Here is a 251,276-nt window from a genome sequence, read left to right on the forward strand (position 1 = left end):
CCTTTAGCTTAATTAAAGTACTAAATAGGTATAAAATAATAAAAAAGTTAATAATAATATTTTATATAAATTATTACTATTAAACTTTATAAGAATAAATTAATATTTTAATATTATATTTATAATAGAAAAAGTTATAATATATATAAATATAATAAAGTTAAGAAACTAAAATAATATAAACTTTATTACCTTAAATATAAAATTTCTTATAATTATTAAATATAAAGGATAATTAAAGAAATAGTTTTAAATATATATTAAATTTAAAGTAAGTTTAAAAGTATTATAATTAAAATAATATTAAAGTTATCTATTATATACTTAGAGTTTTAGAATTTTATTATTAAAAGGAAGAATAGATTTTCTATATATAATAAAGTATTAAATAATTATTATTATTAAGTTATATTTCTAAAGGAACTTTTAATTAGAACTTTAAAGTAGTTTTATTAAAAATAATATTATTATATATTTAGTTTTAATTAAGGTAATATTTTTAAAAAAGGTTTAATTAAAAACTAATTATATATATACTTAATAATTTATACTTCTTTTAAACCTTAATATTATTAAGTAAAAATATTATATAAAAATATAAATTAAAATAAGATAATATATAACTTAATTCTTATTAAAGTATAGAGAGATATTATAGTTTAAGAATCTATTATAGTTATTTTTAATTAGAGTTTAAAAGATTATAGAAAATTAATTTAACTTTAAATTAAAGAAATTATTAAAAAGGAAAAAGAAAGTTTAAGTAAACTTTAAGATAATAATATTTAAAGAAGTAGCTATATAAGTTATATTAAATTTAAAAATTAAAATAATAATTAAAAATTTATTAAATTTTAATAAAATAAATATAATACTAATTAAAAGCTTTAAATACTTTTAATAAAATATAGATTTTAAATAACTTACTATTTAAACTTATATATAATTTAAATAATAAAAACTTTATCCTTTAAATTTAATATTATAAGTATATTAAATCTTAAAATAAACTAAATTTTTAATAAAATATTATCCTTAAATTATTTATTATAAAATTAATTCTATAAAAATTAAAAGATAATATTATTAACTAAAATCTTTATAGTTTAGTTTATCTTATTATAAGAGTTAAGGCTTATAAAAATATACCCTTACCTACTCTATTAAATATAAAGGTTAAAATAAATCTCCTACTCCTTTCCTATTATAGGAAAATAAACTAATATTTAATATATTAAATAATATAAACTTAATTATCTATAATAATACCACTATACTTTTAATAGATATAACTAAGGATTAAATATTTATTAAAGTAAATTAAATATAAATATTCTTTTATTATTAATAATTAAATTAAAAGGATAATATATTATATTCTCCTTAAAATACTATTCTTTTAAAAATAAATTTAATATTTAAGTAATTTAATAAATATTTTTATATAAATATTATACTTATAGAAATTAAAATAAAATATAGCTTAAAAGAAAAATTAATAACCCTTCTAAATAACTACTACTAAAAGTTTATCTATAAATAAAAGTATCTCCTAAATATTAAAATAGTTAAAGCTAATTATACTATATTTAATTAAAAGTTAATTAAAGTTAAAAGAATCCTACTTTTAAAATTAAAAAAGTAAAGAAAAAGATAAAGTTATTAGGCTACTTAGTATATATAAGTTAAATAGAATATATATAACCTATATAAAGAATCTATATAATAATCTTAAATAGACCTATAAGTAAAAAAGGTTAATTAAATTAAACCTTTAATATATTTATAATACCTATTTATAAAAATAAAATAATATATTTAAAAATAAATTAATAAAAGCTTTTAATTCTATCTATTATAAAAATAATTAAGTAATTTCTAAGTCTAAGGATTTTACTTTATATAAATAAATAATAAATAAAGTTCACCTATAGATAATTACCTATTAAATAGAATAGTTCTTAAAAACAATATTAATTAAAACCTATATATAAAATAAAATAAAGAAAGTAATAAAATAAAATAAAGAAAGTAAATATAACCCTTAAATTTAATTTAAATTCTTAATAGTTAAAAAAGGGAGTTACCTAACCTTTAATTAGCTTAAAGAAATATTAATAAATAACTATAAAGGCTTCTTATTTAAAAAAAAGGAGATATTTAAATATATACTTCTTAATAAAAAGGAGGCCTTAATATAGAATTAGTCTTATATTAACTAACTTAATAAAGATATTATACTTTTTTAATTTATTAAAATAGTTCTCTATAAAGCCTATTAAATAAGTTCTAATTAAATTTTTAAAGTCTTAAAGAGTATTATTATTTAAATATTTAAAATAGAAAAATAAAAGGGATTATTAAAGAATCTTATATATTTTATTAAAATCCTTAATTTCTAATAATAAAGAAAGATAAAAATATTATTTAATTAATAATATTTAGTATATTAATATAATTATAATTAGAAATACTTTTATACTTTTATAATAGATAAGTTTATAAAAGAATTTATAATATATAAAATCCTTTTCTTATTTAACTTTTTTAACTATAATTAAATTAAACTTAATAAAAGAATTAAGATATTATAATATTTTCTACCTTTATTAAATTATTTTATTATTATAGTTTATTATAAAGAGTAATAAATTTAATAGTATAATTTATAAGGTATATAGTTTAATTATTTTATAATTTAATTCTTTTATATATTATCTTTATTTTAATAATATAGTTATAAAGAGATTAAATATAAATTATAATAATATTAAAGTATTAAAGTTATTAAGAGTAAGAAAGTATATTATAGAATATATTAAGAATTTTAATAATATTTTATATAATATAAAGCTTATTAAAGGTATAATTAATATAATTAAGTTATAATAATACTAAAACAAATTAATTTAATAAAATATTACTATAAAACTCTTAACTATACCTTTATAAATAAAAATTATTAAAATTAAAGAATAAGTACCTTATATAATTATAATAAAGGTAAAAGGTTTATTAATCTTCTTAACTTCTATTATATATAAATACCTTTTATAATATTATTACTAAATTACTTTTTAACCTTTTAAAAAGGGGTTAAGTCTATTTAAATTAGTAATTATTAAAAATTATAAATATTTTAAAAGATACTTTAAATAAACTTTATTTAATTAATATTAACTATAAAGGAGGAAAGAGATTATCTTAATAGTTAATACTAGCCTATTAAAATAGAATACTTACTTAATATAAGTATAAAATAGAGTTTAATATATAGTATATTATAAAAGTAGAACTTAAATAACTATTAAGTAATTCTATAATATAATAAAGTAAAAGTATTAAGTTATATTATATATAATTAAATAGTTATAATTTTATATATATAGTATATATTTTATTTTTAAGATAAACTTTAATATCCTTATTTAATAATTAAAAGACTTAATTTTAAATATTTTAAAGGTATATATTATTTATTAATTTATTATAATTAAAATATATAACTTTATTATTTACTATATAAAGGGTTTAAGAATATAATTATTAATACTTATTATATAAACCTTTAAAGCCTTTTAATAAGGTTAATTAATAAATTAAAGGTAATATTAAAGATTAATATAAAACTACTTTAAATTAAGTATTAGATTTTAATATATCTAATTAAATATCTCTATTTATAACTAAATATATATAGTTTAAAGAATCTAAAGATATTACTTAATATTTAATATATAGACTTTTTAGATAGCCTCTCCTCTTAAAAATAAAAGTTATTTAAAAAAAGTTATAAAGTACACTTTTATAATTAGATCCTTAGAGATAATTAAATAAAAATATAATACTTAATATATTATAGATAATTTTAAGTTAAGAATAAAGATTATTTATAAAATATATATTCTTTTAAAGTATAAAGGGTAAGATATTATATATTCCTATATTAAAATAATATACTATTAAAAAGAGATATATATAAATATTAAAACTATATTATTTAATTATTTTTAATATAATAAATAGAATATAAAAGTATATAATAATAGTATTATTTTAATTATTCCTAACTAATTATTTTATAAAATCTATATAAATATTTAATACCTCCCTTTTAATTATAATTATAATAAGCTTTTAAAAGTATACTATAACCTAATAAACTAAATTAAAGTAAAGCTATTAAAAATTAATAATATAAAAGAGTAAAATAGTTCTTTATTAATAAAATACTTCTTTACTAAAAACTACCTATAAAAGTAATAATTAATAATAAAAGAAAAATATAGGTAAATTTATATAATATTTATACCTAATTAAAGTCTATTAAATCTTATTATTTATATATAATCTATAAATAAATAACATTATAAAAGGGGATATTTCTTAATTATTACAGCTTTTATAAAAATAATAAATAGTTCCTTACTTTATTAAAAGAGATTCTACTATATATACTCTTTATTAATTAAATTAATATTTAAAGGTCTTATAATAAAAGTCCTTTTACCTTCTATATAAGTTTAATTTAATTATTCTTATTAAAATTAAGATTTCTATATAAAGTATAAATATAGGTTTTAAATATAATATTATAGAAAGTATTTAATATAAGGTTATAATCTTTAATTAATCTTTTTTATAATATTAATAAAATAATTAAATTAATAATAAAGCTTAAAATAAAGGTTATATTAAGGAATATATATAAGGGTTTTAATAATTAAAGCTTTTAATAATAAATAATCTAATTTTAATTATTAATTAATAAAGAAAAATTAATTACTTATTATTTTAAAACTTATATATTAATAATTTAGTTTATACTTTATAATAGAAATCTTTTATATAATATTTTTAAATTTAAAATATTTAATAAAGTAATAGTTTAAGGAATATACTTATTATAAAGGTTAAAAATTTATTAATAACTTTAAAATATAAAATTAAAAGTACCTTTATTTTAATAGGGTATAAAGTTAATAAAAAGGATAGGTTCTTTATATTTATTTTAATATCTTTATTATTAAATAAATTTAATTAAAATAAAGAAACTTTTAAAATTAGTTATTAATAATAATTTAAAAACTTATAAGAACTTTACTATTAATATAAATAATATAATCTTTAACTTTAAATTTAACTTAAATAATATATTAACTTATATTTATATTAAAGCTTAAATTAGGGAAGTAAATCTATAATAATAAATATATTAAAATAATTAATATATTAATATTTTAGTTTTATAATTAAATAACCTATACTATTAAATTCTAATTAATTCCTTAATATAATAAAACTATATAATATTTCTTATTGCTAGTATTGTTTACTTAAAGGAGGGAATAGTATTTCTTATTAATTTATTATTATTAAATTAATTTTATAATAATTACTTATTTTATTTTATTTTAATTAAAATTTTATTTTAAAATAATATATTTTATTTTATTATTAAAAGAAGTTAAGTATAATACTTATTATATTATTTATAAACTTTTTTATTCTTTAAAACTTTTATTCTTTACTTAAAATTTAAAATTTTAATATTTATTTAATTATTTTCTAACTATTATTACTCTTATAGTTACCTTATTTCTAACTTTAAGTAATATATAACTAACTTACTTTTAACTATATTATTAATAATATTATTTTTAATTTTATTATAGTTAAACTTTTCTTTAATTTAAATATACTATTTAAATTATATATTTAATATAGGTATTCTATTAAATTTATATTAAAAATTAAAGGTTATCTTTATAATGTTAGTAAATATAAAGTATTTATTAAAGAAATATTTATATCTTTTAATTTAAAAATATAATTAATATAAATATTTTATTTAAAGTTTTTAATAAATTAATAATTAAAAAAGGAGTATAATAAGAATACTATTAGTTATATAATAACTTATTTATATAAAATAGTAGTTATATAGGTTTAGATTTTAATAATTAAAAGTTATAATTAGAAGGAATATACTTTTATAGATTTTTATTATTATAAATTAAAAATATATATTTATTATATAATAATTTATTAGTTTTTAATAAATATTTTATTAATTAAAATAGCTATAAAACTTTAATATTATAATATAAAAGATTAAGATTTTTATTTAATAAGAATAATTAGAATAACTTTTTAAAACTATTAAATTTAACTAATTATAAAGTAGTTAAATATAATATTAGTTATTATTATAACCCTTTAAGTTATAAATTCTAATACTTTTAATAAAAATAGTAATAAATATTTTTAAAAATAAAATTAATAGAAAGAATATTTTAAGTTATAAAAGATATATAATAATTTTAATTAAAAGGTATATAATATACTTTATAGAGAATATTAGGCTATTATATATAAGTGTATTTTAAGTTTTATTTAAATTCTTTATTATTAAACTTTTAATAATAAGGAATTTAGTAAATAAAAGGTTTATTTTATATAAATTTATTTAATATAAAAGCTATTTTTATTAAATATAATAAATAAAATAATTAATAAAGTTTTATTTATATAGAGAATAAAAGAAATTATATAAAAAGGAAAGTATAATAAAGGTTATAGATAAAGAGAAAAAAAGTAATAAAAATTAAAATAATAAAAGGAGTATTAAATATATTAAAAGTATAAGTAATAATAAAAGGGTAAATAACTTAACTTTAATTAAGTTAAAAGATCTATTTAGTAAAAGGAAGGAAGGAAGAAAAGAGAAAGTATTTATAACTTAAGGAAGTAATTTATTTATATTAAAGCTAACTTTATTAATAATCTATAAAAGCTATCCTTCCTCCTCTTTATAAAATTATATAAACTCTTCTTTAAATAATAATATTAATTTAATAAATTTATTTATCTTTTAATTAAACTCTTTTAATTAAATTTAAATATTAATTTAATAAAGTTAAGTAAATTATAAAGGTTTTTAATATTTTAATTATAATTTATTTATTACTTTTAATTATCTATATAGTATCTTTTAGAGATATAAAAATCCTTACTTTATAAGAACCTTTATATTATCTATATTTCTTTATATATAATCTATTAATATTTTATTATTATAAATAAATTAAAGAATAATAGGTTTAAAAGAGAGAGTTAAAAGAAAGCTTTTATATTTTTAATATATTAATAAAGAGTAATAGCTTAAAGTTTATATTATATATTAATTCTAATATCTCTTTATTTTTATTAAAGATAAAAATAACTTTAATTAATAAATACTTATTATATATCTATTATAACTTTTTTATAATAATTTTATTAATAATTATTATAGAGTGTAATATTTAAACTTAATAAATATTAAAATTAAATTATATTTAAATAAGGTAAGAGTATTAACTTATTAAGAAACTTATTTAAAATTTAAATTCTTATAAATAGGCTTTAAATCTTAAAAGTATAAAATATAGAAGAAAGGAAGCAACCTTTTATTATAATATTAATAGTATAAGATTTAATTTAATAGAAATAATTATTAAACAAGACTTTTTAGGGATTAATTTATACTTTAAATTTAAAAGTTTATAGGATTTAATAATCTTTATAAGTATTATTAAGGTTATTTTCTTTTATTTTATAATTATAAAGGTTTCTAATTATAAATAAAAGTTAAAAATAATTATATTATTATATTTTTTAATAATAATTTATTAATTTTAAAATATTATTTATTTAATTAATTAGTTTTATAAATATAATATAAAGCCTTTAAATACTTTTAATAAATTAAATTTATAAAAGTATATTAATTTATTATAATTTTTTATTATTTTAATTATTAAATACTTATTATTTATAATTAAGATTACTATATATTAAGTATTATAAATATTTACTTTAATTTAAAGGTATAAAAGAAACTTTATTAAAGTAAAGATATAAATATTAAAGTACTTAAAGTTAGGCTTTATTAAGGAAAAGTTAATTTAAAAGAGTTTTAAATTATATAAATAAAAGTTACCCTTTAGTTCTTAAATATAAATTATAAATAGTATATTATAAGTTATATTACTTTCTTTTAAAAATTAAAAATAAAATTAAATATATAAAGATTAGATTAAATCTAATTTTATTTAAGGATAGCCTTTAAGAATAATAAAGGAAACTATTATAATTTTTATATAAATATTTATAATTTAATTAAAGATAAATAAAATTAAAAGTAAGTTTACTTTTTAAGAAATTATTTAACTATTACTTTTAATAAAATAAAGGAAATTATAAAGGATTAGAGTTTCCTTTTATAATAATATATTATTAAACTTAGAATTAGTAATATAAAGAAGATTAAGGAGAAAGAGATAACTTTTAAATAAGATAATTATAAAAGCTTAAAGGAATAATTCTTCTAAATTAACTTATAATAACTAATTAACTATAAAATATTATAAACTTAAAGTATAATAATATAACTATAATATATAGTATCCTAATATCCTTATATATAATATAGCTAGTTAATATATTATAATTAGGTTAGGGTCTTTATTTATTCTAATTACTTAATTTAGGCTTTATTATATTATATAGTATTTACTTTTAATTAGCTATTATTTATTATTAGCTTCTATCCTATATATATAATCTATAATATAATCCACTATATACCTATTCCTATCTTAATACTAATATCCTATACTAATTATTATATTACTATTATTTACTTAACTATATTTATAAGTAATATATCTCTATATTTATATTAGTCTTTATACTTTCCTTTTTTATATAAAGCTAGTAATTTAAAGGTTTCTTATATTTTATTTTAATTCTATTATATACTTTAAATATCACTTTTTAGCTATTACTTTATATTCTATATTATTATTCTTACTATTATCGTTTTTATACTTAATTAATATTTAGGTATAATTAAATAAGCTATAATTTAATTTATTTTATTAGTTCTTTTATTATTAATTTTATTAATATTTTTAAATTATAGTATTTAGATATTATAGTAGTTATTATTATTATTTTTATAATAGTTAGTTATATTATTAGTTTATATTAGTAGTTATTTAAATTAGTTAAAAAAGAATAAAAGTGTTAAGTTAGTTAGTTTTTAAGTAGTCTTTATATATTATAAGATATATACTAATAATTTAGATTTTAGTTTTATACTTTTAGTTATAAAATATATCGTTCTAATAATTAGTTAAATAGATAGGAAGTATATCTTTAGGGTATAAAGTTATTTTTAAGATTTATATATTTTAATTATATAATATATAGGTCTTAGCTATATTTATTAATATAAATTAGAATTAGTTTAATATTATTAGTAATATAATTAATATATAATATATAGAAAATAATAGGTTTAATCCTTTAATTAATATTAAATTTAATATTAATAATTTTTAAATTTATTAAATAATATTTTTTAAAAGGATTTTTAGTTTTTCTTTTTTAGTTAGTTTTAAGGTATATAAAGGAGTATATATTATTAGATTAGGTTTAATATTTTACTATAAGGGATTATTTTTAATTTTAGTTTATCTCTATATAATTAAACTTATATAGTAAGATGTTATATTATATAGATAAGAGTAGTATATATTAGGATAGTTTTACTATATATAATATTAATAAAAGTTATATAATATATATTTTATTATTTTAGTTTATATTCCTTTATTTTTATAAAATAGATTATATAATAAAGTATAAAGCTACTAGATATATCCTAAATAAATATAAATAAATTCTAAATCTTAAAGTAAAAGTAAGGGATCCTTACTTATAAATCTTAACTTTTAACTATTAAATTTAAAACCTCTATTATTATTTTAAATTAGAAAAATATTACTATTTCTATAATAAAAATAAGGAATATTAGTTTAATATTATATTAATAAGAATAAAATTTCTATTTTAAAAACTATTATTCTACTCTACTTTTATAGAAATTAAGATAGATATTTCTATTTAAAATTTAAGGTATCTAAATTAGATAAAACTATAAATAAAGGTTTTTCTACTTTTATAAAAATATAATTTCTATTTAATTACTAATAGTATACTATATTTATAGTACTATAATTCTTAAAGTCTTAGTTTATTAAATAAATATAAAATAGACTCTACTTTATAAAGTATAGCTTTTTATATATTTATTAGTTATTAAAATTATTTTAATACCCTAATATTTACTTAAAATATTTAAATATATTTTTATTATTTAAGGGTATATTATTAATTATAATATATTATTTATTATTATTAAAAGCTTTATATTTTAGTAACTATTTATATAAAAGTAGGTACTTAAACTTTTAGCTTAAATTATTTTATATAGCCTTATTTTATTATATAAATAAAGTAATTTTAGTTAAGCTATAAAAGAATTAATATATATAAAAATAGTAGTTATTAAAGTAGAGTAACTATAAAGGCTTACCCTCTATATAGCTTTGTTTTTTATAACCTATTAAGACTATATCCCTATACCTTTAAGCTTATAGTTTAAATATAAAGTTATTAATAATCTTAAAGGAATATAAGCTATATAAAGTACTAATATACTTAACTTAAATAATAGGTAAAATAATTTTAAAAATATATTAACCTAATTTATATATAAAGTTTTCCTTAACCTAATCTTTTAGTTCCTTTAATAAGTCCTAATATTCTAATATTTCTAAAGTATAGTATTTAAATACCTTTATTTTAAACTTATTATTTATATATACTTTAATATTTAAGTAATATATAATAAGGTCCCTTAGAGTTTTTTAGTAAAACTATAAAATGAATATATTATAGTCCTTAATAATAACTACCTCCTTTTAAAAGTTATTTTTAACCTCCCTTTAAATACTAATAGGTTTAGATATATTACTATTAATATATATTAAATACCCTTTTATCTTATAAATATATTTTTAAATAGTTAATCTATTTTAAATCCTTTTAATATTTAAGTAGAACTTTTAAATATTAAAGTAATAAAGGTTTTAATATTTTTTTAACTAACTACTCTTTAATTATATAATAATATAGAGTACTATCTTTATAGTCCTTATATATAATATAATATTAATTAAATTTAAATTTTTAATCACTTTAATAAACACTTTTTTATTAAGGGTATACTTAAAGTAGGTTAAAAGATTAATTTAATAGTTAGTTGGAATTTATTTATTATTTTATTAAATAGGTTAATAAAACTAAGTTTATTATTAGAATTAATAGTATTTTATTAATCCTCTAGTTAATTATTTTTATCTAATTAAAAGATAAAGAGTAACTTTATATATAGTAATAGAGTTATAAATTATAGAGATAATAGTAATAAAGCCTTTAATTTAGAAAATTAAAAGTTTAGGATAATAAAGCTAAATAAGTTATTTTATAAAAAGTCGTTTTATAAGAAGTTATTTTATAATAAGTTTTAAATGTTAATTATTAGTAGGTTTAATTAATAAGAAGGAGGAGGAGAAGAGGTTAGGAATAGCTAAGTAAGATTTATAGTGGGTAATAGCTTTTACTATAATTTAGAATAGTGTATAGGATACTATAGTTAGATTTTAGTAGGTATCCTAGTGTCCCTTATATAGACGAATAGTCTTATATGCAGCGGGTAGGACACCACGGCGAAACTTTTAATGTTACCTTAGTTATCTAAAATATAGAACTAGTAATAGGACTTTTAATTCATAGTATGTCTAGCTAAATATGCACCTTGGCCTACCTAGTCATTATAACACTGTGTACGCCGACTGCCATGATCGTAAAACTCTCGCCACCACCTACGGGGTCTTGTGCTAATGGATTCAGTTGGTATGCCGTCTAATGTGTTAACAAGTGAGTTAACGTGGAATAAGGCTTCACGAGAAGGAGGCTTTGAAGCCCATTTCCATGAAGACTCCTGCTCGGTCTTTTCTCGCTCGCAATATTGGATGGCTAACCGGGGAGCCGGGTCGCTGTGCTCGTACAAGCCGGAATCCCCCAGCATCCGATTAGCATGGATTGTGCCGGGCTTCGCGAGATGAGCTCTAAAACGGAATACCTTCTGACTGACATTTGTAGCATCGAGTAGATCGGGCTTAATTGGGAGTTGAATAAAGTGACCAAGCCAGAACCAGGCGACATGTTGGTCTTTGGCCACCGTTGTCGGCTTGGCCTCGTATGTGCCATCCAACAACATGGTCCGAAGTCTTTGCTTTGGTTGAACTACTGCCTTAGGCGATGTCTTGCTTGTCTTGTGGTTTGAGGCCGAGAGGGTTGAAGTTTCGTTCTCGTCTTTCCTTAGTATCTCAGCTAACAGGTCTATGACCGGCTCCTCCAATATATCATTCTGCGCTGTAACGGTTGGGTCCTGGCCAGACTTAATTGCAAGGTCTTTGGCATTGGACCACATCTGCTGGACAGGAGCCGGGAGGGGAGTGTACCTAGGTATTGGTGCTCGGCCTGAGTCTCCCGCGGCGCGGCAATGCACTTCCTTTGTGTGATCGGTGCATAGGCTTCTTGCGCAGCCAGCTGTGAAGAGCGGCTTGGAATAGTATGTCTAGTTGTGAGGTGATCAAGTGGTTCATCAGGAGTTGATGTGTTGCCGCAGGAGGTATCCTCGCCTATGCGCGCCTTCTTGGGACTGGCACTTGGCAGTGCCGAATCTTGTCCTCGGTCGGGAGTTGGTGATCGCTTTCTCTTGTCTACAGGTAACGAGTGTTCTGAGGATATAGTAGTCTTCTTCTCAAAACTATGCACAGACGGTAGAGAAACGTCGAAAAAGCTTTCCATCTCGTTCGTCACCGGACGGTGGTCCCCCTGTGCTCGTCGAAGCTCGCCAATACGCTCGAGGTGCTCATTATGGACTTTTCCCCACAAGCTTTTGATTTTTTGGAAAATCTCGGGATCCTTCGCACGGGGTGGTCCGTTGGCACGGGGTGGTCCGTTGGCACGGGGTGGTCCGTGTAGCGATCGAGAAGTTGAGTCACTTGGCTGTGCAGTCCTGGTCTCGGTCTCCGCAGTTCCTCTGTCATGGCTGAGGACGACAACTAGGTAAATCAGGCCGCGGGTTATAGATGCAGCAATCTTTTGAAGCTCCAGAATATCTGCATCCGTCGCAAAACCACGACGCCAAAGCCATTGTCGAGATTCTGAGTCCAGGTCGTCCAATTTCATAGGCTCTATCCCCCCGATTTGCTCGTGCTTGTATCGTGATCTCAGGGCTGCATAGAATCTGAAGTTCTCAAAGAAAGCGATGTTCAATCGTTGGACACTAGTGACGGCACTGACGAATCCAAAAACATCTGTGATGGCCCTCACGCAATTCACGTCAGGCACAAGGGCAGAAACATCGGGTTCCGGGCAGCCAATAAATATCCTTGATATCTTCCGGGTGTCTTGTGGCTCCGGCATGAGCCACACATGGTGACTGATTTCCCTCAGAGTCATCGTAATGGGGCCAACAAGTTCAGATCTCATGGCTGCTATCACATCGACTTGCGCTCTTAAGCCACACATGATGATGACTCTCGCAGAGCTTCCTAGAATAGCCAGGCGATTAAACTCCAAGACACGATTTGCGGCAGAAGAAAACGCCTGGAATCTTGATGGTCCTGAGCCGTAAGCTTCGAAGGAACTGGTCCAAACACGTGCATTTTGGCGACTGAATTTCACTCCTCGTAGGGCCCAAAGCTGATTTGGGTCATCTGAAAGGTCTGTTCTTTCAAGGCGTATATAGTTTGAATCGATAACAATGTTGATGAGTGCCTGAGAACTCCCCATTGGCGCTAAGAAGTGCTTTTTATGCTCCGTATCTTGCATTTGAAGGAGAAACTCGAATTCAGAGTGGAAATCGGCAGCTGTATCGATTGTTGCTGGATGGCTCAAAGAATCGATAGACTCCGAAGAGAGCCCATTCTCTTCAGCAAGTTCGCTAAGGGCGGCGCGATAATTCCCGGCAGTCAGAACCCTGGCCTGCCCCTGCTCGGCTGGCTGCCGTGACAGTCGTGACAACCGCTCAGCCCGGACATTGACCCATTCAACATTCTCGGGGTCAGATGACTCCCTTTGCAATTTTGCAAACCGAGCTCTCTGGTCTGGTGGTACCCATTGTCCCTGAAGAAGTGGGATGAGGACATTAAGGCCGACGTTGGCATACCTCTCACCCTCAATAGGCATCCCAAAGAACTCCTTTAAGAGCACATCAGGAAGCGATTCAAAAACGCGGCAGAACGTCATTTCAAGAATGTTGTTCACGAGTTCTGCCAGTTTTTCGAGTGGAATGTTTCCGTCAGGTAAGACAAGAGAAACGTCGTCAACATGCCATAGTCTCAAAAAGTTGGCAGAGCGGTGTCCTTGCCCACAGGCTGATGTCATGCAATGGGCCATCACCCGCTGCACTCTTAAAAAAAAACAGAGGTAGAGAGAGGGATGCTTGCAAAAAGTGTGTTGCAATTTGAGCAGACAAGAGTCTTGTCTATACTGGGCTCACATGTTGGCGGACTGTGAATAACAAAGGGCAGGCAGGGCATGTTTGAGAGTAGAGACTACACATAGTGCTGCAATGATCGGAGTTGCTTGCTTGGTTCAGAAGCGCCACCCACCAAACGCATGTGCCAGGAACAGCAAAATATCGTCACCCACTGACAGAGCTACTACATAAATTGGCGGTGCTCACAGGGGCTTATTATCAAATCGGAGATATGTAGATCTAACGGGATCCTAATAAGTTTCCTTCCCCCGAGGCTATGACCGTACAGGTAGGTAGGTAGGTAGGTAGGTAGGTACTCTTGTGTCTGAAGGGGGATTGGACCAAGCCCACGGATGGGATTAATACATAGAGCTCGGAGCCAGCCGAATTCCAGGGTCCGTCCCAGTGTGTGCCCCCCACCCTGCCCTGCTGCCCTAGTGCAGATCGCAGGGACTGAGTGGCTGCAGTATTTACATAGATGTACCACTGCAAAACCATAAGACCACAATGCCTGCATGCCATGAACGACAGGGGCAAATATTCCGGAACTCACAACTGAGAACTCATATCTCAAGTTGCGCAGGGTGGTCGAGCATTCCCGTGGTAAGACCGCTGTCTAATACAAGGCCCGTCTCAACCCCCCTACACGTTTATAGCTCAACCGTGCAAGAATAAGTTTCCAATGTCAGAGTACGTCCATCGGGAACAACGCGGCCGAAAGCCACGAATGTTTTATCTCCCTGCAGGGACTGGACGGGGAGAAGGTGGAAAAGAGAAGCGAGCTTGGTACCTCTTGGCCACGAGGCCGCTCGAGAGAACAGGTGTTGTGAGTATCAGGCACAGTCTGCGCGAGCGAGAGAGCCATCGACTGACATTTGAACAGTGTGGAGTTCGTGATCGACTACCGAACATATCAGCATTTGACCAAGGCCAGCAAAGACCCTGTTCTCACTGAAAAGCTAGCTTATTGCCCTTTGGCGGTAAATTATCGTTCTCAGACCCGTCATATAGATACAGAGGTATTCAGGTCTCCGCGTAAAGGCAAGCCATTCAAGGTCACTCAGGACGCCTTCCATGACGGTCTGAAAGCGTGGGAAGACAGCGAGGAGTATGAGAAGCTCAGAAACTCCCTGATGACCAGCATAGTCCTCGAAAAGACCACCAAGATTGTTGCATTTGCCTGCTGCACCATGTCACTACACCTTTCATGGGGCCACAATAGTATAACACAGCACGCCTTGATATTGACAGTCAAGGATATCCTGCAGAAGAAGAACGTCAATTTGGATCAAGAGATCAAACTCTACGCTCAGGATCCGGTGTATACAGACGTGGATAAAGCTGTGCTGGAGGCGGACGGGATCCACATGCTCGATGACCCATATGGGTTCTTGGAGGTGGACGACTCAAGCATTGTCATATCATTCTCTCCCAAACGTTCCAGTCAGGCAGATTGTAGCAGACATTGCACACCCCGCTATCATAATATTGGATAAGGTGAGATCCGAGGAGGGGAGGATTCAGTCTTGGCCAAAAACTTGGAAGAAAGGGACTTTTGAGAATCTTGAGGAGCTCGAGGGTGGTTTGTAAGTGTAGTCCCCTTTTATCACCCCTCTGATGGTCGGGTACTAATTATTTAAGTTCTGGTAGATGTGACCCAGAGTCGTCTCGCTTGCGTGAGATGGTTGAGAACCAGTAAATTGAGATTCACAAGCTCTCTGGGCAAAGCTTTAGTGATTCATGAATCTACGTCAGACGATGCTGAGGTTCTTGGCCACTAAAAACTCTGCCCTTGAATTCTGAGATTCAGGACGCACTTTCGCCGGTACATGTTGTCCAACCTTCTCACAGAGGCGTAATGAGCTCTGAGATTTGTGTTGTATCAAAGTAATGATGCACAAGTAATTGGAATTTTTGGACTTTGCCTTGCCGTGAAGACGTTGTGTAGTCTAGACCATATGAGAAAACTCATTCGAGCCACCAACTACTAATACTACATTCATGACGGCTCTGTAGTGACAAGCTTAGGGTTAAAGAGAAGTATTGACCTTTGAGGATGGCCTACACGGGTGAGTGATCGGTTGTGGAGATACTAAATAGACGGTGAGTCCGACCTTGGCCGTAATACCAGTAGGCTACCGTCAAAGTGAATAAGGTCAACTGGTACTAACGACGAATTCATATATTCTTCAGCTAAAACTACTGAAGGAAAGGCACCGGCTGCTCTCGCTGCACTGCCAGCCACTTCGCTCATCGGTGACAATGGCTTGCAATCAAAAAGACCTTCTATATCAGAATTTCAAAAGAGCCGTCGGACTGTCTGCAGCTAGCAACGTCATATCTCCGGCTCTTAGCACACCATGTGAAACATCCAGTCTGGAAGTTCTGGAATACCTGGATGAGACGCTGGACCTGCTCCTGCATCACCAAGCCGTCGTTGTTGACCTTGAGCTTCAGCCTGCAAGCGGATTCATTGAAACGCACATGCGACTCCAAAATCTCACTCCGGATATTTTCTGTAACTTTGTCCAAATCCGGGCCTATCTTGTGAGCTATGATGATGCAGGCATTAGAGGTTGATCCGGACACCTTACACAGATCTCGTCAGTATAGTGAACAATGTGGAACCTTTTTTTATATACCCTTACCAATTCCTTCCTCAAGGAGAGGAGGTCATTCGACCTGTGATTGTGTTAGTTGCAGTCATCGAGGTGTCACCGCATGCGAGAATAAGGTATGTGCCGACTGACAGACAAACATCTTGGCTCGCCTCGCGTCCCATTGCCATAATTTCCTCCGAAGCTGCAAGATGAGGGGGAAGATGAGTGTCTGCCATGTACCTTCAGGCCATTATCAGTCATGAACACGTCTCGACTAATACATTAACACCCAGCACGTGGAATAGCTTACTGGTGCAAAGCGCAGAACACATCTCCAGCCCCGGTGTCGTGGCGAAAACTCCAGTACTCCTCGATGCTAGGCAGCCTTCCCGATGCTCGTTGTTTCTGTTGGTGGTTTGAGCTGGACAGGCACTTGCGCATCGCTTCCACGAAAACCCCTCTCTGGAATTGGGTCTCTCCTGCTTCCAATAGCGCCGGTACGGCCTCCCGAAAAGCGGCACAGCCATCGTTAGGGGGTGGCCTCAGCACCTGTGACGATCGCGGAGCGAATAATTCTGTAATGTAGGAAACAGAAACTCGGCGAAACTCGTCAACTTCCGCTAGCTTCTCTTCCAGGTTGGGGTGTTCTGGAGGGAATTCCTGATCCAGGGCATCATCCCATAACATCAAGGCAGCCGTTACAAATGCCATGGTCTTCAATTTATTGAAACCCGATTCGATATAGGACCTGGTTTCATTTGACAGGTCAGATCAGCTTAGGTGTACCCAACTCCAGTTTCCGCCAATTGCCTGCCCAGGTGAATAGATACACTCACATCGAAGTGAAGAGAGCAGGATCCTCAGCCACAACCTTTCGATAGAGATTTTTGTCCCTAACGACGGCGCTCAAGGTTTGGTTGACTTCCACGGCAATCTTCTCGTACAAAGGGTTGATTCCCCGGGACCACTGTCCGTACAAGTCATCCTCACTCGGCACTCGGAGGACTTGCCCCCGAAGCCTCTCCAACAAGGCAGCGGCTTCATCGACAACCGCCATGGTGACAGTGAAAGTGCAAAGCAAGACTGAATGTGCTGAGAAACGGAAGGGAATATGAACAGAATGTTGGGACACTGCTTCTGCTGACAGGCTTGATTTCCGGGCAGGATCGCGTCTTTTATAGCTTGCCAAACTGTATGAAGGCGCCACATGCGTTATACATATATATAGGGATTAGAAATGAAACTACCTGATAGCTTGCCGAGATGTGACGTATGATATATCCACAATTTATTCTAGCGGTGTCAGAGTCTTGAACAAAATAGGAAAACGCAAAACAAGCCTGATCGTTTATGCAGTCATTCTCACTCGTTTAGTTTCATCTGTAATCATAAACTCCAGCCCTTGAGAACAACCGTTTACGGAAAGGAGAGTTTATTTTGAGTCACATACAATCATGTTTCTGTACAGCCGCCCAAGGAAGTGATAGGAATTCTCGAGCGCCACTCCGCGGCTCAGAAATTAGCTTGAAGCATCAGCTACGCAGGATCCTAGAAGTAAGGTCAGAGACAGTTCTCCTTCACTCTCTCGCTCCACTCGGTCACTCCGGCTGTCCGGGAAACTCCCTCCATACTAGGGGTTCGCTTCGCTCCATTGGTATACTGGTTTCCTAGAAAGCTTTGCCTGGGCTGTACTAGTAGCACAAGCGCCAAGACCGTGGCATATCTGCCAAGAGATGTCTTTTGCAAAATTGGGAAGCAAGGTCTTTTACCTACCTACCTACCCTAGGTAGGGTAGGTGTTTAGGAAGCGAGGGTTGTCAGAACTGGGCCCGTATTGAGGGCTTGAATTCTTCAAGCCAAAGGCGATCATGCAGCTCCGTGGCCAGCAAACACTCTACATTACAGTTGAGAAAGGGTGAGGATAAGACTGTTTTGATCAACGAGTAAGGTTCACTGCATATCTGTCTCTGCATAGAGCAAAATTGGCTCATGTTTCAGTGCATACATATTTGTAAAACCGTGTAAGTGACCCATAGCACCCCCTTTTGCTTGGCAGCCATTTTATCCGCATACTCATTTGACCTCCAGGGCTTCCACAAGGACTGATTGCGAGCACATTCGCCCAGACAAGAAAGTAGAAGCTATGAAACAGTGATGCGTCTCTCGCCGTTGTTTACACTATGTTAACCTACCAGCAGACAGAAGACTAACAGTGAGCAAGACTCTCGCCCACGCCTAACACGTTGGCGGAATCCGTCTCTATGTGGTAGAACACTCAACGCATCTATTCCACATCATGGGCTAGGATCAATTGCACAAGAGTAAACCCCGGGCAAGACAGCAACAGTGGCAACAACAAACGCGGTTCTGACCAGATGTCCACAAAGTGGCCCGCACCTGGGGCAAAGACCTGAATATTCCTGAGCAATGGGGTTTCTTCCACAACCAAGTCTCGTCTTTCTACATCAAGACATCAGATAGTCAGAACCTTCACGCCTAGGACATCCTCCCTCCAGCCCTGTACCGGAAACATGAGCAGGACTTGATTTCCGAGCGATCTGGGCTTGTGCGGGATGTCACGGCAACGCAAGGCTTCAGACCCCTTCGTGACGATCCAGAGTGTCTCCTCGTTTTGTGCCTGAACAGTGCTGCAGGGACACTGGCGTCTGGTTATACACCATCGAGTTATAGAGCGATATCCGCCGCTTCTCCGAAACGCATCCACATCGTGGCCATTTATTATCGCGGATTCGGCACCAGCACAGGTACTCCCTCTAAGCAAGGTTTTCTTCTCGACGCTGTGGCCTTGGCTGACTGGGCCGTCAAGCAAGCCGGAATACCTCACAGCCGGATTGTGATATGATCGCAATCCATCGGGACCGCCGTGACGACGAAGCTGGTCGACCACATTGCCTCGTTGCCGAAGCCCATCTTCTTCTCCGGCCTTGTCCTGGTTGCGCCTTCTAACGACGTCAAGGCGCTGACCTCCACATATCGTGTGGCCAGCAGGATCCCGTTGCTGGAGCCTGTGGCGCGATTCCCGCCGCTTTTGGACTTCCTCCATAGATAAATCCGTGACAGGTGGCCCAGTGTGGTGAGGCTGGCATCGTTTGTGCGCACCTGCGAGAGGATGCATCCGCTGTCTGCCGATGAGGGTGTGGAGGAACCCCTTCATTATTACAGGGTCAACATCATCCACGAGGATTACTTTGTCATCCCGTGGTCACATGGCAATCAGACCTTCTGGAGTGCCGTGCCAGAAGGGACCACCTTCCAGGATCTGGAGGCAGAGAAGGGGACAGCCAAAATAGCCCTGGCCGCGGGAGGCTGGACATTCTCCAGGGAGACAAGAAACGGCATCATAAGAGTGGATATTGTCAAGTACGAAGTCCACGAAAAGATCATGAGACACCCTATCGTTAGCTTGGCTGTCGTGAGGGCCTTCGAATTGGACCCTGAGTCCAGATGTCAGTTTCTTGAAGTGGAGGACGCCCGAGTACTTGACCGAATAAGACAACCACACCAAAAGAATTCGGAAATATCATTTTGAAGCCTCTTCAGCTTCCAAGGTTGCAAAGCCGGCCCCTCATCCTGTTCCAATGTATTCCGTAGAGGACCCTCTGACTGACGCCCTTCATGAAGAGAATACTCTGTGGGGGTTATTCCCGGGGCGATCGTACATTAGAAGGCTGTTTTCTAGGAGGTTGTATTCAGCAAGCTGTTTCATGGGAGGTCGAACCATAGGAGGTCGCACCGTACCTAGGTAAGAGGTTGTACCATAGGAGGTGACTTTTTAAGACAGTAAGAGATCGTGCTATAGAAAGTGATTCCCCAAGACAGTAGAAGTTTGTCCTTTAGAAATCTTAGCCGTTGTCCTCGCGGATTCCGTTCGACCATTAGAGGGTGATTTACCCTGGGAAATTTTCTTGTAGGAGATCGGTAACTAGAAGACCGTCACTTGGGAGGATGGTCTAAGGGAATTAAGCCCACGGAGATGTCTCATAGTGGGAGATTATCCCACGAAATGTGTTGCAATAAGAGGAGTTTGCCTAGCTCTCGATTCTCTTAGGAAGGCAAGAATAGGGATAGAGTAACATGGGGCTCAGTGGGCAGATGTTGCCATTGTTTGAGGCCACACAGGGGGGGGGCGTTTGGATTGCCAGGATAATACCTAGGTACTAATTTGGTCTAATCCAAACTCAGTGCCACAAATCAACCCAGCCTTGTCAAAGAGAGTACTGCCTCCGGTTGCCCAGAAAGTGTATCATAATATTTTGCGGCTTGGAGGCCCAAGAACGCTGGCTTTCAGATGGAACTCTTCTAACACAGTAGATACTAGACTGAAGCGCTATGTGTGATCTACCGAGCTCCTTTCTACAACAACGACCTTAGATTCTGGCTCCATGTCAGTCCACCAGTCCAAGAAACAACTTTATCATTCTCTACTCACATGTAGTCCTCCCAGATTTTCGTCTGCCTCTCCACCGTCATGCGGAGCAAGCAGCAGACCTGCAAGCTGTTTCTTCTTGGTTTGAAGTTTCATGACTTGCTGTAGACGACATTAGATATTACACTCTCGATATTTGGAAGAAACCTTGTTCCTAAATACCTCTTCAAATGAGTCTCTGATATACAATCGAACTGTGGTGACTTCCTGCTTCTGACCTATGCGATGAACTCTGGCCAGTGCCTGCTCCTCGAGAGTGGGATTCCTGACGCAATTTAGTGGGCTGTAAATTCAATATAGTGTAACGAGTCTTACCAATGGGGCTCTATCAGGTATGCGCGTGATGCCACTGTCAGGGTGAGTCTGTCCCAGGCGGTCAGCCATGCATCAGAAATCACGTCAAGATGCCGAGTGTAATCCATGTCTCACCCTACTGCACCACAAGCTAGGGTCAGGAGCATGACCCGAGTATTCGGATCGTTCTTGAACCGGTCGACCACACCCTGGCGCTCTTTTTGAGGAACCTTCCCGTCGAAGCGCACATTGGCTATGGATTCCTGGTTAAGCCCAGCTTCCACAAGGTCAAGGGTCAACCTCCAGGTCGAAAACACAATGCTAAAACCGGTCAGTTTTGTCTCATGTTGGCTGTTCCACTGGGGCTAGCAGGTCGTACCATTTGGTTGTTGCAGGAAGAGATTTGATATCCGTCACCAGAGCCTGGAGCTTTGAAGGAAGTTCAACGCCGGGCCGTAGTCTTGCAGACTCCAGGGAGCCGGCCTCTTCGATGTCCTTGCCGACCAGAGACACAGTAGCTCCGGGACAAGGAGGTCTGTGGCCACATCCGACTTCTTGCTTCGACCGAGGTAATTTCTCGAGACACTCTTCGCAGCAAAATTTGAGACATCGGAAGAAGCGTCCTTCGCATTTGTGGTCGGAAAGATCGAGCGTAGACTCTGCCAGTCCAATGTCCGATAAGCAATGTAGACAGCTTATTGGGCTAAGCTCTCGCCGAGTATTGAAACTCCGTTGCGCCATAGATATCCAATCTTCGTGGGGTTTCGCACTAGTGTCGTCGTGTCTTGCGCGATAGTTGAGTCCGAGGTTACAGATCAGCCTCAACGACTCAATTTGTTGCAGTACATTCACGTATGAAGTACCCGCCGATGTATGCGGACGGGGCTGGAGAGCCTCTTCGATCTGCATGACTGCTTGATCTCGCACATCTTCGTAGGCCTTTCTCTCCTCGGGGCTGAAGTCGACGGGCCATTGCAAATCTCGTCTTGGTGGCAATGATAGTGTAGTCTTTGGACGCCGGAGAATAAGAGATGACGAGAGGTACTTGAGACGACTTATCGCCTTCTCTTCCTCGCCAAGTTTCCACGGTGAAGAAATGTCAGCCTTGAATTGCTTTGGTTGGTCGTAGGGGTAAGCCCGGATGAACTTCAAAAGAGTCGACAGATCGTTCAGATGATTCTTGAGGATTCGGACATTTTAATCAGTATCAGATTGGAACTGGAGACCCGCAGCTCCGCCATGATGGTCGGACTCACTTGAATGGGAGTGCCCGTAACTGCCCAGCGAATGTGTGCTTGAAGGTCGCAAATTGCCCGAGTCATTTGTCTGTTTTCATTGCGGATGAAGTGCGCTGGATGAATCCAGTGTTAGTCAGGCGATCCGTACAAAATCTTGAAATATCAGAGATGTTCACCCTCGTCTAGAACAACCCTTCTCCACTGAGTCGAGAATAATATTGATGATTGCTTATTTCTTCTGGCGTTCTTATATTCAGCCGACACCGTATGATACGTTGTTAGCACAATGGCAACTCCCTCCAAGTCTTTCATGTTGATCAATTTTGCCTTTCCATAATGTAAGGACAATCTCATTTCTCCCTCGAATAGGTGCCTGAGAAATATGAGCGGATCTCCAGTGGTAGGTGTCTTTCTTGGACATGTGGTCAGCCAGGACATCACTTACTCGCACAGTTGCTCTTGCCAGGTACCAAGGACTGTTGAACAGTAAGCTTATGTTCTCCCAAAGCGCCAGAGGACACTAGTATACTGTAACAAATGCAGCATCAAGATGGACGGTTCTGGGCTCACTCACGCGGCGGAGGAACGACGATCAACGTAGCACCATTGTGATACTTCTCCGTTGAGTCATCGTTTTTATCATGGGTCCCGTATTTTGTCGGTTCTAGGTCAGTAGCGGCTAGGGCAATCATCGCTAATGTTTTCCCCATTCCCATTGGATCCGCAACGATTCCGCCCCGGAAGGCCGCTGGCTCCTCGAAGTAGACAGCACCGGAGACCTTGTTCACAAACCTGCAAGTCGGAGTGTCAGGCACTGTCAGCTGTTTTAATATGCCCGGAGCTGGGACGTACTGAAGTCCTGCGTGGGTGTCCCGAGCCTCCCAGATGTCCCCATCCTTAAAAAACGCCCAGTTTTTTTCCCGGCTAAGCAAAAAGGTAAGTGCTTGCTTTTGGTGCCTAGGGAGATCATATCAGCATTGAAATATAAGCTTCCGCCAAAATTTCACCTTTCCTCACTGGCCTCTGCAAACCCGTCCGAACGGCCCTCGGCTGCGGCGCTTCGTCCAGATCCGAATGGCTGCTCAAGATATCCAAAAAGTCCGGGCGATCCTCTATCTCCTGGATGCCACTGATTTTTGAATTCTGTAAGACGCATGTAGAGACCAAGGTACAGGAATGAAAGCTTTCGAATGAGAGGCGGTGTGGATTGCAGTACTTGACATCTCGCTCGCCCACTTTGATTGGATCTTGAAGGTGAACATTGTAGTCCTGCAGCCAATCCCCGATAATCTTGAAGAGCTCAAAAGGGCCGTACACGGCAATGTTCAAATAGCAAGGGGCCTGCGTAATCGACCTGTCCGACCTGGCTGAACTATTTGATGCGTCGATGCTGCAAGCAACTTCAAGGTCCAATGATGGTCCTTCCAAGAGACCTTGAATCATCTGGCCATGCTCTGGTGGGATTGTTCCACGGACGCCAAGATCCTTTTCGGCTGAGGTGAATCGATCTCCGGAATCGAGTGTCACGTTGAAATTCTGCGGAAAATCTGAACGGCCTGAACGGTGGCATTTCGCACTTATGCGAGGGATCTGTCATTCATTATTCAGAAGACATCTTATTATTTCAAGAGGCTATTTAGTATCATACGATGCCGAAACAAACAATTTCCTTCATCGTTCTCGTGTCTGTGGTGTCAGGATCTAGCTCGGCTTCGTCGTTCGACAGAACATTATCGGATACATGTTCGGGCGACGGCGCGTCGTGAGTAATCACAGGAGCAGTAGGATATGTCATCCTTGCCATTCCGGATGACGTGGGCGGATAGTCCTGGTTTGGCATGGGGTTAAAGCCTTGAGAGTGATAATAGCGAGGCATAGGGAGTATTGCCGCCGGGTGATGCCAGATACGAGCGTGATACGGGAAGTGCGTTGGAGGGAAATACGGCATCCGACCCCAGCTTGATTGAGCCTGCATGTTTTGTTCAACGCCCCATGTCTGTGCGATATGTAGCGATCCATGCGATGCGGAATCTGTCTCAACTGGGAGCGTCCAAGAAGCTGCTTGAGTGGTCTGCTGAAATGGAAGCCCGGTCATCTGCGTTAAAGGTGGAGGATGGAGTGGAAAGGATGGCTGGCTGGGAGTATACCATGATGCGAAGCCATTGATGCCTGAGCAAGAACCATCTTGCTGCTGATCAGTATCTGGTGGTCCATTTGCTAAGCGCCTCCTTTTGGCCTCTGGCTCGTCATGTGCCGAATTCATGCTTTGGGGTGTTGCTGTCCGCGATGGGAATACTAGTAGAATGAGTTATATTCTCGATCCGCATACATGTGAAGGCGTGTGCGGTCCCTTCATACAGCGGCAAACGCTCAAAGACTCAGGATGAGAGAATTCAGAATACAAGGGACCGACAGCATTGAGTTATGGAGGAGAGAGCTGCCACTGGGAACTGCCACTGGGGTAACTGTGGCTTGCCTAGAGTCACTAGTTACTGCAGCCTAATGGGGGCTGAGCTGACAAGCATATACCTACCCCCTGCCCATGCAGTGACACTGACAAATCAGACACAGGCGTGGTCCGGCATTTTGGGGGCAGTGCATTGTCCTACCTCACCTTACCTGCCAACCTGCCTTAGCGGTTGGTGAAGGATGGCAGCCAGCTCACCTGGGCATGCTGGAAGCCGAGTTCCTGCAGCTACCTAAGTAGGTACATTTTACACATCAATCCAGGCTTACAGGCTGAGCTGACGCGCATATACTACCCCCTACCCATAGAGTGACACTGAAATCTCCGGTCTGAAATGACACAGGCATGGTCCAGCTGTTGGGGCGGTGCGCTGTCCTACCTTGGCGGTTAGCCTAGCATCAAGGCCAGCGCACACTGGAGGCTGAGTCCTCATTGCCACATTTTGCGTAACTTTTCAAGCTTCAAGATCACAGCCATGTTGATCATCAATGAAGCGGACTCTATCATTCCTAATATTTTTCCAAACTATCTCGTCTTTTTGATCTTTCGTTAATACCCACCGAGTCGTTTCAACAGAAGTACAAACCTCTTTGTCTAGAGACACGAGGACCCGTCAAGGTGTCATTCGTTGACGATGTCTTCCCTCGGCCTACGCCCGGCTGTGCCTGTTGCTGCACGGCAAACAATGCAGTGCGCTTTTTCGGACCTTGAGAAGATTCTTACACCCGAGGACTCCGAAAAGTATCGAGATTTCTCTCTAGAGCGTGTTCGACAAGAGGCAATTAACATCGAAAATCAACTCGGGTCTCGAGGATGGCTCCGCAATATGCGACGATTGGAACCTCTCTTTACTGGGCTTGAGCATTATTCTAAGGTCGTGGACATCATTTGCAATGGAACCCCATACTTACCATGGGTTTGGGCTCCCATCACTCTGGTCTTGCGAATCGCGTCTGAACACATTGAATCGTTCGACTCCATCATCGGAGCATACAGCCGTATTGGGAGCTCTTTACAACGATTTGAGGTTATTCAAAAGTCGTTTATGGGCGACCCCAAGTTCCATGAAACAACGGCCGCCGTCTATGCGGATATCCTTGAATTTCACAAGTACGCTTATAAATTCGTACGACGAAGCGGTCAGTAATTTTTGCACGGCAGCCTGAATCCATGCCTCTCGTACGTCTATATAAAACTAGGAACTGGTCACTGATATGAACCTGTCAGGTTGGAAACTACTTTTTTCCACCTCGTGGGGAAGATTCCAAAGACGGTTCGATCATCTGTTGAAAGACATGAAAGAGCACATCGACCTAGTTGACCGCCTAGCAAATGCTATTGACATTGCGGAAGCACACCAGATGCGTCAAGACGTCTATTCATGGAGAGAAGAAAGTCTGCAGAGGATCATCCTTGAGGAAAGGGAACAGTCGGCCAAGCAATTCAGTGCAATCCAGTCGTGGCTCCGGATGAACGAATGTGATCAACTAGCTATCTTTGAGTCCGTCGCAGGGCAAGGTTCCAAGTATCCAGGAACCTGTGGGTGGATCCTCAACCATGCCAAGATCAAGTCCTGGGTACAACGATCATCACAGACTCCGATCCTTTGGCTATCAGGCACCGCAGGTTCCGGAAAGAGCGTGTTGTCATCTCAACTGATCAAATTCATCAAATCGCGAAATGATGTTGTACTCCACCATTTCTGTACGAACACGTCTGTCGCATCATCCGAGTACGATCAAGTTTTGAAGTCTATGCTCGAGCAGTTACTACGCCAAGATGGAGACTTCACAGCCAACGTGTACAATGAGTACGTGCTCAAGAAGCAGGTGGCATCGATTCCAGCTCTTGAACAGTTGCTACAGACCCTTCTGGCCAACTCGGCCGGGCAACCGAGTCAATGCAGCTACGTGTGGATTGTTCTGGACGGCGTGGACGAGCTTCGTGATCATTCTCCGAACTCACAGGCTCGTCTGCTGAACTTCATAAAGCAGATTGTGTCAAAGACTTCTGCATCGGAAAACGTCATCTGCAAAGTATTTATTTCCAGCCGACCAACTACAACTGTATCCCATGTCCTTCGACACAAACCGTCAGTCTCGCTCACGAAAGAGAAGGAACACTTGGGTTCAGCAATTCGGGAATACGCATTGCAGAGACTGAGAGCACTGGACACTCGATTTCAACAACTGGGGTTGAGTGGTGTTGAGATCGATAGTATGGGCGAACAGATATCACAGAAATCAGACGGTGAGTATAAACTCCTTCCGGAAATGCAAGTGATTATTTGGTCCTGCAGCTCTCCCGTGCGGCCTCATTGAACGTCTAGACTGCCCCCGGTGAAAGTTACAGGCTGTCGCTCACAGCTTCCGATCAGGCTAACACGGTTTTCAGGCATGTTCCTCTACGCCCGGCTGGTTCTGGACTTCGTCAGTAGCAATATCTTTGTCCGCGGGGACGAATTGAGGAAATCGATCAACGAGCTACCAAGGGAGCTTTCTTCATTGTGCGTGCATTTATCCCACGGACCAGGCTTTTGGTATTTGCTAACTACATATGTATCTAGTTATTCCAAACTCTTATCCCAGATTCTGGCGCCCCTTGACCAAAACTCGACGCGTCACATCAAGTGCATATTCGGGTGGGTAGCATACGCAAGGCGGCCATTGCGCAGGTCTGAATTATTGTCGGCCGTCTGTTTTTCATCTGGAGATCCCGAAGTGGAGTATCCCGCGCCCCAGTACATTCTGGACGTCTGCCGCTCTCTAATCGATGAACGAAGCGACACAACGCTGACGTTCATCCACGTCTCAGTGAAAGAGTAAGTTTAGGTTCAATTGTCGAAAAGGGACCCCGGCTCGGTCTGCTTGGCTAATACTTCATCAATATTTAGATTTCTGCAGAGCTCATCGTCGAATTTGGAGATTTCTGAAGAGACCGCAGTCAAGCAACATTGCACGGCCTCTGTTGCTTGTCTGTTGTCCAGTATTAAGCTTCTCGCCCCGGACCGCCAAGAAATATTACGGGTGCTGGTCAGGGGCGTGTACGGGTTCCAACTTTATGCAGCTGAATACTGGACGGAAGATCTTTTGGCCATCGTTGACTGGAGTGGCGGTCTTGACAGGAGTTCAGCACTTTACAATCTCCTCTGTAAATTCTCGGCCGACATGGATGCTACTTTCGAGAACGACGGACATGGAATCATCCCCGGCGAGCCAGCTCAGGACGAGAGATTGAATCACCTGAAAGACCATCAACTCATATACAGACACGTCCGGGAGGCTCGATGGGCCAGATCTCTGAAGCAACTTGAGAAACGTCTCAAGTTCGAAAGCCGTGAGTTCAGTCTGAAATTTGCAGTCCTAATCAGACTTTTCTGACCTTGAGAAGCATTACCGGACGCTACCCAGGAAGGTCCTGCCCCAGTCATCGAGGGCGTATCGGCCCTGCTCTCACAATATCAGAGGTTACTTCTCCATGTAATCAACGAGCCGGATATCCCAGGAGTATCACCGCGAGATGTCGAAACCTTCCGCAATGAATTCTGCACGTCTGCTCATAGTTGCAGACTTGGCTCATGCCCTCGTGCTACTGTGGGATTTGAGACAGAGAGGCTTCGGATCGAACACGAAAAGAGCCATGTCCGCAGATACCCATGTACTCACCTAGGTTGCCAATACCCGCCTTTCTTGACCCCAGGATCCCTAAAGAAGCACATTCGAAAAGAACATGAGACAGTCAAACCACCTAAGTCGATTCCTCGAGTAAAGGCGGCCGTCAACAATCCTATAATGAAGACAAATCACCTCACTAGAGATGCCTTCGACGATTCCCTCACCGATTTCGATTTCGATTCGTTCTTGCATGCCGAGGATGAAATTTTCGATTTCGGGTCGTTTATGCGCGGCACCGAGGACACCGGATATGAGAACAGCGGCCGTCCTTCCCGCAGCCACAGCCCATCCTCGGTTAATTTGCGTCACCAGTCCCGTCTGACACCACAGGATTATGTACATCCATATCCGGAGCCTTCAGCTTCTACGCCTGATGTGACGCCAGCTCGGCGATCTGGTCAAGCCGTCCAGGACTATCAACTGCAGTTGATGATGCAGGAGCAAATGAAAAAGAAGCGACTAATGATGGAAAGGCAACAGCGGGATGACATATCAATCGGAGCGAATGAAAACAAGGTCGAAGAATTGCCAGTTCCTGACAATATGAACGTCTTGCACAATGGGCAGCCTGTGTCCGATGCGACGCCATCTGAGAGGCCATACAAGCCTCTTATAGACAGGGAGACGATGACAATACTTATGCAAAAGCAAAACGAAGGGCTTGCCCGTCAATTTTCAAGTAAGAGCAGAACCGGAGAATTGTCTGGCAGCACCAATCCAGGTTCGCACTCCCCGTCTTTCGTGACCGGTCCCTTGGAAATGCATAGACTTAACCTGGAGAAATGCAGACAGATCACCGTTCAAAAAAGGAAGCCCCCTCGATCCTAGTTTCCAGACCACATCCGCCTCGAATCCCTTTTCGAATCCCTTTCTCTCGAACAACCGTGAGTTGCCTTGTGTGCAAGAAGCTCTATATCTTCCCAAGCCACCACTTTCATTTTCTTCGAGTCATTTTATTATATCTGAGCTAATGTCTGGTCCATGACATGCAGCCGCCCAACAACAAGAGTGGCAACGACAACGCCTCGAGGCATTACAACATGAACAGAGACAGATGATGGCGAGACAGATGCAGGGGGGTATCCTACGAGAGCAGGGTCCAATGCATCTAAACAACATCACCCAGACCACTGGACCCGCGTATAATCACGACAATGACCCGGCTAACGGCCAGTTCATGCTTGCACAACCCGACGCTGACCACTGGGCCCCATGGCCCTTGCCGCCCCATGCCGCCCCAACGCACCCCGGGCTCCCCGCCTCCCGCAGTCGACGATAGTGGGCGAAATTGGAACGTACCCCCAAATATAAATATTGCTCATCTGATGGCGATGCAGCGTGACTTTGAAGAAGAAGCGGAGTCAGCAAGCTGAGCAGGTGAGATTCGCCTCGATGCTAGGCACTGCATTGGACTAGCAGGAACCCCAGGAAGAATAAAATGACATTGCGAGATGGGTGATTTCTAAAGAACGTCTTGAGGGCTGTTTGTAGGCCCTAGGACGCACCTGCGGGATCACTTCCGTTCTCTGGCCTCCCAGCAGTCACAACCGACTGTAGATCTAGAGCGTTCATGAGCATCACGTCGACAAGTAATCTTTGACCGTTCTGTCATTAGCACCGTTAACTGGAATGTCGCCCTCTATTTTTAAAGGTGTAGTCTGTGTAGTTCAAACCTCGTTCATATAATAATCGTGACTTTTATAAATAGAAAAAAGCTAAAAAGCCTCACCTATTAGTATAAAAACCCCTCTTCACACACTTAAAAAAATTAAAATATTATATTTAATTTAAGATATTTATCTTAATTAAATATTATATATAATAATATAAACTCTCTTTAATATAAAGTTAAAAAACTTATAATTAAATTTTTTAATTAATTTTTATTTAATTATTTTATAATAATATAACTTAATTTAATTTTTAATATAATTTAAACTTTTTTTTTAATTTATTTAAATTACTTTTAAAAATATATTATATTTTTTTAATTCTTTATTTTTATTTTAATAATAAAATTAAAAATATAAATAATTTATATAAATTATATATTTAATAAATCTTTAAATATTATTATTTTATATATTATTAAGTTAAAAAGAGGTTTAGGGGTTATAAGGAGGTGTTATAGACTACTTTGTTGTCTACTGTATATAGGATAGAGTTACGCCGGCCGGACATTAAAGATTGAGGCACTTTGGCGGAGTGGTCAACGCGACAGCCGTGAGTCTGACAAAAATTTGAAGCCGCATACCTCAGCTAACAATAATCACAGTGCTAAGCTGTTTCCTTCGGGAGCGTGTGTTCGAATCACACAGGTGTCGGAGAATTCTTTTTTTACTTTTAAAGGTCTATTTAACTTTTTAATATATTTATTTAATATAATAATTTTAAATTTATTTAAAATTATTTTTAAATAATAATAATAATAATAAAATAATTATAATTTTTTATTAATAATTATAAAAATAATTAAAATATTAAAATATTAATTTAAAATTAATAAAATAATTAATAAAATAATTTTTAAAAAATATATTTTATTTAATTTTAATAAATTATTTATAAATATTAAAATTATTTAATAAATAAAAATTAAATTAAAATAAATATTAAAAAAATAATTAATTAAAAGTTTTAATTATTAAAAAAATTAAATTATAATAATAATAGAAATATACTTAAAATAAAAGAGTAGTTAAAAGAGAAAGTAGTTAAAATTAAGGGACTATTAGAATGTAAGCTAGGTATATTAAGTAGGCTTTTATAATACTTTTCTATCCTTTAAGATATGAGAACGGAAATTTGTGCACCTAGAATTGGAAGGTGTGTACCCTCCCTACTATTCAGCTAATTAGAGTATAGAACCTTAAAGTCCTTATAACTTCAATAAATAAGTGTTTTTCGTGATTTTAGAGGCTATAAATAGGGCGGGTTGGTCCTCTGGGAACTTGGGTTGTGCCTACCGGCCCTACTTACGACCCTCTGCTATGCTTTGCGCTTTGGGGCTCGCCCCCTTCGCCCCAGCCGGCCCTTTTGTGGAAGAAGAAGTTTGTATAGAGTACTTCTTAGTTAGCAGATGGGTGCGTGCCTTCCGATTGAGGGTGCGCGAATTTCCGTTCTCTAAGATATAAGGTGGGTAACAAGCTTATACAAATTGGATTGAGCTAAGGCCAGGACAAGGACAGGCAAGATTGGCTATAGATCTTATCGAGATGCGCGTAACTTCAGACAGGCGGTCGCTTTCCGTGCCCAGCCGTTCTAACACGCCACCCTGGCTACATAATGTAACGCAAGGGGCCCCTAGATTTTCACGGACAACCCTTGGGTCGGCCCGACGAAATGGTAGATACCTACGGGTACCTCTATCACGCCCTATGCCCCTAGTTTGCGAGGCGGTGGAGGAGAGTATGTCATGTACTAAGGGGTATAGCCCACCCTCCGCCTACGGCGGCGACTATTACAATACAGCCCTTGTGACGTTTCTAGGCGCATCGTCATAAACAATCAGTCTCAATGTAATTTAAAGAGTAAGTAAATAAGTTTCAGATATCTCGATACTCGGTTGTTCACTAGAGTGATGTCGCGTAATGCTGTCTGATCTCGCTGCTTAAAGCCTCGGTTGATGCCAAATCTTTTTCGAGATGCGAGGCCCAGAGTAAAACTGGAACCGAAACCTACCTAGCGATATATATGTTGAGGTAGCACACCCACATTACTTCATCTTAGGGTCGGTGAGGAGTTTTTGTGAATATCGACATTATTATGGCCCCCGCTGCCATACCCAACCCGGACTCAGTTCCACCGCTTTCTGGGAAATCAAAATCGCTCCCGGAACCCTTGAAATCCTCAGGAACGCTTGCTCACTTTGCCTGGGAGGATGTGACTCCTGTCACGGGCAGAGAGTTTCCCACCATCAATCTTGTAGATGACATTCTGCATGCTCCCAATGCGGACGATCTGCTGCGTGATCTTGCCATAGAAAGTCCGTTCACTCTAACATTCCTCGCAGGAGTACAGCCTGACTAACCATTGTCACAGTTTCACAGCGCGGCGTCGCGTTCTTCCGCGCACAGGGTAATCTTACCGACAACCTTCAGAAAGAGCTTGTTCATCGCTTCAAGGTTGGGGCAGATGAGCGGGAGCCCCGCAGATTCCACTCTTCATGTTTATCCTGTGCTCAATAACACCACTGAGTTCGGCGTTGTCGACGCTGAGATAAGTCCTATGAGCTTGATCCAGCGCAAGGCACTCAACCACCTCGCCCCGCCACCCACTAAGCGCCGCTATAACTACTTCTCTCAGTGGCACTCAGACATCTTCCCCGCGGACTATACGAGCCTGAGACTAACCCAGCTACCCACAACAGGTAATGATACGCTCTGGGTGTCTGGGTATGAGCTCCACGATAGGTTTTCTAAACCCTACTAGAAGTTCTTTAAGGGCCTTACTGTAACGTGTGTCGCAGATGGGTTTCTCAAATATGCGTCTTCCTATCCTGATCTTGTAAAGATTTATAAAGAGCCCAGGGGAAGCCTCGCGAATATAGGGACCAGCCTATCTGCGGTACAACCTGTCGTGCGAACCAACCCTGTGACGGGCTGGAAGAGCATTTTCGTATTTGGCCCATTTAGTAAGCGGATCAACGAGCTGGAGCTGCAGGAGTCCGATGAGCGGTTGCGGAAGTTTGGGCAGATGATTATCGAGAATCATGACCTGCAAGTGAGGTTCAAAGGGAGGAATAGAAATGATATAGGTGAGTATTCTGAAAATCCGCGTTGCTACTAGTGCAAGTACTGACCCGTTGCAGCAATCTGGTGAGTATCGAGATCCCGCCCACCATCACACCTGTCTCTAGAATGTCTCATCTACAGTCCGGGCAAATTTCGCCCATACTCCTTTTCACGGCCGAGAAGATGCCGATGATCAGTACTAACAGAGATTGCAGGGACAACCGCTCTGCATATCACTGTGCAACCTATGACTACGACTAGGGATATGGAGAACGCGTCGGAACTGGAGCAGTGGGTATCGGAGAGAAGCTATATTTCCACCTGAACAGTACATCTAGGTCTAAGGAGTTGTTCGGTACTTTAGGTTAAATGTATATAAAGTTTAATGATAATTCCCTTCTTTATTTTAATAGTCTCTATATTATTAATAACTTTTATTTGAAATATATTAAATTTAATTTTATAATTATATCTTTATAAAATAAGTAGTATTATATAATATTATATTAAGAAAATAAATTATTTTTAAAAATTAAATATTTATATTTATAAAAATAAAAGTTTATTTATAAATTATTTATATTTTTAATTTTACTATTAAATTAAAAGTAAATAATTAGAGTTTTAAAGGAATAAAATATAATATATTTTTAAAATTAATTTAATTAAATTTATTATATATAACTTTTATAATAACGTTATAATTATTTATAATATTATTTATTATTAAAAATACCTTTTATAATAATATATTAAATTATATTTAATTTATTTAAGTTAATATTATTAATTTATTAAAAGTTAAAGTTATTATAAACTATAATTTATTTAATTTTAATGTTATTAAATATTATATATTAAAATTATTATATAATTTAAGAAAGTTAATTAAAATAAATAAAAATTAAATTATTATTCCTTTAATTAAAATTTTAACTTTATTTAAGTAAATATTTATTTATTAATTCTATAAATAAAACTATTTAAAAGTAATTATTTAATTAAATTAAAAATAGTTAAATAAAGTAACTACTTTATTATTTAAATTTATAATTTTAATAACTTTATTATAAATAAAAGAAATAACTATTAATAATTAAATTTATAATTATATAAAAGTAAATCTTTACTTTAAAAGAAATTATTAATATTTAAAGTAATTATTATATTTTTAAAAGTTAAAAGATTATAAGTTTAATTTAAAAGAAATTAAAATTTATAAAAATCTTAAATTTAAACTTAAAAGCTTTTTAAATTAAACTTTTAAAAAAATATTAAAAGATTTTAAGATTTTTAAATAAAATAAAATTAAATTATAATATAATAAAATAATTAAATAAAAGTTAATTAGAAAATTATAATTATAAATTTTTAACTTTATATTTAAAAGAATAAATAACCTTTTATAAATAACTTTTTATAAATAATCTTTTATAAATAACTTTTTATAAATTATTTTTTATAAAATAACTTTTTACTTTCTTATAAAATACTCTCCTTAACTTTTTATAAAATACTCTCCTACCTTTCTATAAAATAACCTCTTATAAGATACTATCCTATATAATAAATCTTAAAGATTATTACCCGTGGTTTAATGCTAAACTAAGCACTTTAATCCCGAATTCCCTAGTGTGATTATACCCTCCGCTATTACGGGTGCCAACATATGATTGCAACTTCTCTTACCTCGTTGCGCGTGGTTTATTAACCAAGGTCGTCATGGCCGCTTGTGTGTATTGAGATTAATCCATACTTCTTGGACATTGAAGATGCCGACCGTCTGTAAGATCTAAAGACTCTCCTGAGACTCGCCTGCGCCCTTCGTGCCTCGAGGAGTGAGACCTATTAGGTTGTGAGTGGCCGTCCTCCACCACAGAACTTGATGGGCGCGGGGGCTCTTGCAGAAGTCCAAGGGGAGCCTGCGAAGATTGAGGAGGTGCATCCGTCGTCTATTAGATTTGTTTCTCTTGCTCCGGCAATGCCTCGCCCGGCTTCCCTGCATGTACTGCCCCGATTCCTAATAATCCTAACCTAGGTAGGCAGCTCGCCAACACGTTAGTAGGATTTCATGCCTAATATAATTAAAGTACAATATATATTATATACCTTAAATAATATACTCCTAGGTAATAGCTATTACCCTACTGAGAGCTTTTACTACCTGTGAACATAAGTTAATAATAGACTTAGCTACGTTCTTTGGTGTGATAGAAGCCGTATTGAACTCAGGTGTAAGGGTTAGTATACCTTTCAGCACGGTAACCCGGGCACTTTGGCGGAGTGGTCAACGCGATGGCCGTAAGTTATACCTAAATACCACTTCACCTGGTCGGTTTCTAACAATCAAAATACAGTGCTAAGCCATTTCCTTCGGGAGCCAGGGTTCGAATCCCTGAGGTGTCGGATATCTTTTTTTCACTTTTAATTGTCTATTCAACTTTTTAATTTATCTGCCGCACTATCAAAGGCTATCTATCATAACACTTGCAAAAAATATAGTTGCAAGCAAGTTATAACTCTTTTTTCCCTTTTCTCCTTCTTTTCCTCCTTTGCGTGAGGTGCAGGCCAAGCATGGTGTGTCTGGAGGGGTTATGTATGCTGTCTTGCTTCCCATGTGTGTGGGGGTTTTCCGAGCAAGGACCTGTTGCAGAAAAAGGCGGGGCCCTGGATCGCAACACGTTGGCCCAACCCCGGTCAGTGTGGTAGAATTGCACGATTCAACGTGCGGGCGAGCGGAGCAAATTGTGGTTGGATTGGGCGTTGTCTTCCCCTATCTCCGGAGTCTGCGGGACTCCCTATCTGGGACTACAGTACTGTGCAAACTTCCCCAACCACACCAGCCATGGTTGGTGCCTGGCGACGACTTAGGTAAGCAAGCGCTAGTTGCCAACCTCATGTCAACAACCCTCGAGCAAATTGATCGGTGTGTTTGCCGATGTCGCCACCGTGTTCCAAGATGTTTTCGAGATGAAGATACGCCGGGCATGGTTGAGCCAGGAAGCGACTGTTCCGACGAGCTGTTAGTAAAGCTCGGACTGTTCAGTGGGGAGGAGGACCTCAGACATACTGAATGAGCCATCAAGCGATGCTCAACCGAGGTGGGCGCAGCACAGCATGCTTTAGCCAGCAAGCGACGTTCGACTGTGGCGAGTCCGAGGGGCATGCTGGAGCCAGCAAGCGACTGTTAAGCTGTCAGCGTGGCTCGAACAGTGTGCTGGTACGTGGAGCGACAGGAAGGTCAGACATACTGATTAACCCAGGAACCCACGCTCGACCGAGGCGAGTTTCGAGATAGAATGCTTAAGCTGGCATGCGACTGCTTGGGCTGTCAGCGTGGTTCGAATACCTGCTAGTATGATCGGCGGGAGGCTGTTTGGACGTACTGATTGATCCAGCAAGTGATGCCAGGCCGCTAGTTTCAATTCCTGGACCACAGGCAGCCAGATTGAACAGCCAAGCAAGTGCTGGACTGCTCGTGGAGAGCCTCGTCGTCGTGGCACAGCTAGCGTGATGGAACGAAGACAGGGTGAGGCCGGATTGAACAGCCAAGCAAGTGCTGGTGCTCGTAGCTGGTGATTCAAACGCTCGGCTTGGCTGTCAAATCCAACTGAACAGCCAAGCAAGTGCGCTGAGGCCGGGCAAGTCTGTTTTTTTTTTTTTTTTTTTTTGTAATCTCCACAAAACAACAATTACTTCTTGACAAAGAAGCTTTCCAGCTTCTTCTGCCGGGGGTCAGACCCGGCATCAGAAGCCGGGCGCTTCTTGCCCTTGCCCTGGGTGGGCTTCAGGGCCCTGGCGGGGGGCGGGCCAGGCAGGCGCGGGTGCGGGTGCGGGTGCTGGTGCTGGTGCTGGTGCGGGCGCGGGCACGGGCGCGGGCTTGGGCTTCTCCTTCTTCTTCTCCTGCTTCTTCTTCTCCTCCTCCTCGTCGTCCTCGGCGGCGGCGGCGGGGCCTGCGGCCAACGCAGCGGCGACGGCAGGAGGCAGGATCGACTCGGCCGGGGCAGGGGCGACCGGCGGCGCAGGCAGGGGCTCGGCCGGGGGAGGCTCGACCGGCTCGAAGGCCTCGCCCTCGATGGCGTCGACGTTGCTTCATTGCATGGTTAGTACAGTTCATGGCGGCCATAAACTGAAACAGTAAGAAGGCTTCAAACAACGACAAGCATATGCAAACACCAGGGACGTGGAAACTGATTGCGAAGGGGGGCACAAGAACACCTCCAAATATTGAAGTCCCAGAGGCTGTCAGCGCGCCGATGGCACGTGGGATCAGCGGCAGGGGCACTTCCAAACTGCTCACAAGGAACTCGATGGTGCTTGCAAGGGACAAAAGAAGCTCGACGAGATAGGCCGAGGAGCAGGAGTGCTTGAGGGAAAGGACAAATCAAGTGAACCAGGGGGTGGGGAGCTGAAAACGCTGGGGTCAAGCAGTGCAAGATCGTGACTGTGTTGGGCGAAAAGGCAGATGAGGGCATCTCACAGGGTGCCACCGGGGACACCGGGGCGGGAAGGCTCGAACTCGGCCTTGTACTTGGCCAAAAGGCCGGCGAGGTCCTCGGGTTGGTCGACCATGACGTAAATTAATGATGAGGAAAAGAAAATTGTGATGGTGTGGTAAATTTGATTTTGGGAATGTATGTCTCATCAGCTCGACCTTATCAGTGTGAATTCTAGTGGGGTGTGGTGGTGTGTATTCTGTAGGTTGGACTGTCTAACTACGTCTGCAGAGAGAGGTCTGAAGTAGTGCCCAAAATGGGTGCCTACCGGGATCCACATCAGCAAGGCAGCGAGCGTCCTTCCTTCCTTCTGGTGCTGCGCGGTACGTACCTTGCAGACCCTTGCGGTACGTTGAACCCCCCCCCCCCCCGCTTGCTGAATGGGGAGGGTTGTGAGGTGCTAACATCTCCGAGAACGAGGTTATATGACCTGCTTGGCTGAGCAATAACTCATTCTTTTAGTAGTCGGTCCATCGTTTCCGAGAAGGATGGACAGGATGCTGAATTAGTCTTCTCTAGAAGATTGAATGCTTAGAGTAGGAGACTTACCTAGGGGCTTTATGTTATAAGTCTAGTTTAATGTAGGTATAAGTTAAAGGACACTAAATATTAGAACTTACTATCTTTAAGAGATTTTATTAAATAAAACACTTAAATAGAGTTTATATTAAACTTTAATTATCTATAAAGATTTTTTAATATATATAAATATATATATTTATATTAAAAATAAATAATAGTTTTTATTATTTTATTATTAATATAAAAATTATAAAAAATTATAAAAAATTATAAAGAAAATTATAAAGAAAATTATAAAAAGATTATAAAAAGAATTATAAAGATAATAAATATTAATTATTTAATTTATATATATTATATTTAATATTATATTTATTAATTTAATATAAAATAAATATTATTTTTAATAATATAAAATATATATTTATTTTTAAAATTAAAATAATTATTATAATTATTATTTAAATTAAATTATTTTATTTATAAAGTTTATTTTAAATATATTAAAAATAAATAATAAAAATATAAAAGAAAATAATAAAAATAATTAATAAAAGATTTAAATAATATAATTTTTATTAAAAGTATAATAATTTAAAATAAGTTATTATCTACTTATTTAATAATTATATCTACTTATTTAGTTTTATTAATTATTTACTTAATATTAATTTTTCTAAATAACTTCTTTATATTTATAAATACTTTTTAAGTTAATATTAAGAGACTTTATAGTATAATTTCCTTTTTTAATTTTTAATACTTTTAGTATAAGCTCCTTCTAGTATACCTTTTAGTATACCTTTTAGTATACCTTTTAGGTTATATATATTTAGGTATTAACTAAGTATTTAAATACTAACTAAATATTAAAAGGTTAGAAGTTTAGAGTGTTAAAGGGTTAGAAGGGATATTAGAAGGTTAAAAAGAGTATAATCTTTATTTTTACCTTCTTAACTTCTAACCTTTTAACATTTAGTTAATATCTAAATATTTAGTTAATACTTGAATGTGTGTAGACTAAATGGTGAAGGTGAAGGTGAAGGTGAAGGTGAAGGTGAAGGGGCGTTAGAAGGGGTGCTAGAAGGGGCGCCAGAAGGGGTGTCAAAAGGGGTGCCAGAAGGGGTGCCAGAAGGGGTGCCAGAAGGGGTGCCAGAAGGGGTGCTAAAAGGGGTGCTAAAAGGGGCTTATATTAAAAGTATTAAAAATTTAAAGAATTTTAGTTAAGTATATAGTTTTATATAGGCCCTATATATAAATTCTTATATTAAGTAAGTAGTTAAAAAAATTAAGTAAGTAAATATAATTATTAAGTAAATAAATATTAACTCTTATAAAATTATAAATAATAATTTATAATTATAATTATTTAATTAAAATATTTATAATATATTATTTTATAAATTTATTTTAATTTTATATAAATTAAAATTATAAATTTAAATTTTATAATTTAAAATATATTAAAAATATAATTTTATTTTAAAATATAATATTATAAAATATTATTTATAAAATAATTTAATTAAAAAATAAAGATTTTTATTTAAAAATTTTAAATATTTTATTTATTAATATATTAATATAATAATAAATATTTTAATTAATTATAAATTAAAATATTATTAATTTAAAATTATTATTTTATTTAAATTAATTTTAATTAACTTTAATAAGTTTTAATAAAGTTTAATAAACCTTAATAAGTTTTAATAAATTTTAATAAATTATTATTAATTATATAATTAAATTTTATTTAATTAAAATATTTTAAAAGAATTTTAAATTAATATTTTATAAATTATTAACTTATTTAAATTTAAATTAATTTAATAAATAAAATTAAATTTAAATTAATTAATTATTTAATTATTTAATTATTTAATTATTTAATTATTTAATTATTTAATTATTTAATTATTTAATTATTTAATTATTTAATTATTTAATTATTTAATTATTTAATTATTTAATTATTTAATTATTTAATTATTTAATTATTTAATTATTTAATTATTTAATTATTTAATTATTTAATTATTTAAGTATTTAATTATTTAATTATTTAATTATTTAATTATTTAATTATTTAATTATTTAATTATTTAATTATTTAATTATTTAATTATTTAATTATTTAATTATTTAATTATTTAATTATTTAATTATTTAATTATTTAATTATTTAATTATTTAATTATTTAATTATTTAATTATTTAATTATTTAATTATTTAATTATTTAATTATTTAATTATTTAATTATTTAATTATTTAATTATTTAATTATTTATAATTATTTTTATTTAATTTTATTTATTAATTATTTTAATTAATTTATTAAAATATTTTAATATATAAATTATTTATATTTTCTTAATTTTACTATTAAGTTAAAATAAATAATTAAGATTTTAAAAGAATAAAATATAATATATTTTAAAATTTATTTTAATTAAATTTATTATATAAAACTTTTATAATAACTTTATAATTATTTATAATACTATTTATTATTAAAAATACTTTTATATTAATATATTAAATTATATTTTATTAATTTAAAATAATATTATTAACTTTAATATAAATTAATTTATTAAATATTAAAATTATTATAAATTATAAATTAATTTTAATATTATTAAATATTATATATAAAGTTATTATATAATTTAAGTAAATATAAATAAATTAAAATAAATAAAAATAAAATTATTATTTTTTAAAAGTTTTAACTTTATTTAAATAAATATTTATTTATTAACTTTATTATATTATAAATAAAACTATTTAAAAATAATTATAATAGATTATAATATTAAATATAATAATATAAATAAAAGGAGATTTAAAGATTTATTAAGTTTAAATCTAATATAAAATTAATTCTTATTTTTTAAAAGAAATAAATAAATATTATTTATTTTTAATAAACTTAAGAAGAAATATAACTAAATATTAAAATACCTTTAAAGTATTTTTATAACTTTTATCTAATTATTATAATTATACCTCTCTTTAAAAACTATTCTTAACTATTATTATTAATTAATATTAATTATCTTTATTTATATTTTTAAAGACCTTTTTTATTTATTATTATTAATTAATTTTAATAACTTATTAAATCTTTTAATAATTTTTATTATATTTTATAAAGGTATAAACTAATTAACTTTCCTTTTAAATAACTACCTTTCTCTTTTATTTTTATTTTTTATTTAATAATTAACTTTATTAAATCCTTAATTAACTTCCTTTCTTTAATTATTTAATATCCTTTATTATTATTTTATAATTATTATAAATATTATTAATATATTTAAATAATTAAAATTAAATAATTCTTTTAAAAACTTTTTTAATAATCTTTTATTAATTAAAAATCCTTATTTAATAATCTTACTTCTAATTAATAAATTTTATTACTATATAACTCTTTCCTTTTTTAATAATAATTATAATATTTATAAATAATCCTTCTTTTTAATAATTTTATATACTATTTTATTAATCTTTATTTAATAATAAAATAAATCCTTTTTATAAATATTTTATTAAATTAAATTTAACTCTTGAAAACTCTAATAATAATTATATTAACCTTATTACTTTTAATATTAATAACTTTTTCTCTTTAAACTATTATAATAAAAATATTAATAATAATAAAATCTTTAAAAACTTTTATTAAAATAATAAATAAAAACCTATAATTATTTTATATAACCCTAAACTTATTAAAAATAACTATAAAATTACTATTTTATTAAAAATTTAAATAGAAAAATCTATTAAAAGTTTCTTAAACTTTTAAAAATTCCTTATCCTTTATAAAGTTTATCTAATTTTTAACTATCCTTTTAAAGTTAAAAGATATATTATACTTTTTTATAAAAATATAAAGAAGACTTTTATAAATATTAATTTATTTAATTACTTTTATTTAAATTATAAAAAAATATAAAAATATAAAATTAAATAATTAAATTTTAAATACTTTATAATATATATATATATATACCTTTTAAAATAAATTAAAATATTTAACTATTTTTATAAAAAAATATTTTATATTATTATTAATTTAAAAGTTTTATTATAATTAATATATTATAAAATATTATTTACTTTATATTATAATAAATTTACTGTAAATTTCTTATTAAATTATAAAATAATTAATTTTTTAAAGATTTTTAATTATTAATTTAATTTTTAATATTTATTTTATAAAACCCTTTTAAAAAAATTATAAATAATATAAAACCTTTACTTTTATTAATTTAAATAAATAAATTTATAATTTTATAACTTTAATTAATTAATACTTTAATAAATATATTTATTAATAACTTTAATAATAATTTAATATTTTAAAAAAATTAAAAATTTTAAATTTAAAAATAATTTAAAAAAATAAAAAAATAATAAATTTTAATATTAAATATAAACTATCTAATATTTACTTAAAAAAATAATACTAACTACTTTAAAATAAAGAAATTATAAAAACTAATATTTTTAAATATAAATTATAATTACTTTATATTTCTTTAATTAATAAAGTTTAATTTAAAAATAATTTAAATAATATTTATAAAAAACTTTTAAAAATTTTATAAATAGTTATTATAATATAATATATTTAATTTTATAAATAATAAATTTTTAATCTAATATATTTTAATTTAAAAACTCTTTTAAAATTATAAATATAATAAATAAAACCTTTAAATTATAATTTTAAATATATCTCTTATTACTTTAAAAATAATTTATAAAATAAAAATAATCTTTTTAAAAAGTTAATTAAATATATTATAAATTAATAAATAAAATTATAAAAATAAAATTTTAAAGTTTTAAAGTAAAATAATAATACCCTTTTATATTACTTTAAAAATAAAATTTTAATTTACTATAAGTTTAAATAGTTTAAAATAGTTTATCCTTAATATATTTTATACTACTTTTTTATAATAACTTTTTAATTTTAATATTATAATTAATTAACTCTTTTTAATTATTAATTAATAATATTTATTTCTTAATATTTATTCTTAAATACTTTATTAAATATTTATAGTTTATTTATTCTATCTTTATTTATTTTATTAACTTTTTATTAAACTTTTATTAAATTTATATTTTAACTATATTTTATTTTTATTAATCTATTATAAAATCTTTATAAATTATTTATTATTTATTTACTTTATTATTATCTACCTTATTAATTACTCTTTAATATTTATTTCTTATTATTTAATTATTATTTATTTATTTTCTATTTATTATAACTTTAATCTTTTTTATTTATTTATTTTAAATTCTCTTTTAAAAATATTAAAATTCTTTCTTTTTAATATTTTTAAATAGTTTTATCTATAAATACTTTTTAATATTTAAAAGTTATACTTATTTAACTATTTTTTATTTTATTAAATAATAAAAATACTTTTAATTTCTTAATAATTTTAAATCTTCTTTAATTTCTATTTAACTTATTTATTTTTAAATTTAATAAATTTATAATATTCTTTTATAAACTCTCTATTATTTTAACTATTTATAATTCTAACTAACTTATATAAAAATATTATATATTTAAAAGTATTTCTTAAAAAAATTAAATTATAAACCTACTTATTAATTTAAATTAAAATTTTAAATAAATTAACTCTTTATAAATTAATTTTTATTCTTTAAATAAAATATTTAATTATTAAAAATACTTATTTATTAATTTTAAATTACTTAAATTAATAATATATATTATAATTTTAAATTTAAACTTTAATAATTTTTTAATTCTTTTAATATTTTAAATAAATTTATTAAAACTTTTAATTACTCCTTTATTATTAATACTTTTTTATATATATTATCTTTAATAAATTATTAATTATATAAAATAATAAAGAGTTTATATTTTAATAATACTTTAAATAAACTTATTTTAATTATTATATTTTATATTAAATTATATATAAAAATATAATATATAATAGTTTTAATTAATTTTAAATATTTTTAATTATAAATAACTTTAAGTATTACTTTAAAATTTAATTTATTTTTTTATTTATTTATTATCTTATAAATAGTAAATAATAATATAATAATTTTTAATATTATTAAATCTATATAATGTTTTTAGAAATTATTTATAAAAATTATATTTTAATTAATAATAATTTTTATAAAATCTTTTATTTATATTTAATCTTTTATAAAGATTTTATTAAACTTTATAATATTTATTATAATATAAATTAAAAAAACTTATTTTAATAAAATAATTTATAATTATTAAAATTAAATTTATTTTTTATTATTTATAATAATAATTAAAAGTTTAATTATAAAGTTTATATTAAATTTTATATAAACTTTAATAAAATTAATAATAAAATAAGCTTTTATATAAATAATAATATAATATATATATATATAATATATTATATAAGTATATATATTTTATTATAAAGACTTTTAATTTAAGTTATTAAAAGTATTTTTAAAAAAGTTTATATTTTAATTTATCCTTAATATTTATTTAATAAATTATTATAATAAATTTATAAAATCTTTTATTTTAAAACTTTTATTTTAATATATATATATATTTCTTTTAATAAAAGTTTATTTTAAATTTTATAATTAAAATTATTTAAAAATATTATTTAAAATTATATTTTTAATTATAATTTAAATTATAAAGTTTTTTTTTAAGTTTTATAAATTAAATTTATAAATAAAGTAAAACTTTAAATATATTATATTAATATTAAATATATATACTTAAATTTAAACTTTTATTATAAATTATTTTATAAAGGAGTTATAAACTTAAATATACTTTATTAAAAAGAGTTATTTTTAAAACTTTATATATTATAATATTTTTAATTATAATTTAAATTTTAATTTATTATTAATTTTTAAGTAAAATTATAAATCCTTTTAATAATTATAATTATCTTTAATTTTAAAATTAAAATTTAACTTATATTTAAAGGTTTTCCTTTAATATATAATTAAATTTCTTTAAAACTTATTAATTAAATTAATTTTATTAAAATAATATTTAATAATAAAATTAAATTTAATTAAATATATTAATTATTAAACTTATTTTTAAATTAATTCTTTTATTTTATAAAACTATAAAAATTATTATAATTTAAAATAATAATAATAAATTTTAAACTTTCTTAAAGTATTATTATTAATATTTAAAATTATTAATAATAATACTTAATTTTATTATAGTTATTTAATTAAATTTTATATTAATAAACTTTTTAATTAAAAATAATAAAGTATTATTAAGATATATTTTTAATAATATATTTTAAAAATTATTAAAATAATTACTTTATTAAAATATTATATTTAATTTAAATATAAAATATTAAATTATAATATTAAAATAAAAATATTTATTAAAATTTAATTTTAAGTTTTTAAAAGCTTTTAAGTTTTAAGTTTTAAATATAAATAGATTAACTTCATTAAACTTTTAATTTTATTTTATATTAAATAATTATTTATTAAAAATTAAATAATTTTAAAATACTTTTAATAAACCTTTAATAAAATTATAAAACTTAAAAAACTTAAATATTATAATAAATAATAAAATAGATTATTTTAAATAGTTTTAATTTAATTAAATTTATTTAAATTCTTTTTTTAATTAAAATTTTAAGAATTTAATCTTTTAAAAAAATAATACTTTTAAAATTCCTATAAAGTTTAATTAATAATAATTAATTTATAATTATTTAAATATATTTCTTATATTCTTTTTATTCTAAAAAAATTAAAATATTATTTAAATAGATAATTATATAATATTAATATAATTATTTAAAACCTATAATAAATAATTAGAATATAATAGAAATATTAATTTTAAATAATATTATTTTAAATTTATAATAATTATAATATATATAAATACTATTTTTATTTATTTTTTTAATATAAATTTAATAATAAATATTTATTAAATTAATTTTTAAAATATATTTTATTTTAATAATTAATTTAAAATTTAAAAATAAATAATAAAAAATAATAATTTTAATTATTATTTTATTAAATTAAATAATTAATATAAAATTAAAAGTATTATTTTTTAAAAATAAATAAAATTAACTTTTATTAAATTTTAATAAAATAATTTATTTAATTTTAAATTTTTTAATTACTTTTAAAGATTTTTAACTCTTTTAATAATAATAAATAAAATAAAAAAATAATAATATTTCTTTTTAATTTTAATTATATAATTTATCTTTCTTTAAAAATTCTTTTTATTTTAACCTTTATAAAAACTTTTTAAGCCTTTTAATTATAAATATAATTAAAAAAATAAAAAAATATTTTTTATTTATTTCTCTTAACTTTTATTATTTTTATTATTTAAATTAAAATTATTAATTAAAAAATAATATAATAATAAATATTTTATTTTAATTTTTATAAAGAATTTTATAATTTATTAAATAATATATAGATTATTTTATTAAAATTATTAATTTTTAAAATCTTTTAACTTTATTAAAAATATTATAAATTTAAAATTTTAATAATAAAATAAACTTAAAATATACTTTAAATAATAAAAATATTTTAAATTTCCTTTTAATTTTTAAAATAATTTTTAATTAAAAAAAAACTTAAAAACTTTATAAATAAATATTAAATATTTAATCTTTTTAATAAATATTAAAAATTTCTTTAATTTTTAAATTAAATTTTTATAAAAACAATATTAATTAAATTTATTTAAATTTAAATATTAAAATTAATTTTATTATACTTTTAACTTTATATTATAATTACTTTTTAAAATTATAAAAATATTATAAATCTTTATTATTTTCTTTTTTAATTTTAATTATTAATTTAACTTTTATTTTAAATATTATTTTAATAAATAGTTAAGATAATTTTCTTTCTTTATTTTAATTCTATTTTAATAACCTTTTAATTAATAATTATTATAACTTTAAACTTAATTTATAAATATTATAATTTCTATTAATATTAAATAGTTTAAAATATAATAATAAATATTATTATAATAATAATAAATAGTTAACTTTTATTCTTATTAAAAAATTAAATTTTAAAATAAGTTTAAAGTTACTTTTTTAAATATTTTAATTAAATTAAATATATAAACTTTTATTTTAAAATTTTTAATTCTAATTTTTATATATAATAAACTTTAAATTCTTTAAAAGTTATAATATTACTTTAAAAAGCTCCTTTTATCCTTTTTATTAAAGTTTTATTATTTTCTTTATATTTTATTTTAATTTTTTATACTTTTTTAATTTATTTAAATATATTAATTTAAATTATTTAAATAACTTTAATTATTTTATTTTTAATATTTAATAAATTTAAAGTATATTTAATTAAATTTTAAAAGATTTAACTTTATAATTTAAAAAAAAACTTAATTTTAAAGTATTTTTTTAATTTTATTTTAACTTTAAGGTTTTAAAATATTAATAAAAAATTAAAAATTTTAATATTTTTATTAATAAATAAAATTAATTAAATTCTAAATAATTTTAAAAATATTTTAGAAATCTTTTAAAGTTATTATTAAAAGTTTTAAATTTATTTTATTATAATAATTAAATATAAATTTATTTTCTTCTACTTTTAAATTTTATATAAATATTTTAATAATTTTAATACTTTTATTAATATAATTAAGTATATAAATTACTTCTATTTTATTATTATAAAAGATTATAATTAAAAATATAAACTTTTAAAATTTATTATTTAACTATTATATTATTATAAATTATAAGTTATAAATAATAAAATAATATTAATTAATTTTAAATTTTCTTTAATTTTTAAAATAATTTTAACTATTTTAAGAATATTTATTTTCTATTAAAGGATTTAATTTTATTTTATTTTTAAATAAAAGTATTATTTATTAAAAGGGTATTTAAATTTCTTATTATTATTTAAATTTATTTAAAATCTCCTTTTATTACCTATTTTTAATAATATTATAAATAATATAAAAAGAAAATTAAAATTATAATAAATTATAATATTAAATATAATAATATAAATAAAAAAAGATTTAAAGGTTTATTAAGTTTAAATTTAATATAAAATTAATTTTACCTTTTAAAAAAGATAAATAAATATTATTTATTTTTAATAAGCTTAAAAAAAGGGTATAACTAAATATTAAAGTACCTTTAAAATACTTTTTTATAACTTCCACCTAATTATTATAATAATTACTTAACTTATTATAAACTATTTATATTTTTTAGTTCTACTATTAAGCTAGAAGTAAATAGTTAGGGTTTTAAAGGGATAAAATATAATATATCTTTTAAAGATTAGCTTAGTTAAGTTTATTATATAGAATTTTTTATAATAACTTTATAATTTATTATATTTATAATACTATCTATTATTAGAAGATACCTTTTTATACTAGTATATTAGGCTATGTTTAGTCTATTTAGGTTAATACCGTTAGCCCGTTAAAGGTTAAAGCTATTATAAACTATAAACTACTTAATCTTAACACTATTAAGTACTATATATAATATTATTATATAACTTAGGTAAGTTAGTTGAAATAAGTGAAAATAAAGTTATTATTCCTTTAAGGGTTCTAACTCTACTTAAGTAAATATTTATCCATTAGCTCTATAAGTAAAACCACTTAAAAGCAGTCGCTTAGCTAACCTACTAAACTAAGAAATAACCTTTAAATAAGGTAACTATACTCTATTATTTAGATTTATAGTTCTAATAGTTTTATAAAAAAAAATAGCTATTAATAATTAAATTTATAACTATATAAAAATAAATCTTTACTTTAAAAAGAAATTATTATTATTTAAAATAATTAATATATTTTTAAAAATTAAAAATTATAAATTTAATTTAAAGTATATTAAAATTTATAAAAATCTTAAACTTAAACTTAAAAATTCTAAACTAAAGTTTATACTTATAAAAGTAAAACTTTTATAAAGTTTAAAAGGTTTAAATAAAGTTAAATAAATTATAATATAATAAAATAATTAAATAAAAACTTAATTAGAAAATTATAATTATAAATCTTAACTTTATATTTAAAAGGACTTAATTTATTATATTATTAAATTAAAGATATTTAAATAAAATAACTATATTTTATTATTTAAGTTTATAATTCTAATAGTTTTACTTAATATAAATAAAAAAATAATTATTAATAATTAAATTTATAATTATATAAAAAAAAACTTTTATTTTAAAAAAGTTATTAATATTTAAAATAATTAATATATTTTTAAAAAGTTAAAAAATTATAAAGTTTAATTTAAAGGAAATTAAGATTTATAAAAATTTTAAACTTAAACTTAAAGACTCCTTTTAAATTTAACTTCTTTAAAAAAATATTAAAAAGTTTAAGAAGTTTAAATAAAGTTAAAATTAAATAAAGTTATAATAATATAATATAGTTAAATAAAAACTAATTATAAAATTATAATTATAAGTTTTTAACTATATTTAAAAGGAATATTTTAATATATATTAAATTAATTTATTTTTAAATATAAAATTAAAAAACTTATAATTATAAAACTTTAATAATTATTATTTAATTATTTTATTATATTATAATTTAATTTTAATTTTAATTTAATTTAAACTTTTTTAGTTTTTAACCTTCTTATTTTAAAAAAGAATTAAAGTTTTATATTTATTAAATTTAAATTTAAAATTCTTTTAAATTATAATATATTTTAAATTAAACTTATAATTTTAATTTTTAAAAATATATTAATTATTTTAAATATTAATAATTCTTTATTTAAAATAAATATTTACTTTTATATAATTATAAATTTAATTATTAATAATTATTTTATTTTTATAAAATTATTAAATTATAAACTTAAATAATATATATATAATAAAATATAGTTATTTTATTTAATTATATTTTAATTTAATAAGTTAAAGTATAAAGTAAATTAAATGACTACTTTTAAGTAGTAGAAGTAAATTAAAACTTTAGTTAGAGAAATAGTAGCTTTATTTTTACTTATTTTTACTAATTTTATTAGATTTAATACTATATTATAAATAATTTTATAATAAAATTATAGTTTTTAATAATCTTATATTATTTATTTTATCTTATAAATTCCTATATTATAAAGGTTAGTTTTATTATATTAAAGAGTAAATATTTTAAATATTTATTATAATAATTTATCAATTTATTATAAATTTATAATAAACTATTATTTAATAATAAATTTATTATAAATTAACTATTTATTATACTTTTATAATAAACTTAATCTTTATATTTAATATACCTTTTAAATTAATATATTATAATAAATTAAACTTTAATCTTTTTCTATTTTATTTATACCTATAAATCTTTTAATAGGTTTTAATTTTTATTAATAATTAATATTTTTAAACCTAATTATTAGAAAAATCTATTTTATTTTCTAATTAATAATATTAATTAATCTATTTATTATTATTTAAATTAATAAAATATATTCTACTAATAGTACTTTTTAAATTTTTATTATAACTAATAATTATAAATATCTATATATTATAATTTTATTTTAAATTAAATAATTTTAAAATTTATTAAGTTTATAATTTATATATTATTATATTTAATTTTAATTTTCTTTTTATTTAAGTTTATTAATAATTCTATAAAATCTACTTATAAAAATAATATTTTACTATTTATATTAAAATAAAAAATTCTTTAAATTATTAATATTATAATTATATTTTATTTATTAACTCTCTATTTAATTATCCCTTTAAATAACTTTATTATAAATATTTAAAAACTTTTAATTAATAATATTATTAATAAAAAAATTACTTATAACTATAAATTTATTTATATTTATAAAATAAAAAGTAAAATATTTAATATCTTAAATAAGTAATATTTAATTTATTATATTATAATATTTCTAACTTAAATTTATAAAAATTATATAAACTTTAATATAATAAATATAATATTTAATCTAATAAATATTATAATAAATAATATAGATTTAATTTTTATTAATATAAATTAACTTTAATAAATTTTATAATATTAATTTATAGTTTTAATTTTTAATTATTATAAAACCTTATATAAAAGATTTCTTATTAACTATCTTAATAATTTTTCTATATATATAGTTTAAATTAATTAAATCTATTAATTTAAACAATCTTTATAAATCTTTATACTTAAAAACTACTAAATTAAATCTTTTTATTAATTTTATACTTCTTTTAAAGTTATTAAATAAGTTTATTAATTTATTCTTATTAATTCTTTTAATATATTATAATAATATTATTAATATAAAAAATTAAAATATTATTTTTATAATAATAAAGTTTATATAATATTATTAATATTTAAATTTAATAAATATTCTTATAAATTCCTTTTATTATAATAATAGTAAGATTTAATTTATATAATATTTTATTAAATATTAAAATAATACCCTTCTTTTATAATTATAAAATATTTTTATAAAATATTTTAATTAATTAAAATATAAATAAATATATTTATTATATTATATTAAATTAATTTAAAATTAAATTTAATAATAATAATAATTAATATATAAAATAATTATTTTATTAAAGTTATAATATAGATTTTTATATTTATTTTATATTATTAATCCTTTTAATAATAATTATACTTTATACTTTTAAAAATATTATATATTAAATTTATAAATATATATTTATATATAATTTAAAATTTACTTTCTATTATATAAAATCTTTTTTTAATTTAATTTAGAATTTTATTTTAATATAACTTTATAAAATTAAGTTTAATTTATTTAAATAGACTATTAAATAAATAATTTATTAAATTTTATATTATTTTAATAATTTTAAGTTATTTTCTTAATATCTTTACTTTTAATATAAATATCTTTTAATTTAAATTTTATTAAAATATTACTATTTAACTTTATTATAAATATTATTTTTATTTTAATTATAAATATAGTTTATTATAATAAATTTATTAAATTTAATAATTAATAAATTTTTTATTTAATTATATTTATATAATATATATTAAAAGTATTAATAATAATAATTAAATAATATAAAGAGTAATATAAATTTAGTATTTATATAAGATTATTTTATTAATTTATTTTAAATTATTTATTTTTATTTTTATATTTTTAAAATTCTTTTTATTAAGCCCTTCTAGACTTTTAGTTTTAAGAAGATTTTCTTTTTAATTTTATATTTTATTATTATTTAAAAGTATATTTTTATTTACTCTACTAATTATTTAATATCTATAATAAAATCTTATTAATAAAATCTTTTAATTATTATTAAATATTTAATATTTATTAAAGATTATATTTTATATATTAACTATTTTTTAATAAAAAATTTATATTTAATAAATATTTAATAATTAATACTTTATAAAATAATTAATTTAAATTTATAATTTTAAATATTAATATTTCTTTTTTAAATTAAATATTTATAATTATTATATAAGTTTTATAATTAAATATTTTAAAGTAAGTTTAATTAAATTTTAAATTTAATTTTAAAATTCTTATTTTTAATAATAATAGAAAAAAATTAATAATATAATATTTATTAGTTTAAATTATAAAATAATATTTAATTATTAAGATAAATAGTTATTTATTTAATTTTTAATTAAAGGAAAGTTAAAAACTTTAACATTTTATAAAACTTATATCTTTTATTTAATTATACCTTTAAGTATTCTACTTTATTATTTTATATTTATATATTAAATAAAAAGTTTAATTTTATATTTTAATTTAAAATAGTTTTTAATATTTTAGTTTTAATTAAATATTTTATTATTATATTTAATAATTTTACTTTTATATTATATTAAAGTTTTATTATTTTAAAAAAAAGTTTAAATATTTTAAATATTATATTATTATTTTAATTTATTATATAATAATTTTATATATATTTAAATACTTTATATATAAATAAAATTATAAATTATAATTATAAATTTTAATTTATAATTATAAAAGTTTAATATTATTTTTATTTTTTATTTAAGATTTCTTTATAAATAATAAATTTATTTTATAATTTTAATTAAAATATATATTTTATATTAAATTATTATTAATTTATAAATTTATATTTTTAAAAGTATTTATTAAATATTCTAATATTTTAAGTTTAAAGTATTTAAGTTATTTATATTATAAAAGTTTTATTTATTTATAGTTTTTAATATTATATATTTCTTTTTTAAATATTAAATATAGTCTTTAATTTATAAATTAAATATTTAATAATATATTATTTATAAATATTTATAAATTTATAAAGAATTATTTTATTTTATTTTTAATATAATTAAATCTACTTTATTATTTTAAAAGATACTTTCTTTAAAGTTATTTTAAAAATATTAATATAATTAAAATCTTTAAATATAAAGTAATATTTTTATTTATAAAATAAATCCTTTAATATAAATTAATATTATATTATATATTATAATAAAAATTATTATTATTATTATAAATAATTATTATATATAATTATTTTAAATTAAATAACTTTTTTATAATTATTTATAATTAATATTATATTTATTAAATTTAATATAATTAAATATTTTAAAAGTATTTTTCTATATTTATAATAAAAGCTTTTTATTTTTATATTAATTATATAATACTTTAAGAATTATTTTAATTTCTTTAATTAATTCCTCTTTAAAAAGTTATAATATTTTTAATTTAAATTTTAATTTTAAACCTTTATAGTTTAAATTTTTATTTATAAGTTTATATTCTTTTAAAAGCTTTATATACTTTTTTAATAGTTTTATTTCTTTTAAGCTTTTAAAAACTTTTTAAAAATATAATAATAATTTATAAAATATAATTCTAATATATACCTATATAAATTAATAGATTTTTATTTTAAATTAATTATATTTTTAACTTATATAGAATTTATATAATTTATTTATACTTTATTAATTAAATTTCTTTTCTTAATAATATAAATATTTCTTTTATTATTAATTTTTAAGCTATTATAAATAGTTATTTATATTTTTATAAGTTTTATAAGTTTATTTTATATATTTAAAGTTTATAACTTTTTAAAGAAGGTTTTTAATATTATAATATATAAAGTTTTATTTATAATTTTCTATTTTATATTTATTTAAATATAGTTATTTATATTAATAATATCCTTATAGAGTTTATAATAAATTATAAATTTAAATAATAGATTATTTTACTTTTATAATTTTTATTAAATAGTTTTATTATAATAGTTTTTATTAATTTATTTAAAATATAATATTCTTTAAACTTTATAATAATTTAAAAGTATTTTTATATATATATTTTATTTTTAATATATTATTTAATTATAATTATTTATATTTTACTATAAATTTTTATATTATTTTAAAAAGTTCTTTTAAAATATAATATATTAACTTATATATTAAATTAATAATTTATATTACTTATTTTTAAATTTTAAACTATAATTTATTTTTTATATTTTAATTTAAGTTATTTATACCTTTATAAATTTAAATTATAGAGTTTAAAGTTAATATTAATAAAGTTAAATATTTATTATTAATTTTATTTTTTTAAATAATTTTAATCTCTTTAATATTATTATTAAGTTTATTAATAATTTAAAAATAATACCTTTTATAACTATAATAATCTTTATATATTTTTATAATTAAGGTTAGGTTTTATAGTTTTAAATAAAGATCTATTTAATAGTTAATATAGTTTTAAATTTATAAATTTTAACTTAAAGAAGGAACTTATAATTTTAATTATTTTATTCTTTATCTTTATAAGTATTATACTTTAAGTTTTTATTAAATTTATTAACTATATTAATTAATTTAAAGTAATAAAACTTTTAATTATTAAATTTAATATTATATTATAAATAATTTTATAATAAAATTATAATTCTTAATAATTTTATATTATTTATTTTATTCTATAAATTCCCTATATTATAAGGGTTAGTTTTATTATATTAAAGTAAATACCTTAAATATTTACTAAAATAGTTTATAAATCTACTATAAATTTATAGTAAATTATTATTTAATAGTAAATTTATTATAAATTAACTATTTATTATACTTTTATAGTAAACCTTAATTTTATATTTAATAAACTTATATTTAAAAGCTTAAATTATATAATAAATTTTAATATTTATATATAATACTTATTAATATTAAATTAAGAAGTTTATAGTTTATAATAGTTTTAATTTTAATAAATTAATTTATATTAAAACTAAAAATATTAATTTAAATTAATTAAATATAATTAAATATAATAATATAAAAATATTTTTAATAATAAATAATATTATAAATAATTATAAATTAATTAAATATTATTAAATATTATATATAAAAATATTATATTTTAAATTTTTAAATTAATTAAAATAAATAAAAAAATTATTATTATTTTAAAAGTTTTAATTTTATTTTATAAATAAATATTATTTGATTAATTAAAATTTTATTTAAGCTTTATAATATAAAAGTTTAAAGTTTATATTAAATAAAATAGATTTAAAAAATAAGGTTACTTAAGAAGAAAGAAAGAAAGAAAGGCTACCTTTTAAGCTTTAAAGTAAGAAATAATAATATAAGAACTTTATTAATAAAAGGACTTATAAAGACCATATAAATCTTATTTACTATTTTTAATATTTAATTTTAATTTTAACTTTATTATATTATAAATTAAAGTATTTAAAAATAATTATTTAATTTATTATATTTTAAATTAAAATAAAATCTTTAAATAAAATAATTATATTTTATTATTTATATTTATAAATTTAATAACTTTATTATAAATAAATAAAAATAATTATTAATAATAGAATTTATAATTATATAAAAATAAATCTTTATTTAAAAAAGTTATTAATATTTAAAATAATTAAAGATTATAATTCTAATTTAAAATATATTAAAGTTTATAAACATTTTAAATTTAAATTTATAAATTCTTTTAAATTTAACTTTTATAATAAAATTATATAAAAATTATAATTATAAAACTTTTAATTTTAAATTTTAAATAAAATTATTAAAGTTATATTTATTATTATATTAAAATTATTATTTAAAATAAAATTTTAATTTAAAATAAAATTTAATTTATTTATATTTAAATAATAATTTCTTTTCCTTTATAATTTTTATTTTATTAATAATATAATTATTTAAAACTTTAATTAAATAAATTAAAATAAAATTATTAAAATTATTATTATTATTATTATTATTAAAATTTATAAAGTTATTATTTATAATAAATTTAAATTAAAATTTAAATAATTTTAAAATTATTACTTCTAACTTTAATTTAAAAAATAATTATTTTTATTATTTTATTATTTTTATTCTTTATAAATTATTAATTTAATATAAAAGTTTATATTTTAAATTAACTTTAAATTAATTTTAATATTTTATATAAAGTTTCTTTTATTTAAATAACTTTATTAAAATTAAAAATATTTTAAATAAATTATTTTATTAATATAAATATTATAATAATAAAAATATTTTTACATCTTTTAAAATATTTTATATTTAATTTTATAAAGTTTTATCTTTAAAGTATTTTTAAAAGTTATAATTAAACTTTTATTATATTTAATAAATTAAATATAATTTATTAAAATATTAAAATATTAAAAACTTATAAAGATTTATAAAATATAAATTCTTTTTTAAATAATATATTAAATAAATTTTAAAATAAATACTTAAATATTAAAAGAATTAATATTCTTTTAAAATAATAATAATATTTATATTAATTAATTTAAAAATTAAAATATTTAAATATTTAAATTAATATTAAAATAATTATTTTATAAGTTTATTTTATAAAATATTATTTTAAAGAAAGTTATATTAAAGGATATTATTCTATAGAAGGTTATTCTAAAAGCTTATTCTAGAAGGTTATCCTAGGAGGTTATTCTAGGAGGTTATCCTATAGGAGGTTGACCTATAGGAGTTTATCCCTTAGGGCTTAGGTGTACCCTCCATTTTTGCGGGTGCGAATATCCGATCTCTTTACTCAATTTGCCCCCCTCCCCCCGGTAGGGTCTGTCTAAACCTAGGACTTGAGATCAATGGTACCTGAAACCCCAATCATGAGACCACTACCTAGGTATTAGTAGGGGACTACCACATACATACTCGTTGTGAATTACCCCAGATGGGGTTCAGAGTCAGACTGTGAGGCGGTGGCATATAATCCCTAAGTTGTTTCCACAGAGGCCACGCGCAAGACGTCTGCCGGTGTACAACAACTCGTCACAAGAGAATTTAGGAGCCCGAGTTTGGGCGCAATTATAGATTGCAATAGGCATCCACTCGAGCATATTCTACGCCTCAAAAATTAACTGTGTGGACCCCTGGATAGAAGAAACGAGAGGTGAGTGATATGGCTACGAGAGAGCTATTCGAAAACTTTCGGGAAATCCCCCGGGGCCCATTTCGTCCTCTTGTCAGGCAAGCTGTGTAGGGCACATAGCCTCAAGTGCTGTTTTCAAGCATTGATATAGATTGTCAGCGGCGACGATAATTTGTCGTACGATTGAAGGAGAAACGGATATTATGTAGCCCATCCACTGAGACACGGAAGACTATAATAATTTTGCCATCACTGCTGTCTGCCCCACGTGCCAACTGAGCCGAAATTGGAGCACTGAGCATATGCCGCATCGAGGATGAAGGCTCAGGTGACACCGGTGGGTCCTGTGCTGGGAACGAAGAAACAAACAGAATTTTTGCGACAGACACGACCGCCGGCAAAGTCCAAGAGATAGCTTCAAGAAACATATAGAGAACCCTGGCAACCGATTAATGAAAGGAGTGGACAGAAAACCCAAATCCAGAAATGAGTCTGGCAGAGAAAGAGTCGTCGGGACCAGCGTGCCCGCAATTATGGGAAAGGAGGGAGAGAGTTCGGGTAATTCTAGGAGTGTCAAGTTAGCTACCAACTGATCCCCGCGATCCCTCTCCCGGATCTTTGATTTCACAGAGATGTCTTACCATGAAATGTGTAGGATCGACACCATTGGGTGGTGTCATGTTCATTGTATGGCGCCCAGCCATCCCATTGACCTGGCCTGAAGGGGCCCACGCAGAATCGAAGCCTCCAACGTAGGTCACCTGTGGAGTGACAACCGGCGATGAGGCCGGCTTGATTGGCCGCGCCTTCATCTTGGTGCGGCCTAACGCCTTATTTCTGTGGTGATCTAGGACCTTCTGGCTGACCTTGTGGCCGTCTCGCAGGTGGTCATACAACTTGTCAACACGGGGCAAGGTCCGGTCCTCGCACAGCCCGCAGTGGAACCCGGTTCCAGTATTTGAGTTGATGTGCCTTGCTAGGGAGGAGTAACGACCAAATGAAGTGTCGCATGAGCACGTAAAGGCTGAGTGTCGAGTGGCCTTTGCGTGGCTCTCAAGTTCGGAGTTGCTCTGGAAGGAGATGTTGCAGACCATGCAGCAGTGCGCCGCGGGAGCTTCCCGTCTGGTGTGCTCCGTGAAGCTGGACGACAGAGACTCCGTGATCCAGTGGGTTTCTTTCCGTGATTTCCTTGGAAGATTCGTGGTTAGTCAATTCCATTGGGCCCGGGAAAACAACCAATCCAGATACATTGAGGAGCATCTCAAAAAGGCATTGTCAAAAAGCAAGTTGGTGAAGGTGTCCTGGAGTCAAACGCCACAGCCATTCTTCATGGTCTCGAGTCCCCATGATGAATAAATTTGATCGGTCCCCCGTAACATTTTCGAATCATGCTCCTGGAACGAGAAAAAGAAAACCTGGTACCCTTTGACGGTGCGACGAGGTCTGATCAGAGAAGCACTGGCTCTTGGTTGGTGTCCGGATTCAGCACTAGCTGGCTCATCCCCATGGCAGTGACTCGATCAGAATCAGACGATCTGAGACATACAAAAGGCCTTCTCGCCACGAAACAGGTCAGGGCAGCTGGGATATGCGCTGCCGTGACGGTAGGAAAGTGATTTGACTTCGGGCACCGGCATGCCAAAGCCACGCACAGTCTGGTTGGTCCTGTAGATCTCCATTGTGGAATGCCATGCTGATTTGCAATGGACTTCAGAGATCAAGGGGGTCAAATAGGATGGACATCCTATCATGAGCCTTGTGAAGTATGTCCATGGTTCGATTCAAAGTATGAAACGGTACACGCCAAGGTATGGCAGAGGTCATATCAATAGGAGGTGGTCTGGCTCCACGCTAAATCAAGAAGTCCTTGGCGGGTGCCAATATGAATGAAATGCTGTCAAGCAAATGGTTCCAAGTGGGATGAGGTCCATACCCTCGGCTTCGTGGATGAAGCAGAAAAAGGCCATGTCTGGCTGAGTCTTTCACGGCCAATCCTGGATAATCCATGGAGTCCAAGCCGGGTGGCAGGTTCAACGGGCCATGAGAGATTGATCCGTAGGCAAGGTAATGCCCTTGCGACAAGAAGGCAATTCAGAGAACTCTGTGTCCATCTAAGCCACAGAAAGCTGGATATGGCCAACGATGAGGTCGATCTGATCCATGGCGGGACCATAAGCCCCGGGATTTCAGTCCGTCCTGGGAAATGACCATCCGGGCGGTCCCTGTGTCAAACGCAGCCAGTTGGCAACTCAATTCACTCACAGAAGCATACGAAACGTCCGAGGACAATCGAATGACTGCGAAGAGTCACATTGGTTGTAACTTCTGTTGCTATCGCTCCCCAAGGGCCTGACAAGCCCGGAGTGACAGTGATTGCACGGGGGAGAAAAGCAGATTCAAAATAGGCAAGGTGGACAAAACAACAAATGTGCGTCTGGGCAAAGGATGGGTTGGCCATAGAGAACTCTTAACTTACGACGCGTGTGATGTGGCCGGGGTCCTTGGGTTCTGTTGAGGGCGGTCGAAGCTGGTACTCGTGCCAACCGGCCAGGAATAACTTGGCGTTGACACAAGGTTGTTGGTGGTGTACCCCTGATTATAAGGATCGGTGCGTTGGGCTGTAGGAGAAACCGCGTTGGCGTTGGTAGCATAGCTTGAGAGGGCGTCATCCACGAAGCTATGATCGTGACGGCCACGCGGAGATCTGGGGAGGTAGGCCTGGTTGTGTGAATTCATCTTCGTTGCGTATCTGTGGCTTTGTGGACAAGGTCATTCTCGAATGGAAGAGTTCTGTGGGGACGGTCCACGGCGTCACTCTCCCCACGGGCGTCAGGCCACTTCAAATATCAGAGCTTACAAGCGTGGATGCCCAACCAAGCCGCACCCAGGATGGGGACAAGCGTCATTTGGGGGCCGTAGGGTGCAACAGGACATCAGACGCCGGGGTGCTCGGGGTGCTCCAGACACATGTAGTTGAATGAGACTCGGCATGTTGTCGTTCTTCAATTTAGTAGAAAAAGTCCAGGGCCAGTCGCGTTGGATCCTGAGAACCACTCCGCCGTGTTGCCACGGGCCCAGGTGAGCAATTAGACCACGTATTCCCTCGGACAACGTCATCGCCGGGTGCGCAACACGGCGGGCTGTGGTAACAATAGCGGTTCGCGCACCAGATCTTACTGATAGAGGAAAGAGGCAACCTAAGAGGCAACCTCGAGCGAAGGGTGCTTTGCGCGAGCAGATCGTCTCGACGTGGTCATGCAGTATCTAGTTAGATGAGGCCGTTGCCCTGAGGCACTCATCGCCTGCGCGACTGATAGGGTGCACATCGTTTCGGGTCTGCCTGACCGTGTGGTGAGCCAGCCCAGAGCAGACAAGCGCTGACATGTGGTCCAGTCACCGCCACTTGGCAGCGCCTCGCGGGCCAGGGTGCGATGCAGGGTGAAAGGGTGATGCCATGGCCGGCAGGGGAAGGTAAGGCAGAGACGATTAGGCGTAATCGACAACCATTTTGATGTCGTCTGTGTCGTTGGTGCTTCTCAAGTCAACCTATCCCGAGGGGAGTACAGCGCATGATATGAGAAGTACCTTCAAATTTTCCTTGCTGCCCTTAGTCAGAAGAGATTTGAGAAAAGCTCGGAACTTGCATCCACTGTATTGGTTCAACAGCCGGTTAAATCCCGTTGCTGTGATTCGAGCACGTTTATCATATTGTCAGATGCCTTCAAATGTTCACAGTCCACCAACCACTTATAACCAAACGGACCATTTCCCAGGCAACATCTCTTTGATCGCTAAAATTGCTACTACAAGCTACCAGGTTCCTCAACAAGAACCAGGGGGGATTTTGGGCTCCGGTATCCTGGCCACGCGGGTGTGAAATCCTGTCTCTAATGAAATGGCAACATTACAGTGTCGGTTCTTGGCTGCTATCGTGCTGCCGTCGGAATGGGCTACAGATGCAAAAACATCGGAGAACTGTCGATCTAGATAGCCCCAGAAAGATTGGATGGAACACTGGGAAAGGGAAAGACTTACAATATCCACGCCGTCAACTCCGTTCCGCTGAGCCACGGGCATGAACCGGGGAATTTGATCCTCGTTGTACCATGTCAGCCAGGTCTCCTGGTCGCGTGACTGGTCCAGATAGTGAAGTACGGTGACCTTGAGCATGGGGATTTGAGGTGCAGCCATTTGGAACTAGGTTTTTGGTATGAAGCAGAGCCGGGAAGGTTGAGAAGATGAGCAGACACTTCACTCGGCCACCAGATCAGTCCAGAACACGGCTCCTTTTACCATCTTCTCGGGCTGCTGGTTGTTCTGGGACCGAGTATCCCGGACCTCGGGACAGGCTCAAGTCTGCCTATTCCCACATTTGCAGGTAGAGAAATTTGAACGTGCCCGATATAATCTAGATCGGCTAGGGCGGCACAGTTGATGGTTGGGTGTACCACAGAAGCAAAAGCTTGAGACTGGGCCGATGCATGTGTTGGTGGATGATGCGTTGCGGGCTGATCCTTCTGGGCGAGCAGTAAGGGCATCGGATGGGATCTTACGGGATAGACACTGCGGCGCAGCGCTTGTTTTCCGCCTCCAAGGCCAAAGGATCCCTCCCACTTTCTTTGGACTTCAAGCGGAGCTCATCACCAAAAAGTACGACGTCACGACAACAACTCACAGACCATTCCGAAGGTCCTATCTATCAAAAATGGCCGGTCTCGCCCTCTTGAGCGTCGCCCCACTGCTATCAGCAACGGGATCGATCATGTTCACAATCTCCGAGGACACCTTCATCCGGCCGCTCATGCGCACCGCCCCGACCCCAGCCGAGAGGGAGGCCCGCCGACACGCCAATCGCATCCTTCCAAAACTCATGGGCTTCACCCGCAACGGTCTCGCCATCATCTTCACTACCTACCCTATCAGCGTGAGTAGTCTATCAGCCTTATCTTTATACCACCATCTATCTGCCTTCATTGGGTAGAAAAAGAGAGAAGCAAAGTGCATAGTTGAATGATGAGAAGGAAACGGCGCTGATCAATCTCTGCATCATTGTGGATTGCTACAGCCGCCGCGAACCTGGCCCGGCATGATGGCGCTGTGCAGCTGTCTGCTGACGCCGCCAGGAACCCGCGTATCGCGGCGGGCTTCTACCTGGCGGGCCTGATTTTCAGCGTGCTGCACATGCCCTTTGGGCCGAGTGCGATGCGGCTGCTCGAGTCGGTCCGTGAAGACAAGGGCGCTGCTGACGATGTTACCCGTGATAATACGGCTAGCATGCTGTCGTGGCTGCGTATCAACACGATCAGGGCATGTGTAGCCGATTTTCCGTCCTGGGCGTGCTACTTTATGGCTTTTATATTCGCTAGTTTTTAGATTACTTTCCCTTTTTATGAAGACCTAGATATGCATTGTATGTACCTATTAATGTTATAATCTATTAAAATACTCTATTTATTAATGGCTTTATATCTATTTATAATTTAATATAATTATTATTTTAATCTTTTAAATATAAGGTATTAATTTATATAACGAATACTTATTTTTTTTAATTTTTATAATATTTTAATAAGTGTTTAAAGGATTTATTTTTATTTATAAAAGGGATTATTCTTTTTTTTTAAATAAATTTATAGTTAAAAGAAATTTATTTCTTTATTTTTATAGGTTATATTTTTAATATTTAATTAATTAAATTATAATAAATTTAATTTATTTATTTTAAAATTAATTTATTATATTAAGTTTATTAAGTTTATATTTAATTAAATTAGGTTTTTAATTATCTTTTAATTAAATTAATTAAATTTTATTTTTTAAATTAAAATTAATAAATACTTTAAGTTATTTATATTTACTTTTAATATTATTAATTTTAAATACTTTTAATTATTTTATTATTATAAAATCTACTTTATTATAAAGTATATTATTTAATTTATTTTAATAAATAAATTTTAATTATATTATTTTAAATTATTTAAATTTTTAATTTTAATAAGTTATTATATAACTTTTAATTTTCTTAAAAATTTATAAATTAATTTCTTTATTAAAATTTTTTAAAATTTATTAAAATTTTTAATCTTACTTTTTAAAATTTTATTTTATAAATTTTTAATTAAATTTTTATAAAGAATATTACTTAAAACTTTAAATTTTTAATTTTTAATAATATTTATATTATTATTTTAATTAATTAATAAAATTTTAAATCTTTTAAAGTATTTATTAATAATATTTTAATATTTAGATTTTATAATTTATTTAAAATTAATATATATTATATTTAATATTTTAATTTATAAAAATATTTAAAAATATTTTTAATATTATTATAAAAATTATTATTATTATAATTTATAAAATATTTTTAAAATTTATAATTTTATTATTAAATATAATTTTAATTTATTATATTATATTTAATATAATTAAAAATTATAAAAATATTTTTAATTTTAAAATAAATAAAACTTTTAAAGGAAAATTATAAAAAAGTTAAAAATATATTAAATATAATAAAAAGTATATTTAAAAGTATTATTATATAAGGTTTTTAATTTATTTTTATAATATAAGATTTTTCTTTTAATAAAAAAGTTTTTAATTTAAATAATCTTTTATAAAGTTTTATAATTTTATATAATAAATATAATATTTTTAATTATTTAATATAAAAATTATTTATATTAAAATATAAAAGTTATAACTTTTTTATAAAAAAGGTTTAATTAAAAATAATTATAATTTATAAAATCTTTTAATTAATAAAATTATAAAATTAATATTTTAATTTATTTAATATATAAAAGAAATTCTTTATATATATAAAATATAAAAATATTATTATAAAGTTTTAAGATATTTTTAAAAAATTTATAAACTTAATAAATTTATTATAAAATATTTAATTCTAAAAGAATTTTAAAATATTTTTTAAAAGAATTTAATATTATAAAAGAATATTTAAATAAAGTTAAATAATTAATTAAAATTTAAAAATAAATAATATTAACTTTTAAATAAATAATTATTATTTAAATATTAAATTTATTTAATAATAATTATAAAAGTTTATATAAAATATTATATAAAGTTTAAAAATTTTTAAAAGTTATATATTTAATATTCTATTTATTAATTTAATAAATAAATTAAAAGAAAAAAACTTTTTTATAAAAATATTATTTATAAAAATAATAATAAAAAAAATAATAAAATATTTTTATTATAATTTAAAAGGGTATATTAAAGAAAATTATTATTTTTTAATTTTAATAAGATATTAAAAGTTTAGAAAATAAAAAATATTTATATATATAAATTAAATTTTAATAAATTAAAATAAAATAAAATAATTAATAAATTACTCTTTATAATTATTAAATTAAAAGGTAAGATATTAGTTTTTAATAAATTAAAGAATAAAAAAATTTATTAAAAGAAAATTTTAAAAATTATTATTATTTATATATTTTATAAATTAGTTATAAATAAAATAAATATAAATAAAATATTTAATAATTTTAGAAATATTAATCTATTAAGTTTTAAATAAAAGGTAAATATTATTTATACTTTTATATATTTATAATAAATGTAATAATTAATATAAAATATAAAGATTATATAGGAATTATATTTATAGAATTTATATTTAATAATAAAGTAAATATAATTAGTTTATATAATAAAAACTATTTAAAATATTAAAATTTATAAATAAAAGTTAAATAAAGTAAAATAAGTATAATAAATATTAAATATATTAAAAATAATATATTATTTTTAAATAATAATTATAAACTTAAAATATTAAATATATATTATATACTTTTATTAAATTTAAATATATTTAATTATAATATTATAAGTTATATTATATAAATTATATTAAAAATATAGTTAAACTTTATTCTATTAAGTTTAATAAATTTATAAATAAAGAATATAAGAAAATAATTTATATTATATTAAGATTAAAATATTTAATAATAATTATAATAATATATAAATAAATACTTTTATTATATAAAAAATAGTTTTAAATAATATATATTATTAATACTATTATTTAAATTATATAAATCTTATTTTATTAATATAAATATTTAAAAATAATAAAATAAATATTAAAATTTTTATTAAAATTTTATAAATTTTAAATATAATATTTATTTATAAATTAAATATATAATTAAATATATTAAAAAGTTTAAATAATAAAAATATAATATTTTTAAAAATATATAATAATATAAATAAATTATTTATATTTATATATAATAAATATAAATATTATATTTTATTTTTAATAAAAGATTAAATATTTATATAAATATTTATTAAAAGGAAAAATAAGGTTTTAAAATCTTTAAAGATTTAAAAATAAAAAAGAAAATAATAATAATAAATTTATTAAAAAGATTTTAATAATAAAATTAAATTTATTAATAAAAATTTAAATTTATATTTAATAAAAATAATATATATTATTTTACTATTTTATATATATAAAAGAATCTAATAAAATTATAAAAAATTAAATTTTATTATAATAAATAAAGTTTAAAGTTTAATAATAACTTTTAATTTATTATATATATTATAAAAATATTTTTAAAACTATTATATATTTATATAATATAATTCTATATATTCTTTTAAATTTTAAAAATTTTTATAAAATAAAAATAATAAAATATTTAATATTAATAATATAAAATTTAAAGTTTTATAATTTATTATAATAATAATAAATATAAAATTAAGTTAAAAGTTAAAAATAAAAAAGTCTTTTAATAAATTATATTTTTAAAATATATATATATAAAGTTTGAAATATAAAATTAATAAATTTATATTAATATAAAATCCTTTTTAGTATAAGGTTAAAAGACTTATAATTATAATTTTTTAATTAATTTTTATTTAATTATATTATATTATTGTAACCTTATTTAATCTCTAACCTTATTTAAGTCTCTTTTTAAGCCTTTTTAATATTTTTCTTTTTAAGGGAGTTAAATCTAAAAAGGAGCCTTTAAGTTTAAGTTTAAAATTCTTATAGATTTTAATTTTCTTTAAATTAGGCTTATAATTTCTTAGTTTTTTTAGAAATATATTAATTATTTTAGATATTAATAACTTCTTTTTAAAGTAGAGGTTTATTTTTATATAATTATAGATTTAATTATTAATAGTTATTTTTTTTCTATAAAGCTATTAGAATTATAAACTTAGATAATAGAGTATAGTTACCTTATTTAAAGGTTATCTCTTAGTTTAGTAGGTTGGTTAAGTAACTGTTTTTAAGTGGTTTTACTTATAATATAGTGGAGTTAATAGATAGGTATTTACTTAAGTAGAGCTAGAACCCTTAGGGGAATAACAGCTTTTATCTTTACCTATTTTAGCTAACTTAAAAGGCCTAAGTTATATAATAATATTATATATAGTGCTTAATAATATTAAGACTAACTTATAGTTTATAATAACTTCAACCTTTAATAAGCTAATAATACTAATTTAAACTAACTAGATATAGCCTAATATACTAATATAAAAAGATATCTTCTAATAATAAATAGTATTATAGATAATTATAAAATTATTATAAAAAGTCTTATATAGTAAACTTAATTAAGTTAATCTTTAAAAGATATATTATATCTTATTCCTTTAAAATCTTAACTATTTATTTTAATTTAATAATAAAACTAAAAATATAAATAATCTATAGTTTATATTAATATAAAATATATAAATTTTAAAAACTTTTAATAAATTTAATAAATTTAAAAATAAAAATAATATTAAAAATTTTATAGAGAAAGAAATATTTATAAAAATAAAATTTAAGAAAAAGTTTTATAAGGAAGAGATATTTATAAAAATAAAAATAATAGTAAGAAGGTATAAAGAATTATATTTTATTAAAAATATTTATATAAATATTATTATAAATAATTTTAATAGTTTTTATTATTATAATAATTAATATTATAATTAAACTTTTAATATAAAAGAATATTAAATTTATTTTAAAAAATTATAATTTAAATTTATAATAAATAAAAGAATAATTTAAAAGAATAAAATTCTTATAAAATAATTATATTATTTAAAAATAAAAATAATATTATTTAGTAAATAAATATTAAAAAGAAATATATAAATAATTTTAATATAATAAAATTTAATTAAATAATTAATAAAAAATTATTAAATATAAAGTTAAATAAATTATTTATAATTATAAATAATAATTTAAAATAAATTTTAAAAACTTTTAATTATTTATAAATAAAGAATTTATAATATATTATTAATTATAATAATTAAGAAAGATTAATATATATATATATTAAATTATAATATAAAAATATTTTTTATATTTTAATATAAATTATAAAATATATATTAAATTTTTAACTTTATATATAATAAAGAAAATATAAAAATAAAGTTATTTTATTATTAAAAGTTATATATACTTTAAATAAATACTTTTATTATAATATAAATATTTAATTAATATTTTAATAAAAGGTAAATTTAAAATATATTTTATAATAAAAATATATTTATAAATATAAATTTATAAATAATATTTATATATTATATAAATAACATAATAATTTTAAATATTAATTTAAATATTATAAATAATTTAATTTTTAATATTTAAAGATATAAATTTAGATTTTTAAAAGAATTAAATAGTTTTTAAAAATAATATTAAAATTAATAAAAATAATAAAATTATTATTATAAATTAAAATTAATATATTTTTAAAAGTTTTATAAAATTTAATATTTTTAAAAATAATTATATTAATAATATTAAAATAAAACTAAAATTAATACTTTATATTTTTAAAAGAATTTTAAAGAAAAATATAAATTAAGTTTTTAAAAATAAAAGCTTTTAATAATAAATAGATTTTTTTATATATTAATTTAAAATTAAATTAAATATATATTTTTAATATTTAAATTAATTAAATATATATTTAACTCTAATAGAGAATATTTTAAAGAATTAAATAAATTATAGAGATATTTATTAAAAATTTTTAATATATATATAAAATTTTAATATTTAAGAAAATATTTTATATTTAATAAATTATTATAACTTAAATTAAGGTAATAATATAAATAATAGAAAATTTACCTTAAATTATATTTTTTTATTTATTAAAAATGAAGAAATATTTAACTTTATTAATTAGTTTTTAATAATAAAAATATTTATATTAAATATTTATAAAGTAGAATATATAGTTTTAAAAGAAACTATTAAAGAAGGAATTTATTTATATAAATTATTAAATTATTTTAATAATTTTTAAAATTAAAGTATAATATTTTTAAAATAAAATATATAAAATAATAATATTATTTTAAAATTAATTAAAAATTAAGTATTTTATAAATAAATTAGATATATAAATATTATATATTATTTTAATAAATATATAATTAAAGAAAGTTTAGTTAAAATTATTAAAATAAATATAAAAATAACCTTATAAACTAATTAATAAAATTTATAATTAAATAAAATTTTAAGTAAGTTAAAAGGTATAATTTATATAAAAATAAATATAAAAATATTTTATATATATATAAAAGAGTTTTAAAATAAAAATATTTTAAAATTATAAATAAATTATAATATTTATTATAATATACTTAATAAAAGAAATATTTTTCTAAAAATAATAAATTTTTAATAAAAATACTTAATTTTACTCTTTATAAATAAATTATTTTCTCCTTTAAAAACTATAATTAACTCTAATTAATCTTATATATTAAAAGTTTTAATTATTAAAAACTTTTATTAAAAAGTAAATATTTTTTATATTTTATAAATTATTAATAAATATATTAAAAATATATTAAATAAACTTTAAAAATATTATTAAATAAAAGTTTAAAATAATTTAAAATAAAAGTTTAAAGTAATTTTTTAATTTATAATATATAATATATTATATACTATTATAATTATTATATTTAACCTATACTTATAAGTTTATAAATTTATATATATTTTATAAATTTATAATATATATAGTATAATAGTTTAGATATAGTAATTAAATTATATAAAAATATATTTATATATAAATAAATATAATAATATATAAATATAATTATAAAATTTTTTAATAAAATAATTATAATTATATATTAAAGGTTTTAAGTTTAATTATTAATATAATTAAACTTTTAAACTTTTAATTTTTATTTTATTTAATCAATTAAATTAAAAATTATTAATGTATATATAGTTTATATTTTATATTTATAAATGAAACTTTTTTATAAAAGTTCTATTTAATTAAAATATTTATAATTATAATTATTTATTAAGTTTTATTCTTTTATAAAAGTTTTTTTAATAATAAATTTTAAAATTAAATTAAATAATATTTATATTTTATAAAAAGTTATTTAAATAATTATATATATTTAGTTTTTAAGGGATTATTAAAATACTTTATTTATTAATAGCTTTATATTTATTTATAGTTTAATATAACTATTATTTTAATTTTTTAAATATAAAGTATTAATTTATATAAGGAATACTTATTTTTTTTAATTTCTATAATATTCTAATAGGTGTTTAAAGGATTTACTTTTATTTATAAAAGGGACTATCCTTTCCCTCCTAGATAGGTCTATAGTTGAGAGAAATCTATCCCTTTATTCTTATACAATCACACTAGCAACGATGGTCCGGCAAGACGGGACTGCGAGAGGTACTTGTTTTCCTTGATGAGCATCAAGATTCTCGAAATACCTAGGTATCTAGCTGATGAAACGAGTCAGCAATACTAGTAGTGTAGCCCGTCTCTTGTACAGAAGATCTAGCAAGAAAACAGAAGCCAGCCCCTCAAGCCTACCCCAGGGACGAAGCAGTGGCTATGAGCAGTCACACAATGTCGGCCGCCGGCACAATCTCAGTCTTCTGTAACCTCGTCTCCTCTTCCTTTACTTGTGCCTCCTCAGAGCTCGGCGTTGAAGATTCGCTGCCGTAACTCAGCTCTGTCGGAGCCAGGATGATCCAGCCCAAATTCGGGTTCCAATTGCTCCCTCAGCGTAATGTCCTTGATGATCTCACACCAAGCGATGACATTTTCCGTCATCGCTGACAAAGTACGCCCCTTCCGGTAGTTCCCAAGGTTGGGGACTTTGAAGAAACTTCCTCCTGACATCCTCGATAGTACGCGGGCCATCTTCGGTCGATACTGGCCTTAATTCCATGTCGAATCGGGTGCCAGGGGCCTGTGCCCGGGCCATGCGATTGATCAGAGCCTCGACCTCATGAGTCTCGAGATTCATGCCCACAGCCTCATCTGAACCGAAATACGCCACCTCAGAGCGAGGCATGTCCGAGTGCATGGGCTGATCTCGCCGACACTGGTCGACACCGGGTATTCCATCCTCGACGCGCGAGTCCTGTTCCACACCGGGATCGTTGACTGGGGCGCCATTATTACCAACCTCGCGCTGTTCTTGGTCCATGCTTCCTTGAGCTCCTCCTCTGCCCCTGTTCTCTTGACCGTGGGCGCGCATGGGACCAGTGCCATGACTAAGTTCGTCTCCTTGCGTGTTATCGTCGAGATGCATCGGCCGTCGTCCTCTACCACCACCCCTCACAATTCCCCGTTGGCCCCGTCCTCGAGCGGCACCAGACCTCGCCACCCGATAGTTGCCAGACAAACCCATACCAGCGGGGTTGAGCTGCGCGCTGCGAGCGCCACGCAGCGATCCACGACCGGCCTGCTCTTGCCTCTGCCCCGCTGCAGTCGAATCAGCGACACTAGCAAGATAGTCCAGAATCTCACCACCCTGAGCATGTGTGGTTACAAGGATAGAGGGGTTTTCCTCCCCTGTCCTCCTGGTGAAGTCCTCAAGCAGTCGAGAAATGTTGGTAGGAGTGGGGTTAGGTGTCACGGCCATCCCGAGAAATTCACACTCGCCAGCAGTTGCCCTAGGGACTCTGTCCGAGCTCTGATTCATCGCTTGCTCCAGTGGCTGCGTCTGTGGCTGGGCCGGGTATGCCTGCTGGAGCTGCTGCTGATTGTTGATAAAAGTCCCCAGCCACCCTTACCGTCATTATCATCGCCTAATACCACAGATGTCCGGGCCGAGAGCCCGGTCGCTCGACGTGGCCGGCAGCGTAAAGGCCACTCGGGCCGTTCCATGGTCTGCCAAGAATAATGACGGGCCTCGGGGGGGTTTGGCCTGGGCACCCATAAAGCCAGTCGTCAGGATGCTGGTAGAAGCGGCACTCGCCTACTAAGATCCCCGACGCGTCTTTGTCTTTTGGAGACGGACGAAGTCCCTGCTCTCAACCTTTGACTTCTTGTCAAGAAGACGGAGGTGTTGTTTGACATGGCCACATGTGCAAGCCTCCCGAGGTCTTGCACTTCCAAGTTGTGGTCGCACAAAGGGCATTGATGGTGACGAGTCGGCTTGGAATCTTCTATGGGCCGATCCAGGGCACGAAGCGTTTGGTGAAACCCTCCTGGCAACCGTAAGTGCAGATCTAGGCCTTGTGCTTTTTCTTGGAGGCATGTTGTTGCAGCACCTGGTTGGTTGTGAATGAGGCGGAGCAGGTCGCACATACGTGCGCGTGATGCGTGTGGCAGCGGCCAAGAGCATGTGTTAAAAAGAAAAGAGGGGTTGACCTGCCCAGTAAGTCCAGCCCTGCCATTCCCTGCCATTCAAGAAGACAAATTCATTGGGGACATTGGGTGGCAAAGCTGCCGTCTTCCAACAGATAGCCCTGCTCCAGCGGGAGCAAATGGGCTCCAGTCTCCTGGCTGGCTCATCGTGACGAGAAAAGGTGCTAGTTCGCCTAGATCAGAACATTCAAGTCTGCTCCTCGGGGATGTTACAGTTGGGCTAGGCGGTACTTACCCCATCGTGACACCAAAGCAGTGGAACCGGAGTTGTCAACGCCTCTATACCTGACCATGCGCATAGCGGTGGGGTGATCCGTGACGACTCGATGGCGTGGTTGCCTTGGCCGGCGCCAAGAGCGCGAGAATCAGTATAGGTATTACCTATGTCTTGCTGTGACCAAAGGCATGAGTGGAACACATAGTTGCCGTCGGGTCTGCGGGTGCTTTAAGGGCGAAATGTGAGTATTATCTGGTAGGCTACGGACTGACTCTTCGTGCCACGTGAAGACGCGAGACCCCAGGACGGAGTGCCGAAGAGCCGACGCGATGATACCGTTACCAAAAAACCCAGTATTTAAACGGCAATCGACAAGTTAGAGTTCTTCCTGCTGGTGAGAGAAATGAACAACAAAACATAACTGATATGGACGCCTTTCGCCCGCCGCAGACCATGCCATCACCAACAGTCTTAATCGTCGGGGCAGGCCCCGTGGGCCTCACAACTGCTCTTTGCCTCCAGCAAGGCGGCGTTCCCGCCCGAGACATTCTTATTGTCGATCAGAGGCCCGCTCGCGAAGCATCAAACAGGTGGTCCAAGGCGCTCAGTATGAGTGCCAGCAGCCTGGAAGTTTTCCGGATCTTAGGTATCGCCGACCGCTTCATTCAAGTCGGCACGCCGCTATATAAGGCTCACTTTGGTGGCGGACGTCAGCATCTCACCTTGGACTACGACGTTCTGGGGACGAAATACTCATTTAATTTGAATCTTCCGCAGATCCTAACCGAGGATATACTGTTGACGAGATGCGAGGAGGTCGGCATACAGTTCGCCTGGGGTCTACGTCTCTCTACCTGCAGCCAGACTGGGACAGACGTCTTGGCTTCCTTCCAAGCCATGAGAGCTGATGGTTCCTCCCACGTTTCGGTGGAAGAGATGAAGACTGTTTGCACTACATGGCTGGTAGGGTGCGACGGGACCCAGAGTGCTGTCCGCACAGCAGCTGGCATTGAGTTTGTCGGCACCAGAGGATCACGTTACAGTTGGCTAGCCGATGGTCATTGCAGCCTAGATGCACCTACCATGCAGACAGCCCAGGAAAGCAATGGCAGATCCATAGTCTGCGTGCTTGGGGGCGCCCCGACCGCCCGTCGGTTCATCGCGATGGCGCCGCGGCTCCCAGGAGACGAGAAACCTAACGCCCTGGATGAAAGTCAAGTCCGCCAGAAGATGGAAGAGATATTTGGTAGCCATTACAACTTCCACAACCTAACGTGGTCCTCAGTTGTTGGAAGCGGCATGAGACTTGCCGGAACCTTCCGGTCTGGGCGCATCTTCATCGCCGGTGATGCTGCTCACCAGGTCTTTCCAGCTGGCGGCCAGGGGATGAACACGGGCATCTTGGACGCGACAAACCTTGGCTGGAAACTCGCTGCGGTCATCACCGGTAGGACCAGAACCGATGCTGTCGAGAGAGTCCTCGACACCTATTCAACGGAACGCCGTACCTCGGCCCAGGCTGTGATCTGTAACATCCGGGTACAGCTGCAGGTTTTCTACGAGCAAAGTGAGGATGAAAAGGCGGTCTCACAGTTTGTTGTGGAGGCGCTAGGTCAACCGAGTCTAAACAAAGCATGGGCGAGGCGAGTTACGGGGTTTGGGGACCCAGTTGAGCCGTACCAACTTGCGCTCACAGACAAGGCTGTAGGTGAGAGCTCCCAGTCAGTTGTAGGGACTCGGATTACACATATTGCAGAAGACAACGAGACACCCCTCCTGAAGTCAATTGACCAGGGCGTTTTTATTTTTGCTACTATGAGCGGCTCGGAAGATACAGACTTGGGACACTTCAAGACAATAGTCAAGGCAAGTGGGCATGAAGGTCAAGTTCACGTGCTAGAGACGCCACTTGTGGCCTCGGGAGAGAAATGGAACTCGGTGGTCGCCCTGCTAATCCGACCAGACTTTCGAGTAGCTTGGGCTGCGAGCAGCGACACGGATATAGAGGTTAACGAGACGAGCCTAACCAGAGTCCTACATTGGTGGCTTGGATGAACAGCTTATTCTCCTATTGTTTCAGTGGTAATGCTTGTTCTGGCAGGCGTTTCTCATAAAACAATTTGAATACAGAGGGGTTTACAAGTGGTTGGCTGTGGATCGCCGTGAAACTTCCAACATGAATGGGACTGTCGCAATTGTGACCCCAGTGACAATGAAACCACTGGCCATTAACTCGAACTATATCAATTCTTTTGACATTGGGAAGACTACCTTTGTGGCTTGCCTTTTGAGGATTACTTATTTGACTGCAAGTGGAGAGATGTTGGTTCTTAAACTTTACTAGAGAATGTCTTACAATTCTGATTGTGAAGTGGTCTCTTCGATCACTGGAGAGGTTTTCATTTCACCGTTTCCATCTTTTTCACATTTTGGGAGGTGGTGAGCGTGGATGTGAATGAGGGCCTTTTCAATTGAACCGTCAGCTGTCATCATCGCCTGAATTTGTCCTCATGCTGCAGGTGCCGCTGCTCAACCACATGTTCAGTCATGCACAACAGCTTTGCATCATGAGGCCACTTGTTGTCCGAGGCGCTCGAGATACCAATCTCAGTCTGCATGTCGTATCGCAGAAAGTCCAGGCTGACATGTCTTGGAACCTGTTCAAACATGCCGTGACGCAAGGCAGACTTGCACATGTGTAACCCCAACATGTCCGACTGGCTCGGATCGCACGCTGGTACGCAGCGTGGCTGCATATAGATAATGGCGCAGCAAGTAGGGACTGCAGCTACCCTAAGTTTTTGGCAACATGAACCCGTAATTGCCAAAGCGATCTTTTCGGGCAATGGAACTTCCAATACTGGATTGTTCTCTAATAGGAAATGAGTTAAAGTAATACTTCTCACAATCATTGAAAACTGAGGCATTAGCAACCGCTTTAAATGAGGCATGTTTGCTTGGTACTCTCTTAATGCCACTTCTGTTGGTTCACCGTCCTGCTTATTAGCACGACTGGCAAGCTGAATTAACCCTCATTTGAAAGGGGGGGGGCGGTTGTCAATGATTGGTAGATGAGAGTCGAGTGGGATGCTTGCCACGTCTAATGACATTACTGGTTTCGCTTCTTTTCCGCATACGTCCGAGGACATGCAAGGCGCCTTCATACGGTGGAGAGCCGTAAGGGGCGCGGGGGCTGTTGAACACACGTCGGCTGTTGTGCCACCGCATTTCAGTCGGAACCACTGAGGCTGTGTACATTAGCATGGGAGACCTCAGAAGGATACGGTGCAAGTTCGGTCATCAGCCACCTCCTTATTCACATGCAGTAAGCTGCGTCCAATTGCCTAATGTCTAATGCCTATCCATTTAAGAAGCTGCCTCGCTCCTCTACATGTCCATGCGCCTGGCTCTCCCATCCCACATGTGCAGTACTGGTTGCCTGATCTCTATCTGTCAAATTAACACGCCTTTTCGAGGACGTGCAATCAACAAGGGTAACCATGGACCCTTTGACCGCGTTGGGCCTGGCTTCCAATGTCTTCTCGTTCGTCTCATTCGCAGCCGGTCTCATCAAAGGCACCGTTGAAATCAGCGCATCGGCTACTGGATGCAGCATTGATGTTACTAGACTCGACGTAGTTTGTGAGAAACTGCAAGACTTGTGCGATGGCCTCGAGTCTTGCACCGAGTATAAAATCCCGGGGACGGATGCTGAGGAGCAGGTCAGCAAGGTATTCGTTGCAGTCAAGAGCCTTTGCGCGACCTGCAGAACCGACGGACATGAGCTTCTTCGAATCACAAGAACACTCAGGACGAAGAACGGCTCCAGAGGAAAGTGGGATAGCTTCAAAGTCGCTCTGAAGAAAGCCTGGGAAAAATCTAGCATCGATGAGCTTGAAGAACGACTCTCCCGAACGCAAGTCACCATGACACTCCATATATGCACCCTGGCACAGTAAGCACCTCCAATACCATCCAACGCATGACGACACCCTCCGTTTCACTGACATATTGTATAGCCATTGCAGCCGCGCTCAGTCGGAGCGGGTAGAATATTTACAACAGCAGAGTCTCTTGTTGCAGGCAGATCAAGGAAGATCCCTCGAGCGGATCAGTCAAGGACTCAAAGACCTAGAGCATAGGGTGCGTCTAGGGCTACAAGCAGGGTACTCGCAACATCCACAAGACGGTTTCACATTGAGTGATGTCAACTGCTTGCAGGAGAAATTGCAGTCGTTGTCTATTTCAGAACAGAACGTGCAAAGACAACAAGCCATCCTAGAGAGCCTCACCTTCGAAAGCCGTCCCGTTAGACATTCGCAAATCGCCCCTGCCCACAAGAAGACGTTCAAATGGGCACTCACGACAAATCAGGATCCAACTCTTGGTCACAGCATTGGTTCTTGGCTCAAACAAGGAGATGGCATATTTTGGGTGTCCGGAAAACCTGGATCAGGAAAGTCGACCCTCATGAAATATATCGCCGATTCCAGCGTCACTTCCCAATTCATTGCCGAGTGGGCTCGACCTTGCAGAGCAGCAGTTGCCAGTCACTACTTCTGGATTACAGGGACACCCATGCAAAAGTCCCAACAGGGTCTTCTCCAGACTTTGCTATTCGACATATTCCGCCAACGCCCAGATCTGATCGAGCAAACATGCTGGGACAGGTGGAATGGCCCAGCAACTGTGGCCCCTTGGTCGCTGGCGGAGCTCCATGGAGCTTTGCAGACATTTGTGACAATGGACCATGCTAATCTCAAATTGTGCTTCTTCATCGATGGCTTGGATGAATACAGCGGTGACCACGAAGACCGAACTCAACTTTGTCGAACCCTGAAAGGTCTCACAACGTCAGGCAATATAAAGCTCTGCTTATCCAGCCGTCCCTGGAATATTTTTGAGGAGGAATTCGGGCTTGAATGTCCCAAAATTTACATGCAGGACTTGACACGAGATGATATTGAGAACTACACCTCCAGTCGACTCGAAGAGCATACGAGGTGGGCTGCAGTCTCCGCTAACCATTCTCAAGGGCAGTGGCTAGTCTCAGAAATTGCGGCGAAATCTAACGGGGTCTTTCTTTGGGTGTTCCTCGTCACGAAGCTCTTGAGAGAAGGGATGACCAACCGAGACACATTTGCGGACCTCCGTCGGCGTCTGGAAAGCTTTCCGTCAGAGCTCGAACCTTTCTTCAAGGCCATGCTTGAAGCCGTTGAGCCTTTCTATCACAGCCACATGTCAACAGCACTGCAAATTGCCAACGCTTCGACCGAAAGTCAGTTCAGCTTCCTGGTTTACAACTTCCACTTCCAGGAATATGAAGACAGCGACTACGCTATAAATCATCCTATTCGACTCATGAATGCGGATGAGATCGAGGAGATACGGAGCAACACATCCTGGCAACTCGACAGCAGAACCCGCGGGCTTCTCGAGGTCAATTCTCAAGATGGAACTGTAGCCTTCCTTCACCGGACTGCTAGGGACTTCTTGAATACTCAGGAGATGTATGACTTTCTCATCACCAAAGCTGACCCTCGTCTGAACTTCCGTCCAATCCTCAGCATCCTCAAAGCCCTCATTGCTACGATTAAAACTTCCGAGGTCCCACATACTATCAAGCGAAAGCGTTTTGCGAATTTCGAGCCGGTAAAAACCGACAACATAGCCTTTCACAGCGTGCTGAAGCTAATGGGGTCAGCCATGAGATATGCCAGTGAGATTGAATCTCATATGGCCGGCGATATTCGCCACCACGCTCTGATGGATGAACTCGACCGCAGTCTTCTTTGCATGTTCTCCATGAAAGATACCAAGTTTGTTCCCGGCTATTGGTCAAAAATGAAGCAGGCATTCCTGCGAGAGCAACTCGTACAACAGGGGCACTTCGATTACCTTCGAAGCAAGCTGGATTCTGATCCAACCTTTTTGAAAAACATCGGGACGCTTCCAGTACTGCGATTCTTTTCACCGGATCCGACCAAGAATATCCAACTGGAACGAGGACGAGGAACCGACGTCTTGGCCTGTCTACTGGACAATCATGGCATGGATCCGAACAAGGAGGATGACTGCCAAGGAATCAGTCCCTGGAACGAACTCCTGGCCCATATGTGCCACTGGTGGCTGAAAGAGAAGAAATATGCAATGCGGATCCTCTCCTTCCTACTCGAAGTAGAAATCCTCAAGCTTTTCCTGAAAGCTGGAGCTGACCCTGGCGCCTTAATCGTGGGGCCCAGTCCTGCGTCTGGCACCTACAAGAGCAGGGCTGCTGCAGTGGTCTACCTCGAATTTTGTTTCGACATGCTGGACCAGTCTCCACCGACACAAACACTGTACCTCGATGTGCTCTCGGAATTCCTGCGGCTTAGTAGCGACGTGGTCTTGGGAAATGTCACTGACGAGTTCTGCGCGGTCTTGATTAACAAGGAGAAGGAGGAGCTGCACTGGAAGTTGCCTTTCTTCGCCAAGGTCAACGACTTGTTACGGCTTAGCTTAGCTTCTCGAGGATCGGGGACTGCAGAGAATCTTCTGTCCCTGGATCGAATGAGTAGACAGATCTTCCCGTTGGATTTGTACACGCCAATGAGTGTTGCAACAAAGCCCAGAAAGAGGAAGAGGAAACATAATGAGAGCAGCTCGGGGCGGCACCAGAAACATAAAAGAGAGGCATGAATGGAATCATACTGTGAGTAGTCACCGCCATATAAGAAATATCAGCCACCTGGGAAGCCAACCAACGCAACCGCGACTTCATCACACGGATGATAGTAGCACAATAATAGCCCCAGTTGAATTGAGACAGTTAATAGAGTACAAATATGGGCCTTTGGCGATCCTCATATTTTATCATTGTGTCATTATAACCGTGCTATTTTTTTCGATGACCATTGTGCTATCATATGTGCGAAGAAGTCACCTTTACTTGTGCAGAGTCAGGTCTGTAGTCTGAAAGACGGCAGCGTCGTAGTTGCCGTGATGGCATTCGGCCCACCTAGTCACACCCCAGCACTCCACAATGTGATTCATCTCCACTGATATAGATCTAATTAATAGAAATTTGCTTTTCAGAGAAGCCCTACTGGCTGTGGCCCATCAAATGGGTTGCGAGGTGTGTGGATAAGATCCGAGCTCGTCAAGGCTTTTTAGTCGCGCCCGGGAGAGTTTGCGCGGCACACGTCTGTGCTACTGTGTGTAAATCGGGGCATCCGTCGTTGACGTATGCCACCTATTTGAATTACTCCTAACGAAGTCCCATCGTGGACCCCTTCCAGCGCAGTGGTCGCGACTGGATGTACCAGGTTTCCTACATCCGTTTATGCCCGTTTGGAAGTAGCTCATTCATTGTGCGTGACTCCCCAGGCCAGACGAGCGAGGCAAGAGTACGTACTTCACGTCGAAGGACATTCATGGGCGGGTGGTGGCAGTTGAACAGCCATAATCAAAATTGCAAAGTAACTAACATACAGAAAATCCCTTGTTGCCTTGTGTTGATTTATCCACATTTCTGCTGCCAATAGTAGTAGTGAAGTCCACAGTCTATCCTGCCGACGTTCTTGCATTGAATGGAATGACGGCCAAAAGTGACCGGAGGAGGGAAAACAGGGTTGTAAAGGAAAAAGGGTGAGGGGATTGGTTGTGTGTGCCCCCGGAGAAAAGCCCAAAGCTCGCAAGGTGAAAGGACCAGGCGGACATGAAGCTCCTCAGGAAGTGGACCCCTCAGACGTCGAAAGCGTCGAAGCCCTCGGCCCAGCTGTAGTCCCCGAGGATGTCGTCAAGCATGCCCGAGAACTCACCGTCGAGGGCAGGATCAACAGCAAAGGCGTCCGCGCTTGAGGCGAATTGACCAGTTGAGATGGAAATACTGTCCGGGACTTGGAGTGCATTGATCGTGGCGAGTGGGCCAGTAGGGATGGACAGGCCGGCCGGAGCATTGGTGTATTGCTGGTCAGTAGACGCCGCGCGGGGCCAGACAGGAGCGTGGGCGGGAGACGCCGCCGGAGATCCAGATGATGCCGCGGCAACCCTGGGCAGAGCAGGAGCCCGCCGGCGGCGAGTAGCAGCGCCCGGCGCCCGGGGCTGGTTCACCTCCAGAGAGCTAAACAACACCCGCAGTCCGTGGTCCGTCACCTTGTGATAATGGCGACAGTGGTCCTTGAGCTTGTCCTTGCGGGCGAACCTGTCAGGACAGAGGGCGCAGGCAAAGGTCTTGACCGCGTCCTTGGTCTCGACGTGCCGCCTAAGGGCCGAGGCCTTGCTGAAGCCCGTGCCGCACTTGCACCTGTACGCCTGGTGTTGGGCCTCGATGGCGTGTCGGTGGAGGGCCGAATCTGTCTGGTAGGGTTCGAGGCAGACGGCACATGCATGCCAAGGTACTCTAAATCTTTTATTAGAAAAAAAAAAAAACCTACCGGTGAGATCCCGCGCCTTCAGGCGCGGGACCCACGCCCTGCTGCAGCTGTGCTGCTGCCGTGTCACCCTCCATCGCCCCGAAGGCGGGGTGAAGAGGCATGGTCCAGGCCGCTGAGTGGGCCAAGTTGGCTGGTGGGGGTGGGTACTCGGGGCCGACTACGTCGAACCCGGGCTGCGTGGCGCTGAAGTCGAAGAGGTCGTTGTACTCTGACATGGTGGGGGTACTTCGAAGGACGAGAAGCAGGCTGTGACGAGGTCAGAAAGATGAGGTGGAATGGTGACATTTGGGCGTGACTGCAGAGCTGGGACTTGCCTGGCTCATATTTTCGCACAGCGAGCAGCCAGAGCCTCGCTGGGAGGGCATGTACCTCAAGACGCTGGAGGTACCGCCAAGCGTAGGGTTCAAAACCTGCATGCTGACAGACGACGTGGCATCCTCGAGCACGCAGCAGTCTAGGTATCCACACGCCTGAACCCCCCGGACGAATAAGTGGTCGGTCGTTCGTCTTGAGTTGCTCCAACGACCTAGGAGGGGACTTGGGGCTGGCCAAAAGTCAACACAATAACAGTCACAAGCAATCAAGGCAGGAAACATTAATGAGAGATGGAACATTGTTGTATTTCAAGACCGGCAGCAGGAGACGACAGGCAACCTATTGCCGTCCGCCCCCCTTGCCTCCGAGAAGTTCGACGACAGAATCTGCAAACTGCCAGAACCAGTCGAGAGCCTGACATCGAAGATGGCGGTGGTGCCGTGGTGGACAAGAGACATCCCACCTCCCACGGAAACTCGAAGAGGCAACCACGCTTATTCATCCATCAACCCCGTTCCATCCTCCCCGCACAGCGCGTGCGCTGTCAACTTTTTTTTCTTCTTTCAATTTTCAGATATGTGTCGCCCCATCGTGCTGTGTTCCGGACAGTTAAACACAGCAGCAGTGTCAGCCGCCAGAGTCGCCAGAGGTAGGTGCGTCCAGCTCGTCTACTGAACCCTGCCAGGAATCCAAGAGACGGCTCAAGACCAAACAACCCACCACGACGTCCAGTGCCAAGTGCCGAGATGGGGAACCAAATGAGCGTCTCTGCTCGTCATCAAATGTGGACGGGAGGCCTTTTCATCCATGCCTCCCAGTGCCTTCCTGTCCTAATCCGTACGCCTTGCCATATGCATCATCAAGTCCAGGGGTGCTCGTGTCAAAAAGGGTTTGACGACGAAGCCAAAAGTCGGATGGGTATCGCTATGCACCATGAGATGAGGTTGGAAACGAAGAAGTCGCGACCGTGTCCGTCCGCCCTTTCCAAGTCAACCAATCAATCAATCCTGTCGATCCAACCGTGTTCTTATTGAAGGCGAAAGAGGAAAAAGACCAATGCCGAAGAAAAATCCGATAAAAAAGAGCTCGTGGCTGGTGAAAGCCGAGCCAGTCCTGCTGAGATTCCCTGTTTCCTCTGATGCACGCCGTCGTTCCGTTCCGTTACGCCGTAATACCGAAAAGTCAAAGTGGTTGTTTGATGGTACACCCTTCGACGCCATGGCTGAATGCGCTGATGAAATGCGAAAAATGCCATCATTGATGCTTGGGGTGTGTGTGTGTGTGTTGTTCATATCTGATGTTTTTGGCAAAGAGGTCTCTTTCGAAACGTTGCCGCCGACGCCGATGCTGTAAAATGAATGTTGTTTCCGTCTCCGTAGTTGAAATGTCGTAATGAGTGAATGCGGTGAGTCGATTAGAGTAGTAGAATAGTAAAAGAGAGAAAGTCGAAAAAAAGGAAAGGAAAAGGAAAAGGGAGATAAACTTGGAAAAAGAGATTACAGAAATTCCGAGCAACAGGGAGCCAAATCGTAAAAGAGGCGGCGCGCTGAGCGCAGTAGATGTGCGATCGATCGTGCCTCTCAAGACAGCTTCGATATGTGATGGGCTGTCAGGAAAACGACAGGGCAAGGTGAACATGCCTGCGTTGGCCACGTCGACTCGTGAAAAATGATGGATGTAATCGATACAGAGTTGACATGCAGGTCAAAGGGTGTAATTCGTCCTGACAGAAGCGACCGAAGGGTTGCGAAACGTGCCAAAACGGACCGAGCGGTTCATGGCTCAGTCGGCGACAAGCTGCTGCAAAATGAGGCGGGTAGACGCCAGTTGGCAGGCAGCATTGTACAGCGGTTGTTGTGTTGTGCCGAGTGGGTGGGTTTATAGAGACCCCCTCTGGCCAGGGCGCAGCCAGAACCCAAGCAGCTCCTCCGCAAAGTCATCCAGCTCGATGAGGCGGAACTGGCCGACGGCCCACCTGGCAAGGAACGCCTGGTTGCGCCACGCGCCGGAGATGTTGCGCCTCCAGCCGACGAGCTCGACGTTCCAGCCGCGCTCGAGGGCCCGCTCGACGTTGCTGAGGAACCCGTCCGAAAATTCGGCCTCGGCGGCGTCGCCCGTGGCGAGGACCATGGTGCCGGGCCTGGGCGCGTCGAGGATGCTCTGGACCATTTTCAGGTGCAGGATCTCGTCGACGCCCTGCTCGCGGTGCTTCATCGCGACCTGGATGGGCGGGCACCAGGGGCCGTAGTCGTCGGACTCCTCGTCGAGGGCGCCCGACGCAAACATGGGCATCTTGGGGGTGACGTTGGGGTTCTGGTTGGGGCTGGACTTGGGCTGCTTGGGCCCCGTGACGCGCTGCAGGATGTTCATGTCGTAGCCGCACACCTCGGCCTCCACCATGTAGTCCGGGTGCTGGCTGGCCGGCTTGAGCGAGCCGACGACGGCGCGCTTGGCGCAGGGGCGGTAGCGCTCCAGGATGAGGGCGAAGGCCTCGAAGAAGAAGGGGGGCGCCTGGACTCGGTAGTTGTTCGAGACGCCGCGCTTGGCCTTCATGCAGTCGTAGTAGCCGATGACAATGTTGGACAGGTCGACAAAGACGTGGATGGGCTCCTGGGACTGGGCCGTCTGGGGATGCGACCGCATCAGGCTGTCCTCGACGAAGCGCTGATCGAGCTTGGCCTTGAGGATGTTGAGCTGTGTCTCCTTGTCGACGCGGTAGAGGGGGTCGATTGAGTTCTTGGAGACGGTCTTGACATAGTGGTAACCAGGCTTGCGAGGGACCCAGGGGCTGGTGACGGTATGCTGGTAGTGGCCAGGCAGGAAGTCGCCGTTGATGTCCCAGGGAAGGACGAGCGGCTCAGCAACGGGGGAGAAGAGCTGCTTGGCGGCAAGCTGGGCAAGGGCGATGCGCTCATTGTGCTGAAGCTTGCCGAGATGGTTGTCGTTGGGGTTGAGGATCTTCAGCGGGGCGGCAGCTGGGAAGACCAAGTGGTGGAACTCAGCATGCTTCTCCTGGGGGTTGACCGTGTGGATCTGGTCGCAGAAGGGGTCCGCACAGTCGTCCGAGGAGTAGATCTCGGGGGTGGATCCGATCAAGAGGGATCTGATGTTGAGCTTGGGGCTCAAGTCGGCCTCAGCCGGGGTGGCTGGGCTCGCAGAAGTCGGGGTGGTGTCGCGGCTGAAACTGGCGATGTCAGCAGACATGGGGGTGTCTCTGGCAGGGCTGTCGTCGTCGGTAGTCGAGCCGTCAAGTGCTGGGATTGCGAGCCTGGGCTGCCTGGAGCCCTGCTGAGCGGGACCCTTATTACTGTTGGGGCTAGCCAGGCTGTCGGTAATGCTGATGAGGCCTGTACCCAGAAGGGGGGTGGTGGATGTGGTGGATGTGGGGCCGACCAAGGTGGCATGGCTGCTGGCAGGGGACTGGTGGAGCGACAGGCGGAGGGGCGAGTCGGCCTTGTCGCTGTCGGAGTCGTCGGCCCTGATGTCGCCGACGGTCTTGAAGAGGCGTGCAAAGTTGCCCAGCTTGGGAGACCTGGGGCGAGGGCCGACTCGGCGAGCTCGACGGTCAACGCCTGAGGCCGTTTTGGCAGTTGCCAGAACAGAGATAGCCATGGCCAAGTCGGTGTTTCAGTGATATTAGACAAGGTGGTGGCTAAAGGGAAGAGAAGATGAAAGACAAGGGGTTTCGAAAGCCGTGGAACAGGCGCTGGGCCATTCAAGACTGCTCGAAGGGGGATGAGTGCTGGGGTGAGGTGAAGAGAAGGGGAAAGGCGACGTTGGCGAGTGCTAGTTATCGCAAGGTCGTCAGTCGGTGGTGGGTTGGTGAGGTGAGTGAGGTTGGGTGGCAATTCAGTAACGAAAGGCGACTGAGAGAATCAAGGCCGTCAAAAGCGCACACTGTCTGCTCGAAGAAGATGGTTGCTGTGAGGATTGTCCAAGATGTACAATTTGGGGGGTGTTGAAGAAAAGGACGGTGGTGGTAGCGTGCTGGGGGAGAGTCGAGAGTGAAGAGAGGTAGGTCAGAAGGCGATGGTGGTGGTGGTGGTGACTCGAGAGGCCGGCAACGAGGTCAATGATCCAATCGACTTGGGCCTGCGACAGACCGAGTGGCGGTTTTCGGCTGCTGGTGAGGGAGGGTGGGGCAGATTGGCAGCATGGGAGGATTTAATTGGCTGGCTAATAATGCTCACTGCCTCTACAGTGTACCGTTCGCTTTAGCTGCTGCACTCGACAATTGGAAACATCTAATATGGCATTCGCACCAAAACGCCTTTTCAGATGTAGACAGAACTGGAAGCCAGTTTGATATTTCAGGCAGTCTTTTCCCAGCCACCTGATTTCAAAACTCTGTGCCTGCCTATTTTCAAAGGGTTGGACAAAGGGACGAGGGGTACCTGCAGCTCCAGCCAGCTTGGCCTGCTGCCCTGAAGCTTAGGCTGCAAGTGGAGGGAGCAACCTGAGGCTCAAGCTGCCATGCGACCGGTCTCGAAATTTGGCTGTAAACGACGAGGGCAGGCGCTCAAATGTATTGAACCTCCTTAGAAACGGTGGCTCCAGAAAGAAAGGGACTTCATCTAGAGACAGCTTGTCTATGCACATGTGACATGTTCGTCAGCGGTACCGGTATCTATCAGGGCAGTGTCTGTAGCAGCCAAGCACCAAGGCCCTTTGAGCCCTGCGCCTGTCCATCGGCTCGAACAAATGAGGAGCTCTAGGACGGTAGTCACAGAGCAAGGCATACATACAATCACATTCCAGGGCAGCAAAATTACAGTAATACAACAGATTTTTGAGTATCTGCAGAGCTATCTACCCCCAGCCATTCAGCTGCATCCTCATCGCCAACTCGTCAGCCATCATGGCATGCGTCATCAGCAAGAGATCAATCCCCTCATAAAGTAAGAAGCCGAGTAAGGACTTCCGTCAGATAGCTCTCGCATCACCCGCTTCTGTCCCCAAGGAGTCTCTCTTCTTTTTTTGATTATCCCCGAAACTCCTTACAGTGATCCGCCCATAGGGCACAAGTCAAATAAACCCCCAAGCCCGTCATTGTCACGGGAGACGAGGGGTTCGAATAATGATGAAAACTTGGAAACCTCAGACCGTCGTGTGCTGCAACGCCTGGGTATAATCTGTGCCGTTCGTGGGAAAAGTCAAGTCGTAAGCAGGGACTGTGCTGCGTTGTTCAGCCCCGGCTCTGTTCCTTCTCCCCGGTCGAAAGGCAGGATGGGTGAAAGGTGTCAGGGTGATTGATGAGGAGCGAGTCTTCGATTAAATTGGGGAGTGTGAGACGACAATTCCTTGTCGTGGGCGGGCAGGATCGCCAGGCAGACTCGCCCAGTCTCAGTGCTGCTGCTTCAGCGCATCCCTCTCAGCGATCCAGGCAGCCTTCTGCTGGCGCACGGGCGCGAGCTCCCTCTCCATCTCCTCGTTCTCGCGCTGCATGCCCAGGATCCAATCACCGATATGGCGCCCTGCAGCAGCGCTCATCTGGCGGCTCGTCTCCTCCCGGAGCTCCCTGTCACGCGCCGCCCGGTCGGCCTCCTGCTGCCGCAGTGCGTCGTCGCGCTCTTTGCGCTTGCGCTCCCGCTCCGCTCGGTGCTGTGCGATGTCGCTCAGGTACCGCACGCTGTGGCCCAGCGTCGCGTTCTCCTCTGCGACGCCGTGGTTGGGCCTGTTCTGGGGGGGCGCGGTGAAGAACAGCACGTGGCCCTTGTCGTCCGTCTGGTACTGGTCGCGCACCTCCTGCGGGATGGCGGCGTCGACGTCGTCGTACAGGACCCACGAGTCGTACCGCGGCGCTGCGTGCATGGTCGCGTTGGCATTAGCATGCGGGATTGCCGTGTTGCTCGCGGTGGGCGCCATTGGCATGCGCGGGTTGTGGTGCTGGGGCTGGCCGGCGTAAGGGGTTTGCGGCTGGCCTGGGAAGCTGCCTGGGGTTGGGATGTGGTGGTGATGACCCACCGGCGTGGCGCTGGGCACGAAATGGGGCTGTGAGTGCTGGTGCGGCGGCGGTGGCGCGTGGTGCTGGTGCTGCTGAGGATGGTGGCCGTAGCTGGGGTGCGGTGGAGCAAAATGGGGGGCGGCAGCGTGGTGGTGCACGGGCGAAGGGGCGGCGTGGTGCTGCTGCTGGTGCGGGTGCTGCTGCTGATGGTGCTGCTGGTGCGCGTACTGGTGATGAGCAGACCCGACGGGGATGGCGCTAGGCGTGGTCGGGATCGGGCGCTGGATGAAGTGCGGCGGCTGGTAGTGGTTTGCATGCGCATGTGCATGTGCAGAAGAAGGGGAAGGGATCGGGCCCGGCACGCCGGGGTGGAAGGCGGTCGACCCAGGGCCCATCGGGACAGATTGTCGACGAATCGGGTCAGCAGCTGCCATCGAGGGCGGTGGGACCGCTGCCGGCTCTGGGGTCGGCTCTGGCGAAGGGGAGTCCTGTTTGTGCAGGGATCCTGCCGTTAGCTCTCGCTTGCCCAAGCTTGTCCAAACACGCCTGCTGGCTCTTGTGCTCTTAATGTGCTCGGCAGCCTCTGCTCTGCTTGCGGAACGTGCCTCCCGCAGAGGCGTTTACTCCAAGCCGCGTTGACTTGTCCCAGGGCAGGGGCAGGGATGACTCAGGAAAAGTTTGTTGTGCAAGGGAGGTAGGGGTGTGTAAGAGGATGAAGGGTGGGTGTGTGATGAGCCAGATTAAGCGAGTCTGTGAGTGACGGACGATAAGGAAATTGTGGCTGAAGCCAACGAGACACTCGCCCGGTTGCTTGTCACCGAGACACCCAAAGACAAAGAAGGACGCAGACGAAGAGGCACGACTCGGACTCGGCATTGGTGATGTCTTTGTGGCAGGCGAAAGAAGAGGGGAGGATTTTGGAACTTGACTTACATTTGGCTCCCGGGGTCGGATGTGGACACCACCTATTATAGGCGGCGCGTCCTTGTGTCCCCAGTTCGGCTTCGGCATCGCGTCCGTCTCCTTTGCGTTCTCGTTGAGGAGGTGCGCAATAGGAGTCGGCTCCTTTCTGGCCTTGCGAGGAATGTCGTAGAGATCCATCTCATAGTCTTTCTCCCTCACCTCGTCTGGCAGGCAGCTGGTCCAGGTCTTGATGCGGTTGAAGGTGAACTTCTCCTCGTTATAGCGCGCCTCACAGACATACACCTCCTTTCCCGGCGGCAGACCTCGGGGCCGGCCCCTGTGGTAGCGGGTGTGGAACATGACGAAGCAGCGGTCCACAATGTCCTCGATCCGGTGGTCGCGGTACTGGCCCGTCTTCATGACCTCGTTCCTGTAGAAGCGCTTCGTCACGCGGTGGATCGTCTGCTCCGGACGGTAGTACCAGCATGTGTTGATCCACTTCTTTCCAGCCTCGTCCTGCCAGATCCGGTAGATCTGCGCCACGATGGGCTTCTCGAGGTCGTTCATGTTGCGGATATGGACCCAGTCGCCTAGGACAAATGACAAAACATCAGCACAACCCCGGCCGAATCTTGCGTGCATTGTGATTGGATTGACCCGGTTTATTAAAGACTTACCAACTCTCCAAACTTCGCCATTGTGCTGGGCCTCTGAGAGGGGCAGTTTGCCCTCTTCATCGCGGAAGGCATCATCTGGCTTGGCCTTCTCCTGCTCAACCAGCCTCTGCGCCTCCTTCAGAAGCTCAACCGCATCCTCGTGGATCTGGCTGTCAGACTCATTGTACTGCATCGCATTGCGAAACATGAGCTCCAGATCTGCAAGGCACTCGTCCACATCTCGGTACTTCTTGCGCTTGGCGTTTCGCTTGATTTGGTCAAGGGCGATCGGGTTGGCCACCGCTTGGTAGTATTCCTTGTTGAGCTGCTTGTCGGGCAGCCTCTCAAAGTCGAGGACGCGTAGGTTCCCGTCCTCGTCTTTTGGCTTGCGCAGACCTTTGAGCACGGCATTGATTCGGGCTTCCGTCGGAGTAAACACCTTCGGTGGACGGCCACGTTTCTTGTGGTAGTCGTCGTCATCGTCGGCGTCCTTCTTGGAATAACGGCCACGGCGGCGGCCGCGTCGCCTGCCGCCCTCGTCATCTGAGGAGTCGTCGTCCTCGTCTTCGTCCTCTTCCTCATCCTCCTCATCCTCTTCCTCGAGCTCGTCTTCGGAGCCTGGTTCTGGCGAGGGGTCCACGGGAGGTAGCTCGCCAAAGTCGGGCAGCACCGCATCTTCGGCAGAGATGGAACCGTCGTTTATCAGTTCCTGTAGCTTCTCCTTGAACACCTCCAACAACCGGACGGAGTACTTGAAGATGTCGGAGCTGGGGCGATTGTAGATCTGTGCATTGCGAAATATCTGAGCCACGTCGAAAACGAACTGTGAGAACTCCGTATATTCCTTCTTGAGGAGTTTGCCCTGTGACTAGTCAGCCCAATGCCTTTGGATGCATTAGCGCTGGGACTACTTACCCGGACTGTGCTAAATGCAATTGGGTTTGAGATGACTTCGTGGTAGTCTGGAAAGATGTTCTTGCGCGGAATGCGCTGGAACGGCTCACAGATCTCGTCGTCACTGTGGACCCGGAACATTAGTGTCTGGTTATATGCTCGCTCAGGGCTGCAGATACTTACTCCTCGGTAAAGGTGGTAAGGTACTTCTGGGTGTCATCAATGAGCTGACGCAACTCCTTGTTGGGGTCGTCGACGTTCCGCCACCGTCCTCTCCCGCGCCGACCTTTCGAAGACTCGGGCGGCTCAGTGCTGTCAGCCTCGCCGTCCGCATCTGGATCTGCTTCGGCATCTGCATCTGCATCTGCTTCGGCATCCGCGTCTGCATCGGCATCCGCGTCCGCATCGATCTCGCCCTCGGCATCCACATCGCCATTGGCGTCGTCACCCGAGTTCACAGTGGGCCTCGTAGCTGTGGATTGTCCACCGTTTGTGGCGGCAGGTGCATCCTCCATTTCGACGTCATGGTCGCCCTTGGCCTCGATCGAGTCGTGAACCATAATCTCGTCTGCAGATCTTGGCGCCATGGTTTTGTTGCCAGCGTCGAGATCAGCCGACTGGTCTCGACCCGGGCCCTGCTGCTCCTTCTCTGTCTGTTCACACCCACCTTCGCCTCGTCTCTGGCCGTGCGTTCCCTGATCTGGGTCCTGCTGTCTGCCGTCCGTCTGTCTGTGGGTTTGGTCAGAAGACCGGTCGTGCTCGTCGTTGCCGCTCGTGTGTCCACCGTTTCCAGTGCCAGATTGCCCTGGCCCTCCGTTCTCGTCGTCGTCGTGTTCGTCTCGACTGGAGGGGTCCTGACAGTCTGTGGCTTCTTCGTCAGGCTCCTCGGTCTCTTCAGCCTCCTTCTCGTCGTCAGCCTCTTCAGGCTCCACAGAGTCTTCAGCTTCTTGATTTCTACGGGTGCGACGTTCCGCTGTCGCTGTGGAGTGATAGGCTTGTATGGTCCGTTGGAGACTGTTAACCCATTCGAGGCGTTCAGCCTCGTATTGCGCCTGGATTTCGAGGGTCCTTCGAAAGACGGCGGCAGCGTCACGGAACTGAGGGCCTAGGTACGCCTGCAGGTCCTCAAGCGTGAGTACTCCAAGAGCGATGCCGTGCAGGATCCTACGCGACTGCGCCTCGGTGATGTTGGAAGGGTCGAATAGCCGAGCGGGTTCGTCAGGGTGCTCGGGATCAGCGGCCTCGGGAGGTGGGTCGTCGTCGCTTGACTCAGTGCTGCTGGTGTCGTCACTGCTGTCGTCGTCGAAACCGTCCCCTCTCTCGCCTTGTCGCTCCCAGAAGGAGGCTCTGTCGGGGTTGACTCGCGGTGGCTGCGTGCGTGTCAGCTTCCCGAGAGATCCCAAAACACCAAGGAATCCTAGTGGTGATCGTCACCCGCGGTCGCGTCGCACCACGTCAATGTCACGTCCTCGTCGATGACCGAGCCGAGACGCGATGCGCAGCGTGCCGGGTGTGTTTTGTTCGGCAAACACGCGACAACGTGACGATCGCAGCAACGGGACAGGCAGCCAAAAGCTGCAGCAGGAAAGGGAAAGCAGAGGAAAACAACGGGTTACTTACACTGCCTGAGGGTTCGCGGTTGCGTGCCTGGCGGAGCTGCGTTGGCTGCAATTCGAGCTGGCGGCGGGAGCTCGGGGGGAGGAGGTTGTCCAGGTCCAGAGGGACGCGACAGAAGAACGAATTGGGAGGGGGCAATTCGTCCTCGCCTTCGTGCCCGAGGCCAGCAGCAACGCCGCCGCTGCCACTCCCCAAACGCTGCTGGTGCTGCTGCAGCTGGCCGAGCGGCGCTAACGGCCGGTATGGGGTCCCGGGACCAGTACTGGCCCATGGTAGGCGAGTTGGGGCCATGTTGCGGCTGGGCTGGGTGGGGGTGTTGCTTCTTCACTTCAGGGTTCGGTGTTTTACCTGGACGGAGGGCGTGGTGATAGCAGGGTGGAGTCGTGAGGCGGGTGTGGCCCGAGCGTCACCCGCTGAAAGTGCAGGTGATTGGTGCTGGTGACCTGCTTTGTCAGTCAGTGAATGGGTAATCCCATATCAAAGCCATGGCAATACATGGAATTGGCGATTCAGTCCTCCCTTCCCCATCTTCATCTTGCGCCCCCAGAACTGGAAACCAGGCCTCACCAAACCACGCTTGCTTTGCAGCGGCCAGGGACACTCAGAACCAAACAGCTCTTGTTCGACTGGAAAAGGGGAAATTCGCGTCTGCCAGGTGCAGGTATTGCTACTGGGAAGGGAATTAGACTCGGAACTCACCTCAGAGTTGGCTTGGAAGCAGTCCTCGACTGCTTCTCTCTTTGTTGGTGGTGGGAAAGTTGGTTCAGAAGTGCTCAAAAACAACAGCCGCAAAGAAAAGGTTCTGGTTCCCCGTCAGTCCAAGGCAGGCCAGGCAGGTGGGACTACTTCACGAGCTTGGACTGGCTTACTAGTTGTGGACTTGGACATACGCCCTAGTAACACGGGGATAGTCGCATATATATGCGAGAGGCTGACTATATGCGGATAACAGCGGAGGGCCCTTCCTACCAGCCCTAGAAGACCACCACACCAGGCCAAATTCTGAAGACTTGCCGGCCAGCCAGGGAGGAAGCATCACACACACCTACCTCACGCAGGCCCTGCCGAGGATTTATTCTTCCTCACATTCATCTTCTCAGCTGGGAGAACCATGGCTGAGATACGGTTCCGAGTCCGAGGCCCAGGCTGGGTCGAGACGGTCACAGCAACGCCAGACTGGACGATTCAGAAGGTGATAGACCACCTGCGAGAGAAGCAAGGCGCAGAGCCATCCGCCCTCAAGTACGGCTACCCCCTCAAGAACATCGACCTCAGCAACACCAGCGCGGCCATCGGACCCCTGAACCTGAAAGGTGAGGCCATCACCTTCGTACCCAAGGAGGATGGAGCCAGCTCGTCATCGTCCGCGCCGCCAGAGGTCCCCACGGCGACGAAGCCAGCCTTCAAGCCCAAGGCGGTAGAGCCCGACCACACGGTCATCGAGTGGCCCGACAAGGACGGGTACCTGGCGCTGCGGGTGATGCCCGACGACAACTCGTGCATGTTCACCGCGTTCGGCGGGGTGATCCAGCGCGCAGACCCGGCGCCCACGCTGAGGCGGGAGGTCGGGGAGTATATCCTCGCGCGCCCGGAGAAGTACACCAAGGTCATCCTGGAGATGGAGCCACAGCGGTACGCGCAGACGATGCTCTCGCCAGACAGGTGGGGCGGGGCCATCGAGCTGGGCATCTTGTCGGATATCTACGACATTGAGATCTGCTCCGTGGATGTCAAGGTACGTATTCAGCAGTCCCACCAACAACAAAACACAGCACAGCACGAACATCAATCAGCATGATGCCTTCATTCATCTGACAGGTTCCACACAGACGCAACGGGTGGACCGCTACGGCGAGGGCAAAGCAACCCGCTGCCTCCTCCTCTACTCGGGCATCCACTACGACCGCATCGCCTTCACCATGGACCTGAGCCTGCCCGCGGACTTTGACGAGACCAAGTGGGACACGGGCAACGACGCCGTGGTGGAGATGGCGCAGCGACTCGCCAAGCAGCTCAAGGACGCGCACTACTACACCGACACGACCGACTTTGTGCTGAGGTGTGACGTCCCTGGGTGCGGCTGGATCGGCGCCGGGGCCGCTCAGGCTAGCAAGCACATGAAGGAGACCGGACATTCCGCCCTCAGCGAGATGCAGATCACCTAGGAGGACGCACAAGTCCTGCGACTTCAGGTAGACCGGCAGCTTTGACAGGGTCAACATTGTGCGTGGCAGCAGTGTCTGCGCGGTCCACGGAAGTGTTCTATATGGGAATGGAAAGTTCATGGCATGGCGTGGAGCTACATTTTCGGAGCGTGATAGAGATTCTCTGGGTCAGGCATACAAGGTGACTGACTAGATAACATTCGGAACATAGACGGTCATTTTCGCATCGATTAAATACCAGCGCTCTGATCCAAAACTAGTTACTAAGCTGCTAGTGATCCCTCACGACTTGTAGGTCAGACCGCCGCCATAGCTGTGCTCGCTGTTCTCCCCTCCTGCCGTGACCTTGCCCTCCGTAACGCCCGTCTCGAATGCGCACGTGCCCATATCCAGCTTCTTGGCCGGCCCGCTGGGCGAGATGTCAAAGTCGAAGATGTCGATGGGCAGGCCGATGGTGGTGCACGCGTTGGGTATGTCCACGATGCCCGCGACGTGGCCCTGTACGGGGGCGCACGACAGCAGGAGGTAGATCTGGTAGTCGCTGTAGCCGAAGCGGCGGAGGTACTCGATGACGCCTGGGGCGCGGTCAGCCCACAGTGCCACACAGGAGCAAACAAATACAAGAAACGGATATGTACTCACGAAGCGTAGTTTGCCGATACGCAACAGCAACATCAAGGTAATGCTGCTTCCCATGCTGGTCGACACTGAAGCCCTCAAAGTAGATGTACCGCCCGGGACCGAACTGCGGCTCGACGGGGCCGGGGATGTAGATGGGGCTCTTCATGCCCAGCTCGGCCAGCCCATTCTTGAGGACCTTGAAGTTGATGGTGATGACCCCGGCCATCTCGATGGCCCCGCAGAAGCTGATCTCGCCGTCGCCCTGGCTGAAGTGCAGGTCGCCGACGCTGAACTTGGCGCCGTCAACATGCACGGGGAGGTACACCTTGCTGCCGCCTGAGCAGGAGAGGATGCGTTAGCCTAGGTGCCTGGCAAAAGCAGAGCGGTCATGAGAGGCCCAATTGATACATACGCGACAGGTTCTTAATATCACAGTTCCCTCCGTGCTCCGGCCGCCCAGGCACGGTGCGCGCGCCCTCGCGGCCAATCTTCTCGGCAAGGTCGACCTCAGTCGTGCTGACGCCGCCCGGGTGGCAGTTGTGCGGCAGCGGCGGGAGCGCGACGTCGCGGCCCTCGAGCTTGGAGGAGGCGATGAGCTGCCCCTCGCGCTCGTTCCACGTGGCCAGGACCTCGGGCGACGGGGCACAGCCGAGGATGCCCGGGTGGATGAGACCCGCGAACTTGACGTGCGGGATGTGTCTGGACGTGCAGTAGATGCCCTCAAAGTCCCAGATCGCTTTTGCGCTGCGTTTGTCATGTGAGCTGGCGATCCCTGGCACAGAAGGAGATGGAACTTCGATGGCTGGGATCATAGCTTACGCGGATGGGTAGATCTCATCCAGGAACCCGCCGCCATTTGACTTGTCAAAGACGCCCGTGAATCCCCATGGCTGGTCCTGAAAGGGCTGGACGTCCATTATCTCGACGAGCAGGACATCACCTGGCTTCGCGCCCTCGATTTCAAAGGGGCCCGAGAGGTAGTGGATCTTGGTGAGATCCACGTTCCTCATGTCGTCTGCGGAGTCATTGTTCTTGATCTGGCCGCCGGTCCTTTAAAGCAAACGCGTGTTAGGAATTAGGCGTACCCAATATGAGACCAAGTGACCACCTACCAATCCACACATTCAATCTTCACAGTTTCTCCATCCTTGATCTTGCCGGCGAAGGGGACTGGGATTATAGTTAATTTGGACCTAGCGTCTCAAAGCTTCTATGAGATTTCTCACTGTCTGGATGCCATCTGTTCTAACCCTCACTTGTTAGTCTTCGGGCTGAGACGCTTGTAGCGTACGCGACTTACATGAAGCTGAGGCTGCTCGTTGGCAGGCTTCTCCAGGTCGACCTTGCAGACGGTTCGAATTGCACCAGGCATGTTGATCGAGCTGTACAGTTGTGAATATGATGACCCCAGAGGTATATTTTATGAGATACTGCCGTGAAGCAGAGCCTAGCTATTCTGTTCCCCGGGCCATGGCGGCGGGTCTACAATTATATCGTATCTCATGAACTACCCCGCACAAGCGTACGGCAATGCCGTGCCTCATGAGATGAACACTCGCCTGGGACGACGTAATGAAATCTGACTACACAGATTAGGATGGTCGTTATCGGAGGAGCTGGTAGTTGACGGCTTGGAGTCAGTTACAGCCCTTATCTGGGACTACTCACCCAATCCCAAGCTTGGCCGCACCCATCCGCCCGGATCGGCCCCTCGACTCCACATCTCCGCAGATAAGATCGCCGGGTACTTGACGGTACGGGATTTGGAATGTCGAGACCGTCTGGTAACAACTCAGAAGTGCCCAGTACGTAAAATCAACCAAACAGGGCATATCTTGTCATTTCATTTGGTCTCTCTCATTTTTACTTTGCTGCATTGACTGGCATTGACCATGCCCCTCATTATTGTGCAGCCGCTAGAGTTCGGCCGGCCGGGACTCGGGATGGGGATCCACTTCGGAATACGCGGGTGGCTCGTCATGGATCTTATCCAGACTTGACAGTGGTAGGCTGAGGAACTTTTGTTTGTTTCTCCACTCCTGCTGGCTGGCTGCGAAACCATCACTGCGGTTCGAAGGTGGCGGCGGATCCGTGACCTTGGTGATCAGATACGCGGTCGAAGCCTCGGCGATGCCATAGATGAGGACACCCAGCAGTGGCACCCGAAGCAAGGTATAAAAGCCGATCCCGAATCCAAACAGCAGTCCCTCGCGGCTGCGGAACCAGTTGCGCTTCTCATGCTTGTTGAAGCGGATGCGGGCGAAATAGGGCTCAAGCAGCTCACGCATGAGGCTGCGGGACGAGAAGTAGGTCTGCAGGAAGATGACGAGGTATCTCCGCGGTAGGAAGATGCCCGTTCCGAAGATGACGGAGGCCGGGCCGAGGCCAACCGCTTTGTTGAAGGTGTAGAAACTGGCTGCGGGCAGGACGAAGCGACCGACCACGGGCAGGTATGACATGAGGTAGACGGCGAGAGAGATGCCAGCCTTGCGAGCGAACCTGTACAGGAACATGGAGATGGCCTCGGCGGTGCTGGTCGTGTGAGTGCTCCCATCACGGGTGGAGTATTGCCTCAGGTTGGGATAGTACATGTCCCGCAGCTCCTTGGGGTCGTCGTGCTTATGCTTCTGGACGTAGGTCACATCGACCCATCTCAGTGACTCCATGAACCTGTCTCTGGTCAGATCGCAAGCCACCAAATCAGATTCCAGGGGTCTACTCACAGGTTGTCTAGAGTCGGCGTGGCATATCGCATCAGCGTCATGAGGAAGAGCGGCACCTGCAAGACATAGTTTGCAATGAAATCGAGCCCTTCCAGGATCCTGTCATCCCAGCTGACAGAATCAAGGCGGAAGATGAGAGACAGGAACCAGAGGAAGACGCGGACCCCGAGGATCTGAGAAGGGCATGTGAGCACGTGTCACGGTTTCCAAGCGAGGATGGAGCACATACTGGGATATAGATGGCAAGACGGATTGCTATACCAGCTCCCACGGCGATTGCGGCCTGGCGATAGTGCTGAGAACTGAAAAGAGCAGGATTCTGGAGGGCCCGGTGAGCTGTTTGGAGTCTGTCAGCGCCAAGGACCAACATTGGCAAGCAGTAGGGCGGAACATTTTACCTCCAACCAGGGTGAGCTGGACGCCTCGCAGGATGGCGTTCAGGTCGAAGTGGGAGATGTCAAAGGCCTTCTTTAGCTTCTCCTTGTCCAGTTCCACGGGCGTGGACTGCTGCTGCGCTTGCTGCTGGCCCTGCGGTCTCCTCTCGCGGGCCGCCATGGTGATTGATGGTCGTCGTTGATGCTGTAGGTTTGAGGTATGGCTGCAACTTCAGTTTGGATGGCAGGAGGTCGCAACTATGGATACGCTGCTGTGGACAAAAAGGTGTTCGTAGCCAAGATTTACAGCTTTCGAGGCCTCAGTCACGATGTGAAGAGCTGACGAGGCACTTTGACATGCTAGTGGGCTGTGTGGTTGTGGCTTGTGCATACTCGGCCGTTGGACCCGAGAGATGATGTCAGCTCCAAGCTCGAGTGCAGCCAGCCAGCCAAGCAAGGTGGGAGAGGTGGAACGGTGGAACGGGAAACCTGGTAAGAAACGGACAGGGTCGAGGCCTAGCCAGCAAGCTACTAGCCTGGCACGACGGCAGTACGGAGTAAGCATGGGCCGCCTGGAGCTGCAGCTCTTGCCGTTCAAGGTTTCCCCAGGTGCACATAGGTCCCTGGATCTAGTGTAGCGATGCTTGTCCCAGTCTGTCAGCACCGTCAAAATCCCAAAACGGTCCGCTATTCCCAGGTTGCTCTCAACTAATGCCCCAATTGACAGGGAGACAAGCTGCACAGGATATGGAAGCTATGGCCAGCCAGACGATCAATCAGTCCATCAGATGATATCTTGATACATGAGAAACGAATTGTGTAAACATCAACACGCCACTCATTGTTAGAGAATGTGCACCCTGCCAGCCAGCCAGCCAGCCATCATTTGTCATGAGATTCTGGGCGTTACGCCTTCATTCGAGCAGGTGCAGTAGCCAATGCCACAGTTGGATTCAACGACCGTGATATGGGGGGCGGGGGTTCCATCTTCCTGGAATGTGAGCTGAATTGCGCGATTGAGTGGGGTTTGGACTGGGCAGTTGCAGAAGTGGGTTACCGTTACTCGCTTCCAATTTCAACCCCTGCCTTGTGTGGGTGCTGCTCTTCTAATAGACTGCTGGCTATCCGTAGTGTGTATCTACCCGTAATAGTCGCGGGCAGCGACTCGACATGGGAAAAGTTGAAGTACCCAGGTACCCAGGTACTCCGAGGACTAGCAGTTCCCTCGCCCTCAGACCTCGACCCTTCATCCAATCCTCATCTCTTGTCCAACCTTGCACACAACCTTGCCCCGAGGCCTGCCCTGAACAGAACAGAGCCTCATCGTCTCTCGCAGCTCGGGCCTGGTCATAGCTGTTGCTTTGCTGCGTCAGTTGGCGACATCGTTCGACTCGTGTCTCAAGTTCTTCTCGATGAACTGATTCTCCTCCACCCTGCGACCATTATCTGGGTCTGGTAATTCGCCTTCGTCCAACCCCTCCACACTGCTGCTCCTCTTGCCATGTCGACTATCGCTGCCCCTCGTCTGCTGTAGACATGATTGTCTGACAAGACCTCGCCAACCTCGACCACCTTACACGCCATCGCATTGCCCATCATGGACCAACTGCGGCCACCTGGCGATACCACGAATTTCCCTCCACCTCGACGACATTCCACCGTCCCGACCTCTTTCCAGCCATCGCCCTCGCGCCCGCCATCAAACTCTGTCTCCAGTAATGGATCCGTCGAGACCCTCTTCAACCACCCATCCGTGAGGATAGTGGCTTTCTCTGCAGGCAAATCCGCCTTCGACCGGCTTGGCCCTGGCTCGGAGGAGAGACCCGGCTCACTGCCATCTTCCTCTCAGTTTGAGAGGACCCTAGCCGTTGGTACGTGCGAAGACTATTATATTTAATTGGATGTTTTTCGCTAACCCCGTTTACAGGTGCTTTCCAGATTTACCGAGCCCCCGGTTCCGTCGCGTTCCTCCGATGTGGCTCAGCCCTACAGCCAATATTACCCAAGAGCCAATGCTGGACCCTCGACGAGAATTCAAGCAAATTCGCACTGCAGATCCGCCGACCAAATTACTGGAGGATCGAGGTGCCTGTGAGCGATGAGGAGGATACGCGCCGAGCCGCCGTGTTGCGCGAGATATTGGACAAGATACTACAGTTTGAAAAGACACCATGCCCCTTCGAGCGGGACTTTACGGTGCAGCTGCCCGAGAGACCGACAACTCCGGTGAAGAAACGACCATGGACCCCTCCCGTGCGGACCGTCTCTATGGATTGGCCACCGCAGCCAGTCACGCCGCCTCCTGAGTTTGCGACCCGGACAAGGTTCTACAACCCAAACGCGCGGAGGCATTCTGACTTTGGAGTGGATCTGTCCAAAGACGGCGCTGCGCCTGAGACGCCTGAAGCGAAGGCCGAGGGCAAGCCTGCAGATGGGTCGGCGAGATTCGGCACACCGACAAGGCCGCCATCACGGAGGCTGATGGAGACGATGGACACGCCCAGGCAGGAGACAATCCCGGAAGAGGGCACTTCTGACGAGGCGAAACCAGAGTTTGGCGTCAAATTCAGGTCGGTGCTGGAGGAACCCGAGCCGCTTACGCCACCCCTTACTGCCTTTCCGCGGGAACTCGTCGAAAAGCCTGTCGAGCCTACTTCGGACGCATCTACACCTGGCGAGGCGGAGGTACAGCCTACAGACCTAGAAGCCAGTCCGAAAGCCCCAGAGCCCGATAGGAGTCTGGCTATTCCAAAGAGGCGCGAGCCCATCTGGATAACGAAGAAACCATCTGCAGTGGCTAGGAAGGTACCGCGACCAGCGCTGCCAAAGGCGGGCTCACTTGAGCCCGCGGCGCCATCGGCACCGCAAGGTCAGAGTGAGATTACGACAGAAATTACCGGGAACTCTAGTTCAACATGTGACTCATCCCCGGAGAGAGACAGCACGACACGAAACGACTCGATAAGTTCCGAAGAAGCTGGCTCGATTGAGGGATCCGGACAGATGAGGTTGAGGCGGACCAGGGTAGCTGCATTCGCGTCTAGGAGGGCTGCCACAGCGCCTGCACTGAGACTTCGGACTTCAACGCCAGCCATGGACATTCAGGAGGAGGCGCCCCAAGAAGTGTCCGAGCCTGGCTCACCGGCCGAGTCGTCTGACTCGTTCCACAGCACCCAGTCTTGGCACTCACCTCTTGCTCCTCCTTCACCACCCATGTCCCCCAGCCGGGCATACCCGTATCCACACGAGAACATCCCCTTGGCCAGGACAGGAGACGGGTCGGAGTCAGCTGCCACGCCAACTGTATCATTATGGGAGAAGAGCTCGACAGGTGCGGTTGCCGGAAGTGGATCTGGGACACCCATCACACCGTTTTACAAAGACCACAGCGGGGACATTGACACCGAGGATAAGGCCGGTGTGAAGCGGTCAGACGAGCCCGAGATACCGGCCCAGGCCATCACCGTCACTAAGAGCACCGCGGAAGACGAAGCAGCGGAGCACCACGCAGCCGCAGACACCGACTCGCTATCAACATCCTGGTCATCCGCTGCATCCAGGGCATCATCCCCGGGGTCCAACACGGCCATGCGCCATCGCGCAGCAACAACCTCGGTCTCGATCTCCCACACCAGCCCGCGCGCCCTGTCCCCGTTGCCCCCACCCGCCAACCTCTTCACCCCGCGCCAGGGCGGCCTCCGGCGTCTCCCGTCGACGGCCGAGCTGTCCGTCCGCGCCTCCTCGGCCGTGAAGACGATCCGGCGCATCCCGAGCGCCATCCTCAACAAGACATGCGAGATGATCCTCGGCCCGCCCGCGCACCTCATCAGCCTGATGCTAAAGGTGGCGGCGCGCATCGCCGCGGGCGAGTTCCGCGGGTTCGTCTTTGGCATGGGCGAGGGCGGCGAGGTGGTCGATGTCCGGTGGGACTGGAGCGACGAGCACAGCGACATCGACGGGGAGGGCGCCGCGCTCGAGGGGTGGGACGAGTCGGATTTTGATTTTGGGACCGACGCGGCGCGGCGGTCGGCGGCGCAGCGCCAGACCCGCGGCCGCGACAGGATCAGGGCCAGCTTTGCTGCTGCGGACTTGTCACGGCCTCTTCCTGCGAGGGCGTCGGGGAAGGCTATCGCGTACCAGGACCCCTGGGACGACGAGGAGGAGGACCCGAGCCGTAGCTGGGGGGTTGACTAGGGCGGGGATCATTTGCACTGGTTGTTTTTTGTCCTGGATTTGTTGCTGGGACGGATGGGGATTTCGGCGGTGAGGATTGTAGGGTGTAAGATACCACGAGCATGCATGGCCGGCGTTTTCAAATATCGGAGAGGAGCATCAGCTGGCTGTATTGGGCAGATCTCGGGCTCTCTTTCTCGATGTGGTGGTGTATTATCTAGTTTGTTGATAGGCGGTCCAGCGGGCGATTTCCACACTGATCTGTGTGTGGCCTGCGACCTGGGAGTACTGTAAGAACAAGAATGCCTAATGATCATCTAGAGATGTTGTTTTTGCCCGACCGATGTGATATATTCGCGAGTGTTGCTGCTGCCGGCACTAGTACAGAGACAAAATGGTGTCACGATGGGTTCAGTGATGATCTTTTGCCCTTCACTTGAAGGCTCTTTTGGTCGATAACTTCAAGTGTTGGTTTGGATATTAAAAAAAAATCCAGCCACCTGACCCCAAAAGGCTAAACAGGCAGTCTGTGTGTACAATAACCTCCCGAAACATGATACGAGATCCATGGCATTCCTCATTCCTCGCGATGCAACAGCATATAACAACGAGACCAGCCAAATTCAGAAGTAGAAGAACATAAAGTGGTTGAAGAGAAGAACAGCCAGGGCTCTTTCTTATTGTGTGTAGAATAAGTGGAAGAACAAGAAGGGAGAACTATCTCGCATGCTTGCTTGGCTGGACTGTCCTCAGAAAGAAGAGGAAAAGAAGAAAGTAAAAATGTAGCTATTGAATCCACCGTGATGAACTCCTAAAACGCCGCCTCGATATGCATTGGTCCATCCCGCCTAGTTGAACCCGCCCGCCCGTCCGCCCGTCCACATCAGAGAAAGCCTCCCATCCCAGTCTGACCTTTGGCCCCAATGCCTCTGCGCCCTCCACCCTCGCCTGACCTGACCGGACGCCACTGGCCGCTGCTTCTCCTACTCTCTCAAGCATGACTTGCAAGACCCAGCCATCCTCGTGCCACCACCATTCCAGCACCCAATCCACACTCACCCACCGCCCACCCACTCACTAAACTCAATCCAACCCATCTCACACCAAAGACCACCCTCACCTCCTGAAATCCAAACTGCCCCTCCCCCGCTCCCCGTCCAGGCTCGGCCGCACCGACGCGCTAGAGCTCCGCCTCCGCATGGCGCGCTGCTCGCCCGGGTCGGCCGGGTTGAGGCCCGAGGACCGCGCGAACAGGTTGAGGATGTCGGTCAGCGAGATGACGCCCGTCAGGCGGCCCGACAGGTGCGCGCCGGGGAGCGCGGCCGCCGGGATGGAGGCCGAGCCGGGCGCGGCGCCCGACGTGGGCGAGAAGACGGAGGAGGACATGGGGAGCGGCGAGGGCGGGGCCGAGGGCTGTTGGTTCTGCTGGGCCTGGGCCTGGGCGGCGGTGTTGCTGCTGGCCGAGACGGAGGGCGACGCCGCGGCGCTGTTGTTATTGCTGCTGCTGCTGCCTGTCACCACGGTTGTCTGCCCGGTCGTGCTCTGCATCGCGGCCGCGCTGCCGCCGGCGCTCCAGGCCGACGTGGCCTGCCCCACGGGGCCCAGCAGCGGCGTGGCGGGGGCGCTGGGGCTGGGGCTCGCGCTCTCGACGACCCACATGCGGTGGGAGCGGGTGGCGACGAGCTTGGCGACGGTGGCGGCGAGGGTCTGGTAGGGGTTGACGTAGAAGACGGGGACGGAGTCGCGGCCCTTCTCCATGCCGCGCTCCGAGAGGATGACGGTGATGAAGTGCATGCAGGTGGACTGGAGGAGCGGCAGGGAGGCGGCCGAGGTGAGGAGGCGCACGTCGGCGCTCGAGATGTTGCCGACCACGTTGGAGGCGTTGTCGATCACGGCTACCGAGGTGAGGCCCTCGTTGGACATGAGCATGAGGGCTTCTGCGAGGGGTGCGTCGGCGCTGGGAAGTTGTTAGCCATTGGACAACCGGGGACAACAGCAGTCGAGTCGGGCGTTGAGAGAGGGAGTGACCTACTTGATGGAGATTATCTGCTGGGAGCCGATCTGCAGGTCTCTCAGGAGCACCGGGTACAGCCTCTCGATGGTGGGGAAGTTGATGCCCTCGTTCCAGAAGAACTCGAGCAGCTTGAGCTGGGACAGGATGCCGGTGACCTCGCCGTCGTCGCTCATGATCAGCATGCGGTGGACGCCGCTCCCAAAGACCTCGATGGCGCCCGGGAGGAAGGTCTCTGGCGGCAGGGACAGCAGCTGCTCGGGGCGGCATATGGGCTGGATGTCCCTGAGGGGGATGGCCTCCCTCTCCCTGGCGCGGGTGGCGATGGTGTCGTAGAGGGCGACGTGCTCGTCCTCGGGCCTGGCCAGGCCGACGACGGCGAGCAGGTAGGCGTTGAGGTCCCTGTAGTCAAAGGTGGAGACGGCCTTGTTCTGGGGCCCGTCCTTGACCAGCACGCAGTTGCCGGCGACCTTGCCCTTGACCAGGGCCATGGTGGCCTCCTCGACGCTGCTGTCCAGGTCGACCCAGCGCACCTCGTCGGTGTTGAGGGCGACCAGCTCGCCGACCTGGACCTCGCGCCAGTCGCGGCCGGCGAACCTCGGGTTGGGCTGGCGCGACGAGGGCGGGTGGTTGATGAGGTCCTGGACGGCGGCCTGGGTGAAGGAGGGGTGGCGGGATGTGCGGGGGGACGGGGGCGCGTGGTGGTTGCGCAGGTTCTCGGCGAAGCTGGAGCGGTGGGCGTGCGAGTGGACCGACTTGTGGAGGGACGAGCTCGAGGGCGACCGCTGGGGCAGGTTGGGGTGGGCGAGCTTGTCGAGGCTGGTGCCCGAGGACGCCGGCGACGGCTGCTTGCCCTGTTGCTGTTGTTGGTCCATCTTGACGACGGTCGATCGGTGGTGATGGTGGATATGTAGGAGTCGGGCTGTCGTGGGGGAGGAGGGGCGAGGCGAGGCTGCTGGCGTTATAATGCCGTGCTCGGGTCGGGTGTGAGATCAGGAGATTGTCGCGCAGAATCGCGTGGTTGCACAGGCTTGCGCGGCGAGCAGGTTGGAGACGCTGGGTTGGTGTTGACGAGGTCGTTCGTCCAAGGTCAGATGCACTCACTCGCTGCACACAAACACACTGCACACACACACACACACAGCACACAGAGACAGACCAGGCTGCCAGATTCGGGGAAGTGAACGTGGGTCGTGGATTAAGCGGGCTGGCTGGTTCGTGTCCGGGGTTGTTGGTGGAGTAATCGAGGGTCGAGGTGCGCAGCCGAGCCAGGCTCATTGGCCGTATCCCGGCAAGGTGGGGGGGGGGGGGGGATAAACAAGTGACGACGGAGCTCCAGACTCAAGTCAAGGCCTCTGACCGAGCTGTCAGGAGAGGGGCTGCCGTACTGTGTACTCTTTTTTTTTCTTCTTCTTCCTCCGTCTTCTACTTGTCCGTCCTGCTTGGATCCTCTTGTTCTGTCGGAAGTCGGAAGACCAGGTACTTAAGAAAGTACCCTCCTCGGTTCTTGTTCCTTATCAGCTGCCAGGAGGATGAGCTCGATTAGCAAGTATCCTCCTCCCTGGTCCTGGTGCTCACTTTCTACTCCGTACCTCGGTTTTGTCTGCCCGTTTCTTGGATACACAGACAGACAGACAGACAGACAGACTGGTGGTGAATACGCAGGATTTGATGTTGTGGTGATGGGCCAATATTGCAGTGAATTGGATGAGGTAAAAGAGCTAGAACCTTGAGAACATGGGCCAAGGGACCGTGTCGATTGGCCCAGACATACAGACATACAGACGTAATATAAAGACCTAGCAGATCATGCTGCTAGTGTAGAGCTCGCAAGCTCGTGATAGTCCCGGGTCTTGGGGAGGGGGTGTCCTCCAATGGATCGCCATGATATGACTCAAGCGTGTGTGCCCTGACGACACATCGGGAGTAAACCGTCACGCCCATCCATGTAAAAGGGTACTTGAGCAGAGCACTTCAACGTTGGGGTATAAGGGCATAGCCATGAGGTTGAATATCAACCAGGTGGCAGCAAGTTGAGGATGAGAAACCCGCCTTCCGGTACGCTGCAGCTGCAACTATAACTGCAAATGTAACGGTAACTACAGGTACTACGCAGAGAGTAGAAAGATCAAGTTAAATTGTTTGGACCACAGGGCCACAAGTGATGGGATCGTCGCATGTCGCCGCCAAGGCAGATCAGTGACAGGCCCTCGGCTGCTGAGGGTCTGAGGGTTTTGGAGCACCAGTGGCAGGCTGGCTGGACGAGCTGACGAGCCAGCTTGCATGGCCCATCCCTACCTAAAACCACCCTCCTCCCTTGGTATGCGGTTCCAGAAGAATGCCATCCGCCACCAGCTATTGCCGTGGCCCCAGCTAGCCAGCTAGTCTGCTAGTGCCGTCGCGAGACCCTGCCTTTTTAATTTTGCTCGTTGCAATAATTTTTTATCTGCACTAACACGCCATACACGCAGACACGCAGACACGCAGACACGGTAGGCCAGCAGGGCACAGGGGTGTGCATATTGTATGGGTACACAGCAACAGTATTCCAAGGGAGGGCTGCAAGTAGGTACGGAATATGCTGGAGGATATTTGCTGGGGTCCTCTTGAAATGTTCGCATGCGGCGGTCCTGCAGGATTGCGCCCTCAGACGGAAGCAGAGGGGCAGACTGGCAGACTGGGTGTGTGCCTGAGGAAGAGAGGCCATTCCATTACATTCCTCCATCTTACACATGTCCATTTATAGATGTTAGATGTCAGCCGTGACATGACAGCTTCTTTGTCCTCTGTTTTCATATCCATGCTATGCCACACTCGAGTGTTTGCAATTTCTATCATGGCTGCCCCAGAGGATGTAAAGAAATTCATGATCTGCATACAGCACATGATTAATTATACGGGGGGCGATAATGTTATGCGCACTGCTCTGTGCCCCTCCAAAAAAGAGAGAGCCCACCACACCCCAGTCGCACCCCACCCAGACTCACCAATGGTCATCATTCACTCCCACCCAGAAGTACAGTAAGTACTAGAGCGGAACCCTTCCACAGCCACGTCAAACTTCACCCTGGCAGACTGGCCGCAGACAGACGCTATCTCTTGTTTGTTTCCCAGGCACAGCAAATTTCCCAATCCACCCTGTTCTGTGTGTGCCTGGCTGGTTTGGACTCATTTCCATTTCCCACACCCTCCTTGGCCTTGCTGAATGCGTGCCTGCATGCCTGCCTGCCTGCCTGCTGTAGCCGCCTTCCCCTAACAGTGGCTCCATTCAATTTGATTTGTTGCTGCTGCCCTCCTGCTGCTCTGCTGCTGCTCTAATAAATATTGCAACCAGCCAGAGCCTGCCTGCCTCTCCACCCACCCCCTGCACGGGCCATCAACCGACCTGTTTTTGGTCGGCTTTAATCCAACCACCACCCCCGTCCCCCATTTCTTGTCTCGTCCCACCGCGGGGCAATCCACTCATCGTCAACACAGCAACCACCACCACCACCACCACCACAGCACTGGCAGCCCTTCTTTTTTCCTCACTTGCACCCAAAGTTGTCGAACCATCCTCCCCGTTTCTGCCAACAACAATAATCGCGTCCTGATCCCCGGACTCCTGCGCCTCCGACCCCTCGCAGTCCCACGCGCCCTCCCTCTCGACTAAAAGCCTTTTTTCTCCCCCGCGTGTGCGCTGCGGCGCCTTGCCTAGCCATCAGGCCCCCGCGCACATCCTCTCCGACCTCCTCGATCCATATACCGCCCAACATGTCTATGCTGCCTCCCGAGATCACCGCCGAGCTGGGCCAGCTCATCCAGGGCCTCCAGTCTCCCGACAACACCGTCCGTTCTCAGGCGGAGGAGGTCCTGGCCAACAACTGGACCGCCACGCGTCCAGAGGTCCTGCTGATGGGCCTGGCCGAGCACATTGCCGGGTCGCAGGAGACCCAGGTCCGCTCTTTCGCTGCCGTCATCTTCAGGAGGATAGCATCCAAGACCCGCAAGAACGAGCAGGGCCAGGTCGTCGACGTCTTCATCTCCCTGGCCAAGGAGCAGGCTCTCGTTGTCAGGCAAAAACTCCTCGAGTGCCTCGTCACCGAGACCGACAAGCAGGTCAGGAACAAGATCAGCGACAGCGTTGCTGAGGTCGGAAGGCAATATTCAGATGCGAGTACGTGACCACCTACCTCCGTCGCGCCGCCCGCGTGTGTGTGCGTGCATGTGTGTTTTCCCCGCCGGGTTTGCTAAACGATCGATCCTACAGACGAGCCGTGGCCAGAGCTGCTTACCGTTCTCTTCCAGCTGAGCATAGCAGAAGACCCCGGCAAGCGGGAATCAGCCTTCCGCGTCTTCAACACCACCCCCGGCATTATCGAGAAGCAACACCACGAGGCTGTCGGCCAGGCCTTCACCAAGGGTTTTAAGGATGACTCCGTGGGTGTAGGTTCATGCGCCGCAATTCCCATCACGCGGGGCAGCGCTGATAACAGTCATAGGTCCGCCTCGCGGCCATGGAGGCCTTCGCTTCCTTCTTTAGGAGCATAAACAAGAAGAGCCAACAACAATACTACCCGCTGGTCCCCGAGGTCCTCAACATTCTCGTCCCCATCAAGGAGTCCCAGGACTCGGAGGACCTCAGCAAGGCTCTGGTGGCCCTCATCGACCTGGCCGAATCCGCCCCCAAGATGTTCAAGCCCCTGTTCCACAACCTTGTCCAGTTCAGCATATCCGTCATCCAGGACAAGGAGCTCAGCGACATCTGCCGCCAGAACGCCCTGGAGCTCATGGCCACATTTGCCGACTACGCGCCGTCCATGTGCAAGAAGGACAGCTCCTTTACCAACGACATGATAACCCAGTGTCTCAGCCTGATGACGGATCTGGGCGAGGACGAGGACGTCCAGGACTGGCTCGACGCCGACGACGTACGTCCAACCCGAGAGAGAGAAATATATGAATTTGAAAAAGAGGACGGTCCTAGGAAGTCGCTAACATTGAGTAGCTTGACCAAGAAGAGAGCGATCAAAACCACGTCGCCGGCGAGCAATGCATGGATCGGCTGGCTAACAAGCTCGGTGGCCTGACCATCCTCGCGCCCACCTTCAACTGGCTGCCCCGCATGATGCAGTCCATGTCGTGGAAGGATAAGCATGCTGCTCTGATGGCCATCTCTGCCATCTCAGAAGGCTGCCGGGAGCAGATGATTGGGGAGCTGCGACAGGTTCTCGACCTCGTTGTGCCGGCCCTCAAGGACCCTCACCCCCGCGTCCGGTGGGCTGGATGCAACGCGCTCGGCCAGATGAGCACTGATTTCGCCCCCCTCATGCAGAAGGAGTACTACGATGCGATCCTCAAGGCCATCGTTCCAGTCCTAGACTCGCCAGAACCACGCGTCAAGTCCCACGCCGCCGCCGCCCTGGTCAACTTCTGCGAGGAGGCGGAGAAGTCCGTCCTCGAGCCATACCTGGACGACCTGCTCTCTTCGCTCTTCCGCCTGCTCCAGAATGACAAGAGATACGTGCAGGAGCAGGCCCTCTCCACCATCGCGACCATTGCCGATGCCGCAGAGGCAGCGTTCAGCAAGTACTACGACTCCTTGATGCCGCTCCTCTTCAACGTCTTGCAATCGCCGATGGACAAGGACACCCGCCTGCTCAAGGCCAAGGCTATGGAGTGCGCGACTCTCATCGGCCTCGCTGTCGGCAAGGACCGCCTGGCCGCAGATGCCATGAAGCTGGTCCAGATCCTGGCCCACATCCAGACGAGCGTCACCGATGCAGACGACCCGCAGGCCCAGTACCTGATGCACTGCTGGGGCCGCATGTGCCGTGTCATGGGCACCGAGTTCCTGCCCTTCCTGCCCAACGTCATGCCGCCGCTGTTGGAGCTCGCCAAGGCCAACGCCGATATCCAGCTCCTGGATGACGACGAGCAGGTCGAGGCCCTGCAGCAGGAGGATGGCTGGGAGCTTGTCCCCCTCAAGGGCAAGATGATCGGCATCAAGACCAGCACCATGGACGATAAGCACATGGCCATCGAGCTTCTTGTGGTCTACGCCCAGGTCCTCGAGGGCAATTTTGCGCCGTACGTTGCAGAGGTCATGGAGAAGATCGCCCTCCCCGGCCTCGCCTTCTTCTTCCACGACCCCGTGAGGTACATGTCTGCCAAGCTGGTTCCTCAGCTCCTGAACTCGTTCAAGAAGGCATACGGCAACCCGTCGAACGAGCTCCGCGGCCTCTGGGCAGCCACCGTTGACAAGCTCCTCGAGGTGCTGACCGCCGAGCCTGCTATTGACACCCTGGCGGAGATGTACCAGTGCTTCTACGAGTCTGTTGAGTGCCTGGGCCGGGACTGCCTGACCCCTCAGCACATGGACAAGTTCATCGAATCTGTCAAGACGGCCCTGGACGACTACAAGGAGCGTGTGCAGGAACGCCTCGAGGAGAACGACGGAGCTAACCCCGAAGACGTCGAAGACGAGGCTGAAGAGACGCTTATGGCCATCGAAGACGACCAGACCCTGCTGTCAGACATGAACAAGGCGTTCCACTCCATCTTCAAGTACCACGGATCGGCGTTCCTGCGCCCATGGGAGCGCCTCATGTCGACGTACGAGGCTTTCCTCAACAATGCGCAGGATCCCACGCAGCGCCAGTGGGGCCTGTGCATCATGGACGATGTGCTCGAGTACTGTGGACCCGAGTCCATCCACTACGCCAACTACATAATGACACCGCTCATTGAGGGTTGCCGTGACCCATCGCCTGCCATTCGCCAGGCTGCCGCGTACGGTATTGGCGTTGCTGCCCAAAAGGGTGGCCAGGCCTGGGCGCAGTTCCTCGGCGGTTCGGTCCCGGCCCTGTTCCAGGCCACACAGGTGCCCGAGGCTCGCAATGAGGACAACGTCTACGCGACCGAGAACGCGTGCGCGGCCATCGCCAAGATCCTGCACTTCAACGCGAGCAATGTGCCCAACCAGGACGAGGTTATCGCCCAGTGGGTCCACACGCTCCCGGTAACAAACGACGAGGAGGCAGCTCCATATGCATATGCTTACCTGGCGGAACTCATTGACAAGTAAGTGAAATTTTGCACAGCAGACTCAAATCATCCCTTGGGAGCATCTCCCTCCATCCCGAGCACTTGCACTAACGTCGAAACTCCAGGCAACATCCCGTGGTCGGCCAGCAGCCAGACAAGATCTTCCTCTACATTGCGCAGGGTCTCGAGTCGCAGACGCTGACATCGCAGACGGCCAACCGCGTGTGCACGGCCACCAAGGTCCTCCTCCAGGTGACCAACACGGACCCGACGCCTCTGCTCCAGCAGTTTACGCCCGACGCCCAGCAGGTGATCATGGCCTTCTTCAACTAGGGGTTGACGTTAGGCCACCTGAACGCGGCGCCGGTGTCAAACCGCCCGGGGCAGCGGGCCAGGACCAACGGCTCGGCCGTGGCGTTTACCATGTTGGGCTTGTAGGACGACCTTGACGGGTGCAACGGTGCCCAATTGCGGCTCCCCTGAGACCCACGAGAGGACGAGCGCTGCATTGAACATGGGGCTGGGCTGGCGGTGCTCCACGGACGACTTATCACACGGGTGTGGATGAACTGGCTGTGTTACCCATGTAATGGACCTGCGACGAGGCAAGTCTTTGAGAGGGAGTCGTTAGGGCTTACGGCTCAACCTCATCATCATCCCCGCGACAGCTTGGTGACTTTGCCATATTTTCCCCGGCTTCCCTCCAACGAGCGGAAGCTGGACCAAGACGGACAGCAAGAGAAAGACAGTAAACGGAAACAACGGATCCAATGGGCTCCTCCTACCCTCTGGTTGTGTGCCCGCCCCCTTCTTTGGTGGTTGGATGGAATGGATATGGAACTGGTCGAAACGAGGGGGCAGCATTACAGGGGAGAGAGGACGAGTGGAAAGGAGGTGTGAAAGACAGTAGTTAGATTTCTGAAGATACCAAAACCCACTATTTTCTACCCTTTTTTCTTCTTTCTTTTTCTCTTTTCCACCCCAAGTTCGGGTTCCCTCTCCTGCCCTGCAGCCAAGGAATCCTGTGTGTGCTGGGCTTGGCCAGCTTCCAGGACTCTTCGCATCGTGGGTGAGTGTGGACGCAGGGCATGATATCATATCTGCCTGCCCGCCTGTGCTGGCAACGGATGCTTCCGTCCCTGGGCCCTGTGGGTGTGCTTGCAGCTGGCCGTCAATAGTAGGCCCGGCCGGCCAGGCAGTCAGCAAGCCCGAGCTTGGCGCTCCCGTGTATGGGCACAAGAAGCGTCTCATTATGGCTCATTTCCGCCCTGCGTCGCCTGAGAGCTGTTCTCGTGACCGTTGAATTGGTATGCGGCCAGAAGAAGAAGAACAGCCCCCACCCCCCTGTTGCGTCATTGTAGTGCTTTGATCTTGCTGCAGTGGTGTGATGTGTCTGATTGACTGTGATTGATAGCATGTTGAGAATGAATCATTGATGGCTTCAAGCGGCGGCGCACGGCGTGTCGGCGGTAGCAGCAACGGAAACAAACAACAGCGGCCGCTCATGATTACCTTGCCCTCACGGCCGTTGCATTTGACTGCCCTGTGTGTAGGAGGGAATAGAACACACCCCGACCCCCTGATGAGCGAGGAGTTCCGCCCGCGTCTCATCGCACGCAGTGGGGGGAGTACAAACACAGGCGGTCGAGCAGCACCACTACTGACTGCATGGACTTTTATTACGCCAAGTCACAATGATGATGATGACCACCACCGCCGTCGCATATCACCGATTGGGGTGGTCGCCAACAGAGGAGGAAAAGAAAAAAAACCACCACCAAAAAAAAAACCAACAAGAATACACGATCCTGCTGCTGTAGGAGCTGCAGCATGCAGCATGCAGCAGTACCTGCCTGCCTGCAGTGGCCCCCACCATCCCATCGATCGCAACTCCTCCTCCGTCCGTACGGGCTCCGCTCGGACGGGAATCATCACTGCCAGCCTGCCAGCCAGCTCACGCACGATGACCCCGACAAGATCACCCTCTCTGCCCGTCGCCCGGGCCCAATGATGAAACGCGGCAGAGGGGGGCAAGGCTTCTTTCTGTATGTTCTGTATGCGTGCAGCACCGGCGTGGCGCCCAGCGGTGGAGAGGGCTCCCGGCAAGGCACACACGGCGGGAGGGGAGTTGGCAGGGTCTACACAGCAGATGAGCCGAGTTGAGTCTGCCGGCGCAACTGGATGGATGGGTTAGGTTGGGTTGGTGGGCACTCGGGCCCTCCGACGCCTTTACGCCCGCCCGCCCGGCCGGGCGCCGCAAGGAGGGGAGGGGGTTGGACCGGGAGCGAAGGCCAGTCAGTCAGGCAGTCAGTCAGTCAGTTGGTTAGTTAGTCTAGTCTAGTCTGTCTCTCTCGGCGCTACGGTCGAAGAGACGGACGGAAAAAAGCCGAGGAATACGTTTGAAGGCTGTGTCTGATCGATCGGCAGCGCTTCCGGGAGGCTGACGGGGGACGGCTGTTCCGGTTCGGGCGTTAGGCTGGCGGGGCTGAGGGGCCAGTGGGCACATGCGGCAGGGCTTATGTCGCACAACCGTATCGTGAGCGAGGGACGCGATTGGTCGGTGGGCTTTGGGCGCTGCTTGATGTAGGTGGCTGCTTATGGTGGTCTTCCTTTGTTTTTTGTCGAGTCGCTGCTGTAGAGGGGCGGGTCGGCGTCATTGCTGCGATTGATCGGTCGGGGCTTTGAGGCTGTTGTTGTTGTTGTTACACTTGTAGGGCTAGACGTACGGTGAGATTGAGATTGAGATATATAAAGATGGCCTTGGGATCTCTTGACGATTACGGGTGAGATGTCGATGGTCTCATAGACAGACATCTTATCTAACATTGGCAAGACTGAAGAGCATCTCTTGCTGGTCTGGTGACACTTGTTTGTTTATTTGTTTGTTTTACATAAAGGACATATCGAGAACTGGGCCTGGAAGAGTTGGACACTAAACACCAAGCAACATCGTCAATATGAGTGAGAACGGCCAAGTCGGTACGTCTGGACCGTCCCTTCCCCAAGACCCTTTTCCCACTGCCAAGTAAATATATACTCACACCAACACGACGAACAGTGCCAGGCAGCTACTGGATCTATGCGCCAAACAAGGGGGCGCCCGTCTTCTTCGCCGTCGCATTTGCAGTTTCTGGGCTCTGGCAGATATGGCAAGGCCAGTGAGTGTCATCTCCCATCCCCCACCCTTCAAGTCAGACACATCTTAGGGAGAAGCCTTATGCAACTGACTGACATTACCCACCAGCCAGTACAAGTGCTGGCATGTGACCTGGCACTACACCCTGTGCGCCTTGATCTTCACGGCGGGCTTCATCACCCGTGAGATAGGGGCCTTCGACTACGAGAACCTACCCGTGTTCATAGCCAGCTCGTGCCTGGTCTACGCCGCGCCGTGAGTCCACACCCACAGACACAGACACCTAAAGGAGCCGGAAGGACGCTGGAGCTGACAGAACAACCACCCAGCCCGCTGTACGAAGCAGCAAACTACCACATCCTAGGCCGGGTCCTCTTCTACGTGCCCTACCACTCCCCGATCCACCCGGGCCGCGTGTGGACGACCTTTGCCATGCTCGCGTCGGTGGTCGAGGCCCTCAGCGGCGTGGGCGCCTCGTACTCGGCGAACCGGGACCTGCCGGCGCGGACGCAGGACGTCGGCCAGGCGCTCCTCAAGGCGTCGCTCATCCTGCAGCTGATCATCGTCAACAGCTTCGTGGTGCTGGCGGTCCTGTTCCACCGGCGGGTGCGGAGGGCGGGGATCCACAGCCGGCGCGTCAACAGCTCGATGCTGACGCTGTACGTCTCCACGGCGCTCATCGAGGCGCGCACCATCTACCGCACGGTCGAGTACTTTGGGCTGGCGGGCACCCGGATCCAGCTGGGCGCCGACCTGCGGGACCTGCCGCCCGAGTTCCGGTACGAGTGGTTCTTTTACGTCTTCGAGGCGAGCCTGATGCTGGCCAACGCGTTCCTGTGGAACATCCGGCACCCGCGCCGGTACCTGCCCGCGACGACCAACATCTTCCTCAGCCAGGCCGACGGGGTGACCGAGGTGGACGGGCCCGGCTACAAGGATAGCCGGTCGTTCCTGTCGACCCTGTTCGACCCGTTTGACTTTTACGGGCTGGCGACGGGCCGCGACAAGAAGGACCGGTTCTGGGAGGAGGGTCAGCCGGGCAAGAGGGAGGTGGCTGGTGTGAAGGGGGAGGCCAAGCCAGCTGGGCACGAGGAGAGTGCTTGAGGGGACAGGCGATGATGCCCAGGTGGGGTGTTGTGGTGGCGGCTGGAGATGGATGAGTGAGTGAGTGGTCAGCCCTTGCACGTGTCCAAGTCGGGCGGGTGGTATTGGTCTCTCACGATCAATGCCAATGGCTTCTCTCCAGCTCAGCCTCTTGTGCTGGATATTCGGACGTTGGCAGCTGAAGTGGTTGGCAGCTGAAGTGGTTGGCAGCACGTGTTTGGAATGTTGGGTTGTATTCTTGACTCTTTTTTCTTCCCTCTCTCTCTTTCTCTTTTTGTACTTGATAGAGTTCGCACGATACCCAAGTTGGTTGCAATAAGAAGACCATTCTCAATAGATTGCAGTCAGCTCCGGATCTTGTCCATGCGCGATGTTGGTTGAGAAGCAGGCGGTGTCCACGTGTTGAAGGGCAGGGTCGCAGTGGCAGGTCACAACGTTGCAAGACGAGAAACTGAAAGAAGAGACGCGGTCTAAGAATATTGTAACACAGGTCTTCAGGATCAGGCGTGGAAGGTGGCCGAGGTGGCTGGGCCCGGTGGCGACTGACTGAGAAGCCAGCCAGGCTCAGCATCACCAGTTTGGAGTATGGCCTCGGTCGAGACGGTTTGTGATGGTGCTGCTGCTGCTGCTGCTGCAGTCTCTCACATTATCCTGCTGCCTTGTCTGGTGGTAAGACGGCTGTCGTCGTGAGTATGCGTCGTGGTGAGATGAGCAGCACAAGATGAGTTGCTGGCACTGACGGGATACACATGGGGCGTGGTGGTGGGATCATGTCCGAGTGGGCGCAGCGCAGCTGTCAGGCTCAAAATAGAATCGAGGCATGTGATGTACCTCTGTATCTTTTTGCACTAGTCCTGTTGGGCAATCAGTCTTGTCAGGCAGTCAGGGAAGTCAGTTAGTTACACAGTAGTTGCCCCTTCCTTGGTCAGCCACTGATGATCTGCTCGGTCGGGCAGCTGCTGCCACCGCGGGTAGACAGGCACAGGGTACTGATGCTTTGCAGGGCAGGTGCGAGGGTCTGCAGCAACACCAACGGCGGCCAACCCCTCATTCTCCATGTGCTTTGCCACTGCTGTGCATTGCAGTGGGACATGTCAGCCATGTCCATCCGAACCAACAAGCTCAACGATGAAACTTGCCCACGACCTCATTCAACCTCGAGTGGAATGCCAGCCCAGGTTATGAAGCCATCGCAACAACGGCACACACGAGCATGGTCCTGCTTCACTGCTTCACGATACGAATGCGCGTGCAGGCCTCGCCGTGATCTCTGACGAGACTCTCACAATACAACAAGACAACTACCTACTATAAGACCACATTTGATCGACCAGAGGTGTGTGATCCACGCCGTCGCCCGCCAAATCAAACCACCTCTCGCCGTGGCTGGCCCGCGGGGACAGGATACCATCGTCCATCAGTCCATCAGTCCATGGTGATTCTCGCCACTCTAAAGACAGGACAAGACTCGAATCGGCGTTACGCTGAGGTCAACTCGAGCCAAGCCATCTGTCTCATCTACATTTCCAGGCATACCAAACATATCCAGCCGTTTATGCTCGTTTCCAGTCCGTACGACTGTATGTGAAACCGGCCACATCAAGCCCATTCACACCAGCCTGCAGCTCTCGTGGCGCCCTCACCCGCCCACCGCCCGGGCAGCCAGCAGCCAGCAGCCAGCCCTGGAGGTGCGCAAGCAGTGCAAGCCCAGCCAAGCCTCGGGCCTAGCTAGCTAGATTCAACACAGACTTCTGTGCTCCCGCGACGAGATTGGCAGCATCCCATGCGCCATATCAGAAACAAACCACGAGGACGTGCGTGACATCCGCCCGTCCTTCATATTAGCCTTATTAGTCCAACCTCGCCTCGTCCCCGCCTACCAGATTTCCACTCCCTCGTCATTCCGCCGCCAACCTTGGAACATCCTGTCCGTCCTTCCTGTCATCTCCGCCCCGCCTCCGTCGGCTGTACCTGCAACAAGTCCCGGATCACCACTCCCTCCTCGGACCCGCGAGATTCTGAAGGATCAATAAGCAGCACACCTACTGCCTGCTGCTGACTTTGCATGTGTGGCGCTCCCTCGATGAGTTGGCCCTTCCACCAGACGAGCACAGCCCCAGCACCGTGACCACCGGGGCAGCGTTCCCGATCCTCTTGCTCGCTCGCACTTGTCCGTCCGCCAGCCCAGCAGGCGGGTGCTACTCTGCACCCAGGAAGCACAGGGAACGGTGGAACAACCAGCAAAACGTGGTTCAGCAAAGGGTCTTGAAGCTCAGCTAAGCTGCCCTCTCGCATCTGCAACGAGGGCTCCAGTCAGTCAGTCAGTCCAGTCCGGTGGCGGCATAGCAGACAGCCACAATCTGACGCCCGGCACGTCAGAGATCACTATCTTGCATTGAAATCCTCCATCTCACCCGCGGCTACTGCCAGGCAACATTCAATTCTTCCTTGGGCTCAAGCCGTGGCTTCGGAACACGGAAGCCCGAGTCCAGGTCCACTTAGTTGCTCAGTCGCCCACGTTACCACATTCTCGAAGGACGCAAGCGACTAGCATCAGCCCCACTCTCTGCAGACCCCTGGTGAACCAAGGAAGCAGCTTCGTCTCCTTCAGATCGGGTCTCCCCTGTCAGGCCTCTTCAGGATTTTACCCATTCTGATTCCTGGTTACCAATCTAGCTTACCATTCCGGTGCTGGTGCCATTCTGGGTCTTGGACGTCTCCGTCCTTCTGGCCGTCACCGCTCCGCCCACCCCGTCCCGACCTGCTGGGGAGACAAACATCCACAGCGGCGGCCCCCGGCAGCGACCACATCTCGCAAGCCCGCCACTCGCAAAGTCACTGCCACTCATCCTCCTGACAGCTCACCCTCAGGGGTACCTCAGATCTGCCCGGCCCTGGTACTGGCGAGTATTCCCCGTAATTTCGGCCGGGGTACATGATACACGTCTGCCTACTTCTACTCGCACCCCCCAGAGGACCACCACCTTGACCCCTGGACCGCCGAGGAAGCAACGCGTGCGTGCATACAATATCTCCCCCAAGGTGACATCAAGATACGACTGCCACCCACTACGTCCGACACTGGTCTACTTGTGTGACCGACCTTTGCTGTGGAACGCAGACCAACACAAGATCTGCACCAACTCGCCAGCTCGCATACTTCGCCCTCCACCTCGGACAACAGCCACTTTTACTTGGTACCTTGGTGGCGCCTGTTTCTTACCGCTGGCTTAGTGTTACTGCTGGATCCGCTCGGTACCACTATCGTCCCCCAACGGCTAGACTTCTTATAACTTGCCTCGCGAACCCCGATGGTCACGCACTGGAGAACTGACTCCGTCATGGACAATCCTTTGACGCGGCCGAGTGCCCACGCCCTGCAAAGGCCACAAGTCTTTGTTAAAGTCGAGTTCGGCGTGTCGTGGTCTCCCCAGCATGCCCCCCGGCCTCGTGGTTTTCAATATAGGTCACGCGCCATACGGGAGAGAGCAGCCCATTTTCCACGACACGTACCGGCCCCGACCACCAACTATCTCGCTGCCTCGTCTATACAACAATTTCAGCAGGCTCAAGTGCCCCAGTTCTACGAACAACGCTCTCTAGAACCATCACAACAACAACAGAGGCCACCACGACCTCAACAAGCACAACAGCAACGCCACCCGCAACAACACCAACAAAACCGTTCAAGGCAGGTCGATTTCGCCCCGCCGCCTGAAGAAGGCCAGGAGGAGCAACGGCCATCTCGGGAAGAGAGGAGAGCGTCTGGCGAACGACACGGGAGGGGGCGTTCGGCACCTCCACCCCTCAGCGACAACAGCTGGGACGTGGTCCACCCTCAGCTCATGGCTGACAACGCAGCGGGCTCTTCGGTGGCATATGCCACCGCCGACCGACCAGTCTCGGATGTGTGGAAGGACTTGCCCGAGGTGCCAACGCGCTTCCGGCTTGGAGAAGAAGGCATGCCTTGGGAGTCGTGGGAGGTCCCCGTGGGTTGGGAGCCCTTCATGGAGCCGGACCCTTTCCTCCAGCCGCCTTCCTCCCACGCCTCTCCCGATCCACAGCACAGCCAGGTGGTGCCACAGGCCTCGGAGGAGGCACCTACCAGTCCTACAGTCGTTCAGATCGAGTCTCCCGTCGAGTCACCGCGGTATCGAAGGGAAGACCCGGAGCGGGTCCGCGAGCTGGAGGCGCTTGGCTCAGCAATGATGACGGTGGACAATGGCTTCGAGAACCAGTGGTGGAACAGTGGCGAGCGGCAACCAATGGCAACTGCCCTGTATCCTCCGCCGACAACACGCGACCACGTGCGGGAGCAGCTGGCCCTGGGCTGGGCAGTCGCACACATGCCTCCAGAAAGCAGCACCTCAGGAGGAAGAGGAGGAGCAGCGGTCTCCGTCCTCAGCGGAGAGCCAGGCACTGCCACCCTTAACAACGTCGTGGTCTCGCCGGTGTCCAGCTACAGTGGGCCTGATATACAGCCTGGGCTCAGCAGGTCACTGTCCACTAGGTCGGAAGAGCTGTGGTTCACAGGCGGCAGATATGCTTAGTGGCGGGTTTTGAAGGGTTCCGGCGTTTTTGGGAGGGCGACATGCTACAACGAGACCATGAGGGGCCAGGTTTCTTTGGGTATTTGGGAAGCAAGGGCGTGATCGCAGTGCTCGAGACGCTCTGGTTACTACTATTGTATTACTAAAACTAAAAAGATCTTTTCTGGATGGGATTCTGTACACCGTGAGGCATCAGCCTACGGTTTTACTTGGCGATCTTAATGAAAATTGGAGGATATATCCAATAAAGCGGCGGAGGTTAGCATCAGTCCTAGCTTCAAAAAGAGGCAGATTTTGGACCACGATCTCATTATTCTGCTACTCTAATAATGAATCAAAATGTATCAGAATTTGACTACTACTGAACACGCACTGCATCAAGCCGGTCATCCGTTCTCTGCTCTCTCTAGTCCATCTATCGCCAATCGCGTCATGTCAAGTCCTCTCGTTTGTCCAAAGACGGTCTAGTCCCGACCCTTTCAAGTTTCTCCCCCCTTCAACAGTGGCCCCATCCATGCATGCAGGACAAAACAAGAAGGGTCTCCACCGCACCACCGCACACCCACAGGAGATCGACACAGGCAGCAGGATTAAATATGCATTGTGCGCATGGTGGACCGGGGGAACGGGGCAGAGGGTAATATGTATCCATGTAGTCAGCTTTGTGGCACACACTTCTCTGGCACACATACGGGTTGGTAGCGCAGTGCCCCACGTGAGACAGGCCTGAGATAGATATCTCCTTGGGATACTTGGTTAACTAATTGCCTTGGGGGGTGGGGGGCGAAACCAAGGACGGCAAAGCACGTGTGCACTCACACACATGCACGCACACACACGCACACCTGGGCACACATCGACACAGCCACGGGCGGTTAGGGCCGATTGAGAGGGGGCTTTGATACACACACACACACATACAGACTGTGGTCGATTCATACTTACTTTGCTACATAAGCGAGCTATCCTCACATATATAGACATACGCCCCCCTTTATTTTCCTATCCTAGCGATTTGTGAAACGTAGCGGTTGAGATTCTGCAGTATGGTTTCATGAGTTGAGCTGGTGTTGTTGGACTAAGTTTGGTAGCTACCTAGGTAGTCTTTTACGTTCCATCTGTCCCCCGAAAAGAGCCCGACCTTTTTGCTGGCTACAGATAATCAAAGTGTAGGCATTTGCTTTCCAGATAACTTGGATACAGTGTGAGGTCCGTTCGGTGCGGGCTGAGCTAGAGAAGGATGAGATGAACCTTGTCGTCTCCTACCTATAGCACTCATTAGTAGATGTGTCTGAAAGTAAAGCATTGGGGAATCCAATGCGTGTCGTCGTCCAGTATCCGACACGAAGAGGTGACCAGCTGATTAGTCACTCATTGCCCGTTCAGGCGCACGCTCGCTCGGTGCTGTGCCCTCTGGCGCCGCCGGTAAGCAGCCATCGTCCGTTGGAGGCGTTCGCGGGCCGCATGTGGGTGGTGTCACGGCGCTTCCATTGTCCCGAGATAATGTTCTGCGTTATCTGTTGAAATGGTCCACCTGTTTTTGGGGGCCTTAGGCAGGCTGAAGGCAATGTTTGACTAACTGCCTGCTACGCTGGGTCTTGACCGCCGTTGAGGCAAGGTAGCGAGTGGCTGTCCTCGCTGCGGACGGGTAACATAGATTAGGAACTTTGTTAGTTTCTCTGTGTGTGTCTCTGTGCCACGCTGTGGCGAACGGGAGAGGATTTCCCCTTCTCCCTTTCTGGCCCCCTTAATTCTTCTTTTTGCTTTTTTTCTCACCCCCGTGGGGAGTCCCCCCTCACCCACGTTGTCATCTGATCTACAACAGCTCGACTCGGCGCCTCGTGTTCTACTCTTGTCGCCTGGAAAGGAGTCCGTAGTGGTGGCCCACTGGTACATACTGGAAGTGGCGATTCTCACGTTCTGTGGTCCCCAGACACGACTGATATCTATGTATGTACATCAACTACTGTAAGTAGGTATGCATGAGTTCCCAGAACAAGTTAGCTCCCGAGGCGTGGGTGCTGCTAAAGACGTCAGTCAGACTTTAGGACGACCACATTGAGACAATGCCTGGTTACCCTCTCTCCTTATTACCGTCTTTGCCTTTCGCTAAAAGGCCCGGCTTGCACGTCGGGACAACATGGCTCAGGCGGGGAGGCGTAGTACATAGTTGTTCGCCCCCCGGAAGATCGGAACCTAGCTTGCCAGGGCTTGGTTGATAAGTTTTCATTCTCGCAACGGTAGACTACTGTAAGTAGGTATGCATGCACGCAGCAGTTGGTTGGTACATAGTATGGGCACTGCCGGGCAGGGGGTTACACGGAGGCTCATATCGTACGGGGGTGGTGTGGAGCTCCAGGGCTTCTGTTGCTATTTTTGGAACATGGAATCGGGGAACAAGGGAAGGTTTCGACGGGTTGTGTCTGTGTGTGCAATGGTATAGGTATGGTTTCTTGGATTGAGGTTATTGTGAAATTGCATTTTGTAATACAGAGTCAGTCAACGGATGGACATGTCAACGTCTGGGATAGGGCCGGACAGTGAAATGTTTCATGACTGCACATGTTCCCAAAGGTTCCAAGTTTCTGTTTGGGTGGGACCCCTATTTGCACCCCTCCTCCGGGCCGCCTGGTTTGTCACTCAGTCCTGCAGCAGATATGTGATGGACGTCGGCGGTTGTTGTCTTTCCAGGCATCTGTATTTCTGGGAAGGGCAAGTTTAGCAGCGGGGCAGATCATACGTGGTATTCGCTCGGAACATTGCGACTAGATACCGAGCTGATGATCCACCGGTGTTGTTGATCAGTCCAGACTATGGCCGGGCTGGCCAATGCCCAGTAAAGCCTCCGTGCTCTTGCTGTACGTAAAACGGACCGGGCCATGATCAATTAGGAGATCGCCTAGAGACGCAGGGGACGATGATCATGGTTAGTCTCTGACTATTGTGGAAGCTGAGTTTTCCAACAAGGAGAAGATAAATCTCGCCCAGAGGTCGCCACCCAAAAAGGACAGGCGCAGGGGGGTCTTGCCCGAACATCTCCACCAGCACGACTACGACAACTCATGCCACGATTCTTTATTGCATCGAATATCCCTTCTAGAACCAAGGGCCAGGGCACTGATCTCCCCCCTTTGTCACGTCCAAGCTTTGGATATCCGGCCCCGCCAGAATCCTGCTGGCCTCAACGCGCCAAAAGAAAAATATCTGAGACCCGCCGCAGCACCAGGTGGTGGCTTGCGACCCCCCCTTGGTGTCCCTTGTGCTACCAGTACCCCCGGCTCCCGGCTCCAGGCAACAGAATTCTCGGCGCCGTGAGTGGTGAAGGCGGGCCGCTCCCCAAGCCCGCTTCCAAACCCGCATTCCCTCCCCCCACAATGCTTGCCTGTGCTCTCTGTTGTGTTGCATGAAATATTGACCGCTCGTTGATCTTTCTTGTCCTCGAGGGATTGGTCTCGCTCTGGTTAGGTGTTTATGTGGGTTTGAGGGGAGTGTTTGGACGCGGTCTGCATAGATCAGATTGGCACGGAGATATTCCCCGGGAATCTTTTCTGTGGGGACGCCATATGCCGTTGAGGTCCCTCCACTCATGAGGGTCCCGGAGTGAATGTTTGGACCCGTCTGCCTGCTTGACAGCATCTGGGTCATTCCGGTGTTTGGGGACCGCCACTCGCATCAGCTCGTCTTCGAAAAGGAGTAAGTGGTCCAACCATCTCGCGTAGCCCCGGTATCATCGCGGTCTGGAAGTCGTGCACTGTTCGACACCGGAGCTGAAGAGGTCACGGACAGCCAGGGGCAACACAGACTTACCAGACGTCTTAATTTAGCAGCATGCCATGTTTCCTCCGCCTGCCCTGGCCAAGGTGCCATGCCATGCCATGGCCTGCCAATCTCGCGTCCTTTCGGTATTTATCCCTCTCGCTAATTGCCAAAATCCGGGGTAAAATGTCGAGACAAGTCATGATGAGTTGATCAAGACTGTGAACCATCGACGGGTCTGTTCCGCGTTCGGTAATCAAGACCGATCTGCTCGGCCCGTAGTGCATGATGATGATGATTCCTTGAATAAATGCCTTGGGGCTAGAGCTGCGCCGTCCTCCAATCTCCCGGTTGGTCACTACCTGAGATCAATCTTGGGTGCCATTGGGGGGACAAGCGAAGCCAGATTGCCCTCAAGCTTGAGCAGCACTGAATCCTTCCCGCCCCTCTAGCGCCCCGTACTAACAGCGGACTTTTGTTTGGTCGCCTTCCAAGCAAGGGGGGCTTCTGGGAGGAACTGAAGAAAGCTACCTACACAAGGTCCCTTTCTGTCTGGTGGGCCTTTGGGGAGGCTTGCAGTTCGTCCATGTTCCCCTTTTTGCCCGCCCACATACCAGATCATGTTCTCTTCTCCAGTCCATCGGCAGCCCCGAGATAGACTGGCCGTAGAACGGGCCGACTTGTATGAAGGGGACAAGATGGCTGGTCTACTAATCTTGTTGCCTTGAGGAGAGCGCGTGGAGGCTGAGGGCCATGATGCGGTGTTGAAATTGGCCTAGGCTTCCAAGGTTGTTGAGGCCGTCCAGCCGCGCGACAAGCTTCCTGGCGCGATAGAATGGTGGTGGACTATCTCCACTACACTCATCAGTCAATGGAATCCTCAATCCTTCGTGCATAATAACCTTGAAATAACAAAACGTACGAAAGGCGATGGCAGTACACATGATTCGTGCAATGCCCCTGACCGTCCACGAAATATCATGTACCATTGTTGGTCCATCTTCCGCCTCATCGACTTCTATGGGCCCATCAGAGATGTAACGAAACATGGGAACGCAGTCTCCTGAATGCTGTGCAAAGTTTTATGTGGCTTGCATATCGTCAAACGCTGCGCCAGCGAAATCGTTACATCAGTGCTGCGGGCAGCACAGGCAGCAGGATATTTTCACGTACGACAAACCAGCATGGTGGTAATTGTGACCGCAAATTACTGGAGTCCACGGGCGTTAGACGCAAACCCCCTACACGGAATGGCCTGTGACTGGAGTTTGCGGGTACTTGGAATGTGAACCGCAGATGTACCTACTTGTACTCAGGTCGACTTCCGGATGAACGGTGGCCTCACACGGCGTCAAGCTCTTGCAATCGGTTGCATAGAGCTTGCCGTGAAGGGGCTCCACAGCATCCCATATGCCCAATCCCATCAAGGGAGATAATTCTGGAGCCTATTGTGTAGGACGCACGCCGCTGCTCAACAGCTTCACCTCGGAGTTCATCTCCCCCCCCCCCCCGCAAGGGAGGCCTGCAGGAATGGGGGCTGCCGGCAGTCCATCTATGTTCTTACCATTCTTACAGGGTACTGAAGGATGAGTGTGTCTGGAGGTCTGGTCGATCCTATCAAGCCTTGGAACGTACAACGCTTTCCAGGCTTCCCTAACCGCAGATGCTCCCACTTGATATGGTGAATCACGCCATTGGAGCATTGCCCTCTTCCTTGTGAATCACACCACAAAGGGAAACACGGGCTCAGCCCACATGGCCCCCAAATGGTCTCGATCAGAGACAAGATTTCACTGGGTACTCGTCACCCTGCCAGTGCAGCATGACCGAAAGTCCAAGGAGAATCCGCCCTTCATTAAGTGACAATTATAAGAAGTGCGCCTAAAATCAGAAGATTGCGCGAGGATTTTGTTTGAGGCAGGTAAGGGCACCCTCCAGGGCTGTCCATTCACAGGAGAGGCCAAAAGGTGGGCGTGCTTGTACATAATCAGTTTTTGGCGTATGTTCCAGCTGCCAAGTTTGAGCTCCCTTTGACCGTGTTCGCATCCTCAACATTGTTCAGGTTATGATTCACGTTTTCTGAGAGCAAGACTGGTTTTGTGTTGAAGAATACATGCCGTAGTTACCAATACACTGACGCACATTAAGACCGTTCTGGGCCAGCGTGACGCAGCACTGTACCTTTGCCGCATCCTTTGAAGGCGTGCCTCTCGTGGCTGGTAGCTTGAATGCCATCTCGCCCACACCATGCTTTGGGATCTCTGCACAACTTGTATCTCAAATTCCAAACAGACTTGACAAGATCCATTGTCGTCGGGGGGTTTCACAGACCGACAAGCCGACATAATTCCCTATTCACAAACGCTCATCATTTTTGGGATGCAACATGCAATCCACAACAGTGCTCGCATCTGTGGTTCCGAGATGCCCGGCACGGCAGCTATTTTCAAATGCTGCACCGGACGAACGGTCTCCCTGGCCTCAACCTTCATACCCGAATTGTTGCCAATGCTAGACGAGATGGACCTTGGGGCGAGGCGGAGGCTCATGAATGTAAAGAGCCTGTATGCTCGGTAAAAGCCCAAAGGCTCATCATGAACATTGATTCACGGCCATCGTCCCAACTACACGCCGCGAGTGTCTCCATATCAGTCATAAATTCGAGAATATCACAGCCGTCAATTCATCATGCTACAGCGAGTGACAGATCTTAGAGATGGGCTTGACAGACGAATATAAATTCGCCGCTTCTGGGTTGCAAGTCTTCGAGCCTCGTACCAAAACAATGACATTAACCTTTTTGACCCAAGGGACATCCATAGTCAAAGCCACCAGAGCGCTAACGACACACAGTCAACCTTGCAAAGCTCTTAAACATGTATGCCGCGGCTGCCCACAAGAGTTTGCGACGATGCTAATGTGTGTTTGGTAGCCACTTACCAAGTCCTGGAGCCGACAGCATGTCTCGAGATATGGCGGTTCGCGTCGGAACATATTTAAGTGGCGGACATCCGCGTCGCAAGCAAAAACTTGATTTTACGGAATTTCGTTGCAACCACAATCCAAAGCATTCTAATCACAGGAATCCATCGACGTCACATACGGTCCACGGCAGCCACGGACGTCCTCTGTGGACGGTCGAGTGGGTTCCATGCATGAAACGAGAAGCCGTCGACCACATGCAAGAGGCCCACGGGTATGATTACAAAAATAGACCGCGCCCATCAAAGGGCTCCAAGAAATCTCAAGCCCAGAGGCATGGCGGACCATATTCCAGCAACCCCGGCACCCCCCTCAGCCGAGGCGTGAGTCAACAGATGGCCCCTAGTCACCAGGCCCCTTCTAATCCGGCGTCCACACACTCTGTGTGGGAGGCTTCCAGTCGGTCGAGCAGTTATGATGAGGAAGAGGAGTGGGAGGCCCAACACGGGGCTCCAAGCAACTACTCCAATTGGTCCAGGGGCGTGGCCTCTCTTCATGGAATGGGTCCGCCTCCCAGTATGCATGGGAGTCTGCCGGGCGAACAACAATGGGGCCCTTTCGAAGGACAGACCCGTAGTGTTCATCACAACCAGGCATATGGCGAGTCACAGGAGGCGTATGGCCAATATCCAAATGCAACGGCGATGTGGGTTTACCAGAGCTCAATGCCTGTGTACAGAGGCGCTTCGCATTCTGGGATGGACCAACAGTCCGCGAGATCGTATCAAACTTCTTATGCGATGGGCGCTGGTCCACCATCAACAGTCTCTACCCTCTCAAGCGATGGAACCATCGTGGATTGGGCGAGGCAGATGACCTCCGCGCAGCATATGGAGAAGTTGGCGGAGGCGATGCGGGAAGCTGGAATGGCGCAAATGACTGCTAATTACGCGCCCCAGTGCGGTGGCGGACAGCCAGTACTCAGACGTCCACAGTTCTACAATGAGCCAACGCCCCCTGACTCATACAGAAGCCATTCGTAGAACGGCACTATATGCCAGCACGAAGGGTATTCCCAGGTGTCATGAGGTTTCTCGTCTTGAGCTACGGAATGGAGCACGCGACATTGAAAGTCGTTTCCTTGGCGAAGCCCGGGGACTGGAGGCCGGATAGTCCGCGCTGTCTCTTCTCTTCTTTATTTCTTGTCTTTTCCTTTTTGGTTTTCTTTTTTGATGATGGGAAATGGGGGCGACATGCCCGGGAGAACATGGACGCCACAAGATTTTAGTTGTGCTGGCTGGCTCGCACGAATATCCGCACCTCGGCTGGATGGTGTGGACATGAGCTCGGCACACGGTCATATTTCAATGTTAATGAGCGACGGAATCGCATGGATGCGGGTTTTGGGGACTACTCGTGCCACACATTGGTTTTCTTCTTCTTTTTCTTCTGGTCCTTGTTCCCTGCTGTCAGGCCAGCCGGAAATTTTGAGTTTACCGCGGAATCAACGATCTCTTGCTGCTATTCATGGATGCTCGGTGAATATGCCCACAAATGCGAGATGTAATGTCATATTGTGAACTATCTTTTCCAAATTCGTTTGAAGTGCCCCAAAGTCTTGGCGTGGTTTACAACTTTCCTGCCTTTTGCACCCGTGGCGTGCTCCTCTATAGCCCTCACTTGAATTGGTCTAAAGTTTGAGCTCTCCCTGGCTGATAAATAGTATAGACATGTGTTAAAGGTGCAAGAAATATTCCCTTGAAGTACGATAGGGGAGTTCAAGTATAATTCACAAGGGCCTAGGCACGGTTTGGTTCCCTTAGAGCCCTGGTTTTAAGAGGCCTGCAACTGTATTAGAGTCCAACTATCCAACTGTGGAAGACAATGCAAGGACCAAGCTCTAGTAACATGATACTTGTTTACTAACTTCGCTTCAACTAACTCACTGGAAATTTCAAATCATTGATCTTATGTATAAGGGCATTACTCAGATCCGCTAATGCCAGTGTAGCGAATATCCCCAACTACTCACTTCAAGTCTCTAGTCATCCTTGATCACAGATTCTGGTGATAGCTGCAGTTTAGAAGTATAAATTCTCGCTAGGAGACAGCTTCTACCTTCCTGAAATGCTGGAATTAACGGCACACAGTCAAGCTTGAAAATCCCTTACAGTGTATGTCGCGGCTGCTCCAAATAGGTTGCCATGATGCTAACGCGTGTTGCCCAGACACGCCCCAAGACCGACAGCATGCCAGACCGGCATGGTAAAAGCCTGGCCATAGGAGCCCTGGAATACCTTTCGGGTAGAAATGAACAGCATACTCGATCCAAGAGACAGAGCAATCTTCCCAGTCATGGGCCCATCGCTTACCTGGGAGGGTCACACGAGTTGCATGAGCACGACTACATTAGCCGGCTTCCGATTCATGGAAAGCCAAAGCCCAGAAAACACCGCGGCCAGCACCGCCGAGACTCGCATCGTAGGGATGTTCCACCGACAAGTACTGTACCTCAGAGCGTGCACACGCAAGTGGACCCCCGTCAGCAGTACCACAACGACCGGATGCCACAGCCTCAGGCTGATGTTGCCTCGTCATACGCATCCTCTCGGCAGGGCATGTCCGGTGGACAGGAAGGTTCTTATGAGGGCTCGGAATCAGGCGGTGAACCATGCGCTACTACCCAGAGTACCAAAATCCCAGATACCGAGGGTCGATGAATGAGTCCGGCACAGGAGGGGACGAGGATGAGTATGAACCCGAGAGGGGCTACAGGGAGCCGCCTCCACGCTGGGGACAAGGTCTTTCCCAAGAACAGGATTACTCACCTCCCAACGAACAATACATGCCCAGTGCGTCCCAGCATGAGAGCATGGGCGCGGCAACAGGAATGTATGACAGGCCTCGCCCACCTCTGTGGAAAGAAGACTGACTGGGAAGGCCTAGATCCAAGAGGTCACGTCGGTCTCCATCTCGGAGCATGCATTCCCGCCAGGACACGCCTTTGGTCCAGGAAATGAGAAATATGAGCCTGGTTCCGTATCAGAGAGAGCCCTCGACTTCGGGCAGTCCGCAACATAATCTCCCGGAGCGTCGAACTCCCCGGCCTTACTGGATGAAGTTTGATCCAGCCAGGGAGCCGGATTACCCTGAAGGGCAACAGGGTTATCCGACTAATTCGCAACTCCCCAGAGGATACGATGGCAAGATCACACCGCGGAATACTCCATCCCTCTCGAGTGGGCACACAAATTCGACACACGGGACGCCTGTGTCTCAGCCGCCCAGATCCACTCACACGCAGTATTACATGCCTCAGCCGCAGATGCCCTTCCACCCGCAGATGCTCTCGGATGACAAATTTTATGACCGAGAAAATGAGTAGCCTCAGAGTGGAGGGAACCACAAGGCACACTCTCGCCGAGGTACAATCTCTCACGTATGGAATACTGGGTTTGAAGGCCTTCTTTAGGCTCTGGCGAAAGTTGATGTTACGTGATGCCTTATCACGTCCGGTGTTTTTTTGCTTGGTCTTTTTTCCCTCTTTTTCGCCTTTTTCTTTTTGGGCACGACAGGCTGTGGGACGAGTGAAGCTGTCAGTTCTTGGTGCTATTAGCATGAAAACCTGCATCTCGGTTGAATAGTGTGAACATGGGTTCTACACATGGGGATGGCCGCTGCAGGATGTCTATGGGTAGTTTCGAGAGATGGGTTGCGACCTTCCACTGCGCCGATTTTTTTTATGGAAAAGAGAACAAGAAGTGGGCGCCCATGGCTCGTTTCCAAGGTTGTGGGGTTTTGATTTCGAATTTTGTCTTTTGAACAGACACCTACGATACTTTTGCGTTGACTCAAATTGGAATTAATCTCATACCTTCAGCCCTACAGTGTGAATTTCAATACGACGAATTGCGAAATGTCTGGCAATGTGAAAGTTTGACAAGGAGCCGCACGGATTAGTAGCAGTCCTGGGTTTGAAAAATGTGGCGGATAGCGCTATGCAGATGGTTTCGTTTCCAATCACCTCAAAATGAAATATGTACGGAAGTTAAGATCTGCATACTATGGTATATGTAGCTCTATAATGCTTAGAATCTGGCTCTTGCCCTGCAAATACCTACCTAGGTAGGTATCCATAGGCCTTCTGCAGTTATGTGTGAATGGCATCAATGCATGTTACTCGCCAAATAGTCGTTCATGCAACCAATATTACCAGTCACTAGTTACTCTCACCAAGTCTCCAGAAGTTGTTGGTCACAGATCATGGTGATGTCTTCAAATGGGAGATATAAATATCTCGCCAGTGGACAGCTTCTGCCTCCCTGCAATGCTGGCATCCGTGTACACGCAACACAAGACGAACTACGATTGTGCAAGGACCTTAACCAAGACAGCGAGAACGAATCAAAGCGACATTCTCAAACAGAAACTTGCTGGATATCCCAAGAAGAAGACAAATGCAACCATCCTGAAGCAGACGTATGTTATCAGCCTCAAAATCCCACCATGGGATGTGGAGCTTCTCATGAGGTGCACTCGGAGCAGGCGCGCCACCGCAGCCCTTCTACGAAGAGCGGCAAGAGCTCAAAGAGGGACTTCAAGGAGATCCACCAGTGTAAATCCAATCATCCCGGATGCAAGGATGTAGCGATTGTGTCACCCTCCATTCAACGTCTGGATGGCTCTTACTTCAGGGTCTCTTGGGCCCCCTGTGGTTTGGAATTCGCCCGGGAGTACATCAGGAATCGCGCAGCCGACCCGGATATCGCGGACCTTATTAATAATGATCGAGTGGCCGAGCCTCCAAGAGGAAGGTCGCGGCAGGCCAAGCCCGTGCCACCAGAGCGGGCACACATGTCGGCCGGCGGCGGCACTGACATGATGTACGATGTCGGAGACCCCGACGATCCCTACGCCGGCGAGAACATTGAGATGGGACCTGTCCCGACAGCGTTTCCTGAAGACGACATGGTCTACGACTTGCCCGTACCACCGGAGGCATACAGGTCCCGCCGCCGTAAGAAGGGGAAGAAGGCGAACACGGTACCTGGTCCGTTCGGTAGACCTGTTCCGGCGCCAGGCCAGGGCGGCATGATGTACGATGATCCCGATGATCCATACGGCGGCGAGTTCGCTGGTGTCCAAGGTATATATTACATGGGAGAGGGCATGGACTACCCTGGAGAGAGCAGCGGCATGGGACATGCTGCTACTGGTGCATACGGAGACAACTCACACGATTCCTCGACCAGGAGCACCGCTGCCCCGCGGTCCAAACCCCCTCGCGCCAAATGGGTAGCAAACCGGCACGAGAACTTCTACCGCGGGGACGAGTTTGAGGATGGTAGGTTTGTCGACCCTTTCGGGGTCGAGGTTGCTCAGGAAGAGAGGGCACCACCGCGGACTTCCACGAGTTACACAGCGACCACCGATAACTATGACACGATACTACACTACTCCATGGACTACAGGACTCTCTGAAGGGGTTCAGGACGGAATTCTGGGCATGGTGGCTAGGAATGGCAGGTCTGCATGGTGGATGCCAGGGTCAACTGGTGAGGTGGATCTGTATTCTTCGGATTTGGAGCGGTTGTTGCTCGAATGTCTCCGGGATAAATGGCGACGGAGTGGATAATTACATTTGGTATTGACATCCAAATCAATAGCGATGCTTTTCACTTGGCCTAGGGAATTGATCTTCTTTCTTTGACGGACTTTTCATTTGCATGAGCATTTGGAGAAGCCAGCAGACTTCAAATCCTCAACTGGCTCATTCTTGCCCCGGCATGGCAAGTCTGGCCAAAAGCCTTCAAGCAGCAAACTTGAAGTGACCGCCCAATTAGGTCAAGTCATTAACCAGGAATTGAACCTCGGGTCCCTAAACTGGAGAGCAAGCCTCATATTTGGCTCTCAAACGGAGGATCTCTCATCCGCGGTCACGAACCCAGGTGCCGCATTGCCCATCTAGTCGACATCGTCGACATTGGCAAACTTGAACTGCGCATAGGTCGGGTACCGGGGAGGGTAGATGGCGGTAATGACAAGAGATTCGATCAGGATCTATGTGAAGTCGGCAAACGCTGCTTAGCGAACTCTGATCAAAAGTACACTGGCAGTGTGTGGCAAACATGCCTGTGGACATGATTGAACTTACCTGGGGGTCTTTTTCATCGCACTGTGGAGTCTGCCAGGCATTTCCCTTGTCATCCTGCACACTTGGGAAGAAGAAAAGGTGGAGTCAGCGTTTGGAACTCCCGTTCGACATGTCATAGCAAACAAACAACTCACATGTAAACCCCCTCCTCACAGGTCTGCTCACACGCTTTCACCGTCCAGCTCTGCGCGGGGCCGTTGCCGCTGATGTCGGCAAAGAGCTTGCCATCCTGGTCGATGGTGATGACTGGGTCGGCGTCGATTGAGCCGGCATAGATCTGGAAGATCTGCTCGTCGCCGACCTGCTCGACGTACCACTTTGCCAAACGAGAGTTGCGTCAGTATGATTTCCTCAGGCAGTGTTTTTGCATGTGCAGTAGGGTAAATGTAGGAGTACTGGAAGATTACTCACCTGGGCTGCGCCTGCCTCGTCGACCTGGATGTTGACGGGCTTGGAGAGCAGCGAATTGTTCTCGGCGGTGTCGCGCTGGACCCAACGCTCACCCCAGGGGCTGGTGGCGATGGTGGAGATGTAGTAGAACCCGGTCTTGAGTTGCATCTTGTCGGTGCTGGCTGACTTCCAAAGGTTCCAAGGTTGGCAGATGCTTGACTTTGGCAACGTTGTGTAGGTATGTTCTGTGCGTTTGGGGAGGAAGGTAAGATGGTGGGGGGGGGGGGGCTGTGGAAGGAAGGGGTGGAAGACTGCCCAGGTGCTTGAAAAGTGGATCTTAATCAAGATTCAAGGTTGATGTGGAAGCAGGGAAAGATTCACTTATCGTCGTCTAGAGTATGAGTGGCCTCAAACGACTCTACACGATGGCAACTTGCAAACAAAGCCCTCCCTTCACCCAGCTGACGGCTTGCAGTACGAGAAACAAACAGCCGGGCCTGTTCCCATGACAGCAAGCATGTCCCAGACATTGCTGACAGGCCGTGCGTGCTCCCAATTTGAGCATCGCCAAGTACCCGGACTCCTCTTGGGGACCGTATGTCCTCGAATATCTGACCTCGATTGACGTCGATCCCAGCCATGGTGTATCACTCAGCCCACTTGGAAATGCCCACCAGAGTCAACAGCACACTTGTTTCACCGGTCGGTCCGCATACCGACTTGGCAGATGCTGCCGTACAAAGAAAGGGAGACAGCTAGGAGCTCAGCTTCTCAACTTGGCCATCGCCTAGAATTAGCCAGGAATATCACATGCGCATTTGGGATTAGATGTAAACACATTCAAAGCCACGGAGCAAGCCATCCTTAGTGTGTTGGTAACGAGTGCATGTTTCTTCCGAGGTTGCAAACTAATCCCGTTGAGGCTCCGTAGCGTAAAGTTCCGGGATGCGATCTACGGGGACAACGGCATCGGAAGCTAGAAAGCTTGTCACGTCAGCTACACGCCCGAGGCTGTGTAGGATGCTCGGCCGATCGAGACAGGTGATGCAGACAAAGGCCAAGCGCACCAAACTTAGAAGTCGCATCTCCACTCCACACCGCAGACTGCTCCCACCTGCACGTGCTGCTGCCAACCGTTGTGAGGACACCCCACGTTGCACCGGCCGAGAAATCCTCGACTCAAGAACGCAACATTCCGAATTTTGTGAGTCCCACGGTGGGCCTTTGCCGCCGTTCAACATGCCGGACGAGATGTCGTATCGTATTGAACCTGCAGAGTCCAGGTGGTTGAGTGGTGGCTATTTCAAGAAATCAAGTCCTGGGCATTTTACACTTTCGATAGTTTCTCTCGAGCTGGCCTTGGGACTGTAGAAATATGATGACTTCAGCTTCAGAGAGCACTGGCATGATGAGGCAATAATATTTTGTGGACACAAAGCCTGCAAGTCGGCAAGATGATAGGAGCAAAGATGCCTATAAGACAGGCGAAGATCCTGTCTGGGTCTTGGATGAAGTCGTGCCTTCAGTCCAGGCCTCATCGTCTTATCAATCCAGTCGTTCAATCGCATCACTGCTAAAAAAGAATTACACCAACCACTTACCTCCATCAATCCAAAATGTACTTCCCCACCCTCGCCATCTTCACCCTCCTCGGCACCTCCCTGGCCAGCAAGCCCATCCTCAGGCGCCAGGCCGCGGACCAACAAGTCTCGACCATCGAGACCCGCATTGCTGACGTCGCGGGCGTCGAGGCCGCCATCGCCACGGCCAGCGGCGAGGTGACGGCCTTCAGCAACGCCGTCGCAGCCTTCGACGGCACCACCTCCGAGAACTCGCTCGCCTTCCTGACTTCATTCAGCCGCCTCGGAATATCCGTCAATTCTGTCTCGCAGACCGTCTTGATCTCGGGGCTGCTGAATGTTGCTGACTCGGCCGCTGTGTACCCGGATGTGGCGCTGTTCACGACCTCGCTCTCACGGGCTGTTGGAGGTGTCCAGGCAAAGGTATTTATTACTACTGCTGTTCCAATTTTCGAGATCTGATTGCGTGCACTGTCGAGCTAATATGGACTGATTCAATTTCCACAGTCTGCTGCCATCAACACCAGTGGCTTTGGTGGCGTCGTATGCGCATCCTTGGAGTCTCTGCTTGTCGAGGTGGAACTGCTGCTCGAGACCGTTGAAGCTGTCTGTGAGTCATCAAAAACTGCCTTTCTCAACGATCGCGTGAGAATACCGATTCTTACAATATTCACACAGTCGATATCTCATACGAAAACCTCATTGGTGTCCTCGCCGACCAGGTCGACACCCAGTTCGAGGTCGCCCTTGGCGCCTTTTGCCTTGCCTGATCCAAGTACCTAGGTATGAAGGGGGTACCTTTTATGGTTTGGCTGTCTCTCAGATTCATGTTTTGGACATTCAGCGCAAGGAATAACTGAAAACATGTCGTTTCAACTTTATTCCTTCATTATACGACATTTCTCCCATTTGTATCACATCAATAGTACTAAAACTAGATTAGATGGCCACTAATCTACACACTCATTTTATTTTTTTCGTCTCACTCTTGGCCCTTGAGCATTCCTTTCAAACAGTGTGGTCGATGGGGAGTAGGAGGTGCCCAGGTGGTGGGATAAAGCATGTTATTATGCCTTCCCAAGGGTTTTCACACTGTGCATCCAACGTCGCCTAGACACCAGCATGAGCTCACCGATCTGAAAATTTCAGAGACAGGCAATGGGGGCTCTCGTAATATTGGTCGTCTAAGCGACAATTTGAATTGTCAACAGTCTGTGTCTATGTGTGTCTTCGCGTATGCAAATTAGAAGCGAAACCAGGTAAAAGTATGTGTGTGATGTATGAGAACCCCGGAAACTAGCCCGATAATTTGTTAACAGGGGCCAGTAACAGGATATCTCGAAAATTAAGAAGACTGATTCCCATGCGTCGCTACCGGCTGAGGGTTACTAGTAGTATTTGAAACAGATCTCTGGCGGTTCCAACGATGATTTGCGGCCACGAGGCCTGCGGCTGTCGATTGTGAACGCCTCGCCAAAGTCGACAGACATGAGTGTGGCAGAGGGTTTCTGGCAGTCGGGCTCTAATGTTCCGCAGCGCGACTTTTCATTCAACGTCGGCCCATTTGACCAAGTCCCCTCGTTCTATACTGTCGGCCCATCTTCCCACTCTCCCCAAAAAGATCCCAGCATTACATTCCAAGACCGCATCGAAGAAGTCGACCTTGATCTGACTGTCTCGTAGAGGCCAAGCCGGCCAGAGCTCCCTTAACCTCCTCTCGTACACTGCTCGCAGCTGCGTTGTTTCGTAATCCATTAGATGAATCCAGTACAGGTCATCTTTGCCCTCGTTGTCTAGGTTATCGGGGCCACTGTCGTTTTGCGGGTCTCCAGGTATCTCATCCGCATACATATCCCGGATTGGCTCCTCTTCCCGGTTCTCCCCGACCAGAAACTTGGGCATCTTGGTAGTCAGCCATATAGGCATTGCTGAAACACATTCCCAGTCCACAATAGCCGTGATTTTGCCCTCTTTGTCGACAAGGATATTATGTAGACTCAAGTCTTCGTGGTAAAGTGCTGTCGCGACTTCTTCCTGATCCTCGGGAAATACTTTGGGAAGGACGGAACGAAGCTTTCGAGCTGCGTCCAGGGTCTCCTCGGCGTCTTCCCGATCATCTTCATCTTCAGCGTTCTCAAGAGCTGCTGTCTGCTCCAGTATAATCAAGCGTATTTCTGAGTTCAGCCAGTCATGGCTGGAGTTGAAAGGGCCTCGTGGGATGTCATATTTGATGCGATCGCCCATGAAGAATTCGTGCGATATCATCATCCCTGGTGTGGCTCTTGTTTCTGCCTCGATCCTTGGTGGCTCACGTAACAGGTTGAGCGTACCAATACTCCTAAAGGGAGAACTGGGTGCGCCGTAGCAAGATAATTGTACCTGAAATTCCGCCACACTCTTCGCAATCGCTGACTTTTGCTCCAGAGACATTGTTCGCCACCGTCGATAAGCCGTAGTCCCGGGCATGAGTTCCATCAAAATCCACTCAAACCCAATGATGTTGTCGTTGTTGTCTTCAAATGCAATGACTTTGGGAACTGGAATGTTGGTGTGCTCACGCACCCAACGCAGGGTAGCTACCTCGCCACGTGTCTTATAGTGAGGACTCACCGGCAGCGTTACTCTCATCAGGAAGGGTTCTTCGGCACAGGCGATCAGATAGAGCTTATTGAATGCACCGGCTGCATAGAAGGAGGCGGTGCAGGGACCTCCGGCCGGGACGTTCAGCTGTTGGCGACAAACGCCTTGAATGGCCTCAACTGAAGGTTCTCGTGTCCAACGTGGTATGAGATTGAACAAAGTGTTTTCCCACTCGAGTCCATCTTGACTTCCTCGTGCCATTCTTGTGGTTATTAGGGAGGGTTGCGCGACTAGACGTAGGTAAATATGGGCAGGCATGTGACTGGAAATGCCAGCCGATTGCTAACCTGTGTCCGATCAATCGACAAACTCAACGAGGTGCTTGCCTACTGAAAGGCTGCGTGAGAATGTGATGTCAGGTTTTGAGAACCCTATTTTTAGTCACAGGCGGCGTGGGTGGATTTGATGCCTATGCGAAGAAACTTTTGCCGGCTCAGAACTGGAGTGCGGCACAGGAAGCGATTTGTGAGTCGTTGGTCGGCAGGAGCCTTACATAAGAAGGTTACGTGAGCAGACCTCCTGCTATCAGTTGGGGGCACATAACCCTCGGTATCTCTTCTTTCCTCTAAAGAATGGCAGGAATGGCTTAGTTGCTTGAGTTGTCTCATATAAGAAGCAGGAATTCTGGGTTGTAGGGCTCAATATGATGCCTCCACCATGTGTTTAATGATGGTCACGTAACCATTTAAGACAATGTTATATAGTTGTCCTTCCCCCCGATTTTCTACCAGACATTGCACGTGAGTCCCATTTCGATTCGAACCTACTGGCTGACACCACCTACATAGAATTTTTCACAACACAAAGAGCAGTCCTCGAACGGCCTCGCATGGCAGTAAGTCGAAACTATAAAATCCTTTCATCTCAAATAGGGGCTTGAAAAGGAACTATACCATAAACCACCAGCTACTGTTGATGTGAACGAACGTCGTGATATTGATGCTAGGTCCTGTCGTCAATGTAAACACCCTCACGCTTTAAATAATGTAGTTAAAACTCAAGAGTCCCCTTCAAGAAAGCTCATGCTTGTTATCTGGGTTGGTGTGGTGGGCAGCAGGGGTCTCATCAACCGCATCGCGCGGGCTTGCAGCACCTGCAAACACCAACTGGTCACAGCTCAGGACTGCATCCACGTTTTCATTTAGCCCTTTGCTCTCATGATGAACCTTTTTAAATGTGGTAACTCTAACAGACTCTTACGGTGGAGAAAGAACTCCTGAACTGGGTGTCCTCCAAACACTACATTTCTGTGATCATCTCGAGCATACCAGGCCGTTCGTAGACAGATGCTGGAGTGAACACATCAAGGCAAGTGGTTTCGTTTTTAATCCCCATACATGTAAAATGTACGTGGCGCCTTCATCCAGTGGCACACCAAGGCAACTCCGATCAAATTGCACTGGCCTGCCCAAGAAGCCGTTGGGAGGCATGCCAGTGAAGCTTCCCAAACTCAATCGTCTGCAAAGCCCCAGTACATTGCCCCCCTCCTGTGCCATTTATAAAACCTTATAAACGACCACGCTTGAAGTTTTCCACCTTCCCAAAGACAAGGCACACAAATAGGATGGCTGAAAACTACTGGTAAACAGATAGGAAAAAAGACAAAAAGGTCCTGGCTTGAACTCGAACTCGGCCCTACGCCCAGCCGTTCTAGAAGGTTGCCTGCACAGCTTTACACGCATCCCGACTAGCGGCAAGACGGTCTTTGGAACCTTGAACTGTTTAACTATACCAGGCGGGCCGTTAACTCGATGGTAAAGCCTTTGTAGCTCGCCATTATGTAGGCAGTTCCTGTCCGGTGTGGCTCGATTCCAAGTGGCCAGCTGTCAACCAGCTGCGCGGACAGCGAGCTGGCCGAAGTACCTATCCACCCAACCTCCCCGACCAGCACCACGCAGTCTTCCACCTGGGAAGGGTTTCCAATGGCCGAGGCAGCAGAGAAACTGTATGTGACAACTCTTGAGCGCGCCCTCGCCCCACCAGTCCCCTCGAGCTACTGCTGCCCACACCTACACGCACATGCGCCCGCACATCAGCTCATTATCAACGGGTACATTGCAGTCATCACAGCTCATTCAGACACATTTCAAGCACTTGCATGTATGTCATCAAACGGTCTCATGAGGACCAACTCGACACCCTTCGGCGCCGATGCTCGACTTGTGAAGCCACCTGCTGCTCTCCACCTGCATTCACATGGTCGCACCAGGTCAGTCTGTCCACCACTGCCATTCTTGATTGACATTTTCATCCCACGTTTTAACAATACCCGCAATGGTGTTGCCATCACATGTGTGCCTTTTCCCAAGTTTCTGCCTCTTCGTTTGACCTTGGAAAGACGAAGTCACTACTTCACAATGTGTACTTAGCTGCCCACTGCTAGGGCGGACTGCGAGTTGTGAATCAGCTAGCGATGCCTGGCAATCCCTGTGACATGGCACATTTGGCGCAAAACGGTGTTTGTTCATGTGCAGAATACACGCCCTTCCCCAGTGGTAGTTCAATGGGTTTCGAGCCATGTCGTTGCAGCCTCTCGAAATGTCCAATCTGCACAACGCCACCCCACCACCTCTTGGGCAATTCCCACAAGCATTGAAGGTGAGTTTAACCTAAAACCATCCAACGTCGACCATCTCACCAATCGCTGCGTCGGCGCCGTCTGTAGGACAATCGAAGCGCACTTGAATGTCAACAACCCATGCGCCGCCTGCGCGCACCCGCTTTTGCGCAGATCAACTCAACGCGACACCGAAAGCAAAGTCAGTTCGACAAGATGGAGCAACTACCGATCCTCCTTGACGGCTTGGAGGTGGGCAAGGCGATCATACAACCGGACACCCAAGCAATCGATGACGCAGAAACTGCAGCTTTTGTCATCTCGTGCACCAACGAGGTTCGGATCTGCCTCTTCTGCGATGGCAGCTTCGGGATGGGCAGAGGCGGCGTCGCTCTGGTATCTAGGACCCATTGGCTACCTTTTGGATGGCGTTCTGGTGACACTGCCAAGCTGCCATACTGGCACTTTTCCCAGCAAGCTTGGCCATATCCCTCCGCTACAGGGTCGATGGCTATGGAGGGCGTTGGAATTTTGGAGGCCTTCCATGAAGCCAACAAGATCATCGCTCGCGACCTTCTGGTATTGAAGGAACACAACGGCATAGTCACCGTCAAGATCACCAGTGATTGCGTCAGCATGATTCGCCACGTCGCCAACAACGCGGTGGTCAAAGAGAGGACTATGCGAACGGTCCCGCCGAAGTTGATCAAGATGATCAAAGAAGAGATACAGATGCTTCACGGCCACGGAATCAAGCTCACCGCAGAACTGCACTGGTGCCCACGCAACAAAGTCCCACAGCTGTTGGAGGCTGACAGACTAGCTTACGACTCGATGAGAAAGTGCTGGGGCTTCGACGGAGAGGACTGGAACAGAACAATCAAGTCAGACATGGACCGTGAGATCCGGGAGATTATGGCTTGGAACCCCCCCCCTTCCCGACAAAGCCTCCGAGGCCGAGACAAGCGCGCCACCAAAAGCACCGCCAAAGACCCCCGCGCCCATGGGGAAGAGCAAGGCTGCGAAGAGACGGGCGACGAAACGGGCCGCCCGCGAGGCCGCGAAAGCTACTGCGACGGCCGCTGCCGATTCCGCCAGCCACCCTCAACAGTCCCTGCCCCCGATCCCCCCTCCCAGGAGGCGAGGCCGCTGCGCACCGGCGGCGAACAGCACCAGAGCGGCCACCCCGCCTCTTGAGCAGCCGGATATTGAGGCCCCGCAGAACGAGCCTCTTGCCAAGGAGTCTGCCACCGCCGGAGTTGCGAAGCGCAAGGCCGAAGATGACGAAGACACCGAGGGGCCAAACAAGAAGGCGAAGGTGTCACACGGACAAGAGGAGGAGGCCATCAACAACATTGCGGGACAGACTCAGAAACTCCTCAAAGTACACCTGGCACGATGTCGGCTATGGTTGATTTAGAGCCAGAGACCAAGGGCTTCAGCGGGGCATGGCGGAAGGAGACGCCGCGGCGAGATGTGATGATCTGAATATCCTGTACACGGCCCGGTCGAGCCCAGTCAGGAACGGTCAGCAGTGATGGGGAGTGGTATGGAAACAAGCGTATCTGTTCAAGATGTATAAAATAATTCATTTTAATGCCTGTCATGCATGAGAGTCACCAAGTCATCTCCAGGCGCTCAAAAGAAAGATCGTGTATTTCACCTGATATACACGGGGATAAGACCTTGCGTGTGTGCTCAGTCGTACGGCGCTCTTGTTGCTCAAGCACTGCTCTGATCAAGGTCCGGTTGGGGAATAAGCAGCCAAATCTTGTATGACGTCAATTGGGCTGAACAGCATCATGTCTCGAAGTTGAGGCCAAATGGTGTGGAGGTTATGAGCAGGTCTATCGAAGGCATGAGGTTGCGCGCTTGGCCTTGTGGCAGGGGTGTAGGTGGCTGCGTTATCGATAAGGCGTTATCGATAAGGATCGCTGCAGGGGTCCGACCCCTGCCGCCCCCCACCCTGCCCTGCCTCGTTCAACTTCAAGCGGTCCCATGGTGAGCAAATCGACATCCAAAGGCACACAGACTTGATTGATGAGACCAAGTCTTCTTGTCTGCCTGCGCTCAAGTGATTGGATTGCGCCCAGGTGCCACACCTTCGGCCGTGAACAGAGTCACCCAAGTCCTAAGATCTACAGAGGTCGATTTGCAAACTTCTTTGCTAAGCCAGTAGGGAGGGACCCTACCGGCTCAAGGGTTACTACTCCTTAGCAGTCTGCATCTACATCTAAAATTATAAGAATATATGTAAAGCTATTAGAGACTTTATATATAAGTTCTAAATTAGGGAAGAAATAAGCATTTATAAAGTATAAAGAAAAAATGTAGCTAAAGTAAATAGTATATAAAAGGAGGGGTGATGTAAATTAAAACCTTACTATGGTGAACTTGGTGGTGGAGAATATGACCGCTTGGCTTTTGTAAGGAATAAAGCCTAGCATGGCTAACTACCTGTCCCGTAGCAAGATGGCATAATATACCTAGGTAGTTAAGCATGTTTACTTGTTCCGACTTGATCCAAGCCGCAATCGCGGACACGCATTATTAATTGAATAAACAACCAGTAAGCTAACAACAGTAATATTAGTGTAGGCCAGCCTTCGAATGTTTTACATAATCCGACGTCCTATCCTAGAGCTGCATTCACTTGATGATTAGGCCAAGGACCATAGACCCCTCAGCCTCCTGTCTGCTGCTTGCGCATGTCCATGCGAGACTTTCCGAGTTCCACGTCCACGCAACTGTAGCCACCGACATCTGGACTTGAGCCTTGTGGCATGTGATAATACTGCATGTGCTGCTCGGAAAAGGATTTTTACTTGACTCGGCTTATGTGGAGATTAAGAGCAAAGGAATCAAAAGCATGTGTAAGATGGGGCATGAGAGGAGGTGGTAGTGTGCCTGAAAGAATAATATTGCATTACCTGGTATCGCACTATCGAGGTTCGGGACGAGCGTGCCGGTACGGTATAAAGTCCCATTTTGGGAAAGATTATCCACAATTACGGCGATCACACTTCCAAGCGGCATCGAGCCTGAAGACTCGCCAGGCCCATCTAATTCTCACGTCGAGTCCGGTCTCCTCCCACTAATAGGGCCGAGCTAGTGCCGGTCAGTGCCCTGGGCCAAGATGATGCTGAGCTTGTTTTTCTTCTCACCTGTCGCTGGTGACTCCCCGGCCACGGCACGCGCCTAGAAGAATGCCGGGGCTGATTCACGTTCAAACATTAACGTGTTGATCTCTCGTCCAGCCGCGGTTATTACATTCATAATTTTAATTCGACATGAGAAGAAACGACGTGAAAGTTTGCTTAGTTTTTGGTGCACGAACTCTCTCGGACATCGGCTTCTTGGCTACTTAGGTACTACAAACCTAAACTATGTCAGAATCCGTCAGACCTTCGGACGACCCTCGTGAACAAATCCAATGTACCCGAAGACCACCATCAGCTACCCGATCCGTTCGTTAACAACATCTATGCTCATCTGCCTTTTGATAGAACTTTGTGGGACGTCCACAGCATGAGCCGGATACCGATCCGCCTCAAGGCGTGCGGCCGACGCGTACAACAGGTCAAACGTGTCGCTGTCGCCAACTTCCCATGCGCCAAGAGCCTGGTGATGTACCGGGCTACGCCAGATGGGCTGGTTCGGTGTCCTTCCACCGCTTCTGCTGGCGTCGTCCACGCGCCCACGAGTCTGCCTCCTCCCGGACCAGCTCGAGAGCCCGATTTTGGCCCACATGGACCGTATGGACAAGCACTGGGAGGATAGTTTGTTGAATACCTTAGGAACGGAGGGCACGCCAATGATCAGGAATGCGGCAGTGGTCTCACCAAGGCTAAAGGCGCCGGCGATAGGGGCAAGGTATGTCACCTCTCTTGTGTCCGCCATAAACTTTGTGAGCCAAGCCATGCGGCAAAATGCACAGACGACGGCCCTGTACCATTTGTCAATTCCAGTTCGAACGTAACTACCTAGAGGTAGTTGGCACCACTCTGTCTTTCGAATCATGGACGGAAGTCGTCTCAGATCTGGAGCAGGAGACGTTCACTCACAGGATTCCTATTAAAAATAGCACGGAGACCCCAGCCTTGGCTGCCCTAGTCATTTTCAGTCTCCAGATGACCCATTGGGGAAGACATAGAATAGCAAAATCCGAGACGACATTGACTACCGATGTGACAATGTTCATCGAATTTATACTATTAATGAAACAGTGGCCGCCTCGGTAAAAGACATCCCAGATCTTTCGCTCTGGCGTACAGCGGAACGCCTGGAAGAATATTGCAATCATATAGCAGATCACATTCGCGGCCAGCAGTATGGGGATGGCCCAGAACATAATGTTGCGTTTCTTCAGAGGATTAAAGAGGTGATCCCAGTCGACCAGGATGGCTACTTTGAGAAGCATAATCGTAACGCTGTATAAAATCATGTTGATGTGAACTCGCTGAGGGGCAGTGTTCGAGTCAGAAAATGTGCTTATTCCCGCAGAAGGGGGCGGACGGATACTGTACGTATAGTAGGGTTTATGAGATTAGATCCTGGATGCCACTCACCCGTGTGAAATCGTTCATGTCTCTTAGCCTCATATTCCATTGATGGACGAAGAAGCCAGGGAATATGGTAAGCTCGTAGCAGTTGTAAACAAAACCGGAAAATACGCCATGTACGATGGCATGTCAGCTGGATCACCCTGGATTTCCGTCCCGTAGGGGAAAGCAAAGTTCTTGCTTACTAGTGCACAAACCAGCAACCCCTCTTCAATACCGAACAATCGCGGCTTCATGATGAGTCGTGACCATACCCGGAAAATTACTGAGAGCGTTGCCAAGGTGGAGCAGATGATAAGTGCTGCCTCACCCATCGCGTGAGAGCCTCCTTTGTCAAAATCGGTTGCTTGCCCATCAGGAGGCGCCATTGCGGGCCCATCAGGATCCATGGACGTAAAATCTTGCATTACTTTATCGTCTCCGTTTTTGCTGGACTTTATGAACTAGAGGTAGGGAAATCCCCATGCAATATTTTAAGCTGTAGTTGGTGTGGGGGAATTCTAGAGAGAAGGCTGTATCAGACTAAGTGCCACTGCTTGATAAAATGTTCATAGGTTGACTTCGGACCTCTTGAACTCTTGGGTGGACAAAGCGGGCCGATACAGGGTGCAGCCTGGCATATATGTGTAAATTCAGGAGGGCGGTGCAAATTTATCGTGGCCAGACGCAACGGACAACGCCGGGAGGAGAAGGTCATCTTCCTGTGCCGATTATCCACAAGCTGCACATGGAAGCTGTTCTCAGCCCTTCAAGTTGTCCATCGGCCCAGACAGGTTGCCGAAGCTTACGCCCCCACAGCGCAGTGCATTCATGAACGGATGCATAATATTGGCTGATTTGTCGTGGACGGGGCAATCAATCTGTCATCCCGCTGCGTTCTGAGGCATATTTTGCCGTCTCAGCCCGGAAGGACCTTGCATGTAGTGTCGTGCCACACATGCAAATGTTCGCAGAGCTGCGTGGACGATGTCAACAGGCTGTTTCCAAATGCAACTTTACGTAGAAGCACAGCCAGGCTTACAACAATCCATGGATGTGTTCGAATATTTTCAAGAAAGTGGTAGTTTGTTTCGAGCTACTTTTGCACTTGGTTATAGTCGGTACCAGGAAATGGGAATTGTGAGCTGCCGTGGCTACCTGGGATTTCCCCTGAAAAGCCGGATAATTTTTGTTCATTGTTGAAGATACTGTAGAATGCTGGATCGCCGTTCACATTCGTTTTCTGCTGTACGTACCCATGGCAGGAACCAAGGGGTGCAAGTGGGTGCGCAGCTGGCTGCCATCTACAGGCCCCTGGGCGACCTTCTCAAAGTGTCCACCACCATACAAATCCAATACGAGTTCGTTGTCACATATGCTCTTCCACAGGACCCACCCACCTTGGCACTTGTAGAGTTCTTGGCGTCTTTGTGATCATTTCTTTCTCTCGGAACTCCGATTGACTTCTGATAGGCCCGCTGAGCGACCACTGCACATCAGGTCTGACACTCATACGATGGTTACCTGCATGTCAGCTGTCTTCTTATAGGTTGACCTTTTTCTACATACTCACTCCAAGCCACCATGAAGTTCATCAATTATACCACACTCTAGGTTAAAGAATTTAATAACCCATCAGCTATGAGGCCATATACCACACTCTTATATTGATAGGAAGCTAATAAGGTTACTCATTAAAACCTTGAAGTATCTCTTAATAGTGTTAGAGAAGATAGAGAAGTTAAGGAAAAACATGTCTAAGAGGGCGAACTGAGAAGGAGGACTAGGGGTAGTAGCCCCTGCTGATAGTAATGGACATAAAGCCATATCTGAGGCTGAAAGGTTGCTCATGGAGGCCATGTTTCCGCCGATAAAAGAAAGTATGAAAACGAGTCTACCTGGAAATATGGTTGAATATATAAGATGCTGTCCTCTATGTACGAGGTACCAATGCCGTTTGCCGTATGTGTGTACCGGCCGCCAACGAGACCAGATCTAGAGAGTATATATACCACGGAAGGAAAAGAGACGGAGTAGTTATAAGAGAGAACTTACATGTCTTATAGTATAGCAAATATCACTTATATATGGAGGAAATCTTGAGTGCTTACCACCGTATGAAGGCGCCATGTATGTCCTCGGACGTATACGGAATAGAAGCGAAACCACATATGGAGGAAATATGGTTTGCAGGACTTACATGACAGTACCCTACATGCAGCCTTCCTAATCATCTTGTCGAGAAAGGAGCCCTGGTTAGCAGAGAGGTAAAATACAGCGGTGACATAGTTTGGCCTTATTAGTGGCTATGAGGCGGCAGCCCGGCCTGTAAGTTGATTCGCCCACAGCTCCCAGGGCGGACAACCAGCACACTTAACCTCCAAATCATGCCCGGACAAGACCGAGCTGGCTTGCAGGTTGAGCCGCAAGCCATGTATGCACTGGCACTGCCCGTCCGGCGAGGATGTTCTGGCAAGGCTGGCGCAGTTCAGTTGCTGGGTAAAAGCGAACTCTTAGAGCCCGCCCAAGTGCCCTTTAGCTCGCGGGCCAGCGTTGGACTCTCAGCGTCAGAGTCACATCGCCGTAACCCGTGAGCCGCAACCAAGCCGAACAAGAGCGAGAACCATTGCCCAAGGTGCAGGTTTCAAGCTAGTCTTTCGCAGAAGGTCATGCTGGAGTCGATGGGTGTCATGCCGGTCAAGTGTCGTCGCGGGCGCACAGTTAATGGGTAGACACCGAGAGGAGCGAGGACGGTCTTGGCTCTGGCTTCACCTGGCATATCTGCTGGAGAACAACAGTTGGGATGAAGTAAGCTTCAGTGGCGCCAAGGACGAGTAACGGGGCAATTACAAAGCCTCGGGTGGCTGGCAGCCTCGGCTGAGGGAGATAAGACGGCTTGCGGGTTTGAGCCTCCCAATAATAACTTGGGCGCCGTATCAGCCGGGGGGGGGGCGGCATCTGTGGACCGGGATGGCGGGGGAGCATTTCTCAGCTGAGCGACCAGTGGTGAAACTAACTCGCTGGTTTCGAGCTCTGCCTGGTGGGCGAATACGACGCAGACCAGTGAGGGACGCGTCGAGACTCCAGAGCCCGGCAGTGGTGGTTCTGCGGGGGCCTGGAAGCGGATGCAAGCCCCCCCCACCGGCTCGCACAGCCGGGCCGTGCTTGCTGGCCGAGCTTGACGCCTCCACCGTGTCACGCCCGCGGCGCGCTTCGACCTGTTCCGCACGCACACACTACAGTAGCAGTAGCAGTCGAAGTCGAGCTGTTGGCAGCTGTAGCCGGCCGTCTGCAAGGCATCATTCTCGGGTTGAACCTAGGCTGAAGTCTGAAGTGACGGTGGCGAGGCGTCCTAGGCGGTCTGCTTGATGCACCTCCCTCATCACGTTGCATCCTGTGTTGTGTGTCTATGCTGAAAGGCATAGCGACAGCCCGCCAGCCCGCGCAGACGGGCGGAGAGTCATAGCCCGAGCCGTCGAGGCAGCTTTACTATGGCCTCGACCTGGGCCTGATGCATTAGATATACCGGTCAACCGGTCTCTGGCGCCCTCAGAGGCTGGGATGCTCGATAGAAGGTTCGGGCATGACAGGCTAGTTTTCTGGCGACAGCGAATATGCTTTTTGGGCCGAATGCACACGACGTGTTTGTTGACCATCCGAAGAGACCAAGAAGCTTGACCATGTCTCGTCGAGGCCAATGGGATCGGCGGCTGGTGGGGTCATCTGGCGCTGGCAGAGTAGCTCAAGGGCGAGAAAGATGGGGTTGATGGGGTTTTGGACGGGCAGGACGGGATTCTCGCACATTGCAGTAGGCCTGCATGTGCAACGGCGGCAGTGAGGGGATCTCGCAGTCAGGCAGTCCGTCTCGGCGGGTTGGTCGACCAGGCAGCCAGGCGGGCAGGCAGGGATGGCCACGAAACACGGTTGCATGAGCATGAGCAGCATCAAGACAGAGCTGCAAAGGGCGTGACACACGGTCGGGACCTGCCGCCTGCCGTAGATTGACGAGTGACTGCTGATGAATGATTTGATTGAGCGTGGTTGCTTTTCCGCGGCTTGTGGGAGTGCAATAGTGAGGATGTGAGCATGTGTGTGTCTCGAAGGATGCAGGACTCAGGCAGGCCTGGCAGGGCACATACATGCTCCGTAATACAAGCTACTGTAGCTTGGCCTGTTGGTTCGGCTGCAGACGAGAGGCGCCGCGGGGAGAAGGCCTCTGGGCTGCTGGGCTGCTGGGCAGGAGGGGAAAGGAGATGAACATTCTCGACGGCACGGCAGTAGTGCAGCAGAAGGTTCCGTATACCTTCGACGCTTGTCCCAATCCGTACACGTCATGCTCCGTTTCCTGGCCGGGCAAAAGTACATGATACACCGAGATGCACGGGATGCACGGGATGTACCCAGGTACATGGCCAGCAGCCGCCGCACCCACCCAGATTGGCGCAAATCTCTCCACCAGTCGCGGGTACCCGTGCGCCGACGGCCCAGGTATCTCCTGCTCTTGCAGTTCTTGGTGAGTCTTGACCACGGGCCAAAGTCAAAGTCCCACTTTCGAACCGCACCGCATGCCTTGGATCCCATTCGACCTTTCACATCGCACCGCCCGCCTCTCTGACCGACTGCACCGACTGCACCGACTGCACGCCTCACCTGGCCGTACCACGATATCACCACCTCGACTCGAACCCCGTCTCCCCTGTGTGCCACCTCTTGTCGGGCCCTCCTCGCCACTGACAGCCCACGCCGGCAACCGATCCTTCCAGAGTCGCTTTCGTCATCACAGCACGGCCCAAAGCCCGAACTGCTTCGGCCCAACAACCAACATCCATCCTCTCCTTGAGCCGCCGCCGCCGCCGTCGCCGCCCACCCACACCACACGACATCCGCATATCGCATCGCCTCGCAGCCCGTCCCGTCCGGCCCTCCGCCCCGTCGACTGACTGACTGACTGACTGACCGACTCTCTTGTGACTCCCCTGACGGTGCCAAGAGCCGACACTTGACACCACCAAGAGGAAGGGCTCTCATGCCCGTGCCGTGGCCCAGCCAGCCGAAGCCCATGCCTCCACAACCTCGACGCATCCATTCTTGCCCGCGAGAATAAGACCCACTCTCCCTTCCCGATCCCCGACTCGAATCTGCGATCCAGGCTCGGCTCGAGACCCACCGAAAACTGCCTGACCATCTCGCCCTCCCGCGGCTCCCTCCTCGTCTGGAGCTCACCCCGATGCCGTCCCCAACATGAACGACTTCTACCAGAACCAGCTGGCCCAGGCCGCTGCTGCACAGCAGCGCCGCCAGCACCAGGGCCGCCCCGCCAACATGATGATGCCGCCCAGCGTCAACCCCGCCGGCCATCCCCCCCGCGGCTCCCCCACCATGCAGCATCCCATGATGCCCACAATGTCCCCCGACACGGCCATGATGGGCGGTGACTCGCTCGACGAGATCATCAACCAGAACACCGCCACTCGGAGGAGGCGGAGCGTCCCGCACCCCTTCTCCCCGAACCAGCCCCCCCATGACGAGCCCGACCGGAGGATGTCCATGAACCTCGAGTTTGGGAGCAGCAACGACCACTACAGGGGCTTCCAGTTCGACAGCCCACTCACCACCGCACCGCCGCCCTCGTCCCTGGCAGACGGCATGCCTTCCTATGCCAACATTGGCAACATGACCTCGCCCCTGACCATCCCCCCTCACACCGGCAACTTTGAGTTCTCGGCCATGTCGCCCGATGTCATGAACAACATGATGAGCTTCTCCAACCTCAGTATGAGCCAGATGCAGGCAGACCCCAGCGGCATGGGCCTGTACAGCAACCCAAACATGAGCCCCCAGTATGCAAACACCGGTATGGAGCCCGTATCGCCCGACTTTGCCATGGACATGAACCCGGACAGCTCCATCGGCGTCGCCGCCGCCAATGCGACTGGCTCAAACCTGGCCGACGATGGCGACGACGACATGATGGTTGGAAACCACCATTACGGGAGCAACGGCTCAGGCACCCCCCAGGCTGCTCAGGCGGGCGGCGGGCCCATGGCGGCCTACAATATGGCCCCGCCCCTGTCGCGAGAGGTGTCCAACGCAAATTCCTTCAACCAGTCCCCGGTTTCCCCGGGTGTTAGTACCGCCCGGGGCAGTCTCGTCCCCGAAACTCCCATGCCGGCCCCGGCCGAATCGGGAGCCGCCACACCGGGTGCTGAGGTCAAGCAAGAATCAAAAAATATCTACTCCAAGAGTGGCTTCGACCTGGTGCGGGCTTTGTATTACATCGCCACGAGGCCCAACCCGGAGATTCAGCTCGGCGCCGTGGACCTGTCCTGTGCCTTCGTCGTCTGCGACGTCACCATGAACGACTGCCCCATCATCTACATATCAGACAACTTCCAGAACCTGACCGGATACAGCCGTCATGACATCATGGGCCAGAACTGCCGCTTCCTCCAGGCTCCTGATGGCAAGGTCGAGGCCGGCACCAAGAGAGAATTCGTCGCGAATGAGGCCGTCCTCAACCTCAAGCAGAAGATCCAGGAGGGCAAGGAGGTCCAGCAGAGCTTGATCAACTACAGGAAAGGCGGCAAGCCCTTCCTCAACCTGCTCACAATGATTCCTATCCCCTGGGACACGAAAGAGATTCGATACTTCATCGGGTTCCAGATTGACTTGGTCGAGTGCCCCGACGCCATTGCGGGCCAGGAACTGGGTAAGGTCCAGGTCAACTACAAACACAGCGATATCGGCCAGTACATCTGGAACCCACCCGAGGGTGATCGGGTCGAGCCGGATGCTGGGCAAACACTTTCTGCCGACGATGTTTCCACCCTGCTACAGCAATTGAAACCAGGAGGCACCAACCTGGGCGACTGGCACAAGCAGTCTTGGGACAAGATGCTCCTGGAGAACGCAGACGACGTCGTCCACGTCTTGTCGCTCAAAGGACTGTTCATGTACCTGTCACCCTCATGTAAGAGGGTCCTGGAGTACGACACCAAGGAGCTCATCGGCAACCAGCTGTCCTCCATCTGTCACCCCTCCGACATTGTCCCCGTCACCAGGGAGCTCAAAGACACGGCCGTCGGCAACCACGTCAACATCGTCTTTCGGATCCGGAGGAAAGAGAGCGGCTACACCTGGTTTGAGAGCCACGGGTCGCTGTTTGTGGAGCAAGGAAAGGGCAAGAAATGCATTATCCTCGTGGGCCGAAAACGGCCCGTCTTTGCGTTAAGCAGGAGCAACATCGAGAACAACGGCGGCATTGGCGACGGTGAGCTCTGGTCAAAACTTTCAACGTCCGGAATGTACTTGTTTGTGTCTTCGAATTGCCGATCATTACTGGATTTGCAACCAAACGACCTCGTGGGAACCAGCATCCAGGATCAGATGCGCAAGGAGACACGGCCTGAATTTGGCCGGTCAATAGAGAAGGCCCGGAAGGGAAAAATCGTCAAGTGCAAACATGAGATCCAAAACAAGAGGGGCCAAATACTACAAGCCCAGACTATCCTGTATCCCGGAGACGCAGCCGAGGGGCAAAAGCCGACTTTCCTCCTGGCCCAGACAAAGCTTCTAAAAGCATCAAGTAGGGCTCTGGCCCCAGCATCGACCGCAGGCAAGTCCGCCCCATCCATGATAAGCGCTGGGCCTCCCGAAGACGCCCACCAGCCATCGCACGGCTCCCTTGCCTCGCCCAACAGGGTACGCTCAGTGTCTGGCGCAGAGCAGGGTATTGTTTCTCAGGCCTCAGGCGGAGGCTTGGTTCTTGGTAACCAGGATGCCGCCCTCGCCAGCGATGACAACATTTTCGACGAGCTCAAGACGACTCGATGCTCATCGTGGCAATACGAGCTTCGCCAGATGGAAAAGGTCAACAGGCTGTTGGCCGAGGAGCTGGGCCAGCTGCTGAGCAACAAGAAGAAGAGAAAGCGCAGGAAGGGCGTGGGAAACGTGGTTCGGGACTGCGCGAATTGCCACACTCGTAACACCCCAGAGTGGCGCCGAGGGCCGAGTGGGCAGCGAGACTTGTGCAACAGCTGTGGTCTGCGATACGCTAAGCAGGTGAGAACTGACCCCCGCCTGTGCGCCCAAGCCGGGTTCCCTTATCTGTACTCGACTGAGCACGTGACGTTTTACTGACTTGACCTCTCACGTAGACCGGCAGAGTCTCGCCCCGCAACTCGTCTCGCGGCGGCAATGGTGACTCGCACTCGAAAAAGTCCAGCTCACCGAACCAATCCTCACCTCTGCATCGCGAGATCTCCACCGCCTTGAGTGGCATGGCCGGCACCCAGTCTCACAAGGCGGGCACTGTCGACAGCGTCGGCAACAGCAGCAAGACGACCCGGTCGCCCAGCACTGCAAGCGTGCCGAACACCACGGCCCCCAACACGAATTCTGGGAGCGCCAACAGCAGCTCGGCCGGGGGCAGTGCGACGCCGATGAAAGTGATGATGCCACCTCCCAGCCAGCCCCTCCTCGAGGGGGGCTCCGGCGTGCACGGGCACAGCATGAGCATGACGAGCATCGCCGAGGAGAAGGACTGATGGGGCGGAATCATCGGATGGGCAACCAATCCCCACCAAACTTCACGACATCTAATATCGCCCCGCACGTGCGCGACACGTCCTGCCTTGCCTGGCCGTGATGCTGATTAGCGGTTGGAGCCCCCGCGAGCAGCCGGGGGGACGAGCTCACCAACCATCATACATTTGCTTACATTTCACATATTTCTGAGATACCACGATGTTGTTACGCTTCCGGGTCGGGATGACTATCTATCTACCTTGTCTGGGGTTATTTATGGAAGCAAAATTTTTGGGAGACGGCATATAAGCGCCAGGAGCCTCCTGTTTTTTGGGTGGGAAAACGAGATAACGTGCGCCTTGTTCACATACTCTTACGGGGCAGGCGGATGGGTCGGTCCTTGCTTGATTATTCTCATGTGCGCAAGAAGACTCCCCGTGTTTGATGGGGGTTCCCTAGCGGACGAACTCTCGGGATGGCAGCCTTTGGATTACTCATTCTAGATTTTAGACCAATGGCTTTTTTCTCTTTTCTTTTTTTTCATTGTTATGTGTGATTGATTAAACGCTGTTCTGTGGGGCCGTTCATCTGGACTGCTTGGATCCAGGCGGGTTTTGGTGAGCGTGGCTTGTTGGGCGGCATGAGCTTTGGCTCCTCTTGCTTGTGTTGTGTGCCGATTCAAAGACTGGTTTTTTTGTTGGTTGGCGCGACTTGGGGGGTCTTGCCTCGTGCTCCTCCTACTTATGACGGCTGGCCATCAAGATGGGGTTTCGATACCCAGTCTGTCGCTGTTGGGAGTTGTCGAGCCGAGGGGGCCAAAAGTCTTACGCAGGGCGGTGCCGGCGTGCGTGCGTGTGTGTGAGAGACGGCGGTTGGGAAAAGGGAGCCTGGAGTTCTCGTGCCTGTGTGTGTCTGTGTGTGTGTGTGTGTTCCTGTTTTATACCTACACCTACACCTTCCTTCTGCTGCTGTCTTGTGTGTTCTCTTCTTTTTTTCGTGTTTATAACTTTTTTTTTGGAGAGCGCGCTCCGTTTTTACATACCCCTTTTGGATGATATGCCCTTATGGCGGATACACGTCGCCTTATGCACGCATGAAATGAAAGATGGATTTGACTAACTGTGTGTTTTGATCTATGATCTTGCGAGCGACTGACCGCCTGTGAGTACGAGTTGGTCATTGAGGTGCGTGGCCGAGTGCTGTGAGTGTGGCTTTGCTGTTGGGATCCCCTGACTCTGTATGGGAGGGAGTAAACAGCGCGTCAGGAGCTTTTGATCAACAGCCATCCGTGGTCGGTCGGTCGGTCTCCTTGTAAGGCCCCTCTCCACACGACCAGAAATTCACCAGCAAGTTGTGATCGCACCCCTTCTCGTCCCATCCAACCCCTAGGCTTTTCTTCAGGGGAGCTAGGAGACTGAAAGCTCTAGGGCGAGACCCATCCTTCCTGTCTGTTTCTTTGTCAGTCCCTCGCTCCCCCTACCTCTCAACCTCTTCTCTCTCACCGTCCTGCTGCCCCTCCTGTCTGTCAGATCCTGCCACCAGTAAGCTCGCAGTCTCCCAATGCCCCAGGATCATCGTATCCCAATGCGTCACGGCGGTCTAACCCAACCCATCCCCGCAGAGTCTCAAAATGTGGCCCCGATCCTACGACCACGTCTCTGAGGAGACCAGGCAGACGGTCCAGCTTTTCATCGCCCGAGCGGGCGGCTTCTTGCAGGGCAGGGGACGGTCCGACGACAATGTCAATGCCACCGTGGCCAAGGTCATGAAAAACGCAAACAGAGAGGTTTTAGAAACTGCGGTTGCAGCCTGGAAGCGGAGCCGCCAGCTATGTACGGCTGAGCAACTGGTTCAGAGGTTCGCAGGGCGGGTTTGGAAGGTTGTGGTGAGTGGAGGTAAGTACGAATGCTGTTTCATCACAGCCTGCCTGTCATTCTGAACCCAAGGATAAGCCTAAGCCTGACCTGATCAGTCCCGCAAGGCGACCGAGTCCCACCGTATCGCTTCAGAAGGCCCGCGCACGAGGGGCCTCTCTCGACTGAATTCCTAGAGGCGGTTGGGGTCACCGAGGCAGAGGCACGAGGAATCTGTCAGCTCAAAGAGCAGACGCCCACCTGGGCCAGGAACAACCCATTCACATCTTTCATCCAGCCTGTCGAACACATGAACTGGCCGGGCGCACCCCTGACTGCCGATCAGTTCAGGCTCATGGACGCGGGGCTCATGGAGACGATCTGGGAGACCAGGATCTACCGCGGGGACAACAAATTTCACGAGGCCGGGCCCTTCGCGGTGGTGATCCCCAAGGACAAGGCGTGGCTGGTTCTCGGGGAAGACTTCGAGCTGGTACGGACGGCGATCCTGAGTCGCTGGTGGCCCCTCAGGTTGTATACCTGTGATCTCGGCCACAACTTGCTGGTCGGCCTATGGGTTCCAAAGCCCCAATTTCTGGGACAACCAGACTCGCAGGAGATGGTGCGCTGCATGATTGAGGAGCTCTTCAATATTCTGAGGCACTGGGAGTTCCAGGTTCAGGGCACGGGAATGCAGTCCCTCGTGGCTTGCCTGGCTGGCTATCTTGTGGAAGTCGGGGCACTATGATTACATGCATATGGGCCTCCCTGAGAGTGGCTACTACTGTGGAAGTTGTCCTGCTGTAGACAGCCTCACAAGAGGTTTGGCGGTGAGCATTAGCAAAGCTGTCTGCTACATATGCTTGACCCGTGTATGAGAAGACAAGTTGGGAGTTCATCAGGTATAAAAGCAATCAATCACAATGAGACCGTCCTCGTTCATTCGCCCTTGCGTGTCCTAGCAAGCAACCTGGTTGGCAAACACAGACCGTGACTCATTTCATTCCTACAGCTAGCGTTGATTAATCGATTTATGAAGAAATAATGAAACCTTCATGCATGCCTTGAATTCACATTTAAATCACCTCAACCCACGCACCTTGGTTGTGCGGTTGTGCTGGTTGTGTGGGCGCGCCATGGTTGCTGGGCCGGGCCACCCGCCTCGGCAACGCTCCACCACGCGCGCCGTCATGTTTTCCTAAATAGGTCATCAGTCAACCCTCAGGTCTCTTATTCACTAGCGACCATCACCTGGCAACCCTGAATTCGCTTCTGGTGCGCAAGCGCCACCGTGGCTGCTGGGCAAGACTAAATACCTCGCCCGCCTCCAGTCTTGACCACGCTTCTTCCACCCATCTGCAACCAACTCGATTTGACAACCTCGTGCACCTCTAGTTGACTGCATCTCGTCTACAGAAGTCTTCTGAGAGCAATCATTCTCAGAATATTGAGTCTCTCCTACTTGTGTCACCTTTGGTTGCCAAACCTCACTACACACTACCTTCCAAGGTTCAGCGCGCACGCGTGCTCATCTGCTGTGGTCGCAAAGTCAATCACACCACAACATTCACCAATCACTAAATCCCAAGGCAGGTTGATCTGTAAGTATCTCTCGCTGCTGACGCGAGACCCTCACCCTCCAGAAGTGTGCCGGCGTCGCGGAGTGATGAGTACCTAAATAGCTAACCTCTCATCCAGATTCAGTCCCTCGCCTCAGAAACTGGAATTCCATTGCCAGTATTTCATCCACAAAAGACCTTCTTCACAAAAAAGGCAACTTGGCTCATTCAAGATGGCACCATACTTCACCAAGCTGAAGACCATCTCGAAGAGAGTTGAGGCTAAGCTCAACCAAGTCATGTGCAAGCTGCACATGAAGAAGACTGTGAACAAGTCTGAGGCCGCAGTCGAGGTTGAGCTCATCAACACGGTCGTCAACGAGGGGCAGGGCGATACTATCAAGCCTGAGCCTAGCATGGTTGACCAGGGCAACATCGACATGCCCAACGCCGCAGTCGAGACTGAGGTCGTCAACCAGCAGAAGGGCACTACTACCAAGACCATGCTCGCCAACGTTGACCAGGCTACTCCTACCAACGTCTCTGAGACTGTAGTCAAGTCTGAGGACGCAGAAAATATCCAAAACATTACTACCAAGCCTACGCACACCGGCCAGGGTCATCTCTCCCTCCCCAACAAGCCCGATCCTGCCGGCAGGGATGGTGAGGAGCGTGCCACCGCTGCCAGCCCCAATGACACGGGCGCAGACGGTTTGCAGAACAGCTCCGCCGCCAGCAGCACCAAGAACCTGGAGAAGATGGCGAAGCGGGCCGGCAGACGGCAGGCGAGGAAGGCGAAGTGGGCCGCGAGGCGCACCGCCCTCAAGGCCAGGTCCAACAAGCTGGTCGACGCCGCCTTCCTGCCTGCCACCATTGTCTCGTGCATCCTCTGCTCGCCGCTCATCTGCGTGGCTGACATCACCTTCACCGTGATCCAGGGGGTTGTCATCCTGATCATCCGGATCGTGGACGTCATGTGTGCGCCTGTTCTGGTTTGCATCATGTGTAGAAGTGAAGGTATGTCTACAGTCTGTCTGACTGGCCTAGACCTGATTTGAGTGAAAACTTGACTAACTAATGCTTGAAAAACAGGACACTGAACAGTAGTAACTTCTTGCCATCTTTGATGAAGACACCGGATATTCGCACCCGCCAAAACGGAGAGTACACCCATAATACCTAGGTACTTATATAGGCAACTTAGAGATCAAAGTACTCAGGTTAGCAACGACCTAATTATCTTATAGGCTTATCCTGCAGGAGGTTATTCTATAGGAGGTTATCCTAGGAGGTTATCCTACAGGAGGTTGTTCTATAGGAGGTTATCCTGTAGGAGGTTATCCTATAGGAGGTTGTCCTGTAGGAGGCAGTCTGTCCTATAGGAGTTTACTCCTTGGGGCTTAGGTATACCCTCAATTTCTGCGGGTGCGAATATCCAATCTCTTGATGAAAGGACAGAATACCCCGGGGCACTGACCGATGGTATGACGGATCATGAAATACCAAGCTGCACGGTCTTGGTCCGAAGAAATTACCCCTGTTTGTTGAGATAAGGGCGGTGATGGAACTTCTGCGTAGAAATCTGAGGGAATTAGATGGAGCTTTTTGGAACATCGTGGTGTTGCGGCCATCTGCTAGATAGCTGGGCCCGCCAGATCAATGTCAGCGTATGGGACTTTTCTGGCGCAATGCATCATATATTAAGGTGTGTAATCTGCGTTTTGAGATGGACTTGGAGTCGCCAGAAAACTTGGACCCCCGTCGCTAGATAAATACACACTCATACCTTCTGTAGCCAGTTTGACTAAGTCGTCTCAGAACTGAATTTGTGGCTTTTTGCTATCTCCGTTACACGGAATCATTAATTACTGTGAGGAGTTCACACGACTACGGACTCATGGGTTTGCACATGGAAGCTGCCCTTTCTTGCGAGGCGATCATTCACCTGGGCATACCATCTTCACTATTGCCCTTGATAATGATATCTACTTAGGTAACAGAGCATCAGATAGCACGTTTCGAGTGGCCCACCGCACGGGCTGTCCTGTTTCCCTGAATAGGTAACAAGTCAACCATCACATCCCTCATTCACTAGCAACCATCACCTAGCAACCTCAATTCACTTGTGGTGTACACGCAACGCCGTTGCTGCTTGGGTAGCAGCAAGGCTTAAATACCTCGCCCGCCACCAGCCTCGAGCTCGTTTCTTCCATGTCATCCACAACCAACTCCATCTGACAATCTTGTCCTGTCGTGAATGATCACAAACCATCAGATCTTCTACGACTCTCTTCTGGGAGTAGATTCTTTCCTCTCTTCTTGAGAGTGCCGTCTTTCCCAGTCTTGTGTCACCTTTTGTTGACTACCTGATACACTACCAACGAGACTGATCGCAACGACGATCACCACAAACAACTCGCAGGTACCTCGACAGGCAGTACGCACAGTAAGTACGCTTTCGCGGTTTCCGCAGAGTCATCCTCTCCCAGAAAGCGCGTGTGTTGCTACCGGATAAGTAACGTAACTAATCTGTCCTTCAGTACATCAACTGCCCTCTGATAGTGTCTGCATTTGCTTGACCATCAACACCATCAGTACAATCTTGTGTGACTAAAGCAATACAACTCCATCAAGATGGCATTCACTCATCTGAAATCCATCTCGAGCAAGTTCAACGCCAAGGTCCGCGCCCAGCTGCAGAGCATCAAGGGCAAGGTTTTCAAACCCAAGGCTGGCGAGACCAACAATGCCGTCAACAACACGGCGGCTGGCGGCATCAGCGAGGTTGCACAAAACAATGAGGCGACTATCGCCAAGACTACTACCATTGACAACGTAGCTATCATCAAGTCTACTGTCGTCAAGTCTGACAAACACAATGAGGCGACTGCCGTTCCCAAGCGCGACGCCGTCGAGACTACTATCATCGACGACATAGACATCGCCAAGTCTGCTGTCGTCAAGTCTACCAATGGCGAGTCTGCCATTACCAAGGCTCTGACCGCGGCCGAGTCCCAGAGACCCGTCATTTCCTCTGGCTCTGGAACAGGTTCATCTTCACTGGTTCAACAGAGGATGAGACTTCTGCCGAAACCAGGCAAGGTGACGACGGTGCACACCAGGCGGATGTTGAAGCGACGTGCTTCCATCACTGACGAAATCGATGCTGGCCGCCCAAGAAAGAAGGTGCGGTACAGCGAGGAGGGTCCCCTTGTTGAGCACACTCAAGCCAACGTGGAGGGAGACGATGTCGGCGTTGCCATCACGTCCCCAGCCAGTAATAAGTCAGCCAAGAAGGCGAAGCGGGCGGCTCGACGGGAGGCTCGCAAGGCCAAGTGGGCCACGCGACGCACTGCCTTCAAAATCAAAGTCAAGAAGATCCTTGACGCGGCGGTCACTCCGGGGATGGTGGCACTTTTTACCGTCTTCTCCCCAGTCATCATGGCAATTGGCATCGTCAGCTTTGTGCTAGACGCAGTCGTCATGTTCATCATCCATGTGCTGGGCTGCCTTTGCGCGCCTGTGATGATCTGCATCTGGTGGCCTTTTGACTGAAGGTGACCACCCAAAAAAAAAAAAAACATCACTAGCCTTTGACCGATGGCAAGACGGATCATGCATTGCCTATCCACGGTCACTGGTGAAGAATTCCCCGTGTTAGGAGAGGAGGACGAGGATGAGAATCCGTGGAGGGTGTGGCAAGGGGGGGGGGGTAAAATTTTGGAGGCGAACTATCAGCCATGGATGGGATATGGAGTGTCGTTTGGGGACACATTGAGCGTGCTATCAGCAGTATTTTTAGATGCACCTTTTGACAAACCGGTAGTCCGTTGCAGCAAAACACAGCAATGAGCTGAACATTTTAAATGTCCCCTCCTCTTGCGTGAATACTGTCTGACCTGTCACGCAACTTAAAGATCCGCGATGGCGTTATCACGGATGTGTAGAAACCGTTGTTTTGAGCTGAGCTTATCAAACTACTTAGGTACGGCAGGGCAGGGCAGGGCAAGCCTTGTGAGACAGAATGCATGTGTCTTGGCGGTCTGTCAGGTCATTTGGGTTAATTGCGGTTTATTGATTGGGGCTTTATGGTAAGAGATACCCTTTTGCCACGAAACGCCCATAGTTGAATATGCATTTGCCCCTTTAGTGTCGTTGAGACTCATACTTCTCTCAGTTCTATTAGGGTATTCTTTCTTTTGCGCCTCTTCCCTTGTTTCATTAGGTCTACTAATTTCGATTATAATTAGCAGACTTATTGCACCGTAAAGGAGCTGCAAGAGCTCGATGATCAAGCTAAGAGGAAGCAGAAGAAGAAGATCGGCGAGGGCGGCCGAAGCCCACCACCCAGCCCGTACAAGGAGGGCAAGTGGGACAGCATTCTCCCTAACTAGGTGAGAGGAGAGCATAGACGATGGACCGTGGTTTCGGACCCGGGGATCGGCTGAATGCTGGGATGGCTCACGGCTTCGGGCCTGAGCATCCCCGAGTTGACAATGGGAGAGGCGATAGACTGTTGTTTCGGACACAGGAATCGGCGAATCTCTCGGTGAGGTTATGAGAGAGGCGATAGACTGTTGTTTCGGACACAGGAATCGGCGAATCTCTCGGTAAGTTTTGTGACGATAGCCTGTGGTTTGGAGCCCAGGCATCGGCCGGATCAACCTGTGGGTTTGATCTCGGTTGGGCGACGAAGTCGGACTCCGCACCTCCTCGTGGTGATCGCCTGGGCTGGCCTTGTAATAGGCCAGGCAAGCGCGGAGACGCAATTTATTCGACAAGTATCCCCAACGCCCTTATGGTGAACAACGCTAATAACGATTCTAAAGACTGCCCCCCATTCCAATCCCACCCTCACGAGCTCGACTATAATCACTCGACACACGGCTGCGGGCCGTCGACACTTGGACCTTGTCACCGGTAACCCCGGAGGACACGATCTGCCTGTAGACACAACCGCTGTCAGACCCTCACTCTTTACATTCGACATCCGAGTCTGGCACAAACACCGTTGACTGACTGACCCAGTTTGCATTATATACTATGGACACCATCGAGGGTCCGTAACACCAGAGGTAGACATGTCATCCACAATTTCTGCCCTTGTTCTAGCCTCGAATGCTACAGAAATGCTGTGGCATACAATGTCCGGGAGTGCCAGTCACCATGTTGGCCTTCACCTCGATGACGAGCTGTCCGCGCGGTCGTGACCCGCCGCCAACCGTATCGCGCCGCCGAGTCCCCTGCAAGACGTTACCCTTTGTAGCCTGCATGGACTCAAGAGCCGAGACTGCGAACCATTTCGGACTAGCACCATGGCGTCTTTGTCACGACAATGCGAGTGCTTGTCCGTCTCCAGCTGCATATTGGGAAGCCGGTTTGAAAGTCGCCATTGCCCGGCTGTTGTACCTCCCAAAAGAAAACGTCCCTTGGGATATTTGGCATCAAACTTCACAATTCAGTGCCCACGGCCCTCTGAAAGAAGTAGACGACTGCGTAAAAGTATCTCTGAATATTCCTTCCCAAATTTCAAACAAACCTTTCTTCCTCGTATATACCCCTTCAAGGTATCTGAACTACACCTTGCGAACGCGCACGCGTCACCAATGTCTCTGACGTACTTTTCATTGAAGTGGAATCAGTATTGAGCTATTCAATGCGTGTGATGTCAGCCCTTGCTCGATCTGCGGAACTATCATCATTTGTTATGTGGAAAGGGGCTTCCAACGCGCGTCGCGGGGACCTGTCGACTCCCCGTGCCAGCAGAACCCATAAAAACCACCGCCTTTAGATCCTAGTGGTCGCCTGGAATGGATGGATTGCATTCTTCGACTACAAATCCATAGGTAGCACAGCTCTAAACATTCATTTCGGGAAACCGTACCACTCCCCCCATGTCGGTAAATCCCCCTCCAATTTCAAGTTCACACAGGCGAGAACTCCGACATCAGCTCCAGCATAAGAGTGGGATCTATCGAACCCCCACTCTTCATTGTCTTCCAACTCGATGTATCTTCTCAGGGCGTCCGCCAGAGCGTGCGCCGAAAATTTTGTGTCTCCACGATCACAGCATTCCAAGGGATGGGGGTCTTCCTTGGAGCAGCAGCACCATTCCTCATCCCCCGAATTAACTTCGATGAACGTCAATCTGCCAGCGCGAAAGGTCTGCCGTCTGCTGTGGGCATACTCAGCCTTGAACTTGCGCTTTAGACTGTAGTCAATAATCCAAAACGCTTCGAGGCCGTGTAAATCGTTGACGTAGTCGAAGCCGAAAGTGGCATCGTTGCATGACCAGAATCCCAATTCATTATATACCGCCCATGCCGGGTTGTACTCGACGGCAACGTTGTTGATGACTGATGAAATCCAGTGCCCTTCGTTCCCAGGGTTGCCAGTAGTATGCCACCTAAACGAGGGGAAGTGTTGAATCCCTTCCCAATGTCTAGAGTCATCCCATGAGATGTTAGAGTTTTCGGGTAGCTGAAGGATGATTAAATCCGCCGATGGTTGTATTGTTAGGGTTTGGTGCTCGCCGTTATCACGAATAAACTCCATGTTTACTGAGGCTGTAGGCTTATTGCATATATCCCAAATTACGTGTTTATGTAACGGCTTGTGTTGAGGTGAAGCCTGTGGGCTGGTTTTTAAAGGTTTAAAATACCGTAGCATCCTCTCGCGGGACTCAAAGCAGGCTGTCCATAAGCCTGAATCTGTTAGGTACGTAGAGATATTCCCATCCGTCCATGAGAGTTGGCCACTTGCTCGGCACCGAGGAGCTGCGAAGCCGATAGAGTAGTGCGCGTCGTAGTGCGCGTCAGAGGATCGTATGGCGTGGACCTTCTTGGCTGGGTCAACGACGGATTCGGGGTCTTTATTGGTACTGTAGATGGTGAAGTAGTGGACCCCTGGATTATCGTCGCGAATCACCATATCCCAGATTTGATCCCGCAATTCCTTTGGGAGGCCGGGAAAAGGATGGAACTGTGCCATTTTGGCCTGCGAACGGAACTCGAGTTTGTGCAGGTCGTACTTGGCTGAAGATGCGGATGTGGAGAGTTCCTAGGTGCTTGATTGATTTCGGTAGTCGATGAGGGATATTTATATGCCCTTGGTCTGCTGATTGTTGCTGGGAATCGATTTAGGCCGCCACTAGTAGTAGCTACTCCGTACTAGCCTCAGCCTTACTAACGTCCCCAGCCCACATTCCGACAGTCCCCTAAATCCGACCACCCTATATCTATATTTATATATATACACGTTTATCCCTACCCTATCTATACCCCCCTATAACTTTATAAGGAATTTTTTTTTAATTATTAAACTTTCTTTAAACATTATCCTAATTATTATAAAGAAGTATAAGGAAAAAAAGATTTATAATATATTTATAATAGTTAGAAATAAAATACCTATATAAAAAGTTTTTAAAACTTAATATATTTTATATATTATACTTTATAATTATTTTTTTAATATATAAAGTAGATTTATTATTTATAAATTTTATTAACTTTTTTAATATTTAAAAGATTAATTAATATTATTTTTAATTAATTAAAATAGTTTAAAGTATATTTTAATCTATTAGGAAATATAAACTCTAATAAGTTAAATAGCTTCCTCCTTTTTAACACCCTTTATTAAAAGGAAATAGTTAAAGGCTTTTTAATTTATTATTTTATTTTTAAAAGCTATAAATATTAATAGATTAAAATAAAATAATTAAAAATAGTAATAAAAAGAATATATTTATATAGTTTAATTTAATATAATTATTTATTATAAAAATTATTAAATTAAATAATTATTAAAATATTAATAAAAAAGATTAATAAAAAGAAGTTTAAAATAATATTTATAATTAGTTATTTAAAAATAATAAGTTATTTTAAAAGATTTTAATTTATATATATAAACCTTTTTTATAAAATATATATTTATTATAAATAAATTTTTAAACTTTTTATTATTTTTAAAGAATTAAATATATAATAGTAATAATTTCTTATAATTTTTAAGGATTATATAAATTAATAGTTTATAATAATAAAAAAGTTAAATAAAAGAGCTTATTATAATTAAGTAATTAAAAAAGTTTTTTCTTTTAAATTATATTAAAACCTATTTAAATAATACCTTTTATAATTAATAGATATTATATATATATTATAGTTAATTTTTATAAGAATATTTTTAAATAATATTTATATTATCTTTTATTAGCTATTAATTTATATATATTTTAACTATTTAATATATTAATTTTTAATTTATTTAAAACTATTTTTAAATAATATTTATAATATTAAAATAATTATAACTTTTATTAATAATTATAAAAAAGGTTTCTTTATTATTATTATAAAGTATATATTAAAACTTTTATAAAATTAAATATTTAATTTAAATAGTAAATAATTAGTTTATAATTACTTTTAAATATAAAGCCTTTAATATATACTTTATTAAAAATTAATAAATTATTAAAATAAAAGATAAAAAAGCTATTATTAAATAAAATAATATATATTTTTATATTAAATAGTATTTTTAATTTTAAAGGATTATTTTAAAATCTTTAAATAATTATAAAATTATATAATATAATAATTAAATATATTTATAATAAATACTTAAACTTTATATAATAACTTCTCTTTTATAAGATTTTAAAAATTAAAATTAAAAATATTAATTTAATAATATTTATAAAAAAAGTTTAAAAATTAAAATATTAGTTAAAAGTTAATAAAGTAATTTAAAAAAAAAAGGTTTAATTTAACTTAAATAAGTTATTTATAAATATTAAAGTAATTTAATAAGCTTAAATTAAAGTTAAATAGATATTTAAAAAAAATAATAAAGATAACTAATTAAAAATTTTAACTATTAAAAAGAATAAAATTATAGTAGTAGTATAAATAGGGTTAAGGTAAAGGGGTAGTTAAAAGAGGAGGTAATTAGATTTAGGGGACTATTAGAATGTGGGCTAGGGACGTTAGGGCTAGTAACTATAGGATTATAGCTTTACTACTTCCCCTATATTATTCCTTAGGTAACTCTAGCTTTAAATTAATAATTCTTTATAGATAATTTAAGTCTTCTTTTATTATAAGTTATAAAGACCGTCTTAGTACCCCCCCTTTTAAGTATATAGTTTTATTTTTAATCCCTATATATATAAAATATATATAGCGCCTTTATATAGTAGTAAATACTTAAAACCTAGTGTTAAAAGAAATATAGTACTAATAATAGTAATAAGAGAATATAGTATATCTGTGGCTATGTGGCTAAGCCTTGTACCGCATAGATAAGGCTAGAAGGCATCGCTCCTAACGGTGCCACACCAGAATCGTCGATATAAGTAGCCTAAGGGCTAATAGTCGAGCTTGGCAGGAGATGTGCCAACGATGCCTCAACGGAAGAGTAGAAGCCTGTCCCAGGGAGCAAAGGCCGAAGCGGCATTGACGAACACGCAGCACCCAAAGTGGATGCTGAGACAACGTGCCCCAGTCAACGATAAAGTCGACAACGGCCGCACACAAAAGAAAGAACGGCGCAACGAGCAGGGTCCCCTTGACTGGCATATCCAAGTCGAGAAGGAGGGAGACATCATCTGTGACATACTGGATTGCCTCTGCGAGTTACTGGACTTCCTCTACAAGCCGATAATTTTATGCATCTGGTGGTTGTCTGATTAATGGTGAGCACCAACCCAAGACTACTTCATTATGGCTTTTGAGTAGAGAGCCTCCTTGCTAACGCATGGATGACGCAGTGAATCGCTCCGGCTACCTACAACACGTCGGCGATCCCAACGCACAGTTCTCCGGATGGTCTGATGCCCGGAGCGCCAATACGACGACTGCTTCTAGTAGTATGTATTTTCATACCACTTGAGTTCCTATCTCCTATCCTCTTAACCTCCCACCTCTTAACCTCCCACCTCTTAACCTCACAACCTCGCAACCTCCCAACCTCACAACCTCCCAACCTCCCAGCACTTCACCTCCCAACTCTCAACCTCCCAGCTCTTAACCTCCAACCTCCTAACCTCTAACCTTATAACTTCTAATCTCCTAACTTCTAATCTCTTAACTTTAAGACTCCTATATAATAACCTTCTAAGAAATAACCTTTTAAATTATAAACTACTTAAATTTAATATATATAAATTAATAAATATATTTTTAAAGATTTAAAATTATTTATAAGAACGGATATTCGCATAGGAAAAAACGGCTAGTATATAGGTACAATGTTTCCTTTAGGGCTATAGCTAATTAGAGGGTTTTATTCAACCCCCCTAACTACACACACCACCTATACGAAGTACTTTTTATGCCTTTTATATAGACTTACTAATTCTCCTTTACCTATTAAATAAAACTCTCTTACTAAAAGCCCTCCTTGCTAGAAGTTCTATTAATATAAGGGCTTATAGGACTATTAATATAGAGGACTTTATTAGTAATAAAAAGGAGACTTAGGAGGAGATTATAGTGTAGAACACCCTAGGTAGTAAGGAGGAAAGAAGTAGTAAACTACTAGACTAGAAGTGATGATAAGAGGATTAGAAATTAAGGGCTGATAAGGATATATATACCTATTAATGAGTATTAATTTGTATTTTATATGGTGAGTGGGTGGTGTAAATTAAGGTCGGTACATTAGGGGGGGATTTGTACCTGTGTACTAGCCGTTTTTTCCTGTGCGAATATCCGTTCTCTTATTTATTTATTCTTTAAATATTTTATTATATTAATAGTTTATTAATTTAATAAAATATATCTTAATTTACTGGAGCGCTAATATAACAACTGCTTCTAGTAGTATGCTCATTCGGCTTTCAGTTCTCATTTGGCGGAGTGGACGACGAGCAGCCGTCAATGAATCAGCAGTAGCCAATTTCGGCTGATGATTTCAACCGTGATAAAGTCTCATTACTCTTTGCCTACTTACATATGTCTACGATTGTTTGTTACAGTCTGCACTGGTGAGAGAAGGATGTGAGTTGGCAAGCTGAGTTGTGGCCAGTGGGACGTGGGATTTGGGGAATAACGTTTCGGAGATACGGCTTCATCCAAGGACACAATGACCCGATGTCCACATAGCTGCTCAGTGAGTGTGTTCTTAAGGTTTCTGGCTTACATGTTTGGCGGCTCTACGCGTCAAACATAAACGATCATTACCAGGCTGTGCATCAGAGTGATATCCTCAGAGTACCCGTTGTCATTCCGGTAGCTGTTTCTAGCGAATAGCACGAGCACTTGGGCAAGAAGTCCGAAAGGCTACATTGAGCTCTTTCTTACGTGATTGCCATTTGACCTCACCCTGCTGCTCGAGACCCATGGCGGCGCATTCATGGACTTTTAGAAGCTGCGGTCTTGCAATAAGTCCTCATCAACACCGTTTACACTGCTGCACCAAATGGCCGTGAATAGGAAGTTGCGGCGAGAAATCATACTTCAGATGATTTCAGAGCTATTATCTTTATTGTATGTTCCCGCCCACAATATTTCTACTTGCACAGTTGACGACGATGTTTAATTTTTCTACCAATCAGGTGGCCCTGAAAAAGTCGTTGGACATTGTTCTCCGTGACCAACTCAGCCACATTGAACTTGAACGCCTCTTGAACGAGGAACGTTTCACAGTACTCTTCTTGGACATATCATTGCAGTTGGAACCATTGTTGGTTTTCAATTCACAGACCAACAAGACTCGTGGACCAACAAGACAGAGCCCTTTCTTTCTGACCCCAGGACATCTTTCGAGGTTGTGGCGGGACAAAGGGCCTGTTGAAGACCTCAAAAGTACACCACTCTCGTCATGAATGCAGGGTGGACTCTGGCTTGACAGTAGGAATTGCATGCAGGAGCTATGCACCTTTTTCCTTTCCTCTAACTATTCACTTATCCCCATCATGTATTTCCACTTCACTTGCGACCGTCACCCGACCGCCATTCATTGGTAACGCTCAGTTGTGCACAAATTGAGTCCTTGGTTACCTGTCAAGAATTATAAATAGCCTCGTTCTACACCTCCATCTACAACACACGCAGTCTTTGAGTTGTAGATCGTGCATCGTCTTCCCCTTTCGTCATCTACTTGTCACATTGCCCTGACTGCACAGGTGCAGAACCGCCAGCTCTCAACTGAGTTCCATTCGAGAATTGTCAACTGGAAATCAGCATATCGTCAACTCGACAGAAACAGTCAGACAGTCTCATCGCAAGTCTTCTTTCAATATTCCGAGCCTTTCTGAGCGCCCGAGAAACAACCGTTCCAGTTTTCGTCATCGACAAAACAAAATCTTAACCATGTCTGCCTCCAACAACGCCAGCATCCTCAAGAAGCTCACCAACAACCTCGATCCCAAGCTCAAGGAGGCGAATCCCCAGACTTACAACGAAAGGCCCGCAGAAAAACAGAGCGAGACGGACGCAAAGCATGAGCAGGCCTCCGATCCTGAGCAGACCAGCGAGCCTCAGCAGACCAAAAAGTCCAGGGAGGCCAACCAGCCTAGGGAGACCAACACGCCTTGGCGGACCAACCAGCCTAGGCAGACCAACCAGCCCGAGCAGACTAAAACCGTGAACCTGGGCTCTGACGCACTGCACCAACAGGATGACGAGATTAGACAGTGCGAAACCATGGAGCCCCAACATGACAGCAACGAGAAGCAGCAACTCTCCCAGACCATCAGCCCCAACACGACCAAACAGCAGGAAAAGACCGCCAGGCGGGCTGAGCGGAAGGAGAAGTGGGCTGCCAGGCGAACCGCATTCAAGCGCAAGGCGAAGAAGTTCGGAAATGCTCTGATCCGGCCAGCCGTGATCGTTGGCGGTCTCATCATCGCCCCGGTGTGGATAGCGGCAGAGTTCGTGATCGCCATGGTCTACTTAGCGGTGGTGCTGGTGGTGCAAGTTCTGGATCTCATCTTCTGCTGTCCATTTCGCGTTTACCTCTTCTGCAGCAATTTTTAGCAAATTTCTAGGCCCGGTGGGATCCGGCGTTGAAAGACCCAGCTGACACGGGAAGCTCAAAAAGATTATCAACACTGCAACGAGCTAGTTAATTGATCCGCGGTGCCGGCAACAAAACTCGCGATGGAAGGCAGACTGAACCTAATGTGTCTTAAAGGCGGTAGCCATTCAGCATGTCTCCGGCAAGAGAAGGAATGGTAGAGAGCGTGGCTCGTTTAAGGGGAGTGGGGCTTCGGCCACATTGTATTTTTTGTTCAACTGTTTGTTTATTTATCGTCTTCTCGGCTTTTAGACTAACTATTAGTTTATACCTTAAGTATAAAGTTAATAATTACTTAGTATATACCTTTAAATTTATCTATATATAGAGTTACTAACTTCCTCTATAGGGCTTTTTTTTCTACTATATTCCTTATATATTATATAAAAGTAGATAAATTTTTAATAATAAAGTAATATATTTAAAGGAGGAAGATTGAATTTTTAAATATTTAGACTTTTACTTTTCTTATATAGTATTTATTTAATATATAGTAAATAAATTTTATTTAATTTTTTAAAAAAGTTTTAATCTTTTATAAAGTTTATATAAGAAGGTTTTTAAATAAATTTATTATTATAATATTATTATTCTATTAATAGCTATATATTTAGGATAGAGATTATAATATATTTAATTTACTTAATAAAGGTAGATTTAAATAACTATATAATGAATATATTAATAGGAAAAGCTAGTTTATTAAGTTTTATATTATAAGATTCTTTTTTATAAAGGTTATTTTAAAATTATTTTAATTTTATTATATAACTATTTTATTAACTATTAGTTTTTAAATTATTTATATTAATAATTTTAATATAATATTATTAAAAGTAATACTTTTTAACTTTATTTATATAGTATAAAGCTTAACTATATACTTATAAATATATTATATTCTCTTTTTATTATTATTAGTATTATATTTCTTTAAATATTAGATTTTAAGTATTTATTATTATATAAAGGTGTTATATATATTTTATATATATAGGGATTAAAAATAAAACTATACCCGGGGGGCAGGCCTTCCCTACCCCCCTACACTTTTAGTATAAGGGGTACTAAAATTCCATAACAGCTAAAATTATATAATACTCATATATTCTTTTATTAAATAGAAAACTTATTAAAACTTAGATTTTAAATATAACAATCTATTACCTTTATTATTAACATCCTATATATATTTAATTTAATAAAAAAGAGGTTATATTAACTATTTTAAATTAATTTTAAATAAAAAAAATATATAATCTTTATTAAAATTAAACTAATAACCTCCTATAAAATATATAAGTTATAAAATAGTAATTAAACTAAATATAAATACTCTACTAACTAAACTAAAGGATTATTAACCACTATTTTATTTATATATTTTAAAGGACTTTAATAAACCTATATAAATAATAATAATAAAAATATATTAAATTAATCTATTAATATACCTAAACAATAATCTATACTATTAATAGCCTTACTCTTTTAACTAAACTAAATACACTATCACTACTATAATTACTATAATTAAATTTAATCAAACTACCCTATAAATAAAATATTTAAAATATTTATTCTTTCTTAATTAAAATACCCTTTATTAAATCTAAATTCCACTAAACTAATAATTAAGTTAAACTAATAACTAAATAAAATAATTTAAACTTATTAATATAATTAAAATAAATATAACTATTTTTATTTAATTTAAATTTAATCTTTAATTTAAACTATAATAGAATATCCTTAAACTATATAAAGGTCTTAACTTATAACTACTTTAAACTATTATAAATAACCTTATATAACTTCTCTTTACCAACCAAACTTAATTCTTTTCCTATTTAACTAAATAATAAAATTTAAACTATACTTTCCTTATAATTAACTTTTATTATACTTATACTTAATAGCCTTTTAATAATCTATATAAAGTTATAATATACTTTAAATAAATAATAACTTAACCTTATTTTTTAAATATATAATTAATTAATAATTTATAATTATTTCTTTTTTATTAATTTCTTTTTCTTATTTAAAAGTTACTACTTTAATATAAAGTTCTCCTAATTAAATAAATATAATTATATCTCTATTAGGTTTATAGTCCTTCCTAATAAACTATTATTTCCTATAATAATACTTAAATATTACTAATTAATTAAAACTAAATTAATTAAGTTATTTTTATAAATAATAAACTTAAAACTATTAATAAAATAATAATTAATCCTTTAAATATTATTACTAAAAAGTACTTATAATATATAATTATATATTTTAATATCTAAACTCCTTAAATTAAGTACATTTTAATTAATTTAATAATAAATTTAAATATAATAATATAAAAACTTTATATTATAAATTATTAATTTATTTAATATAACTTACTATTTAAATAATTAAAGACTAATTTTCTTAAAGCTATATATAATATACCTAAATATAAATACTATATTAACTATTAGGCTAAATACCTTATAAATAAAATCCTTATAAAAATTATAAAATAATCCTTTTAAATTATTTATTAAAATATATTCTAATACTTCTTTTTAAATATTAAAAACTCTAATATCTATAAATTAAAACTTATAAATTAAATATAATAATAAAAATAAAAATATATTAAATTAATAAGTATATATAATAACTTTAATATTATAATAACTAATAAAGCTATTAAAAAACACTTACTAAATTATACCTTTAAAAGTCTATATACCCTATACTATCTTAAATAGGTTCTCCTCCTCCTACTAATTAAAATAAAAAGATAATTAATATTAAACTACTCCTCTAAAATAACATTTTAATACTTAAAACTAATATAATAACTAAAAAATATTAATTAAAATAATAAAACTAATTAAATATAATCTTACTATTAAAAATCCTATATTTAATTAAATAAATTAAACTTTTATTAAATTATACTTTAATAAAATAATAATTTAACTAAACTTTAAATATATAATATATAAAAATAATTTTATTAATAATACTATTAATACCTATAAAGATTATAAACTTATAATTATTTAAATTATAAACCTTAATATTTTTATTTAATTATTTATAAATTATAATAATAATAAAATAACTATTTAACTTATTAATTATATTACTATACTTATTATTATTCTATATACTTAAATTAACTAATTAATAATAAGTTTAGTAATCTTTTAAATAGTTAAAAAAAGTTTATATTATAAATAATAACTTTATATATTTTATACTTTAATTTAACTAACTTAACTAATAATCTCCTTAATTTTAAATATTAACTAATAAAATAAAAAAATATAAATCTTTAATTAATAATTATTACCTTAAATAATAAAAAAATTAACTTAATTAACTATTATAAAAATAATTAAACTAAAACTACTATTAAAAACAATTAAATATACTATATTAAAATACCCTCCTCCTATAACCATAAAAAGAAAAATAATTAAAAACTATATAAATAAATTTATATAACTAATAATATTAAAAACTTAATATAATAGAAAAGTCTTATAAAATCCTTTAAGTAATCTCTATAAAAACTTAAATTAAAATCTTTATAAATTTCTTTAACTTAAACTTTAAATAAACCTTTTCTTAAAGTATTTCTACTTATATTACTTTTATTAAATATTAAAAATATCTTCTATACTATTTTAACCTTATTTTTATATATATAAAATTATAAATATTCCTTAATTATAATTTAATAATTAAATACCTTTAATATAACTTTTAATATACTTTAAAATATACTAACTAATTAAATAGCTAATATATATATTATATATAAATATTAATAATAAAGCTAATAAATATTATAATTAAACTAAATTAAATATAATTAAACTATATAAATAACCTCTAATTATTTAAATAAAGTATTTATATTAAAAACTTAAATATATAGATAGTATATAGTAGATATTATATCTAAAATTTAAGTTTTAATAGGTTCCCTACCTAATAAAAGAATATATAGGTATTATATAATTTTAGCCGTTGCGGGGTTTTATTACCCACTCCACCAGGAGTGGGTAAGTGGAAGCCGAAGCCCACGGGTAACCACTTAAGGGGAGTGGATGGGGCCAGGCTATGAAATTACGAAGATAATGCGATGCCGCACTATCATCGCGTAGAAAAGCTTCAAGTGATTATTGAAAGGCATTCAAACAATGTTAACTTCAAATGTTTCCACAAATTCTGCCTATGTGGATTTCTCCACGAAAAGTACTAGAAGCTGCTATGATTAATGTACACATGGCTAGCAGCTCGACCACCCGAGGTCTCCTGATGCTGGGCAGCTTCTCCTGGCCCCTTTTTGCCGTTCCATTTCTTTTCTACTTTGATGTGAACCATTGCCAGCTGTTCTCCGACACTCCGAAGCCGCGGCACAAGAGCCATCAACCGGCAATCTAACGGTTGTGCATGGGTACCACTTTGGATGCAGATCTATTTCTATTGGATGATTGGAGTATCGAGAAGGAAGATATCTGTTTAAGTAGGAGCTTTACGGACGCCCGTTGGGAGTTAAACAGACCGCCTGGTGAAACATGAGTCAGTAATTGAGTGCTGCAGACATTTCACAAACACAATTACAAACACTGTAAGGCAGTTGAGAACTGTTCGAAGAGGATCATGAGGGGAAACCCCTTTTCAACTATTTGCACACCGAAAATACACGGTCAGATCCTCAATTGGTCGACCGGACCATCAGTAGTAGCCTACCGAGGTAAATGAAACAGACCTTGAGCCACAAACGTAGGGCACACGACCGTCAGCCACACCAAAAACACAAACATCGAGTTCCGATACTTTTTCCAACCACTCACACCCTCAACTCAAATACCAAGACCGCCCATTCCCCTAGCGATTTCCTCAATTCCATCGGCCCTTCTGACACCCTCAGCAGGGGCATGATTCTGCCCACCAACAGGCGACCCACACTCCGGACAACGCGCCTGCTGCATGGGCATACCGCACTCGCCCACGGTAAAAGGGTGACCACGCTCACACGTGTACCAGTGGCCTGTGCCGCTGAACTCAGCCGCCATCGCGTTGTACACGGCACGCATCTCGTCGGTGGTAATGGGGCGGTAGAAGACGCCCCCGTTGAGGACGGTCTCGGCAGCTGCGATCTCAGCCTCCATCACCTTTCTGGTCTCTGCGTTGGCGGAGCCAAGAAGTCCGCGGGCCCGGGAGAGGTGATCGAGGCCCTTGTTCTTGTGATACTCGTAGTGGGTTTCCTTGGGTTGCTTGGTGTCACCCGCGGCCGCTTTCTCTCCTTCGGCGGCATGATCGGGGACCGAGGCTTCATCAGCAGCGCTTAGAGATAGAGCGAAAACACAGAACTGGGTAGAGTAGATGTGGCCCTCAGCCTCAAGCTGAGGGCGACTCGTCTCGACAGCGCCTTGGATGAGTTTGTCGCAGAGGCCGAAGTTGGCGGCGAAATCGACAATAACCTTTGTTTGGCGTGACTTAGCAGCCTTGCAGAGGCTCGAAAAGTCAGAAAGAATGGCGATGCTGCACTTGAGCTGCAGTGAAAGTGCAAGCAGGTATCCCCGGAGCTGAATGATGTCCGGGTCATAAAGCAACGCGCCACCGGTGGTCTTGTGCCTTCTCGCATGGCTCACAAACTCGAAAACCCTGTGGAAGGGCTGCTCCTCCACGCTGACCTGAGCAACAAATTTGCTGATGCTGAGGTACGTCTGCATCAGCCCACTGTATCGCTTCTGGCCGACCCAGTTTCGCAAATTGATGATTTGGTCGACTATATCACCAGTCAGCGCGAGCTGGCCAGCTCGACCGACATCTTTCACCTGGTCAAGGGTTTCCTCCAGCTTCTGCTCTTGCTTCATGAGAACCTCCACCAGCTCAAAATGGCGGGACGCTGACCACGAGATGAACTTCTTGGTGGCCTCGTCAAGCATCGCCCGACGGACGATCCTGCCGTATCGTGAGATACTCCGAAGAGAGCCGCGACACGTCGAGCAGACTTTGACCTCGTCCATGGAGAACGGCTTCGTGGCAGCCAGAATTCCCACCGGGATGTCGTTCTCGTCCAGCTCATAATGCTCGCGCATGCTCATCTGCCCATCCATAGATTCCAGGGTGAGGAAATGGCCGCAGTCAGGGAAGATACAAGGGGTTTCGTCGAGGGCGATCTCCCGGTACTCCTTCATCTCGAGCAAGTCGACGACAGTGGAAAGGACATCCTGAGAGCCACAGACCTGGCAGAAACGCGCTTTGGGACAGGCCTCGCCGCAGAGAGACGGACACTGGTGGCCACAGCTCAACGCCAGCGTGCAGCGCTTCGAGCAGGGGACCCAGTCGCAGGGTGCGGCGCATGGCATGCTGCACTCGCCATGAGGGCAGCGCGAGGCACACACCTGCTCGGCGCATGGTGCGCACGGCTCGTGGCATAGCTTGCTGCACCTGGAGTGACTGCAGCGTGCCTCGCACGGCTTGGCACAAGGACCACACTTTGAGTCGCCGTGGCAGAGCTGCTGGCATGTATGTTGACAGGCTGTAAAGTTTCGGTCGCAGACTTGTTTGCAGAACCCATGATTGGCCTGTGTGATCTGACCCTCTTTGCGCGTGTTGCAATTCCAGCACGCGCTGTGGCAGGTGTGGCCGCATGGGAGATGCTGCCCACACTCGGCCACGCACTTGAACGTCGCGATGGTGACATCCACGCGGCAAGGAACCACAACAGTATGCTCGCATCCGGGCACCTTTTTCTGCACGTGCACTCCACAGGCAACGGTAGCAGGGTCTTGAACCTGCCAGCATTCGGCCGTCTTCAGGATGTGGCCACAAGGAAGCTCCAAGTTGATGTCTTTCAATGTGAAGTGACACTTGTCGTGGCATGGGTCGCCACACTGCAGTGGGCAGGCATGATTACAACCCTTCTTGGTCCGAGGGCACTCTGCGATGCATTTGACGGCCTTGTGAACGAGATCAGAATGACACCGGCCATAGCAGGCATGGCCGCACTCTAGCCGACGGTCGCAAGGCAAGGTGCAGCCGGCCTCGGGAGAAAGCATGGCGAAGTCATCAGGCTGGGACACAAGGATGGGTGTGTCGAGATGGCGAGGGCACTGAAGCTCAAGCTGGTCCCCAATGTTGTTGTTTGCCTGGAGCAGTTGGATGATCTGGTTCCACATTGGTACGTTGCGGTACGTATTGGAGTTGCCAATGATGTAGCAGCCATGCTTGGCCCGGGAAAGGAGAACATTGATCCGGTTCGACGTGCTGAGGAAGCCGCATCGATTCTGCGGGTTGCTGCGTACGAGGGATATGATGACTACCTTGGCCTCCTCTCCTTGGAAATTGTCAACTGTCGCGAGTCTAATGCTCTTTGCAAGAGTTGTCTTGGACACTGTCTGGTGGGGTGGCTGTGATGGCCTCTCGGGCTTTGCCAGCTCCAGATCTTCCAGCTGGTTAAGATCGCGATCATCGAGGCTGACGGCAAACGTGGGTTCTCTTGCTAGTCGCCAGCGAAGCTTTTGGAGCTGGCCGAGGTATGGTGTTAAGACTGCGATGTCTTCCGGGCTGTACTTGCCCTGCCTCACCATATGAGATACCAGGCATGCAGTCATTTCGACCTCGTGATCGTTCGAGTGGGACGTGTTGTGAGGATCTTGCTCTTTGGCCCCCGCTTCGAGTACCTCGTGATGGAGCCAAAACAGCCGACGTCGCATCCCCTCAACCTCGGGATACTGGGACACATTTCCGGCGTCTTTGAGAGTCTTGTAGATTGTGGATCGAATCATTTCCGCAATAGACGGATGCATGCGTCTCTGGGTATCTAAGAGGCTGACGGGGAGCCTGAGATCGGTTGGGAGTGGCGGCTGGACGAGGCGCTCGAACAGGGACATATCCAGTGAGTATTGGCGTCCGTTCGGGTTCGTGCTCTGCAGCTGGTAATTCTGAATCTGGGGCCGCAGCTGCTCATGATCGCCGATAAGTATTGCCTGCTCCACGGAAGGCAACATGGCCGTCAGAATGTGAGCCTCGAGGACTTCACCAGCTTCTTCGCACAGCATGACCTTGGTGCGGAGCTTCCGCAGAAGGTGGAGCTCTCGTGCAAGCCCTGTGGTCGTGACGCCAACAATGTTAGCTTGTTGTAGACATCTGAGTCGCACTTCTTGCCGGACTCGATTACGGGTCTCTCTGGCCTCGTCGTGTTCTCTGAGGGTCTCGACGAGTTGGGTGATGATGGGATCTCTTATCTCCTGCACCCAGGCTCTGTGAAGTCTTGTTCGTTCCTGTTGGCCCATGCCTGCCAGCGACGTACGCTTGAGATCTCCGATAGGGCGCGAAGGGATTCGCCCATTGACTCTCACATCACTTCCTCCAAGCAGCCATTTTCGAATCACATCGTGCTTTTTTGGCTCCACTTTTGTCCACCCGTCTTCCTGGTCCGGAAATAGCTCTTTGAAATGAGCTGGATACGAAGAGGACAGAAACGTCCGGACAGACAATAGTGAGCCACAACGCGATAAATCACATAATAATCCTGCTGCCTCATTCTCCAGAAGCCTCATGAGATTGACGTAACTGAACTTCTGTTGCTTCTCAGCCTTCGTCAGGGGCATTTCGTCTTGAACGACTCTGATGTTGAGTTTCTCTAGTCGCTCGGACTTGGATCGCGAGCCCATTCGAATAATTCCCTTGATGCCGTCGTCAAGTAGGTGCTCAAGCAGTTGATCGAGGGCATGGTTGGTGTAGCAGACGCATATCACTGGTCCCAACTTTGCCTTTTGCTTGTTCGAAAGGATGACTTTGAGGACCTTCTCGCCAGTGAAGGATTTGCCTGTGCCGGGTGGGCCTTGTCTGTAGTAAATGTCAGTGGCTTGAAACCAACCAGGCTGAAGCAAAGCAACTGTTTAACATTTTCATGTACTCACATTAGTGAAACTTCACGCGAGACAGTGTTGAGTAGAGCCTCGGATTGTGTTGCATCAAGACCTGTTCTCGATGTCACCTTTTCCACTGGGGGCAAATTGTTGATGTCAATGGAGAACTCTTTGTGGTCCACCGTGATGCACTTCAGATCGAATGTAAAGGCCGGTGCTCGCGCAAAAAGTGGTGGTGGAACCGTGACGCTTTCTGCCGGAATTGAAGTTTCAGGAGCGATGAGATCCGTGAATGGTATGTCCGGCTTGCGGGACAGCTGTTGAAGGGCCTCAAGGGTGTATTGGAATGAAGGTAGCAGCACACCAGGGAACTCCACCAAACGTTTGTTTGGAGCATTTCCAATCTCTCGAAACCACGCCAACACGCGGGTGACATCTCCATTGGATCTTCCGACGAGATGCACATTCACATAGAGGTGGTCTTTGTCCGATGAGAGTGTGAGCTTTGCTGTGCTCTGAGCATCTGCTTCGGCCGTGACTGGACCAGTACGGCCGTTCTTGGGCGCGTCTTTACTGGTTCTCAACGTCGAGTCAGCGACTACCAAGAACAGGATCATGCCAGCAACATCGAGCACACAAGCCAATGCTCCAGGCTGGAGCTTCTTGCTTTCTTCCCACCAGAGCTGCCTCTGCATGTTGTTCATTTTTCGGGCGACATCAGGCTGCCGGCACCTGATGGTCACTTCCAGTCCCCTGTCTTTGTCCAGCCTCAGGCCATGGACTGTTGCATCATCATAAGTAGTGGTGCGGGCGCTGTTCTGTGACATGCGATGTTCTTGCCTGCCAGGGTTGCGAAGACGCGCAAGCATTTCGCCGACAGCATCTCGCAGTTGACCGACGGTGTCTTCCCTCAGCAGCCGGAACTCTCGGTCAACTCGGCCGCGAATGCCTTGTAGATGCCACTGGGAGGGATCGGTTGTAGGAAGGTACTCGTTCCTTGTGGCCGTGATCTCTTGATACGTCGGCATGATCTTGATCTTGGATATTTCGGCATGGTCATTGTCGTGGCGAGGCCCGTCCCGAGAAAGCTGCCCGGGTAGGTCCTGCATCAAGACGAACTCCTCAGCGCGGACCACAGCTGGCTTCTTGTCCTTAGCCTCCGCCATGTCCTTACCAACGCCCAGGCGGCGATGTAGATAGTCGAGATACTTCGAGACTTGCAGCTTGGACATGCTGTCAACGGGCTGGGATGACTTGGCGATAAGGCCATCGAACTGGTCGACAAGACGATGAAAGGTGTCGTTGACAATGTTCATGGTGTTGCAGTCGACAAGTCTGAAAAGCACCGCAAGTGACGGCTCGAGAACAGCCATCAACTTCTCGTCCTCATCGCGTTCTCGAAAGGCCTTAGCAATGTCCACCACGAAGTCGAACAACTTGGCCGCACGAGTGGCGTTGACACCCAGGATGAAGCCATGAATCATCGCCACCTCTTGCTCTAGTACGTTGGAGTCAACGAGTCGTGAATGAGTGATAAGATCGAAGAGCCGTCTGACTTGAGACTGCCAAAGATCGATCTTGGTTGGGAAATCAACAGCGTCAGGGATGCTTCGCTCCGCAACGTCTTTGATGAACTCGAGTCCGAGATCTGTAGAAAGTTTCCTGATGGTTTCTTGCGAAGCGCCGAGGTCGCCGTCCATAAGTTCAAGCGCCAGCTCAAAGAAGCGCTCGATGTCAGATGGACGTCTTCTTGGGGCATGGTTGGCGTTGAGCAGTCTCAGCCAGGATCTCAACTTGTCCTCGCTCCGTCGCACAGCGGGGTCGATTTCGGGCGGTGCCTTTGCAGGCGAACTTGTATCTTGAGATCGATCGTGCGAGAACTTGCAACTCTTGCCAAAGTGGCACCGACCTTTGTCTCTGAAGAGACGGCATGGCTTATCCTTATCTGCACGGCGCGATCCGTTGGGTTGATTGTGGTTGACCTTGGACGGCGTCGAGCTGTATGAACGGTTAGCAGGAGCCTGCAGGCAGAGACAAGTGAAAAGTACCTCGAGCCGCCCGCTGAAGCCGTCGGGGGATCCATGTTGACAGGCAGGGGTCGAGTGATGGAATGCGAGGTCAAGATGTTGGGAAGTAGATGAAAAGAAGGAGAAGTCGCGCGAATCAGAAAGGAGGGACGAAGACGGTGGAAAGACGACGGTGCAGTGGCGTAACGACAGTGGCGGACGACGAGTTCGAAGTCGAGGTTCGAGGGAAAGAGACGAGTGGATGGAGAACAGTCGTTGGATGAATGGAGATTCGCTGAAAGGAAACGAGAGGCGCAAACCAACAGGCGCTGGTAAAACGGGTGTGAAGATTTGAGGAGGGGTGAGTGAGTATTATGAATGGGGGGACGAGAAGGAGTGAAAACGCAAAGGATGTAGTAGTTCTGGAGGCAAGTTTCAGGCAGGATCAACAAACGAAATCCCACCAAACGTCGACAAAGAAACGACAGCGCAGCCCAAGGCAGCCCCTTGCGGTAACAAGCCCTCGTCACAGCTTCAGATTTCGTAAAACAAAATCAAGTTAAGAAGAAAATGAGATACATCGAACCACCAAATTTCCCTTTTTTCTTGTTCGAAAGACATTTCTACTCGCAGCGCCAAGCCTGTGTGCTGCCATTTGTTGGCAGTTTGAGGGCATCATTGATGCATGAGGCCCACCATTACGCAACTGGATCGATTCCATCGTCACACAACGCTATGCCTACGCTCATGCATCTGTCTGGCCGTTTGAAGCAGACCTAACTTTTACCCAGACTTGGAACAGACGGCAACACAGTCCAGTGAAGGGTGTCCAAGTCCACCAAAGAGTGGCTGATGGAGAATAAGCAATGTTGATCCAGCGAGAACATTTCCAGTTTGGATGATAAAATTTCTAACACACTTGCTTCCATCAGCGACCAACATCTGTCCCCGGGTCTGTACTGAGGTTATGTCCACCTGAAGACACAAAACATTTACTGTACATATGTACTGCAGGACTTTAGAGGAGGCTAGGTTCTGATGTGACATCTTCAAAGTGCCCCCCCCCTCTGCGTCTGCAGGGCCTCTTTTTCGGTGAGACTACACCACCAAAAGTGAGTATAGCGATTGTTAACGTCCCCGGCCTATATTCCGATAGTCCCCTAAATCCAACCACCCTATACCTATATTTATATATATATATATCTATCCCTACTCTATTTATACCCTTTTATAACTTTATAAGGAATTTTTTTCTAATTATTAAACTTTTTTTAAATATTATTTTAATTATTATAAAAAAATATAAAGAAGAAAAAATTTATAATATATTTATAATAATTAGGGATAGAATATCTATATAGGAAGCCTTTAAAATTTAATATATTTTATATATTATATTATAAGATTATTTTTTTAATATATAAAGTAAATTTATTATTTATAAATTTTATTAACTTTTTTTTAATATTTAAAAGAATTAATTAATATTATTTTTAATTAATTAAAGTAGTTTAAAGTATACCTTAATTTATTAAAAATATAAACTTTAATAGGCTAAATAATCTCCTCCTTCTCTAATACCCTTTTATTAGAGAGGAAGTAATTAAAGGTTTTTCTAATTTATTATTCTATTTTTAAAAGCTATAAGTATTAATAGGTTAAAGTAAAGTAATTAAGGGTAGTAATAAAGAAGAATATATTTATATAGTTTAATTTAATATAATTATTTATTATAAAGGCTATTAAACTAAATAATTATTAGAATATTAATAAAAGAGGATTAATAAAAGAAAGTTTAAAATAGTATTTATAATTAACTATTTAAAAATAATAAATTACTTTAAAAGACTTTAATTTATATATATAAACCTTTTATAAAGTATATATTTATTATAAATAAGTTTTTAAACCTTTTATTATTTTTAAGGACTAAATATATAATAATAATAATTTTTATAATTTTTAAGGATTATATAAATTAATAGTTTATAATAATAAAAAGAGTTAAATAAAAGCCTATTATAATTAAGTAATTAAGGAAAGTCTTCCTTCTTTAAATTATATTAGAAAACCTATTTAAATAATATCTTTTATAATTAATAGATATTATATATATATTATAGTTAACTTTATATAGAAATATTTTTAAATAATATTTATATTATTTTTATTAGTTATTAATTTATATATATTTTAGTTATTTAATATATTAATTTTTAATTTATTTAAAACTATTTTTAAGAAATATTTATAATATTAAAGTAGTTATAATTTTTATTAATAATTATAAAAAAGGTTTTTATTATTATTATAAAGTATATATTAAAATTTTTATAAAATTAAATATTTAATTTAAATAGTAAGTAATTAATTTATAATTACTTTTAAATATAAAGCTTTTAATATATATTTTATTAAAATTAATAGATTATTAAGATAAAGAAGTAAAAAGGTTATTATTAAATAAAGTAATATATATTTTTATATTAAATAATATTTTTATTAACTTTAAAGAATTATTTTAAAACTTTTAAGTAATTATAAAAGTTATATAATATAATAGTTAAATATATTTATAATAAATATTTAAACTCTATATAATAACTTCTTTTTTATAAAATTTTAAAAAATTAAAATTAGAAAAATATTAATTTAATAATATTTATAAAAAAAGTTTAAAAGTTAGAATATTAATTAAAAGTTAATAAAGTAACCTAAAAGAAGAAGATTTAACTTAATTTAAATAAGTTATTTATAAATATTAGGGTAGTCTAATAGGTTTAAATTAAGGTTAGATAGGTATTTAAGGAAAGTAATAAAGATAACTAATTAAAGACTTTAATTATTAAGGAGGATAAAATTATAGTAGTGGTGTAAATAGGGTTAAGGTGAAGGGGTGGTTGAAGGAGGAGGTGGTTGGATTTAGGGGACTATCGGAATGTGGGCCGGGGACGTTAGCAGCAATGCCCTCCAAGGTTCACAGCAGCCATTTCAGTCCGTTTTACGAACGAAGCTGCCACAGGACGTGATGACTGCGCTCACAGTACTTAGTCAAACAAGCAAGAAACACCTTCCCGGATTTGGAACCTTAGAAAAGAAAAAAGAATTTCTGGGAGGCTCACCCCCATTCCGTGTGCCCTTGGCGATGGCTGCCCGGGACAAGCAAGACAGCACCTCTCTACGCGCATAATCAAACGAATCGACGGAGAACCCCGCAATAAAGATTTGGTCAACCCACTAGAGGTATAAATATAGAGCCATTCGTTTTATGTACTTTCCCCCAACTAGTATGAGCGTGGCGTTGTCAGAGCATTTCAAGTTTTTCCATTACTGAGATTGTCCAAAAATTTCAATGTCGCTCCCCCAGCCAAGCCCATACTTTACTCTTGCCCAGCAGCCAACTTGATGAGCTCCCCGACCACAAGCTCCGGCTGGCTGAGATTGACACAATGGCCCGCCCCCTTAACGAACACCCTCTTCACCTTGCCACCAGCCGCCACCGACTGCTCGTACATGAGCTCCAACAGCGGCGTCGGGACAATAACATCGTTCTCGGGGATAACCAAGACGCTGGGAATGTACTTCCACGCCTCATACGCAACCACACCATCGTAGCTGTCCGAGCTGTGTTGCGTCATCATCCCGAGGTACCGCGTCTGATCCTCCTCAGACTCGATGTCGTTGAAGATCATCGTGGCGAAAGACGGGTCAATAGGCGGCAGGTAACCCCCCGGGATACCCGACCTGAAGGGCTCAGGCATGGCGTCGTGGCCGCTCATCCACGCGCGGTTCGACACGCCCAGGGGCAGCACGAAGGACGCGAGGTAGAGCACGCCGACTACTGCCGTCGTCTTGCCCTCTGCGGCACGGTCGTCCCTGCCCAGCCCCTTGAGTGCCGAGGATCCGGGGACACCAGCGTACGAGTGCAGCATGACGACCACGTCGGTGGGCTCCGTCTCACTGTCTAGGTTGGCGGTGATCTCTGCGCGGATGTGCTTGGCATCATCGTCTGCCGTTGGTGCGGGCAGGCGGGAGCCGTCGTTTGCTGAGGGTAGGTCTATTGCTCGCGCTGAGTGGCCCTGCTGTTGGAGGGCGGCAACCAGACTGTCGTAAAGGGATGAGGTGACGAAGGAGCCGGGAGTGATGATGAAGGATGTCTTGGGCGCCATTTTGAGTTTTGTTTGTTCAAATCATGCAATTTTCGAATGTTTGGGGAATCGAGGACTGGCTTGATGGTTGATTCTTCAAACGTTTAAATCACTCCGCGAGACACCTCCTTTATAATAAATAAGAGACCGTATTTGACATTGAGAGCCGCCCAGGTAAGTGAAAGTGTCCGCGCGGGGGCTAATCCACTTACGGATGCTTGGAACGAAGGATCTTGCGGGCTGACCAAGCAGGAGGAGGTAACATCTAGGCTCCAAGTTATAGTATAGGTACAATTAGTGCTTACTCGGCAAAAGCAGCCTGCATCCACCTACCTAGGTGCCCATTTGCGCAGGTCCTTTCGGTGGCCTACCCAGTACGTTGTCTTTCCCTAACAGCCTCCATACACTTCAAGATAGCTTCCACTCCACATTTAACTATCTACAGAGCCATGCTCTCTAGACAATCACGGTACTTCTAGCTTGAAAGCCACTCAAACCCAAGTGGATCAATCCTCTTTGCCCCTCTAGCACTTCATAGTCTTGATGACAGGGTCGTTTATTAGTCATAGAGCTAAACAGGGCTTCATACCTAAAGTAGCTTAGAGTAGGGATTCTAAGGGTAGCCATAGCACGTACCCTCATTCTCAGTTGTCTGCGCGGCTAAACATATACTAGCTAGGCAATCGAAAATAGATGGGTTCTTGGATGGATGCTGGCTCTCATACACCCTGTGGGACCTCTGAGAGCAATCCGTCTCTACATACCTAGATACTTAAGTAAGTGGTTATTGGTCCACCCTGAACCACCTGAGCACATGGTGTACCCATGGCTTGATGCTGTAGGTATGGAGTTCTCGCTGATCACTGAACGAAACTACTACACCTGACTGTGCCACTTCCCCTTTCGATCAATCAACATATTTGTCGGCCGAGAGACGTTGAAAATCTAACGTGGGTACCTGGGTAAAAGACGGTGGAACAGAAACGCCCTGTATCCCTGCATGTGGAAAGTTGGCGGTTGCCTAGCGCTGGAAGGATCCCCGTGCGATAGGAGAATTAGAAATCCAAGACCGATATGATATACCCCTGGGCTAATGTCCTGAAGTCGAGTCCGAGCGTGTTCTGACCGACAAGACTTTCCAGACTTTTATTACACGTGATGATCCTTACGGTAGCACATTGTGTTATCAATCCTGGATCGCCCAACTAGGCATTGCTACTGCTTTGCTTTAACACTAACACGCAAATATGCAAACTGTCTCAGGTCAATGCCAAACCAGTCAGAAGGACCAAGGATAGAACTGTGGCCCGGGGTGATTGATCCGAGCTGTGACGGATTGATCAGGAGAATGGCTCTCGCGGGGACTTTTAAGATTGATTCCAAACTCTGAAGGGCTCTCTGACGTAGTTCTAGAATTCTTCGTCCGTTTCTGAGCGGCGAAGCTTGTAAGCCTCGTGAGCCGCGTCCCGCCCTGGTGATCTAGCGGCTCCGACTGGGAAGGACCACGTTCGACTCAACCGCCACGTCATGTGTATTATGCCGTCGACACCAACGCTTCAAACAAGCTCCAGCGATCTTGGTTGGCCGGTTCTGTCCAGCCTCCTGAGTGACGTCTTCGTATAATTCCTTCATTTACGTTGAGTGTCTAGTCGCTGTAAACATTGTAAAACTGACCAGACATCGTACCCGCCGCAATTGGTTGCACAGAAAGAGAGAAAGAGAATCATTCAGAGTGCTGTCAGCCTCGCCCAAAATGACTTTCCAAGAGGCCAGCTACATGCATGCTACCAACACTGGGGAGAGCTCACGATCACAACTCTCATCCCGCAACCCATACCTTGACTATGGGGACACATACGACTCTGGCAGCGCGATCAAGAGCCATGATGACATCCCCTGGGTTCCGGATCCGCGATACTACGCACCTGCAGCACACGCGGCATATCACAGCACCGGCGAGACAAGTTATCCAGACTCAAGCTCATTCTCATCAGGCCATCCGGGCAGTCCAGAGCCGCCTCCTCTCCCAACGCGTCCCCGTGACGAGCCCGCTCAATGGCCACACAGTTCGCCGCGCTCCTCCGAGCGATACTCACCTGATGATTACGAGCAGCGCCCTGATCTACCACCAAGGCCACCAACAGGACAAGACAGCCACCACTCCCGCTCCCCTGAACGCACTGACGAGCTCGTCCTGCTGCCGCCACGCCGCCGGCTGACGACGGGCGACATCCCCGTCAACACAGTTGGATACAGCCGCGACCCAGAGATGGTGATCGCCTACCTGATCCCGCTGCCCCCTCCCTCCTCCAAGGGCCAGACCCTCGACGTGCCCCAGCGGTACATGATCTACACGCCGCCCGCACCGCACCTGCTCAAGCCGACCACCGCGAACACGGGCACCATCAAGGTCAAGGAGGGCAAGCGCCACAAGGCCAAGCGGCTCATCCAGCAGGAAGTCCGCAAGGCCAAGACCTACGACGGCAAGACGCTCTCCCTGCGCGGGCTGCACTACAAGGCGCTGCGGGGGTGCGACCGTGCCGTGGCGGCGATCAAGACGCCCGACATCACGTTCCTGAACCGCGTGCCGCGGAAGCACGTTACTGAGCTGGTCCTGATCCACCCGGCCTCTGTGCTCGCCGACCACACCCCCGATGAGGTGCACGCCGAGGTCGGGGCGCAGCTTGCGCGGACGCAGAGGCGGGCTGCGAGGGATAGTATCATCAGCACGCTGCTGTTCCCGCCGTCGCTGGTTATTGACACACTGGCGGCCGTGGTCTGGCCTTTTGGTGGCTTGGCTGAGATTGATGGCGTGTGGATGTATGCCAGTATCTCTGGGTATCTCACGGCGCGGAGTGTGACGCGGAGGATGGAGAGGGAACCTGTTGTTGACGAAAGTGGTGCAGGGGTCCAAGACAGTGGCCAGAGCAGGTCCGACAGGGGGTTGAGTCCTGTGTCTGAAGAGGACATCTATACTGCAGGTATCGAGACTTCGCGTCCCGGCGCCAACGGTGCAAGCCGTCGAGACACGCGGAGGGACAGCAGGCAGGTGCATTTTGAGGAAATGCTAGATGATGAAGAAGAGGACGACCTCAAACGAAATGCTCGGGATGGCGGGAACAAAGACGCAAAGAAGAGGACCCTCAAAGTCCGCATGGTCCCTGATGACGCGATGGATACGATGGCGTCCTACTTCCAGGAGATTTGCCACCAGAGGAACCCAAAGGCGTTTGGAAGCCCGGGAATACCGCCCACCAAGACGGATGTGTTGGCGAGTATCGGCTGGTGGCCAGACCGTCGGGGAAGAGCCCCCGGTGTGGAGCATGCTGGGGATTGGGAGGATGAGAACGTGAGTTTCCCGTCCTGCACCTCTGTACTGTGCTGAAAGCGAACCACATACTGACATTTTGGGGCTTAGTGGCAGACACGACAAGTAAAGGAGGACATGGACAAGGTCCTGACCAAGGCTGCCAAGTCCTGGGACAAATGGTGCAAGTCCTACGCCAAGTATCCCGAGCGGGCCATGAAGGAGAAGGGCCATAGCAGGACGTCTGAGGTGATGAGAAAGCTTCGAGTGAAGAAGGACACGCGTGGTCCCCGTGTCATCGTTTAACAATATGGGTTGTAATGAAAGCCTGTTCATTTCAAAGCGCGGCTAATTTGGCGATGATTAGTGTGTGTCTGGATAGATAGTTTGAGAATTCATTGTCTTTTGCTTGGCCGGTATGAGTTAATGGACCCACAAGTTGTAACGTTCAACGCAAAATTCCGACATCCAACAGCGTTTGTTGTACTTAATAATAAAATGCTCTGAATGGGTGCAAAAAATACCTTAAGCCTCCTGCCAGTGCGCCTAGCAGTCGTACCCTACACATCAGTGCCATCACATGTGCACCCAGATTCAAGCTCGGATTAAGCTCGACCATATTCTAATTTGGTGTCTAAGGTGGCGACCATTCATGCATAAATTTACCTAATCTCCAACGCTGTCATGAACATTGCTGGGAGGCTATTCGGATTCATGTTCAACCCGCAAGCCATGTGGTTCAGAGAGCCATACATCAGTCAGTCAAGTCGAGATCCTGTTGGCATTGGCAGTAACTCGGTCCATCTACACCGTACGTAAACAACTTTCGCTGCTATGAATCAAGAGGCATACTGGAGACTACACAATCCGCTCATCTCAGTTTGGTCGAATCAATGATAGCTCACCGGCTGCCATTCAGGGAACTTGCGAAGCCACTTCCTGACAGTGCGGATCTGCCACTTGTGCGCCTCACGGATGAACTGAGGCTCACTCTCAACATCCAGAATACCATTGCTGTCCCAGTGATGCCCACCGTCCACGATCAGATACGCCGGATGGAGATTGGAGCTGTACCTCTGCGGACCAAGGTTTGAATGGTAGCACCCATCAAGCCAGGGGTCGTGGTTCCCATCGATAAAGGCCAGCCTGTCTGCGCTAAAGTTAAGGCTGCCGTATGCGTTCCACCTGTCTAGGTCAGGAGTTGGCGGGATTGTGTTGTATTCACCCGGCGGGAAGGCCAGTGTGCACTGCTCCTGGGTATAGGTGGCATCCATAACCCTGGATAGTAGTGTTTTCCCCTCCTTTCGGGCGCTTTGGTACAGACCTCCCTCTATACAGGTGGTATAAAGGTAGGCAAGTGTGGAGGAATCGACTTGCTCTGTCCAAAATGTTGCTGTACGCGATGTCAGTATACATGGACCAAGCAGCGGCTGACAGGATCCAGGCATACCATTCCCCTGCCCAAAACAGTCTCCACTGGCATAGTCTCCGCTCGAACAAGTCGGCAAGATCACGTCCTTGATGTACTTGGCGTAATTGCCCAGATTCTCCCAAGGCTCGCCGTCCGTGTATTTTGCCAGCTGCTCATCCACAGCCGTAACCTCTTCCGGTGAATCCAGATTGGTGACATTGCCGCAGAACGACCAGAACTGCGTCTTCTGATTTATCCAGGAGAGCTCCTGCCACGTGGGAGTGGGATAATCAAACGGGCTCCCTACAGGGTATGCGATAGTCTTTGCGAAGTCTCGATTATCGGTCAATGACTCGAGGCCAAAGATTGACTTGAGCTCCTGGATGGCGTCGGTGTTGCCAGCTTCGACGAGGGCATCGAACTTGTCCACGATGTCATTGATGCTCTGGACACAGTCGCTGGGTCCAAATTTCTGAATGGGATCATACCATTCGGGATACTCTAAGGCTACCCGAATTCTTGAAAGGCGTTACCGGTAAATTCTAGTACTTTACGAACATGAAAGATGGGGACCCATAACGAGAAAACAATCATTACTTACACTCCGCTAGCTGCAATGCCGCCGTATATGATGTCCGGATACGTCTTGACGGTAAAGGATGTCTGAGCACCCGCGAGACTCCCTCCGTACATGATCCAGGGCGTAGCCGGTGCCGTGAGGGAGACATTCACGCCGGGAAAGGTCGCGTGCTGCGCGAAGTATGCAAAGTCGGCGATCGTTTGCTCATTTGTCAGATACGCCAGATTGTCGGTTGTGAGGTTCTCGAAGGGGACACTCTGTCCGTAGTATCGGTTCTCTATAATCACGCCGAGGCCTCCAGTCGCGTTCATCAGGATCTGGATGATTCCGGTCCTGAGGTTTGAGAACCGGTTCCTCGCATCGGTCTCTCCTCCGACGTAGAGATATACCGGCCCTCCCGGCTTGTAGTAGCTCGCATCGAAGTAGTAGTGCTGCTTGAATGTGGCGTTTGTGTGCGGAGCATAACTTGATTGTGGGTCAGCTCTCTAGGTCGTCACGCCAAGCAGGCGGCTGGGTTGCCCACCGTGGATCACTGGGAAAGTGGTCTATCGGTTGATCAATCGTGTTCGGAGGGTACGTGTTGGCCTGGCGCGTGCTGAGGTCTGCAGACCGCGACGGTGCTCGGAAGGACCCTGGTCCAGCAAAGGCCAGGGAGCTCAGAGCAAGAACGGACAGAAGCGAATGCATGGTGTTGGTGCAATACGAGTTTGCTACGCAGCTACCCCTGCTCCTAGGTTTCGAAATTGACTGTACTCCCCGACTCATCATCTCGGGCCTGGCTGACTTATATACGTGAGTGCATGCAAGGGACTCATCTAAATCACACCGGAACACTGTGAATGACGACTTGTACGACTGCACTGTGAGGCATGCCCCGCTGGGCCGCATGATTAGAGGTTACGTGCTGCCGGGATGCCGGGGTCTTAGAGCTTGTTTTGCCGATCTCCTGGTGGGTGGTGATGGGATGAACCGCGTCAAGCTTTTTCACCTTCCCCTTGGGGTAGGGTGAGGTAGGATGCCTCTGGGGCCGGCTAAACCTGGCACACGCACTGACTTCTAATGGGTCGAGTGGCTCGAGGCTTATGAATCACCTGGTCATATTGTACCATCTTGAATTGTTCTCTTAAACCTCTGCCGCAGAAGGTTTCCCATAAACAGCTTTCGCTTCAGTGGTCTTAGCACAACCCAGCTATCCTCGAACAGTATTACGATCTGGAATGTTGCGGTCGGGTATCAGCAAGTCGCTGCTAATTGCACATGTGACAAGTCAATTGTGACAGAACTGCATAGGCGGAATTGTAAATGAAGTTGATCCTAGACGCATATCTATTCACTGAAGGCTCTCCAAGCGAATCCATAGACGCGGCATAGAGGCACTTGATATATCTAGTACCCATACAAGTTGACATGCTCCGACGTAGATGCGCGGATCCTCCTGTTCTCTCTCACAAGCAACACGCGGATCCACCAGGCACACAGAATCGAGAGCAAGGCAAAACCGGCCGAGGCACCGAAGCCGATTGCGTAGCGTGGCTCATCGCTCTTCGGCCAGAGATATGCGCCGTAGATATAGCCAATCTGTACGTGGTGTCAGTGGAGGCGCTCTCTTGGCATATAAGCCAAGGGACCTAGGTAGATAGTAACATACCTGACCGCCCACATTTGTCATGGCAAGAACAACGGCCTTCTTCTCCTTTGTCTGCGCAAGTGTTGAAGACGCCCAGCCGATAATGACTGAATTGACGCTGTAAGCACCCATGGCGAAGATGAAGCATGCTACATAACGGGCTGCCGTGTTTAAAGTTGCGGCCGCAAGTGCGAACCCGATGATAGCGATAGTCAGGCCTCCAGTGATATGCCACGTTCTTTCATGAAAGCGTCCAGAGCTCCATCCGAAAGCGATCCCAGCGGCGCCGGCAAAGATGAACGGTGGGCAGGTCATCGCCAGAGTGACGGTAGTATTGAAACCGAGCGTCTTGACGACACTATGTAGAGCGAGTCAGCGATAAAGAGGCCCAGAATCCCTTTTCTTATGTCTCCGACTTACGTAGGGAAGAAGGAGTTGAAAGAGCACGCAGAAAGATGGAAGTTTTGCATGAGACAGAACAGCCAGGTCCGCTTGTCACGGCAGGCCTGCTTCAAACCGTCCATAGCCGAGGCCTTGACGTCCGAGGCGTCTGAAACCCTGTCCCTTTCGATACGCGCATGCGCCAGCTCGCGCTCGCCATCCTTAAGCCACCGCGTGGTGAGCGGTGTGTTTGGCAAGAACCAGAAGCCAAACAGGGCGACGAGGCCGGTGGCTGCTCCCTCCACGATAAAAAGCCATCGCCAGCCTGCGATGCCTCGGAGCCCGTCCATGCCGGCGAAAATTCCTGCAGCAATCAGACCGGAGACACCGGTGGCGAGGATTTGGGCGCAGTACAGCACGGCAATGCGAGCAGCAACTTCCGTGCGGGTGTAGAAGATGGAGAGCATGTAGGTGGCCCCAGGGTAGAACTATGGTACGGTTTAGTCAAGCTTGCCAAGATCATAGTGATGTGCCAGATACTTAGGGAACTCACTGGAGCCTCCGTGATTCCTAAGAAGAATCTACAAGCGACAAGCCCTCCATAGTTCTGAACTAACGCGGTGCACCCTGACATGATATCGGGGTTAGTAAGGTCTTCCCATTTGGATATGAGTGCCCCAGTGGGCAGAAGATGTCAACTTACCGGAGACTACAGCCCAGACTAGCATCCACGCGCTCATGTATATCCCGGGCTGAATTCTGGTGATCAACATGTTGGAAGGGATCTGGTTCTTCTTAGCAAGGCACTTCTGAAAGGATTTGCCTGGGAATAACAAACCTGCATCAACACGTAGCCGACGAAAAGACTGAAATATTGTTAGCTCAGTGTGAGTGGTGTGGTGTATCCGAGCTTCAACAGCTTGGTCTGCGAGGCTTACATGGAAACTGTAGTGTTAAATTCGGTGCCTGTCATACCCAAGTCGTCCTCCAAATTATTAAGCCTGGCCTGTGCAATCGCGTTACGGTCGACATAGTCTGATCAGGGTTAGTTGTGATGTTTCGGTAAAATCCAAGCCTGTAGCGCTCACTGAGAAAGTACATGATACAAAGAGTCGGCTGTGGTAGTGTTGTCAGCAAGTCTGAATAGCAATACCCATGATCTTCTCACTTACCATAATCCGGTAATCAAGCTTCCGCACTAGCTTAATTTCCTCTGGATCAGTCTTCCTCGTGGTGCCGGTCCAGTCGCGTTTCTCATCTTGCTCAACAGGCTTCTCGTCCTTGATTGTACTGTCAATATGCTCGACCGTGTGCTTCTGTCGCTCGGCCGACAACGACCTTTTCTCGCTTGCAGCCATTGTGAGTTTTGTAGAATCGAGACCTTAGAGTTTACGCCTGAGCAACGGTCCGCTAACGATTGGCTTTGGTGGCGTCTCTTGATTCAAACAAGCAAGAGACTTGAAGGTTGGCAACACTACCAGCGGGCCGGGCTCTGGGCATTTTTATTGCAATATCCCAACAGTCGGTCAGCCAGCCACCCCACAAAATCTATCTACACGTGCACCCAAGGCCGGGGTGCAGCGAATCCGGGGTATTCCCCATAATGGGGGAATGAGTTGCATCTGCGGGGTCAATATCTGGTATCCGCTTGGCCCTTGTCAACGGCAAGGTCAGAAATGAGCTTGGCAACGCCGTCGTCGGGGAGGGGCCCCCAATAAGAGATGAGCAGCCGAGACCAACAACTCGATCGCCAGTCAGAGGCCAAGAATATGGTCAGAGGTGTTTCTCGGCAGTCTTGGAAAAGTGACACAACATCCCTAGCTTCGAGTATGGCGCGGGGGTACTTCGGTCAGATATGGTGCCCGAGGAGAGTCAGAGACTGGCGGTTGGTGATAGATAGACGTGTGTGGAGGACATGATAGAATGGTCACGCCATTCGGTCTTCCATTCTATGAGCGTGGTGGAGACTTGTTAGAGGGGAATTGCTGGGATTTTGATCCTCACCCCTCTCACGGTAGTGTTGAAAGAGATGCCAAGTTTTCACGAGAACATGGGACCTTGAGCAGTACTCCGTAGTGAACGTGGGGTTCCTTCTCCCCGAGGTCTTGGCGATAGAATTGAGGGAGGGTTCCATGAGGTATGGAGGAAGGACTCGGGACCTGTCAACCCGTCATTGTGCCAGACCCGAAGCATGGTGAGTTGTTTACGGACGGGCCTAGCGCAGGGGCACGATCAGAATAATGTCAAGTTTAATGGGACAACTTTGAAGAACAGATGCTCTTATTAGTCTTCTTGTGATCATTGCGTCCCGTTCGGCCTTTCTACGCGCGTAGTAGCTGCAACACGAGAATAGATTTGCATGGGGGGGGGGGGTCTTTTAAGACAGCACTACCAACTACCTACTAGTAGGTAAACTATCTATGTCGTAGGCGTGGTGAAACATGAAGACGATCAACTGGATCTACAGTGCTAGTGCGATCTGAGAGTATCATGATTCATACCCTATGTGATGGTCTGGCCCAGTAGCATTCAAGGTCACCTCTTATGCAGAACATCGTGCAGCTTTGTGTGTCCCGTTACTTTCCTCACAGGTCAATATGATATGAGCTCGTCAGACCCCTGCTTCAACTACTACATCAGTGTTCCATAGCCCGACAAAACCATTAGACCGATATTTTGAACTGACAATCATAATATTCTAGGCCAAGGGGTCAAGGAAATGGATGAAATCGATTCTCGAATCTAGGGCAGGATTATTCTCGCTTTAAGTTGCCTCCACCAGGCAACCCTTCAATCATCGTCTTTAAGCTTTAGAGCGGATAGCTGCTCGCCGAGCTCCGTCTCGTCCTCATCTACTTCTGTTACGACCATCTTGGGTGACTTCTTGAACCCCGTCTTCTCTTGTAGTGCAACAACGGGCTTGCTTCTGACTTTCTTCGACTGTTGTGTTTCGCCTCCGTCGAAACCTTGGCCGTTTCCTTTATTGCTCTTGAACCAAGCCATGCACGGTTCAAATACGTCCTTGAATATACCTCTCAGCACCGGTATCATCGACTGTTCGAAACATAAGCGGCGGGGGTGCACCGCATATACCATCAGAGAATAGTCGGTTCCAATGCGGATGTTCTTGGTCCACCCTCGCTTTGCTTGATACTCGCGGGAACAGAGACATGACGCCAGCATATTCTTCGCAGGCTCCCAAGTTCTCTCCACTGCCCCACCAGAAGTCGGCCTTTCCCTTGTGCCCATGGTGGCGCACTGACACGATACCACCACGCTTGGTTTGAGGAACTTCAGGATGTCTTCGACCATTCCGTAGGATCTTTCGACTGCCTCGTCCTTTCGCTGCGGGCCGTCGGAGCTCTGACTTGCCATTCGCTTCAGATCATCTTCGCTGAGGAGGCTGCAGATGTCTATGATGACAATATCCTCAAGCGCCAGTCCAATTTCTGCCAATACTTCCGATATCCATTGTAAGGTAGGACATTTCTTCATCTCTTCGTACTCGTAGATATGGGCATTGGTCGGATTCTGTAGTATTATGAAGGGGAGGTCCTGGTACCCGGACAAGAGGCGCTTGAAGTTCTTCCACGGGTTGCCCTCCAGATCAATGGCGTAATCTGTACAGAACTTCTTAACACTGTCGAGCTCGAAACACTCATGATCGTCCCCAATGTACTTCAATTTCGACGTGCATCCCGTCAAGCGAATGAGGCTCTCCTTCACGTCTTGTTGGCGGCGCCATTTGCGATGCTCTCCATTATCCGGGGAGGATGGAATACTGTCGCCCAAATACAGCTGTACGGCTTTGGTCGTATCTGTTGCAGCCCGTGAGCGTCGCCGAGGCGGGGTTGCTGACGGTTTGCGAGCGGATTGGCTGGACGGCGCGACTTTCTTGCTGTCATGCAGGTGGGTTGGCAGACTGTCAAGCATCTTGATATCTCAACCGAGTATTGGGGATTGAACAGAAGTTACTATAGACAAAAATGATGTTTAGTGCCTTGGGATTGAACCTGGAATGAGAACTGTATGAGAGACGTGCTGGATGCTACACACTAATAAATGCCGGGGAACCTAGCTCTCACATATGGTTCAAGCATGAGGCCTACCAAGGCGTTTTCTGACCCCTCCAACCGAGCCCGTGAAAAGCCTATCAGGCAGAAGTGCTGCGGCTCGAGGGCGTGGAACCTAGCCTGCAGTGCACCATCTTCTCAATCTGCCAATCTTGAGCGGCAAGGCTTCCAATAGTCAAGAGGCCTGCGATACAGTTGGTGGTTGCCATCTCCCATTTCGGGGCTCGCTTGGATGTGGCTTAGAGGCGTGCACCTCGGAGGCCCGCCAACGCCAGCTGAGCCAAGCCAACTTATTCCCTCAGCCAGGCCCGAAAGGCGGCCCGAGTCGTCTTGGGGTCAGCGGCAGCAGCGCACCATCTTGCAGGGATACCGAGGTTCCGCCCGAAAGTCTCATAACAGCATCCGCTTACCATGTTCCACTGTTGTATTTCACAATCAACATGAGGGTGTTGATGAGACATAGTATTAAATATGGCCGTCCAAGTGTCTGATGGAAGTTGGAGGTCTCTGATAGACGCTTCCTTGGACCTTAAGCTTGGTGCTCATGCGGGCGGGCTTGGGGCTAGCCACATCCACCACATGATGTATTGCTTCAATTACGAGCAGCAGAATAAAAGTCTACTATATCAGGAACAGTAAACAAGTCGTGTATGGCTTCGCAGGTATACGAAATACAAAGGAGGAAACCAGTTTACAAACAAATTGCGCTTCTTTTTCAAACGCTCAGAGAGAAGTTTTGGGCCGGGTAAAGTGAGTTGATCCCGAAAGGATCATATAATAAGCATAAGGGTATTGGAAACACCACCAAGGCGCCGCTCTTTCCTAAGAGGTTTTGGTGAAGACATGGTCTATTAGTTATTATACCCGACTCTCCCAGGCATGTCTCTTTTCAACACTATCAATGGCCTCATTGGTATTGAACCGGCTGAGGTAAAGCCTGGTGATGAGGCCACCGCAACCTTGGGCTCCCAGCAGCTGCTAAGTCTGATACCAGTACCAGCGAGGGGAATCTACAACAAGTTATTGGAACTTGTTTCCAATATAAAATAATGGAGGGACCAGCGATCCTTAGGCCACTTCCGCCTGATATCCTGAAGTTAGGCTGGAAAGAATGAACACGAATGGATATTCACTGATGTGAGCACCGGTGCCGAGTTAATATAGGACCCTGCGCGAGAACTTTGGTGTGGAACTGGAAGATCTTATAAAACACACTCCGGTCAGGTTAGAAAACGGGGTGAATATTGACGTCAATATGGCCCGTCTATACTGTATTCTCTTTCCACTGTTATTGGCACTGTATTTCTTCAAACGCTGGGTCTTGAGCGGTTACCACTGTATGAAGGCGCCACGTACATTTTACATGTATGGGGATTAAAAAACGAAACCACACATGGCCCGTCTAATCCGAGCGGACTGAGGTGTTAAAGTTGGCACTTCTAATCTTGTACTATTTGGAACTACATATCCATATCTAGTATCTGTCTAGATTCCAAGGGTCTTCAATGTCGGTTGCTGTGCTTCTTGAACAAGGAACTAGACCATAGAGTATCAAGTTGGGCAGTGTACCTACCTAGGTACACTACCCAAAACAGATTTCCTCGAACAGTTGCCTCCTCCCTGGGACTGTAATGTTGCGCTGATTATGTGGGCTCAATTTTCGAGAAGGATATCCTTCGCTGCCTAGTGGTACTTCGCTGGTGCCTATTCCTCTCTGGGGCAGCGTTTCCAGTCTCACTCTTGCAGATATACCTTATCAAAGCTCGCACATTGGCAGATGTGACCCCAACTACGTGAAGTCTACCCCCGCATCACACCCTGGCAAGCAGAATGTGTGAGGATCTGCAGTTGTTTAGCCTAGGGGGATGACTTCTGCGCGTCATAGTAATCAATGACAGGGGATTCTTGAACTAAGGATCGGCACGTTGAGTTCCGGAGATGAGGACGTATAATCAAGCTTCTCAGAACATCGTCTCTATATGTGGTGTGATCCAAGAATACATGTGATCCTTCCAAAAAAGATACAGCGTTTCGTCTCTACATCATATGGAATTAGGTGTACTATTGAGTTGAGCAAGCGCAAGTCATCCCGCTAGACACGGTCCATCTGTTTCTCAACCTCTCCTGACTGATCAAGACCGATCTCGAGGCTTTGCTTACTCTTTTACTCGTCCGGAGCCATAGCAACGATGCCGTTTGGCATCCTCGAAGACCGCAAACTCGAGCATGTCCCCGGTACGGCACCACTCAGCGAGGTCGGCCGTACAGATCTCGCAATTGAAAATGACGGCCTCGATCGCGCGCTCCTAAAGCACGATCCGACAGGGCAGATCGTGCTTGTACCACAGCCGTCCGATTCCCCAAATGATCCGTATAATTGGCCGCGGTGGAAGAAGGAATTGTTCACTCTCAACATCATATTTGGCTGCGGATGCGTTGGAGGTAATAAAGATAACTCCACGGTGTGCCATTCAGCACAGAAAACAGGGCTTGCTAACAAGTGTCATCCCCCAGCCGTGGGACCTTTACTCACACCAGCATTTGTGCCACTATCGGAGCAGTTTAACGTTTCTCTCACGCGGTTCACTTACGGTCAGATGAACCCGAGGTCTGACAGCTGTCAACTATGCTGATGCTACTGAACAGGCACGAACGGGTCCTGTTTAGCAGCCATCGCCTTTGGAAGTCTGCTATTCAATACGCTCGCTGTCAAGATTGGAAAACGACCGATCTACCTTACGACCACGTTGGGCTTGGCTGTCTGTTGTTTCTGGGCGGCAGAGGTTCGGAGCTTTGGTTCCCTGATTGGCGCCCGTACGGTCCTGGGATTTTGTATTGGTGAGACCAAACTCACATCCTGCGACGATATTCCATCGCTAATGGTGTCTTGTCCTTCTTTGTCCAGCACCCTTCGAAGCATTAATCCCTGCATCTGTCGCGGATATATGGCATGTGCACGAACGCGGCTTTCGGATGGCAATCTTCAATCTTGGCGTTCTAGGGGGTATTGTAAGTTGCAGTAATATTCCTCGAGCGAGGCAATCTGCTGATCGCGCTGTAGAATTTGGCTGCTCCAATAGGTAAATATAAAGCCAGAAGTATCACAACAGCACTAATTATTGGCAGGCGGAGTCGTAATCGACAAGGGCAGTTACCGCATTGCCATGCACGCCATGGGCGGTGCATTTGTGCTGATGCTATTCATGAATATCTTCTTTATGCCGGAGTCTGCTTTCCACCGCACCAATGTGCTTAATATCGATACCGGCGGCAAGACTATGGAGGTCGGAGAGAAGGGCGTGGACCAAGTCGAAGAGAACCAAGATGTTCGGGCGGCATCGGATCCACGCATTTCATACACCAGAGAACTCCTTCCATGGTCCGGGTTCTGGGATCGGGTATCCTTCTGGAGGACCTTCATCCGGCCGTTCTTTATGCTTGCGAGTCCAGTCGTGCAGTGGGCGACTTTGATGCTGACCATCTGCATCTCGTGGCTCGTGTTGATCTCCATCACGCTGTCCCAAATTTTCTCGGCACCACCATACAACTTCTCGATTAGTTCCGTGGGTGCAACAAATGTCTCGGCCTTCGTCGCATCACTACTTGCTACGTTTGTAGCCGGTTATGTCATCGATGGCATCGCCAAGTTGATGTCAATGAGAAACAAGGGCATTTTTGGTCAGTTTCGGCGGACATTCAAGCTCTCTTTCTCCTGATTGGGGTCCTCAACCTCTAACCCACAACATTTGAACAGAGCCAGAATTCCGCCTGGTCGTTATGGTCACGTTTATAGCATTTGCATCTACAGGCTTCTTCGCGTGGGGCGAGTCTCTTTACAAGCAATACCCCTGGCCCGTCCCCGTCATCGTGTGCCTGGGCCTCATCAATCTGGGTGTGCAATTCGGCATAACCGTCCTCGCCACGTACGTGACAGATTGTCACCGGGAGCAATCCGCCGAAGCGTTTGCGATCATGAACTTCGTCAAGAACATGTTCGCATTTGGACTCACATTCTATGCAAACGACTGGGTGGCCGAGCAGGGGGTGCGGAAGGTGTTCTTTGTGATCGGCGGCCTGACGGTGGGGGCGACGATGCCGACGACGATTCCGATGTATGTGTTCGGAAAGAGGGCGAGGAGTTGGGTGTACAGGTCTCGCGCGATTGACCGGGTGCTGAAGGATTAAGCACGGGAGAGATTCCAGGGTTCTTGTGATTCTTGTTTGGGCCTGGGTGCGTGCGAATGGCTGGTCAAATAACCGGCCGGCCCCTTTTTCTCGGCCCAGCCTGGAGGCCATGGTGTGTGGTACCATAAGGTAGTCTCGGCCAAGGTGAGACGAGGCCTCAGGTTTCGGACCGCTGACAGAGGCTTGGATGCTGCAAGTACGACACCACCATTAATTGTGGGACTTTGTGTTCCCTCTGAACCGAATGGTTTGCAAAGCTAGACGACCGATCGGCTTAAAACTTCAATTATTATTATGCGAGTGCTTTGCCTCGTTGAGCAACATGCCCAGGTGGTGACGTTCTCTTTCTACTCATTGGGGAAAGCGTTGATGTTGAAAAAGTCCTCGAACTGGGCCCCGGCAATGCCAGTCAAGGCTGCGCAGAGGGTCCACAGCTCTGCCAAGTCCTTACGAGATGAAGACCTCACGCCCGGGATAATGATATTTGGTAGAGGAACCGACTCACGAGGCCAGTAGTACTCAAATATGGCGTTCTGAGGGCAGGCACAGCGGAGGAGAGCATAAGTATCCACACACCGGAAAAGCATAGTATAAGTGTGGTGATTATCGTAGGACCCAGTGTGGTGGGGACCGAAGGGACCTCAGGATATAGAACAAGTGCTCCACTTCCCCATGGGGAAGCACAAGATCAACAGTTTGGCTTTTAAGGTCCTCATGCTGACCTCATTGGCTCATGACATGGCCATGACTTCAACGTATTGCGGTCCAATCGATTGCGGGTCGAAAGGAGAGAGTAGAAAGTGCGACATCGTCGTCCATTGGAATTGTCGTTCTACTCGACCACCTCGCCGTGACGTTTCTGGTCTCGACAATTGTTCTTACCGCCAAGAAGAACCCATGCTCCACCTGTATCGATGATAGTGACAGTCCCGGAATGAAATCCAAGAACTTGTATTATTTAGGGGCCCTGTCTACTGTTGTTCTGGGTTTCAACGACTCCTCGCTGCGGCCTCATGCCATGTTCAGCTTCCCTTGCGGCACAGTCACATAGAGGATGGCCGTGGAGGCGGCAAGTGGATATTTCAGGAAACATTTGTGCTGACTGTGCAGTGCTCTAACGTGGGGTCCGCTATTTTAACACGGTCGAAATGGAATTGGAACATGGTCGACGCGCCTGGCTGGCCCAGGGGCGTCAGCATAAGCCCACCATGGCCCATGAGAACGGCCAATGCGACCGGTAGCCGATATGGAATTCTTGTTTAGAATCAAATGTCTCTCTATTTTAAAGCTTATCCCCAGGTCCGTGGACATGGCACTCTTCCGGAATTCATATTACGATCTCTTTCCTTCGATCACTATTCTCGAACCAGACCCAAGCTGGCAATATCCTCGTTCTACCGACCACCAACCCCACATCCGCCTCCATCTGCATTCTTGGATCAAAGATTGACCTTAAATTGCAAGCACAATGAGCTCTCAACCTTATGTTCCCAGCGGCCCCAGCCACATCAACTACTACAAGGGCGGCTGGCAAATCGGACAAAAAGCACGCGTCGGGCAGCACAAGAAGGAGGCCATCTCCATGGCGCGCATCCACAACAACCGCCCAGGCCGTCTCCGGATGGAAATCTACGGCGGGCCAACGAAGAAGGACAAGAAGATCGCAATGGTCGAGACGGTCCCGTTCAAGAAGCAGGGTGCATTGAAGTGGCTCCGCTTCCTCGGCGTCCGCACGGGCGTGCCCTCCGACATCGACATCATCCTGTTCCCAGACGAGTCCAAGGGAGGCGACAACTCGCAGGCGGAGCGGATCGAGATCCGCGGCCGCCAGTTCCGCTTCACCGTGCCCGTGGGCCACGGCGGCCAGAGCAGGCTCGAGACGTTCGAGTGGCGGTGGAGCGACGGCGGCGAGGTGGGCCACTACACGAAGCGGATCCCAGAGACCAACGGCCGCGGGTGGAAGCTGCTGCGGCTCGACACCGAGGGCCAGGACGGCAGCCGGGACCAGAAGGAGTGCGTCGGCGCGTTCTCGCAGACGGGCAAGTTCGGCTCCAAGTCGAACAGGTACCAGCTCTTCAACTCCGGGGCTGAGGGGAAGCTGTGCGAGCGGTTCGAGCTCTACGCTTACCTTACCTTCCTGGTGATCCTGGACCAGGAGTCGCGCGAGGCTGCGAAACGGGCGGCCGACAGGCAGGCTAGGATGAACCAGAGGAACAGGCAGATGAACAGGCGATAGTGGACACGTGAGACCATATTCTTCTGACATCGTTGAGGGGGTCGTGATCTGATTTTGAATATGTTATGAAAGTTCCACTGTTTACTAAGGCCAATTCGGCTAAGAGAGATTGTACACTGACGCCATTGGTATCGAGTCTGGTGAATAAGAGAAATTCCAATACAGACAAGTCTCGAAACGTCCTCTACTACTCCCAGTCCACCTGGGCCATATCTGTCTTTCTCTCCGCCCAAACACCAAAATGCCTCTTGGTTCTCAACGCCACCCCATCTTAGTTCTGAGCCCTGGGAGTAAGATGCACCATCAGCGGTGGCTTCTGCCAAAGGTTGAAGACCTTTTGATCCAGCCAGCCCCTGCTCTCAGGCGCGAGCTTGAGGTCGAAGTTGAAGATGAGGCGGGCCATGATGGTCCTCATCTCGGCGTAAGCCAGGTTCCTACCGATGCAGTTCCTCGGGCCGAATGAGAAGGGCTGCATCGACTCCTTCTTGTCGTTGGCGAACTTGGGGTTGCCGTCCTTGAGCCATCTCTCCGGGAGGTACTTGAATGGCTCGACGAAGTTTTCTTCAGAGTGGTAAGTCGCCCACTGCCAGATGGCGACGTGTGTCTATTGTTTCAATTTTCAGTCAGCGAAACCTTTATGCTTGATTCAATCATGCAGGGGAGGCGTAAGCCGTCCACTTACGTCTTCGGGAACGTATTTCCCACACAGCACTTTGCCACCCTTAGGAACAACGCGCGGGTTGCCAAGTGGCACCGGCGGGTAGCAACGCAGTGCCTCGTCTAGACAGGCCAGCATGTACTCCAGCTGCCCGGCTGAGGCAATAGTGATCTCTTCTTCTTCCGTGAAGGCCGAGCGGATCTCATTGGTCAGCTTGGCGAGAGTGTCCGGGTTGTTCAGAAGGAGAAACAGGCAGCCCGAGAGGAGAGTTGCCGTCGTCTCGGACCCTGCTATGATGAGCAGGCCGGCGTGGGATTCGATGTCGGCCTGGGGCATTTGCTGTGATACTGTCAGCAAGCCTGTGGCAGGAATGGTATGGGCCAGCATCTTGCAGTTGCGTTGCCCACTGACTAATATCAGTAGCCCGCGAGGAGACAAAAAGAACCACTTACCCAGTCCTCCTGCTTCATGATAAGACCCTCAATCAGATCATGGCGGACCTTGCCCAGTTCCATCCGCTTCGCAACCCTGTTTTGGGTGAAGACCGCATGCTCATTGAACGACTTCATCAAGCTCTTAGGCACCAGTCTCAGAAGTGACTTCGTGATGGTAGGGTAATGCGCGGCACTCTGCATGTAGGCCCCGAGCTCGGCAAGGTAAAAGATGGTTTTAACCCAGGAGTGCCAATTAGACTCCTCAAGGCATCCGAAAGACTCGCCGAGCGCGAGATCACCAATTACATCGAATGTGGTGAAATTGAACCAGGCCGTCATGTCGACCGGCTTCTGACCACCAGCACAGTTCTCCCGCAGCCGCTTCATCAACAGGTCTACGTACGACCTAATGATAGGCTCCTGCTCGCGCATCGACTTGTCACTGAACCCGTGCGCCAGCTGGCGGCGGATGATACCGTGTTTCTGGCGTTCGGCGGAGATAATGTTGTCCGGGGCCTCAGGGACGGGCCGGTAGAAGGGGACCCACTTGCCGCATTCCTCGCCCTTGGGATTGTGGCCAAGGATCTCCTTCCAGGCCGAGGCGTTTGCGAAAGCTAGCTCGTTAGGAGCAATGCGCACCACGGGGCCGTACTTCTTGTGCAAGTCCAGCATGTCAATGGACAGGGTTCCGCTCAAGACTTTGATGTGGTAGGGGATCCGCGTAGCTCTCCATAGCAGCGGGCCTGGATATGACCGCAGTGGATGGAACAAAACGTTGTACGTGAATGTGATGACCACATATGCCACCGTCGCCTGGGGTCGCTAATTAGTAAGAGCTGCCTTAATCGGTGTTGCTTCACATGTCACGGCACGACGTACGATTGAAGTCCAAAATGCAAGAGTCGTGCTGATGGCCAGCAGGCCGCCATCTGTGAAGTTCATTTTCACTTCCCTGGCCCCTCGGATGGAAGTGAGTGATGGTCTAACTTTCAGGCAAGTATGCTGTGAGTCTGCGGCGGTCCAGGTTCTAAGATTTTGTCTGGAGGGAAGAGATTAGGTTTTGGCACGTGGGCGCTCGGCTGCTGGTTCCAGATCAGGGCTCAGGGGTATGAAGATCAAGAGCAGACTTGAAAGGGGTCCCTCACGAGCGACAAATACATGTGCACCAGTGTTATATATGTCTTGGCTTCGAGGGATGATGACATCGGGAAGTTGAACGGCCCCACTCGTTTACAAGGTTGAAAGTGGCGGAGGCTGTTTTGGACCACATAGTCCTGAACTCGCTGTTGCGCATCACTGGCACTGTCGGAGTGTATCGTATTCGGGTCTTGTAACGGCCAGCCACTCGGTACTGCGGAGCTCGCTCAACCCATCGGATGGACCACTGCCCAGCCTGAGGTGCGTAGGCCGAGTCAATGCACGGCCATGACGTGCCAAGAATGGTGCATTTGCAGGAAGTCTTTGCGGCCCCTCACCGTGCCTGTGTCTAAGCCCACATGCCTAGGCACAAGCCTGCTACACGCTTATTTGCTTAGATATTGGATCATTGGATTGTGTGCCATTCTTTTGTGTGGCCTACGCTGTCTGCGTGCGCGGCACGCGGGGGTGAGGCAGCCCAGTGCCACCGCCAATAATAAGCCAATAACCACGACTCGGAATACGAGAATACGATTCCGAGCACTCGTCAATGCCTAGGTAAATATCTAGTCCACCTAATTTTAAGAGATCGGAAATTCACATACCCAAAATCAGAAGGCACATACGTATCTTTTCAGCTATCCAGCCAATCAAAACACAAAACCTTACAGTCTTCACAACTTTAACAAATAAGCATTCTTTCAATGTTACGATTTTAGGGGACACAAACAGGGCAGGTTAGTCCTCTAGGAACTCAAATCATACCTATTAGCCCTTGTATACCTAGGTAGGATACTTCTTAGTTAGCGGAGGGTACACGCCTTCCGCTTTGGGTACGCAAATTTCTGATCTCAATTCAAGTTTTAAGCTGTGCCCCGCTGCACGCCACCTGTACATTACCAGGTGATGACCCCGGGAAGGATACTTTGCCAACTTGGAGCGACAGCACTTGATTACACTGGCGACTTGCATGAACTAGTTCGGACGGAATGGCAGCACAAGCTCCAGCTGCCAGCAGCGTTTTACTCTTTGCTCATTTCGCAAGGGCCAGCCATGCATCATTCTCGTTGGCGGTAGAGTCTCAAGGTTGAGTTAGTAAAGTCCCGAGGTCTCTTCATGTATCATAATTGATATCTGTCTCCGAGGACTTGGCTCTCACTGAGACTTCAAAGTTGGATTCCGTCGACAAGGTGAGAATACCTTCAAAAGGGTTCAATATTCACATGGCAAGCCATCAATCAGCATTTTCAAACGTCAAGCCAGCCTTCTCCCTCACAGCCCCATAAGCCCCAGCGATATCCCGCTTCTCCTCCCCCCTCCCAAGGCCATCTCCCTCCAGCACCTCCTTACACCGCCCCATCACCACACCCGGATTCCTCGCTGTCGCCCCAGTCCCCTCCGCAAGACTCACAGCAAGACTAGCATTCTTGATTCCCAGCGCCACACCACCAGCAAGTTCATCTCTCCAGTAGTTCCCGCGGAGCATGCGCCTGGCATATACATGAAACGGGTTCGTCGCGCCTGGCCCGTGAACAAAACACAGCTCGACGAATCGCCCGACCTGCGCGGGATCGAACCCCGGGCCTTTTCAGCCAGAGTGAAATGCCTCCGCCAGCTGCACCGCCGCGTTGAGCGTGAATGTGTTGGTGATGATCTTCATCTTGGACCCCATGCCACACAGCCTATCACAGATCTCACGGCGGGAAAATGATGGAACGATGGAGACTAAACACGGATCCGATCTGAAAAGCCTCGGCCCACTCATAGAAACGATGCCTGGGTCTCGTCTATGCGCACGAGAACATTGCTTTCGCATCCCTCGTGTTCCATCTAGGTCTCTTAGAAAGGCTTTGGCACTTTGCAGATGTCGGCATCCACAGGTACAAAATTTCCAACGAGCTTGAGCCTTTCGTATTCCTCATGGTCTGTAAGAGGCTCCCATTTGACACGGCTTATGACCTCCCGCAGCCGCGTAGCGAGAAGTGGAGACTTAAACATAGCCGCGCTTTGTCCTCCTGATTCCTTGCTCATCCGAGTCTTGGGCCATTTCGCATGTTCAAGTCCTTCACTCAAATAGTCTCTATCCTTCACTGTCAGGGCCGCCCAATTACGGTGCCCTGGACTTCTCAGTCCCATCAAAGAGCATCGTGGTTTTGGACTGTCAGGCTGTCGAATCGCATCAACCAAATCCCTCTCAGTCTTCGATAGGGTTATGTATTGGCCCTGTCTCATATTTGCTGACATCACCAATCGATCTGTTGACTCATTCGTTATCTCCTCATCTTTTGCAGTCTCTCCAAGGATCAGTTGCAGGAGGAATGATGCATTGACTTCAACCAGGCAATGCACACCGAATTGCGATGTCGAAGGCAGGCGACCGTGTTGCGCAATGAATGGGAGGGTTCCAACATAGATTTCTTCCAAGGCATCATCCCATTGAGGTATGATCAATGTTTTCTCATCAAGATCATAGCCATGCACGACGATGGATGCAAGGACCTCTAGGGCACTTCGCCTATCCTCGAGATCATCCCTTTCCTGAATGATCCTAAGGATCACCAGCATTTGGGGTGACCGAAGTAATGCGATCTGTGGTCGACCCACTGGGATTACGCGACTTTCAAAATATTGACTTTCGATGCATTTGTGATCTAGGTCGATACCATGCTTCTGCATCATGCGCGAGATCCTCATTCTGTCCTCGCTAGAAGAAACGTAGGTGTGTGTAGGCGCACCCGGAATTCCGAACGAGGCGCAAAAGAGATAGGTACTGTATGTCGTTGAGATCTTTCCGTTAGGGCTGTTGGCCCTGAAATCCTCCATAACTGCATAGACATACTCCCACATTCCTTGACTGGCTGCTAGAGCAACGAAGTCGCAACGCACATGCATCTGATCCGTGTGGTCAAATATCTTCTTGGTGGCTTGAAAGAGCTTGATCATCATTTCCGAATCAAGATGACCGTCTTTCTTCAGCATTCGAAGGTGGCCACAATACCATTGATAGTCTGGCATAGTTATGCCAGGTTGAGCTCTGGGTTTTGATGGGTCCAAGCCAGTCTCATCATAATCAGGGTGGACTTCCCGACAAGGAGCTGCTCCAGAAATTTCGCCCACGCCCGGAGGGACTGTCAGGTACAACTTGCTGTAACTTTCAGGAATGACGATGCAGGACTTCAACAAGACAAACATCCTGAATTCCGGGGTTGTTTGGTCGTATCCTAGTATCTCTCTGTTGCTGTTCATGAGGAACTCCTTGGCTGATCGATGAATGAAGGATACCACCAGGTGATTCGTGTTTTCGTCGGTTCTCACTTCGAGGAGACCAGCACAACGTGACTCCAACTGACGCTTCGTGTTTAATAATTCCCGTGAATAGGTCTTTATTTGCTCCAGTGGTGCGGGACTGTCAAATATCTTGTCGAGATACTCAGTCTTGCGGACAAGGAGAAAGTGCCAGACTGACAATGTGTGCCACGGGACTATGTCTTCGCCCTCAAGCATAAGGTTGAGCCAAAGTGCTGCATCTTTGCGGTAGGATTCATGCTCGCCGTTCTCCCTGTCCCACATCTCTTGATAGAGGCTTTTGAGCTCACGGGGTAAAGCTTCCAAGCGTCTCATCAGTTGATCCTGGTCATCGTCACGGACAACTCCCTCTCCCATGGCTTTCAAAGCCAATGATACCCAGAGAAATACACCATTGGCCTTGTCGCAAACCGCATCTAAAAGCCCTGTCTGAAGATGCTGCGATCCAAACAATGTGGTAATTTTGTCCTCGGCTAAGGATCTGATATCGCTCCATGTGAAATCTTGGACCCGTAGACTCGGGACTTTGTCCTCACCAAACCGCTTGTGAAAGGCAGGATCCGGGCGGCTCGATACGCATAATCGTATATTCTTGTCTGCGAGCAAGACCTCAATAAGCGCCAGCAGCTTGTCGGGACCATCGTCTCCAATCTCATCCAGGCCGTCAAGGAAAATGCACACTGGACGCCCCAGTGTCTTGACTGTCTCAAGGATTGTATTTTGAAGCTCCTGAGGGGACCAGTCATCGGGTTCGTCCTTCTGCATGAGGTTTGCGGTCGACATCGTAGGTATGAAATGAGGTTGATTGCTCAAAATCTGGTGAAGCAATGAACACAAGGCGTTTTTGACTGATCTCTCTTCCGATGTCCCACCTCCCCACAAAAAGTGAGATAGAACAAGTGTGTTTGGAGAAGTGCTGTTCAGAAGCCTTTGGGTGTCTTCACTGTCAACCAAATGTTTCATCAGAGTGCTTTTCCCCGACCCGGCCTTCCCATTCATCCAGAATATCTTGGCCGTAACATCTTGGCACCACTGCGGAAAGGTATTTGGCTGCGTATACTGCTTCCGCCCAGTCCAGGTATTTGTGGTGTAGCCAGTCCATTCAGACTGGAAAATCCAGGCAAATGTGCTCTCATGTGGCTCGTCGATTCTCGTTCGCCGGCTGTTCAGCTTAGGAGCTTTCAGGCTACTCAAAATCTTGTCTCGTCGTGCCTTATCATCTGAGCTCAAGTTCAACTTGTCCATATGCTGGGTCATTTTGGTCTGCGTCTCCTTTGCACTGGTCTGAACAAGCCGTTGCAGGTCATTTTGACCGTCTGAGATTCCTTTCACAAAGCCCTGGAGCGCTCCAGATAGATGAGAAAATTCGGTGCTCATCTCGATCTTATGAGCCTCGCTTTGAGTGCTGCAGAATAAGCAAGATCGTCAGCCTGGAATTATGATGTTGGTAGAAAATCCAGCATATTTACCAGATGCGTGAAAGCAAGCCGGTCTCCAGGACTGCCTTCTGCTTCTTCAGGTGCCGATCAAGCTTGTCCACATCGCCCTTCTTGAGTGCTCTGTGCAAACCCCACTTTATGGAATCTAATTTTCTCCCCTGGGCCGCCGCTGGTTTCTCTAGGATGACTTTGAGCTTTTCTGCTGTGGCAAGAGTATCTTCCGAAATCTGGGCCAGCCGCTTCTCATCCTTCGTCGATGTCTGGCTCTGACGAGCTTTGTCAAGCGAGCCACTGACGCTCTCGAGGACGTCACATAGTTGGGCATTGACTATGTCTTCGTCGGGGTCCGAGGAACCGGTCTTGTAAATGTTTTTGCAGATTGAAGCTGCTTTGAAGCCCAGCTCGATCGTCTGCAAGATATTGCACACAAGCGCAAATGTCGCAATCGCCTCCGCACCAGACATTTCGGGCTCCGTAGCTGGGTCTACCTAGATAGATACAGGCCTTCACCAAAACAGAATTGACCAGTGCAATATAGAGTGTCAGTGGAGATGATGCTCTGTAAGACTATCAGCAAGAGTTGGAGGGAAGTAAGAAACCTTGAAATGGCACTGGAAGGGATTTGAGAGACGGGAGAACGACAGGCTGAAATCTACCCGAGAGCCTTATTGCTGGCAGGGCGTTGGATCGGCGTTTGGTTCCAAGACCTGCACTGGCTCGGAGAGCCTATAAGAACAGTCTATTGCTCACCGGCTGCAAGGTGCTGCATAGCGCATGTATCACAGACTTGGTCTGGTGAGGATCAAGGTCCTCTCAGCTTGAAGAATAGTCGATTACGGGCAGACAAGGAGGTGTCTTGCATGGGTGCCCAGGTATCACAAAGTGGCTCCGTCGCCGGCCTCGACCAGAAAGACGACTTGTCACAAACAGGAAAGCTAACATCATGCAAAAAGTGGATGTTGTGAAACCCACAAATTCAGGCGTTTGGAGTCCATCATGGACTTGACGCATTGCTCATGTGCGACGAAGTTACGGAGAGACCGTAGTTACCTTGTCAACAAGGTCCTGCAGTGGGTTGTCTTCCAAGATTCCCAGCCATCAATCTCTTCTCATGAATGCAACCAGTTGCCCTCGCCATGCGGGCTGAGCTGAGGTCGGTCACATCCAGCTCCTCGCCTTCACGTGCGTTCGTTTCTAGGTACCTAGGTAATATGTGGCGCCTTCATACAGTGGTAAATGCTCAAGACACAGCGTTGTTGTTTTATAAAAAAAAAAAAAACTAAAAAAAAAAAACTAGAATGTTCATAATAGTGCTCCAGTGCAGAGAGAATACAATGCTTGGGCACGTGGCCTCAGCCTCGTGCCGCCAACACGCGGTAATTGCGTCCAAAATCACGAAGATTTATTCCACATGTGTAGGTGAGTAGTTTTATTCGTACTCTTATACACCCCAGAGGCGAATGATCCCTTCACCTAGTGAAAGGGGGTGCCAATCGCTGAATTTGTCCATGGGCTTCTATAATAGTACATACTGTACTGTTGGTTTATAGGTACTAATGATAGTTACTATAGGGTATTAATGCTCCTTTTAAAATTAGTGTTTTTTTAGTAATGATTTCTTTTTCAATAATAGATAATCTCTAGCTTTTAATTAGCCTTTTAGTAGTATGTTTATAGGTGGAAGGAGGTAAGGAGGGGGTTAAGGAGGGAGATAAGGAGGGAGGTAAGGAGGGAGGTAAGGAAGGAAGTTAAGGTTAAGGTTAAGGTTAAGGAAGGGGTATTATAGAATCTTTAAATTATTATATATAAAGAAGGAGAAGAAGTAAGAAATTAAAAAGTATATAAAGGGATAGATTTAAAATTAATAACCTTTTATATTAAGTTTATTTATATATAATAAAGACTTATAGAGTAATACACCCTTTATAATTAATTATTATTTATAAATATAATATTAAAATTATTTAATAGTTTAATTTTAAAATATTAATATAACTTTTTAAAGATTTATATATATTATAAAATAATATTTTTAAAAACATTATTTATTTTAAAGTAAGAAGTAGTTTATTTAATTAATTAATTAAAAGTTAGGGATTGTTTATTATTAAAAAAGGAATTATTACTATAAATATAACTATTAATTCTAGTGAGGAACTGTTGCTAAGGCCCCTATTTTCCCGGTATGGTAGTGACCTCTATCTTACACGCCCGCCCAACCAACCCTGACGCACCACCTGCCTAGGTGCGCAGTTATACCACAAAGCCCCAATCAATAATAAACCACAATTAACCCAAATGACCTGACAGACCGCCAAGACACATGCATTCTGTCTCACAAGGCTTGCCTTGCCTTGCCCTGCCCTGCCGTACCTACCTAGGTACATACCCCGCATCCAAGCACCCACGCAGGCCTCCCAGCCCACCTACCTAGGTACAAAACACTAAATACCCTACACCCTACACCCGGCACCGAGACAACATCAACACAAAAAGCAAAAACCCCCCTCCAGGGCCCGTATGGCATTGTCTCTGGCCCGCATCCCCGACCGTCTCTCTCCTCAGCCCCGAGGCCCTCCCAACCACCCCCAACCCCCAACCCCTCATCCCTTCCAGGGCCACGAGCGTGCGTCCAGGGCAGCAGTGCAGCCAGCACACGCCAAGTCGCCGTGCCGTGCCGTGCCTGGCCTGGACCCAAGTGAACCCATGCCCGCCCGCCCGCCCGCCCGCCCGCCCGCCTTGCCGATCTTTCGCAACGGTGTCGACGAGACAGAAAGACCCGCTCGCCCTCCCGTGTGTCCCGTCCCAGCTCGCTTCGGCCTGCCCTACATCTCAGTGTTGTTTTGCAGACCCATCTCTACCTAAGTAGATACCAGGGCAACTACGGAAGCCACCAAAGAACATCCATCCCGATGCCCTGCTACCCGAGTGCCAACCCAGCCTCGAGTCGCCCGTCGCAAGCTCTCGCCCATATTTGAACATTCACGCAAGATAGAAGAAGACATGGAATCAATTTTTTTCAAATTCATTAATGACGTGACTAAAAAGGAAGCTCATGCTGATGTCCGAGCCAGGTCCGGCGTCTAAGTCCGAATTTCCCCTTTCTCGCTCTGATGCAGTTGATGAACTCCTGTATAAAAATATTGTTATGTGCAATCACGCCAATCATCCCGTCAGAAAAATCGATCCGTCATAAATCGACCATGTTGCGGCATGTTCCGTGTCTCTCTCCTCGTCCAAGACATCAATCATCTTTGGGGGTATTACATTTCCAACAAAGGGTATCCACAACTCCTATACTCTCTTCTCTTCTTACTATCTTTCATCCTGGTGCTGTGCGTCCAACGGATGATGTGCTTAGGCGGCCGAGTCTCCTCGGTGCTCGGCGGCCTCGACAACACCCTTCTCATGGGCGTGGGCGTCCAGGCCACCGGCGAAGGTGGTGGTGGGCTTCCAGCCAGCGGAAGTCCGAGGAGTAGTCTCCTCCATCATGCGGTCGACCTGCTCCAGCGACAGACCCTTGGTCTCGGGGACGAGGAAGTAGGCGTAGACAAAGGCGCAGGTGCAGAGACCACCCCACACGAAGAAGACGCTGGACTTGAGGTTGCCGTGGGTCTCACCGACCATGTAGGGGGTGATGACGGCGATGATGGTGTTCCACAGCCAGTTGGAGGCGGTGGACAGGGCAACACCACGGGAACGGATGGGCAGGGGGAAGATCTCGCCGATCAGGATCCAGGCGCCGGGGCCCCATGTGGAAGCAAAGAAGAAGATGAAGATGGCGATGAAGGCGATCTGGGCGTTGACGGCCGGGATGTTGTCGGCGATCGAGGCATCGGGATCGTTGGGGTCAGTGTGGGTGTGGTTGAAACCGACCGTGACACCGATGATGGCGACGAGGAACTGGCAAACAAGCATGCCAAAGGCGCCGATGATCAGGATGGAGCGACGACCGAACCTCTCAACAGTCCAGAAGGAGATGGGGGTGGAGCACACGTTGACGAGAGTGAAGATCAGCGAGATCAGGAAGGTGTTGGAGATGGCACCGGTGGACTGGAGGAAGGGCGTGGAGTAGTAGAAGATGAAGTTGACACCGGTCCACTGCTGCATCATCTGCAGGGAGGTACCGAGGATCGTGCGACGCAGGTTGGACTTTGCGCTGAAGACGGAGCCCTTGAAGCAGTTGGCCCAGGAGCCGAACCAGGTGGTGTTGGGGATAAGCTGACGCTCGTACTCCTCGTTGGCGACGATCTCGGCAAGCTCGACCTGGATGTACTCGGAGTCGGCGGGCTGGCCACGGAGGCGGGACAGGGCATCGGTGGCACGGTCGAGGCGGCCACGCTTGACAAAGTAACGGGGCGAGTCGGGCAGGAACATCAGACCGACACCGAGGATGACACCCCAGGGGAACTGGATGCCGATGGGGATGCGGTAAGCCCTGGTGTCGCCGTAGTGCTGAGAGCCGTAGACGACACAGGCGGCGAGCAGCAGACCAATTGTAATGCAGAATTGGTAGCCGGCGACCAGAGCGCCACGGACCTTGCGGGGGCACTGCGGGAGGCGAATTGTCAGCTTCAGCTCTTCTTCTCCAACGCTCCAGACGTGGGGCACACGAGCATCGCCAGCTGCGAAGCACCAGGCTAGCAGCCCTGGCCTCAGCACCTGGAAAAGCAGTTACGGGGAGCAACTCACAATCTCAGACATGTACAGAATGACAATGGCGGACTCGAAACCGACACCCAGACCAGCGATCAGACGACCAGCAACGATTGTACCGAGAGCAGAGGAGTTGGGCGTGGTGGCGACCTGGACAATAACACCGAGAATGTAGATGAAGCAGCCGGTGACGACAGTCCACTTGCGACCGATGAACTCGGCGACATCTCCAGCGATGAGAGCTCCAAAGAAGGTACCGGCGGACAGGATCGAGGTGATCAGAGAGAGGTTGGAATCGGTAAGAGAGGTGGCATCGGCGCCCTCGACGGCCTTGTAGAAGACCTCAGAGCCGGAGACACCGTTGATGTAACCAGAGTCGTAGCCAAAGAAGATACCACCGAAGGAGGCGAATGCGCAGATGACATAAGCCTTCCAGGTGACGGGGGCCTCGATGCGTTCGACATCGCTGGTCGTGTGCAGGCCAGCAGCCGCAACGACCGAGTTGTTGCGGCTATGCTTCTCGTCGGTCGACATGACGGGCGAGCGAGCGAGAGTCTTCGTTTTGTTCCCTCGGCTTGTGGTTGTTGTCGAGTCTTGGGGGGTTGTTCCTTCCCTGAGAGTCAGTCTGGGAGAACTGACTGGCGACCTTTGGGTGGAAGGTGGGGCTGGAGAAGAAAAAAGGAAGTTGATGAATGAGGCAAGCAACCACAACGCAAACAGCAGCGCATGAAAAGGAAGGGGGGAGGTGGGATATCGACAGCTTTTATGAATCGGGGTCCTTCGTACCAGAGGTACCTCTTGTTCCTGGCCCGGTGCAACGATGGAAATTTGGGAGAGCTGGGGAGGCAGGCAGGGGTGGGAAGGACGACAACGAAAGGGGAGCACTGACCGTGGGCGACCGGGGTAGGGGAGCAGGGATGGCTGCTGTTGGGGTTGTACTCCGCAATTGAGGGAGCTCAGCCCTTTTGTCCAATCTTACCGTGTAAAATACGCAGGTCGACGGTCTATGTTCTGGGTCTAGGTCTCTCGTAAAGACTGCAAGGTGGGATGTGGGTGGGCGATTCAGGCGATTCAGGCTACTCCAATTGGTCTAAATTAGCAGAAGATGCAGCCTTTTGGGGACGGACGGGGTACGGGGTAAAGAGGTACGTACTCTTAGAAAGCGGCAGGGGTCAGGGTGTAGGGGACGTCTTGGTCTGCGAGACAGCAAGGAGGTACGTACCGCGGTACAGAAGTACCTAGGAGTGGTGCACAAGGGAAGATGAGGCGAGGAAGGAAGACACAGGTCGGGAGACGGAAGGAGGCAGGCAACAAGGGTGGCAGGGTGGGTGGGCAGGCCGCTTCCGTGCATCATGATTGATTCTTTGCCATGCGTCAGTGAATGACCGCCCTCGTGGTGACGGCAGCCATTCACCCATTGAGAGCCCTTTTGGGCGCAAAGAAGGAAGAGAGACACCTCTCCTGACACGCCATCCAACGACGCCGTGTCGGCTCGGCTGGAATGACTCTTGAGAACAATCGGCTTATGGCATCCTCGGGGGCCAGCTACTGAGGTTACCCGTTACTCGTGTTACCCCCGTACTCGTACTTGAGGCTGTCGCCATTTGAATTTGAATGATCACTTGACTCAATCGACTCAATCGACTCATCATTCATTGCTCAATGGTACGGAGTATGCTTCCTCAACCTAATCCAAGTGCGTCCTCAACTAACGGATCGTTTGCTCCTGGTCGGCTCTGGCAATCACCTGGTCTAGTCAATGCCTCCTCCCAAGAACTGATCCCAGTGCGGGTCACGACCCTCATCCATTGTCTTTGTCCGTCTCCTAGGCCAGAGGTCTGTCTGAGTGTCGTCGTCAATCTGACGCGAGCTCTTGTGGTCCAAGCTGTGCAGGCAGGCTAGACCAGCAGCTCGAAACAACCGACCCATCTCATCTCGCCTCGGCCACTTGAGCCCAGCTGCGACATGCAGCAACAAGCATCAGCACCAACAGTCAAGCCTGTCCCGTGAGCAGCAGGGCGTGTCATGCCCAGCAGGGCCGTCAGAGCCTCTATCGTTTAGCGCTTCGTCTGAGGGTTCCTGGCTTGCCTGGGCACTGGCGCCTTGGAGTTTGGCCCCCGACAATCTGGGGAAAGTTTTGCCATCGCGTCGCCGAGTCGCGTGGCGTTTTGCGGGGACTTTGGGGAGGATCTGGCTGCTTCTGCATGGCCAGCTGCCCCAGATGAGGCCCGGCCTGGGCTGCCTGGCTGATGTCTGGCAGGCAGGCCAGTCCCCGACACTTTTGTCTAGCCTCTGGGGGTGAAGGTTCGAGGCTCCAACCCAGTTGCCAGCCTACGCCCCCCGAGGACAGGCCGATCCGAAAAGAGCAAGAGGAACGACCCAGAATAAGGCCATGGTAAGGCCGAACCCCATCAACCGGCCCCGGTCCAGTCGACGCTACCCCGGCTCTTCAAAGCATGCCCACTGGTCCGGTTTTTCCGGGGTCGCTCAGAGCTGCAGGGTTTGTGGAGTTGTGGATTCGTCGGCTGGGTTGGGCCAGGGGCCCTGGAATGCCTAATCACAATGTGCGCCCGCTGCCCTCTCATCGCTCTGCGACTTACCACATTCCTGGGTCCCCAATCTCGGGCCCAGCGCTGCGAGCAGCCAGACAGCGTGCACGCCTCTGCTGCTGCTCAAGACGAAAAGAAGGGCCTTTGTTTGTCATGGTCTTGTCGCACTGTCCGTCCGTCACTCTGGCTACCTGGACGCTGCTGAGTGGGTGAGCCCCGGCATTGCCCATCGCTGCCGATCCGGAAGCGGCTGGGCTCACAGGCTCGCTGGTCCGCCCCTGTGGCGGGATGCATCAGCTGAGTGCCGAGTACGTACAGAAGGCCCGCGGCAAACATTCTGGCCAAAGCACATGCAACGGGCTGCCCGTATTTTACGCTGGCCCGGCAGGGGGGCGGGGTCTTGCTGGCCGACGGTTGCAACATCCGACAACAAGAGAAGCGCCGAAAATGCTATTGTCAGTGACCGGGGGCTAGGCACGTTGGCGCGCCATTGCTGCTGCAGCACCGCAAGCTTCTGACCTGCCCGCAGCCGCAGGTCCTGCACGGCATCAAATCCTCATCTCGTTTCGTGCTCCTGATGTTGGGACGCCGGCCCAGCAGCCCCAGCCTGCAGACGATGCCCGCGGCCTGCACCCGTCCAGCCGTCCCTGTTGAATGCTCAGATGCTGCAGAACAGGACCCGGTAGCGAGCACTTGCAGTCCCAAGGGTTTCTTGCGAGGCAAGCGAAGCAAGCGAAACAGCTCCGTCAAGAAGCCCTGTTAGGTCGCCGATGCATCCGCCCAAGCTGCCTCCCCGGCCGTTCTCCAACCCCAGAAAAGACGGCCCGGTCGACTCCTCTGCTCCTACGCACCACCATCCTCTTGGTACCAACGATCCTTGGGCCAATCTGGAGCCATCGGACGAGCATCCCAATGGGCCAATGCTCGGTCGTACTCTGACGCTAACTGCCCCCGGGGTCGCGTCCCTTATGCATGCTGTCTGGCTAAGACGCAAATTGGCCGACTCCTTCCTGCCGTGATCTGTTGGTCACTGCTCGTGTCCACCTGGTCAATCAGCAGACTTTCCCCGTCCAGCCGTTCCACGAACCGCACGATGCTCTATCCCACACGTCTCCAAAAGGCAAATCGAGGACGTCGATTGGTGAAAGGCCCCTCCTGCTGAAGGATCTATATTGCGAACCAAGATGCCAGTTACTCGTGCTAATTGGGCGCCCGCGGGCTGGTCGCCAGACCCCTAGGCTTCAGGTGCGCAGTTGATTTGCGGTGGTCTGAGCCTCGGGTTGCGGCTGATGGCAACTATGCGATCACGATGGCTTCCTGCTTCTTCCATGTTGTCGTTATCGTCCACTCCACTTCTTCTCCATTCTGGGGCTCCAGATTCTACCACCTCCGCAATTTGCTCCAGCCTGCGAACTCGGCCCACAGGGCTCCAACCGTTAAATTGGAACCGCTAGAGCCAAAACGGCCGATCTAAACCATATTAGGCCAGTGAGTGGATGCCAAGTCTTTAAGCTTGGTTTGAAAGCCAACGTCCAGGCCCATCTGGACGCCTAGAAGGATCAAGCCAGCTGTATGGGGCAATAACTGGGGCGCGGGGCGCCCAAAGTAGTGTACACGAGCGCGCTGTCGCCAACCATCACAGGATATTTGCCCGTCCAACCTCGTCGCTGCCATGCCTGCCATGTGCCGATTGTGTGCCACCAGGCCACTAAATGGATCTTGTCACCTGTCTCCGATTCATTGCTGAGGCATTCAAAAAGCATCATGAGCTGTGGCATGATTGCCTAGAAGCCTCACTGTCGCGTACGTCCTCCTGAACTGAAGGACCAAACAATTCAGGCTGCCCGTTTGAACCCAGGCCTGCCTGGTCAGTGGACGAGGTAGTGCCGAGCCTGACTACCGCGCCCACCATCCACCGCTCACCCCGTGCCCGGCACCTCCCCGAATCCCGTTGGATCCGGGCCACCTCGTGACCTTCACCTGGCAACACCGGTCGCTTCACCATACCGCCCCCTATGAACGATGCTGTGTCATTCGTCCTGTCAAGCGCCCCCAGTACTAGTTGGTCTCAGTCCCGGCGCTCTGGGCCCAGCTGCCAGGCTGCCTGGGGCCAGCCCATAGTAAAAAATCGCCTTCGTCCGGTTCCGCCGTCGTGTGCCGCCTGCCTCGGCAATCTCATCTGCTGCCTCAACGCTACCACTAGAAAGCGGCATCCGAGATTCATTACGAGGCATCGTGGATTTGGGGCCCCGCCCCGTGATGTCTACCGGCCCGATTCTGGTTCTGGCCAAGCCGCCGAAGTCGAGAAGGGCCAGGGAAAAAAAGTCGACACGTCTGTGTAATTAGGCTCCCCACAACGTTCCCCTCCTCGACACGCCAACGACAGACTTTTACCCCGTGGGTCCTCCAGGAAATGAATCGGCCCATCTATGCAACCCAACTCGGTGCGTCGGGTCGCGGTAGGGGTTGATGACCACTGGCAGTGGTCACTAGTAAGCCTCTTCTCTTGTGAAGCGAGTCTTGGTGATCATTGATGGCACCCAAACGCCAGAGGCGCTGATGACTGGCGCAGCGTTGAACCACGAGTTCACCGAGGGCGGCCAATTCAATCCTCGCGGCAGCATCCTTCGCTGCCCTCCCTGCATCCTGGCCCAGGTCTCCGGGTGGCCCATTGGTCTCCATACGCCGCCACTTGTCCCGGCTGTCTGTCACCCGCATACTCTTAGCGGCTTAGCCGAAGCTACCATCCCAACCAACACCCCCCCTGTTCTTCAACCCACGATCGCACGTGCAGGCCGCATTGCAACGTCGCAGCCCTGGAAAAATCCTATATTGGCCAAATTACCACGCGTTCATGGGACCGCGCCCTCGTCCTACCCTACCTCCTGCCGTAATAGAGCTGCTTACCGTGGAGACAGAGAGGCTGGCATATAGTGTGGAAACAACTAAATATACTTTTGAACAACCATCACAAGGTATGTAATGGACATTCGATCGGATCTCCCCGAATGCAAGCAAGCAAGCAAGCCTGGGTTGGGTAAGTAAGTGAGATGCGGGACCAATTCCTTTCCACCTCCCATCCCCGTCCCCTCCCGACGCGTCTCGTAGAGTAGAGTCACACACGCAAACCCTGCTGTGCTCTTAGACTTTTTGTTGAGTCAGCGCACAGCACAACACTTCAACGGGTATTATTAACGAGCTCCTTCCAGGTTCCTGTCCCTCGTCGCCCAAGGTTTGTTGTAAGTTGTGACTGACGTGTTCGCCGTATACATGTACCATGGGAATGCCATCATAGCCATGCCATGCCGTGCCGTGCTTGTTTCATCCCACAGGAGTCAAAAGAAATTGGCCGACTGGCCGGCTGCTGGCTAGCTACTGTGTAGCTAGCTGGACAATAATTGTGACTTTTTTCTTTTCACTTGTGGTCGAGCTCGGAATTATTGGATCCCTCTCGGCGTCTATTCGGCTGAACAGGTGTTACGCGAGGGTGTCAGCCACAAAAGAGAGCCACACCGCACGGCCAGGGGGCTACTAACTAATAAATTGTAGTTAGACTGAACACTTATTAAGGCGCGTCTTTTTGTACTGTGTAAAACATGTGGGGAGTGGAGAGGGAGGGCGTCTATTAGGGTTAGGTACTATTGTCTCGGACCATGTTCGAGTTAGACTCCCGTGCGCTGTTTGCTGCTGCTCCAGCACTGGGCCCTTTCCGCGGCCCGAAAGGGACGGGGAAAGCTGACGGGGCCTCGGGAAAGCTGACGGGAGCGAGCGGGAAAGACGGACCACCTGGGCAGGAGAGAAGACGAAAGGAAAGAAGGGGGGTTGTGGCCGGCCGGCCTGCGCGCCTCGCGCTTTGAGACCGCCCCGCGTGACACGTGTGATACCCTGCCTGCTGGGGGCCGAGTGGCTTGAAGGGTGTGGCTGTGGTACACATGGTGCAAAGCCTTTGTTCTTTTGTTTCTGGTGAGGGAGGGGGGCAATTTGTTCTTCCTAGGTATCTATTCGGGTGTTGTGGCACGTTGCAGCCGCCGACCTTGCTGGGCGTGTGCGACGCGGGCTTGTTTTATTTATTTCTGGTTTTGAATTTGTGCTACTCGAGTGGTTAGATGGTGTTGTTGTCATGCGTGTAGTTGGAACTGCTACTTATGTAGTTGGATAAGGACGATAATGTCAAACTCACATGAGTTCACCTGGGCATTTTCCTCTTGGCTTAGTCGGGTCGGCCTACTTGTATTACTTACAACTTGCTGCGTGGCCAACAGCCGGAAACGTCGTCGAACCCCTCTAGCCGTGGCTTATGAGCTAGCCATAGCCCTCCTGATTAGGTAGACCGCCTGGTGTGATGCGGCTAGACGACGCACGGCTGCGAAGTCTCTTTCTTCATATGGAAGCGTGCATCGCTGTAAGGGCACATCTGCAGGTCGACTGCGTTTTGTGCTGTAGTGGAACTCGAGGTCCTGCGTACTGAGACGTGTTCTGCATGTGACCGAGGGCATATCTACTTCAGTGAAATCTTTCGGGATAAAATTTCACCTTCCCCTGCGGTATTTAATCAATTGTATTTACCAGCAGGCCATCTAACTTTATATCCTACTACCACTACTTCATGTGCAACCCAATCCTTCTTCGGCTCCACCTTCTGACCTTTGAAATTGCACCGGCTGTTGCTGGTATTGATGGTCTCAGCCGCATTCTGCTCCGGGTGGAAGAGGGAGAGAATATGGCTCGCAGGACCAGTCTTGAGGCCGAGGACAGCCACAATTCAAGAAGTTCACGTATCGATTTCACAGCAAGACGGACGCCAAACTTAATTTCAAACAGCAAGTCGTCATCTGTTGAAATATTGCGAGCCACAACCTCCTCGTACTCGGCACACCACTCTCGGAATGGCGTTCTCGTGGCCTCGTCCCGCAGATTCAAGAACCAATCCTGATCTGTGATTAACCCACTCATTAGCTGTTGAAACCCCAGAACGGACTGCTGAAGACCCCTGATACTTACCGAGGCTGTTAGCCGCAGCCCAATCCACCCCGATGATAGACCTGACCACCTCGTGATTAATCTGGTAAAAGAACGACTGGCTGCGTCTCCTATTATACTGCAGGAGCGTCGGCACACCGAAATGGCCCGGCTCGTCGGGCTCGTCTTTCCCGCACCAGACGTGGCCCAGCCCGCCGAAGGTATGCCGCGTCCAGTACCATCCGGCCTCGCCGTTCTTTTCGTCACTGTATGGAGAGGCATTCAGCGCGGGAGGGGTCCCGGGCTGGGAACTGCCTGTGAGGAAGCCTGTGAAGCAGTGGACGAACTCATGGGCTAGGAATATTGCTATGCTGAGTACTGCTCGCTCGAGATTTACTTGGGCTTGGGCTTGGGACTCTATTAATTGGTGTAGTCTCTTTCGTGTACATTCGTTTACTTTTCTGGTGCCTTGCTGGATTTCGGCGTTGAGAATCTCCTGTTCTCTGATGTATTGCTCGACACGATGCTCTGATTCAAGCAGGCCATCTACCAGCTACAGGGATGATAAGAAGAAAGCCCAAGGCATGAGTCGGCAAAGGGGGTGGGGGAAGCTTACATATTGGTGTATATACACAATCGCGCTGTTTCTGCAGTCGTAGTCCTCCATATCATCCCCCCAACTCCACCTCTGCGTCAGCCCGTAACCAGACAGGCTGCCACAAACAACAATGGGGATCCCCGATTCCCGGACCTGCCGTAGGAATCTTTCAACCCACATGGGCATTTCATCGAGATCACCCTTGTATATCCCGGCAGCTGCCTCACCACTGCCAGCCCGAGCGGCCGCGGCCCTCCGCTCGGCCACAATCTGTTTCCCCATGGCGACCAGCACCCTATTGCCCCTCCCTTCTTCCAGCAGCCTCAGGGCCAGGTCGACGCACTGGCCCAGCGCGGCGGTGGTGGCGTCGTCTGCAGGTGGGCCGGGAGCCGTCCGCTCGTGAGTGCTCGGGGCCAGCGAGAGGGCAAATTTGAAGTCGCGGGTGAAGAGGCGGAGGTTAGGTTTGTTCGGCCGTCTACATGTTCGCTTCGCTGTTCTGGGATGAGGTGAGGTCGGCCCGTCAGGTGTTCGGCGTTTCGCTCGACCGCCAGACTCGTGGATTGGGATGAGAGGGGTTGTTGATGGGGTCGCATCTGCGGTATGAGTTGCACTGGTGTTGGCATTCTTTCGGCTGTTAGCGCTGTGAAGTTGCGTGCTTCGGCCAGTATACATGGTGGTTGCATGCATGCTGTTAGGCCTGAGGAAACAAAGTCAGACCCCAAAAAGCGAACTTAGACTTGGCTGTTCACCAGGACCGGTGTTAATTAGGGCCAGAGAGACTGAATCTAGTGGTTCTTGTGATGCCTGGCTGATCTTTGGAATGGTGTGAGAGTAAAGTGAAAAGCTGTCACGTGAATGTGTCTGGACACAAGCTTTGACGGAAAATTCCGTCGTTTTTTTTTTTCAAGAAGAAGAGAGAGAAAATTGTTAAAAAGAAGAATCAGATGCGTACCCTAATGTTGGTAGATGCGATGGTGCTTGACGATTTAGCAATGGCGTGCCTCCTAGAGCTGAAGTAGGAGTTGCCTATGTCCCAGCGAGACAAACATCCAGATGGGAAACAAATGCTCTTCTCGGAGCTTTGCCCCCCAAAAAATGAAAGAAATGGCACGCTGATTGAGACAAAGAAGCCACGGGAATGGGCGGACCTCGGGAGTGAGGCTTGGGGAATTTGTGAGTGACCCGTTTTGCGACTTGCCAAGCTCGGGCCTAGTTCCACGCTTCAGTCGTCTAGAAGCCACAAAAGCCGCAGCAAAATGTTCTATTGGACGCACTATAACATCCATCTGGTATCAGCAGTAATGGCGGGCCGCAATTTATGCACGCACAGAGGAACCGTAAAGATTAAGAGGCTAATTATAGACCTCGTGCTTGCTGCCCTTCCATGCATGTAGGTGTTTAAAACAAAACCTTTGTGGGCTAAATCCTGTGAGTGTGTGGCAATACAACCTGCACGTAAATAATTACATATTATTCAAGTTATTGTCTGTGCGTCGCAAGGCTGAGGCCGCCAGCACCTATCATATTTTAACCACTGTATCGACACCGATGTTTTTTTTTTTAAGCACTGGGTCTGCAGTGTTTGACACCGTGAAGGCGCCATGTATTTCCACGGATGTGTGTGGAATAGTTAGATGGGAAATCACCTGGGCAGGCAAATAGTTACTCCGTAGAGTCGCCAGCTGGCAGGCACCCAGACCACCTCTTCGAGCTTATAAGACCCATCCCAGGCAGCGTTTGCCTGGGCTTCGTTCCTCATACCACACATAAAATACAATCACACTTGTACCCACTTTGGGGACAGTTTATTCACGGGTGGAGCCCCCCGGGGGGGGCGGACTGGCTTCCTGCTTGCATCCAGTTGGCTCATCGCCTACCCACTTTGGGACCTCAGCCTCCCTCAAGTGCTCTCACAATCCTTCGAACTTCCACCTTATCAGAAGGTAGCACCGACTTGACCGCAGTGGACGTGTAAGGATGGCTTTCTTAGCTCTGCTTTGCCCTTTCGGTATACTGGTCATGAGACTTTTCCCTAGTGCACTGGTGGTGTGGTTTTTACGGAGTACTACTAAAATCCACAGGCTGGATTGAGGTCTAAACTCGTCGTCCTTATTGCCTTGTGCTATCTACCTATGTACTTTTTGCCTTCTGAATTAGGTATGTTTCCCACAAAAGCTTTTGTGATCATCGACAAAGCCACCCCGGCACTCTGTAATAAAAGGTTGCATGGGCGAAAAAGTCTCCAGATTATCCTGGCAACTTAATCACTGACACAAGATCTTCGAATCACCCAAATTTGCAAATCGTCTCCTCATGTAAGTCCTGCACAAGCAGCACCCAGGCAACTGCAAGCTGACACGATGTATAGTCTGAATCGGCAATGTATACGAGACGCAGTCCATCAATAATCTCTATGCTGAGCTGCCGAATGTTGAATGTCCTTGCGCTGTTGGATATGGAATGGAAGACGAGTCAGGATTGTGTGACTCGTATATGGGATACAGAACATACGTCAAAAACCACCTCGATGATCTTGAAGATTCGGCGTCACAATCTCCGGAAGAAACCCTCGCAACCTCCATCGACAGATGGGAGAGTGACGGCTGGGAGAGTGACGGCTACGAGAGCGAAGCCCGGTGTCCCCAAGTAGCCCCTGGGTCCAGCTTCCTTCGCCTACCGAAGGAGCTTCTCCAAGACATCTTCATGGAGCTCTCCACGTTGTATGACGCACAATCAGTCATGGGAACATGTCGCGCGACGTTGGCTGCCTTCGAAGGTTATAAGCGCAAGATACTCTGGACCATACTCTCTCGCGAGATTGGGTCACCGCTCCCGGGCACTATCGGCTCTTGCCATTTTTGTGTCCCCACGGAAGGGGCCTTTCGACGAACCACTACTCTGGAATTTGTCCATATCATTACGTTATTGGACTGAAATGTTCCGATATTACGAGAGAGAGGCCATAAAAGCAATGGCGCTGACCCCTAGTCACCTATATACACACTTATATTTTAGAATTCTTAATTATATAGAAGTACTATGTAATACGGTAATACCTATATTTATATTGTAAATAGTGTGCTTATAGTGTATATTAAGGTTAGTATAATAGGAATATATATTACTTTATACTTTTTGTGTCTTAACTTATTAATATGCGATATATTCTTGAAATATACGGTCTATCAGGGAGATCAAATTGTTCAGGATGAGCAGATCCACCTGGACAAGAACTGTTACTAGGAGGATGTTATTAACTAAGCGGAGAAATGCCGCCCGAATGGTGAAACGTGACAGGAAAGGCAGCTTCAAACGAAAGACAAAGTATCTTCTGAAACGTAATTGTGCCAAGAACTTGATGTTTACCAGGATGATGAAGTTTGACCGGGGGATATAATCCGGCAAGAGACAGAGTCCTTGAAGTTAGAGGTGAAGGAGATGAGATTGTGGTTCCGATGAGGCAATCGCCAACCGGGAAGTCCCACGTGACGACTACATATGTTCGTCTACATACAGAAAAGTTGACTTCTTGGAATTCCTCTACTATTTATGCCAGTACTAGGACAAGTCTCCTATCAAGACGAGAGATCATCATATTGAAAACGCCTCCCCTGCGTGAACCCGGTCCCCACTTGGTATCCATCTCACCAGTGACAGTGTGCACTCGGGTCGGTGCCTAACAGCGCAGTGGGGAAAAGTACCTATGTAATGGAGAGGCTGACCACAGAAGTGCGGTGAATCTGCAAATAACATCATTTGGCAGCTTCTGCTTTTCGGTGAACGTTGAAGTAATAGCGTGGTAAGTGACTCATTTTCACAACACTGCCTCCTGGTTTGACATTAGCTGGCAGGAGTCCGGCACAGGCCGAGGTGCAGCTTTGTCAGGACTTCTAACCTGCTTCAGGAAGACACCTCTTTGAGTCGGTTACAGTGTGCTCTAGTATAATCACTTGAATTTCCAGACAACAACCAAACTTTGAAGTATTGGATCCGTCCGTTGCTGAGATTTTTACACCTTTTTTACCGTCTCCTATATTTCGGGATTTTCGCCAAGCCCCGGCTCGAGTCGATCGCCGCCAGCCCCGGGGTTGCGCCGTGGCCTTGGCTGCGCATATGCCGGCTCACAATGGGACGAACGTAAGAAAACGAATTTTCCGGAGCGGGAACAGTTTCTAGTAGCTGGATCCTCGACCCGCAATGTTCTTGGGCGCTTAAGCTGTTGTGACTATCGTTCGATTCCGCCGGGGGCTCACCTGGGCAGCGAGTTTCAGCCGAGAGCTAAGACCGCACGCTGAGCCCCGAGGGCAACTTTTAAGGTGGGACACAGGGTCACCCGCCGTTTTGGAGTGCTTGACTCCTGAGGAGGGTTGAGTTTGTGACTGACCGATAACCAAGCCAGATTCGCCCGGGACTCCAGTTCCCGGGGTTTCCTCCCTTGGGCTATCACAAGGCTTGTGATACTTTCCTGCTCCCTAGCACTAGCAGGGCCCACTGAGGGGAGCAAGGTTGTCCTGCCGGGGTTTTGGATTTGCACTCACATGACCTGTGACGAGGAAACCATGCCCCGCCGCGACTCAACCTGAGACAAGAAACATTGTGAGCTGGCAGCATTCGCAGGCACAGAGATCTATATCACCGGCTGATGTCTCCCTGGCTTCGGATGGCAAGCGGCAAGCTTCACTTTTCATCAATCCAAAGTCAAATCGCGGGCCGCCCATCTGATTTTCTCTTCCAGCACTACATAATAATCACTATGTCTTATTCTTGGGCAATCATTATCTTCGCCGCCCTCCTCGGGATAACATCGGGAGCACCCTCATTACTTCCTCGCCAGGCTGCGACAACACAGTTGACATTTACAGGCGCGGGGGCTTCTTTCACTGTGAATGCTCCCATAGGCGGGGCTGTCTCACTGAGTAAGCACCCCAACGGACCCCAACCCATCACGGCGACAAAGCTAACCATTTCCAACTGCAGACAACACCCTGGCTGTCGACTTCATCGCTCAAGCAGGCACTGCGAGCTGTTCTTTCGAAGGGGTAGATGGAGTGAAGCTCACCGTACTTGGAGCAAACTCAGGGGCCACCATCGCACCGCCTCAAACAATCGTCCGTGCCAGCTGCCAGTAGTTATAGTTTCCATTGTTGGCAGGAAACACTGTCCATGAGTTATGAATGATCCAATCTTTACGGCCGGCTGTCGATTATACAATAATCTCGAGCTGGACTGAGGTTCAAAAATGTACATAAAACTTCTGCGTGAATAAGAAAATGATGCATAAAGGCCGCAACTCTTCCTCGCCACGTACATCTGGTGGAACTCCATCGTCTTCTACGACAAAGGAACCGGGAAAGTAAATGAACTGGGTAAACAAAAGCGCTGAGCAAAGAATAGAATACGAATCAGGTTCGTGCTGGCAGTAAGGCTTCCCTTACTGCTCGCTGCTAGTGAGGGATGGTCAAGGTCCGGCAATACAATATCGATATGCTTGAGAAGGTTAGACAGTTTGTAAAATTTCTTACACAACCCCTTTCTCAAGACCAATGGATTGCGATCCATGGATGGTTGGCCTCCAGGGATTGGCCCGACTGCTGTCTTGCCTCAACAGCTTTATCTTCCATCACAGCAACAATGGCGTCGGTTGAAGTTGCCTTCGCGCAGGAAAAATTATTAATGGGAGCATTTTTACAGTATAAGAGAATGGGTGAGCTTGCGTCAGGTGATCAACTCGCTCTCCTCTGTAACAAAAATCACTGGAACATTGTATCCATTGGAAACAGGCAAAGTCGCACATGCCAATTTCACCCAGACCAAGATCAGCAATGATGGGATTCTTTAGAAATCTCTTCCGAAGGAAAGAACACCCATACCCATACACCCAGTCAAAGCCGTCGCGTCATCCTTGGCTGTTCGGAACTCGACGCGAAAATCCCAAGAGAGCAGAGTATCAGCTTGGAAGTGGCCACATAATCCTTGTGGACGAGAAACACAAGTGTATTATCAGATCCATCTCCCACAACTTCGAGAGCGGAGAATTTACATGCGACATGGGAACTCAAGTGCTACTTGTCACAGAGGCTAAGACGGTCATGTCATTTGCCTTGATAAAAGTGATTCTTGGGACCGGAACTTCTGCATAAAACATGTTTGCAGGTACTTGACCAGATAAAAGGTTTTGATCCGGGTTCACGAGTCCTTGCATACTATGAATTCCCATTCTCCAGAGACATACCTCGCAATTTGTCAAATCTAGGATGCTGTTGGAATCTTCAAGATCTATGCAAAGTGGGCCCGAGTTGTCTCTGCACGAATAGAGCTGCAGGTAGAACATCCGCCAGCCTCATCTGAGTACTAAAGAGTGGTTCGAACAAAAGCTCAGGCCTTTGAATGCGACTAAGCATGCACTTGACTCTTCAAGATTGCTTCAAATGGGCTTTTTCCCCGTTTCCTTGTAGACATTTGCTTTAATTTCTCATTATCTCTTTTGCGCGCATAATGCCCAGATGCAATGACATCGAGGGAGGAACACAGGCGGAAGAACGATGGAGAGCAGCCAATTTTGAGATGATTCGTGATACCTTGGCTCCGGGTAAAGGAAAGAGGAAAAGCGCAGAAAGCCAAGGGAGCAAGAGGTCATGTGAGATAGCTCGCGTTGATAGATACGTCCAAATCCGGATGAAGATTCGGAGCAGGTTGGCAAAGCTCAGCAACGAGGATGAAAGATCTCCACCTTCCAAGGTTCACATTTGTCGGTACTGCCTGTTTCTACATCATGTCCCGATTTTTTTATAAGCGGTGAATGCAATCGCAACTGAGCGGGACGGCTATGCTGTTTGTTTTGTACATTGTGGATACGTTGACCGGAAAAGACAAGGGCATCAGCCAGTCTTCGAACCCTGCCAACCTTGGAACGGAACAATTGCACCCCCTTTTCATCGTTCCCCAGACTTGGCCCGCGTTGTGGTGCAGGCGAAGACCCGGGAGCCAAGACCTAATGATCTTCCGCCAACGAGAATTCTCCGTGGGCTGCTGCCAAGAGTGACCACGGCATACCAATCCTTGAAACAACCCACACGCACAGGCAAGTGAGGACAGTGATGGCGATGAGGACGACACTTGAATCAAATGTGGTGTGCCTGTGACCGTCATCATTGCCCTGATTTCCACCTAAGGGAGTCCCGTGGTAATTTCCACACGGCGTTGGCAACGCCCATTATAGAAGTACGGAACTTGGTTACATTGCCTAACCCGTGATGTAGACACCTATAAGATCAAGGAATGAAGCCGTCGACGCTCAGGCTTGGTTCAGCGTTACTGCCACACTCACATTGTCATTTTCCCCAATCAAGTTGCCCTTGCGTGTCCGCCATCGCCACCATGAAGTTGTCCTCAACCCTTCTTGTCTTTGCAGCGTCGCTGGTCTCAGCGTCACCAACTCCCACCCGCGAGGAGGATGCCACAAATGTGCTGGCTAAGAGAGCAGCCATCACTGATGCTGCTAACATTGGCTATGCCACGCAAAACGGCGGGTAAGAGCAAACAAAAGCCTTGGGAAGTCCTCATGTTCGAGAGATGGCACTAAAATGCTTGACTACATGCAGCACCAAGGGTGGAGCCGGCGGAGCAACGACTACCGTAAGCACCCTGCCGCAGCTCTCTGCCGCAGCCAGTGCCGAGGGACCGCTGGTGGTGGTGGTACAAGGGGCCATCAGTGGTGCTGCCAAGGTGCAAGTCACCAGTGACAAGACCATCGTCGGCAAGGCTGGTAGCTGTACGCCCACACTATGACCCATCCCCAGCCCTTTGAGGCCATCATGTCAAGGGAAAATGCTGACCCCAAGCAGCCCTCACGGGAATTGGTCTTACCATTAATGGCCAAAAGAACGTTATCGTTAGGAACATGAAGATCTCAAAGGTCCTGGCAGACTACGGCGACGGAGTCACCATCCAGTTGTCAACCAACGTCTGGGTCGACCACTGCGACTTTTCTGGGGACGAGACGGTCGGAAAAGACACATACGACGGCCTGGTGGACCTCTCGCACGCAGCAGACTTCGTGACCCTTTCCAACAACTACTTCCACAACCACGTAAGGCGCTGTCGTGCCTCCTGTTTCTGTGTTCAAGATACCTCTCTGGGAATATTTCCACTAACACAAGTTCATTAATATCTAGTCCAAGGGCACACTAGTAGGCCACTCCGACTCCAACGCTGCCGAGGACACGGGCCACCTCCGCGTTACCTACGCCAACAACCACTTCTACAAGGTCAACTCCCGCGGCCCCCTCCTTCGCTTCGGCACGGCTCACATCTTCAACAACTACTACAACGAGCAGAGCACGGGCGTCAACACGCGAATGGGCGCCCAGGCGCTGGTGCAGAGCTGCGTGTTTGAGAATAGCGGGAAGAAGATGGTGTACACTGAGAGCAGCAAGGAGGACGGGTGAGTGTCTTCCTGACTTCGTTATTGACATGAACACCGTGACTAATTGAGTTCCCTCTAGGTATGCCGTAGTCATCGACGTCCTCTTCGGCGGCCAGAGTGCCAACACTGCGCCGCAGGGGACGCTGAGCGCGAGCTCGCCCCCGTACAGTTACTCCCTCCTCGGCAGCGCCAATGTCAAGGCTGCAGTGACCAAGGAGGCCGGCCAGACACTGGGCTTCTAGATGGATGTCTATTGAGGTCTCCATAGCATATATGTATATAGATTCATGGAACATACAGCAGGTGCAAGTCAAAACGAGGAAGAACTATCAACTTAATGAGCCCTGCAAGCTTGCTTTTCCTACCAAAGCGGGTCCAATTCACGTACAGGACCCATAGACGCATCATAAATCGTGGGCCTGCCGTGCATGACTTCATCCCACTCGGGGCGCCCCATCACACGCGATGCATATTCCTGCAGCTCCGGTGGAACCAGATTGCCCCTACCCACCTTCTCGTCCCTCATCCGCGCGATGAACGGCACGGTGTGAGCATCCAGTATCGTCGGGCCCGCTTCCGGCCCGAACAACCAAACAGAGTCCGCTCCGTGGGTCTTGCGGATGGAAAGCAGCTCCGAGAAGAAGTCGCGAGCCTGCTTCTCAGCACGTTCGACTTGGTCCAGCCTCAAGGCATCGTTCTTAGTCTTGACGTGGCTAAAGTGGTGGCATTAGCTCCGTAGGGGTGCCAGAGTGGAGATCGGTGGAATGCATACAATTCTCGTTTCTTTAATAGTGCCTTCCGATACTCCGGCGAGATCTCTGAGTCTGGTTTGGCGAGCAGGGCATCGACCGAAACAGGAGGAACCCCGCTTGTTCGCCATTCCGGTGGCACGGACTCAGGTCGCACACACAGGCAGTAGATATCGATGTCGTGCAACTTGGTGAACAGGTCCCTGATAGTCGGCTCGAGGTCAGGCGGGAGAAGTTTGGGATAATGACCGCTTAACCAGTATGAGATATCAACACTGTCCGTCAAGGGGGCAGGGAGCTTGGGGCCCGTTAATGTCGGGACCTGAAATGGTTAAGAATGAGTCTCATACTCGCTAGATAATCCGTTGTTGGTTCGGTCATACCTGGCCCTTTGGATTGACGTTGATCAGATAGTCCTCTCCAAGGTTCTCATAACGGTGATGATCCACTAATTTATATTCTATATTAACCCCATCTGTGGCATTGTCGGCTGAGCTGCGTCCAAGGACGTATGTAAACCTGACCATCATCGAAAACAGCGAGAAGGGTTGGTTATGCAGCGTGTAGACATTACGTCCGTCGACGGCGGATCCCGCTTGAGACGATTCAGATACCATCTTGTCGACTCAATGTTGCCCCGGTGTGAGGATTCAGGTACCCAAGTATGGTGTCCAGGGCCTTTTGTGTTGAGATGAGAGCATAAACAAGGTCCGCTGGTAGATAAGTCAAGGTTCGGGTTGTGAGGTTTGAGTCCGCCGTTGAACTAAGTCAGCAGGATGACAAGCCACGCCCTATGGCCCCGCTTCATCAAACTAGTACGTACCAATGGGATCTAGTTACACTACAGTGAGGTATTCGCAACATGTGTAACCCGAAGCAGTTGCCACTGAGGGTTGGGGTACTAAAGCCTGTCATGTTAGTAATGGCCCATCTGGACAATAGAATGAATCCTCTTGATGGCCGTGGGACAGTGCTAGATAATCCTCTTTCCCCACCGCTGGTCGAATGGACTGTCCAGGTAACAAATGTGTTAGTCACTTGAGCTTGTTCAAAGACAACTGCTAACGTTGCTACTGGCATTCAATCGGAATTCAACCAGTCTTCAAATTGGTTTCAGTTTGAATCCCCACACATATAGGTTATAGCGCCTTTCGCTACCCAAGCAGTCTCAAGGTGGTCCCTACTAGTATCTAGGGCAGATATGTATCGTATTATCATTATCGGTTGCATTATCCACCTTGGTAATAAGTACCTAGGTATGTCCTCGAACGTATACGGAATAGAAGCGAAACCAGTTTTTCATCGACAGCCACCTGACATCTACGGGGGCTGAGACTCTAGGTCTACATATGTATGTGATTGTCATACTTTATATCATTGATGCAGCTCATTGGTCAGGGCGAATGTGGGTATGGATGCGGCGGGCGGCGGCCAGTGAATACGTAAATCATCCTAACACTCAAGAGAGGTTCAACAAACCCAGGCATCCATGAACTTGCCTTGGCATGGGCTTTCCAATCGAAGATTGAACCCACAACCCAATAGATTGTTGTCTCGAATCCCGCCATGCTATGAGTACTTGCGCCATCGCTTGACAAAATCATCGGGATTGAAACCAACAAGAGCTCAAATGAATCCATCGTTTCGTGCGCATTAAGAATTGGAGCTGAAAACTCATAGCTCCAGGCCAATGATCGGCTGAGGGCAACCTTATCAAGCACAATACCCCCGGCGGATCACAATTGGGCATACGCTATCACGCCATATTTGGTCTTCTTCACAACAATTACCGCCAAGACAGCACCACGCAGATGCGATAGCCGACATCAATAACCCCTCCGCGTCATACCAAGCCCACCCGACGGCTCAAAGGGCATTGGATGCATAATTGCGAAAATGGTCCAAGCATTTCACCATCGTGGTCACCAATGAAGTACCAGACCCACGGCACCGGCTGAGCAAAATGGCAAGCGTGGGTAGTATTGACGAGGGCTGAAAGGTACAGATGATCACATATATCAGTACGGGATTGCTCCTGAGATGTAACTGAAATATGAAGCATGCAGCAAAACAGTCACCCGTGAAATATCATGGCCGCAAATGCTGATATCCAGGCCCCACTCGGCCTTGACCAGAATGCCGCAGGCCCCACGAGCCAGTCTATCGACAAGTCAGAGACCGACTCTGGTGAAGATGGCGACGCTATCAGAGAGCGCATCCTGTCTGACCGGCTGCAGGAAAGCAACCCGCCTGTGCTTCCCATTATGACACTATTCCGCAAGAAAGACCACAAACAACTGGATGAGATCGCCACCCAGCTCTCCGTATATGATGATCCATCTATAGCGCAGTTCTTCACTCCTACTGCTCGGTACGAGAACTTGCACCGCTTCGACCCGGAGGCGAGATGGACTTGGAGAGAGGAACTAGTGAGTGGAGTTCTTAGGACACAAAAGATGAATTCCGGGCTGACAGCAATGGTTTAGCCTCTGATCAACAAAATCGACTGGAAAATCACGCTATGGGCATGCATTGCCTTTTTTGGTCTGGATCTGGACAGAGGGAATCTGAGTCAGGCCAATACCGATAACTTCCTAGATGACTTGGGTTTAAGCACTGATGGTGCCAAGGGATAATGTAACCCCTTTGCCTTCGGTTGTGCATCCGTTGACCCTTCATTGCAATAGACTACAACTTGGGCAACACAGTCTTCAGACTTGCCTTCCTGTGCGCCGAGCTTCCCTCACAGCTCATCAGTAAGAAGCTGGGTTAGTTCAGCCTCCTTCGTTTCTCTTCAGTGAAGCTTCTAACTTTTGTGTAGGGCCCGATAGATGGGTATGTCCTTGAACTCACTTATTATTACTAATAGCATATTAGTATGCATAGTGGTGCTGACCCAGGCAGATACCAACAATCATGTGTCTCTGGTCCGTCGTAGCAGCTTCACAATTCTGGTTGAGCGGAAGACCATCGTTCCTTTTGTGCCGCGCACTCTTGGGCTTACTCCAGGGCGGATTCATTCCAGACGTGATTCTCTATCTGGTGAGTCTCATGTCGCCTGCCACAACCCACATATTCTGACAACACAGTCCTATTTCTTCAAAGGGACAGAGCTCCCATTCCGGCTAGCACTCTTCTGGACGTCTCTGCGCGTGACAGACATTGTCGCCCCAATCTTAGCCTTCGGGCTTCTGCGACTCCGTGGCTACCACGGCTACGAAGGTTGGCGTTGGTTGTTCCTTTTCGAGGGTATCCTCACGCTCACCATCGGTATCTGGTCCTGGTTCATGATGGCTCCCTCTCCCACACAAACAAAGTCGTGGTACCGACCCAAGGGCTGGTTTACCGAGCGAGAGGAGGTCATCATGGTAAACCGGATCCTCAGGGACGATCCCTCCAAGGGAGACATGCATAACCGCCAGGCTGTCAGTCTCAAGCTGCTGTGGAAGTCACTCACGGACTTTGACCTCTGGCCGGTATACATCCTCGGCCTATGTTTCCAAATCCCGACGGGACCGCCTGATCAGTACTTGACCCTGACGCTCAGAAACCTGGGTTTCGGCACATTCGATTCCAATCTGCTGACGATACCCACCCAGTTCTTTGGAGCAATCACGGTGAGATGCACAAGGCCAAAGTGATTGCCCAGTCGCTGATGTCACACCCTAGATGATGGTCGTGACCTTTTATTCAGAACGCTACAACGAGAGAGGTCTAATCGGAGTCCTTTGTCAATTCTGGGTTCTGCCCAATATGATCGCCTTGGCTGTTCTGCCAAACACATCTTCAGCATGGGCTCGTTACGCTATTTTGACTGTTCTCTTGTCCTTCCCTTCAGGTATGATGCGGCCCATGTCGAATCTGTGGGTATATAAATCTGACTGCATTTTAGCTCATGCCATGCAAGTTGCTTGGTGCAGTCGCAACTCTAATACGGTCCGTGCCAGGACGGTCTCAGCTGCCTTGTACAAGTAGGTCTATCATCAAGTTCCACCAGTGTTTCCTTCAAATTTACTCAAAATTTGAAGCATGTTTGTGCAGGTCAGTGGGATAGTGTACTCCAACGTGTACCGCAGTTCTGATCGACCCTTCTGTAAGTGGAATTTTTCATAGCACGCCCTTCCGTTTTCAATGCCATTGAGTCACAGCAACTCTGTGAGCAACAGCTGATCTTTGGTTGCAGACCGCAATGCGAATCGTGCTTTAATTGGGGTCTGCGTGATGAACATTTTCCTCTACCTCTTCACAAAGGGATATTATATCTGGCGCAACAAGGTCCGTGACCGGGAATGGAACGCATTGAGCAAAGAGGAACAGATACGGTATCTTTCCACTACAAAAGATTCCGGAAGCAAAAGACTGGACTTCAGGTTCGCCCATTGAGATATATCGTGGGAAAATATGCTTGTGAAGGTAAACAACATTGAAGGCATTACAGCAGCACGAAGTTCCAAATTTTGTACTTCCATTCGGGGTTGGTGGGCTGGAAACGAGAACCCTTGAAGAGACGCTCGGGGCAAATATCACCCGAGTGCGGAGGGAGTAATTAAGTCACGCTGTACGACTGCTTCGCCGTCTTTCTAGTAAAAGAGGCCGTCGACAGCGATGGTTCCTAGCCTTGTCTGTGCTGCACGGAGCTGAGGTCATGTTCCCGCAGATTAGGGTCTCGTTACAATGTTGTTGGTGTTGTGTCTTTTTTCTTACAAAAAAGAGAGAGCAACAAAACCTTGGATCTTTGAGTGTTTACCATATATGACGACGCCGTGTATGTTCGGACGTTTACGCAATAGAAACGAAACCACCCTGGGCAGGTATACAGATATAGAACGAAACCAATTGGGCCGGTGGAGTGTTGCGAATGATGTAGCAGATGGTCCTCTTTTTTTACGATATCAAATCAAAGATTTGCTTATCTACCTAGGAAATCAGTGGCCCAGCAGTGCACCTGCGATGCCCGTTCGATGCCCGTGGCCCCTGACTTCAGGAGAACATCCCATGTGGCTGCCTTCCAGACTCGCTGTGAGCCCATTGAGATGTGCCGCCGATTACATTCGTGATAGTAGCTGCGCCGTTCGTGCAACTTTGAACCAGCCCAATGTCACGTAAAGAACATGGCTATTATCTGAGACATTCTATTGGCAAGCAGGTCGCAAATAGTTACAAGCTTACATATCGCCGATAAGGCGGGACAATGTCTCAGACACGGGTGCCAGCAGACAGGCACGTGACACCTCATTGTGTAACATCGAGTTGTGGCTCAGTTGCCGCTTTGCTTCTCTTTTTCTTGTCATGGTCTATAGCCTGGGCGGGTTGCCTGGGGATCCAAGTGTGCCCAGGTGGCCTTGGCATTGCAACGGAGTCTTCGAATAGGATACGTTTGTGCCTTGCCACCTTGGTTCAAAGTAAGCAATGGTACGCTGCACGTCCTGATAGCCAGAATAGATCCTAGCAGGCTGGAAGCATCTGCATGTGCCGTAGAGTAAGTAGGGCATGGCGAGGTGGTTCAACTCAGACTTGAGCCCGGGATAACCTAGCATCCAATGCTCTCTTTGAAGCCCTGGAGTCGCCCCTGGATTCCTTCCAGGTTCCCTTCACCGTTACTGGTGACTTGTATCCATACATCTGATAATAATTGTGATGAAGGGAAGTTACTCCCCTGCGCTCGATATGAGGTACAGTGATATTGGAATTGCCATTCCAGTCAAGTCCGAGGTTCCTCGATTGCCGGCTCAGCGTACCGAGCTCCCCAATCAAGCACGTCAGGTCGCAGGTAAGCGCCTAATCTGGCATTGCAGATCGGTTGTAATTCGACAGGTTCTAAGAGCAGACGGACTCAGTGTAACTCTGACATTATTCCGGACTATGCAATACCTGCATTTGCCATCTTGAGTGTGCTCGGCGTCCACCTTTTTCTTGAGCAAGTTTCGCCGCTTCTTTCGTAGAGTTTGAATCCGACTTTTCTTCTTCACTTCTCACTTCGATACGCTCGACAAGCCCCAGCGACATGACCAAGCAAGAGCTCACAACGAACGTGGATGCGGGTCTTGACACAGACCAGGATGCATCGAGCATCGTCAAGGAGATATACAGGGGCACATCGGCCGACAAGCACGACATGGATGTCCTTGGGGTAAAGCAAGTTCTCCGACGGAACTACCGCCTGGTCCCGATGCTTGGCTTTTCATCCATCGCCGTCATCAGTTGGGAAATTGCGCCGATACTGTTGGGATACGTCTTGATCGACGGCGGCCCGGCGGCGATGTTTTGGGGCTTGGTCATCGGCGCCGTGGGGTTCTTCTTGGTCTACGCGAGCTTGGCGGAGGTGGCGAGCATGTTCCCAACGGCCGGTGGTCAGGCAAGTCCACACAGCTGTTTAAAATCCTTGCAGGAGAACAATCTGACACGCAACTCTTCAAACAGTATCACTGGGTGTCAGAACTGGCGCCAATGAGTATACAGAGAGGTCTTAGCTACTCGGTCGGCTGGCTCATCGTGATAGCTTGGCAGGTCTATCTTGCAGGCTCATCTTTGGTAGTCGGGATGGCCGTCCAGGGCCTCATCGCGCTCAATAACCCGCAGTACACCTTCGCAAGGTGGCACTGCACACTCCTCACCATAGCAGCCGTAAGCTTCGCGGTGATCCTCAACACAGCCCTAGCCAGCCGGCTTCCGGTAATCCAGTACTTTTTGTTTGCCCTACATTTCGGAGGTATATTCGCCATTGTGCTTCCCCTCTGGTTGACGGCTGACCACGGGAATTCTTCGGATGTTCTGTTCGGATTCTACGATCGTGGGAACTGGGGAAACGAGGGCTTGTCATCTATGATAGGCCTGGTTCTCTTCGCCGGCCTCCTCAATGGATATGATTGCATTGCGCACATGTGTAAGTGAACCCAGTCTTGAATGCAAATCTAAATATATGCTGAGATTTTATCTGCGACCTCAAAGCGGAGGAGACTATAGATGCCTCCCGCATCATCCCCATTGCAATCACCTGGAGCGTGAGCTATAACGTGGTCGCGCTCTTCATCATCTGCACCGCGATGATATTCTGTATAGGTGACATCGAGAGCCTCCTCACTACAAGTACCGGCCAGCCATTCATTCAGCTATTTTACAACGCAACTCAAAGCTACGTAGGCACAAGCGTCATGACCGCCATGTGGAGTGCTGCGTGATCAACGAGGTGGCTACGTCGTCCCGACAGCTTTGGTACGTTCTAACTCAAGTCTCACTCGTTCGAAATTTATTAACATGTTCCAGGTCGTTTGCTCGTGATCGGGGCTTGCCAGGTTCGACATGGCTCTCCCACGTGGCCCCTGGGTTGGACATCCCCCTCCGATCAATTTGCCTCACCGTGTTCATCACCGTCTTGCTATCCCTGATAAATCTCGGGTCCACAGTCGCTCTGCAGGCAGCCAACTCCCTCGGCGGTGTCGCATTTCTCTTCTCATACGTGATCACGCTGCTGTGCCTGATCTGGCGACGCATCTGGGGCGCACCGTTGCCTGCGCGGCGATGGTCTCTGGGCAGGTATGGTCTGGTCATCAATCTAGCGGCGTTGGTGTTTCTCATCCCGACACTGTTCTTCTATTGCTGGCCCTTGGCGCAGCCCGTGACAGCTATCAATCTGAACTGGAGCTCAGTTGCATTCGCCCTTGTTCTTCTAGTTGCGTTAGTCTATTACTTCATCAAGGCCAGACATGAATACGTTGGACCGGTCATGCGGGTGAAACGGGACTAGGTCGTGGACTAGAATGACTGCGATCGAAACAGGGTGTGGCGCAGTATCCGCGGCGTTAGTGACCAGTGAGGATCAACGAGAAATAGAGGATATATCGACGGCTGTAGAGAGCCCCCAGGTGCCGGCGTTATCAGGCGCTACAGAAACAGGAAGACTATATCAAGAGTTCACGCGTATACAGTATAGGAATGGAAGAGCAGATTCCATGCCTCTCGGAGGCTCTAAATCCAACCAGCGAAGTCGGAGTACAGATGGAGCAAGGAGACTGGCAAGCAGACACCGAGTAATAATCGTTACAGTGGCTGTGGCCCCTGCCTACTACCCCCGCGACATGCACTGAATCTCAGGCCATCCTCTGAATACAGGGCCTTCAGCAGTGTCAAATCTGTCGAGTGACATATACCAGTGACGCAGTTATTGTGACGAAACGATGACTGAAGCTCGAGTCCACAGTTGCAAATATCAAAAGGATTTCAATTCCGTACCAGTTGCCGTCATGATAAGTCCTACTTAAGTACCTAGGTACGTGGAGAAGAAACCACCGCTCATTCCAATGTGCCATCAGTGTATACCCGGTGGGTCTCGGCCAGACCGCCACTTACTTCCAAATCGAATAGTGCATCTCGATACCGTTCTCCCAAAAATGAACCTGGCAGGCGCAGGCCTGTGATCGTGAAAGATCCAGGAACACCCTCAACACAAGGTAAAATCAACGCCTCCAACCCAAGTGTGGAGATAAGAAAATAAAGAAAGAAAGAATACATCGACCAAGCCTTGGGCCCCCAAATTTTAGCCCTTCACAACGTAGAGCCACACAGGCGGCTTGCCATCCGGCTGTCCGTTGCGTGTGTCATCCCAGCCGAGCTCCTTGATGGTCTTGCTCATCGCCTTGTCATCGTCGCCCTTGAACGACATGCCCTTGTACCACTTGCCACCTTCACCCTCATGGACCTCAAAAATCTTGTTGAGCTCCGCCTTTGGGTTAACGGCGCCAAATCCCTTCATGAGATCACCAATCGTGGTGTTGGTTGGAACGTGGACCGCGTAAAAGTCCATGGCGAAATTTGCTGTCAGGTTCCATGGCGGGTCCTCACCCGTCAGGAGCACATGAATCTTGGTGTGGGAAAAGTGGAACATGTAATGGTATCCGGGCTCGCACCCGACGCCACCGGTCGAGTTGGTCATGTTGATGGACGGAATCTTGGGCTCGATGACTGGGACACCCGCAGGATATCGGCCGACGCTGTCGTACTTGTTGGGATGGACGGTATTGCCAAAGTAACCCGCAGGGCCAGAAATAGCCTGCCCGGCCATCACGGGCGGCTGGCTGTATGTTTGCCAGTAAGGCTGTTGTGGTTGTTGGTAGGCCGGGTAGTAAGCCGCCGCCTGCTGCGGGTACATAGGCCCAAAGTTAGGTCCAGCACCGTATGGGGCCCGGGGTGGTGGAGGGCCGGTATCAGGGCCGTAGGCGGTGTTGCGGCCAAAGCCTGGAAACGACATGGTGGATGGACGGCAGGGTTCTATATTCCGCTGGTTAAATAATGCAAATGGACGAAAAAGACCGGTGGACGAAAAAGACTGGTGGACGACTGATATCAGAAATGGGGGGCGTACCTGAAAAGGTTCAGTGGTAGTGTTGGCGAGGATATGAGGTAGCTTGGCTCATAGACCAGGGACCTCGACGACCGACAATGGAATACCCTGGGTTGTGTGGTGCTTCGAAATTTGCACACGGGTATGCAGGAGAAGCGAAAGACGCGAGTGTCGACGGTTGATGCAATGGAGGTAGAGAGAATTGAGTAGGAGTATGATGTGTAAGTTCACTGCTTGGCGGGTTTGGGTAGGAATGGTGTGGGTGGTTCTGTGTGGGACTGTGTCCAGGTCTGGAGGGGTTCTCTGCAGGTTGATTGTTATTTAATCTGAACGCAGTAGGGGAAATGGATGGCATTTAAGCCGTCAGTGAGTATTAAATGTCAGACTGAATTTATGTCTGACTGTCTAATACTGCCAGTCACAGCTATCAAGGTGGTCATGTTGGGCACACCGAGGAAGACTCACGAGCGACAGGTGTTTGACGGCGATGAGTAGCAGAACTTCTACTGCTTTGATCCCTTTGGCCGGACCGATCCAGGTAGGTGAACTGGCCTAGGAGAATTTCTGTCTGCCAGAGGCGGCGGTTGTCGCTGTCGTAGAACGCCGCAACGATGAAGAAAGCCCAAGAGCCGGTTACCGGATCTTCGTCGAAGTGCTTTCCGATGATGAGCCGCACTGCCGGGTAAGGTAGACGCCCAAAATAGCCAGCTCGCGCAGATGAAGGACTTCTGTGGTCCAACGGTGGCCTTCCGTCGCCACCTTGAGACATGAACGTACCTCGACCTGTCCGAAGGAGGTGTGCCTCAAATGAAGCTTTTGGCCAGTTTTTGCCTCTTACCAGTGACAGGAATGCTTTGGTGCTCCCCCGAAAGGCTAAGCTGTCAGTCCAGTAGCCACAGGCGAGAATTGGTACTGGCTGCCCAGGTCAAGCGGTCAACAGAGAGGTTGACAGATCAAGAGATTGAAATGGTAACCCCACTGGAGTCAGGCAGTCAGGAGTAGTTGAGGCATTGCTGTAAGACAAGGAGATTATTGAACTGGGAGATTGACAGGGTTGGCGAAATGAAAGAGTGGTTAAATGGCAAGACAGGAGTACAACTTGAAGTGCGTGGCAGCCACCAGAGCAGTGTCCTGTCCACAGGAATGACATGCAAACGACAGTCACTGTCGACAAACGGTCACAGAGTCCCTCCAATTTGTGCGGTATCCGCTCAAGACGCCTAAATAGCGAAGGCTAACCAGAATCCGTCTTGGTCTTATGAGGTCCCACAGTCGATATGTGGTCTAGCTCCAAGTGAGTTGCATAGCCTGTAACTCATTCATACAACCGCTGCTCTCCGTCATCCATGGATCGCCTTGTAACAAACCGTATTCGGTGCTCGAGCACGGCTGTCGACAACTGTCGTTCGAAAAATCTGGATAGTTCTTGCGGATCGTTAAGCCAGTCTTGTCTCATGATACATCGCGCTTGCTGGGGCCTGTTCCTTGATTCCGAGGTTGGAATTCTGCAAGACACCTATCCCCGGCAGGTAAGTAGTCCTGAGCTGCCCATACTAGGCGTCAAATATTCCTCTTTCATGAGAGGTTTCAGGTACCCAGATAGGTACCGTATATTCAAATCATCCATCCAGGTGAAAGTGGTTATCCAGCTAGAATTTCTGTTCTTGTAATGTGGCAACAGGAAAATCCAGGGCTGGAGCACGATGGAGAAATTCAGATGTGGTCCGGGTGGGCAGCGGACATCGAATAATATCCCATTGACGGATGCAATGGGGAAGACCAGAGCCCAGAATTGCCCCAGGGCGATAACGTGACGGGAAGCTCGATGCTTATAATCTGGCCCTGTGGACTCCAAAGCATCTACTTTCGAAGTTCTCTCCATCCGATAAGAGCAGCTCGACCTTGGTTCGCCATATAGACACCAGATGACTTGTATATCCCCTGTCGTCAAGATGGACGACATTTATCTTGCTGGTCGAAATCTTCCTTGGCCTGACACTTCTGGCGATGTGGGCTAGACCTCTTCCAACCCGAAAGTGGTCGGCCATGCAACGAGGGTCCTTCAATCGGCCTGCTCAGGTGATGTCCAGTTTCATCGTTTGAAGAAGCGACCTTGACGGTGTGCTTATAATCAAACTGGAAAGGGCCAGTGTGGTCATATTAGGAAATGAGACAAATGCCGATGCTGCAAGTGAGAGACTGCTGTGCAAAGCAAATCCCACAATCTGGCGGTACCACTCTTGCCTCTTGCTCTGGCGCTCATGTGGTTCTTCTGCCCAGTCCCCGGCACCTGGGATGGTTATCATAATTTCCTAGGCAGTTAGAGACGATTTTGAAGGTCGTGGGCAACTTTCGACTGTCAAGCTTGTTCATTTTGGGTGTCGAGCTAGTGCCGGCAAAGTCTGACTTTGGCTTACCCAACGCTGCCCAGGTGGTGTGGCGCTGCGAGATCCACTTCGTCCATGATGTGCAAACGAGATTTGAGGAGAGGTCTAAGCGGCACACGCGAGGCTTTCGCGTTGTACAGAAAGCAGAGCACTTGAGGGGAGCAAGTTATGACACACGACATATAAGATGGAAGGGGTTAACGTTTTTGATGCCTCGCCTGCAAATAGACGGTAGCATGACTGATTTTTGGGCTCTTCTGGAACGATTGGCGACGGTAGTGGTTGAGTTGTTGCTTGGACATTATTGCAAGGTGGCGACGAGTCGATTCGCCCATTGAAGGAAGAAAATGAAGGAAAGGCTGTCCCATATCATTCAGGTCGAAGATTTAGGGGTGGCAGTCTCATCTATAGGTGTTTCTGGATGGCAACGGAAGGGCGAAGCTTTCAAGTCTTGCTTTATAATATTGTACAATTTTGAACAAAAAGTGATCTGACCGAGAAGTGAACGGACGAGGGAAGCAAACATCCAACAAGTTTTGGTACGAATAGCAAAGACGCTTCAGATGGCCCGCGCCCTCACTGGCTTGCCACTCACTGGCACCCTCCAGTCACTGCCAGCCCAGTGCAGTCACAACAATGATAGCATAGCCAGAGCCTCATAACAACTATATTAGGCCGGCAAAATTATCATCTAACCATTGTCTTGCTTGAAAGATTGACTAACCAATTATAAAGGGTCTTCAGCGTTTACCACTGTATGGAGACGCCACATACATTCCACATATAACACTCAATTATAAAATACTTTTAAGACATAAAGTGTGTTATACAGGAAGGGTACCTGGACTAAATTCTAACAAGCTCCTAAGAAAACTTTTATTCTCAATGTCATCTGCTCTCCGTCTACAACAAAGACTTATTCGTTTCCTGATTCTCCGCCAGAATATACCACAATCCAAATCATGCTGAGAGTGGCAAGGCTGATAGTCACCGGAACGGTAGCATTTTGCAGATCTCCCTCGTGACCCCAGGAGAACATCCACATGAACATGAACCAGACCGTAGGCATGAGGCTCAGGAGCATGTACAACACGACTCTCAACGCCGAGCGTTGCTCCCGCGCCACGATCCCCCAGAAGTGTTCCACCCTGCCGAATTGCGCACCCACCATAACCTCCCGGTCACGTTTCGGCATGCTCTCCAACAGGTCCTGCGGGAGTGTTTCAATGACATCGCATGATGAGAGGAACTTGTGGAGGACGGAGTGCCTTATGTTATTGTTGTTATAGCAAGAGTAGAAGTAGTCGTTGAACATGTGCTTAGTGATAGGGGCTTGTATCATGGGTTGCGGACTGTAGGAATATTCGTGGAATTCGACATCTTTGCCTCGCTCGGGGAATGAGAACCCCGGGATTGGAGAGAAACGATATGCGCGATGGTGTTTAACCTGCATGACTTTGTTACTACCATTTTATCCGGTCTTGAGATTTCAACCTGCCCTATACTTACCTTCACAAAGTCACAATGACTGTACACAAAAATGGAGAGAAATTGACGAAGGAAACCTCGCTGCCGCTGATAGCGGACGATAAGGTCTTGGAAGAAGCCTCTGGCGTCCCCTTCGGTGACCTTCATTGGGGATAGTACATATTGGTCTCCTTTGCGTACCAGCAGATGGACGAATGTCTGCCTGTCAAAGTCTACTGTGATGGTGGTGGAGCCGGTACTGCTAGGTGCGGTGGAGACAGAGGCTCTGCTGCTGCCACCACCAGTTGAATCTGAGCCGATTACGCTCGGTGTGTCTGTAGACGAAGAGGAGCTACCCGAGGGATTTGTACATAGCGACCGTGGAGCATAAAGCCCGATTGGCTGGATTGGATCGCTGTTGCAGTGTGCCATGGGATACTCACTGGCGAGCCGCTGGAAGAGGTTGGCAAATTTGGGTGACACTAGCTCCTGACGAGTGCAGCCACATTTGCATAGCCACGAAATGACTTTTGCACAGTCTGCATCCTCGTCAAGGCTCCGAATGGACCTTGAGCATGCTCGAGGGAGCATATATTGCCTAGTGAATCTTGTGGCGTACGACACCATGTGCACTACAACAATGAAGTAAATAGGCTTTTGTATGTCAGTGGCATGGAAATTTGAATGGCTGGAGGCAGATTTTCGCGTTCTTGACTCTGGAAACTTACCGAGAGACAGATATAAAATGCAACCGGGGGAATGGCAATCTGCCGACGCAAAGACCCCCTGGTCTGAATTAAAATATCCTCTTGAGTCAAGATATTATCGAATAGCTCTAGAGTCATGATATCATCGAATAGCATGAATGGTAGAAACATAAGTGACAGGATCTTTCCTAGGTCAGTTAATATATCCACAGTACGAGAACGAGTATTTGGTGGATGCTGAACGGCGCTGACCGGGCCAGCCGCTCCCGAGGTCTAGCAGGCAGCCGGCAGTGACCACAGTCTCTGCTGCCGATAAGCACAGAAACTTGGGTCAGAAGAAATGACAGAAAAAAAACTGAATCTCAACAAGAAGAACACAGCTAAAGCTGGAATCTCCGTTGAAAATCCCTCAGGGACACTTACCAACCAAGTAGGTAGGAGCAACATCGCTTCCTTTAACAAGCGCTGTTGCAAGGCGTGTGGCTCAAGCTTGACATGAGCAGGTAATTCGGCCCTTGGTGGCGGGGATAATGGCCACCAATTCCATTCCGATCCACTGCTTTTCTCAATGAACAGCTTCAGTCGATCAGGCCACAGCACGCTGTCGGAGGTCTGGATCGAGAGAGAGATTTCTCGGTCCTGCCGTGCCGAGCACTCCAACTCCATCAACATTGACAATAGGTATCTCTCCTCAGACTGATCCGAAAGTCCGCGATATTCGGAGTCGAGCTCCGCCTTCAGGGCTTTGCGGCTCTCGGAGAAGAATGTCGGATAAGCAGCATCTGAAAGTTCTGATGCGAACTCACGGAACGATTTGGTGGACGATAGCCCAGCCCAAGCGTTTGGCTCAAAGAATTCTCCGCCAAAGACGTCTGGTAGCCTTGTTGCTATGATATCCTCGAGGATCTCTTCAGGTGGTTCGATCTCAGCAGTGTACATCTTGCCCGGTGCTTGGCGATAAGACGGCTCCGGGTTCTGAGTGCCAGAGACATTAGGTGTTTGAATGAGCCGCTGGACTGCCTGGACCGAGAGATAGTCTGAGTAGATGTTCAAATACTCAGTCATGGGAGACTCTGCCTTGAGCTCGGTCTCCAGACTTGCAGCTAAATCATCGATTTTCAGGCGAAGCCAAGTGCTGAAATCAGGTACACGCCTGTGAGCCTCCGCGAAAGCATCCTCGAGGCGAAGGCTGCAGAACAGGAAACCAAGGAGATTCTCAGCAGATTCCTTGACCTGTGCAACTCGCTGGTTCGAAATTATGAGGCTTCGCAGATGCCATTTCAGAGCTCTGAATGGCTTTCCCTGCAGGAGGAAATTCTCCAGCCCGGAGACTGCGGGCTCCGTGACGGCTTCTTCCTCATCTGATGAGTCGCTGTTGTCCGATTCAAGGCCTTCTAGGTACCGTTCGACCCTGCCCACCACGCTTTTGTCAGGCCTTGGTGCACGTTCTTCGTAGCGTGCAGCAACGAGGCTTGAGGCTTGCAATGCCTTTCGTGATATGAATGCAACCACGTGCTGGTGATCATGCTCCTTCTGCTGTTCATTCTGGGCTATAGCGTCTCGCAGATCTCGAGAATATGCTTTTAATATCCTGCTGAATGACCTCCGGAAACGCTCAACTCCAATCCCTTCGTCCGAAGTTGCCCTGGAGATCATCCTGTCCACAGTGGGGTCGCGGATCAATAGGTCCACGAATGCACTGACAAATACCGCGTGTGCATTATCACCAAGGGACGAGGCAGAGCTCATAACAGACTCGAGATCGTCAAATATGGAGTCCTTGTACGATTGGATGGAGCTTGTATCATCAGCCTCGGATATACCGACTACGCTCACGCCTGAGCGAGGCTCAATGTTTGGTTCGAGAGTTGTGGGTGAATTGGGCGGGGCAATAATTTTGGTGTCATGTGGACGTAACCTGTAACCAGAATGGACCTCCGACTCGAACTCCACTGGTATCTCATCAGTCTTGATAGCAAGCTTATTGTTGAATGGTGAGGCCGTCGATTGCTTCAGCCCTGCATCAGATATACCGCCTACCTGGCCGTCAGACAGACGCTGAAGGGTGCTGACCGGGCTTTCAAACACAGAATTCGCCATCCTTACCAATCTATCGTTTTTTCTTATCACCTCTTGCATTGCACCCATTCTATTGCTGGATTCTTCGTGAAAGACCCATAGGAACCCTTCTCCTCTTTCCTTCCCTCCGTGGGGCTTGTCTTGTTGTCTTGCTTCCTGCTCTATCTCTGTCTCTCCAAGAGCTTGTCGCAATGTGACAGCTGGTGCCATAGTCTGCTTGCCACGATAGTCCTTAAGTTTGGCCTCTCGCTGTTTGATCCGCCTGACCAATTCATCGTCATGTTGTAGTAGATTACTATAATCGAGCATATTGTCATCAAAGACCTGCTCTGCCTGCCCGAGCATCTCACTTTTGTTCGATCCCTCGCTGGATATGCCAGGCTGAGACGGCGGTCCGGGGACTCGGGCATGAGGAGCATCCTGACTGCGGGCCCCCGGCATAGCGGGAGTTTCCATTGTCGTCTCAGGCGGTCCTCTGTCAGCCTGGCCGGCGGAGTATGAGTGAAAAATGTAATTCTCGGGCGTCGAATGGATGGGGATAGCGACTGAGGTCCGAGAATCGGCCCTGGGTGCCTTCGGTATCGGTATTGGAACACGCTGGGAACCCAGTGGCTTGTTTTTGATGCTGACAGTGACTTCCAGCGGCGTTTTGGCTCCAGGGGAAGCTGATAACTGTTGCTTGGAGCAGTGAAACCTGCGGTCATACTCGCGAACGGTGGTATCGGCGCAGATGTGGTCGGACCCAGGCCGGCATTTGTCAACCCTCTCAGTGACGTCCTCCTCACCATCGGCATAAACGTTGTAGAAGATGTTCTTGATACACATCTTGAAGGTGTGGGTGTTTGAGACAGACAGCTTTGGGGTCCTGGCTATGTTGGCGATCTTCAGGAAGCCACCTGGGCAGGATTGCGGTACGTGCTAGATTTTTAGGTCCCTCTGTAGTAGCGGGCAACGATGGTGTATGTCTTTGGACGTATACACGAAATAGACGCGAGAGCAGATACACGCCGAGGATAAGAAACATGCCTTGACTGCGTTATTTGCGAACAGAGAACAGCGTAGAGGGGAACTGGATGCTACTGATATCACGGCGCGGAGGCGCAGGAGGTCACGGTAGGCAGCCGGGGTGCTGACCACCACAACTTGAGGCTGAGCAATGGCGCCCACCCCAAGGCAGTCTTGGAACAGGACATGGGTTACATTACCAGCTGCAGGTGCGGGACTAAGAGCTGCACATCCTCTGCAGGCCAGGCATCTAGGCGCTTATTGGGCCACAGCCGCGGTTGAGCCACACTGGCATACTCCAGGGCTCTTTGATTTTGTGTGATCAAATGGAAGCTGCTAAAGAATTTGTATATTTAGTTGGCGCGGAATGTCGTTTAAACGCGTAGAAAACGTTCAAGCAGGAAATTGCAAACTGCTGACCTCAATAAAGTCTGAACCCAGCCATCTCATCAGAGAGGAAAAAGGACTGTACCATCTCCCCATCAAAACATCAAATGCTAGTGAGGTGGGGTGGAGGGGGGGGGGCAGGAAACTCGAAGCAGGGACAGAGAGCGCTTTCGTAGGTCATTATTGGCTTGATCTTACCTGGGGGGCACGCAAAAGCACACACTTCCCACAAAGAACCCTCAATTAAAACAAGAAATAATGCGCTGGCACTTGATTCATTGCCAATTACAAATGCCCGAAGAAGTGACTTGCTTCCGTCCGCAAGTGAAGAAACCGCACGATGGGTATATCAAACCACTGTTCCACAAACAAGACGGGCTGCGAAGGACCGAGCCGCGCCACACCACACCTTCAGAGCACAATGCTGTGAATCACCACCACCGCCTGGGCAGTTGACCGTCATCTTATCTACCCCCAGCCACACCCGGCATACCACACGCAGACCACAAAGTCCCACCCCAAACAACCTCAGCTCTCCAACCCATCACGCCCAGCAACAAACTGGTTATACCTCTCCCGCGTGCTCCTCCGCGCAGCCTTCCCAAACAGCGCCATGGGCAAGCTGGTAGCCAGCGCCGCAAACGCCAGCACGCCGGCGGCGATGAAGGTGTTCTCGACCCCGCTGCCGTCCATCCAGGGGCTCGTGACAAAGCTAAAGATGCACCCGATGGTGTTGTTGATGACCGCCACGCCCACCATGCCCTCGAGGACCATCTCCGGGTACGCGTCGACGAGGTACGCCATCGACAGGTCCCCCGCGCAGCCGTAGCCGAACCCGATGAAGCCCAGCCCGACATAAGGGACGGGCCAGTCCCACCCGCGCCCCGACCCGATGCCGAAGAGGAACATGCCCGTCGGGAACACGACGGTCGGCAGGATCATGAGCCACAGGCGCGACTCGGCCTCCATGATCCCGCCGCGGCGCCGCGTCAGCCACAGCGTGAACCAGTCGCTGCCCCAGCCCGCGATAAAACACCCTATCACGGCCCCGATGAGCGTCGGGATGTTCATGTTGCCCACCTCGCCGTCCGTGTAGTACCAGGGGGCCTCGTACCACGTGTCCTGCTCGACGGTCAGGTAGAAGGTCAGCCAGGCGCTCTGGGCGCCCCACTGCAGGCCCGCGTACCACACGGCCGGGAAGGTGAAGACCTTGAGCGTGTGGAACAGGCGCTTGAAGTACTGCTTGAACCCGGTCCCGCGCAGGTTGGGGGCAGGGGTGATCACCCGGATCCGCTGCCAGTAGGGCTTCAGCTTCTCGGGTTCTGCAAACCGCGACCCGGCCCGCTCCAGGTCGGTGCCCGCCAGGGGGGTGGCGGTCCCCGAGACACCACCGTCCGCAGCCGCCCCGGGCTTCTTCTCGCCCACACCTGCGACCTTTTCATCCGCGGCGAGGTGGCCGACCCGCTCCGTGAGGTTGAGCCCGTGCATGGTCGTGTAACCCGCGCGGTCGAAGCCCGTCTCCTCCAGGCCAAAGAACAGAAGCAAGAACGTGCCGCCCGAGAAGGCGGCGCCCATGTAGCCGACCCAGCGGAAGCCAAGGAAGCTCTCAGACACGTAGCTCGCGATCAGGGAGCCCATGTAGGTACCCACACTGGTGGCCAGGACGTAAACACCGATGGCGGCACCGGCCTGGTGCTCGAACCACAGGTCCATGAGGCTGAGCTGGACGACGGCCTCTGCGACGGCCTCAGAGGCGCCGACGAACAGCTGGCTCCAGATGGTGTCGTCGGCGCTCTTGGCGGCACCGAACCAGACGCTGCCGATGAGCCCAAAGATCATGGAGACGAGGTAGAGCAGCCTGCGGCCGTACAGGTGGACGGCGGGCGAGGACAGCAGCGCCCAGTAGCCGATGCCGATGAAGAGGACGCCGGCGCCCGTGTTGAAGTAGGAGTAGTCGATGCCCAGCTCCTCGTTGAAGCCCTCGGAGGCGGAGCCGGCGTCGTTGGACGTGGCGGCGGTCAGGGCGGTGACGAAGCACACGAGGGCCGTGTGCCAGATCTTGCGCGCCATGCTCCATTGCAGGGGGTCATTGGGCGAGTCGGTGGGCTGCGGGACGAGGACGATGTCCCCATGTTTCTTGAGCGAGGAGGCATCGCCGCTGAGGGACAAGAGGGTGTGGCCCTCGCTGTCGAACAGGCGGCGAGTGCCGGGGATGTCCTCTAGCTCATCCTGGGTGAGAGATGGGCGTATGATTTCGAGCCCGTCATTGGACTGATCATGAGTGAATTGGGAGGCAACTGCCATCGACCTGGGAAGTGGATTCGGGGGCGGGTGAGCGACGACGCACGACACGCGGTGCTGCTGCGATTGGCCGATTGGCGGTTGTCTCTTCTCTGACAGACACGATGCTTCCCGCACCGTTTGACCTCAGCACATCATAAAATTTGGATTACACGCAGGAAGACCAGAAGAGAGCACGATGAAGTTGACTGCTGAGGCAATTTATTTGAGGTCTGGGGCCAAGACAGAATTTTGCATGGGCGATGGATCGACCGATGCGAGCCCAAGCGGGTATTGATTCCCTTATCTGTCCAAA

At 45.0% G+C, this 251,276-nt stretch overlaps 54 protein-coding genes across 54 annotated transcripts; 27 read left to right on the forward strand and 27 right to left on the reverse strand.

The window, feature by feature from the left end:
* Window positions 1-14,953: 14,953 nt before the first annotated feature.
* Window positions 14,954-15,942, forward strand: KVR01_011886 (uncharacterized protein; the record flags this gene model as incomplete). The annotated part of the gene is made up of 3 exons (XM_044781644.1): window positions 14,954-15,049; window positions 15,193-15,272; window positions 15,330-15,942. 3 exons carry the CDS (start codon window positions 14,954-14,956, stop codon window positions 15,940-15,942), a joined length of 789 nt encoding a protein of 262 aa, XP_044638967.1.
* Window positions 15,943-19,518: 3,576 nt separating this feature from the next.
* KVR01_011993 (uncharacterized protein) lies at window positions 19,519-25,287 on the reverse strand (the record flags this gene model as incomplete). Its single annotated transcript, XM_044782918.1, has 13 exons — window positions 19,519-20,165; window positions 20,286-20,544; window positions 21,496-21,594; window positions 21,655-21,757; window positions 21,808-21,855; window positions 21,922-22,107; window positions 22,166-22,965; window positions 23,043-23,137; window positions 23,201-23,397; window positions 23,470-23,500; window positions 23,599-23,865; window positions 24,032-24,614; window positions 24,673-25,287. 13 exons carry the CDS (start codon window positions 25,285-25,287, stop codon window positions 19,519-19,521), a joined length of 3,930 nt encoding a protein of 1,309 aa, XP_044639074.1.
* A 490-nt stretch (window positions 25,288-25,777) lies between these two features.
* On the forward strand, window positions 25,778-31,019 carry KVR01_011828 (uncharacterized protein). The gene is made up of 8 exons (XM_044792594.1): window positions 25,778-26,630; window positions 26,719-27,741; window positions 27,886-27,997; window positions 28,058-28,312; window positions 28,385-28,827; window positions 28,882-29,886; window positions 29,954-30,049; window positions 30,158-31,019. Exons 1-8 carry the CDS (start codon window positions 26,126-26,128, stop codon window positions 30,442-30,444), a joined length of 3,726 nt encoding a protein of 1,241 aa, XP_044638909.1. The 5' UTR covers window positions 25,778-26,125; the 3' UTR covers window positions 30,445-31,019.
* A 6,626-nt stretch (window positions 31,020-37,645) lies between these two features.
* On the reverse strand, window positions 37,646-38,470 carry KVR01_012113 (uncharacterized protein; the record flags this gene model as incomplete). Its single annotated transcript, XM_044787920.1, has 2 exons — window positions 37,646-37,988; window positions 38,379-38,470. 2 exons carry the CDS (start codon window positions 38,468-38,470, stop codon window positions 37,646-37,648), a joined length of 435 nt encoding a protein of 144 aa, XP_044639194.1.
* Window positions 38,471-58,646: 20,176 nt separating this feature from the next.
* KVR01_012034 (uncharacterized protein) lies at window positions 58,647-61,741 on the reverse strand. Its single transcript, XM_044791957.1, has 3 exons — window positions 60,969-61,741; window positions 59,134-59,680; window positions 58,647-59,056 (listed from the first exon to the last, which is right to left on the reverse strand). The coding sequence occupies exons 1-3, from the start codon at window positions 61,226-61,228 to the stop codon at window positions 59,024-59,026; spliced, it is 840 nt and encodes a 279-aa protein (XP_044639115.1). The 5' UTR covers window positions 61,229-61,741; the 3' UTR covers window positions 58,647-59,023.
* Window positions 61,742-63,197: 1,456 nt separating this feature from the next.
* On the forward strand, window positions 63,198-63,865 carry KVR01_011843 (uncharacterized protein; the record flags this gene model as incomplete). Its single annotated transcript, XM_044782809.1, has 2 exons — window positions 63,198-63,416; window positions 63,596-63,865. The coding sequence occupies 2 exons, from the start codon at window positions 63,198-63,200 to the stop codon at window positions 63,863-63,865; spliced, it is 489 nt and encodes a 162-aa protein (XP_044638924.1).
* Window positions 63,866-73,876: 10,011 nt separating this feature from the next.
* Window positions 73,877-75,478, forward strand: KVR01_011904 (uncharacterized protein; the record flags this gene model as incomplete). The annotated part of the gene is made up of 1 exon (XM_044786813.1): window positions 73,877-75,478. The coding sequence occupies one exon, from the start codon at window positions 73,877-73,879 to the stop codon at window positions 75,476-75,478; it is 1,602 nt and encodes a 533-aa protein (XP_044638985.1).
* Window positions 75,479-76,800: 1,322 nt separating this feature from the next.
* KVR01_011971 (uncharacterized protein) lies at window positions 76,801-80,744 on the forward strand. Its single transcript, XM_044792386.1, has 2 exons — window positions 76,801-77,378; window positions 77,443-80,744. Exons 1-2 carry the CDS (start codon window positions 76,924-76,926, stop codon window positions 80,099-80,101), a joined length of 3,114 nt encoding a protein of 1,037 aa, XP_044639052.1. The 5' UTR covers window positions 76,801-76,923; the 3' UTR covers window positions 80,102-80,744.
* Window positions 80,745-81,145: 401 nt separating this feature from the next.
* On the reverse strand, window positions 81,146-82,052 carry KVR01_012111 (uncharacterized protein; the record flags this gene model as incomplete). Its single annotated transcript, XM_044785741.1, has 2 exons — window positions 81,146-81,803; window positions 81,838-82,052. 2 exons carry the CDS (start codon window positions 82,050-82,052, stop codon window positions 81,146-81,148), a joined length of 873 nt encoding a protein of 290 aa, XP_044639192.1.
* Window positions 82,053-82,436: 384 nt separating this feature from the next.
* On the reverse strand, window positions 82,437-86,193 carry KVR01_012001 (uncharacterized protein). The gene has a single exon (XM_044792667.1). It carries the CDS (start codon window positions 85,762-85,764, stop codon window positions 84,031-84,033), a length of 1,734 nt encoding a protein of 577 aa, XP_044639082.1. The 5' UTR covers window positions 85,765-86,193; the 3' UTR covers window positions 82,437-84,030.
* A 729-nt stretch (window positions 86,194-86,922) lies between these two features.
* KVR01_011970 (uncharacterized protein) lies at window positions 86,923-92,457 on the reverse strand (the record flags this gene model as incomplete). The annotated part of the gene is made up of 6 exons (XM_044791459.1): window positions 86,923-88,584; window positions 89,030-89,589; window positions 89,677-90,517; window positions 90,571-90,673; window positions 90,733-91,919; window positions 92,170-92,457. 6 exons carry the CDS (start codon window positions 92,455-92,457, stop codon window positions 87,496-87,498), a joined length of 4,068 nt encoding a protein of 1,355 aa, XP_044639051.1. The 3' UTR covers window positions 86,923-87,495.
* An 820-nt stretch (window positions 92,458-93,277) lies between these two features.
* On the forward strand, window positions 93,278-94,331 carry KVR01_011931 (ubiquitin-specific protease OTU1; the record flags this gene model as incomplete). The annotated part of the gene is made up of 2 exons (XM_044789048.1): window positions 93,278-93,901; window positions 93,996-94,331. 2 exons carry the CDS (start codon window positions 93,278-93,280, stop codon window positions 94,329-94,331), a joined length of 960 nt encoding a protein of 319 aa, XP_044639012.1.
* A 282-nt stretch (window positions 94,332-94,613) lies between these two features.
* KVR01_012000 (uncharacterized protein) lies at window positions 94,614-96,324 on the reverse strand (the record flags this gene model as incomplete). The annotated part of the gene is made up of 7 exons (XM_044788458.1): window positions 94,614-94,906; window positions 94,974-95,288; window positions 95,365-95,696; window positions 95,772-96,002; window positions 96,065-96,122; window positions 96,179-96,197; window positions 96,253-96,324. The coding sequence occupies 7 exons, from the start codon at window positions 96,322-96,324 to the stop codon at window positions 94,614-94,616; spliced, it is 1,320 nt and encodes a 439-aa protein (XP_044639081.1).
* Window positions 96,325-96,868: 544 nt separating this feature from the next.
* Window positions 96,869-98,230, reverse strand: KVR01_011989 (uncharacterized protein; the record flags this gene model as incomplete). The annotated part of the gene is made up of 4 exons (XM_044785159.1): window positions 96,869-97,622; window positions 97,676-97,848; window positions 97,905-98,011; window positions 98,074-98,230. 4 exons carry the CDS (start codon window positions 98,228-98,230, stop codon window positions 96,869-96,871), a joined length of 1,191 nt encoding a protein of 396 aa, XP_044639070.1.
* Window positions 98,231-99,180: 950 nt separating this feature from the next.
* Window positions 99,181-102,546, forward strand: KVR01_011954 (uncharacterized protein). Its single transcript, XM_044784844.1, has 2 exons — window positions 99,181-99,920; window positions 99,977-102,546. The coding sequence occupies exons 1-2, from the start codon at window positions 99,647-99,649 to the stop codon at window positions 102,241-102,243; spliced, it is 2,541 nt and encodes an 846-aa protein (XP_044639035.1). The 5' UTR covers window positions 99,181-99,646; the 3' UTR covers window positions 102,244-102,546.
* A 48-nt stretch (window positions 102,547-102,594) lies between these two features.
* On the reverse strand, window positions 102,595-106,059 carry KVR01_012049 (uncharacterized protein). The gene is made up of 2 exons (XM_044788849.1): window positions 104,255-106,059; window positions 102,595-104,179 (listed from the first exon to the last, which is right to left on the reverse strand). The coding sequence occupies exons 1-2, from the start codon at window positions 105,106-105,108 to the stop codon at window positions 103,339-103,341; spliced, it is 1,695 nt and encodes a 564-aa protein (XP_044639130.1). The 5' UTR covers window positions 105,109-106,059; the 3' UTR covers window positions 102,595-103,338.
* A 1,927-nt stretch (window positions 106,060-107,986) lies between these two features.
* Window positions 107,987-111,592, forward strand: KVR01_012092 (uncharacterized protein; the record flags this gene model as incomplete). The annotated part of the gene is made up of 5 exons (XM_044792537.1): window positions 107,987-108,389; window positions 108,483-108,658; window positions 108,715-109,143; window positions 109,221-111,295; window positions 111,385-111,592. The coding sequence occupies 5 exons, from the start codon at window positions 107,987-107,989 to the stop codon at window positions 111,590-111,592; spliced, it is 3,291 nt and encodes a 1,096-aa protein (XP_044639173.1).
* Window positions 111,593-114,216: 2,624 nt separating this feature from the next.
* KVR01_011870 (uncharacterized protein) lies at window positions 114,217-115,499 on the forward strand (the record flags this gene model as incomplete). The annotated part of the gene is made up of 4 exons (XM_044781763.1): window positions 114,217-114,238; window positions 114,318-114,417; window positions 114,504-114,650; window positions 114,725-115,499. The coding sequence occupies 4 exons, from the start codon at window positions 114,217-114,219 to the stop codon at window positions 115,497-115,499; spliced, it is 1,044 nt and encodes a 347-aa protein (XP_044638951.1).
* A 1,120-nt stretch (window positions 115,500-116,619) lies between these two features.
* Window positions 116,620-120,733, forward strand: KVR01_011921 (uncharacterized protein). Its single transcript, XM_044785449.1, has one exon. It carries the CDS (start codon window positions 118,811-118,813, stop codon window positions 120,047-120,049), a length of 1,239 nt encoding a protein of 412 aa, XP_044639002.1. The 5' UTR covers window positions 116,620-118,810; the 3' UTR covers window positions 120,050-120,733.
* Window positions 120,734-122,971: 2,238 nt separating this feature from the next.
* Window positions 122,972-124,992, reverse strand: KVR01_012093 (uncharacterized protein). Its single transcript, XM_044790016.1, has 3 exons — window positions 124,979-124,992; window positions 124,728-124,913; window positions 122,972-124,651 (listed from the first exon to the last, which is right to left on the reverse strand). Exon 3 carries the CDS (start codon window positions 123,692-123,694, stop codon window positions 123,146-123,148), a length of 549 nt encoding a protein of 182 aa, XP_044639174.1. The 5' UTR covers window positions 123,695-124,651; window positions 124,728-124,913; window positions 124,979-124,992; the 3' UTR covers window positions 122,972-123,145.
* Window positions 124,993-125,353: 361 nt separating this feature from the next.
* On the forward strand, window positions 125,354-128,309 carry KVR01_012008 (uncharacterized protein). Its single transcript, XM_044791600.1, has 2 exons — window positions 125,354-126,683; window positions 126,738-128,309. The coding sequence occupies exon 2, from the start codon at window positions 126,766-126,768 to the stop codon at window positions 127,768-127,770; it is 1,005 nt and encodes a 334-aa protein (XP_044639089.1). The 5' UTR covers window positions 125,354-126,683; window positions 126,738-126,765; the 3' UTR covers window positions 127,771-128,309.
* A 2,745-nt stretch (window positions 128,310-131,054) lies between these two features.
* Window positions 131,055-132,208, forward strand: KVR01_011917 (uncharacterized protein; the record flags this gene model as incomplete). Its single annotated transcript, XM_044784107.1, has 2 exons — window positions 131,055-131,206; window positions 131,287-132,208. 2 exons carry the CDS (start codon window positions 131,055-131,057, stop codon window positions 132,206-132,208), a joined length of 1,074 nt encoding a protein of 357 aa, XP_044638998.1.
* A 483-nt stretch (window positions 132,209-132,691) lies between these two features.
* KVR01_011821 (uncharacterized protein) lies at window positions 132,692-133,439 on the reverse strand (the record flags this gene model as incomplete). Its single annotated transcript, XM_044787076.1, has 4 exons — window positions 132,692-132,787; window positions 132,882-132,942; window positions 133,016-133,197; window positions 133,293-133,439. 4 exons carry the CDS (start codon window positions 133,437-133,439, stop codon window positions 132,692-132,694), a joined length of 486 nt encoding a protein of 161 aa, XP_044638902.1.
* Window positions 133,440-134,887: 1,448 nt separating this feature from the next.
* Window positions 134,888-135,621, forward strand: KVR01_011918 (uncharacterized protein; the record flags this gene model as incomplete). Its single annotated transcript, XM_044786497.1, has 3 exons — window positions 134,888-135,274; window positions 135,359-135,461; window positions 135,530-135,621. The coding sequence occupies 3 exons, from the start codon at window positions 134,888-134,890 to the stop codon at window positions 135,619-135,621; spliced, it is 582 nt and encodes a 193-aa protein (XP_044638999.1).
* A 148-nt stretch (window positions 135,622-135,769) lies between these two features.
* Window positions 135,770-137,899, reverse strand: KVR01_011848 (uncharacterized protein). The gene is made up of 2 exons (XM_044793098.1): window positions 137,779-137,899; window positions 135,770-137,721 (listed from the first exon to the last, which is right to left on the reverse strand). Exon 2 carries the CDS (start codon window positions 137,690-137,692, stop codon window positions 136,397-136,399), a length of 1,296 nt encoding a protein of 431 aa, XP_044638929.1. The 5' UTR covers window positions 137,693-137,721; window positions 137,779-137,899; the 3' UTR covers window positions 135,770-136,396.
* Window positions 137,900-140,040: 2,141 nt separating this feature from the next.
* Window positions 140,041-141,866, forward strand: KVR01_012122 (uncharacterized protein). Its single transcript, XM_044784645.1, has 2 exons — window positions 140,041-140,946; window positions 140,996-141,866. The coding sequence occupies exons 1-2, from the start codon at window positions 140,190-140,192 to the stop codon at window positions 141,466-141,468; spliced, it is 1,230 nt and encodes a 409-aa protein (XP_044639203.1). The 5' UTR covers window positions 140,041-140,189; the 3' UTR covers window positions 141,469-141,866.
* Window positions 141,867-143,359: 1,493 nt separating this feature from the next.
* KVR01_012056 (uncharacterized protein) lies at window positions 143,360-145,177 on the reverse strand. The gene is made up of 3 exons (XM_044786263.1): window positions 144,617-145,177; window positions 144,113-144,507; window positions 143,360-143,994 (listed from the first exon to the last, which is right to left on the reverse strand). The coding sequence occupies exons 1-3, from the start codon at window positions 144,647-144,649 to the stop codon at window positions 143,505-143,507; spliced, it is 918 nt and encodes a 305-aa protein (XP_044639137.1). The 5' UTR covers window positions 144,650-145,177; the 3' UTR covers window positions 143,360-143,504.
* Window positions 145,178-149,153: 3,976 nt separating this feature from the next.
* Window positions 149,154-154,234, forward strand: KVR01_012023 (uncharacterized protein). The gene is made up of 2 exons (XM_044793966.1): window positions 149,154-152,650; window positions 152,746-154,234. Exons 1-2 carry the CDS (start codon window positions 149,831-149,833, stop codon window positions 153,133-153,135), a joined length of 3,210 nt encoding a protein of 1,069 aa, XP_044639104.1. The 5' UTR covers window positions 149,154-149,830; the 3' UTR covers window positions 153,136-154,234.
* A 511-nt stretch (window positions 154,235-154,745) lies between these two features.
* KVR01_012125 (uncharacterized protein) lies at window positions 154,746-155,716 on the forward strand (the record flags this gene model as incomplete). Its single annotated transcript, XM_044787212.1, has 2 exons — window positions 154,746-155,010; window positions 155,166-155,716. The coding sequence occupies 2 exons, from the start codon at window positions 154,746-154,748 to the stop codon at window positions 155,714-155,716; spliced, it is 816 nt and encodes a 271-aa protein (XP_044639206.1).
* A 1,044-nt stretch (window positions 155,717-156,760) lies between these two features.
* On the forward strand, window positions 156,761-157,627 carry KVR01_012110 (uncharacterized protein; the record flags this gene model as incomplete). The annotated part of the gene is made up of 2 exons (XM_044781491.1): window positions 156,761-157,544; window positions 157,620-157,627. 2 exons carry the CDS (start codon window positions 156,761-156,763, stop codon window positions 157,625-157,627), a joined length of 792 nt encoding a protein of 263 aa, XP_044639191.1.
* A 2,026-nt stretch (window positions 157,628-159,653) lies between these two features.
* Window positions 159,654-160,082, forward strand: KVR01_011980 (uncharacterized protein; the record flags this gene model as incomplete). The annotated part of the gene is made up of 1 exon (XM_044791345.1): window positions 159,654-160,082. One exon carries the CDS (start codon window positions 159,654-159,656, stop codon window positions 160,080-160,082), a length of 429 nt encoding a protein of 142 aa, XP_044639061.1.
* Window positions 160,083-162,392: 2,310 nt separating this feature from the next.
* On the reverse strand, window positions 162,393-163,517 carry KVR01_012091 (uncharacterized protein; the record flags this gene model as incomplete). Its single annotated transcript, XM_044790922.1, has 1 exon — window positions 162,393-163,517. The coding sequence occupies one exon, from the start codon at window positions 163,515-163,517 to the stop codon at window positions 162,393-162,395; it is 1,125 nt and encodes a 374-aa protein (XP_044639172.1).
* Window positions 163,518-168,853: 5,336 nt separating this feature from the next.
* KVR01_012064 (uncharacterized protein) lies at window positions 168,854-169,519 on the forward strand (the record flags this gene model as incomplete). Its single annotated transcript, XM_044785573.1, has 1 exon — window positions 168,854-169,519. One exon carries the CDS (start codon window positions 168,854-168,856, stop codon window positions 169,517-169,519), a length of 666 nt encoding a protein of 221 aa, XP_044639145.1.
* Window positions 169,520-174,427: 4,908 nt separating this feature from the next.
* KVR01_012029 (uncharacterized protein) lies at window positions 174,428-180,530 on the reverse strand (the record flags this gene model as incomplete). The annotated part of the gene is made up of 5 exons (XM_044794235.1): window positions 174,428-175,801; window positions 175,860-175,975; window positions 176,467-178,424; window positions 178,499-180,445; window positions 180,496-180,530. The coding sequence occupies 5 exons, from the start codon at window positions 180,528-180,530 to the stop codon at window positions 174,428-174,430; spliced, it is 5,430 nt and encodes a 1,809-aa protein (XP_044639110.1).
* Window positions 180,531-183,833: 3,303 nt separating this feature from the next.
* Window positions 183,834-184,760, reverse strand: KVR01_011877 (uncharacterized protein; the record flags this gene model as incomplete). The annotated part of the gene is made up of 1 exon (XM_044790516.1): window positions 183,834-184,760. Exon 1 carries the CDS (start codon window positions 184,620-184,622, stop codon window positions 183,834-183,836), a length of 789 nt encoding a protein of 262 aa, XP_044638958.1. The 5' UTR covers window positions 184,623-184,760.
* A 1,594-nt stretch (window positions 184,761-186,354) lies between these two features.
* KVR01_011883 (uncharacterized protein) lies at window positions 186,355-188,214 on the forward strand (the record flags this gene model as incomplete). The annotated part of the gene is made up of 2 exons (XM_044792411.1): window positions 186,355-187,950; window positions 188,020-188,214. 2 exons carry the CDS (start codon window positions 186,355-186,357, stop codon window positions 188,212-188,214), a joined length of 1,791 nt encoding a protein of 596 aa, XP_044638964.1.
* A 456-nt stretch (window positions 188,215-188,670) lies between these two features.
* On the reverse strand, window positions 188,671-190,643 carry KVR01_011951 (uncharacterized protein). The gene is made up of 4 exons (XM_044787921.1): window positions 190,423-190,643; window positions 189,921-190,364; window positions 189,359-189,837; window positions 188,671-189,301 (listed from the first exon to the last, which is right to left on the reverse strand). The coding sequence occupies exons 1-4, from the start codon at window positions 190,584-190,586 to the stop codon at window positions 188,799-188,801; spliced, it is 1,590 nt and encodes a 529-aa protein (XP_044639032.1). The 5' UTR covers window positions 190,587-190,643; the 3' UTR covers window positions 188,671-188,798.
* A 642-nt stretch (window positions 190,644-191,285) lies between these two features.
* KVR01_011930 (uncharacterized protein) lies at window positions 191,286-193,265 on the reverse strand (the record flags this gene model as incomplete). Its single annotated transcript, XM_044790512.1, has 9 exons — window positions 191,286-191,477; window positions 191,548-191,884; window positions 191,947-192,395; window positions 192,461-192,534; window positions 192,611-192,692; window positions 192,746-192,773; window positions 192,846-192,942; window positions 192,996-193,023; window positions 193,080-193,265. The coding sequence occupies 9 exons, from the start codon at window positions 193,263-193,265 to the stop codon at window positions 191,286-191,288; spliced, it is 1,473 nt and encodes a 490-aa protein (XP_044639011.1).
* Window positions 193,266-194,618: 1,353 nt separating this feature from the next.
* On the reverse strand, window positions 194,619-195,883 carry KVR01_012070 (uncharacterized protein). Its single transcript, XM_044781896.1, has one exon. It carries the CDS (start codon window positions 195,838-195,840, stop codon window positions 194,698-194,700), a length of 1,143 nt encoding a protein of 380 aa, XP_044639151.1. The 5' UTR covers window positions 195,841-195,883; the 3' UTR covers window positions 194,619-194,697.
* A 2,286-nt stretch (window positions 195,884-198,169) lies between these two features.
* KVR01_011936 (uncharacterized protein) lies at window positions 198,170-200,165 on the forward strand (the record flags this gene model as incomplete). Its single annotated transcript, XM_044791491.1, has 6 exons — window positions 198,170-198,422; window positions 198,495-198,572; window positions 198,627-198,818; window positions 198,886-198,993; window positions 199,107-199,658; window positions 199,735-200,165. The coding sequence occupies 6 exons, from the start codon at window positions 198,170-198,172 to the stop codon at window positions 200,163-200,165; spliced, it is 1,614 nt and encodes a 537-aa protein (XP_044639017.1).
* A 1,468-nt stretch (window positions 200,166-201,633) lies between these two features.
* Window positions 201,634-202,401, forward strand: KVR01_011859 (uncharacterized protein; the record flags this gene model as incomplete). Its single annotated transcript, XM_044794741.1, has 2 exons — window positions 201,634-201,903; window positions 201,967-202,401. The coding sequence occupies 2 exons, from the start codon at window positions 201,634-201,636 to the stop codon at window positions 202,399-202,401; spliced, it is 705 nt and encodes a 234-aa protein (XP_044638940.1).
* Window positions 202,402-202,672: 271 nt separating this feature from the next.
* Window positions 202,673-204,582, reverse strand: KVR01_011824 (uncharacterized protein; the record flags this gene model as incomplete). The annotated part of the gene is made up of 4 exons (XM_044788295.1): window positions 204,373-204,582; window positions 203,512-204,306; window positions 203,084-203,398; window positions 202,673-203,005 (listed from the first exon to the last, which is right to left on the reverse strand). Exons 1-4 carry the CDS (start codon window positions 204,433-204,435, stop codon window positions 202,673-202,675), a joined length of 1,506 nt encoding a protein of 501 aa, XP_044638905.1. The 5' UTR covers window positions 204,436-204,582.
* Window positions 204,583-206,469: 1,887 nt separating this feature from the next.
* KVR01_012117 (uncharacterized protein) lies at window positions 206,470-209,839 on the reverse strand (the record flags this gene model as incomplete). The annotated part of the gene is made up of 6 exons (XM_044786753.1): window positions 206,470-206,642; window positions 207,009-208,361; window positions 208,473-208,752; window positions 208,834-209,341; window positions 209,406-209,623; window positions 209,705-209,839. The coding sequence occupies 6 exons, from the start codon at window positions 209,837-209,839 to the stop codon at window positions 206,470-206,472; spliced, it is 2,667 nt and encodes an 888-aa protein (XP_044639198.1).
* A 2,296-nt stretch (window positions 209,840-212,135) lies between these two features.
* On the reverse strand, window positions 212,136-214,862 carry KVR01_012094 (uncharacterized protein). The gene is made up of 2 exons (XM_044793862.1): window positions 214,068-214,862; window positions 212,136-213,926 (listed from the first exon to the last, which is right to left on the reverse strand). Exons 1-2 carry the CDS (start codon window positions 214,563-214,565, stop codon window positions 212,733-212,735), a joined length of 1,692 nt encoding a protein of 563 aa, XP_044639175.1. The 5' UTR covers window positions 214,566-214,862; the 3' UTR covers window positions 212,136-212,732.
* Window positions 214,863-220,928: 6,066 nt separating this feature from the next.
* On the reverse strand, window positions 220,929-222,824 carry KVR01_012090 (uncharacterized protein; the record flags this gene model as incomplete). The annotated part of the gene is made up of 5 exons (XM_044788977.1): window positions 220,929-221,005; window positions 221,225-221,241; window positions 221,340-221,514; window positions 221,582-222,092; window positions 222,156-222,824. 5 exons carry the CDS (start codon window positions 222,822-222,824, stop codon window positions 220,929-220,931), a joined length of 1,449 nt encoding a protein of 482 aa, XP_044639171.1.
* A 4,066-nt stretch (window positions 222,825-226,890) lies between these two features.
* On the forward strand, window positions 226,891-227,266 carry KVR01_011940 (uncharacterized protein; the record flags this gene model as incomplete). The annotated part of the gene is made up of 2 exons (XM_044791107.1): window positions 226,891-227,053; window positions 227,115-227,266. The coding sequence occupies 2 exons, from the start codon at window positions 226,891-226,893 to the stop codon at window positions 227,264-227,266; spliced, it is 315 nt and encodes a 104-aa protein (XP_044639021.1).
* Window positions 227,267-228,963: 1,697 nt separating this feature from the next.
* KVR01_011856 (uncharacterized protein) lies at window positions 228,964-229,179 on the forward strand (the record flags this gene model as incomplete). Its single annotated transcript, XM_044791528.1, has 1 exon — window positions 228,964-229,179. One exon carries the CDS (start codon window positions 228,964-228,966, stop codon window positions 229,177-229,179), a length of 216 nt encoding a protein of 71 aa, XP_044638937.1.
* Window positions 229,180-229,514: 335 nt separating this feature from the next.
* Window positions 229,515-230,804, forward strand: KVR01_011866 (uncharacterized protein; the record flags this gene model as incomplete). The annotated part of the gene is made up of 5 exons (XM_044783623.1): window positions 229,515-229,666; window positions 229,739-229,908; window positions 229,982-230,226; window positions 230,312-230,580; window positions 230,642-230,804. 5 exons carry the CDS (start codon window positions 229,515-229,517, stop codon window positions 230,802-230,804), a joined length of 999 nt encoding a protein of 332 aa, XP_044638947.1.
* Window position 230,805: 1 nt separating this feature from the next.
* On the reverse strand, window positions 230,806-232,022 carry KVR01_011888 (uncharacterized protein). The gene is made up of 3 exons (XM_044783351.1): window positions 231,695-232,022; window positions 231,335-231,633; window positions 230,806-231,275 (listed from the first exon to the last, which is right to left on the reverse strand). Exons 1-3 carry the CDS (start codon window positions 231,926-231,928, stop codon window positions 230,924-230,926), a joined length of 885 nt encoding a protein of 294 aa, XP_044638969.1. The 5' UTR covers window positions 231,929-232,022; the 3' UTR covers window positions 230,806-230,923.
* A 1,553-nt stretch (window positions 232,023-233,575) lies between these two features.
* KVR01_012013 (uncharacterized protein) lies at window positions 233,576-235,694 on the forward strand (the record flags this gene model as incomplete). Its single annotated transcript, XM_044786545.1, has 8 exons — window positions 233,576-233,744; window positions 233,874-233,933; window positions 233,999-234,079; window positions 234,250-234,353; window positions 234,401-234,928; window positions 234,981-235,276; window positions 235,340-235,404; window positions 235,495-235,694. 8 exons carry the CDS (start codon window positions 233,576-233,578, stop codon window positions 235,692-235,694), a joined length of 1,503 nt encoding a protein of 500 aa, XP_044639094.1.
* Window positions 235,695-237,315: 1,621 nt separating this feature from the next.
* On the forward strand, window positions 237,316-239,055 carry KVR01_012057 (uncharacterized protein; the record flags this gene model as incomplete). The annotated part of the gene is made up of 5 exons (XM_044794020.1): window positions 237,316-237,580; window positions 237,931-238,194; window positions 238,260-238,447; window positions 238,480-238,523; window positions 238,575-239,055. 5 exons carry the CDS (start codon window positions 237,316-237,318, stop codon window positions 239,053-239,055), a joined length of 1,242 nt encoding a protein of 413 aa, XP_044639138.1.
* Window positions 239,056-239,844: 789 nt separating this feature from the next.
* On the reverse strand, window positions 239,845-240,555 carry KVR01_012089 (uncharacterized protein; the record flags this gene model as incomplete). The annotated part of the gene is made up of 1 exon (XM_044784808.1): window positions 239,845-240,555. The coding sequence occupies one exon, from the start codon at window positions 240,553-240,555 to the stop codon at window positions 239,845-239,847; it is 711 nt and encodes a 236-aa protein (XP_044639170.1).
* A 3,396-nt stretch (window positions 240,556-243,951) lies between these two features.
* KVR01_011881 (uncharacterized protein) lies at window positions 243,952-248,113 on the reverse strand (the record flags this gene model as incomplete). Its single annotated transcript, XM_044793607.1, has 4 exons — window positions 243,952-244,482; window positions 244,545-245,156; window positions 245,231-245,392; window positions 245,633-248,113. The coding sequence occupies 4 exons, from the start codon at window positions 248,111-248,113 to the stop codon at window positions 243,952-243,954; spliced, it is 3,786 nt and encodes a 1,261-aa protein (XP_044638962.1).
* A 1,095-nt stretch (window positions 248,114-249,208) lies between these two features.
* On the reverse strand, window positions 249,209-250,984 carry KVR01_011933 (uncharacterized protein; the record flags this gene model as incomplete). The annotated part of the gene is made up of 1 exon (XM_044788928.1): window positions 249,209-250,984. The coding sequence occupies one exon, from the start codon at window positions 250,982-250,984 to the stop codon at window positions 249,209-249,211; it is 1,776 nt and encodes a 591-aa protein (XP_044639014.1).
* Between the last annotated feature and the right edge of the window lie 292 nt (window positions 250,985-251,276).

This window comes from Diaporthe batatas (assembly GCF_019321695.1).
Source record: "Diaporthe batatas strain CRI 302-4 chromosome Unknown Contig00017, whole genome shotgun sequence".
Classification (NCBI taxonomy): domain Eukaryota; kingdom Fungi; phylum Ascomycota; class Sordariomycetes; order Diaporthales; family Diaporthaceae; genus Diaporthe; species Diaporthe batatas.

What these genes read in the sequence shown, in the direction of transcription:
- KVR01_011828 (XM_044792594.1), top strand. Translation starts at nt 26,126, where the DNA reads ATGTCTTCCCTCGGCCTACGCCCGGCTGTGCCTGTTGCTGCACGGCAA. An exon ending in CCAAGGGAGCTTTCTTCATT is followed by an intron (nt 27,998 to 28,057) that starts GTGCGTGCATTT and finishes ATATGTATCTAG; the next exon opens with TTATTCCAAACTCTTATCCC. An exon ending in GTCTGGCAGCACCAATCCAG is followed by an intron (nt 29,887 to 29,953) that starts GTTCGCACTCCC and finishes GGAGAAATGCAG; the next exon opens with ACAGATCACCGTTCAAAAAA.
- KVR01_012034 (XM_044791957.1), bottom strand. Translation starts at nt 61,228, where the DNA reads ATGAATTCACACAACCAGGCCTACCTCCCCAGATCTCCGCGTGGCCGT. An exon ending in CCGGCCACATCACACGCGTC is followed by an intron (nt 59,681 to 60,968) that starts GTAAGTTAAGAG and finishes GAATCTTCCAAG; the next exon opens with GAAATCACGGAAAGAAACCC. An exon ending in TCGATCCTACACATTTCATG is followed by an intron (nt 59,057 to 59,133) that starts GTAAGACATCTC and finishes TGACACTCCTAG; the next exon opens with AATTACCCGAACTCTCTCCC.
- KVR01_011971 (XM_044792386.1), top strand. Translation starts at nt 76,924, where the DNA reads ATGGACCCTTTGACCGCGTTGGGCCTGGCTTCCAATGTCTTCTCGTTC. An exon ending in CATATATGCACCCTGGCACA is followed by an intron (nt 77,379 to 77,442) that starts GTAAGCACCTCC and finishes CATATTGTATAG; the next exon opens with CCATTGCAGCCGCGCTCAGT.
- KVR01_012001 (XM_044792667.1), bottom strand. Translation starts at nt 85,764, where the DNA reads ATGGCTATCTCTGTTCTGGCAACTGCCAAAACGGCCTCAGGCGTTGAC.
- KVR01_011954 (XM_044784844.1), top strand. Translation starts at nt 99,647, where the DNA reads ATGGACCAACTGCGGCCACCTGGCGATACCACGAATTTCCCTCCACCT. An exon ending in TGAGAGGACCCTAGCCGTTG is followed by an intron (nt 99,921 to 99,976) that starts GTACGTGCGAAG and finishes CCCCGTTTACAG; the next exon opens with GTGCTTTCCAGATTTACCGA.
- KVR01_012049 (XM_044788849.1), bottom strand. Translation starts at nt 105,108, where the DNA reads ATGGACCAACAACAGCAACAGGGCAAGCAGCCGTCGCCGGCGTCCTCG. An exon ending in CAGCAGATAATCTCCATCAA is followed by an intron (nt 104,180 to 104,254) that starts GTAGGTCACTCC and finishes ACAACTTCCCAG; the next exon opens with CGCCGACGCACCCCTCGCAG.
- KVR01_011921 (XM_044785449.1), top strand. Translation starts at nt 118,811, where the DNA reads ATGGTCACGCACTGGAGAACTGACTCCGTCATGGACAATCCTTTGACG.
- KVR01_012093 (XM_044790016.1), bottom strand. Translation starts at nt 123,694, where the DNA reads ATGACCCAGATGCTGTCAAGCAGGCAGACGGGTCCAAACATTCACTCC.
- KVR01_012008 (XM_044791600.1), top strand. Translation starts at nt 126,766, where the DNA reads ATGTCTCGAGATATGGCGGTTCGCGTCGGAACATATTTAAGTGGCGGA.
- KVR01_011848 (XM_044793098.1), bottom strand. Translation starts at nt 137,692, where the DNA reads ATGGCACGAGGAAGTCAAGATGGACTCGAGTGGGAAAACACTTTGTTC.
- KVR01_012122 (XM_044784645.1), top strand. Translation starts at nt 140,190, where the DNA reads ATGCGCCGCCTGCGCGCACCCGCTTTTGCGCAGATCAACTCAACGCGA. An exon ending in AATCAAGTCAGACATGGACC is followed by an intron (nt 140,947 to 140,995) that starts GTGAGATCCGGG and finishes TTCCCGACAAAG; the next exon opens with CCTCCGAGGCCGAGACAAGC.
- KVR01_012056 (XM_044786263.1), bottom strand. Translation starts at nt 144,649, where the DNA reads ATGAGGCTAAGAGACATGAACGATTTCACACGG. An exon ending in ACATGAACGATTTCACACGG is followed by an intron (nt 144,508 to 144,616) that starts GTGAGTGGCATC and finishes ACTGCCCCTCAG; the next exon opens with CGAGTTCACATCAACATGAT. An exon ending in CTATTTTTAATAGGAATCCT is followed by an intron (nt 143,995 to 144,112) that starts GTGAGTGAACGT and finishes CAAATGGTACAG; the next exon opens with GGCCGTCGTCTGTGCATTTT.
- KVR01_012023 (XM_044793966.1), top strand. Translation starts at nt 149,831, where the DNA reads ATGAACGACTTCTACCAGAACCAGCTGGCCCAGGCCGCTGCTGCACAG. An exon ending in GTCTGCGATACGCTAAGCAG is followed by an intron (nt 152,651 to 152,745) that starts GTGAGAACTGAC and finishes CCTCTCACGTAG; the next exon opens with ACCGGCAGAGTCTCGCCCCG.
- KVR01_011951 (XM_044787921.1), bottom strand. Translation starts at nt 190,586, where the DNA reads ATGCATTCGCTTCTGTCCGTTCTTGCTCTGAGCTCCCTGGCCTTTGCT. An exon ending in CACTTTCCCAGTGATCCACG is followed by an intron (nt 190,365 to 190,422) that starts GTGGGCAACCCA and finishes CCCACAATCAAG; the next exon opens with TTATGCTCCGCACACAAACG. An exon ending in GGCATTGCAGCTAGCGGAGT is followed by an intron (nt 189,838 to 189,920) that starts GTAAGTAATGAT and finishes ACGCCTTTCAAG; the next exon opens with AATTCGGGTAGCCTTAGAGT.
- KVR01_012070 (XM_044781896.1), bottom strand. Translation starts at nt 195,840, where the DNA reads ATGCTTGACAGTCTGCCAACCCACCTGCATGACAGCAAGAAAGTCGCG.
- KVR01_012094 (XM_044793862.1), bottom strand. Translation starts at nt 214,565, where the DNA reads ATGTCGACCGACGAGAAGCATAGCCGCAACAACTCGGTCGTTGCGGCT. An exon ending in TTCTGTACATGTCTGAGATT is followed by an intron (nt 213,927 to 214,067) that starts GTGAGTTGCTCC and finishes CGCCTCCCGCAG; the next exon opens with TGCCCCCGCAAGGTCCGTGG.
- KVR01_011888 (XM_044783351.1), bottom strand. Translation starts at nt 231,928, where the DNA reads ATGGTATCTGAATCGTCTCAAGCGGGATCCGCCGTCGACGGACGTAAT. An exon ending in ACGTCAATCCAAAGGGCCAG is followed by an intron (nt 231,634 to 231,694) that starts GTATGACCGAAC and finishes TAACCATTTCAG; the next exon opens with GTCCCGACATTAACGGGCCC. An exon ending in CTATTAAAGAAACGAGAATT is followed by an intron (nt 231,276 to 231,334) that starts GTATGCATTCCA and finishes CCACCACTTTAG; the next exon opens with CCACGTCAAGACTAAGAACG.